Source organism: Rattus rattus, chromosome 2 (assembly GCF_011064425.1).
Source record: "Rattus rattus isolate New Zealand chromosome 2, Rrattus_CSIRO_v1, whole genome shotgun sequence".
Classification (NCBI taxonomy): domain Eukaryota; kingdom Metazoa; phylum Chordata; class Mammalia; order Rodentia; family Muridae; genus Rattus; species Rattus rattus.
In genome coordinates, this window is record NC_046155.1 from 115,891,601 (window position 1) to 116,174,179 (window position 282,579).

Here is a 282,579-nt window from a genome sequence, read left to right on the forward strand (position 1 = left end):
TTGACTGTCTACTTGGCAGGGTTTAGAAACACCTAAGAAACAAAACCTTGGGTAAATCTGTAAGGGTGTTACCAGAGAGGTTTTACTGAGATGGGAACACCAGTCTGCCTGTGGGTAGCACCATTCCATAGATTGAGGTCTCAGACTAAGTGAAAAGGGAGAAAGTGAGCTGAGCACCAGTATTCAGCTCTCTCTATTTCCAGAGTCTGAAGACAATGGGAAGAGTCACATAGCATTTCTTCAACCGCAGCTAGATCTTTTCTTACGGCCATACACCCCCACTATGATGGACAGAACCCTTAGACAATGAGCCAACATAGGCCCCTCCCTCTTGCCCTCCATAAGTAGATTTGGCCAAGCATTTTGCCACAGCAATGAAGAAAGTAATTAACTCATACATCTACATTCTGAGTTCTTGTTGCAGTTAATGTGGGTTATAATAATATATGTGTAAGCATTACCTTCTATCTATGTGGAGGTTAATTTGGTGACCTCATGGTCATAAGGTGGCCTCTCCAGCTATGGCTACATTTTTATGGGAAGAAAGAGAAACAAGGTACTATGAATGAGAGCTTCTAGGCACAAGGAGTTCACTCTGCAGGCATTTATGCCTCCAGACTCCATGCTACCCATGTCTGCATTTAAAAGGATTAATGATCTTAAAAGAAATTAACATAGGAAAATGACTGAAGAGAGGAATGGTACTTGAGTTTCTTCAATTATGCCTTTCATTGTGGTAATAGAACTGTCACTTTCAAAGCTTAAAATTCCACAGAAGCCAAGGTTTAACAAAGCATCCAGGGTTACTGTTCAGTCCTGTGATGAATAGTATGTAGATATGTCAGTCTATATTGAAATTTTTAAGCATCAATCCACTATTGGTTTGTTCTGTAATGCTTATTTTATTTTTTATACCTTGCCATTTTTTACTGGTATGATTAATGATACAGGTCATCTTCAGAGAGGAGAAAAACTGCATTTCTTTTCAGATTATAGATTTTTGTTTAATTAAATTTTTAATAAAAATTAATCATGTATCATAACACATAATAAAAACTTATTAAAATTGAGGCATGATGGCTTATATCTGAAATCCCAGCACTTAGGGACACTGAGGCATAAAGATCACTGTGAATTAGAGGCCACATTGGACTACAGAGTGAAATATCTCAAAAACAAAAATAAAATGGAATTTGCAATAATTCACATTGTGGCACATTGTCATTGTGCTGTCCTGCCAATCCAGATGAGCAGTGAAAGGTGGCACTGATGGCTTGTTTTCTTCTCTTTCTTTTGTGAAGAGAGAGGGGAACTCTTTGCCTCCACACACACAAGGCCCCTTACATTTCCTCTAATTTTCTGACCCTTCTTTCGGTGCATCCTCCTTACTTTCTCCTGAGCAGACTTTCCTTGACTCCCTCAGAGGGCAACAGGAACAGTGCTCTCCATAGCTGTGGGACTGGTTATTGCCTCAAGACCAAGGCCATCTGCTCCCTGGTTCTAGAAACTCTGCTCCCGTTATACATTGTCAGCATTCACTTCAGCATTTTGCCCACTCTTTGGCTGACACTGCATTTAGAGTCAACCTAACCCTCAATTCCTTTGGATCACTCCCTGGTGAGTTTGCCTACATATCTGGATCAAGCAATTAGCTTTTGAACCCACTTGGAAGTGTGTCATCTCATGGGCACATTTGTCCTTAGATTTATGCTGTTGTCCAGCTTGTTGAGGTTATTTCGTCTTTCGCTTCTGGCACCTGTGTGCCTCTAAGGCTGTCGGCATCACATTAAAAGCCAATCTGGAAAGTCGAAACGATCCATCCTCATTCTGATGTCTGAAAAAGACATCAGGCTCTGATGCCAAGCTAGAGCCCTGGGGCCAATTAGGAGGTATTTCTGCAAGTGGGCATGCCACAGAAATGACCACTGCATACTTTTTGATATTTTATCCTTATTTAGGAAGAGCTATGTGCTCGTTATAGAAAAAAATCACAAAATACAAAATAGATAAAATCCTGTTTCTCAAAAGGAGTTATAACACTATAGCATTATCATATGAAGTGTCTAGTGTGTGTGTGTGTGTGTGTGTGTGTGTGTGTGTGTGTGTGTGTGTGTGCATGTGTAGATTTATACAGAAATATATAAGTAAAACCTGCTGGGTCTATTTAATAGGCTTTGTATGTATATGGTTTCAAGGCTTTCTACTTTGTATTGGATAAGCAATTAGGGAGGTCCTTCCTTAGAGACCAGTTCTCCTCTGCAGTCACCAGTTCCCTATAGCTCTTTGTCTAGGAGGAGGAGCCTGTCAGATTTCCTTCTGTGTCACCTTGTCTGTTGATATTGTCAGTATTACGGTCTTATTTAGGCAGCCATAATTTTGAGGCATCTTGGATGTAGCTTCCCAATCATTTCAAGAAGACACAGTTTAACAGCAGACTCCCTGGTCTTCTGGTTCTCACAATCCTTTTGGCCCCTCTTCAGTGATGTCCCAAGAGCCTTAGGTGGAGAAGTTGTGTTGCAAATATATCCTTTGGGATGGGCTCCACATGACACATCTCTGCATAATGATCTGTTGTGGTTTTCTGTTATGGCCTCTGCTTGTTGTAAAGAGCTTCTTAGACGACGAGTGAGACCTATACTTGTCTTTATGTATAAGGATACATTTTAGAATGCAGTTAGGAATTACACCTATCTTAGTTAAGATTTTTATTGCTGTGAAGACAGACCATGAACACAGCAATTCTTATAAGAAAAACATTTAATTAAGGCTGGCTTACATTGGAGATTAGTGTACTCCCATCACGGCAAGGAGCGTGATGTCATGCAGGCACACATGGTACTGGAGAGGTAGATGAGAGTTACACATCTGGACCCACAGGCAACAGAACAAGCAGGCCTGGCTTGAGCTTCTGAAACCTCAAAGTTCACCCCCAGTGACATACTTCTTCCAACAAGGCCACACCAGTAGTGCCACTCCCTATGAGCCTATGGGATCATTTTCATTCAGAGCACCACAAAGCCTGTCTAGTAAAAGTGACTGCATTAGGGTTTTATTGCTGTGAAGAAACACCATGACCAAGGCAAGTCTTATAAAGGACAACATTTAATTGGGGCTGGCTTGCAGGTTCAGTCCAGTATCATCAAAGGCAGAAACATGGCAGCATCCAGGCAGGCATGGAACAGGAGGATCTGATCTATGTTCATCTGAAGGCTGCTAGCAGAATACTGACTTCCAGGCAGCTAGGACAAGAGTATTAAAGCCCATACCCACAAGGCCACACCTCCCAATAGTGCCACTCCCTGGGCCAAGCATCTACAAACCATGACAGTGACCATAGTAGGTTTTCTTCTAAGATTCTTGAGCTTAGTAGCCCTGGATAGTTAGCTAGTTTCTAGTACCAGACATGATTTGCCTCCTATTGAGTAGAGAGATGGAGGGGGCATAAATCACATCAATGATAAAGCTTCAAGGTAAATTTTTATATTTACCTAACCTTATATACAACATGTGCATGTGTTTGTGTGTGTGCGTGTGTGTGTGTGTGTGTGTGTGTGTGTGTGTGTGTGTGTGTGTGTGCAACGATTGCTATATGTTCTCTGTGCATTTGACTTCCCTGGTTTGTGATGTCACCCTTGGTCTTGAAGACCTCTGCTATATATGGGGCTACCTGTGTGCTTGTTTATATATGAATTTGACCACACCATGCAAGAAGGAAGAGGTAGAGACATGGGCAGATGTCCACAGGGAAGCATCTAGTCAGCATATTAGTCCACATGAATCTGACAGAGCAGAATCCTCAGCTGATTTAGAGAGCCACAAGTCCTCCATACAGGGCCAGCTGCACTACCATCTCCACAGTCAGCACTGGCTCCATTCTGGACTAATGCCAGAGAGGAAACTTGTTCTTTCTACAGAATCAAAGTCTTCCTCTGCTGGTGTCACACCTAACCATACTGAAATGGATGTACAGGAAAGAGGCCAACAGAGATGCGTAGGGAAAAGACAGTCTATCTGGTACCTGGATATACTATTGGTAGCATCTGAACTTTTCAGTCATGAGCCTATATATCCTGCTCTCCACCTTTGTCAACATCTGCTGGGAAAGTCTTCTGCTAAGGTCAAAGTCTGACATTACCAAACAGCCCAGAGCTCAGTGCAAAATTGCAGGCTCCCTTTGTCAACAGGTTTCCTCTTCTCTGGGGAATCCCAGACCCCATCTGAGGAATGTCACATCATCCTTCACCTAAGATTCCTGGAATGCCTTCCTATACTAATGAGGCATCTCAGTACCTTAGTCTTCAGCCAATGACCTTTGCTCACCCCCTTCCCCAAAACTATATAACCCTTGGTTCACCCTGAGTAAAGTGATGTGCACAAGCTGTTTCATTGAATACGGTCTGAGAGAACTAATTTGTTCTGAACATCATTGTCTGAAAGAGCTGTAACACTGAGATCTCAGGAGGAAACCTCCTCCCTTTCTGGCATTTACTGCCAGAAGGGGGTCCTACTGACCCACCTGTTCTGGACTTCACTTCACCCTTTCTGCCTGATGTGTACTGGAGTTCAGACACACCAAGGGAAGACAGGGACCAAGGAACTTGATTCCTCTCCATCCTTCCCTATTTGGTGCGTGGCAGCACCTGGATACCACAAGGGAAATAGCATAAAAATTGAACACACATCAATTCAGCTTCAGTTGAGTTGCTGCCACTTAAAGTCCAGAGATGTCTGACATGGTCATGTGCTGTAAGACTTGTGTGGACTCTGTTGTTTTAGCTGGTAGGAGGGTAGGATGGTGGCCCCAGCATCTGTAGCTCCTGTCATCATTCTGCCTACACTGTTAACTGCTATGAACCAATAGAAACAGTTTCTTTAGCCTCATTACCTCCTCACTCACATAATCCAACCCTTAAACCAATGGCTCTGCTGGTGACAAAATAGATAAGCGTTTTAATGTTTTGTGACATTTCAGACAGTCAGTGAATGTCAACAGTGAAGAAAGAAGCTGACAACACCATGGGGACACATCCTCCAGCCAAATTCAAGGACCTGGTTCCCTTCTTGTCTCTATATACACATCACTGCTGTTCAATGACTCTATTTGATATCATGCTACCTGGAATGGTTACTTGTGAAACTTCGACTTTCAAATTGTGTTATGAACATTCTCCTGAGCCAAAAACACTTGAAAATTTAATATGTGCTGAACCATGACAATCAATTGTTCAAATATAATAGTATTCCCCCTCCTTTATCCAAAAGGGTCATGGAGAATGTCACATAATATTTAAATGAGTTATTGATTTTACCTTTTCAACTTCATTGCTGTTAAATGTGGCTCTTGAGTGATCACAGATTCTCAATCTTAAAATTTAAGGTGAACTTTGATAAATTTAATAATTTTTACTTGGAAATTATGCTATTTTTTAAAGATTTATTTATTTATCATATATGAGTACACTGTAGCTGTCTTCAGACACACCAGAAGAGGGCATCAGATCCCATTACAGATGGTTATGAGCCATCATGTGGGTCCTGGGATTTGAACTCAGGACCTCTAGAAGAGCAGTCAGTGCTCTTAACTGCTGAGCCATCTCTCCAGCCCGCTATTTTTAAAAGAATAAAGCTTGCTATATACATTTGTGTATTTGAGCACACATATGTGTGCACATTGAGGTTACTAATGCAGCAATGAACTCAATTTCTCAAAATCTCTGATGACATCTGTTGAATCTGATCAGTGCTGGTGGCACTGAGTTCCGAACTCCAGTACCAAGGGCCAGAGCTAGTGCCTGGCTTTCATAAAATGAAAGTCCACATTCTACTCTACCCTCTATCACCTTCCAACCTCCAAAGTTCCCAGGAAGCACACAACCACAATAAACACCTACTCTGCTCCCCAAACATAGTCTGAAGATAAGCCCCAAACCTCTTCTAACCAAATTACTGCCAAACCTTTTTTTAGAAAGATGATTTAACATTTGCTGCAATGATATGTCTGGTAAATTGCATTAAAGACCTTGAAGAAATGGTTATTGATCCTCAACAATATTATAGACAATGTGCAAAATTTGAGGTTCTCTCATTACATGCCTAATAAGTTTGACTTTATATATTTTATGTCATTGTCATTGTTCTGTTATGCCTGTGGCAGGCACATTTTGCTGTTCACGGTACCACTCAGTTTAAGTGATTCTCCATCCCTCAATACAGTGTACCAATGATCAAGTTATACTTCTCAATTCCAGGCGTACTCTTCTTTGTTTTACTTTGTATCACTGGGAGTGATCCTATAACATTGTGTATCATATGTATTTGATGCTGCTGTTTGGAGATAGATAGATAGATAGATAGATAGATAGATAGATAGATAGATAGATAGATAGATAGAGGTATGTGCATGTTTGTGTGTACACATGCATTGCATGTGCAGTTGCCAGTAAACACACGTTTAGAAGTCAGAAGATGACTTCAAATACCTTCCCCTACTTCTCTTCACCTATTTTTTTTAAAACAGGCTCTTTTATTGAACCCAGAGCTCACCGTTTCAGCTATATTAGTTGGCCAGTGACCCTCCTGAGATCTGTGCCAAGCAAGCAACTTTACGCCACAGAAGTATTCTAGTAAATGAATGGCTAGCAAATAAATGAGACTTCTCTATGAGTTCAGCATTATTTTTCATTTAAAAATGTTTAATCCTTTGTGGCTTTCATAATGGGTTTTAATTGTACTCTTCACCTCCCCAATTCTTCCCAATTCACATCCTTCCATCCACACAACTTTGTGTCCTTTTAGAAAATAATTTTTCCTGAAACAATTTAAACCACAGTATTATTTTATGAAGTACTTGCCCATTTCATTCATTCTGTAGAGTTTGCCATTTGCTAGATCCTTGCCTGGATGCTGTGGACACATGGATGTCTTCACTGTCTCAAGACAACCAGGTAGGAGGCCAAAATACTCTGTAAAAACCCCTGATGACTTAGACATTAAAGGGCACCGGGGACAGAAAGAAGAAGAAGGGCTTTCCTGCAGTAGGGACACTCAGTATGCTTCTGCCTCCCAGGACAGGGCTACTCCTTGTCTCAGTGTTCTTGGTGACCAGCAGAAAACATGTCCTTAGTGTTATCAATGAATCAATGCATAAGTGGGACTCAAAGTCAGGCCAGAAATATGGGCTTTGAAAACACTACTTGAGTCCTTCCAGAGAGGAACACATGGGCTTGTCTGTGGGGGCACTCACAATGTCCCCACAAAGTACAGAGCTCTGTACCTCCTTCTATCACCAACCCAGGCATGTGGTGATAAAGACTGTGCTAGGTCAAAGGACTGACATCCTTTTGGCATGAACAGCCTTTCATCTTTTAGATGAGGGATTTCCATTTCAGAGAGTCATACTTGAAAAGCACTTGAGTTGTGAAATGGAAAATGTGAGGGAAATGCTTTGTGCCAGCATTGAGAGTGATTCATGGCCCTCAATTTTGCTTTTAATTTCAAGTAAGTTCGCTTGATCTCACTTCCTCCTCCACCAACTGAAATATTAAGATTAATTTCATCATCTATCCCTAGTGATATTAAATAAAGCCGAGAGTCCCACTGCACGAGCTATGGACCGCCTAACAAACACAATCAGGGCACTCAGTTTTTAATTAAATCAAATAAGAACTTGGAACAAATGTGTGTTCTTTAAATGGCGTCTAAACGGCAGACTCCAGCCGGGTGCTATGGAAACCCACACCTCAGAAAGGCTTATCCTTTAATTTCCAATTAAATATAATCTAATTTCTGATTCATTTCTACTTACGGCCTATGCTGAGTTTCTAGTTCTGTGGTCAGAGACCTACAGACACAAAGCCAAGACAAGGAAAGTCCCCGAATCCTTAAATATCAGAGCTAAAAGGTATGAAGACTTCATTATACCCTTTGTTTCATTTCATAAAGAAAGGTGGAGGCTGATCATGAGAAGAAATGGACCCATAGTGGACACTTGTCGACTCTGCCAGGCAACGTTAGTAAACAAAATGTGCTTTATAAAAAAGCAAGGTACTCAGTTCAAAAATTAGAAACAAAACAACAACAAAAAACAGGCAAAAATTCAAACCCTGAAATGTTTTGTAGAAGATGAAATGTTAGAACAGCTCAAGAAAAATGTGTCTTGAGAAGTCATTTATTTCATTCAAGGCCGTTTGTCTTCTCCCTTTAATACTCTCAAGCATGAATTTAATATCTTTGCTCTAAAACAAATAGCTCCTGTAAGGCTCAAAGGACAAGAGGGATGTTACAAGTCACCAAGCCCAATAAGATCATTAATTATTTTGCTGGCCATTAAGCACTGGTCCTCAGGGATGGTTGAGAAATGATGAGCCGGAGGCTAGAATTTTCAGCACACCCTGTGTTGCCAGAATCCATTGCCATCTGCTCGGTGAGTTCAGGTCTTTAGAGTCTGTTACTCTTCCGGACAGTGTGTGAGAGGCCATCACAATCCATTATCAATAAACGGTGGGTGAGTCCTTGGTAGATTTTCTAGACCTAGTCTTTCTCTCTACCTGGAAATACAGTTTGGAACTATTTCTTCTTCACCTTGTTCTGTTCAGCCCTCAGAATTTGCCCTTGTTTCATTTTTCTAGAAATTTCTCCCTCTGGTCTCAGGTGGGACTCCTCACTCCTGGCCTGACATTCATTTCAGACTCTCTCAAATATATCTTACCAGACCATGTCTCACAAGGGCTTGTCCTTACAACTCTGAGCATCCCTAAAAGGGTGTCTGCCCCCACCCCTCACCTTGCCAATCACCACAATGGCCTTTTCCCACTCCAGTCTGACTCTAAACATCTATTATGGATACGCGTAGGTGCCTCAGGGAATTAGCAGAAGAGTGCCTGGGAACTGGCTCTCACTTTTCTGCAAGCCAGATGTTAAAATCGCAACCTGAATATCCCTGATAGTAGCTCCAAAACTTACACAGGATTAAATAACACCGGTTTCATATAGCCTCAGGCACCGTTAGGGAGTAATGGGAAAGAGTCAGAAACCAGAGAGTGCTGGAGTGATTGTGAGCCTGTTCTAGGAAGCACTCAGCCTGAAAGGCACTTTTCCCTCTAAGACACACAAGAATTCTTTTCCTCCCTCCTTCCTTCATGACTCAGTGACAGAAAGACATAGCAAAGAAGCCAGTTCTCCTCTATTGCAATACATGCCAGCGCTCAGAGCAGAACAAAGTCGTCTGGGAACTTCTGCAGCCATGGCAATTTCTTCTCCTGGGATCATGATTAGGGGCCATGTTGACAAAAAGGCTGAGAATGTTCTAGAATCACACTGTCAGATCTGTGGCCATCAATGTGAGGCAATGTGGGAACAGATTACAAACGGGAGAAGAATCCTGCAAACAGAACAAGCCCACCTTGACAGGCAGAGAGGTCCTGGAGAAGAAGGGATTAGGATACCAGTGCAGACTTCTTTTCATCCATCCCTTGATGAATTCTTCCACCAGGGGAATTAAGAGTGGCCAGTGCTGTTAATTACTCTTCAACCCCAACAGGAGATAAAGTGTAACATATATTTGTGCGTTTTCTATATGTGCACATACCATGGTGCATGTATGGATGTCAGAAAACAACTTGCAGGTATTAGTTCTTGCCTTACACATATGGGTCCCATGGGTCAAAGTCAGATCATGAGGTTTTGTGGCAAGCGCTTTGACCTGCTGAGTTGTCTCACCATCCCTGGAGAGTAGGGATTTTCAAAGAGTCAATGAGAGAAGAGACTGGTGTTCCTCCTTCTGCCAAGGTGCCATAATCTGATGATGGCTGTCAGTTATCTAATATGGAGTCCTATCTAATAAAATAGTGTAAGGAGGCCATAGGAAAAAACCACTCAGGCTGTGTGTCCCTGTTTCTAAAACTTAGTCCAGTCGTAATCATAACACCAAGGTCACAAATCCTATCGAGTAACCAGTGACAGTCATCTATCAGAATTTACAAGCTCTTGTAACACAATGACAAGGCCAACAAACTTTCTTCCCAAGCAATTTCCGTAACTTATTCTTTACTCAGTGAAATTCTAAACAGTTTCTTTTACCTCTGGAAGCACCAGAGACTGTCATGTCACCATGAGTCCCAAATTGTAAATTCTGTATCTTACCTTTTATGTTTTGGTTGTTTTTACTTCAAGTCAGCAGAGCTTAGTTCTTTGTTTAAAAACCAGTATCTTCCCTATGACTCTATGAAGTAGAAAGTGGGGCAGCTTTCTGAGGCTGCTCTAGTGAGGATGTTTATCTCATACCTTTCAAAACTTCGCTGTACATATTGTAATCCTGGAAAATTACAATTTAAAGTGTGGCTTTGCAATTGAACCTTCATTGTTCAGATCCAGGTATTTGGGGGGGGGGAGCACTAGAATCTGGAAATCTTAGATAACCTGAGCAGTTAAAGTCACTTGTCCTGGGTTCAGTACCGGGCAGGTCCTAGGCCTACTTGTGGCCAGGGCCACAGAGGACAGCCCAGGGTCACTCTCTGGGAGTCCCTGTTCTGTCTGGTAACTGGAGGGAGCAACCTAGAATGGAGGCAAGTGTCAGGGAGATGTCAGGCATGTGTCGTGATAAAGACCCAATAAAAAATGTGAAATGTGGCAATAGAAACCCAAATTTCTGTCAGAGGGGGACATCCAGTCACTGTGGGTCTAGTTGACTGTTTTCCATGTAAGAATGTGTGGTAATTGTTGAAAAGACTTTATATTTGGTAACAAATGATAACAAAGCACTAGCACATTGATTTCCAGAGTTTTTTTGAAATGTGAAATCTCCTGATTCTGCCAATAAAATTCATTCTTAAAACTTTATTCTTCAAAATTTTCATACGTATATATAGTGTATTTTGATTATATTCACCCACTGCCCTCCTATAACCCTGTCCTCAAACTACTTCTTCCCCTAAGAACCCATCAAGGACCCCTCCTCGTTTTTTTGTTTGTTGGTTTGGGTTATCCATTAGGGTTAATTATGGTTGCTTGGATAAGCATGATGGGGCAGCGTAATAATGGCATGGCTGTTACTGGAGTATCCAACCACCTCCTGGCTGGATTTGAAGTACAGTTTTAGAAACACTGCCTGAGTCTAGTGCAATAATCAGCCTGTGTCTGTCAGTCGCTCTCCTGTACGTTGTAACTTACATGTTTTAATTCCACAAGGATTGTGGCTATTATTAGCTTTGTAAATCCTACTCCCTACATTCCCTGCTACAGACAGAGACAGCAGTATAAGGTCCATGGGCTTAGAGACAAGGTTGGCATTGTTCCTTGAGTGTTCTGCTAATAGTTTGTTTGGGGCTTGTGGTTTTTTTTTTAATAGCAGAGTTCATTCTCAAATTAAATCTTGAACAGACCGTTAATAGGTAAAGCCTATAAAGGTGATAAATGAGTTGTTTCCACAGCGAACATAGATTTTTGCTTTCTCTCCTGTTGATTATATAAATAACATGTTTGTTGAGGAAAAAAATAAAATGCAATACAGTTTGAGACAAATTAGGGAGAAACATCTCTAAAATTAGTTTTATGAAGTTACTGCTAACTTTCCTGGCATCTTTCTTTGTGCAATTTTTATGCATATGCACACACTTTTGCAAACACCCCAACATACCATCATATGCTGCGGTTACTGCAGAAAGCATTTTAAATGCCTGTTCAAATCCTTCTCTTTTCTTGTCTGTATCCTTCACTTCTCTCTCTTCCTTCTCAATCCCTACCTCTTTGTCTCTACTCTTGTTTCCAGCATGTTAAAAACCAAAACGCATATTTTTCCATATATTTTCTCCTTTACCCTACATTCTACATCATCTATGCATTTATCTGATCTCTTCCAATATCTGGCATGAATAAAATATCTACAAAGTCTGATCATTAATTTTGAAAAATGAATGACCGTGCCCATAGGTGCAGTCTCGCCTGTTGCTATTCACCCTTGGAAATGAACACACAAACCCATGGGCAACCAGCCAGCCTGCCAGGACAAAATCTCCTTACCATGCTTCCTCTACAGACACATATCCACATGGCTTTTAGGGGTTAGGTTGCACAACTAAGAATGTAATAAACATCATTGTGCATAGGACTTCCCATTTGGGTGAATTTTCATAGTAGACAGAATCTCAGACCTAAGGTTACAAGATCAACGTACGTGTTTTCACTTTTTAGTCTGAAAACAGGTTGCCAGGTTGTTTGCTAGTTCCATTCCCATTTCTGCTGGTGAGGCCAGGTAGAGTGGGGTTTGAGACTCATTTTAACTCTGTCAGTTGACCAGGCTTAAGAAGACAATATCTATATTGCAAGTGTCCTGGGGCATTTGCAGACTTAGTAATTGTTTGCCTTAGATTTCTGCAATCTCATCAGTCTAAACGGGGTTAGAAATGATAGACCCTAGTTATTGCCACAGGCACTGAACTGTTCCGCCCTCTTATTTATCCATTGAGTTTATGATTTTCAGTCTTCTTCATGGCATGAAGGCATGATGCAGTTAGCTCCGTGCCTGCAGGTTTTACATCTGTGGATTTAACCAAAAGCACAGGAAAATAGCTTTTTTTAAAAAAGAATCTGTACATTGAGTGTAAAAATTATTTTTATTTCCTAAACAGAAGATGACCACTATGTAAACAGCCTTCACATCACATTTACAATCATAATTAGAGATAATACACGTGGAGGATAAGTGCAAATTCTATGTACTACTGTGCACAAGGAACTTGAACATCTTCAGATTTGGGGGCGTGTGTGTGTGTGTGTGTGTGTGTGTGTGTGTGTGTGTGTGTGTGTTTTCATTACAATCAATCATTCCCAGTGGATTCTGAGAGATGACTCTATGTTCAGCAAATGTATTCTTTTCTCGCAACTTCTGGTCTTGTCTAAAGACGTCTCTCTAGGCTCACGTCTCTAAGTGGTGAACTGCATCATGAACAGCTGGGACTAAACACGATAGCTACTGCTGTGCTGCGAAAGTACACTGAGGCTCTGAGCAAGCTCACAGCTTCAGCGGGGCTCAGAAGCTCTGTTCTAGAACTTTCAAGACACCATCCAGCCAGTAGACGGGGCTTCAGTCACCTTGAGACTGACTATGAAGAATTTGCTTCCCAGCTCAGGTGGTGGTTGGTAGGTACCAGCTCTTGCCAACAAGCCATCTCCAGGTCTGCCAGCTGGGCTTCTCTATAGTGTAGCTCAACGCCAGCTGCTGACTTCGTCAGAGCAGTGAAGACTGGGGGCAGTGCCAGTCCAGGAGAGGGAAGTCACATTGAAAGTGGCATCACGATGCTGTGCTCCAGTCTCCAGCCAGGCATGAGGTCCAAGCCACACTGCAGAGATCTTTTTATGAAGAAGTGAACACTCACAGGTAGGAAGCAGTTGTGATCATCTTCAAGAACTGACAACTGGTGTGAAAGAGAACATTATCAATGTGTGTATTTCATTCTGGAAGTGCAACGGCAACTTTGCCCTAGAGTAGACATTCATGTTCTGGGCGGGGGTGGTGGTGGTGGTGGTGGTGGTGGTGGTGGTGGTGGTGGTGGTCTTGTTGTTCTTGTTTTGTTTTGTTTTACTTTTAAACTTGAATCTGTTTTTTAATGGGAAGTTGGAAGACAAATATGTACAAGTAATATGTTCACCGTGTATTAATGAATACACCTTTAATAACCAAGGTCCACCCTCAGGCTGAGTGTGGGAACCATTTAATTAAACGTTCCTGGTTTTCAAACCACGTCAGTTCAAGCAGAAATTAACTTTCAGATGCACAAGTGCTCGGCAGGGTGTATCTCATCTGCTACACATGGGTCTTTATAATCTGATTAAGCCACTCAGGGCTTAGCGGGTAGACAGTCCAGAGTCTGCTCCCTCTCCATTCACTCTGCAGAGGTTGTTTGATGTACTCTTTAAAGCCAATTCATTGACTTTTTATATTTTCATTTTGAAAAGAAAAGGCTTTATAAAGCCTTTTTGCAAACCACATCGAAATAAAAACTCTGCTTAGCAACAGGCATGGAAATATGGGGCTTTAGCAAGCCCCAAGGACTTGAGAGACTACACTTTCATCAGCTTCTTCTTGGGATTTAAATGTCTACTCAAACACAAGACTAAAATGGAAAGGGCATCCATTAATTATGCATTTATAATTTTATGTAGCTGTGCAAGTTTCTGTTTGCCAGCTAAAGCTCACAAATACCAGGCTGGAATTTTGTTTAGGGGCTGCATAGAAAAGTAAGCAGAGATTCGGATGGGCTTTGCAGCACTTGACGTGAGAATAGATTTATGAAACATATGGTGAGAGATAGTTAATCTCTGAAAAGGCCGTCTTTGGTCACAGGAGCCAATTATGCCACTTCCAATCATGTCAGGAGGACATTTATTCACATAATTAAGCTTACAGGGTAGACACTGAATAAGCACAAGAATGCCAGGTTTATTTCAGATTAAAGAATTATAATCTAAAAAGGCATGTAGGAGATTTTCTTTGTGTGAATGCTGTATGAGTGTTCACATGAGGGTGCAAATGTGCTTGTGTGTGTGAGTGAGAATGTGGATGCATGTGTGTGAATGTGCATGCATTATGTAAATGTGCATGTGTGTGTAAATGTGCATATGTGTATGTGTGTATGAGTGTGCATGAATGTATATGGGGGTTAAAAGTTATAATGTCTCTTCCTCAACTGTTCTCCCTCCTATGTGAGACTGTATCTCACTGAACCTAAAAGTTATACTGTCTCTTCCTCTACTGTTCTCCATCCTATGTGAGACTGTATCTCACTGAACCTGGTACTGACCAGTTGCCCAGCTGCCTCCATCCCTCCAGAGCTAGGACTACAGAGGTATTTATCATCACCCGCCATTTTTAAGTGGGTGCTGAAGAACTCAAGTCCCCATGCAGTGAGATTACCCTCTGGGCCATTCTTCTGACCCTGAGATTTTCTTAGATATGCATTTTCTTGGTAATAAAAAGATGCCTGTCCAATCCATTCTGTCTAGAACACACGTTCATCATTTATCCCTCTATGTTCATGTACATGAGGGAGGGCACCAGCATGCCGTGGTGTGCATACGGAGATCTCAGGAAAAACCTCAGATATCTGGACTTGCCTTCCACCTTGTCTGAGGCAGGGTCTCTCCGTTATCACTGCAGACTATTTGGCCCATGAGCTCCCCCGACTCCTCCCATCTCGCTGTAGGATTGCAGGCGCACATTATCATGTCTGTTTTTTATGTGTGTTCTAGGAATTCAAACTCAGATCCTCATGCTGGGGCAGCAATTATTAATCTGAAAGTTTACAGTCTTTTTCTTTTTAGATCCAATTGATAAGATATAATTGCCCACTTAAACATACAAAGCCCGGTACCATCCATCCCTTAAGAACATTGATAACAACCTGTAAATACACAGAGCGAGATCTTTCTGTCAGCCTCCATTGTCCTGCCACGGCTTCTCTTCTCCCTCTCTCCTCTCTTTGAAAGTTTACAGCTTTGACCCAGTAGTGCCAAGTTATGATTTCGTAAGCCCTAGTGTCCATCTTCCCCCATCCCCCTTGAGCCCCACCTCCTGCATTCTCCTGCAGCCAACACGGTGACTTTCTTTTTCATTTCTTATAAACGGAGTTGTTGAACACAGCTCCTTCACCTTCGCCAGCACACTCACTGGGAGACAGAGCCACGCTATTCTGTGTGTCCTAGATTTGCTCCTTCTTTGCTGCTGAGTCATTATTTACAGTGTGAATGCGCAAACCCTGCTCATCAGTCATCTGTTGACGAACACTTGTGTTTGCTGCCTTTGGGTGATAAATTAATAGATGTGGAGCGCACTTTTGCATAACAGGCAGGCGCTTCCGTTTCTCCTGGGTGAATATTTCACTGTGATGTAGGGTAGGATGACCAGGAAGGACACATTTAACTTTTTTTTTTTTTTAACTAAACTACCAGAGGGCCATTTTGTGAAGAGTGTATCATTCCACACTTGCACCAGCAGTGGGCGCTGGGCCCCACATCCTGAAAGTGCTACCACCTACCACTAGCACCACCTTGGGGCCTTTAAGGAGCATGTATTCAAACGCCAACAGGCTGGTTTCTTTTAGACTCAGAAATGAAGGAGTTGATGAGAGAAATGTGATATCTGTCTGTCTATTGGGAAATGTGTGTGGGGTATTTTTTTAATCCACAGAAAAGAACAAAGTCCTGTTGTTTCCAAGGACAGATGCAACTAGAAATCATATAAAATTAAGTCAGTCTTAAAGATGAATATTATGTTTTCTTTCATTTGTTGTTCCTAGAGAGACACAAAAGCTATGTGCACATACAATATGAAAACAGAACTAAACTGTTTAGGGGACAAAGAGGACTAATGGGAGGGATAAAACAGGAGAGGATTGGGGCTAAGAAGGGGTATGCATTCAACATACAATACGAACTAGCCTGAAAACTTAAAATCTCAAAGAAATTTCTTTTTAACTTGAATGAGTTTTGTGCCTATGACAAGGGCTGGGGACACAAGCAGTTTGTGCCTTGAGATCAGATTGCCTTATCTGAATTCTACCTGTCACTAGCAACCATGTTGCCTCAGTTTCCTCATTGTAAAGTGCATTAAATAACTGTCGACTTTATAAGGTTTTGGAAGATAAATACACTGATGCACATAAGCCACTATGTGCTGTGAATAAATTTCCACATAATACAGATGGATTACAGTCCCTCGCAGTTCTTATGAAAAAAAAATTCTTTTAGCATTGATCCCAGGGATTAAGAGAGAGATTCTTGTAATCACATTTTCATTTTTATGAATGACTCTTTATTGAATTTCAACAATATATTCATTATAGAGAATTTGGAAAGCAGAGCTTTGGCAGCATGTCAGGTTGAGCTATGTGTAGAGATTTTTCCTATTATAATTTGTGGATAAAACAGAAGAAGACAATTCTCAAAAAAGCACTGCTAAGCCCCTGGAAATGGGGAGCTAGGAAACATTGATCAGCATTCCTCCTGGGCAGATGGAGGGAAAAGAGCAGCAGGCACTGGATGCTGGAGACTGAGAGGAAGATGGAGGAGAATGGCTGGCCATGGTCAGGGGAGTGCGGGCCTGTGAGAAACCTGTTTAGGGCTCAGACCTTCAGGTAGACGTGAAGTGGATATGAGTGCTGGAAGCAAACAGACCCCTAATATCTGAGCTCAACCTCTCCAGTTCTCCTACTGTGTCTGCAGGGAGTCTGGGTTGATAGCCCTGGAGGGGCTGGCAGAAACAAAGCATCTGCTCTGGACAGGATAAGAACCACCTACACCCTAAAGCATTTCTATAAACAACTCTGCAAAACCAACCACCGTCAGCAGTAAATAATAAGATCATGAGGGGAAACAAGCAGGACCCAAACACAGCAAAACAGATTGTGTATGGTAGGTAGCTCACGTGGCGTCCAGGAAGCAGAGTGAGTGACCGCTCGCTGGCTTTCTGCTTCTCCGTTTTTATCCCATCCAGGCTCTAGCTGATGGCTGCTGCTGCCCATATTCAGGACAGGTCTCCTCTGCCCAATACTTAATTCTCTTTCAAACAACCTCACCTACACATGGAAGTGCACTTTGCTAGTCAGTTATATATCTCTCAACCCAATTAAAGCCAACTGCCTCAAACCCTTCATCAGAAGGCTTTACAGTTTGCCAATCCTTTAGGTTTCAGTGGCCATCTAGACCGAAAGCTGAGTTTAGTACAAGAAGAGGTCAGCAGGTTTTCCTTCATTTTCTTCCTAAATTCACAGACAGGTGAACAGTTGAGATTAAGCTCACTGCCTCTCAGGGGTTCTGAAACAGTGCCTGGTTTCATCCATGGGTGACATTCCAAATATACTCCATGTTTCAGAACTGGTAGAGAAGGCTGGGTCTTCTGAGGAGGGTCCACTCATTCCTTCATTCATCAAGAGCACATGGGGTAGCTCTTGATAGCATGCCTACCCTACTTCATGCAATTTAGACATGAAATAAAGCCCAACTTTGCCTTGAGTACAGAGATATTTGTAAATATGGCCTTCTCTTGAACCCAAAGCTGCTGTGACAGGTTCATCAAAAGTTACGCCATACAGAGCAGGGATGTCACCAGCTTGGGCATCCTCAGCAGTTGTGACCTCCAATGGCCATGACAAGAAGAACAACTATTGAGAATTCTGCAGCACCTGGTGTTTTAAGGGTCACTTCTTTTAGCCTGTGAGATAAAAGGATCCTGTCAGTCAGAGAGTTGAAGAGATGAAGGATATATTACTCACCAGTTCCAGGTCTACCAGGTGCCTAGAGAGCCATTTTCACAAGAGCCTGAGCAGGCAGGTCCACACCGCCATGTACATCCAAGGGAGAAGACAGGTTTCTGGCAGAAGGAACAGTTTGGGTAAAGCCTGGGCATCCCAGAGATCTCAGATGGGTGCTTGTACAATCAGTGCTGTGGAAGAAAATTCTACGCAAATGCCTGGAGAGGTCTGGAAAAAGTACAGCCCACTTAAGCCTGTTCCTATTCTCTGCATTCACCATTCTCTTCTGAAGATGGAACCCAGTAGGACAGGGAGAAGCTCAACTTTTTCCCTCACCACACTGCTGCTTCAGCAGTTGCCATGGCTGCTTTGTTGCCAGGTTGAGATCCTGCTATGCCCTGGAACTAGGCTGTCATCAGTGATGTCACAAAACTCCTTGGAGTTTGCAGGACAGTGCAGAGCTAGTGACAATCTCCAGACTGTCAATGAAAGCAGAGTCTCACAGAAGCTATGCTACTACCTAAAGCAGAGACAGAGGCCTTTGGAAGACCAGAATTTGGACCAAATCTACCAGCAATGCAGAGATTGGATGAAGAGATTATATAGGAGAGGAGGAGGGGCAGGTCTGGTCACCATGGTTACATCCTGAATCCTGTTTCTTTCCTGGTTCTCCAACTCCTTCAAAGAACATCCTCCTCTCCTTCTAGATCTCTTCCTGTACTAGAACAATCCCATAGGCCCCTCGGCACAGTGTCCTTCTTTACTCTGACCTCTTATTTAGTCAAATGTCTATACATATACACAAAGCCAGGGGATGGCATGCCCCAACCTAGGCCCACTCATCACCATCAGAAGAGCTGGCATCGAAAAAGCTTCTAGACACAGACATCTGTTTTTGCTTTCACCCCGACTGACAAGGATATATTCAGGGACATTCTGCTCAGAAGGGACATTTAAAGAAAGAGAACCTTAAGGTACTAAAATGATTCTCTAGCTCTTACTATAAGTATTTTCCCTTTACAAAGGTAGAACAGGGCTGGAGAGATGGCTCAGTGGTTAAGGGCACTGACTGCAGCACTGACTGTAGCACTGACTGCTCTTCTAGAGGTCCCAAGTTCAAATCCCAGCAACCACATGGTGGCTCACAACCATCTGTAATGAGATTTGATGCCCTCTTCGGGTGTATCTGAAGACAGCTACAGTGTACTTATGTATAATAAATAAATCCTTTTTTAAAAAGGTGGAAGGGAGGTGAGCACTTCTAAGGATAAGGGCTTACTAAATTCACTGAGAAAGTCACTTCCCTATCTCAGCATGGTCACACATCATATACATTCTGTGGATTTTTAAAACTTTTTCAAGGGTCAAGCAAATTCATACAGTATTAAACAAATGTTGCAATAAAGGAATCAACTTGAAGATCCATGTGACAAAGAGAAAAGTCCCTAAATGCATCACAGACTAAACATCAATTTCCGGAGTGTCAGGTTGCTAAGTCACTGATGTGACCACTTGGTTCTGTGCACAGGGAATGTCATCTCCCATACCAGGGACACATATACTCAGAGGCAAATGAAAGTTGTGGCAACATGAAAGGTGTGATGGAGATTCACAGAGGAGAGGATGGCAGGAATGAAGCCTGCCCCCCACCTCCTATATCAGGGTCCAGCAAGCTAACACACATGACAATGTTCTTAGAAGCCTTTGGCTAGAAGACAGGGCAACATGGTCTTGTGTAACTGGATGAACAAGCTTGGGTTCTTGCCTCCAGAAGATCTCAGAAGTGTGTCGAGGTCAGCATCCTTTAATTTCTCCATCAGCTCTAACTATGATAGATATCACAGAGGCAGAACATTGAGTCTACCATGTACCCAACAAAGAGCAGCAAAAGCCAAAAGTGCAAAAGGCTTCTTGCTTGGACCTTTGAGATCCAGCTGCCTTCCCCATGTCTAGCTACTGTCTAGTGTCCTTGCCCGATTCTATGAGCCCCTTTACATAATGAGTCTAGCAATGTATGAAATAGGATCAAATTATATTTGTCAAAAGAATACAATACTAATCCAAACTATGAAAAATTAATGTAATAAACCATACTAATAAGGTGTAGGGGGAAATTTCATAAGATCATCTCAAGTGACAGAAAGTGAAAAGGTGTTTGACAAAATTAAATAATTAAACTCAGAGTAGAAGATGAGTTCTTCATGATGGGCATGCATGGGAAATGTCCAACAACATTCTATTTACCACTAAAAGAAAAATCCCTTTCAGTATCAGGGAACAATGACATGTTTTTGCCACTTTCATATCAAGACAAAGATGTTTTTAGCACTTATTTCATTGTAGGATTGGAAAGTCTAGGCAGGGAAAATTGGCAGAAGAAATGAAAGGCACCCTGCTGGGAAAAGAAAAATAAACTATTTGTAAGTGATAAATTCTTACATATGGAAAATCTTAAAGAATCCACAGAAACAACTATTAGAGAGAAAAATGGCCATTAACAAACAAGTCGGCGAGATGCCAAGTAAAATAAAAAGGGTGTTTGTGAATACTTGGAACTGAGCACTTTCTGATTATAAATTTTACTACAGAGATATAATAATCAAGACAATGTGATACTGGCAAAGAGATACATATATAGATCCACAAAACAAAACAGAGTCCCTCATGGTTATAGTCAGACAGCTTTTGGCAAAGGTACCCAGAAAATTCAAGGAGGAAATAATAGTGTTCCAACAAATAATGCCCGGATAATTGGAGACTGTGTTAGGCTTTTGTTTCTGTTACTGCATTAGTTACTTTGCTCATTGCTGCAACAAAATACCTGACCAAAGCAATTTACAAGGGTTTGGCATTGACCACAGTTTAAGGGTGCATTCCATGGTGGTGGTGAGGTCAAGGCAGCAGGCACTTAAGCTCATCTGGTCACATTGCAGCCCAGTTAGGAAGCCAAAGATGATAGCCAATGCTCCACTAGCTTTATTTCTTTTAAGGAATCCAGAGAGCCTATGCGTTCTGCCCAGTTTCAGAGTAGGTCTTCTCACCTCAACTAACTTGATCAAAATAATCCTAGATAATCCCTCACAGACCCATAGTCTTGTCTGCTAGGTGAGTCTAGACTTGTTCACTTGACAATATATTAACTATTAAAGCTACAAAATACATAGAAAATGAGGGAGGGATTCTTTTGCTCACAGCTTCAGAGGTTTGTTTGTCATGGTAGGTATGGGGCATTGAGCAGTATACAGTGTGTAGTAAAGCGCACATCCTGATAGAGAGCAGTGTAGAACAATGGGAAGATCCAAACAACGTCCCTAAGAACATACCCCCAGTGTTAATGCATTTCCCCCAATAAGGCCCCACTCTCCACAGATCCTCTATGTCACAGAGCTAATTTTTAGTCCATCAATGTATTAAGCTGTTTGTTAGATCATGGCCCTTGTGATCTAATTTCTGTAAACCCTCATAGCCCTTTCTGAGTGAGCTTTACTAATCTGCTATGCAGTTTTCAAATCCAGAAAATTTTACACACACACACACACACACACACACACACACACACAAATATGTATATATACACCAAAGAATGTAGCCATTCTTCTACATCATAAAATAGAATTTTCTCCAACGTGGTCACAGATTTAAATATAAGTAATAAAACTATGAAACTTTAAAAAGAAATCTTCATTTCCTTGCACTAGACAAGGTGTCTTAGATATGACATTAAAAGGCATAATTAAACTTAGGAAGCGCAAGGCCCTGGGTTCAGTCCCCAGCTCCGAAAAAAAAAAACCAAAAAAAAAAAAAAAAGGCATAATTAAAAGGTACTTCATTGGGGTTGGGGATTTAGTTCAGTGGTAGAGCGCTTGCCTAGCAAGCGCAAGGCCCTGGGTTCGATCCTCAGCTCTGAAAAAAAGAAAAAAAGAAAAAAGAAAAGAAAAATAAAAGGTACTTCATTAAGACAAAAATCTTCTGTATTTTCAAAGACTCAATCAAAAAACTTAAAAGACAACCTGAAAAAAATTGTAAATATGTTTTCAGTGCCTAGTACTCAGTGTAAACAAAAATTCTTCTCATTCCTAGCAACATTACTTAGAATGGGCAAGATGGTTAAATGGTAAAAACAAATATTCATTGTGGCAGATTGAAAAATAGCCCCTCAGTCATATCTAGGTCAAATACTCAGACGATATTAATGTGATCTCAGTCTCTCTTAAGAAGGAAAATGAGTTCTGTTTTAAACCATAAGAAATGCTCATTGGAATTCTATCGCTAGAACCTTTTGCTCTTGTTTCTGGCCATCTAGATTCCCCATTTAGAAGCCTTCTTCAGTCCTGAGGGGCTTATCAAATCTTTCCAACCAACCCAAAGTTTTAAAATATTTGGAGATGAAAACTCATCTCAGGTCCAGTCTCTGAAGCCATCTTCTAAATGTTGCTAGATTAATTCCTTCTGAAAGAGGCGTTTTCATGACATGATTTCCAAGGAAATTTCCATTCTGGCTATTAAACACTCAGCAATAAAGGATGCTATTTAGGTTGCAAGGATCATGCAATGTATCTTGGTGGACTGGGATGACTCCACAACCATCATAAGAGAAGATACAGCACAAGCAGTCACAAGTCTACTGGAAGTCTGATGGCTACTTGTCCATGGCAGCTTGGTGAGGCAGTGGTGCCCAGACAGTCCCTCAAACACCACTCTAGATGTGTATGTAGACGTGAGATGTAACTCATTTATAGCAATATGAGGCCCTGGGTTCAGTCCCTAGCCTCATATAAAACATGCGATGATGTCACATGCCTGATACTACCCACACCAGTAAGAGGCAGGAGGTCCACACATCATTCTTGGCTACGTAGAAAGTTGCTCCTGTTAAATGGATTTTCTAAGCCAACAGCTTCTCATTAGATGCCACATGCTTGGGAGAAGCTGGGCACTGAAATCAAGACCAGTCTTTAATCAATTAAATGATTCAAATCAGCACATCCCAGGAGTAATCATACAGAACTGATCCAGAGTTTGGAGTTCCACTTGCATCTACAAAATGCTGGAGCCATGTGACAAGGGGCAAAATCTGTATGTGTCACATCCATCAGATCCAGGTGAAACCATCAGACCCATGATGAAGCCGGCATGAAGCTGTTAGCATTAGAAGGTAGGTATCTGATGTTTTTCTCTCATATGTCTTAGCTTCTCCTATGTTTAAACTTTTCAGCAAAAAAAAAGAAAAAGAAAAAAAAAAGAAAAAGAAAGACTGGTGGCACATAGGAGGTGGTAAAGCAGCACCAGGGTTCAGTACACTTAGCTGACCACGATTTGTCTTTGTAAATAAATTTGACTTTGAACTTTTGCTTCTTCTACCTCCTGTATACTGAGTTACAGGTGTATGGTGCCACACCTTTTTAATGTGGTGCTGGGTATTAAATACAGAGATTGCTGAATGTTAGTAAGCACAATACTAGCTCAACCACACATATCCAGGTCCTCGTTTAATATTTTTCGTGGCTGTTCTTGTCCCACAGTTGAGTAGTGTCAGAGACCACATGTGGTCTTCAACCCCTGAACTGTTTACTATTTATCTCTTTACATGATATCTTTGAGGATCCTAAATTATGTTTGTGTCTCCATTGCCATCCTTAGTCCCTGGCCTTTATCTCATTGTCATGCGTGAGTGATGATGTCACAAAGAGCCCCCTGGAAGCCTTGCTGATCACCCAGAACCTCACTGGAGCTTTCTGTGGAAGATGACTTTAGTCAGCATATCATGACAGACTGGAGAAGTCTACATTCCTCTGAGAAGAGAAGAAGTATTACCTGGAGCCAAGAGGATAAAGAGCAGCACCAGTGGCTTTCCTCATAGCACCAGGTCTCCCTGGTAGAATGAAGCAGAAAGTGGCAGATCTGCCCCCACATGCTCTGCTAAGATGAGTAGGTATTTTTTCTCCAGAGATGGAGATGTAGCAGATGGTTGATCTCTCCATGAGGAGAGAATCAGATAGAGGAAGAAAAATGATGTGGGTTGTGGTTTGGGAGAAGCCCGCTGAGTTGCAGCATAGCTCCATTGAGAGAAGCCCCAGCCACAGCACAGTTTCCATTGCAGTGACCAGATGGAAGGGCAGAGAGCACACAAGTCTTACCTTGACTCTCAGGACCTGCTTAGCATAGCACACAGCCTCGTTCTCCATTACCCAGCTCTGTGGTCTCCCTCCAGTGATCAAAGACATAACAACAGAGGGTTCACCTTCACTTAATCACAGCTGTGAGCTTTCAAAACGCATTTTATGGTGAGCAGACTCAGATGGGTGGAGAGTGGAAGGAAACTGGTTTCTGGCAAGATCCTGGCAAGAGAATCAAACTGAAGGTGCCTTGGGGTTGGGGGTGTTTCAAAAGAAAAATGGGGTAACAGTAAAGAACAGTTAGTGGAAGCAAAGAATAGAGGAATGCCTGTGTAATAAGGAAGGACTGTTGCCTGATCCCCCATTTTTATTGTGCCATAGACTGGTTATGCAGTATAAATGGGTTGGAAAGGGCCTCTTCTAGGGGAGCTTGCTCAGTCTTGAACCCTGGGGTTGACTGGCATACTCAGAGGGTAATGAATTGAAACTTGATGAGGAAAAATGTGTTCAAGAACTCCACTCCCCAGAAACAAGGAAACTACATGATGGTGCCAGCTAATAATGACTCCTAGGGAGACAGAGAGAGCCTGAGGCAAAGTCATTGAAAAGCAGGAGACAGCAGAGAGAGAGAGAGAGAGAGAGAGAGAGAGAGAGAGAGAGAGAGAGAGAGAGAGAGAGAGAGTGTAGGAGTCCTTACTCAGCTCTTTATCAAATTGGATATCAGAAGAATCTGGAAAGCAAAGTAACAACAGTGGCTGATAGTGAGTCAACACAGTGTGTGTGCCCATGTGTGTAGATAATGGTTGGAATTGTGGGTGTCTTCTGGGTAGACAGCTAGTGTATCAGTGGAGGGTTATTACATCTCTATTACTGTGGATTATGAAGACCATAACTATGTAATGTGTGGAGAGCTTTTGGTGCCACTCATAGAAATTTTGGCAAGTGCTTGTCACTGGGCTCAAAGAAGTAGGCTCAGATAAGAATATTCATATTTGGTTAAAGCAAGGCTCAAGGTAAAGACAGGCAGGGAATGTGTGACTTCCCTTTTGTCTTGATAATTCTATTAAGCCCCCCAGACCCTATTGCTTTCTTTGATTGCTACCTGGTATTATCTCTTTGATCTTTACCTTGCTTGATCACATTGTCTTTGATCTGAGAACTGACCATATTCCTTAAATGTACCTAGATTGATATAAAAGCAGACTGAGAAAAAATAAAAATGCTTCAGCCTCAGCACTGGCTGGAGTCATTTCATAGTTTTGTCTAATTGTCTTTTTTTCTTTTCAATTCTCACTCCCTCCCTACAGGTTAGCATTCTGTCTAAGCTCCACCCCCATAGTTACCTGGCAATAGCCAGGAATGCACTGCCCCATAGTTACCTGGCAACAGCCAGGTATGCCTGACTCACTATAAAGGGGCTGCTTGCCCCCTCCTCATTCTTTTGCTCTTGCTCTCTTCCCCTCTTCCCTTTGTCCCTTCTCTCCCCATTCCCTTCCACATGCTCATGGCCAGCCTTTACTCCTCTCCTCTTCTACTCTTTTTCTCTCATTAAACCTTTCCATGTGGAACCATGTTGTCTTGGTGTGGTTTGTCCAGACATGAGCCGAGATTTCTACCCCAACGCTTGTGACCCTGTTCTGATACAGTATACTCAGATTTACATTATCTTAAGCTTTAAGTCCTGGTATAAGAAGTTAATCATTTGTTGAGCCTGGAAGAAATTATGTTAAGAGAAATGAGCCAAGTACAAAGAATTAAACCCCAATGTTCTTATGTATCTAAGGTAAAGTATGATCAGTGTATCTAGGAAGGAGTGGAAAAGGGATGCAGAGAGGACTATAAACATTATCGGGGGCAATTCAACACAACTCCCAACGTTCTAAGCACAATACTATTTCAAAATAGCCAGCAGGAAGGATTTCAAATACTTCCTCCACAAAGAAATAAGTATGTAGAGGAGTGGGTTGGTTTGTTACCCTGATATGACCATTGAGTGTATGCTACTTGTATTGAAAGGTCACCTGGTCCTTTGTAAATATACACAGTTACTACGTGAATAATTAGAAAATTTAAAAGTACAATTTAAGACAGATGTGGTAGCTCACACCTGTAGATAAAGTATTGCAGAGGCTTAGGCACACTTTTGTGAGTGGCGGTTGCTTATTGTTGAAAAGTTAAGTTCAAGGTCCGGTGAGCTGGCTTGGGCCAGAGGTCACCTGAACTCTCTTGAACAGCCTCCCCAGTTGGGTGGGACTCCCACTGCACCACGTGGGAGGCAGAGTTATGAACCCTGACTCAATGTCTTAATTAATTTTCCTCAGTCAAGTGCAGCTTTAAGTCAGATGACATATTGATCCAGGCTGAGACTATGATGCTGAGGAGACAATGACCTAACCTCAGCTTGTTTGAAGTCAGGGGAAGCATATCAAGGAGCCTTATGTTCTCCCTGCCAACATAAATATGTTTCTCGAGAGTTCCAAAAGCCAGCTTTCTTTGTGGAAGACCCTAAAATAAAGTTTCCTGCTCTCTGTCTAATATATGCTGGCCTCACAGCAAACAGCAGATATAGGTTTAGATAACAAAAGTCTTCTCAGGAGGATAGCCATAGATATAGGTCAGGGAAGGAAAAGGCTATTGTACGTCTTACTGTTAAATTTGTAGGGCACACCAAAAAGCATAATCTACTCTCCTTCACTGCTGACCACTTATTTTAAAGTGGTTCTATCAAAATTCAATTATCCATTTGCCTGTTGGTAAAGTTTATGTGTTTTTGAAGCCTAGGTATTACTAGAGAGAGCTGTGTACTTGCCCCTGGTACCCTTTTATAATCATTTCTTCAGGATATATACCTGGGAGTGGAATTGCTAGTTGTAAACCCCCACATTTTTAACTTGAAAGAATGTTGGCTGGGTGGTTCTCAATGTGGTTCCTTTCATGACTACAATAGGTCCAGAAGCCACATCAAACTACCACAGCATCCAAAGTGTTGAAAGTATTAAGTTGCACATCCATAATTAAGGCAACCATTGGCCAACGGTACATAAGGCCAGGTTTTAGGATCTGTGTTATGCACTGGAGGATGTTCAGCCATATTCTGATTGTGTTGAGAATCCTGGGTTAAATGTCTCTGAGCAGGACACTGCTGCTTTGGAGAAGGCTTCTTCCCAGCAGATGTGAGGGTCACAGCTGGCTCTGCTGTCAGTCTGGCTTCTGGAGAGGGAAAGGGACATACCACCCACGCACAGAGGACAGCTGTAGAGCCTGAAACACCCAAGCCACCACTCCAAGGGTTTCGTTCCATTTTCATGTCAAAATGTAATTTTAAAAAAAATCAGACCCTCGCTTTCCTCCAGGCTCTTGAATCCACTAAGTTCTTCACACCAAGGTTCTTTAAGAGCCTTGGCAAAAATGTAGTGTTAAAAAAATGTTCCCGATTGACTTTCCTCCCTCAGTCTCTGTGCTGCATGGTTTAGTGCTCAGCACTGTCAGTTTCACTGTGAGTGACAAATACTATTCTTAACAGATGTCAGGGGTAGTTACAGAACCATCATTTCAAAGTATCTCTGCCCTCGTAGTTCCTTCTATCAAAAGAAGAAAAGGCTTATCCCCAGGACTGTCACTGCAGGCAGGTGTACTTCTGCCACCGCAGCACTTGCCCAGAGTTGTTGCTCCCTCATGCTTTAATAAGTTAACAGACATTAAGGAGACTATTTGATGCTGATGACATTCACAGGCAACTCTCACACCGTTTAGTACAGCCTTTTCTTCTCACTGACTGCCCTACTGGGCCAACAGGATCCAGAAAACCCATATTCAGCAAAAGTCACCTTAGAGGCCTTTGTTTTTAAAGTGCCAAAGCACTGGTCTCCTCTTTGCAAAGCATACAAATATGCCAAGTTTCCCCCTCCTTCTGACTCCTGGAACTGGACCCAGGGCAATCACAGTTGTTTCTGAACTCATCTTGCAATTCCAGCCTTATGCTCCTGGAATGAGACTTGGTCTTTTTCTCTCAAGGAACTCACAGGGTGTAAGGGAGAGTCCCCCAAAGCAGAGAAGGCTGAGGTGAATCACCTCTGAAGGATGAAAGACGGTTGCCATGGGCACTGTGCCTGGGATTCTTGAAGCAGAAGGACTGAAATGACATTGTGCTTAGAGCGGGAGCTTGCTCTCTGCTCTAGCTTGTGACCTAACGTGGTGGAAAGGTGGAGATTTTGATTCTTCTTTTCCTCATCTGTAAAATGGGATTAATAAAATTTATTCATAAAGCTGGCCAAAGGACAAAATGAAGTAAAGAATGTTAAAGCCCTTCTTATGGTATCAATTCAATGAAGTAATACTCTATTGGAGTGATGATGGAGTTTTTTATCCCGGGGAAAATGTAAAAGTGCCTAAGCAGCAGTGCATGAGTCACACTCACAATAAGAGCTTGCTGGATGTGTCAGACACTACTGTTGGCTTACCTATGGATCCTACAGTCACTTTCTAATCCCTTGCTGTGTGTTAGAGATATCTGCAGAAATTGAAGGCACAGATGAGACCAAGACATGTGAAGTCCTTGTTCTCATGGATTTCCCTGTTCAGCACGAGAAACAGGGAAATGTTATATCAGCAGCACAACACGCTGTGAGGAAGCAGAGCAAGAGAGCAGAGCATAAAGAGGCTGGGCAGTGCTGTGTCCGGGTGGGGCATCCAGGGTTCAGAGACACACGGGAAGTGAGGCTACGATGCAACCATCTGGAGAAGGAAGAATGGAGGCCACTGCAGTATGGCTCATACGAGATTCTGGATGTGAGCTCATCAGGGGCAGCATAGTGGAGGCAGAGAGAGAAGAATGGTGAAGGAGAAGGATGAGGCTGGTCAGTGGTCAGCCTAGATATGTAAGACTGGGCTGCAGTGGAGAAGGCAGATTCTACTGGAGCCCATTGAAGATTGAGAGCAGAGCCTGGGCTTGATTTAATGTGAAAATACCCCTCCAGTTATGTGAAGGTTTGAAGCGTGAAGGCAAGGCTACAAGAAGGAACTATTGCTCATTCAGGTGGTTTAGAGTCTGTGGTACAGACTATGGTTATGATGGGAGAAAGATGGTCTCCATAGGGAGTATGAGCCTAAGAGAGGAGAGCCTCAGAGCGACTGAGTACACAGCACAGCTATGGAGTGGTCAGAGGACCAGTTGGGGTAGAGCAGAGATGAGAGATGGGAAATTAAAGGTTTCTTTTCTGGCCACAGTAAAGTTAAGAAGTTCTTAGACATACATAAATGCAGCTGTTGTGAAGGGTTGAGGCCATTCTAGTTGGAGACAGGAAGCTAGACTTCAGGTACTGTACTTTCCCTAGGCTGATAATCCTCTCTACACATGGAGCCACTTGCTCTCGTGATGTCTATCCTACAGGTAAGGAAACAGGCTCAGAGAAGTTAAGACCATTTGAGCTGTTGGAATCAGTTGTGACTCAAGGACAAAGTAAGGAGCCTTAGAGGAAAGGAAAAGTTGGCATTGGCAGAGAGGGAGGATGTTGATTCCATTATGTAGTTGGAGACATAGTGGAAGAGATCCATTATCCAGATACCAGAAAAGCAAGAACACAGGTGGGAAATCAGACACCACAGCTCCTTTGTGCATATCATTCTTCATTGTCGTTCCCACCTTCCCTCTTCTCTACCTTATTTTTCTCAACCATGGGTCCTAGATAGGACCTGCTTACGTGGCTGTGGCTGAAAGGACAAGTGAAAAATCACCGTAGGGTTTTCTCCATACTGAAAGGTTTCCCTGAATCTAGTTACTAATGATGACATCTTCCCCTGCAGGCTTCCCTCCTGACAGGCTGTCTGGAAGCAGCAGTGAGCTTAGGTGCAGAATTAGGTCTTCCTCTAAACCCAGGTTTCTAGTCTTTATCTGACTAGAGTTTTTCAAAGCCAGGATTTGGAAGAAAAATACTTCCTCAGGCATGCATCTCCCAGACTCTGCAAGGCTCTGTGTCACTAAAACTCCAAGAGCAAATAGTAAAAGGTATAGGGCCTCCACCACCCTGCCTGAGCTTTGGAAGCTCCCTTTGTGTGTCCCAAACTGTTTTTCCTCTGTACACTCTCTTCATCAGAGAACCTTGGAAACCCGCAGAAGAGACATTTTTATTAAGTTCTAACTCAGGAGGCTTAATTACTGTTCGGCAGCTAAGCTGAACTATGATACAAATATACACCTTCTCTCTTCCTCCCCCAGGCATGGTTGGGCATTAGGTTTGCCTTTACAGACTATCACAGCGGTTGAAAGGAGAGAAGGTAGGCTCCCTAGTGCTTTGGTTAGCCCTGCCTCCCAGCCTGCTGCAGCTCCTCAGCGTTTCCCAGCAACAAACTTCTTCCACGGCTAGGTCTCTTTTTCTGAGTCTGCAAACGGTGAGGGGACCTGAGCGATGTTGTCATCTTTGACCCCGTTCATTTTTACCGTGAGAGTTTCCCCATATACCAGAGGGTCTAGTAATAGAGACAGAGGGCCTGAGTCACGAGAGGACTCAGCCAATGGAATTGGCTGGATTGGAGAATGATAAAAGCAGAACTCCAGCTTTATAAAGCCAGCAAGCCAAGGTCAAGGAGGCCTGGGCTCGGGGAAGGAAGGGGGAAAGGCACCGGTAACCCGATGGTAGTGGGGAGTAAGAGATCCAACAGAAAATAGGGAGCCAAGGAACAAGAAAAGGGCTAGTGGCAAGAACAGGACCTGGAGTAGCCTGGTGAGCCAAGTGGTGGCATCCTAGAGTTCACCTGCTCAGAATGCTTGTGGCAGCCCACTGTCATGTTTACAGGCTTTTTGTGAGCCAGATGACATCACTTCAGCCATTGAAAAACTGCCACACTGTGGCCTATGTAATTTATGGTAGTAATTGGCAAACTCAAGTGCCTGCCCCTCCTCCACCCTTCACAGCCCATTGTTAAAAATTTGGGGTCTGACCACCACCACCCTAGGCTCCAATGGTCTGAGATCCTTGTGATCAAAAAGACTTGGCTTGATATATGAGCTAACTAGGTAACTGTCAAACCTGATTTTGCTGCCCCAAAACATCCTGGAGCTGTCTACTGCCTGCATTCCAGTTTCCTGTAAGAGAGTTAATGATCCTGGTAGAGCCACCAGACAGCACCATGCCAGATCAGCTTCATCTGGGAACCTTTTCATTTCCCAGCCCCTTCCTACCTTAGTTTTATTAGAAAGTCTAAGAAAGAGGTCTAGGAACCCATGAGTTGTTTTTTCTTTCTTTTTTCCCTCCTCTTCTTTCCTTCCTTCCTTTCTTCCCCCTCCCTCCCTCCACCCCTTCTTCTCTTCCTTTTTCTTTTCTTCCTCCTCCCCCTCCTCCTCTTCTTTTTCTTCCTCCTCCTCCTCCTTCTTCTTCTCTGTCTCTCTGTCTCTCTGTCTCTCTCTCTGTCTCTCTCTGTCTCTGTCTCTCTCTGTGCGTGTGTGTGTGTGTGTGTGTGTGTGTGTGTGTGTGTGTGTGTGTGTGTGCTGAAGCACAATCCTGTGTGCTCCCATGTGGAAGCAAAGTCAGACGTTAGGTGTATTTCTCGACAGCTCTCCATTTTAATGTTGTAGGCAGGTTCACCCAGTGAACCTAGAGCTTGCTTCCTATGCGTCACAGCTAAGTTTACAACGTCCTCTACCAATCATTTACTCTGAACAGTCACCTTGAGAAACTACAATTGCTCTCAGGTTTGGGGAATTGGGAAAACCCAAGTGAATAAATCACTCTCCCTGCTCACAACTCACACTCTAGACAAGACACAGGGGTAAAATATAATCACTGCATGTGGAGTGGGAAGTATACATGTGAATAAAAAGTGTGTCTTAGTTCAACAAGGGAGGTAGCCACTGTCCACCACCCTAGATGGGAGGTTGTTTTCTCTTTGCCTGCAGCAATGACATCTTTTTTTTTTTAATCTTTATTAACTTGGGTATTTCTTATTTACATTTCGGTTGTTATTCCCTTTCTTGGTTTCCAGGCCAACATCCCCCTAACCCCTCCCCCTCCCCTTCTCTATGAGTGTTCCCCTCCCCATTCTCCCCCCATTACTGCCATCCCCCCAACAATCATGTTCACTGGGGGTTCAATTTTGGCAGGACCAAGGGCTTCCCCTTCCAATGGTGCTCTTACTAGGCTATTCAAAGCAATGACTTCTCTTAAGGAACCCTGGCAGCTGTGGATGTTCCATTGTAGACAAGGAAGCTAATGACTGTGAGTAAGAGGGGGATGGGCAGTGAGGAGGGGGCTGATGGAAGTGATAAGTGACTTTTCTAAGGACACATGGCCTTTAGAAGCCAGGGCCAAGTGTAGCTTCAGGTGTGGTAAGACTAATTCTCGTTCTTTTGGTTACAGTTGGAGCCTGAAGATTGGAACATTTTCAGCTCTGCCCTGTGTGTTTCCTGAGAACTGTAGCGTTAATGTTATAGACACCAAATGAAAGCATGCTGGGACTTTCATTTATGCAACACTTCAAGGACCAGTCATACCTTTTCTCATTGAAACCATAGTCTGCTTGTTTAAAAATGCAGAGAGGACATGGGGGCTGAAGAGATGGTTCAAGTGGTTAAGGGCACTCATGCTCTTGCAGAAGACCTGAGTTCAGCTCCCAGTGCCCGCATCAGATAGCTCACAACCACCTGTAATTCCAGTTTCAGGAGACACCCTCTCCAGACCTTCTCTTATACACCACACACACACACACACACACACACACACACACACACACACACACACACACACACACACACACACACACACACACACACACACACACACACACACACACACACACACACACACACACACACACAGGTAAAAAAATAAATCTCTAATAGAAGAAACATGGATCCTTTCCCCTGTGATAGACATAATTTACAGACCAAAAGAAGAGAAAACATTTACCTATATCGTGACACCCTGTATCAATCACATTTTTTCTCCTGTGGTAAAACTCCACGACTGAGAACAACTTATGGAAGAGTTTGTTTAGCTTACGGTTCCAGAGGACTAGGAACCCACTGTAGTGGAGAGGCATGGCAGCAAGCAGCAGTCATGTTGGCAGGAGCAAGAAGCTGAGAGCCCACATCTCAACCACAAGCACACAGCAGACACGGCTTGAGGCTCTTAGCTCTCAAATCTTGCTCCCAGTGACATATTTCCTCCATTAAGGCTGGGGACTGAGCGTCCTAATACTGGAGCCCATGGGGGGAACTTTCTCATCCAAACCACCACACACACCCACCGAGAGTAGAGTTATATGTCATTCAGATTCTAAGAGAATATTACTGTGTTTAAAAGTGCAGTGCAAGCCATGTGGTGGGGAACAGTAGTTAAAGCGCATTAAAATGGTCTTCTACTATGTACTGATATTATTATTCTAATGCCACAGAAGGAACACTGGGTGAAGTTGACCTCACAGAGCACTGAGTTCCCCGATGTAAAAAAGCAGTAATAAAATCTTCCCTTCTGGGTGAATGCTGCTGTGTGCCACAGTGGTGTGCATACTGTTCCAGGAAAAGAATGTGTAGTCAGTAAATGCTGGCTCTAGTTCAGAGATTCTGCCCTCTACCAATGAATCTCATAAACATAATTGCCCCTGGTAAGTAATATATGTGCCATGTGTCAATCATCATGCATATATGGTATTCAAAGACAAGCATTCATTGCTTTATTCTATCTTAAACTTATTGGGAAACATAAACATTTCAGATTAACATTCTGATAAACAATTTTGACCTAGAGAAAGAGAAAGCGAGCAGGGCCTTGTAGAACAAGCAAGTGGGCCACTGGGCTAGTGGAGGGAGTTCACAAGGGAAATGAGTTATAATCCCAGCCTTTGTCAAACACCCAGAAGCTTACAGCTCAATGAAAGGAATAGCTCAGGCTGCACAAAGAGTCATGGGAATGGTGAGACAGAGTTAGGACTGAAGAGTATACACATGAAGTTCTGAGGGGAGGCTTCATTCGAGTTTGATAGAAAGGAAATTTGATAGACATGTAAAGAGGCAAAACCTTGGGAAAGTTTCAACAAGCACAGCGATGGGAAAGAACACCAATCCAAGGGGAAAAGCAAGTCCAAGGGGCATTGACCAGCATCATCTAGACTAAGACAATGGGAGAACCAGTGTGCTAAGGATCACAGTTGCCTAGGTGGGTTCTGAAGTTCCCTGCCATGATACACATGAAAATGGGAAGCTGCCCAAGGCCCTAGGTGTGCAAAAATACTCAGTGACCTTCAGCGGACGCACTTCATAGAGTCATAGCCACCCTGACCCCATGGACACTGTCCCATTCCCACTCCGGAGCTGTCTCATAGACATTCAGCAGCAGCTTACCCAAGGCTAGGCACAGTGCTCTTCTTGTTGTCTCAGTAGATTTCCACAGCAGTGAAGTGACTAGCATCAGTGCTGCCATTTCCATGTCACGCATGAGGCAACTGGCCAAGCAAAGTGCTCAGGGCCTCACTGCAGGTGGGTGACAGCGTGAGTTACTTTACCCATTACTGAGACAAAGTATCCTGCGAAAAGCAACTTTAAAAGAGCAAGAATTCATTTCAGCATACAGTTTGAGGGAATACAACCCTTGAGAACTGGGAAGGTATGGTGGCTGGAGTGTGGTGTGGAGGGTAACGTTGCCTCTGCAGACAGGAGACAGATGAATACTAGTGCTTAGCTTGCTTTTTCTTTTTATTCAATTGGAGATCCCAGCCTGTGGGATGGCATTGCCCTCACTCGGGGAAGGTCTTCTCTGCTCAGTGAAGCCTTTATGGAATCACCTGTACAGACACCTAGAAATACATATTCCATGGACTCTTTAAATCATAACAAGTTAACAAGAAGGATTAGCCATCAAGGTGGCAGATGTAAGTTTGTGTGACATCAATGCCAGTATCTATGATCTCCCTACAGTGTGTCCTTCAAATATTGCCTTTTGCTTGTCAGCTTCCAGATGGTCAAAAGACTAGGGTCAGCTACATGAGGTTTGTTGCTGTAAAATTATTTTAAAAATGCTGTCTTTTACCCCACACTAGGTCCGGCACCGCATAGCCCCAAGATATCTGGTAGATATCTTCATTTCAGCAAAGCGTCTCACCTGCTCTGCTCCATCTCATATCACTGCCGATGGCTGCTCTCTGAGCCTGGCAACAATCTCTCTACCTGTCTAGTTCCCGAGGCAGGTTGCCACCATGCCAGACATACACATCCCAATTTCATGGCAGCCACCACACACTCTCTTGAACTTAAATCGCTACATGAAAGAACACACAACACAATAACCTCTGATCCAATTGATGATATATAATTTGCTCATCTAGACATACAAAGCCCTGTACACATCCATCCCTTAAGAATTTTCATAATAACCTGTAAATGTGCAGAGAAGAATATTAACATCTGCCTCCATGTTCTCTCTGCTGCTTCTCCTGTCCCTTGTTCCAGTCTCCTCCTCCCTCTAAAACTTTTCTCCCACCCATCCCGCCTTCTCATCCAACGACAGGCCTCATTCTATCTTGTACTTGCCTTCACCTGCGTGATGATATCATCCTACAAAGTCTTTGTTGTTTCTGACCAGCTTGCTCTGTTTGCTTTTGCTCTTATGTCTCAAAAGTTCTGCTGAGAACATGACCTATCATTGCAGATCACCTAAGTTGGTTGAGGGGACAGAGCTGAGAATGGGAAATCTATGAACAGTTCAATCACAAAATTGCCACAACCCTGTAATCTCAGTACTAAGGAGGTGGTGGCAGGAGGACCAGGACTTCAAGGTCATTTTCAGCTACATATTGAATCGGAGGACAGCCCAGGGCCACATGAGACCCTGGCTGAAGAGGGAAACAAAAAATCCTGGCACATTATAAAAGGGAGGCTGAAACCCAGAATTTTCCATGAGGGTTTATTTATTTATTTTGGTCACCTTTTATGTTTTCTGTGTTCTGAGCTCTAGACATTGGCGTTGACACCTGTTTTCATTTATAAAGCTCCTCACTGCTGCATTATGGCTTTGATGAATGCTGCTGAAAGCAAAAGAACATTTCACATTGAGCACAGAAGGTCAAAAAGTGCCTGTGAGTAGAAAAATCTGTGTTTACTCTTTTGTCTCATTTGAATAGTAAGATAAATTTAAGTGTTGTTGGCGTCAACAACCCAGCCTCTTAAATCAGAAACCAGCACATTGAGTACACAGGGCAGCATTAAACGTTCTCCTCGTTACCTAATTATAAAGCATAGGGCTGAAATCATTCACGTTCATTTACCCAATTTCCAATTGTCAAGCTCTGTGTCTAAGCTTGATGTGATTATGTTAATGTGCTAATTAAATTGAATGTTCTTTATTGAACATTCTGCTCCCAGCAAAATGGGAAACTTCTATGAGAAGTATGTCTTCCCCAGTGTGGCCTGGAAGAAAAAAGGCAAGTGACTCCTGAGAGTAGGAAATGGTGCCTTTAGTGTTCATCTGGCTTAGACACAATTCATTCTGAACACATGAACTCATTTCTGGAGTGCAAGAAGCAAAAAGGAAAGGAGTCCAGCTTTGTGACAGGCCTTGTTGTCCCCTTCTGGCCTGGAAGAACAGCCAGTGTACTTGGACATGGGCCACAGAGGGACACCACAGGGACCTAAACCAGAGCATAGTCTTCTCATCTACTCTACCCAAGACTACCTTTGACTTGAACTTACTTTGTTCTGTTGATTTACTGACATGATAAATATATGCAGACCCTTTGGACACAGCCTGGTGTGGCCTCTGTCACATGTCACACTATGTTTGGGGATAGCTCTATACACATAAATTATTAAATAATTAAGATAATTTGGCCTCAAGCAAATTGATCACAGAGAACAAAGTTTAACAAAGTATGTAGTTAGTTGAACAACAATGAGCCCCAAATTAGGAAAAATTCAGCTAGCTATGTTAGTCGTGGTTAATTAATAAGGTCACCTCATCAGGAATGAGTTTGGTCTACATAATCTCATTGTGACAAATCTCGTAGCCAATGTTGCTGTAAATCCAGAGACATAATCTACAAAAGATTTTTCTTATTCTGTAAAAAGCATAAATATACCCAGCCATACCACTCCTGGGCATATTACCCAAAAGATGCTTTATTTATAATTGCCAGAAGCTGGAAAGAACCCAGATGTCCCTCAACAGAGAATGGGTACAGAAAACGTTGTACATTTACACAATGGAGTACTACTCAGCTATTAAAAACAATGACTTTATGTAATTTGCAGGCAAATGGATGATAACTAGAAAATATAATCCTGAGTGAGGTAACCCAGCCACAAAAGAACACACATGGTATGCACTCACTGATAAGTGGATATTAGGCCAAAAGCTCAGAATATCCACGATACAACTCACAGACCATATGAAGCTCACAAAGAAGGAAACCCAATGAGTAGATGCTTCAGTCCTTCTTAGAAGGGGGAATAAAATACTCACAGGAGGAGGAGGGTGGGAGGGTCATGGGAGGAAGAGAGGAGGGAAAAGGGGGTGGCAGGATCAGGTATGGGAGGAGACAGGATGATATACAGAGGGTAAGGAATTTGAACAGAGGTGTGTAGCAATGGGGATGGGGACTGGGGTAGCCACCAGAAAGTCCCAGATGCCAGGAAAGCAGAGGCTCCCAGGACCCAATGAGGATGAGAGTGGTTGAAATGCCCAACAAAGAGGAGGGAGAACCTGCAGAGACCATATCCAGGGGTTAGGCAAGACCCCCATTGGATGATGGGGGCCACCCACTCATTTCCAAATTTTTAACCCAGAATTCTTCCTGTCTGAAGGAAATACAGGGACAAAGTGTGGAGTAGAGATTGAAGGAATGGCCATCCAGAGACTGCCCCACCTGGGGATCCATTCCATATACAGACACCAAACCCAGACACTATTGTGGATGCAAAGACATACTTGCTGACAGAAGCCTGATATAGCTGTCTCCTGAGAGGCTCTGCCAGAGCCTGACAAATACAGATGCAGATGCTTGCAGCCAAACACTGGACTGAGCACAGGGACCCCAATGGAGGAGTAGGGAAAGGGCTGAAGGAGCTGAAGGGGTTTGCAACCCCACTGGAAGAACAACAATATCAACCAACCAGACTGCCTCCGTCCCCCCAGAGCTTCCAGGGACTAAACCACCAACCAAAAGAGAACACATGGAGGGACTCATGGCTCCAGCTGCATATGTAGCCTTATGTGGCATCAAAAGGAGGAGAGGCCCTTGGTCCTGTGAAGGCTCGATGCCCCAGTGTAGTCAAATGCCAGGGCGGTGAGTTGAGAGTGGTGGGTCGGTGGGAGAGCACCCTCACAGAAGCAGGGTGAAAGGGATGGAATAGGAGTTTTGTGGAGAGGATACCGGGAAGGAGGATAACATTTGAAATGTAAATAAAACATTCAGTGAAAAATTCCTTTTAAAAGAGCAGAAATATGTCAGTACCACACACCCACTAAACCATCGACAACACAAAAGGCTTGGAGCAACAGGGGCTCTCATTCATTGGTGGTGGGAATGCAAAATGGAAAAGATTGGGAAGTCAGTTGAGCGTCTTTGTAAGGTCCTAGATGTACTCTTTCTGTGGCTCAGTAGCCAAGCTCTTCTTTTTTTTGTTGTTGTTGTTTTGTTGTTTTGTTTTGTTTTGTTTTGTCCAGATGAGTTGAAATCTTCTACCCATGCAAAAGCCTACATGTAGATATTTACGGCAGCTTCATTCCTATCTTCCCAGGCTTGGAAGCAACTAAGATACCTCTCTCTGAGTGAACAAATGAATGAACTGTGTACAGCCAAACAATGGAATAACATTCATTTCTGAAAGAACTATTCAGCCATAAAATGGCATAGCAGAAAATTACATGTGTTTTAGCAAGGTGAGAGAAGTCAATCTGAACAGTGTATACATTGTAGGTCCCAGTTATATGGCAGCTGGAAGGATCTATGGTGAGAAATGAAAGATCATTGGTTCTTGGGGGCTGGTGGAAGGGGAGGGGTGGATGAGAGAAACTAAGGGGTGTAGAGCAGTGAAAACATTCTACAATACTGGAGTGGTGGATGCACATGATCCTGTGTTTGTTAGAACAAGAGTGGGCTCTGGATGTCAATGATACATCAATGTTGGATAATCATTTGGGTGTTGACGGTGGGTGTGGGGAGATGTTGAAGGACAGAGAGAGGCTGGGAATGCCACATACTTCCCACTCCGTTGTGCTGTGAACTTAAAACTGTTATGAAAATAAAGTCTACTTAAAAAAAAAAAAGGCAGAAACATCACTAGATGACAGGGGACTGAAGAGAGACAGAGACATGAAAACAAAGTGGCCTGTGAGCCTTCATTTGTCCCAAACCATGACTTGCTTTTTCATAAAGGTCACTTCTTAGGTAATTAAAAACAAATGAATAACATTTGGAGCTTGTGTAATTATATTAAACCAATGATAAAGTCTTGATTTGATAATGGAAATGTGGTTATATAAGCAAATGCACTTGATCTTGAGAAACACACAGTAGAGTGTTGGGGCAGAAAGGGGTGTGATTATCTTCCAATGGGCCAGAAAAACAGCACAAATATACACAGAAGTTATAAGGCAAATGTTAGATAAATATTAGTAATTGGGGTATAATGACTGTGATCATTATTTCTATTGTGTTTTCTCTTTTATGAAAGCTTACAAAAACTAAAATTGTTTCAAATTTTAAAGAGGTATAAACGGCTGAAGAAACAAATTTACTGTAAAAGAAATACAAGGCACATATGGTCATTAAATGACTCATTAGGATCAACAGCAACATTCGGAACTCCCTCACAGGCTTTCAAGATTGACATGCACATGAATCGAAGTATTGTTGAAGGGCGTCTTTCCTTCTGCCTGATCTAGTCATGTTTCATATGAGTGATCTTCACAGTAGGGAAGTAAAGAGACATGCTACATTCTAGTGACCCCATCATGTATCTATGTCCGGGTAGCTCAGCTGCCTTCTTATTGTTAATTTTTCTCATTATTTCTGTCATTTACTAATGATGTAGTACTTTTATTTTATCTTACAAAAGTACAAAATGTAGTGGCAGTGCTGTTTTTAATTATAACAAGCCCTATTATTTCCTCTCTCCAGTTTGCCTCCCACCTCGTCAGGCACTTATCACAAGAGCATCCACTCCTTTGCCGTAGCCGCACGGTGACCATTTCTGAGTAGTTACCCTATTGGACCCTATGCCCATTAGTTGACATATGCACCTGGTTTGGGATCCTGACAATGCCATTCACTAGTTATATGATCTTAAACCAGCTAAACAAGCTTTCTCAGCCACCATTTATCTTTAATAAGTTATTCTTGAAAGTTTGAGCCTACATCTCTGCCCATGTAAGCTAACTAACCACAGACACCTGCCTGGCTGTTACTTGTTTCCTCTAGTCAAAAAAGCCCTACTGGACCTTATTCCAAACTTTGATAGTTGCTAGCTTAACAAGGAAAGTTCCATTTCAGCTTTCTGTGTGAAAGAGTGAAGTCCGATCAGCAGGGACAGCTCTATTTTGCATAAATCAATATTTTTGAGACTGAGCGGGCAGGAACATTGAAGTCAGATTGGCCTGGGTTCACATGTTTAGCTGTGAATACCAATCATCAGATAAAGTAGAAATAAAAATGACAGCATTAGATACTGTCTTGTTTTAGTTGAATTTTCATTGCTGAGATAAACTCCATGACCAAAGGGTTTATTTGGCTTACAGTCCATCAACAGGGCAAGGCAAGTCAGAGACAAGGCAGGAACTAAAGCAGAGGAGCACTGCTTACTGAACTACTCTCCATGGATCACTCATCTTGCTCTCTTATACAACTCAGGACCACTTGCCCAGAGGTAGCATCATCCACAGTCACCTGGGCCCTGCTACATAAATCATTAATCAAAAAAAAAAAAAAATCTCACAGGCTTGTCTACAAGGCTATGCTTCTGGAGGATTCTTTTCAATCAGGTTTGCTCCTCTCAGATAGTGCTAGCTTGTGTTGAGCTGACAACAAACCAACCAGGATATAGACAACTCCCCCTCCTCTCATCACAAGTTATGTGAATATGCACACACAATGTAAAGATTTTACACAGTATTGCAATTTAAATGTGAAACGTCTTCTATAAGCTCATATGTTTGAACAGAGTGCCCCCAGATGGTAGCACAATTTGGTAAGAGTGTAGAACCCCCAGTGAGGATAACGCTCACTGGAGAAAGTTGGTTACTGGGGTTAGGCCTTGAGGCTCTTAGCTACCAACCTCACTTCCAGTTCTCTCTATGTTTTCTGTGTATGAATGCAAGGTGACCAGCCAGCCTCCTTCTCCTACCGCCATGCCTTCCCTACTGTAACAGAATAAACTCTTGAACCAGATAAGCCCTTCCTCCTTAAATTGCATTGGGCGTTTCATTGGTCAGAAAAGTGAGGAAAATAACTAAAAGAACGGAGTGTCTATGAGAACCAGAACTCGGAAAGATAAAGACTCTGGGGAGAGCTGGTGCTGCATTCAATGCTGTGGCCACTGCCACATCAGAAAAACTTGCTTTTGTCTATTTTTCATCTCTCAAGAGGAAGATCTCAGGCCTCGAGGAACAGACCAAACTAACTACATACCAGCTGTTTATGATCCTGCATGCTGGTCGGCTCATTACCCCTCTCCCCAGTAAGAAAATCATAAACGGCCAGATTGCACTCTGAAGGCCATAGAGCAGTGGTTCTCAACCTGTGGGTTGCGGCCCCTTTGAGGCTCACATATCAGATATTTGCATTGTGCTTCATAACGGCAGCAAAAGTACACTTATGAAGTCGCGTTATGGTGAGGAGTCACCGCAACATGAGGGACTATAGTAACTGGTCCCAGCATTAGGAAGGCTGAGACCCACTGCCATAGAGGATGGTGTGCTTGTCAAGGAGAGGTTTGAGGCTGAAACTGTGTGGCTGGAGATGACAAAGAGTGCTTTGTGGCTGGGTCACTGCATGGGACAGCCTGTAGGGGGAATTGGCCCCATGTCTTGGAGAGAGCCCAAGTCCTTACCCATTGAGTTCTTTGATGTTTCCACCCACAGTTCCTTCTCTGACTGTTCTCTCATCAACTAGAGCCTGCTCACTTGTTCAGGTTTTGTTTTGTGTTTTTACTTTTTACCTGTAAATCTCCCCCTTCAAGGCTACCTTATCCGGCATAGGTTTCCTAGACTTGTTCATTCTGCCTTTGACCCCTGAAAGATCCTCCTTTGTGTTAGTGTCACAATGGACAAATTTCATCTATTTTTATATCATTTTGAATTCCTGGCTTTCTCGGAGCTTCAGAAGCAGCTCCAGAATCCATCACGGTGACTTTCCAAACAGCTCCTTTGCTCCCTGGACACTTTTAGTAGTTGCTTCTCGAAAGTTCTACCTAGAAACAAGTGAAACCTTAGAAAAAGAAAAACATGGACTCTCAAAAATGTTGCTTTTAAAATAGCACAGCACTATGAAATAGCTTTTGAAATACCCATAAGCAGTATTCGCAGCATGCTGTATCAGTGAGGACGCCATGCCTTTCTAGTGGGCTCTCCATAGCCCACATTATTATGAGTTGAATAAGCAGTTCAGTGCTGGAAGATATATGGGGAAATATGCTTTTGCAGTGAATATTGGGGTTGTGACCTGGACCAGCAGATCTTCTTCAGTGACAGGGTTCTGAGACAGAGAACCAGGAGGTTAGAAGGTACAGAGGATAGAAGACATGCAAGTTTGGGATCCAGAGATCTTGCACAAGCTTTATCTTGTGCCAAGCAAGCTCATTAAGAGGTACAGCATCTTATATACTATTTTAGGAGGTAAATGGGACAAAGTCAGCAGAAACTATTGTACTGTGGGGCAAAGTCAGCAAGAAGATAATCAAACAATGTTGCACAAAGGGAACACAGGGTGTCTCAAAAGCATTACAGCCAGAGCACACTGAGGCCTTGGAACGGATAGCCTAGCCCCCACAAGGTGTGAAGAGTTGTATTCTGAGGATCTGAAGCCACAGATTCCCCAGAGCCTTAGCCCCAGGCCATTACCTGATCTGTCAATCTTATTCCTGGTTTCTGGAGGAACACAGCTCCTTCTCTATTCATCAGGTCCTTGGGGGGAAGTTCCAAGCCCCTGACTCCAGGCTATTACTGGTTCTGCCAAGTATATTTCTCATTTTGAGAAGAACTATGTTCCTTCTTCATGCATCAGGACTTTGGGAAAAACCTTGGTTGATCACTCCAGCCCTCGACAAGATTGTCAGTGACTTTCCAATTCAAAAGTGAGATGCAACTTTGCAGATGCCACCATCCACCATGGTTGTCCCCTGCTAGGTCTGGTCAACCCCACTGCATTGTTTGGCATTGCTATTGACGGCGAGTTTTTGGACTGTATCTTCTTTGAGCTGTTCATAAAGTTCCAGACAGAGAAAATCATCTGTTCTCTGAACCCTTGGGAGAAAGGATTTGGTTATAACATTTACCACATTCACAGTCAGTTCAGGTGTCATGGGCTTAGGTGGTGACTTCACAACATAATGACAGTGTGCACAAGAAATCTAAGGGTGAGAATATATTGAAGCATATAGGTCCTGGCACCTTATCATGGCAAAGGCTGGGGCAAACACAAATGATTCCCAGGTTTGCATTTGCTCTGCCAAGATGAATGGATAGTAAATATGTGGTCTTTGGTACAGACACTGTAGAAACCAGGTAACACTTGGGTCCAGGAATGGCAAGACCAGCAAAGTCTCCACTATAGATGACCATGGAGCACTCTACAGCATTTGACTTGTGTGTATCTTACTCACCAGACCACTCCTTCTGTAGCTCGAATGCTCCCACCCTCACAATCCTCTATAGCTCTTGCTCACTAGGCTCTGATTTCTCATATCTCCTTTCATGCCCAGCTGGATGTCAGAATTATATGTATCAGCTTGAGAAAAGCTAAATGACAACACCCCTAACGAAAGTGAGATGGATATGATTTGATAGAAACTTGTGTAAAATCCACTCATGGAGTGTCAGAAATGATGTTTATTGTGATCATAGTGTGAGAAACTGGGTCTGAATTTTATTTTTCCATCTATATCCCTTTAGGTAGTCTGGATTGGCTGGCCATTGGTGGAGGCTTTGTCCTTTGGGGGGCCAGAGGGAATTGGGGCTTCAGACATGACAGGCTCTGGCACTTGGATTATGAGAGGAGTGTGTCCACAAACTCAGACAGGGCAGGTGATGCTGATACCTGTGTTTGGCTTGGTTTTGTTTTCAGCTGATGGTACGCTGGAATTTCATTCAAGTAGTGGGTGAATGAGCATTGCGGTGAAGGGCCCAGGACCTACTGGGATATCTAGAGCTCATCCTGTATCTTGCCTGAGGTGCTAAGAAGGCTTGGTTGTCCTGGAGTTGCCAGGGTTAACCTTGGTGTTGCTTCTGTGCCTTCCCCACTCCCAGGAGCACAGAAATCCACCAGAATCCCCAGGAAAAATGGAGGACGGCTGGGGAAGAAGGCCGAGTTAGATAGGACAGGGAGGTAGCCAACCTAGACGGCAAGAGAGAACCAAGAAAGATGAGTGGCAGCTTCAAAACCCCTGACGATGTCATGAAAGGAGACCCATGTGAAAGACTAAGGCCTTGAGTGACTATCTTTTCCACTCTAGCCTGAGACTCTTCCCTTTTCACCTATGAAGCTAACTTCTAACTTCTGTTACCTCAAAATTTAGTCTCCTAATATATACAGTAAGAAACATAAAGGAAACTCCAAAGAGACATTCTTACACTAGATCCCAAAGAAAATTTAAAGTGTACTCCCTAAACTTCTATGGCTGTTTAAAACGGCCAGATATTCAATCACCCAAATCCACCCCCCCACAACTAGCTGGAGTAGCCTCAAAATGAATTTTCTTACTCAGAAATGTGTTTGATTTTATCCAACCATGTGTTCTACAGGAAATCATTGTCACCTGCCCTTTGATTGCAGTCATTTGCATGGTAATGATTAAGCAATCTCTAACCAGTCAGTTGGGCAACAAACCAGGTCTAGCTATATTCTATCAGAATAACCCATATGGAAGGCAGCCAAATGTTGAATATCTCTTAGAGAGAGATTAATTTTTAACTAAGCCTATTTATTCTCTTGACATTTGAAAGCAAAGTTACCTCTGTTTATATAATACAAGAAAAGATCAAATACAGATATTTGGCATGCCTTACTAAAAGGCCCAAAGAACTGTGGTAGGAGAAAAAAATACTGCTCTCTTTTGTAGGACTTCCAGTTTGAATGAACACCACAGGAAAATAGTCATTAAAACCAGGGGTTGGGGAAATGGTTCAGTAGATAAAGTGCTTACCGTCCAAGTGTGAGGACTAGAGCTTAGATCCCTAGAACCCAGCTAAAGCTGCATACGATGACACTCATTTTAATCCCAGCATTCCTATGGTAAGATAGGAGGCAGATCAAGGAGCAACCCCAAAAGTTCAAGAGCCAGCTAGCCTGCTGTAGACAGAGGTGAATCAAAGAATTCTGCCTCTTACAAAGTGGAAGGTGAGAATTCAAACCCATGGTTGTCCTCTGCCTCCCGCCTGTGCCCTTGATGCAAATGTATCTACAATCATGCATAAACAACCTCCCATCACAAGTAAACCAAAGTAATTTCATAGCTGTAATATTTCTTCATTAGGATTAAATCAGAAATGCCAGTGAAGTAATAGTGCTAAATGATTGGAGAATGAGAAGGTAGTTTAGATAGGAGTTATAGTTCCCACTGGAAAACAGAGCTACTGACAACCTGCTTATGGATTAGGGGGAAACCGATAGAGGGTAGAGCCTTAAGTATTGTGTGCACTCTTCTGCTATATTCATTTTTCTTTTGTTTTCCAAGGGGAATTGATAATCAGAATTATAGCAGGATACTAAAAATGACTTTGAGTCCAGAGGATGGTAGAAGCAGATAGACTCTTGAATTCCCTCACATCAGAAAGACACATATAGCTCTGTGTCACCTTCTCATGGAAGAGATAAAAGGACACGAACACACTGACTTATATGATAACAAATGAGGACATTCAACCGTTCCATAAATATTAGAAAACTTCATATGGTACTTGCTTTGGGCTGGGTACCAGGAAGATGAGGAAAATGAAAGCAATACCTGAAAAATTGATGAGACAAAAAAACAAGAAAAAAAGAAAAATTTACCAGATGCATTGAGAGATGTGATTGGATAAGGAAAAGGGAGGGATCAGGGAGTGATGGACATGTGGATCCTGATGAACAAGAGGTGCTGTGGAAGGGTGGCATTTTGAGCAAAGGAGGCATAGGAAGAGGCAGGTAATTGTTCTGTATCATCGGTGTGTGGTTGTTAATGAGGGTAGGGCAGTAGAGAGTGTGAAGAGATAAAAGTGGGAATGAAGGTGGACTCACAGCTTCTTTCCAATGTCTATCCTTTACTAGCTGATGGTCTTCATTTTCAAGCTTGATGGATTTGTTTCAGCTTTTGTCTTTGCTCATTTTTTTTCCTGATTTTTCTGCACTCTATACAAGCTATCTGTGGATTCCTGCTCCATCTCTGGAGTAGTGTCTTTCATTCTTTTGAGCTCTTCCTTGTGGTGTCAGCCTCAGGCTTCACCAGTAGATGGTTCCTTCCCTCACAATCCTGTGTCATCTCCCAAGATGGGACAACCATGATCATCTGCCCTGTGGACAAACTAAGCAAACCAGGGGGGTAACCAACCTTTTGTCATGCCATAATTTGTCTTGGGTGAAGGGTGGGACAAAATAGCTCTATGAACATTTGACTCTGTCTGTCAGGGGCTGAGTTTTTCACCATGGGAAAGAAGAGTGAGAAGCAATGGTAGCCAGAAGAATAAGCCCACTCAGTTTGATGAAGTTTGAGACCTGGTTCTCATTTTCCTTGAGTCTAACTAGACCCCTCCTTTCTGTGTTTTGGTTGTCTTTTCTTTCAATGACCTGGGCATGGTTAGCATTTCACCAGGAAGCTCATTACTCTAAGATAGTTTGAAAGGGAAGAGTTCATGTACAGAGAAACTCTCATTTAATTCACTCAAAGGTTTTTTGATAACCAGTATAGGTTTGTTCTCTAGCTTTTGATGGACAGGGCTGTCATTACAATTTTTCAATTTTTCAGTTGCTTCCTTCATTTTTATTTTCCATTTGCTGTGGTGATTTGAATGAGAATGCCACTCCCACTCCCGGCTCATCTGTTTGAATATTTGATTCCCAGTCAGTGCAATTGTTTGGAAAGGATTAGGAGGTGTGGTCTTGTTGGAGGAGGTATACCACTGGGGGAAGCCTTTGAGGTTTCAAAAGCCCAGGCCATTGCCAGTTATCTTCTCTCTGCCTCATGTGTGGATCATATGTAAATTCTCAGTTACTGCTCCAGCACCAAGTTTGCTTGCCATAACTGTCTTGGACTCTAACCCTCCAGAGCTATGAGCTCTAGGTTAAATGCTTTCTTTTATATGATGCCTTAGACATGGTGCTTTACCAACAGAAACATAACAAAAACATGCTCCATCACAATCTAAGGTGATGAGCCTTAATTACCCTCTCTATAGTAATATTGGCACGTACATCATACCAGCCACATATCAGACAGTATCAGCTCCTTTAGTCATCATAAAACTCCCCTGAGGTAAGCATTATTCCCGTGTTTCCTTCATAGATGAGGAAACTGAGACACAGTTGACTCACACAGAAGGTATATGCCACTGCTGAGATTTTACCATGAGACTTTGTGACTCCGGGATCATAGTCTGAGAACAGCTGAGTCTAAGCTGTTTTATATGGTAAGGGCCAGTCTAAAAGCCATCAGCAATTGAGAAAGCTAGAGACTACAACAAAAAGCTATAAATCAGGCCTTAGAATACCAGCTTCTAGAAAAACTCCCACGAGTTAGACATCTCCAGGAAAGGAATGCATGGCCACAGCTTTATGGGCCAATATTGCCTCATCTTCAAGCCTCTTAGCCCTAGTCACCTGTCTTCCACTCAGGTCTAGGATGTTTTTGATCCATCTTAGAGTAAGGGCTGAGCAGAAAGCAAGAAAAAGAACCTCATGTTTCTGTAATTTGAGAAATGGTAAACAATGTTTTACATCTAACCTTCGTTGCTGTTTCATGACCTATCAAAGCTCACAAAAACTAAGTCAACGTTTCAACCATGTTGTCATTTTTGGCATAGCTTCTCCTTGAATATCTAAATGATTTTGTTATTGACATTTTAATCCCGTGTTAAAAGGGTAAAAAGAAGCCACAAGGTACAGGAATATTGCGTGAAACTCAGGGTTCTAGCCCCTGTAGAATGATCCCATGGATCCTTCCTTGGCTCCTAATAGAAAGCAGACCTGACCCCTCTTCGTTGACTTTTCCCTCTGTTGTCTGACCCATCATCTTTGAGGACTAGAGGAAAGCATGCAAACCAGAGCCTGGGAGTCCATTGTCTGTCTGTTATCCTATCCTCTCTTTCCCCCACATCCCCTGTCTTCTCCCTTTCTCTCCTCACTCTGCAACGAGGGCTAACATGGCAGGCTTCTCTGCCCTATCTCTCTTCTGGATATGGACTTGCCACACACATGCTTTATTCTGCAATGCACCTGCAGAGTGTGGTAGTCTCTCAAGTGTCCACAGCATACAGATTACCTCATTCAAGTTCATCCACACAATGACTCAACACCGGAGACAATGCTATACCATTGTACAAGTGACGAACGTGAGACTTAAGAAGGTTTAGCAAAGGCAAGATAATAAGTAACAATGGAAAAACCCTGCTTTGAGGGCAGAGAAGGTATTGCACAAATTAACTTCTCATCTGCTCTGTCTGCCTTTGTCTTTGATTCTTCCAAAAGAGGAGAGGCCTTCTAAAGAAGGCAGGCAGGACAGGGAGGTGGAATGCCTAGCTGGGACATCCAGGGGCAGAGTTTGGCTAAGGAGAGTGAAATACAAGGTGTGTGAGATGACAGGCACTTAGAAATCTTTCTTTCCAGCAAAGACAGAGAAGTAAGAAAGAATAGAGGAGCAAGGAAAGATGAAACATCAAGAAAAGCCTGTGGATGTAAAACACAGAACTTGTGAAGCGTATCCCGAGTCAAGCATAGATCAGGTGGAAGATTACAGCAAACTCTACTATAGGTCTCAAAACTGATCAAAATCTATTATCAGATAAAAACATACTCGTCTTGCTGCCAAGCCTAACTGAATTTGATTCTGGGACCAATATGGTGGAAGGAGGAAAGAGACTCCCCTAAATTGTCCTTTGACTCCACTACATGAGTACCATTACACACACACACACACACAAATGTCAGAGAGAGAGAGAGAGAGAGAGAGAGAGAGAGAGAGAGAGAGAGAGAGAGAGAATATTTACAGAATAATGTTCAGAGAGTGGGTACAGTATAAGAGCACGGTTACAAAGATGTTATCTGATCGATTATTATTACTACTATTACTATTTGAGGCAGGGGTTTCCTCTGTAGCTGAGGCTGGCTGGAACTTATATAGCCCCAGGCTGCTTCGAAACCTGCAATAATCTTTCAACAACAACCTTTTAAGTCTGAGATTGCAGGCATGATCCGCCACATAGAATCTGATGACATTCCTGGCTTTGGAGTTGGTGAGAGCTAATTTCTTTCTAAGAATGTATTCCACAGGTTTTACCTGATAGCCATAGGATGTTGGTTTTCTATCTGGAATGTTATATCTCCCCAGTCACAGAAGTTCTAACCAGTCAACCAATGGCAGAAGCATCCACAGAGCAGTGACTTCCCTATGGTCCTGCAGAAGTTCCCAAGCCTGAGGTTGGATAAATGGTGGCCTACTGTTATCCTTCAACCTCCCCTTTCCATTCTGAACCATGCTCCTGCTCCCAGTCTCTTGCTGACCCTCAGGTGAAGTTGGAAGAAAACAAACGCCCCTCAAGTCATTTTATATCTTACAGAAGTCTTATGTCTCTGGAGCCAGGACTCAGGATATAAAGCAGAATCGGTGTTCCGGCTTCCTCTTCTCAAGTTAAAAAAGACATAAAGGCGCTGAGATTTGGGTGTGTATGGGCACTATGAGACCCTGGTATTTCTGGAAGCCTATATCTCACAATTATGTGCTACGGGGACACTTTAAAAAAAAAAAGTAAATCTCAGCCTCACGTTTAGGGCCTCCTTCGGCATTTGAGAGTTCTGGGTTAAGGTTGAGCGGAACTGCTGGTCACAGTCGGCTAACTCTCTTAATTAGCCCAGGACCATTGTATTGTATAAACGCCACCACTCTGTGCTCAGCAATGACTAACCGCTCCATTCAGACTGTTTACTTAAGAGGGGGGCTTTCATCTACAATCAATGTTTCTGGACATTGAACCTACTTAATTCTGAGAGACAAAGAAGGCTAACGTGGGCCTGGTCCCCTCTTCCTCCTCTTCTCCTCATTGGTCCTCCCTCCCCTTCCCAGCTACCAAATCTTTGTGCTAGAGGTGACTCAGCATCAAATCTCATCGCACCATGGATGTGTCCAACCTTGATAAGTTCACATCTCTCCTCTAAGCTTATTTCCTCTCTGGAAAGTTAACTGTTGACACTGGCGCTTTCTACCTCAGGGGGTCCATGGAAAGGAGGGTGAAATGTCTCCTTCCTTAGGAAATTCAAACCCCAAACCACAGCATAAGACAGGCACCAGACTAAACAAAGTGCTTGGTCTTCCAGCCGTTGCTCTCTCGATAGCTATCTCTTATTGCAGTGAACACTGGCAAGAAGACGCACAGGCGAGATCCAGTATCAGAGTTTTTACAAGGCTAATGAGACGGCTCGTCAGATAAGAACACTAGTTTCACCTCCAAGCCTAACTGATTTGATCCCTGGGACTAACATGGTGGAAGGACAGAAGAGACTCTCCCAAATTGTCATTTGACTCCTACATGAGTACTATTACACATGTGCACATGCATACACACACACACACACACACACACACACACACACACACACACACACAGTATTTACAGAGTAATGTTCAGAAAATGGTTTCAGGATAAGAGCATAGTAACAAAGACCTTGCAGACAGCCAAGCATGCCTGCTCATTTGTGTATAACACACACACACACACACACACACACACACACACACACACACACACACACATTATTTTTAGGGAGACTAGTAGGTCCTTATTTGGGGACAAGTGAGCCACATTATGATTGACTTGGTTACTAGACTGCTATGCATCCGTTAAGGAAGGAAGCCTTTTGAAGGGTGTGGAAAGTTAGAAGAGGAGAGCTCGGCAATAAGACTGTGCATGGTGCCCATGGGCCAGAGCTACCTATGGACAGAGCCAAGAAAAGACTCTACTGGAAATATCTGGATGGCATGAGTGATGGGACAGCGAATGACTCTGTATTTCCTTCCCTTCAGAAACTTCAGAGATTGGGTGTGGTGCCGGGCACTTCTATCTAAGCACTCAGAAAGCAAAGGCAGGAGGAGTTTACAAGTTCAAGGCTGGCCTAACCTCTGTAATGAGAGGCATCTCATTTGCCATCTCAAACAGGCATATATATTGTGCATTGATTAACTATCAATGGATATTTGAGAGTGTTGTATTTGGGGGAATATAAAAGAGAGGCAGAGTCTCACTTGTTTTGTGGCTGTGAACATCAGGGCCCTTCTACTTAGATACCTGCTGAGGTTTCAGACTCTGACTGATATCTCTCCTCGCTTCTATCTGGACCTGGCCCCCCTCTTAAGCAAATGCACAGTGTGTATTTTTTTTTCCTTTGAAATGTCTTACCTTTCTAATCATTCCCTGTATTCTATTCATTTCTTCAAAAGGGACTTTCAATGTTATCTCCTTTCTGTCCCCTTTGCTCAGCTATGATCAAATTTCAGGGGTTCTGTTTAGGCTACAAAAAGCAGCTGACCCCACTCTGGAGGTCTCTTGTGTCCTTCCTCCCTAGAAGTCAGGCAGGAGGACACTCCTGTATGTTCAACACCCAGGTCTGTGATGGGCATTCAGAATTTTCAGCATTTGTCCAACTGATATAATATTAGGGCAGTAGAGACAAATGCTTCTCCAAAGACAATGTTGGTTTAAAAACATATCCCAAGCTTCATTTCCCTATCCTATCGCATGCATCTTTGGAAATAGTGTGGTATCTTTTGCAGATGTTATCAGTGTTATACTGCCTTCAATTCTGTCCTGGGGTGTGACCAGCCTTCCAATCTCACCTAATCAGGGCTTCTACTGTAGAACATCCCCCTCTAGGAATCCCGGAAAACCTCTCTTCAAGTTCCCTGTGCTCTTATTTTACCTGCATTCTCAGATGAAAGCATTAGAAATCTTCTTAAGACCCCATTTCGGAGGTGTGAATTAGGCCCTCGAAAGGACTCAGTAATAAATGCTGACAGTGGCATGTCCTCAGGAAGGCAGCGCTAGACACTGTCCCCAAATCCTCCCTGGCTTTTCTCTATTCCTAAGCCAAGCTCCGTGCTGGAGCTGTGTGCGAGTGCCTTGGAGGGACGGTGGCCTTGGGCATTTCTGGGTGCCTTCCCTCAGGCCCTCTTCTACAGCCTCAGCCCGGGTGCCCGGGAGCTCAGTGGCGCGGCCTTGGCATGCTAAGTGGCTGCACTGGGACGCCTTTGTTTCTGAGGCCGGTTGTCCTCTGCATCCAAATGGGTCGCTTGCTCACCCGCTCCTCCGCGAGGGTACAGCGCCCCTCGGCGATGTGTCCCTGATACCTGGGGACCCTACTAGGGCGGATAGGGAGTGCGCAGAGGCCTCTAGCCTGGGCACCTGCGCGGGCCCGAGGAGGGTCCCGCTGCCCGCTGCCCCAAGTCTCGCGGTGCTACGGCTCGGACCCGGGAGCCGCGGGCCCGGCACCCCAGCCGCACCACAAAGGCTGAACCCGGAGGAGGCCCGGGAAGGGAGGAGCGCGGGTGCGCGCAGAGGAACGGGGAGCGCGCGGGGCGCGGGGAGCAGCGCGGGCAGGAGCGCGGGGCGCTCTCAGAGCGCGGGAGCGCGGGGAGCACCGCCCGCACCTTCCTTTGTGTGGCGCGGCCGCGGCAGCGCGGCCCGCGCCGGGTCCCGGTCCCCGTCCCCCCCCCCCCGCCCCCGCCCGGCGCTCCGGTCCTTCCCGGCAAGATGGCAACCCCGGCCGCCGTCAACCCTCCGGGTGAGTAGCCGCCGAGCCTCTGGCCGAGCCTGAGCCGCGCAGCCCGGGGGTGGGGAGCGACTGCTGCCCCGCAGCATCAGCACCGGCCGTGGCATCCTCATTCACGAATGGTGCTCCACCTGGTCCTGACGGCGCCCGCCGCTACTGCGTGTGAGTCGATGCTCGCCCGCGGGCTCCAGAGCCACAGGGGCCAGTGGATGCCAGGTGTCGCGCTGAGCGAGAGAAAAGTTTGGAGCCGGGATTCAACAGGGCAGAACTCCTGGGACTCTTTCGGCTATCGGCCCCGCCTCCCCTGCGCTGGTCTTTGGCGGGGTTTACACCTGGCCGCTGTATATCCCAGTCCTTTCTGGACAGGAAAAGCCTAATTGGTAATAATGGCCTGAAGCAGCCCTGTCCCTCTCCGATTTTCTGATGTCTACGAAGGTACAGCCTGTGGCCCTTGGGCTTATGCTGGCAGATTAGAAAAAAAAGGGATGGAGTTCAGGAATGAGTGGGAGTGTTAGGCTCCTGTTGAAATGTGGCGGAGGAGCCCTATTGTGGTTGGCAAAGTTCCCTGTGGTATCATGCAAAGCTGAGAGGATAGACATGTGACTGCTTTCCCGCTCCCAAGTTTTAGGTTTTGTGCTGTATGCTGTGGTTCTGGAGAATCATAGGTCGCTGTAGATTAAGGCAGGGACAGTCAAATAGCTCAGAGCCCAGGAAAGCTCAGTGGAAGAGGTCTTGTGTTGGGGTGCGGACCCAGAGCAAGTGGGTTGAACTACCAGAGTGTTTATGAAAGAAGAATGTCTTCAAAATTATGAGTGGAAGATCCCCTCCATCAATATTGGTCAGGGTAGGTTGGGGGACACTGGACACTTTAGCCAGAACTTGCAGAAGATACGGTTTGAAAATGCAGATGTACAGGCAGAGAGGCATTGCAGGCATAAGTCATGGAGTCATGATGGACATGCATCCTAAGCATGCACTGGAGACCCGTGAGTGAGGTGTGAGAAGGAACGCAGGGACCTGGCATTGAGTTGCAAGAATGTAGACAGGTTCAAAAGCCTTGGAAGACATGAACTGTGGCTTCCTCTTCCCACAGTAAGAGAGGGTCTTAAGTGGTACTGAACAGAGGAGCCACATGGTCACTGCTTTCCTGAAGTAATGCAGAATACAGTAACACTAGAAGTAGGGACTGCATTGAGAAGAGGCAGGTGCAGGAGGTCAGACTTAGCTGTAGTGGCTCGAACAGAGAAGAAGGAAAATACCAGGAGGCAAAGTATGGGATCTGGCCTTCGTTAGATTTGGGGTATAGCCAAATGAGGAAAGCCAGAATAGACAAGAGGCAGGTGCCTGAGGGGACAAGGAGGTGATGAACCTTTCTAATCCCAAGGAAGAAGGCTCATGAACTGAAACAGGCAGTCCTAGAAGAGCAGACATGGAGTCTGTCTGAAACGCCGAGTGGGTAGATGACTGGCGTGGAAACACAGCTGTGTCCTTTTTGTTTACCACTGAAGTACTTTCAACCTATTCTGATACTTAGAAATCAATAGAAAATTAATACGTTTAACTGTAATGAGATTAGGAAAAGCGCAGAAAAATAATGAGGGTGGTTGAGTCCGGAATCTATTGGGGTTAAGCATAAACTCTTATATAACTCAGCTACCATTACATCACTGTTGGGAACTATGTCCATTACATTGTTCTCTATGCTATACAGACCCTGGGACTTGGAAGGAGTGCTGTCGGCCAACTTAATACGTTGCGATATCCAGACCTTTTCTCAGGCAACAGACAGAAGTACCAGAGATCCTGAGCGTTGTGAGACTCTCTCAAGGAAAATTTCTTGCAGTGATTAACTATCGTACCATCCACTCTCAATTTTTTTAACTGGTCCTCTATGATGGCTTTTGGGTGGGCTGTCTTAGTTTTGTTCCGTGTGAGCGTTCGGCTTCTTTGGTGCAGGAAGGCTGGTCTCGAGGAATAGGGCTAAGCATGTGAGCCAAAGAGAGATATTTCAGATTGTGTGAGGAATCTGCCCTGGGAGAACTTCTCACTCCCATGAGCAGAAGTCATATGAGAACTCTGTGGGTTTTTCTTCCTACCTCCACCCTCCCCTTAGATTTTTGCTTTGCACAGAATAAGAGCTTGATAAACACAGCTAGATGGACCGAGAGGCAGCGTGATTCGTTTCTGCAGCTGATATGTACCCAGAATACCTTGGTCTCCTCCCACACCAACCAGCTGACCAATGCACTCCCGCTGAACACTTAATTTACAAAGGCACTGTGATGTGGTAGAGTATAGCATTCTGGGAGCTCAGTAATGGTGGATGAAGCTGTGTCTTTTCACCTGTCACTCCATTGCTTCAAACCCATACTCTGGTTCTTCTAGGTCTTCTGCTTGAGATTCAGGTTAGCATCCTACCTGTGGGAACACAGGTCTTTGAAGGAAGGGGATGGCTCTCAGGTATTTCCATAGTTCTTGACATCTCGCAATTTCCAAGGCCTCACACTGGCCCCTTGCTGTTGTATTGGCTGAATTTTCTCTGTTGTTTCTTAACAGGGATGATGTATTCATCCTCTGGAATAAAGAAAGGAGTTTTAGGGCTGTATGTGTGTGTGTGTGTGTGGGGGTGTTGTTCTACTATGTTAGATAGTATTTGAATATTTGTGATTTTTATGAAGTTGCTTAGGTTTGAATTAGCCACATGCAACTGAGCAGTCTGAAAAGGGCGCAGTCTGAAAGGAGCTAGTATCGTGGTTCCTTTGTAACTTCAGGAGTCAGGACCACGCTCGCACAGATCAGTCTTTGGCATTACGCTTTCTCTGAAGTGAGTTTTTCAGAGTACCTAATGAGACCCGGGATGATTACTCTCTCTTCTTGACGGAGTTAGAACCACCTAGGAGACACACCTCGGAGCCTGTTTATGAAGATGTATCTAAAAAGGCTTAGCTGAGGAGAGAAGACACACCCTGGAGGTGGACAATGCCATCCTGTGGGCCGCAGGGGTCCTGAACTGAATAAAGGAAGAGCAGCTGAGTCCCAGCATTCATCTCCCTCTGCTTCCTGACTGCAGATGCAGCATGACCAGCCGCTGCAAACTCCTGACCCATAGCTTCCCCACTATAACAGACTGCATCTTTTAAAACTTGATTTTGTCAAAGCAAGAAAGAGGAATAATAAGTTTGCCCATGTTAATGGAATTGGAAGGTATGTTTTAAATAGATTTGGAATTCCACTCCCCCACCCCCCAGTTAGGTATAATATTCTGCTGTAGTTTCTGGTCTTTTGGTTATTGATTATAGAGAATGGGAAGGTTGTCTGGACAGGCTACAGTAGATGAGAAGGTGTTTAGAACAGTTCCGAATTCTATTGAATACCTTTTGTTTGTCAAACCTTTTTGAGGACACAGAGTAATGAGAAGATGAGCAAGAATGTCCCTTGACCCTAGGGAGTCCATAGTCTCAGAGAGGAGGTATTTAAATTGACTAACTTTATTTTTTCATAGGCGAAATAATGGGGTTAGGAAGGTGGCCCAATGGGTAAGGGAGTGCTTGATGTGCAGACATGAACATCTAAGTTCAAAAAATGCACACATGCAAAAATCATGTTGGTGGGAGGTTAAGAAGGGGACAAGCAGGGATATTTCTGGGGCTTGCTGTCAACTGAGCTTCAGGTTTAGTGAGAGATTCTGCCTCAAGAGAATAGGTTATAGAGTGATAGAACAGGGCGCTTGAAATCCTCTTCTAACCTCAGTGCACATGAATGGATATGCACGTGAACATACAACACACATTCACACATATAAACACACACACACACACACACACACACACACACACACACAAAAAAAAAAAAAAAAAGAATAATAGTAGTAATTTTCCCCAGATACCAGGCCTTGAAGAGGGACACATTGACTTACAGAAAATTTCAGAAGGGCCATATGAACTGATGACAGAGGGTGGGCGTAGATGTGTTTGTGAATGTATGTGGACTCCTAAACCATTGTCTCCTCAGTGCTGGGCACAGGAGAATACGCAGTGGATTTAGATCTTTTGACAGTGCATGCTGTGCTTGCAAACCGTCCTACCTCAGGTAAAGTTAGAACACAAGATAGCTGTTCTGGTAAAATGTGTCAAGGTGATGAAGAAATGATACCCTGAGATAAGCAACTAACAGACCTGATTTAGATGGAAGGATTGGCCAAAGCATTGTGAGGGCAGTGAAGGTCTGCATGAGGAAATGACCTATAAATGAGGCTGTGGATAACGAAAAGCCTGAAGAACCGCACTCTCACCCTCCTATCCTGACATGGAGAGGCGCCTGCACAGACTCTGGTGAGGAAGAACTTGGTAGATTGAACAATCAGAAAGGGCAGTGTTGCCAAGCAGTGGTGAACAAGGATGGGGTAGCATGAGAGTGGAGGAGAGTGAAGAGGCAGGCTCACAGAAGGCCACGGATTTTGGGTTCAGGGTCCCATTAGATTCTGAGATAGCACAGAGCTTTTGAAGGGCATTGAGCAGAGAAGAAGTATGATACCCAGTACCTTAGTCTACATATTCAGGTGTTCAATCTTGGATGCTGTGGGAGATCAGGTTGAAGTCTTCTGTAAGAGGTGCAGACTGGGATAACAGATACGTATGTCCGCAGCAGGGGCATTGTCCTATACAACTCCAAGCAACTCCGGGACCCTACTTACATCCTTGTCCTTCCTTGCAGTTGAGGAGGGCATGTCCTCCTTGGGGCAGAGTCATCATGGCTTTAAGTAAAGTGTTGGGGGCTAAGGGAAAGGTAAGGCCCAGGTTTCTGCCCTAGGTGTTGGGAGGATTGAGGTGCTGAGGAGAAGCGAGGTGCAAGTAGCCAATGGGCCATCCTGGAGAATTCAGGATGAGACATTTGAGTTGAGAAGATCACTGGAGTTGTCAGAGAGGCCTAGATATTTGGGCTGAAGACTTAAGAGACTTAAGGCAAGCTAGCACAAGGACCCAGAGGTGCTTCGCAGGGCAGTAGGGGTCCCACCACAGACTATTTGGGCTGAATACTTAATTCCCAAGCAGTACTTCTGGTCACTGCTTTGTTACGTCTTTAGTGAGATGTAATGTGGTACAAAGTGAAAGGGACATGGTTTCTTCATCTTCCCCAGAATCATGGATTCATTCATTCCCATGCGTATATATGGTCTAAGGCCTGTGGTAGAGTGTGATATAAGCAAGGACTGACAGTAGTTTAGAACTGCTAGAAGAGTATGCTGTGTGACAAGGCCATAAGGTTACCAGAGCCGTGTGTTCTTCCTTGGAGGGCACTGAGGCTTGTCAGGCTGGAAGACTGGTACCAAATGGGACTTCGTGTTTCAAGGATAAATGGCATTTCCCATTTATTATTAAGATCCTGCTAGCAAGATGGCTGCTTCTGTGTCTGGGCCTTTCTTGCAGTGATGAATTGCTCCTCTTTTCTTCCGTACTCCCTCCTTTCTTCACACCTGGCCACTTTCCTGTCCTCATTGTGAATCTACTCCCTTAAGGAAACCCATTTATCCAGGTAATGTATTTATGCAGTAACTTCCCTCCGAGGCATGGCTGAGTACCCCTGCTGGAACTGAATGGATTATGTGGTTGGGTGAAGGGTCTCATGTCCGTGGGCTGACTGGAAACCTGGGAAGGCAGGAAGTGCTCCTGTCCCTGTAACCACACAAACCCCTGCTGCACTGATTTCTGCTTGGTGAGCTGTTGTGAGCAGCGAATGGACACTGAGGGGTTGTCTTGCAGTTTCACATGTGATTTACCTGCCTCGCAAAAAACGCCCACCCTGGATATATGAGACTCTGAGCTCTGTAGTTTATAGTGGACTTTTATGTCTGGCGATTTGATTTCAGCATGCACAGCCTACCAGGGTAATCCCTAACCTAACCAGTTCCTTAAGACTTTACATAAGGCAAGAAGTCACGCAGCCCACAAAACCTTAAAATTCTTTAAGAAGGCGGAGAGGCCAGATGGAGGGACGCTGGTGTTTGGTGTAAGGACCCTTGGTACAACTCCACTGAAGTCTTCCTGGAAGGTCCTTCTTGGTCTTACTAGTACGTGGGTAAGCAACATGGGGCCAAAGGAGAGGGTGCTCTTTCCAACATCAAATATTCAGTGGGATGCTTTGAAATCCACTTTTGCCCATCAGAGCCTCTCAGCCTGGTGAGTCATTTTCTTGCCTGTTTTTGCCTAGACATTTGAATCACCCTAATTGTCACATGACTGAAGGGTGGCCAGGGAAGGTGCACGGTTGCCTGAGTAACAGATTGAGATGTGAATATATTAGCAACTGATGAAATAGTAGGCAGAAAGCATTCGTTTTGGCTGACAGTTTGAGAGGGCCTAATCTATCATGGGATAGAAGGCATGACTGGGGAGTGTAAGGCTACTTGATCACATCTGGCAGGACAGCCGGGGTGGAAAGTTGCTGCCCAGATAGTTTTCTCTTCATGGGATGATGCCATCACGTCTTTATTCAATCATTCCTCTCTGGAAAGATCCTAACAGGTTACCCAAATGTGTGCCTCAGTAATGCCCTAGGCGTTTGTGAGTTTTAATTCAGTTAAGAACATGTAATGTGCACGCGTTGTGAATGTAGGTGTACCTGCGCTATGATATGGCGTGGAAGTCAGAGGACAGCTCTAGAGATGGTTATCTCATTCCACCTCGTTGTGTTTTCCAGGGATTAAACTCAGCTCTCTAGGATTGCACAGCAAAAGCCCTTACCCCCAGAGCCATCTTTAGCCCAGCTTACATATTTCTTAAACCCATGAACTCAACAAGGCCAACCAACATAATGGTTTTATTTCTGTACTCTAGGCAAACAACGAGCAAGCTAAAGTTAATATATGCTCCCAATTTTTTATTCGTAGTTATACAGAATATATTCTCTGATTCCTCTTGAATGTTCTTGTGAGGCAGATGGACACTGGAGTTTAGAGGTGCAGGTGTTTACGTGTACTGTACCTCAAAGGAGGGTATTTACAGTGAGTAGAGACGTTCTCCCTTGTTCTGGGTGATACCGGTGTCTGTGATACAGGGCAGGGTGCTGTCCAGCAAGCTCTAGGGCACAGGGTGACCACTGCTTCATGCTAAAGTATCCAGACTCACTTGCCACTAGAGCTGGCAATAAGCTCTGACCTCTGGGGATAAACTCGTCACAGGCCTCTGGAGAGTGACAACTGGAAAAAGACACAGAAGGTTCCATCAGGGTGTGTGGTGAATCAAAGAGCTGACTTTCAGGAGGGGTGTCTAAAAATCCATGACAACCTGGACAGCAAGGAGATAGCCCTCCTCTCTTCTGAGACTGGACTTTGCCAGGTAGCCCAGTTTGTTTTTGAATTCTCCTGCCCTGACCTTCTGGGTGCTAGGCTTACAGGTGGGTACCACCACAGCCAGCTTAAGATGACGCCTTGGAGGTGGCTATGAAATCCATGATGGGAGTTCATTTCAGTGTGAAAGAACAGAAGTGCAAGAAGTTTTCCTTATTTTTAGCATGGCATTGGTAATTCTATCGCATCAGCAATTTGAAATGAGGCATAGTCTGGAATCGTTTGCCATAATTTGACATGCTTGATGAATTCCAAGTCCCCCCAAAGAATAAAATGAATGAATGTGATCAAGGATCACAGCTGTGCTCTCTTGATTTTTTTTTCTTTTTAAAAAGCATTTCACACCAGAAAACTTCCAATTCTAGTCAACCAACCTCCCTGAACACAGCCCCTCTTCCCTGAGCAGAGGGCACTGTGCTGGGGAACAGGGGCATGAAAGATGCTGATGAAACAGCCTGGTTGCATGTGGTGTGGACTTAGCTGTTCCCTACAGCAGGCAGCCTTGGGATAGGTTTATGCAAATTTATGCAAATGATACTTGTCAGTGGTGAGCAGAGGAGGATTATCCTGATTCTTTCCTGCGGGTGGAGGGGGAAAGCTAAAGAAATGGCTTTGGGGTCTGCAGCTCTGTGGTGGCCAGAGAGTGTGCCTCTTCCTAATCAGTGTCTTCAAGGGCGGGTCTGCGTTTCCAGCTTCCTGCTGGGTCTGTGGGGTCCCACAGATTCCACAAAGCCTGCGTCTCCCCAGCTTACTCCTCCCCTTGGTCCCCTGTGGCTGCTAATGGCACCACATTCCATTCATTGGTCCAAGCCAGACATTAATTATTTTAATTGCCTATCCACCTAATTAAACAAATATTAATTGAATGCCAACTGTGTGTACTCACAGTGGTGTGCAAACCCAGGCATGGCTTCTGCTTTCACTGAATTTTGCTGTATGGCTGGTGAGTCAGCCATTTATTAAATGGTTGCATGCACAGGACATCATTTTAAAAACGTACGGTGAAGAAGAGGGTCTTTGCTTTCTAATGCATCAGGAAGCCATTGAAGTAAGTACAGCAGGGGTGAGTGATGCCCAGAGGTCTCTTGTGAAAAGATCTCTGCAGCAGCTGAGTGAGGACCATGCAAGGGGAACTAGGTGAGGGGATCTGTTGGGGGCCCCTTTAGCAGGTCTGGCCCAGATGATAGCAAAAGGTGATGGTGGAGCCTCCAGATATTTGGGAGGAAACTAGCATAGACAACAAGAACTGCTGAGCAGGAGACACAGCGCAGCAAGCTCGTGGGTCAGCCGCTGGGTGAGTTAGCGTCATTCCCCGCTGTACACCCTATATAGGGTGTTAAGGGATTCTTGGAGGTTTGGGAGAGATCATGAGTTTGGCCTCACACGTGAGACTGAGGGCCCTTGAGCTCAGAGGAGGGTTTACCAGAAACCTGAGTTCTTTCATTCTACACCCACCCCGCCTGCCTTGCAAGCAGAACTTCCCCTTTTCCTTCTTTCCTGCTTTTTCTTTCTCCCGCCCCCCTGCTCTCTTGTCTTCAATTTCTGATACATAGTTGGTACCTAGTAAATGTTTACTGGATTAACGAAGGAACTCAGGAAACCTTCCAATTCCCTAAATTTTAATTTATGAGATACGTCTACTCCAAGGGATTTTGCTTTGGGTAACTTCACTCCCTGAGGCCCACAGACAAGCATCAGGGCAGCACAAAGAGCCTCTGCCTGATGCTCACCTCTCCCTCCAGTTGCTGGCATTGGTAGTTTATGGGGTTCTACATGGTCTGAAAACAAACAGCAGGCAGGATACATTTTCTTTACTTACTTATTACTTACTCACCCCTACCCCCCACTTTTATTAAAAATAGGTTCTTTCCTTACACGATATGTCTTATTACAGTTTCTCCTCCCTCTGCTCCTTCCATTTCTTTCCCACCTCCCCTCTCTAGATTTACTCTCTTTCTGTCGCTCATTAGAAACATGACAGATAAAATAAAAATTATCACGAGTGTTGGACAAGGCAACCCATAAGAAGGAAGAGAGCCTCAAGAGAAGTCACAAAAATCAGAGAGCTACTCATTCACACACTCAGGAGTCCCATAAACATGAAACTGAGAGCTGTAGGAATGAGGAGTCTGCCCTGTGCTCGCCACTTCAGCCTCTGAGTTCATGGGAGCTCTGCTCAGTTGATCTAAAGGGCCTTGTTCTCCTGGTGTCCTCCCCCCCCCACCGGCTCTTAGACTCTTCCCACCTCCTCTTCCTTGGCATTCACTGAACTCTGAGAGGATGGATTTGATGGAGACATCTCATTTAGAACTGGGTGTTCCAAGGTCTGTCTGTCTGTCTGTCTGTCTGTCTCTGTCTCTCTCTGTCTCTGTCTCTGTCTCTCTCTCTCTCTCCCTCTGCATGTCTGTCTGCAAGTCTCTGTATTTGTTATCATCTGCTGCAAAAGGAAGCCTCTCTGATGGTGGCTGAGTGTGGCACTGATCTATGACTATAGCAGACTGTCATTAGGAGTCAGTTTATCTTTTTTTTTTTTTTTTTTTTTTTTGGACAGATAGTGTTGGTTATTACCCTAGGTTTTTGGAATATCTAGTCTTGGGTGTGGGTTCCATAATAGAGAATGGGCCTTAAGTCAAATCAGACATCGGTTGGTTACTCCCACAAGCTTTGTGCCACAATTACCATAGTGTATTTTTGCAGATAGGACAGATTATAGATCCTAAGTTTTGTTGTTGTCTGGGTGTATACTTTTCCCTTTTGGTAGCCTGCAGAACACCTTCCCATACCAAAGACACAGAGGTGAAGGCTCTATATAGAATGCTCTAGAATGCAGAGGTGAAGGCTCTATATAGAATGCTCTAGAATGCAGAGGTGAAGGCTCTATATAGAATGCTCTAGAACGCAGAGGTGAAGGCTCTATATAGAATGCTCTAGAATGCAGAGGTGAAGGCTCGATGTAGGAACCAGCTTGCCTTCTCCACGGTCACCGAGTTGTGATGTTGTCTTCAGCATCAGGGCCTTGCTGTCAGTTTGTGGAGAGCAATTTATTGTCTTGGTAACAGCCTGAGTTTGAGGATTTCCTAGGGTCCCTTTCTGCCAAAAACTCAACTGGCTATAACCCATTCCTGGTTCTGGAAGCTTTGTTTGGTGACAAGAGATGGCCAGTTGGACTCCATCTCCCTCTCTATTTAGCGACTTCATTTTAATTGCCTTTATATATATATATTTTAGGAAGTTTCCACTGTACTAGATTTCTATACCACCTGCCAGATGCTGGCCAATTCTATATGTCTTTTCCCACATGCCATCTCTCAACCCCCTCCCCATCTGCTCCCATCCCCCACCCCAGCCACTCAAGTGTCCCACTTAGTCCCTTATTCTGTACTAACCTCTCTGGGTCTATGGATTGTAGCTTCCTTATCATTTACTTAACAGCTGATATTTGCCCATATAGGAGAATACATACTATATTTATCTTTCTGGGCTTGGGTTACCTCACTCAGGATGATTTTTTTCTAGTTCTATAGATGAGTTTTTTCTAGTTCCATAGGATATACTTTCTAACTCTGGCAGCTTCAGTGTTTCTTAAGGATGGTATTCTCCCCCATCAGTGGCCTCACTGAGGACTTTGTCATTAATCTAGTAGCACTATCTTGCCTGTGTTCTGTTTTCATGTTTGGCCAGTTGGTCTTCATCGCACAAAACTTATTTTCAGATTCTGAGCTTAATCCAGGATTAGGAAACCCATTAAGTTATGGTGTCTACTTTGATTCTGGAATATTTTTGTTTATTTTAATTTCATCTTTCATAACTTTAAACTCTTTATCAAATAGTTATTCTGAAGAATGTCTCTCAATTGATTCTTCTTCACAATTACAATGGGGATGTGCTCTCCTATCTATCTATCTATCTATCTATCTATCTGTCTGTCTGTCTGTCTGTCTGTCTGTATGTCTATCTATCATCTATCGATCATTTTGAAGAATGTCTCACAATTGATTCTGCCTCACAATTACAATGGGAATGTGCTTTCTTTTATCTATCTATCTACCTACCTACCTACCTTTCAATCATCTATCTATTTCTATCAACTTTTTTCAAATTTTAAGTATTATTAAGCAGGAACATCACATAACTCACATACAACTGCTATTATATCATGAGGTTACTTTCAATACTTGATGTTAAAAGTAAGTCTTTGAGTTGTCCATATCAAGTTTGCACCATACCTGGCTAAGTGAAGAAAGGTGACCTTTCCTGCCCAGCGCCATAAGTGCACCCAGAGCTGAATACAGGTCTCAGGGTTTTTAACCTGAGGGCTTTAGGGTTAACACTTTCCTAAACTAAATATCAACTTCATTTGATGAGCAGAATAATTATAAGTTAACTCTGCCAAGATTACCATATCTTTAGTAAAGCCAGCAGGCAGTTGAAGTGTTTAATTACCAGCTCCCCTGACATACAAATTGAAAGGCATTTCAGGTAAGCTGTGTGTGCAATGCCCGAATGCTCTTTGATTAACAGTGGGATCTACAGTCAAGCAGTAATTATTCTGCTGTCCCACTCTTAGGTGCTGGAGCACATCCATATTTATGCATATTTTGTGTTTATTTTGGAAACTTAATTTTCTGCTTCCTTTAATTTCTTCTTAGAAGCAAGTTTATATTTTACTCTGCTTCATAAAAACATTAATGTTGGGTCTTGAAAGATGATTTATCCATTAAAAACAACCCGGCTGCTCCTCCAGAGGACCTGGATTTGATTCTCTTCATCCATCCATCTGGTAGCTCACAACTTCCTGTAACTCAAGTCTCAGGGTATCCAGTGCCCTCTTCTGGCCTCTGCGGATTCTAGGCATGCATGTGCTACACAGATACTCATGTGACAAAATACCCATGTATATAAAGTTAAAAAAAATAAAATTTGAGAATCATTTTGGGATATAATTTGCCTGTAGAAATTTGCCAGTCTTTCCATTCTTTGACCTTCATCTTAATTCTCTTCTTTCTCCTTTTCTCTCTTCTCCTTCCTTTTACCAAGCCACACCCTGCTGTAGTTGTTTCTCACAAGCTAAAGCCTGTGTGTTGAAGACTTGGCTACCAGACTGTGGTGCTAATAGGAGGTGGTGGTGCCTTTAGCAACTGGAGAAAGGTCACTGGGGTGTGTGCTTCCGGAGGATATTGGATTCTCTCCCAGCCTCTGCTCCTTGTCTGCCATGAAGGTTCTTCCTCCCTGTCCTAACGTTCTGCATTGCCCTGGGTCCTGTAACAACAGATATCTCAGATAGCTCTCATGAGGACTGCAGGGTCTGATTTTCCAGTGCTGTGTTTTTCTCCCAACACCATCATGGTGGTGTGGCACATGACATCGGGCTTTGAACTAAAGTACCAGATGTTCTGCTGAGGTGGGGGGTCTCCCTGGTAACACAGGAAGCATAGCCTTCCCTTGGCACTCTGAGGCTTTTGGGCACATTTAATCACCAGCTGGCTCTCCCTAAACACTCTTCTGCTTTCACTGCAGGGAGCTGTGGGCTTTCCCTCTGCTATCCCCAGAGTGCTGGTCCAGTGGTCTCCTAGTAATCCCTCCTCTCCTTTCTCCCTGTCCCTGCACTGGCAGGGGGGACACAATCATGGACCAAAGACATTTTCCTTCTTATTTCCCCCATATTCTCTGGCCACCCACTGTGTATCTTCTGTTAATTATCCAGGACTGCTGAGGCTAGACATGAACTCATCTTTATAGCCCCTTGGTTCCTCTTTCCACCTCTACCTGGCTCTCTCCTCTGCCTTGGTTAGGTTCTGAATAACACTAGGAGTTATCACAGGGACATATGCTGTTCAGATTTATTCCTACTCTGTTACTCATATATTCAATAGACATTGTTGGTGGTCTACCCTTTGTTAACTTTAGTATTGGTATTGGATGTACACTGATTACCCAGCTGTATGGCACAGCTCTTACCTTCAACTCTTACCATTCTGGAGGGCAGCTTTATCATCCACATGTGGATGTTCAGCATTGCAGATGAGTCCTTTGCATACAGACTCTGGGAACTCTGATGTTATTACATCAGCAGTTCTTAAGCCTGACCAGACTCAGAACTGCCAAGGGGGCTGGTTCCCACGTCTGAGGTTCTGAGTCGATGTGGTAGGGCTGGGATTAGCATGAGATTTGCCTTTCTGATGTGTTTCTATTTGTTACTGCTGCTAGTAGTGATCCAGCAAGCATACTTCAGGTCCACACAGAGAAGGACCACCACTAAGCCAGTGCTGTGATCCTAGCCAGTGGATCATTCCCTTGGTTCATAACTTTGTGTTCATGAGCTCAGTGGTTTCTGTGGTAGTTAGGTGTGGTAGCATCAGGCGACAGCAGATGCTGGCGAGGATGTGGAGAAAGAGGAACACTCCTCCATTGCTGGTGGGATTGCAAACTGGTACAACCACTTTGGAAATCAGCCTGGAGGTTCCTCAGAAAATTGGAAATAGCTGAAGTCTCAGCTATACCACTCCTGGGCATATACCAAAAGGATCCTCCAACATATAAGAAGTACAGGTGCTCTACTATGTTCATAGCAGCCTTATTTATCATAGCCAGAAGCTAGAAACAACCCAGATGTCCCTCAATGAAAGAATGAATATAGAAAATGTGCTACATTTACACAATGGAATAGTATTCAGCTATTAAAAATGACAACTTCATAAACTTTGTAGGCAAATGGAACAAGAAAATATTACCTTGAGTGAGGTAACCCAGACCCAAAAGGGCATATCATGGTATGTAATCACTGATAAGTGGATATTACCCAAAAGGTCAGAATACCCATGATACAACTCGAAGACCATATGAAGCTTAACAAGAAGGAACATCATAGTGTGGATGTTTCAAACACGCTTAGAAGGGGGAACAAAATAATCACGAGAGGCAGGGAGGAAGGGACCTGGGTGGGAGAGTGGAAGGGGAGGAAAAAGGGGGAGGCAGGGTAGGACCAGGCATGGGAAGAGACAGGAGAGAAGTCCAGAGGGCCAGGAGAACAAATAGAAATAAGTAGCAGTGGAGGGGTGGGGAACTTGGGGGAACTACTAGAAAGTCCCAGACGCCAGGGATGCTCAAGGCTCCCAGGACCCAGTGGGGATGACATTAGCCAAAATACCCAACAGTAGGCAGATAGAATCTGAAGAGACTACCTCCAGTAGACATGGTCTAAAGGAAATGCAGGTACAAAAATGGAGTAGAGATTGAAGGAAAGGCCATGCAGAGATAGCCCCACCTTGAGATCCACCCATCCACAGACACCAAACCCTGACACTATTGCTGATGCCAAGATGTGCTTGCAGACAGGAGCCTGGTATGGCTGTCCTCTGAGAGGTTCTGCTAGCACCTGACTAAGACAGATGCAGATACAGCCAACCATCAGACTGAGCCTGGGGACCCCAATAGAAGAGTTAGGGGAAGGACTGAAGGAGCTGAAGAGTATTGCAACCGTATAGGTAGAACTAATCAGACCCCTCAGAACTCCCAGGGACTAAACCACCAACCAAAGGGTATACATGGGCTGGACTGTGGTCCCTAATACATATGTAGAAGAAGACTGCCTTATCTGGCATCAGTGAGAGGGGAGGCCTTGGTCCTGTGGAAGCTTAATGCCCAGGAGAAGGGGGATGCTGCAGGGTAGGTGGGTGGGTGGGGGAGTACCTTCATAGAGGCAAAGGAAAGAGAGTGGGGTTGCTAATGAGGAGTGTTGTGTGGGGACAGCCTGGAATGACAGGGGATTGGCAGCAGAGAGCTGAAACACCTCCCCTTACCCCACTCCCACCCTCTATCCACCTATTTCCCTGAGTTTCTTCCCAGTTTTTCATCTCATACCATGGACCATTTTTGGATCTATCTTTCGAGTTCTCCTGTCATACTCTGTTCTTGGTTAAAAAAATGTTCTTAGAAACACATGATTATACATCACCAACATACAGAGTATGTGTTTATATTTATACCAATAAAAATGATAGTCTGTTGTTTTTGGGGTATCAACTAGATATGATGGGGATAACAGAACCATTTCTTTAAAAGACTTCCATTTCTGCTTCTTGAGGTAAGTACCTTCATCTTTCTGGACCTTGTTTTCTATGTCTGTATTGCAATAGAGAGAGAGGACAAAAACAGTATCCATCCTGGTAAAGGATCCCCATGTTGGAGAATTGTTATGACCACAAACATGATAAACATATACAGGCCCGTGCCTGACACTTAGCAAGGATGAGCAGTGCATGTTGCCCTTTCTCAAGAGGAAATGAGGAATATCCATGGGCATAGGGAGTGTGTGGATTGCTTTCCAACCACAGATTATTAAACACCTAAAGGGGATGGATAGAAAGGAAAACACTCGGGTTAAAAACGTTGTCTGCTCTTGTAGAACCTGGATTCAGTTTCTAGCACTCACATGGTGTTCTTAAACATCTATAATTCCAATTTCCGGGGATTGAATGCCCCCCTCTGACCTCCTGGGTACCAGGCAAAACATTCATTTATACACATAAAATAAAATGAATAAAATCTAAAAATTTTTAAAAACGAAGGAAAATACTCATTGACGAGGTTGGTATTCTGGTATCTATGTGTAGTTTTCTTTTTCACATTAAAGTGGAATGAGTAACTTCCCTGGACATGATCTATCGTTGGCATGGGTGGACAATTGAATCTTCATTCTACAGGTTGCCAATCTAGGATGTCTGTTTGTGGGAGATGCCTTTTCAGGAGTGGGCTTGGGTGGGTGACCTACTGTGTGATGTGGTGTTGGCAGTTTAGGGTGGGAGTCTTTCTCGGAATTTTTTAAAGAATCTTTAGTTGTCATTTAGGCACTATACGTAGTTCTGTGGATTTAGACTATGGCACAGGGTCCATCCACTACTTGATGTCACCATTTTTGGCATCCATTTGAAATCACCAGGATCCTATGTCTTTCCCTTCAGTTCACTTCCTACTTTGCTGGATTGTGGATGTGCCTAAAAAGGCCCCGGCCTTTGCCTATCTAAGGTTCTTTATTTTGCCCTTACTCTTGAAGAGTTGGTGGGTTGAGAGTTGGTGCACTGGGAATGCCAGGTTTCAGACAATTGTCAAAGAACTTCTGTGTCGCCTTGTAGATGGTTCTAATGTAGATTAGGGGTTTTCTGGCTTCTCTTCCCTCTAAGGTGACTCCCCTCATCAAACACCAGAACTTTTCAGTCTAGAATCCTCTCTTTGTCCTTGAGGTGGGGACTTTCAACTCTTAGTTTGAATAATGAAAAATAAATAAACCCTTTTTCTTATTTTTTTGAAATTTTACAATGTGGAATCCTGGATTGAGTGTTACCATCTATTTTTTCCCCTCATTTTTCCTGCCTTACTCCTTGATCACTTCTGGGAGATTTCATTTTATATTTATTTTATGGCTTCTTATCCTTTCTGCCCAGGGACTGAGGCCAGCTCACTGGCATTTTGAATTAGAATTCCTTTCCTGTGTTTAATGGGGTTCAGGGGAGGAGAGATGAAGTCATGTGTTCATTCTGTTATTTTCAACGAGGGGAAAAGGTGACTTTGAAAAGAAGCACTTAGATAATTTTGTTCTTTAAAAAGAGATTTATTAATTGGACAGAACGACAGAATTCAGTGGAGTCATTAGGTACTGGTATTTGCACCTTGAAACAAGTGATTTGAATTAAACACAGAAGGGTTTGCCAAACCAAGGCAAACACAAGGAAAGGTGCGGTCACAGTATTAAGTGGGTAAAAGTAAAATTAATATAAATGATTTCCTGCAGCCTAAAGGTCATTTTATCCTATTAGTCATTGGTTTAGAACAGCACTGTACAGGCGATAGGATGTCTGGAGAGAGTAGAACGCAAACCACACCTAATTGCTTCAGTTTTTCCCCATCAAATTAAACCTACCTAACTCTTGGCACTTTGAGTGTTCCATCTTTCCTCATTTGTTTGGGGAAGGTTAACATCTTCCCTAGGGTCATGTATGCCATTTTGGGTCTTTCATAGCTTAGAAAACTTAGAAACAAACCTTTGGCCTTTTATCAAGGCTGATTGTCACTTAATCAGAGTGGATTATAAGGAAATTGTAACATTGAAAAATAAATGAACCCAGTAAACCAGTGGTGTGTTAAATAGTTACTGTTAAACATAGACACGTAGAAAGTTGGTGATTTAGAAAGTATAGTGAAGGAAATTACAGGGGGCAAAGCACTGTAGCTCAGTTCGTTGCCCCACATATACAAAACGCTGGATTTGATTCCCACCGTCACATAAACTGGGTGTGGTGGCACTCATTGTAATATGAAAGCACTGAGGAAATCAAGAGCCAGGAGGAAAATCAAGATCATCTTACAGTATCCTGGGATACATGAGACCCTGACAAATAAACAAATAAAAAGAAAGAAGAAATTACAGAGAATTCAGCACAGTGGCAAAGTGGGAAATTATGAAAATAATGCTTCAGGTAATTGCTGTGCTCTTGTGACTTTGAGATTTAGTTTGTATGATGATTAGAATAACCTCAGTGAGAGATTGACAACATGAGGGTGCCCTATGGGTATGTCTGGGCATTGTCCTAAGTCAGTTGATGGGGAAAGACCCAGCCTGCAGTGAGCGGCACTATTCCTAGGCATTGTTCCAGACTGTGTGATGAAGTCAATCTGAGCAGCAAGCAGGCAAGAATACATTCATTTCTCCCTGTTTCTGACCATGGCTGTGATGTGACTATGTGACTAGCTGTTCAAAGTTCCTGTCTTGACTTCCCTACAACGATGGGCTGAAATCAGGAATTGTAAATGGAAAGAACCCACTTTGTCTCTTCAGGACATTTTACCACAGCAGCAGAAATGAAATTAACACAGATCCAGAACTAAAATAAATCCTAAGCAAGATAAATAACAAAGACATCTGAACTGCAATTAAACGTAAAAGCACTAAACACAGAGAAAAGCTTAAGACTTGTAGCAGCAGTGGTCACATTCATGGGGCTGGCTTAGACTAATGAGCCACTTCTTAGCAACAGTAATGGATGCTGAATGATAATCTGTGCTGAGAGTCAAACCTTGGCCAGACCTCTACCACCACTAGCCTATATTCTCAACCCCCGGGTTTGGGTAATTTATATTTTAGGAGTGAGAAGGAAATAAAAACATTTTCAGAAAGTCAAAAGAACCAGAGGCCATTAAGTGAGAGTCTAAAGGCTTTCCTTGAATATGACCTCATTGGGAAGTTTCAGATACAGGAAGGAGGGATGGGCGTAGATGATGATGAACACAGGGAATGAAAACAGATGTGGTCTGACTATCGATAACAACAGCATGTGCTGTGTCCATGGCCAGAGGGAAAGCTGTGTGCTTCTGGACCACTACCTTTGGCTGTAGTGTGCATAATAATACCACTAGAATAATCCATCAGTGCACATAAATCACCTCTACATTAGTAGGGCAGCCAATCTTAGAGCGAGGCTGTAACTCCTTTTCCTCAACGCAACACAAACAATTCACGGGGTGGGGAGAGGGGGAGAAACTTGGGAAAATGGGTAACAAATGAGAAGAACTAGAAATAAGTCTATATATGTAAGTTCTCCCTACTAATGGCCTAAAATTTATGCATCAGGAAGCAAAATGTCAGATTAAATATAGCTTGTGGTTGATAAATGTTTTAAGTATGTTTGGATTCTACTTTTGACTTCAGTTGTGTAGATGTTTTATTCCTAAAGGAGGAAAGTTGTATGCATTCTCTTCATTCCTTGATGTGTCTTAGTTTTTTCATAAATTATATTTTAAAGATCCATTTAGGTCAGCTTAAATGGCAATGGGAGAGATATTTTAAAACTATTTGACATCAGGTTTTCATATATATGTGTGTATATACAAGCATATGTGTATGAGTGTGTTTGTAAAACAATTAGAGGAAGACAAACTTCAAGGAATCATTTTGAAATGCAGAAGCAGACAATTCAAAAAGTAATAAAAAGGTATATATCATATAATCCCACTTAGATCTATTAATAACTGATGACGTAAAAGCCAAAACAAGTATAATTTTGTGGGTCATAGTGATCTTGGAATGTCTGGGAAGTCTGCTTATTTTGCTGGTGGTAGGAGCCAAGTCAATGCCTTATGGTAATACTGAGTGTACAAACAGTGAATGGTAATGCTGAGTGTACAAACAGTGATTCAGGAACTCCGGCATGCTCATTGATTTTTAAGGCAGTAGCCACAGTTACAAGTAATGTCTTGAGGAAACTATTTTGCAGTGTCATTTATAAAGGCAGGAGTCTAACAGTTACAAGCAACCGAGTCTAAATGTCCAACAAGGACAAAGCAAACCTATAATGGTTTGCATATGCAGCATTAAAAAGATTTATACGTGTGTGTGTGTGTGTGTGTGTGTGTGTGTGTGTGTGTGTGAATGTGTGTTACCTGTGTCTGAGCATCTTCAGAGGTCAGAAGAGTGTGTCAGGTCTGCAATTCCAGTTGGTTGTAAGGCACCCGGCATGAGTGCTGTGCACCAAACCCAGGTCCTCTAAAGAGCACTTTCTTAACCACTAACCATTACTTAATTACTTAATCTTAACATCACTCTTCAGACCATACAATATTTTTTTTAAAAACTGAAACCATAATTTCATCAGTTACCCCTCTCTTCCCTCCAAACCCCACCATGTACCCCCCCCCCGCCCCCTGCTTTCAATTGCATGGCTTCTTTACAGTATTTTGTGAGACAGGCTTACTGTGCTTGTTCTGGCTGATCCTGGGTTCCTGTGCTCAAGTGACCCCACTGGCCTCCTGTGTACCTGGGTCTATAGCCTTGTACCACTGCACCTGGCTCGTATATACAATATTTTTAATTGCCTGCCAATTAGGCAGTAATGGAAAAAACCTTCCATGATCTATAACTTAAATTAGTAAGTTATGTATGATAATTCTAGTTTATTATAATTTTAAATTTTATTTGCATTTACTTGTGTGTGGAGAAGTTGTCTTTTTCTGTGCGTGTGTGTGTGTATGTGTGTGCGTGCGTGCGTGCGTGCGTGCGTGTGTTATGTAATGTGTATGTGTTTGGCAGTGTGTGTATATATAGAAGTCAGACATCAGTGCTGGGTGTTTTCCTCTGTCTCTCTCCATCATTTTTTTTGAGACAGGATCTCTCACTGGATTTCCTGATTACCTTTTCAGCTGGGCTGGCTGACCAGTGAGCTTCTGGGATCTGGCTATCTCTGTCCTAGTCTCTCTCACGTTGTACATGTGCACCACCATGTCCAGCTATTATGAGGCTGCTGAAGATGTGAACTCAGATCCTCGTGCTTGTTCAGGAAGCACTGAACCCACTGAGCCACTGGGCCAGCTTGCCAGCCCTGAAAGTCATACTTTTATTTTTATGTACAACTTTTTGTTTACTTACATTTTCTAACATTTTTGATTCTGTTCTTTATTGTAAAATGAAAAGTCTTCAAAGAGACTATCATGCTAGATTATGTGTTGCATTTTGTATTATGTGCCTAGAAGCATTGTCCTTTGTTTTAGACATATGTTGGTTTGCATGCATCATTCACTTGGCCCTGTGTTATTTCACACGTTTTTCAGCCTTGTACTTTTTCTTTGCTATCTGTAAAATGTGAGTGATGATCCCTAGCTCACAGGAGAGCTGTGTGTGTGTCGATGAGATGATGCACGTGGCCTGTGTATTTCTGAGCCTCAGAGACACCACGGCAGGGAATAGTGCTGTGGTCATACTGCCACCCTTGGTCTGAAACTGGCTCACGAGTGGTTAGACACCCACTTTCATATCATCTGAGCAGTGGCCATAACTGAGGACAACTCAGAACACATCCTTCATGCTAAGGACACTTATGTCATTCTGAGTCACAGGAGCGGTTGTGCCAATGTCCTTTTCTTTGATATTGAGATAAATGCACACTGTCTCTAATCTAGGCTGCGATGTCTTTCCCAGTGTTAAGTTGCAGTGTAAGGTGAGTGGTCTACTCTCCCAAAGCTTTGTTTCCTGCATTTACTAAGGATCAGCAGGGCCTGAAAATAGTAAATGAAAATGTCCAGAATTCATCAGTTTGCAGCTTTTAAGTAAGTTTTATTAGAGTATGCTGTTATAATTGTCCTGTTTTTAATAATAGTTATTGCTGATCTCTTATTGAGCCTGATTTATAGGTTGAACTAGTCGAAGGTATGTATGTAGGAAAATAGTATACGTGGGGTTGAGTGCTCTGCATGCTTCTGGGGGTGTTGGAACAGAGCCCCTGTTGGCCTGCACTTGGGGAGTAGGTACAGGTCCCCTATGGGCCAGGTGGTACTACTGTTCATTCCTGGAATAAAAGAAATATGGTAATGTTGCATGACTAAAAGTATTGCTAAGAGATCTCTTAAGATCTGACATTAGTGAGATTACTAATTTCTATCCATATTAGTAGTGGCATTCTGTAAATATTGTAGAAGCAGTTCATATTTATTGAATATGTGAGTTTAGGTGTGTGTGTGTGTGTGTGTGTGTGTGTGTGTGTGTGTGTGTGTGTGTGTGTGTGTGTGTCTGTGAGAGAGGGTTGGGGGAGAATATCATGGAATAATTTGCCAGGATGTCTCTAAAAGAGAGTCCATCTATAGCTAGATAAATAAGCCATAAAACTTGGTGCTTAGATGGGCATTTGGCTTGGTCCCACCTCCCTCATTTTAGTTTTATTTTCTGCCTCATCCCACCCGGTTGAAGCCCAGCAATGCCTCACCAATGGGAAACCCAGCAGCTGTCCTAGATAAGAGGGCCAAGTGACATCCTTGGACCGGTCTTTGGTCAAAGTCACATTCTCTGAGCGGTTTCATTTGGGCATGTTGTGGGGAGGTCTCCTTGGGGTAGATTCATCTGAATCATAGGAAGCAAGAATAAGAAGGGACATGCATCGAATAAGGATCTGAGTGTTGTTACCAAAGGGAGGAGGGCACAGGACAGGCAGTGCAGCCGGGGCCTACCCTTGATAAGATTCTTTTGAGTGTCACAGGTTCGGGCTGATTATTGGTTTGCATTCTGCTCTTGCAGAGTTTTCTTATCGAGGAAATGGCCTCTGTGCACACTCATCTTCATTGTTCACCTGACTGTGTTATAGTCCCTCGTTGTGGGAAAGGTGAGGTTGTAGGATCGTCTCTACTGTGGGGGAAGGGATTAGAGGCATCTGGTCACACTTGTGTCCACAGGAAGTAGGAGGGAGATGAGTGCTGGTGCTCAGCCCCTTCTCCTTTTACTTAGTTCAGGAACCCCACCTGGGGATGATGCTGACTACATTCTCAGTTAACGACCTCTGAAAACCCCCTCACCAGGAGTGTTTGCCCTTCTCAGGAGCCTGAAGTGCGATGTGGCCTTTGACTTTAGAAACATATAGCTGACTTGCTGTTTCTACCAGTACAGCTTCCTGTGTGGTTGTGCTAGCTCTGAAAACTGGGAGGGTATGTGTGAGTACTGCTCTTCTCCACAGTAGCCACTTCTTCAGAGGAGCACAGGCAGGGCTACCTCTGAGTGCTAAGTTTATATCTGCTCCCTATATAATCCCCGAGTCTGTCCATACTGCTCAATTGAATTAAGCACCCATTAAAACACAAGAAAACACCATTTGTTAAGTATGTAGGAAAAGAGGAAAGAAAGAACAAGACTGGTTGCCTGGCTGTCTTGGGAGTCAATATAGAAGATACTCAAAGCCCGTGCTTTGTTAAATGTAAATTACTGGTTATGATTTAGCCATACTATGATCTGTTCTGAGAATAGCTGGAGTAGCATTGGGTTTCAGCATATTGGTGTGTGTGTGTGTGTGTGTGTGTGTGTGTGTGTGTATGTTTGTGTGTGTGTAATATATAGTATATAGCATATAGTATACAGCAAATAGTATATACCATATATTATATGGTATATGATATTTGGACTGGACCCAGGACCTCTTATATACTAGGCAGATTCTCTTTTATGTGTTTATGTGGGTTTTTTCATATATATCTATATACTATGTGCATGCAGTACCTACAACGTCCAGAAAAGAATGTTGGACTCCCTCATACTTGAGTCACAGGTGGTTATGAGCCACAATATGGGTGTGGGGACCCATATATGTATTCTCTAGAAGAGCAGTCATTTCTCTTAACCACTGAGCCATCTCTCCACCTCATCAGGTGTTTTCTTAATAGGATAAATATAACAGCAGTTATAAGGTCTATTGTTCACCGTGAGAATTTAAACCAAGATGCAGCTTCTCAATTTCCCCTTTCTACCAAGGCTAGCACATGAGAAAGGAGGGGCCTCAGGAATATAGGAACTGAATACTTTATCACCTTTCATTAAACTTTCTTTTTAACTGGGGTTCGATAACAAGAAAGATGATTCTGTCACTGGTTTCATTACATTTTTTATTTAGAGAATGCATTTCACATCCTAAACATATCCACAGACTCCTCAGCTCAGACTCCCATAACAAGTTGCCATAGATGGTGTACTGAGAGCACAGAGACTCCCATAACAAGCTGCCATAGATGGTGTACTGAGAGCACAGAGATTTAGTTTCTCCTGGTGTGGAGGCCAGGAAGTCCAGGATCAAGGTGCCAATCAATTCAGCCCCTAGCTGTGGTTGTCTTTTTGGTTATTAACCAAACACCTTCCTCTTCTAACCCCATGTGTCAGAGAGAAAGGAATGGTGTCTCCTCCCAATGGGAGTCCACTCTAATGGCCTTATCTAGACCTGGTGAGTCCTGAAAGTCTCCTCTCCCAGTACATCACTTTAGGGGTTAAGGTTTCAACATGCACATTTGGTGAGGCACAATTCAGTCCACAGCACCAACAAAAGTTGTTGGATTAGGTTATATTGTATGTAGCTCACCCTTGTGGTGATGTGGTCACTAACTCGGGAGAGACAGGATGAGGTAGTGGAGTTAGCAGGTATGCTAACCCTAGAGGCTGGGCTTCTTCTGTGGCTTAAGCAACTGTATTTGGTATCTCGTCTGCTTTTGTGAAGACATTTTAACTGTTTCTTGGTTCATAGGCCTCATTGTTTCTGTATTAGACTACCTTACCATGAGATCTGTTCTGATGACTCAAGGAAAAGCATTCTCTTCAGAGGGAGGAGTTTATTTTGGAGTCAGATATGAATGATCATGATTCATGAACACAGATTTAATTTGTTCTGAATTCGATGTTCCAACGTGGTAACAGTTTCATGGTGGCTTCATGGTGCCAGAACAAAGAAAAACATGAATCAAGACACTTCAAATCCATTGGTGAAAATGTTGGGTAGCCAGTTACAGTGACGTGGGGAAGTCTGTGCTATAGGCCTCCGATGCTGTCTTATGCCATTCTTAGCCTTTGGGTGGGTAGAAGCCAGTGTGGTCTGTTAAGTTAGTAAGTTCTTAAAGGTTTTACCTCATACTCATAAGGATGTTAGGTTAGACATATAGTGGGTAAATAATTGTAGTGGTTTGTGTATGCTCAGCCCAGGGAGTGACACTATTAGAAGGTGTGGCCCTGTTGGAATAGGTGTGTCACTGTGAGTATGGGCTTTAAGACCCTGACCCTAGCTACCTGGAAGCCAGTATTCTGCTAGCAGCCTTCAGATGAAGATGTAGAACTCTCAGCTCCATGCCTGCCTGAATATTGCCATGTTCCCACCATGATGATAATGGACTGAACCTCTGAACCTGTAAGCCAGCCCCAATTAAATGTCCTTATAAGAGTTGCCTTGGTCATGGTGTCTGTTCACAGCAGTAAAACCCTAAGACGATAACCCAATGTAAATTCTAATTAGGCTCTAAATAACTGAAGTTCTAACCAATCAATCAGCATGTGGAAAGTTCAGTGCGAGCAACAATTCATTTCTGACAACTTTCACACACATTTCAGAGTTGAGGTGGCTTTTGAGGGAATTGCTGAAAGCATCATCCATGTTCTTCCAAGCACTGACATGCTGTCCTTACTAACCATGGGGTTGACATCACCTGATGAGACCCTACTGTGCGGGGTAATGTATAATCAACATACAGAAGGAGTCAGACTAGCACCCAGCTACCTGGGCAGCACAGCAACATGGTTGTAGCATTTCTAGTCTGTTCTTAACCACGATGTCAGTTGTAGTTTCACACAGTGCCTGAGTGGGAACTACCTCTGGTGCTTGCAGCTACTCTCACCGTGTGGAAACTGATGCTGAAGAACAGGAAGGTTTCTGAGGAGGAGCCTATAGGACCTAGGTTTTGTATTCCAAGGTTTCTGAATCAGCGGTTTTTAATTTAACAGGAGTGAATCCTGCCCCCTGCAGGAAAGAGGAGGAACATGTGAAGGAGGCTATAGGTATTAGCCTTTCAACACACAGCCCCCAACAGCGATTCCCTGTCATCCTCTCACATTCTCATCTGACCTCTGGATCTAGAAGATGACAAAAATATTTTGCAGTGTGCAAGGAGCTGAGTCTTCAACATTGGCGATGGGGGCACATACTTTATGCCATGAGGTGTGTGTGTGTATCGGTGGAAGATCCTTTATTCTTAGCATACTCCTCTATAGTCTAGGTTTCCTCTCAAGGTAGGAAGCATCAGGAAGTAACAGGAGATGAGATACGTTGTAGAACAAAGGAATAGTGTGGATGGACACTGCTATTCCAAATGTTCTATTCTGTGCTATTAAATACATTCCAATTGTGCTGTTAAATATGTATTTGATTTTCCAGTTCCCTTTGGCATCTTTAGAGGGATGATTTTGTAAGCCAATTATGTGCCTAGTGTCTGGGACTCTGGTAACTTCGGGATGGGAACTGATTACCAGGTAGGCCTTGGCAGGAGTTGAGGGTTGGGACATTATGCCCCATCTGTGATGCCCGCACAGGCTTCTAGTTTGCTTTCCTTTTGCTGGGATTAACACAATGAGTAAAGGTAACTTAGTGGATAAGGTTTATGTCAGCTTACATTTCCAACGTAGCTGGAAGTCAGGGTAGGAACTGGGAGCAGAAGCAAGAGGAGGCACTGTTCACAGGATCACTCACTGGCTCAGCTAGCTTTCTTATGCAGCCCAGTATCGCCTGTCTAGGGATGGAACTGCCCATACTGAGGCAGCCCTTCCGTTTCAGTCATCAGTTATTATATTAACCTTCACACATGACCACAGGCCAATCTGATCCCGGCAGTCGCTCAGTTGCCTTTCAAGTATTTCTAGGCTGTGCTGAATTGGCAAGTTAAACTAACCAGGATGGGAGCAAAGAGACTGGAGATGGGGTTGGCAAGTTAAACTAACCAGGATGGGAGCAGAGAGACGAGAGATGGGGTTAGCAAGTTAAACTTGTCAAGAGGGTAGCAGAGAGACTAGAGATGGGGTTTAGCAAGTTAAACTAACTAGGAGGGGACCTAGGAGACTAGAGATGGGTTTAGCAAGTTAAACTAGCCAGGAGGAGAGCAAAGAGACTACACACAGGATTAATCCCAAACAGCCCAGGACTTCTCAGTTATGAATGAGTCATGAGCCCTGCATACATAGGTTTAGGAGCTTCCTAGTTGGGGGCACATGTAGGAATATGGTACACTGGGATTGACTAGGGAATTTCTCTACCCCCTCCTCCATATCTGTCATCTGCCGAAGCCGATGTAGATGCATATGTCCAACTTCAGTTTAGGTTGATAAGAACCTCAAGATCTTGAGGTTTTTTCATTCCTTTCTGACTCTAGGATCCACTCAGTCTTCAAGGAGTATCAGGCATGGCATTAGAAGTTTTTCTCCTGTGGTAGTCTCTTTTAGTTTAGTGACTTAAGAAAATAATACCTAACATATAATATTGGGATAAATGACCATAATCCCGTGTTGATACCCTCCCACCAGGAAACACAGCTGTGTTTATATGGCAGTAAAGGGCCCCAATGAGCAGGTCTCTTTAGGCCCACCTATGTGCTCTGCTATACTTGCCCTAGGCTGGACTCTGTGGATAGTGCTGGTCTACAGTGCTAAGCCATTCATTCCCTCCCCAGCCCTGCTGGAGGGAGTACCTACCAGACAGGCTTTCACATTCTAGGATCAGCATACTAGACATTGTGATTCCCCACAAATCATGGCCAGGGATACTTACGAGATGCAGTTTTTAAGATGAAAAAAAAAAAAACAAAAAAACCAAAAAACCAAAAAAAAAAAAAAAAACAAAACCCACAGCCACTTGTGACCGTGGCCACACCCACTAAAAGTATAACTAAAACAAGATCCCTGAACTGAAATTGTCTCTGAGAAGCCACTGCCTTCCCTCTCTGCATGTTTTCCCCGGGGGTCTTTCTGGAAACGACAGGAAGAACAGATCATCTTTGTTCGTACTTGTGACCTTGTTAGGCAGAATCAGATACCCATGCTGCCCTTTACCAGCTAAACCATTCCTAAGCCCCTGTTGTCAACAATGCCTGCCCTGTGAAATCCCAGTAACTAGGAGGTTGCAGTCTGGGTACCAAAGCTGGCTGTCATCCACTCTGACTAATACCTATTCTAGGTCTGTGTATCGTTGGTGGGGGTTGGGAGATAGAAGCAGTCATCTTGGTTAGAGGTCATCACAGATGTTGTTCACTCCTTTTTCTCTTCCTTGAGTGTTTTGACCTCAGGCTTCCTGGACAGAGGGTTGCCTCATCTTGTCACGGTTCCTGTTTGCACCTGCCTGGCTGTTTCTCAACCTTCCTGGTGGTGTTCATACTGAAACAGCTGCTTCTGCAGCACCTACAGCCTTCTTTAATTTGCCTCCCTTCTAGTTGGTGGCCATCGCTAACTGTTGCTGTCTCCCTGGTCGCCATTTTGGTGCTGAAAGTGACTGCATCTTGGACTTCTTCAAGGATCCCCCTATTTTGTGGTCTTCAGATGGGGTAGCATGTTGAAATGAAAAGATAAATATTCAGTGGTCCCTGCCTCTGGCCTCTCCTCCTTTGCCTTTGGGACAAAGCTAGATGCATTAAGCCAGGTTCTCCCTTCCTGTAATGCCTGAAGGAACTGACCACTGTCCTAGAGAGGATTTCACTCCCAGGCGAGCTCTTGTTGCTCTTTCCTGAGATCTCAGCTTCGAAGGTTAGGGGGCTTTTCTCAATAGGTAAAAATGCACCATCTGTTTCCCAATCTGTGACTACCATTGATGGGTGTGGACTTCGATGTGACACTCAAACTTGTACAGTGCTCCATCTGGATCTGTGTAAATATGGGGAGGGCAATACCAATGAGTCAGTGAATTACAGGTAGAAGTTCCCTTCTCTATATCTGGATTTTCTTGGGTCTAGGTGTAGCCTAAAGGTTGTGGAGTTACAGGAGTGGGCCACGTCTGTACTGCTCCTGGCTGTTGTTTAATGCCCCATGTGCCAGAAGCATGTTCACATTTTCAAATGGATATAAAACGACACCAAAAGAATATCTCATGATATTCAAATTTTACATGAAATTCAAATCTCAGCATTAGTAGGGCAGAACTCGTCCACACCCACTTATTTATATGTGATCCATGACTGCAGAAAGGAGAGCTGCGTAAGGCCTGACAGCGTGCTAATTTCATAGAAAACTGCTCATGAAGTGACCGGGCTGAAGTGACTCTCATGGTTGAGCCAAGGAAGGCCTTGGTGGGGTAGACCAGCATTCCCAGAACAGACACCTCTCCATTCTGCACTCCCGTCTGCAACTGCAAGGTGTTTCTCGGAAGCACCTGCTCCAGTGCCCTGTGCTCCCAGGAAGCCCACAGTCTCCTTCTCCCTTCATGCCTTGGGTCCTGTGCTGGTTCCTCTCCTTGTCCCTGTGATGAAACATCTGACAGAAGCAACCGAAAGATTTACTTTGCCTCATAGTTTGATGGGATATAGTCTATACTGGTGGTAGATGCATGGTGGCAGGTGGCTTCATGGTGATAGAAGGACACAGATGAAACGTCAAACCTCACATCTGGGCAGAAAAGGCTGCAAATGTTAGACAGGAACCTTAACCTGGGTTATGAAACCTTAAGTCTAAGCACAACAACCCACTTCTTCCGAGGTTGTTCCACATCCTCCTAAAACAACACCACCAACTGAGGACCAAGTGTTCAAACACATGAGCCTGTAGGAGGTACTTTACATCAAAGTACAGGTGGCAGACATGAGCCATGAGAGAGAGATCCCATTTGGTGTCAAGTACCAGAGTCTAACAGCAATACCTTAGCCACTCTGACAAGAAAAGCCATTCTAATGCTTTGCATGTAAACAGTTTTACTATTTTGCATATTTTATATTTGTAGAGTAATTCACTGTTTAAAATTTAACACAAAACGTTTTTGTTGAATGATGGATGAATATATTCATCAAGGAATATATTCAACAAGGAAACCACTTTACTTCATAAGACTTCCTGAAGAGAATTTCGTATTGTGGAAGGATATGTGATTTACTTAATCAATTTGTTGTGTAAACAGGGGAAATGTTAATTTCCCTTTCCTTTTTAGAAAAGACATTTTCTGCGAAGAATTGTGCTTAGCTTATGGCACGATATGCTGTTTTTCTGGCTTTATAATATTTCTACATTGAAGCCTTTCTCTAGTTGAATAATGTGAGAATAACAAATTTGCTTTTCTTACTATCTTCCTGTGCAAATTTTTTACTGACATGCGTCTTTACATGGCTGTGTGGCAAACTTGAAGCCAGAAGCTAAGCTCAGAGGGATGGAGGCACAGGAGAGTGACCTGGGAAAGAAAGACTGGGAAGGCCCGAGTGTGTTCCTTGATGAGCTCCTTGATGCCTTTGTTGGCAGGAAGGGAGACTCAAAGATGTCCAGAGGTCCAAAGACAGGAGAGCACACAGTGAGGAGGCATGAGCAAAGGACCAAGAGGAATACAGGGGATGGTTCAGGAGCAGAAGCAACAGCCAGCAAGAGAGAAGAAGCAGGAAGTGAAAAGTGGGATGGGATAGGGCAGAGGAGGAGGGAGCAGGAGTGGGGAGGGAGTGGTAGACTTAGGAAGTGAGCGCTCAGATCCATTAAGGACAGCTTATTCATTGCTGATCTCCATGCTATGACAGAATGCTTGACAGAGCAACTTAGGGACAGAAGAGAGTGCTGGGGCTCAGGTCACTCCCTCCTTTTTTCTTTTGATTCAGGACACACCAGCAGCCCATGGGGTCTCACATTAGGGTGTCCTGTCTACCCTTTCTGTTAGGACCTTCACAAACATGTTCAGACTATGACTGTTATGTGATATAATTCCAATCAAGTTGACAGTGGCAATTTATCATTACAATAGGTAAAAAGATTCTCCTTTGTGGAGATTTCTCCTGAACGTTTCTGTAATCCTGGTGGAAGGTGGTGGGGTGGGGGTTAGATGAACATGTTCAGAGTCATCGTCTTCTTTCTTTTTTCTTAAAACAGTTTAAAAAGACCTATGCTTATGTTTGTGATTGTGTGTGTGCACCCATGGGCTGGTGGAGGTCAGAAGAGGTTGTCGGAGCTGGAGTGAAAGGCAATCGTGGACCATCTGACTTGGCTTGGGAACCTAACTCAGGTCCTCTACAAAAGCAGTCAGCTGTTACCTACTGGACTGTCTCTCCGGACCCCAGCCTTTATGTTTCCCAGTCCTATCCCTGAGTGGTGGCATCTGAATTTGTAAGTGCAGATCAACACCAGAGTCTGGCAGGTCCTTGTCACCTCAAGCCTACGGTTGCCATCGAAACCCCACTTCTCAGGGGTTTTGGTGTTCACAGATATAGCCGTGATCCGTGTGGCCATGCTATGTGGGCCACGGAACCCTGGGCCTCCACACTCTTCATTCTCTGTTTCTCTGAATGTTGGTCCAGGACTCTCCATCACCTCCTCCCATGGTTCATTGGCCCTGGCTTCTCATTCCCTTATGGTTTGTGGAGGCCACCTGTATGGAACACCATTTCCTTTTTCTGCTTGTTTGTTTTTGTTCTCACTGTTCAGTAACCCTGAGGCTTCAATGCCTGAGATACAGGGACTCTCACTGAGAAGGACCATTCTTGTCTGGCTGGCCTCTGCTTCCTGAGTGGCAGGGTTGGCTGAGGATGCACAGTCCTTTCCCAGGCCTTCTTTTGTCCTGGAACCTCAGGACAAAACCTGCCTTTTCAGCCTCTTCTCTTGGTTATTTCCAGTCATTCTCAACAGCAGCCACTCTCTCCTGTGTACTTTTGACTCATAAAGGTGGACTGATAGTCACATTCCTAGAAGGTGTATGACATACTCTTCTGGGTACTCTTACTGTTGCCCTAACTTCTAATCTGGTAGCGGCATCTCCCTGACCTTGACTAGTGACTCCCCTAGCCTGTCTTTCCTGAAGCCTTACCTTCTTTGTCTCTCATGATAGTCTTTCTTTCCCACTCCTTATGCTTCCTGAATATTTGGGTTATGGAATATTCAGACTGTTCGGCAGAGCTAACTAACGGCAGTATATCCTAATCAGATTATACTAAACACTATCTCCCCTTGAACACGGCGTAAAACTGTTGCTTACACAGCCCTAGTGCCAGGGCTCCTGCTCAGTCTTGACAGCTCTTTAGAACTCAGTAGACACTTTGTCTTTCAATTCTGACTTGTATCTTCCTAGAACACCTTCTTCCCTAGAGAGTAAATTAGCTCAGCATGGGTGGCTACAGGGTTTCTTACCTGCTGGCTCCTGTGACACTCCCTCACCTCTATGATTCACATTCCTACTCAGCCCGCCTGCAGATTTCAGTGTCCTGGTGCCTCACAGTTACGTTCAGTCCCATCATTTGCCTTGTTCCTAACTACAAGGACGTTATAGTCCATGTGTTAAGAACTTGGAGATAATAGAGCATAAGTGCAAATAACAATCACATCTAATCTTAGCATTAACGCATTAGCTTTGTTCCATTTCTACTGTATTGGATGAACACACACGGGTTGGGGGAGGTAGAGACAGATAGAGACAGACAGAGAGAGAGAGAGAGGGTGGGGGGGGGAAGGAGGGAGGGAGGGAAGAAAAGAGGAGAGAGAGAGAGAGAGAGAGAGAGAGAGAGAGAGAGAGAGAGAGAGAGAGAGAGAGAGAGAGAGAGAATGAGAATGCACATATCACATATAGGATGTGCATTGAATTAATTCCTTTTGACTTAATGCTGGTTGTGGAGCTTCAAAGTCAGTGTGTGACCTGATCCAGGCTGAAGCCAGATGCTACAGTTATTGAATGACAATCTGACATTGTAACGAGCATGAGTATTGCTACTGTTTTCATTGTCATTTACTAGTGGTATTCATATTGCAGACATTTGTATTTCTGGGTAAGGAATGGTGGTGTCTGGGCCTGCCCAGTTACATGTCCTTATATTTACTATGATACAAGGTATGATCTTTAACAGATGTGTGTTTGCAGCTGGGTTTATGAAGAAGCTGAGCATATTGGGGTTACTTTATAGTTCCCTAGTATATTCTACTTTTCTTTCTTTCTATGTCTTCTCAATTATCTCTGAGCTAACAATGATTTACTATCTATCAGTGTGGCAGTGTGGTGTTGGAGTTTTACTCCTTGAGAATCCTTTGCATAGTGAGTTTGACAAATGATTGTTAGTTTATCCTGGAAAAGACATGAAAAGTCCGAAAGAAGCCTTTCCTTGAAAGATGCACTCTCTAAACAAACAAATAAGAGAATGACATCCTAAAGATTGTTTATTCTTAAGGTCGTTTGCAAAAATAATCCCAAACAGATATTGTAATAATGACAGACTTTTTAATTCTACTCTGCATTATTATCTCTGGTTCTGTATGCGTCTTTGTTTAAAAAGAACACAATAGTCTGTGATGGTAGCAAGCTAGTCCTTTCTCTCTTAGCAGCTGTACTGTGTGCTTATCTTTTTTATTGATTATTTATTTGGGAATCTCATATCATGCACCTGATCTTCCTCACCTCCCAGTCCTCCCATCTCTGAGCACCCTCCCCATTGACCACTCCTCCTTCCCCACCCCAAGCTTTAAAAAAAAAAAAAAAAAAAAAAAAAGAAGAAAGTAGGGGGAGCTAATATACTTACTGGAGCATGGTCAAATTCCTAGTGGCCAGCTCCCCACTGGGAGGATGAATCTTTCTCTGCTTGCACTCCCTCTTCCACCAGAAGCCATCAACTGAGAGAAGCCTTGTGGTGGCAGGAGAGGGACAGGTTGACTCTCACTAGCACACAGACACATTAACTGGCTTCAGGCAGCAACCCAGGTCACAGACATCTGCATGGGTTTTGATGCTAACACAGGTGACAGACATCAACACAAGCGCTGGCCTTATCAGGACCACTGACTCATTTGTGGCTCTCAGGAGCTGCATGGACCTTGAGCCTCAATTTGGCCTCAGGCCATACACATGCCACTCACATCAGCATGTCCTGACTTGCTCCCTCAGGGAGCAAAGCCCAAGGACATCAATAAGTCATCAGTTAACAATACAGACTGCATAGGGCCACATTCATCTCAGGTTTCATCATGTCCTGGGGCAGGAGTATGGACTGTATGGGGCAGCAACCATGGCCTCCTTCAGTACCATTGGAAAGTATGGTGGTCCTTTGAGGAGGTCCAAGGCAAAAAGTGAGTCTTTCCTTATCTCGGGCTCTGTTGTTTCCTGGAATCAGAAGGCCAGAAAAGCTATTAATTGACCTGTAGTGGAGTTACAGGTGGTTGTGAACTACCTGATGTGGTTGCTGGAAACTGTGCTCCTACCCTCTGCAAAAGCAACACATGCTCTTACCAACTCAACCAGCTCTCCTGCCCCATAAGTATGAATCTATAATAGAAGAATGCTTACACCACGTTGTACAAGTGGAGGCATTTTCTCAGTTCAAGTTCCTTCCTTCCAGACAACTCTAGCTTGTGTCTGATTGACAAAAAAAAAAAAAAAAAAAAAAAAAAAAAAAAAATCTGCACAGTACAGGTACTAATATTCCCATCAAGGGCACACCCTGTCAGTGATGTAATTTCTCTCCACTGGTCCCAACCTCTTAAAGGCTCCACCACCTCCCATGCCACAGACTTTAGATCAGCTCACAGCAAGTGACATGGTGTCGTCAGAGGGCTAGCCCAGAGGGGAAGGGTCCTAGTAAGCTAGTGAAAAGATTTGATAGTAACCAGAGATGTTTGAGTCTCAGTGAAGATAAAGAACAGGAAGAAGGAGGTGTGTTCCGTTCTCTCTTTTTTTTTTTTTACCAAAAGAAAGTAAAATCTAGAATCACATATACGCCCTTTGGGCACATTCAACATTGAAGCCAAGACTCAGAAGCTAAAGCTGTCAGTGGGTTTGGGGCAGCAGAGTGGATGAAGCTGGACTTGATGGATCCCTGAGAGATACTCTGATGTAAGACTCTGCTCTGTTTCCTTATGCTAGCACTTTCCTGTAAGATTATTCTTTGAAGCATTATATTTAATGACTGAGTGACTTTTATCTGTCTGGCTATTCCATAATTTATTAGCTTTTCTCTTTATGTCAGGCCTGTTCACTCATTTGGTTTCTGGTCAGCCTTAGACTGTCTCTGGACAGGCTGTATGCCTCCAATCATTGCTTCTGTCCCCTACCCTTCATGTTTGTCATTGTCACGGAGGAAACCTCCACAGTAGAAAACTGGTCTCTTGTGGTTCCTTCAGGGAGTTCCGTATAGGTATTTGAAGATGGCCTCATTTTTTCTTCCTCAAAGGCTGTACTCCAGGCTGACAGACTCTGCCTTCAATGAGTTTTTTCCTCATAGCTTCTGAACTTGGCCTCAATTGACGTTCTTAAGTTTCTGAGTGTGCAGGAGCAGAGCTTTGAGACCATGACAAAGCCTCCCACCAGCAACCTCCACCCTGTGCTTCCTCCTCTTTCTGTGCTCAGGCCTTGATAAACTTCAGCCTGGGTTTTAGCTCAGCCTTTCTTGGAGCCTATTTTGGTGACCATTTGTCCTGCACATTTTAAGACTTGGCCACCAGCTGTCCTGGCCCATCTTCTACATGGCCAGGGACCCCAGTCTTCCTCTGAAGGATCACAGGAGGTCTTCCGTTCCTTGGGAGTAAGATCATTTGTCTTCCTCCAGACATAACAGGACTGATGGTACATGTAGAAACACACAGGGTCTGTGACAACACGCACAGCATCCTACACAGATTCAAAACAAAGTCCCACATTGAGAAGGGGAAATAGACATGAAGTCCCACCCCTAACCAAGAAGCTATTTGCAATTGGTACCTACTGGGAAAGAGAAAATTAGTTTTCTCTAGTGGAGGGTATATCAAACACCCTCTATGGCAGACCCATTGTCCATGAGTAGCTGACAAACATATAATGGAGTGTGTGTGTGTGTGTGTGTGTGTGTGTGTGTGTGTGTGTGTGTGTGTTGTTTCATTTGGTACTTTTTGTCTTATTGTTGTTTGTTTTGATTTTCATTTTTTGTTTTATTTTTGGAGAAAAGAATGATCATTAAATTGGGTGGGTAAGAAGGTGGGTAGGGTCTGTGGAGTTGGAAGAGGGGAAAACATGATCAGAATACATTGTATGAAACGATTCTTTTAAATAAAAATTTAAAGTTTAGCATAGAGACACTGGACCTTCAGCTAGAAGGGAGGTTAAAGGTAGCTAGAGTTTCTAGGCATGAACACTGATGGGAACCTGTATTCTGACATCAGTGTTCCAGTGCACAGTGGGGCCTGTAGAAGAGGGAGGTCTCCCCAGTCTGCATGGGGTCTGTTTCTTGTCCCCAGAGGTAAGGCCTGCTCAGTGTCCAGTCTGGGATGATAGATGCCAGAGAGATCAGGGCTTGGCTCCTCCCTTCTTTCCTGATCCCAATCATCAATTCCTCCTGTTTCTGCCACCCCCAGCCCTAAGGCAGAGTCTGGCTTATCCTGCCTGTGGGATGGGTATGTCTTACAGAGGGTCACACAGCTGGTTAAAGCCTGCCCAAAAACGTGGATGCAGAGTCCTATGCTCCCTGTTACATTGTTTCTGTACATTTGCTACAAACATCCTGCCCTGAGGAAGGCCTGTAGGAATCATGAGCTCTGCCTTCTCTCCGGAAGAGGAAAGGACCCTCCCTTGCCCACACTTCAAGAAAAAATCCCTTATACTCTCTCACAGAAATGTTGGTAACAAGCTTAGATCTCTCCTTTATGTGTCGCAGCTGCACAAGAAATCCAAGCATCCAGTTTTTCAGAACCTAAGCAGTTAACGCTGGAAATTTTGCTGCAAATAAATTGATCAGTATGCAAGACAGTTGTCACGGCTGAATCATGGTCCACAGTTAAGGTAAACAGATCTGTGATGACATTTTCTGAGCAGAATACAAATGCAGTGCATTTGCTCCCAGAGGTGTCTGACATTTTTTTCTACTCGGGCAGCATATCCTCCTAAGAAGGTGTTGTTCACAAGGAAGAAAGGTCTTTGTTCAACCCTCTGAGAAGGTAGGGCATTTGATGTGCTATCTGTGACGAGTGTCGCTCTGGGAAAGATGGGTGTGGAGGGAACATTTCCTTTTCCTAGCCGCCTCCTTCCTATTCTCCCATCCATGGAGAGAGCCTTTTGGCTTTTTATTTATTTCAATGATCGTGAAAATATTCGATGTGTTTGTACTGTGAAAGTTTGCATGTGATTAGTTTTCTCCCTGTGAGGATCAAGGGTTGTTTTCTCCTAGGTGGGTTTCCACGAAATCAGTGAGGAGGAAAACAGAATGTCGGTTTTTATTTCTTGCTCTTGCTTTCATCTTAATACTCTCAAGTTTCACATTTTCCCAGGCTATTCCTGCCTGCTCTGCTTTATAGGAATCCAACACAGCATGGCTGGATCTGGAGTGGGGAATAGTCTGTGGCTGGATGCTGCGCCATGGGCCAGATATACTGTGTGTGTTGTGAAGCCTGAATCACTCTTAGTCTGGGCTGATGTTCTCGTATGTGCACAGCCTGGTCGCAGCACTATCCAGGAGCGGGCAAGCCGGTGTTTCCTGGGGGATTCTTGCAGGTGGGGTTGAACTTGTGGGGTGCTGATATTTGTTCCTGTCTTGGTCGTCAGTTATGATGAGTAACCCTGAGCACAGGTCGTTAGGAAGGATTCACATTGAACATGGGGGATAACTGAATCAACTGAGAGTAGCACTTGGGCTCAAAGGTTTCCAGAAAGTTTCATTGGCTGAAAATAAACAAGAAGGTGTATCCTTCCAAGGTGGCTGAAATGGGGTGTGCTTGGACATTGTGAAGCCATCAAAGGGCTGCATTCAGGAGAGAAGTTCCCTGCTGCACTTGTGGTCAATAAATAGGCTATCCCTGGGGAGCCTCCTTCAGGAAGCTTCTGGGACCTTCCCTGGCATCACCAGAGCACAGGGCTACCTCTCTCACTGCCAGCAACATTCAATGTGAAATGCCCAGCCAGCTTCATGCTTAGTCGTGATTGGGTCTTTAAAAATCTCTAGCTGCCATTTGGCTTGTATCACAGCCTGTGGCTCAAAATAGGTTTTGCAAATGGTGCTTATGTTCTAAGCAGACAGCAACCTGAGCAAAGGAAGGATATCTGGTTAGTCTGGTTTCTTAGCTAGAGTATGGATGGAGAGACTGAGAGCAGTGCCTGATTCTGCAGTTCTTGCTCCTCTTAGTTGACAGGCACAAGAAGCTGTGGATGTGATATTCTTTGCAACAGGTCCTAGCACAAGCTCCTGTGACATAGTTCATAAGCTTGCAACCAGCCCAGCCGTGGTTTTCTTCCTCCCGTAGAATCCTCTGCCCATTCAGTGTAGGAGGATCAGGTGACCGAGGCTTTTTTGGGTTTTCCCTTTTTGAGTCTTGAGGCTGACACACCATTATTTTGAGACAGTGACATCATCCTTTCTCTTTGAGGCTCTGTCAACCCAGCCCTGGTCTCTCACCTGGACTGTTGTGACCTTCATTCTCTTTCAGGAGGATTACAGGTAGAATGGGACCATGTCTATTCTGAGGAGGGAGGGGCTGGTTGGAAACAGGCCTCCTTGAGACGTGGTACTGGAGCTGAACCTAAATGACCAGGGGGTTAAACGGGTGAAGAGGAGGATGAGAGCTATTCTCATCCAAGGACATAGTGTATGCAATGGTCCTGGGGTGGAAGGGAAATGTGGCTAGAACCAGAATGATGGGCAGGAGAGGGGGGCAGCAGCCTGACCATGCAGGAACAATTTGGTGATAGCAGGGACTCCACACAGAGGTAAGAACAAAGAGAGGTTGGGAATGAGGGTGGAGTGAATGGCCTTATCTGACATGACTGAGTGGGTTCAGGTAGGAGGCCCAGGGCAGAGCAGAGTCAGGGGTGTTACCAGCCAGGCGAGCAGCAGAAGTAGAGAGACTCACCACAGGGACAGCAGGCTTGCGGCAGGGTTTGAGGATCTGCAGAGGTGGTGTTGATGTAGCACACTGGCAGGAGGAGGTCAGTGAGGGAAAATGCACAAAAGAAGAGCCTGGGATGCCCTGGGGTCCTGGTGAAGAGCAGTGGCTGATGCAGGAGGGTCATAAAGAGGGTGGCTAGGGCTATGGTTCCTAAGAATCAGGATGGATGCCTGAGTAAGGCAGGAACCTTTCCCACAGAGAGGGTAGGGACAGGAGCGTCACTGTTCACCATAGCCAACTGTGGCCACTGGATGACCCCAGGTCTGGTGGGAGAGGCCAAATCTGAGTACAGAAGAAGCTCAAGTGAGTGGGAGGAGCAGAGAGGCAGCCATATGTAGGAGCTTTGCCCCTGCTTTAAACTTTTACATGCACAATGGAAAATCCTACATGTATCTTAAGGTGGTTTGCATTTGACCCGTGGAGTTGTTAGCAAAAATACATTTGAGTTCCTGTGCCACAGACTCTGTCCTTGCCGAATGTGGCAAACCCTCATCTGTATGTGTGAGGCTCATCCCTGCCTTGCTGACACTTGACCAGCTTCTGTTTGACATGACTACAGCAAATGGGAGTGGAGAGCAGAATGGAAGATGAACTCAGAATTTCTGGGTTCCCTCACCAGCATGCATCAACCCTCTGAAGGAAGTACAGAACTGTGGGAACGTGGTCAAAGCCAGCGGCCATGTTTCTGACCTGTGCGAAAGTGAGAACAGGTACCCTGTTAGTGAGGGAGAAACTGTGAGCATGCCAGGCTCAAGGCAAGGTGCATGGTATCGAGTGTGTGTGTGTGTGTGTGTGTGTGTGTGTGTGTGTGTGTGTGTGTGTGTGTGTGTGTGCATGTCTCACATTAGCGTCCTCCTTGGTCCTGAAACTAGTTGTTTGTGTGCACCTGCGTGTTGTGTAGGGAGTATATGAGTGTGGTATGAATGTTCGCTTAAATGTGTGTAAAACTCTGAGGAGAGATGAGGAGAGTGGTGCTGATGCATGAAATAGGGGTTAACCACTTCACACAACTCTACGGGAGAGATTCAGTACCTGGTCTGCTTGATCTCCCCAAATCGCCCAGGCTCACACAAAAGCAGACCCATAAATGGAACACTCCAGCTCAACTCAGGAAGACGCCCATCTCAGGCTGCCTTCGTGCTTTGGTGATGTCAGTGCCAGTGGCATGTTGGAAAGAACAAGGGTCCTGCAATGTAATCTTCCCTGTACACCTGTGAGACAGGGCCAGAAAGACAAAAATCATAGATGTGCATGGAAGAACCTCCTGGTAAGATAATTATGTTTGTTAACACTTAAGTGTGTTTAGCTGAATAAATGTACTCCATAGCAGGTGCCATCTGAGTGCTGTGCCCATACATCGGCATCTCTGAAACTCATAACCTCAGGACACATGCACTATTATTCTCTTGCACACACACACACACACACACACACACACACACACACACACACACACACACACACACTTGCACAGAGCTGTGTTGAAAGATACTCTTTTCCTGGGGGGAATAATAACAACAACAACAATAATAATAGAGATGGGAACTTTCATACATGATTTTCTGTCCTCATGACTCCATGATGTGGGTATTTGCCTGACTGTATAGATGAGGCCTCTGAATCTTGGAGGGTTATAACTTCCCATGACTCCTCAGTTCAATTGAGTGACCCCAAACATTGTCTGTCTGCCACACAACTTCCACTGTGCTCATGGCTTAGAAGCTCAGTGTTGGCTCATCTCTTGGAGTAGCAAGGGTGGTGCTGTCAGAGCACCCCACTTCTGCCTGGGCACCCTGAGGACAACAGCGCTATACTGAATGGCTAAAACCTAAGCAGGCTCTGCCATTCACTAGCTCTGTGGCCTGGCACCCACCTCTCCCTGCTGAGTTCTCCTGTCTGCAACAAGGGATGCCTTTGTTGCTACTTCATGGGTGGATGGAAGTCAAGTTCATGACAGGAAGGTGGCAGGGTTCCAGGAAGACAATATTCAATGCAAACCTTGAGCAAGATTCTGTCATTGTTCATCACTGGACATGCCTGGTAGAAAAGGCTGCCTTCCTCTCCCTCTGTCTCATGCATGCATAGTTCAAGTTCACTGACTATACAGTCCTATTGTGTGTTCCTCATGAAAGTTTTAAAATATGCTACTGTTTGTGACATTCAATTAACACATCATTAAACTAATATTAAAATAGCACACAGCAATGGGGGATGGCTCAGTAGCTAAAGTATTTGCTATGCAAGCATGGGAGCCTGAGTTCAGATCCCCAGAACTACCCATGTAAAAAGTCAGGTACATACCATCACCACCACCAGCACACCATTACCACCACCACCATCACCGACATCACTATCACCACCACACACCATCACCATCATCACCACTATCACCACCACAATTATCATCATCACCACCACCATCATCACTACCACCACCCACACCATCACCATCACCATCACCATCACCATCACCATCACCATCACCATCACCACTACTACCACATACCAGGCACCACACACCTTCCCAGTCCTAAGACTTTCGTGGGGGTCCCAGTTACTTTAGTATCTCCATTCATGCTGCTGCACTGTCTTCTAGAAAGGTGGTCTTCATGGACCCCAGTTGCAGAATTCAGCAGTGGCTGCACTGTCTCACTGGCTCTGAGGGGTGATTTCTTTCCAAGCAGTGCCATCACCAATGTTCCTTTTCCCTTATCTTAGAATGAAACTAAGATTGTTCCATGGGGTGACTCTACTGATGTTTGGGCATCTTAGCTGTATTTGGTACTGTGCCCTGGCTCAGACCATCTTCCGGAAGAATCCTGGACTCTTTGCCTGCTCATTCATCAGTTAAAGGAAACAACTGGCAGTTGGAGAAGCAGGCAAACCTTTCTGGTGGAGGTGCCAGCAGATCACATGGGTGTGCAAGGCAGAGGAGAGAGAGCTGCCTTCTATCTTCTGAGAATCTATTAAAGATACCTCCTAAAAACAACATTGCAAACATTTAACCTTTAACACGAATGCTAGCCTCAGGACTACGTCTTCCACTGGTTTATTTAATATCTAGAACTGTGTTTCGGTTACTAACATGATGACACTGGATAAACAGAATTTTTCCTTAATTAAATTGTGAGAGGTAGACATGGGAGCACATTTCCTCTGAATACCTGTCTTAATCCAGCACCTCATCCCATGTAAATCCAGGCACCAAGCTAAGCTGCTTACCATCTCAGAGTTCACGACTTTAGTTGTTTGAATGTTTCTTTTCCCAGACATTGTGTTAGGCTCTTTACATACATTGTTCCTAATTTTAAAAAACGACTTGACAAGATAAGCATTTTGAGTATTTCATCTGTAGTACCATGACCAATAGTGGCCTGGTCATTCTGGTAGTTCACACCTATTTGAGCAGCTATTTGGAACTGTTCGACTGCAAAACCATTTGGTCTTCCTCTTAGCCTCTTGTAGGCCATTGTTACAAAAATGGGAGGAGCTAGAGAGCGGAACAGAGCAGAGGGGAGAATGAAGAGGGAGGGAGGGAGGAAGGGAGGGATCGATCGATCGATCCTTGGGTGATTGCTGCCTAGGATGGGCATGCATTGGCCAACACAACATTTGTGCAAAGCCATCTCATTGTCTTTGCCTTGTGTCCCTTTATCTGTCTGGAGATAGGAATGGATCTTCAAAATTATCCCCCCTCTCTGTCTTGTCCCCCTGAGAGAACTTTTACTTTCTGCAAGTTGGGTCACAATTGGTACTTTTGTTTTCCTAAAGTAACCTTCAGTGGTTATCATTTTGCTATACCAGTGCCACATTCCTCCTGCTCTGAGCTGGAAGTGACTGGCCCAGGAAAGCAGAGGACCTTTCAAGGTTTGCAAATGACGGTCAAGATCAATTTTACTCTGATGTTTCCTTTACTCACAGGCCTTGAGGTTGTTGGCTTTAAAGTGCTGAAACTAATGTTGCATGGAGCACTAGCATAGCAGGCAATAAACGCTAAGTCTCCAGAATCCTAGGCATTTATTATCTACTGGGTTAATCAAAGTGAAAGTAACTTCTTCACCTAGAATTCCTCAGTGTGTGTGCAATGGGCATTGACAGTTTAATAAAGGAGATCGATGCTCAACTTCCCCTAGCACGTTTCCCCTGGAGCCCTTTATCCTGGGAACTTGTAAGGGATCATGACTCTGGAGACCTTGCTTTAGAATCTTGCGTCCCACCGGTTGGTTCACTTTCTCTGCTCTAGACAGCCCTGGCCTCCAGCTTTGGAACTCAACAGAAGCTGTAAGCATCAGCCACGATTTCAGAAACGCATATATCTTATCTGAAGCAGGCTGTAAGTGTCAGGGCAGCGCTGGCAATGCTACCTCACAGTCACAAACCCAGTAAAGGCCCAAGTGAGGGATGTTCCCATGTACTTCCCAACGTGTGCACTCAAGACCATGACAGTCCTCAAAGCCTTGTGAACATAACAAACGGAGGGACTGATTTTAGATTTTTCAGTATTAGCGGATTTCAAGAATTTTGAGTGGAATGGCTCAAATGTGTTGTTTAGCCTGTGGGATAACTGTCATATAACTTCCTAGTTTCTATAGGAAAAAACAGTGATAACCCTCAGAAAAGGTGATGTGGTGGCCTCAGTGGCCATTCCTTCTGTCCTCAGAGTAGCTCCATGCACACTTTATCCCAGCTGTCCCACTGAAGCATCTTTATAGACTGCTGAGCCCAGTAAGGCCCCAGAAAGGATTGAGCCAAGAAGAGTGAACACAGCAGCAGGACAGTGAGCAGCATTTACGAAGCTGCTCCAAGGATTAGCTTTTCTTTCCTTTTTATTGTCTGTCTGTCTTTCTTTCTTCTTCTTTCTCTCTTTCTTTCTTTCTTTCCTTCCTTCCTTCTTCTTTTTTTCTTTTTTTTCTCTTCTTCCCCTTCTTCCTCACTCTCCTCCTTCTTCTCCTCTTCCTCTTCCTCCTCTTCTTGGTAATGCAAACACCAAAGAAAGCTTGCTTTCTTCGGATACAGCAGAGAAACTCAAAAATATGAAGCATGTGTTAGAGATGGTCCTTGCGGAGCACCATGTAAACATTGTTCACACTCTGAGTAACTCCTTAGCTAAGCTGTGCTCACAGGGAGAAAGGACATTATAAACATAAATCTTACAAACCAGACAAGCTCCCTTTTCCTGTGGAGGAGCAAATGCTAAATCATGTTTGAAATCTGAGTCATTTTAAAAGCTGTAGCAACAGCTATTGAGCTTAAGGGTGTAGCAGAAAAGGCCTCTCTTCCTCTAGTCCAGGTCAGTGAATTTGCTTGGTATGTGAGGTAAAAAAGAGAGAACCTGTGCTCTGGGGACAGTGCTGAGCAGGGTACCATGCTCAAGGGCCAAAAACCAGGTCCACAAAGGCTGGGACAGAGAGAAGGGCCAGGCAGCTCGGAAAAGGCTCCTGGTCTGACTGGCAAGGGCAGAATCTGCTGTTGCCTTTACAGAGTTAGGGTGACAGCGGGTAGATAATCTCTACACATTTTTCCCACTGAGGGGGCAGACAGGGCAGTAAGCTCAAGTCCTCAATCGTCACGAAGGTAAGCCTCCACTTCCTGGTCATCTTCCCTGTCACCAGCTTCCTGTGTTTTCTAGTACAGCTCTTCACCAAGCTTGGTTTCTGCTTTCCAGGATTGCTGGTGTACCCACTGCACCTCCAGCTTCACCAACTGAGTTTATCTTGACAGGGAATGGAGCAGTACAGGGCGCTGACAGCCTAGAAGGGGCAAAGAAGAAACTTTTTGACAGGGTGGATTGATTTGAAATCAAGGCTGTTAAAAGAGATTCCAGAAATGTCTGACTTATTAGAAACAATGTAGAATAGGGAAAAAAAATTAGTCCCATCTGTTGCCCAACATTCTCTTCCTTTAAATTGGTATTTGTTCCTGGAAAATCTTGTCTAGAGATACCTGGGAGCCTCAGCCTGAGGCGACCTTATGAGGCCTAAATGAGAGACTCTCGATGCTCCAGAATTCATGGGGTCTTGCAGCAAGCCAGGGTTTCTGAGGCTACACGGAGGGTGGTGGACTAGGCTGGGTATGGAAGCAAAGGTGGAGGTCAGTGGGTACTGCTACAGGCCAATTACTGTAGAGAGTTAGCTTAATCCTGGGTACTATGGTTGGTGCCAGTTGTAGCTGTTTCTCAGGCTTTCCCCTCTACCTAGACAGCCCACCTGCCACCAGGTGACAAGGACACCTGAGTCCCTTAACTGCTTCAAGGCTGTACTCATGTTTCTAACCACTGCCCAGAGGTGGAAGATTGGAAAGCCCAGACAGCCCAGGGCTGGCCCAGTTAAGTGACTGGCAGTAAGCAATGTGTCCACCGCTCCAGGTCCTTGGGCTGCCTCCCAGGTGGGCTTTCTCAGGGCACTGTGATAGTTTGATAGTTTCCTTGCTTGTTACTAATTTCTTTTCTGTCCTTAACAAAATTCTTGTTTCTGTTGACTTCCAGAAATGGCTTCAGACATACCTGGATCTGTGACCTTGCCTGTTGCCCCCATGGCGGCCACGGGACAGGTGAGAATGGCAGGGGCCATGCCTGCCCGAGGAGGAAAGCGGCGATCCGGGTAAGCAGACACAGCATTTCCAGGAACTGGACTTAAGTAAAAGTTGAGCAATGCTCTTGACCTGTTAGAAAAGAATTGTTTTTCCCGGTCCAGGAGAGTAAAAGCTCAGCAGTTTGCATCCTGTTTAGATTTTGCAAGATTCCTAAATATGCACATGATTTGCTTCTGAGTGCTCGGTTTCCTGGCACCCAGCTGGGGGTTTCTGTTTGCTTGCCCTTGCAGTTATGATGCCTGCCGGCAGTGGGATCCTGCTGGGCCTCGCTTGTGCTGACTCCCCAAAGGGAGGAGTCCCCTCTTAACTGCTTGAACATTCCAGCCTCATTTGGCAGATCCAGCCCCAGGGACTGTAAATGTAAACTGGGGCCCTCTAACCTTCCCTCCAGTTCTCATCTTCCCTAGGAATATGCAGGAATTCTTTTTAACAGGACTCAGCCCCTGAAGGCCAGCCAGATGTGTTCAACGCGGCTCAGGCAATAAAGTGAATAAGTATTGCCCACTATACTGGACCTGATAGGTCACAGACCAGTTTTGAGCCGATGAACCCAAACCTGGCACCTTCTTGTGGTGAATGGTATCAGCATCTGCACTCGGGACCCCAGATCAAACCAACCAGAGTCCTTCAGGAAGGCATAACTGGTATCTTCCAGCTCGGTATATTACTCAACCCTGTTTCCCTTTGGTCCTTTTCCCCCCTCATTTTCGGTGAAGTAGTTAATAAATAAGAGGAGCAATCTCAGGAGGTTGCTCACGTTCAGAGCACACAGTCTGCCCACGGCTGCACCTATCCAGTGAGAACAGAACACCTTCCATAGTCCCAAGACTGCAGGCTCCACCCATGTTGAAAAGGTCCAGCATTTTAATCCCAAGAGTCTCTTCCAAACCTTCTGATTCTTAAAAAGGCACAAAGGCAAGGAGACCGGTGCACACCAGGGTCTGGAGTGGAGTGGGGACAGGGAGTGGGGACAGGATGCAACACACACTATTATGATGCCATCTTCTGGTAAGCTCAGACTGCTTTGCGTACTGGTCTCTGGAAAGGAGCCTGGGCGGTGTATGGTTACTGTGCGGAGTCCAGGGCTGACAGTCTCAGCCGGGTGGTGAGTCCTATGCACTCTCTGAGGAAGTCAGTGCTCTGCTGCTGCTGCTGGGTCCCCTTAGTGGGTGCCACAAATACCTGCCTGCCGGGTAAAGGCTGCAGCTTGCCTCTGGGCTGCCTGCACAGCTGCCTGGTGTCTGAGCCATTGTTCTCGCTAACTGTGGACAAATTCTGCACTCTGGATTGCCAAAAGAATGTATATAGTGGTAAAACATCTATTTTTTCAATTTAAAAAATCCAAAATATTTCAGATGTTACTCCCTTAACTCACATTCTTTAAAGAGAAACCCCATTGGTTCGCCCTTGTCTGTTTCTAGAAGATACCAGACTAGGCTCTGCAATGAATACCCTATGTTGGTTCAAGCCTAGGCAAAAATGCTTTGCCCCAACCCATGCTGAGGACCCATGGGCCTTCCCTGTGCTGGGGTGAGGTCATCTGTGAGCCTGCTTCCTCATGGTTTGGGCTAGTGTGCACCCCAGCAGTTTTCCATCTTGGCCTGCAGGGTCCTGACCCAATCCCAGAGTACAGTTCCTGCTTTCTGCATTGCACTTAAGATACTTTGATCTAGGACTCAGTTCCATATCTGAAGAATTCCCCACAGCTGTCCTGTCCTGTAGTTTTAGTTCCTGTTCTATTGCTGTGATACACCGTGAGCAAGGCAACTTAGAGAACAACGGGTCTATTTGAGGGGTGAGAGTCCATCATCATCACGCTGGGAAATTAGGGCAGTGGACAGACATTGCCACAAGAGCAGCAGAGAGCTCACATCTTAAACCGCAAACAAGAAGCAGAGAGTGGACTGGGAATGGCACGTGGCCCTTGAAACCTCAAAGCTGCCCCTGGTGACACATGGCCATACCTCCTAAGCCTACTCAAAAATGGCCACCAACTGGGGACCAAGTGTTCAAATGTATGAGACTGTGGGGAACATGGCATCTCAATCAAACCAACCCTCCCCCCCCACAGACAGACAGACAGACCATACCATGTCCACCAGGGCACTAGAAGCTAGTGCGTGCCCTGGGCAGGCTGGCACTTGGGCTTGGGTTCGGTTCCACATACAGCTGAAGAAGAGGAAGCACGTTATCGAGAAGGAAACGGAGTTGAAGGTGGGTGGGCAGTGGCCTCTGACACCCTACCACAAGGTGAGACTGAGGCTCTCTGGAGGCAGATCAGTGAGTTGGGTCTTCGCCAGGAAGCCTTGGTCATCCTCCTTGGAACCTGTGTGCTGCCTGTCTTTTCCTCCTGTCAGACGGTGGGAATCAAACCCCATGACTTAGAGACTCATCCAGGGTTAAGAAGGGAACCACCTCTTTTGCAAACCTGTTTCCCTAGTGAGTCTTGGAGCTTTTTTACCTCTGGCATTTTTTACATCTTTTCATGAAATTCTCACATTGGCATCAAAAGGCTGATAGCTCCATCAGGGCCTTGCGCTTATGGCTGGTGTTGACTGTTGTTTGCTGTCACTGTCACCAGCATGGTGTCTCCAACTGTTCCTTCTGTTAACATTGGGAGACATGCTCTGAAGAGACTCACAGGGGGGGATGTGGAAGAAGATGGGGTATGAGGGAGAAAACCTACCCCATTCCTTTTCAGTCTCCCCTCTCTCGCCTGACAGTCATTCTCACAGAGCCAAGTGTTCCAAGTGCTCAGGACAGTCACCCATCCCTCGCTAGTGCTTCACAGCCTCGCAGAGCTGGCCACACTGCCTCTCGAGGACTTGGGGTCCTCCTGGATGTGTGCCTGACTTAGTGCTGTGAGTCCTTCCTGGCTGGGCTTTCTTCCCACTTCCCTGTGGAGACTTCACTGTGAGCATCTCAGCAGGGTGCTGCTCTCCTGCTGGCAACTGGGAGGAGGGGTGAAGGTTCAGAAGCTTTAGATTCTTGGCAAAGTAGCTCCACATGTGTGGGAGAAAAGAGCTGAAGCAAGTCACCTGACATACATTCTTGTCGTGACCTCCCTAAGCTCAGCAAGACAGGGAGACTCCCACGGGACAAACGGGCACAAGCAGTGCTTTTAACCTCACGGAGAAGTGGCAGTGATGAGAAGCTGAAGCTTGCCATCTGGGTGGGGTGGAGGCTGCAGATGGTGATGGTCAGGGATGTATCAGTTCCTGCCACTGCCTTGTATCCAGGACTGAGCTTCTAAAACACCATCACTGAGGGGAAAATCCCAGCACTCGATAGTTCAAGACCAGCCTGGGCTACATAGTGTGACCCTGCTTAAAAATTAAAGGCAAGAGAAAGAAAGAAGGGTGGGGAGGGAGAGAGAGAGAGAGAGAGAGAGAGAGAGAGAGAGAGAGAGAGAGAGAGAGAGAGGGATGTCTCTGTGGCGAGCATTCCTGGCTTTAACTGCAATGTCAACCAGGCTCTGAAGTGAAAATGTTTTTCGGACATGTTGCCACTGCTCTGTTCTAGGGCGCTGTGGCCAGGACAGGAGTGCTCCTACCTAGCCACTGCTGAGCAAGCTTGAAAAATGAATGCTTTGTGCAAACTCAAATTTGATGCTGCACTGTCTGTCCTTCTGAAACAGCACTGCTTGGGAGACTCTCCTCACTTCTTTCTCACTTAAGTCAGGCTTGCAAATGCCTATCCGAGCTTCTTGTTCAGGCTTCCTGACAACTAGCATCCCCGAACTAGGATCAACTGTGTGTTAGCCCACTGTCTGAGACTCGCTGGTTCACTGTGCCGAGGTTGGTTTTGTTTTTGTTTTTTAGAGTGAATACAATAGGACTTAAAGTCACGTTTTGATTTATCTTATTATCCAGATGTTTCAGAATAATAGAGAAACATAAAATCCATAAAACAAAGGATGATTTACGTGTTATACTTCTCATAGCAGAAGAAACAAGCTCCAGTTTATCGCAGTCGTATTTAAAGCGGGTTAGCCTGGTGGCAGGGACCCGAACCCAACCCCGTGTGTGTGTGTGTGTGTGTGTGTGTGTGTGTGTGTGTGTGTGTGTGTGTGTTTATACTGTTCCTCTCCATTCTACATATGTATGATTGAATGCACACTCAGAGGTGTTGGATATAGTTTCTCTCCATGTTACATGTGTGATTGCACGTGTTCACAGGTAGGAACGCTAGTTTCTTGGTTTTTAATTTTTCATACACGTATCATGGCTCCAAGTTTCCGATAGACTCCAGTAGGCTCAGGTTCTAGACCATCTTTTTCTTTTACCTGCTTCTGGCCTGATCCAAACCTCACCAGGACAAACTGAAACCCTTCAGTGCATCACTCAGTTCCTATTTATCTGTTCTGTAGGGTATTGGTAAAGAAAACTCTGTTAAAATGAAGGTGATTTGCTTGAGCGTAATTCAGCACTGAAGTCCTGGAGTCCACGTATACCTGTCAACATCTCATTGATCTTTAGGCCTGGAGTGAGGGCCAACGAGTAATTGTGTTTTGTAGGAGCTTGATTATCATAATCCTATCAACAGCCCTGGAGATGGCTCAGTGGTACAGGCACTTGCTACCACCATGCCTGATGACCTAAGTTACATAACCAGATCCACGGGTAGGAGGAGAGAGCCTCATCTCTCAGTTGTCCTGTATCTCCACAGGCAAGCCCAAGAGTGCAAGAGCGTGCTTCCCCGCCCTCAATGTTATAGAAAATTTGATAGTAAATTGAACTGAATGGAATTTTATAGATAACTGTGAATACTGCACTCATTTATGGTTTTGATAAATCCATGCATAAATTATTTGGAATTTTGAAAACATGGGCTTTTAATGTAGGCAGAGGTGATATTTCCCTTTGTAAGCACTAGGTGGCAGTGTAGCTCTGCAAAATGCAACTGGCCTCAGTTAAACATTTTTGGTGGTTATTTCCCACATGTAATTTCCAGGAAGGTGAGATAATAGCTTAGTAATTATACAGGATGTTAATGAGCTTTCTTTATTTAGATTCCCACACTCAGCTCCATTCGTCCTGTGGACAGCTCTGGCCAGTGCTGGACTTCCGAAGCCAAGCTGAGGAGAATCTCCCTGCTGACTTGTGTTCTGTCTTTTCCTTCTTCCTTCCCATGGCCTTTTCCCTTTGTACAGAGCTATTTCTTTCATCACAACTGCCATTTTGTTGTGGGGACAGTTGGCTTTTGAGGGCCAAGGATCCAAGTGGGTAAGGATCCCATCAGGGAATCCTGGGCATGTCAAACCAGGCTGCACTGTATACAGTCCAGAACAAAGACACGCAAAAGCTGCCCACGCTCCCTTCATTTTGTCACATCTGATACTAGTTCCTAGGTCCCTGGAGCTACTGCAGAGCCGAGAGGTCGCCGTGCATCTCGCTGGGGCCCCTCTTGCAGCATGTGTACAGGGATGCTCTTTCTGGGTAACATGACTGCTTCCTGGTAACCTGGGTAGCCTGTGCATTGCCCGGGTCACTTACCATCCAGGCCCTTACAGACTAGGGAATGAACTTCAGCCTTCCCCTCTCCTCAGTGAGGGCCAGAAGGTCTGGCCTCTGTAGCTGTGGTCTCCTGGTACACACTCCATGCTTTGCTTGTTTGTTGTTTGAGCAGAATCTCACTGTGCTTTCTCCATTCTCACAGTAAGCTGCTAAACCATGGGATTCCTCAGACCTAGCCGCCAGGCAACTGGCCTCCCTCCTGCTTGGACCATGAGACTATAACTCACCAAGTCCTTCAGACCCTACTGAAAACAAGCAGAGTAATTTAGGGTCTGCAGATGCCCCACTCCAGAGCCTCGCTTGCTGTCGGCGTCTCATTTTCATTCTCGGAAACTCTGAGTGCCCTTGGCCATGGTTAAGTTCTCCTCTGCTCAAACATCCTCCAGCCTGTGTATGCTGACATTAGAAGCACTTGGGTTTTTAGGAAGGAACATTTGGGGTGTTAAGCGAGAATTCACCAAGACATTGATGTTAGCAAGGGAGCGGGGGCAGGAAAGAAGAAGAAACTGAGGAATAACTCGATGAGCTTCAGCAAGCAGACAACCAGCTTGAGTGAGTTTGGCATCAAATACAGAATGACGTTCTCAAATGGCCTTTGCCCTGAGGTTCTCAGAGCCTCACCAGATGTCAAGCAATATTCTCAGTCAGCTCCACTGCCCCCCTAATACTCAATACCCTTTGAACTTGCTGTCTTCCAAATCCCTTGAACAATATACCATAAAATTCAGAAATTAAGTGTTGATATAGAATACACGGTGTGGATGGACCCACATACCCCAGAGATAAGAAATATTGATGACTTCACACAGTGTGGCCCGAGTCATTGGTCACCTGAGAAGGGTTATAGAGGGACAAGTTGACACTTTAAGTATTCCCATTTCTGACCAGAGAACTAATAGTGAATTACTGGAGACCTTTGGTTTGTGGTTTTTTCTCTCTTGAGACCCTAGGGATACTGTTTGGCACTGCCAACAGTAGGAAGCCACGTGATGGGGTGAAGACTGCTCTGCTTTCACAGCTCATGTAACCAAATAGAGTCTTCTGAAAGTTGTAACCAGTGCTTAACCTGTGGCTTTGACTTTTCAGAATGGACTTCGATGACGAAGATGGTGAAGGTCCCAGTAAATTTTCAAGGTGAGTTTATTTTACCTTTCTCAAGCCAGTAGCAGTCACCTGACTGGCAAGCACAGGCATTTGCTGCCTCTTGTCATTGAGTAAGCCATTGCCTGATCTTTGACTCTCTTGCGTATGCCTTGTTTAATGCAGGTATTTGGCTCAGTGGCAGGCAGCTATTAGCAATCCTAGTGTGTCCCAAGTCCGCCCTTGTGGTACCTGCTTGAAATCTTAGCAGTGGGGAGTATGAGGCAGAAAGATGGCAAATTCAAAACTAAACCTAAGCTATATAGCAAGATTCTGTCTCAAAAAACCCATAGCAAATCGGGGAACTGGTAAGTACTTAGTTCTTAATCCTGCTTGCTTTTAAGTTAAACAGTAACTAACTTTAGTGGACTCCCTTTCAAAAAAACAAAAACCTAGGGTTCAAGTATAGAGACAGTTATCAACATGAATCCTTTTTTTTTTTACTGTGGAAAATAAGGAGAAATACAGGAAATATGGAGCCTGTCTGGGGTTGGTTTTAAGATCCTGACAATCATGCGACTGACTTGTGACAGCATCTTTAGTTGGCTCCGTGGCACTGGCCTGGGTGCAGCTGACCTTTAAGGAAGACTCTAGGGTCACCAGTGCCGGTGGGCTAAGGTAGAACCATGATTTCTGATTCTTCCAGTTTGTTTTGTTTGGGGCATTTTGGGACACATGGACGTGTGCTGAAGGAAGGTATCATTCCTACATTCTTACCATGCTTTTCATTGTACCATCTTCTTAGAGCAGGGCTTGCCTTGATGCCCCCATCCCTGAGCACTCCTTCTTGGTTATTGTTGATCGTAGAAACTTGCTTCTGGTGATAGCTGCTTGCCTTGGTATTCACTCCGTTTGGACTGACAGTCTTGGATGTTTGAAGCAACTTTGAGAAGTGTGGTGTCCACACAGCACACAAGGCTGCTTGTCTACTTTTCTGCATGCAGGTCCTTTTGGTTCTTTGTAACCATAACCAAAATGATAGCCGTGAATTAAGCAGTGTTCTCTACAAATGCAGGAGGGATGAATGTCTTGTTCTTGTCCAAGGAGTCCCAGCCTTCAAGTCCATAGTAGATATTTCCTCATCCCATAAACTTTCCCCCCGAGACCAGGCTCATCCATTTCCCAGTTTCCTCCTCATCTGAAGCATGAAAGATGAGGTAAGAACACATTAATGACCTCGGAATTTCCTATCAAAACAAGATGTGAGCTTCAACAACAACCAATTATCAACAACAGTTATCTCTTCCTATGCAGGTATGACCACCCATCTTGGATGTCCAGGTTTCTAAAGATGTATCTTAGTAGCAAGAGTGCTCCATTCCTGGAAAGGAGCCAGTCTCAGAAATGGATACACCTCTCTCATATTCATTCTCATTCTCATTCTCATATTCTCATTCTCTCTCTCTCTCTCTCTCTCTCTCTCTCTTTCTCTCTCTCTCTCTCTCTTTCTCTCTCTCTCCCACCCCCACCCCAGAGCTTTCCCTTGCCACACAGCCTCTCTGTGGAAGGAAGAATGACACTGTCCCCTATGTCAAAGTTCCCCTTGAGATTACATACCATACCATAGCTTGTTAACCTCAGGAAATAGTGATGCTTGGTCTCAGAACATAAAGAGAAAGAGAAACATGGAATGACATTTGCTTGACACTGCAGGTCAATGTCGGTAATGAAACAATAGTCGAGATACACAGAGTTCATTCTTAGGCCCAGCCGTGAGGAGGCAGTGACCCCAACACTGTGTACCACTCTGAGCCTGCTAATGAGTCACATGTTACACAGTCAAGTTCAAACCTTTGCTTCTATCAACCACATCCTTTCCTCTGTGCCTTAACAATAAGAGAGATGGAATGTGCTTCCAACATGTGCTGTTACTTACAGAGCTGAGTTCATGGGATCCCAGAGGGACTGACTTCATTATACTAAGGTATTTGAAATAATCCGTGGCTGAGGGACCTGTGACCACATCTGATTTGCTCAGAGTTGGGGAGACAACCAAGTACACGCCATACCTTCCACTTAACCATCCAGGGTCTCCTGCCAGCCTTGGTAAGGTACACTCTAAGGCCTCTCCCATTTCCTGCTCCCATGCCTGCAGTCAGTCCACAATAGCTCCATCTGGCAAGGCCTTGGGAAATGTGAAGACTGTGATGCAAACCAGTACCATCCTTATAGTTGATCTCAGCAAATCAGTCCCATGATCTCTGTCCCCTGATCTAAGTGTAGTGATCAGTCCCAGCTTTTCTCAAGGATGGTTCTGGATCCATATGTTCTGCTTAAAATTATACTTCATACCTTGACCTTGGGTTTGGGAAATATGGTCCAAGTCATAGCAGCTGACTCATGCTTCTTGCATTATGGCCCCCTCAAAGCAGACCTCAAGTGGAACAGGGGGTAGACAGGAAGCTGTATTGTGCTGCCTGATCTCATGTGGACACTGTTGGGGAGCTGGGTGTCAGTGTGGTTGCCTAATGGGGACAGTGACAAAGAGCCCTCAGGGTGGTAGTGATGGGTGATATGAGCTTCAAAAGAGGAGATCTGTTTGCTGAAAATGTTCAGGGATGGAAATATGAAGCTTGGCTTCCTTTCCCAGCACGGCCTAAGGAAACAACCTTCATGTACTGGCACTGGGCTTGACTTCTGTTTCCTCTTGAGTTCCATTGTCAACTCACAAGCCTGGACAACAGACAGGGATGAGCTCTCTGTCTCTAGAAGACTCTGATCACACACCAGAACAAAACACAAACCTCCCTAACGGACACCAGGACCCAGCGGCATCTGTCCTTCAAAGGGTCAGCTTCCTGACAGCACACCCAATCTACAAGCTTGCACTCAAAGTGAGGCCCAAGCATCTCGCAACGCTGCACAGCCCAAGCTGGCTTTCTACTTTAATGTCTGAGGATGTTCCTGTGTTAAAGGTGACATTAGTTGCACCTATGGGAAGTGGCATCAGAGTGTGGACAGCAGATAGTCCCAAGCTACCATCAAAAGCCAGTTACACATCAACCATGTATCTTATACTTACAGGACCACATCTACATTGGACCCCCTCCCTGTGCATCAAATGAGGCAATGAGAGGCTCTCATGCTTAGCACATGACAGTGTGGCTCCTCTGACTCAGTCCTGCCTTCAGTATCCTAGGTTCTGGGACTCCTGCATGTAGCCATTGAGACTTCTGTTTAAGGAGCCCTCCTCATCACATACTCTCGTACCATCCTGTAAAACCTTAGCCCTTAGGTCACAAGAGAACAGCACCACAATTGTGACAGCACCTCCTGCAGACCATGAGGAAAGTTTTTGAAGTGCTCCCATTTCATAAATGTAAATCAAAATGGATGACACCCCCACTGCTCTGAGTAAATTCACACAGCTAGCTGCACCTTCTTCTTTGCCCTTGATTCCCCCAGTGACTCCCCCTGGGGCAAAGCTTTAGTTCTTGGTCCAGCAGAGTTGTCATTTCCTCCTGCACCCCAGCTGTCCTTGCTGTAGAGTCCTGACCCTGCTCCCACATATGCAGAGGAATGTTTCCTTACTGTGCTGCCTGGCTCCCAGCAGTTATGCGTGCTCATAGACATCGCATTTACAGGTCTAACAGATCGATCGAGCCCATTGTCCCCTCCCCTGGGGGAGAAGATGAACTTGGCCTAGTAAAGAGGGTCTTAAGGATGCGCCTTTCTCTTTTCACAGGATGGCATTCCCTCACTTCTGTATCCTTGAGGGCTTCGGGATGAAATCATACACATCAATGCATACCGTTTGCTTCTCAGATCTTGTTGCCAGGCAACTGGCAGTTCTCAGCTCTTTTAACATACTGCTAGTAGCTCAGGCTTATTTCATAGAAAATGTAAGATCATGGTATCGCTTCCTGTACTGGTGAGTGTGATTTCCAGCCTTTAGATATTGCTATAATCGTTTTCTTCCTTTACCTCAGTCCACACACTGAATTTATCTATGGATCTATCAGAGAACCTCACAAAGACCCTTCCCAATGTTTATAGAGAAACCTAGTCCATAGCACTCTTTACCACAGACACTCTCTGAAAGCTCAGACTTGTCTCTGTAGGTTTGGGGTCACTACTGAAAGGACTTTAATGGATCACACTTGCGTTTAGAGAACTGCCGGTCTGTCTACAATAGAAGGTCTGAGATGGAGGAAAAGGAAAGATGAGAGGAGGCTTAGTCACGTGGTGCAGGTGGCAGTAGCTGCCGTGGGCATGGGCATGGAGGAGGGAGAAGAGTCAAGAGGTTTTTGCAAGAGTTTGGCAGACAGAGGTTTGTGGTGAAGGCACTGTTCAGCATGTGCTGGACTAGAGATAAGTGAGAGTAGACATTGTGTTCTTATGATTCAGAGAGGTGCTGAGTGACAGAATATGGACTGGAGAGAGGGGAGAAAAGGACCCAGGGAGAGGTGTGTGGGGCTGTGGGACATCCCAAGGTCAGAATGACACTCCAGATGTGGTGGGCAGGGTCTCCTTAGGGGTTGCTCTGCACAGAGAGGAAAGCCTTTTTCACATGATCCCACAAACATGCAAGGAGGTGTGGTGGGAACTCTGGGTCCTGCCTGAATCATCTGCTCAGAAGTGCCTGAACTTCTTGTCTGACCTCTCCTTACGTCATCGGCCCATGCACTCTCAGAGTATCTCCTTCTCTGAGTGGCCCCGGGAAGTGTGAGCTGGCAAGGTGGAGTTCTCCCTGCTTCGGGCCTCCTGGACAAATGTCCAACTGAAGAACGTGGTCTGCGTCGTATGACTGGCTTCGTGGTTGTGGAAGTCAAGGAAAGGGATTCTGGTATCTCCATGGCAGACTCTTGCCCGTGCTCAGGAGCTAGCAGTCCTCTGTCCAGATCCCTGCTTGCATCACTTTCTCTGGCTTGTAGATACCCCACCCCAAGCTCTTCTTATCTGGCTGACCCTTTCTTTCCCTGCTCAGGAAGTTTTGTCTTTCCTGATCCCGGAGAGTCTTTCCTGTGTGTAAGAACATTGCTGCTTCACTGGCATCTTCCCAGCTAATCACCTGTGGGTGGGGATGGCCTCCAGGGCATCTTTCCAGCTAATCACCTGTGGGTGGGGATGGCCTCAGGAATCTGCTTGCTGGTCTTAGCCTGTCTTCCCCCTCTCTCCTACATGGCTCATCTATTTCTGAACCCCTCTAAAAGGTGATGATGTCAGCTACAACATCAGGGCCTATTGGCCCATCAGATTTCTCACTGTGGTCTGGCCTGTTCCCCAGCTTCCCAAGTTCCTCGATTTCCTCTTGCACCAGGTCTGCTCTTCCTACAGGGACGTCTCTTCCTCACTCAATGTTTCTTCCCAATCCTAGGCCTTCCTTTGACCCTCGAGATAAACCCTCTTCCTAGAGCATACCTCCTCTTTCCACCAATACATGGGTCTCACTCTGCCCACTGTCACTAACCCTTTCTGGTCCCTCCTCTTCTATGTCTTCTCTCACCTGCCTTTTACCTTCCAAGGACTTTCTGAGCAGGTGACCAGATCCCGCCCCTGGGTTGTGCTGTGCAAGTGGATGTTTACATCCCTACTTAATGCCCATGCTGCTTGAAGACCCTGTTGGACTTCCTTGTTTTCTTTGCCATTCTCTCCTCATGGTGGGGCTGGCTCAGGACACCTTGAATGGAAATTATGGTCCAGAAGGCTCACACCAGTCCACCACAGGGATTGCTGTTTCTACAGAGGGTCTCTCAGCACACTAAGCATGTGCATTGTCACAACTTTGGGCTGATTGTCCTGTTATCCCGCTTCCTGGAGTGTAAAGCTGAGGACACATGCACTGTGTGGAGCGGCCTTGCCTGGGGACCTTCTTTTCTTACTGTTGGTGTCACTGTCCTTCCCCAAGAAGCCAGAAAACCCTCCATCCTGCAGCAGCAGCAGCTGCAGCATGGGCTGTGTTTTTAGACATTGTTTTGTCCCAGGGAACAGCAAGTGTGTTGGATGAGGTTGGCTGTTACTCTCTTTTGAACCTAAAGGTAAAAATAATTCAAGGCAGAAATAATCTCCCAGCCCTTCTGTTGGTTTTTCACGTTAAGGATCTCAGAAATGGAACTGGGTAATTCCTTTTTTAATTGGTTATTTGTTAATAAGCCAGGATCACACCTGTTCTGTTACTATGCTGCAGGGAATACACTGGCTGTAGAAGAAAGGCATGTTCACAACTTTATATAAAGTGAATCTGAGTCATCAACGGTCTCCTTAGTGACACAGAATAGTAAGGCTTACGATGTGTTAAGTACTGCAAGCCCATTGTTAGCTGAGCATATTGCTAAAAACAAAGGCATTTCATACAGCCCCAGCCAAGCATCTCGGCCTGGCTTGGGCGGCCCTTAGCCAGATTAGATTAGAACACTCACATCTGGCTAGCTAGGCATCCAACACTTTGTACTGGGGTGTTGAGGATTCATAGGCTATCTTGGGTGCTGTTTTGGAGGTAAAAGTAGCATGGCTGTGTGGGTATTTGTCTTTATTGGGTGCTTTCTGTATTTTGAGGTACAGTGTTTACTGATTGTATTACCACCATCAAAAAACTAAAGGAGCATAAGCTGGAGACTATCTTATAGTGAGTGCTTCATATCACGAATAAGCAGTCAGGAGCTACATTTGTAAATGTATGTCCACACATTCATGTTTAAAATCATGCTGTACACGGAAAGCCTGCTTCAGTTAATAGCCTTCCATGCTCCCTGGTCTTAATTTTGCATGTCCCAGAAAAGTCCATAGGTATGTGTACGAATAAGGAAGGGCCAATACATAGTTAGAAAAGGAGGCCACAGAGGCCCATGTTCCCCACACATAGACATGAGCTTACAGATGTGTCAGGGCTTCAGTCTACAACTACCCAAAGCACTGAGCCATTATGAGGTAGGCCCAGGAATTTGGCTATCTGATGTTAACCGTGTGTTATTTTATCCCAATGTCTGCTGACCGGCCCCTGGTCTGATCCTTCTCTTTTTCCCTCCCCCTGACCTCTTGCTTTCTGGGAAGAGAGAACCACAGTGAGATTGAGCGGCGCAGGCGGAACAAGATGACTCAATATATTACGGAACTCTCCGACATGGTTCCCACCTGCAGTGCACTGGCTAGGAAGCCAGACAAGCTCACCATTCTGCGCATGGCGGTCTCACACATGAAGTCCATGAGGGGCACCGGCAACAAATCTACTGATGGCGCATACAAGCCTTCCTTCCTCACTGAGCAGGTACCCCAGGGCTGTTGTGGGAATGGGAGAGATCCTTAAGGTCACAAGCCTGAGATAAATTATGTAGGAACATGGAATTGGGGAAGGGGTGAGGGCAAGAAATTTGACTTCCATTCTTCAGCACAAAGTATTCTTCAAGAGTGGCAGATGTGTCTATTGTCTGCTCTTTTAGTGCACATAAATCTCAGTGAGGAGTAGTTTAAAACACAATGGGATGAGCAGGCTGATACAGGAAGATGGCAGTGACACCATAATCTTTATGTAAGGGGAGCAAGATGGCCATGCCATCAGAGTCACAACAGCAGTGATGGTGTTATCTACAGGACCATGACAGCCGGTGCTGTCAGGCACTCATGGTCCTGGTCCAAGTCACATCTTTCTGTGTTGTTCATTTACTTTAGTTGACAAGCCACTGCTCTTCGTCACTGTATGATAAGTGAAGAATCAAAGCTTAGAGACTTTCCCAGGGCCAGTTGCTTAGAGAATGAGCCGGACACTGGTCTCCTGGGCTTCCCTAAAGCCGTGTTTTTATACCCATGCTAACTGGGGAGTAGAAAGGCATGAGATAGCAAGACATCATTAGTACGTGGGTTTATCCGAACCTGGAGGCTTGTCTTCTGAATCCTTGTCTTTCATTTGGTGATCACAGTGAGCATCGGCTGGTACTTAAAGCTCTAGTCAGCCGCCTAACTGAAAATAAAACTTTTACTTTCTCGTTTCCATGGCTTTCCTAAGATAAATGATGATGGATTCGGTGGAAAGATGTGAAATTACATGGTTGTCAGAGGTGTTAATTTGAAAGTACCAAGTATCCAATGTGTGGAATCTTGAGTAATGGAGTGTTTAACAAGACAGAATGTAAGGCCAAAATAAAATTGAGAGGAAGGGACTGGGTCGTACCAGGGGCTGTGCTCAGTAAAGAAGGTGTGAGGGAATCGCAGACTGAACACAGAGACCTCAGCATAAGGACTTTTAAGAGAGGCACAGCGTGTACAGAGGGGGAGTGGAGAAGGCACTAGGGGTCGTTAGCTGTGCGGTGCAGAGCATTTGTCCATGCTGTGACAGCAGGTGTAGAAGAACAAGGAAAATAAACCAACACCATTGCCCTCTGTCCTCACAGGTGTTTTGTCAGGTGCCTTACTCTGATCCCTTTTAAATCCTCCCGGGGGTCACTTGGTCCTTCATGCTGAGGGTTTCAGGAAGAAGGTGGTGACCATGTTTGGTCTTAGCTATGGCCCAGGTACGCCCTTCTACCCTCATTCCCATCTCTATAAAAATGAAACATGTGCTAGCCCCAGCTCTGTGAGTGTGTTGAGGTAGGCATCACTGTGTAGACTGCTTAGCCTGGGGATGTTTCTATAATGAAGATGAATGGCGAGGCCTGACCTGCTGGGAATTTAAGTAGTACTAACATTAGGGTAAATACTGTAAATGAAATGAATAATGAATGAATCGATTTAATCCTTACAAAAGGACTCTGAGCGACTATAGGAGGATTGCAGAGAGAAAGCAACGACACATTTATGTGCCTTATGCATGCTTCTCTCTTGGTCACATGTACATTTACAGAGTCCTACTAACTCTTACTTAGCCCTGCACATCAGAAGCTCATTTAACCTTCCAAAATTTCACCAAAAGCAAACTTTCTGAACATCAGAAGCCAAGACCGTCAAATATGCAGAGTTGTAAAGCTAAAAGGAAGGGCGTGGATGGCATCCTTTTTACTCCCAAACCCATACTGTTTCACTGGAGAAATGAGGAAAGGCCAGTAATAAAGAACGTGCTCTCAGATGAACCTCAGGAGAGAGGGTGGGAAGAGCTGAGTGAAGGTGACCCTGTCCCGTTAGACCTTTGCAAACTGGGTACAAAATACATGCATAGACAAAGTCACACAGCCTCCTCCAGTGACACAGGATTCTCTCCTCCCCCACACATCTTACCCCACTTTTAACAAGGGTCTTCCTGTTGGGAAGATTTTTCCTGAAAGTGAGAATGAAAAAGCTGATGTTCTTAGAGCCACAGACACATCTGAGAGACACAGGAAGCAGAAGATCACATGGGAAATCCACAGAGCAAACTTTTTGGTTGAAAAAATGTTTGTGCCATCTGCATCCATCCCGGTTTCCCAGGCTGAATGTGTTTGAATTGCTCCCCGGTCAGTGTCTGCGTACAACCACAAAGTTCCTAGACTGTGTTCCCAGAAGGTCTTCTAGGGGCTGGGCACTAGGACATCACTCCGACTTGGAGGCTCTGGTTTCTATCCTTTGCTTCCTCCCAGGTGCCCCTGACTGTTGTGTGGTAACCATTTCATGGGGGATTGCATTTGAACATTTGAGTCTCAGATGGGGAAAATGCTTTCTTACTGCTGACTGCAAAGGATGATTTTGTTCCTTGGGGCATGGACAGTGTGTGAGGAAGTTGGAGTGGTGGGCACAGACTCTGGCATTTGTGGAAGAGTTAGCTTCACACCTCCTGCAGGCCAGTTGTCCAGGTATTTTATTTAGCTTTATAAGAAAGGGTGTAGATTACCACTGAGTGGCATTTAGGCATGTATATTTCATTGTGTAAAAGTCGCCTCGTTCGTGGCCCCCTGAGGTGACAGCAGGTCTTCCTGCTGCTCATCTATTGATCCACAACACTTTTACTGATCATCATATCTCTGGTAAGCCTGGTAAGAAGAGGCCAGTTCCTCCCCCTCTTCTCGGTGTTAAATGATGAGACTAGCTTCATTGTTCTCTGCTGCTTTCTGTGCTGTCTTTGCTGAGGTGATGGCAATAGCTTTCAGAGTCCTGGAATCCCGACAGACATGTAGACTTGAGCAGGCACCTATTAGAACAAAAGGAACAAGAGTGCAATATCCCCACACAAGGGAAGATTCTTTCTCTCTTGCGGTCTCTTTCTCTCTTGTCTCTTTCCACCCTCCTTCCTTCCTACTATCTGACCTTTCTTGCCACACATAGAGTTGCCACGCATAGGGTCCCAGGCCCTTCTGCAGTGTCATGACTGCAGTTTCAGCACACGAGAGAAGTATCTCAGGAAACTGGCCACTCAGCAACTCCTGATTATCATTATCTGCTCTCTCATCTCTCTATGCTGGAGATACCCCTGATCACTCTCTCCAAGAAATGACAGCGTATTTTAGGGATGGTGCAAGTTTTGTTCATTTTTCTAAAAAAATTAAGCTCAATGGGTAAAACAGTGTTCATCAGTACAATCTCTTCTTCAATGATATACAAACAGTTGAGAGTGCTAATTAAGAGAAGATAATTGATCTGTTATCACTTGCTGACCATGGTCTTTCCTCCCCAGGAACTGAAGCATCTCATCCTTGAAGCTGCTGACGGATTTCTGTTTGTGGTGGCTGCCGAGACAGGGAGAGTAATCTACGTGTCTGATTCTGTCACTCCTGTCCTGAACCAGCCACAGTCAGAGTGGTTTGGGAGCACACTCTATGAACAGGTGCACCCTGATGACGTGGAGAAACTGAGAGAACAGCTGTGTACTTCAGAAAACTCCATGACAGGTCAATGTAGTTTTTTTTTGTGTGTGTTGCCATTTGAGCTTAAAAATTGTTCTTCTGGTGGTGGTTGGTGGTGGTTGGTGATGATGGTGGTGCATACATTTAATACCAGCACTTCTGAGGCAGAAGCAGGCCAGCCTCGTCTACAGAGTGAGTTCCAGGACAGAGAAACCCTGTTTCAAAAAAAAAAAAATGATCTTCCAGTAAACATATTGGGAAGTAGAAGTCATAAGACATCCTAAAGGTGAGATAATATATTTTATTTAGTTGTGTGTGGCTTCATTCACAGTATCTTAAATTTTTAGTATGTCATTTTTATTCTGAATTTTACCTATAATTAGTGCATGTGACCAGCAGGAGGTGCTCTTGCCACATTAGTGAGACCCATATGTTCTCTATGTATCTCTGTTATCCATCACTTACAGACCAGGCCTTAACCACCTGAAATACATACAGTTCCTTACTGAAACATTTACGTAAGTCAGTTCTGCCATAACATAACAGACACTTTCTTCAGAATCACTTCTCTTTACAAATAAATGCAATAAGATCTGCAGAATTCATTGGGGAAAGTGAGTTGGAAGTGAAGCACTCCATAGCTAAAAGTAGGAACTTACGAAAAATGCCAGCATGGCTTTAGGTGACAAATGGAAATTCATAAGCATTATTAAGCATGGTTCTTAGCCTGGAAAATGACAAATTTGGTTGAGGAAATGGGTCTCAGGAAGTGTTGTCACCTGTGTGTTCTCATGAAATGCTACCAGGACAGTCATGTGAAATCAGCCAGAGTTTTAACACCACATGTAGATAATCCTGGTGAGTAGACATTCCTTTTGATAGTTTTGTAGTTGTCTGGGGTGTGTAGGTTGTAGGGCTCTCTGTGTGGCTAGGTTCAGTCAGGTTCAGTTTTCTGTGTTCATCTGCTATTTCCCATGAATAAGCAAACACAAAATTTACATTTATCTCCAATTGTTCCCTAACATATCAGTCAAATCAGAACAAACGTATATCTGTATAACACACATTTGTGATATACTGACTGTACTGTGTGTTGCTGGGGTTCTCCTGTTTATGTCTAGCACGGTGCTAAATTCTGATGGTTTGCATGTAGTAGAGCCACTCAACAGAAGCCTAATGAATAAGTGAGTCACTGTTCACCATAGTCACCTCAGGTCTCTGTGACACATTTCATAGACTGGATAACTCCAGCTGCAGGAACTGACTTTTTTTCATAGTTTGGAGGCAGGAAATACAATCTCTTAGTCCACTTCATCTGAAACAAACTACTATGAGCCATGCATTTTTAAGTATTGATACGGGGCTAAAAAGATGACTTGGTGGCAAAGAGCACTTCCTTGCTTCTCATCCAGAGGACCTGAGTTCAGTTCCCAAAATTCACATTGGGCAGCTCACAACTGCCTATAACTCCAGCTCCAGGGGCTCTAATGCCCTTTTCTGGACTTTGCACTCACATTCACAGACCCAAACATACAAATTGAAAGTAAAAGCTGCATGTGCCCTCACATTAAATTTATATATATATATACTTCATTTGTATATTTATATAAAAATTACATATAAATTATATATATTTATACTCATAGTTTTAGAGACTAAGAAGTCTAAAATCAAGCTGAAATTAATATGTCTGGTGAGTGCCCATTTTTTTGCTCCTAGATGCCTCTAGCTGTGTCTTCACAGAGTATGAAGGACTTTCAAAGTCACAAGGGCTCCATGCTCATGACCTAATACTCCCATCACCCTGGAGATTAGGGTGTCAACTTGCCAAGTTGCATCAAGCATTAAGTTCATTTCATCCAAGATCATGGTGTCAGCAGGGTTACTCCCCTAGAGACCTCTTGTTAGTTTCCAGATGCTTCTCTCTGAATCCTGCACAATCTTTTTTTCTGTATGCATTCCTAGTCTTTCGAAGGATACCAATCATATGACCTAGTTTTACCTTAATAACATCTTTATAGGCCCTACTCCAAAAGCAGTCATATTCTGTCATTCTGAGAGTTTAGTCTTCAACCTATGAAATTATTGAGGGAGTGTCACAATTCTTCCCATAATACTTAGAATCAGATCAAATCTCATGCTGTCCAAACTGGCAAGTGTTGAGCTGTCCTGAAGAACGGTAGTTGTTTCCTTCAGTGCTAGTAATCTATAGATAGAGATTTAGTGTGGGCATAGGACTCGTGTCTCAAACATCTCATCAGGCCTGTAAAAGAGCAATGCAAGCTCAGACTCAGGAAGACACTGTTGCTCCCTTGCTGGGCTGACATTGTAAGAAACACGGAATGTACAGTTCAACACTTGGGAACTGGGAGAGAGAAAGAAGTCAGCCAGGAAGTGTTGGTTTAAAAGCTGAAGTCACCTCCTCTGGAAAGAGCTGATTTTCCCCAGACTCTCTGTATTTGGCTGCAGGATGTGGCTTCTTCAAACCCATCAGGAGACCCAGATGTTAGAGGAAGTGGTGGCCAAGGGCAGTGCAGGTTCAAGCCAAGGTGCTACTGACTGGCTCATCAGAGGCTGGTGGACATTTCTGTGTGAAGTCTTCATGTATCTGGCTGTGTAGAAATGGCTTTGGAAGGACTGTGAGCAGTAGTCACAGGAGTCAGTGCTAACGCCGTGGGCTTGTTCTCCCAGTGAACTGTGGACAGTCAGATCTCTGAGCTCTCTTGCTAGCCTGGCTCCTCTTGAGAAGATGAGATGAGATTGGAGATGTGGGTCCTGATCCTTAGGGTGTGAGAGAGCCCAGGATTCTCTTTTAGAGTCACCTGGTGAAGTAGACTCTCCTAGGATACACACAAGACTGTTGAGCTGGAGGACATGGCTTGAAAAGGCTCCTTGCAGCAGGGCTGCATGTTTGCAGGTAGGAAGCTCACTGGTGCCCAGGACAGACTGGAGGTTGATTATTGAGCATCCAAACTGCACGTTTACTATAAGATTTTTCATTTAAAAGTCTTAAGGGTTACTTGGTGCCTTTGATTATTGGACAAGTGTCTCAAATTCTTCTGTCTCTGAACCTATGTGATCTGAGGTCAGAAATAAGTAAATATGGGACACTTGGGGGAGTTGTGGTGACAGATGCAGGGTCAGGAAACGAGGGACGGCCTGCTGGGATAGAGGTGTCTTAAGAACAGCCAAAGTCCTCCGTTAGGGAGACTCTGTCCTCTAAACCTCTCTCCTAGGAAGTGAACATTCCATTCATTGGACCTGCAGCACCATCTGCACTGAACATAGACTGGGGAGAGAATGCTCTGGGTGTGCACAAGGAGAGAAGGAACAAAGGGGGAGCCAGAGCAGGTGTGCAGACTACTCTGCTGGCCCAGGGACCTAAGAAGTGACATTTGCACAAAGGTGTGGTATCTAGAAGAGAGAGTGGGCTTCTTTGTTGAGTTAAATCTTTCCGTAATTAGTCAGGTGTGATCCAGGGTGGTAAGAAGAGTCTTGGAAGTACTACAGAAGTGTGGATCATTGCAGTGCTCTGATCCTTCTGTGGATGAATGCTCGCCTCTGATGTTATTCAATCAGTGATGGCACCCCCATGAGCCTGGCAACAGCAATGTTGACAATAGGCATAGCCACAGAAAGGGAACTGGGAGACGCTATGCTTTGCTCTGCTCTTTTCTTGGTGATCTTAAGAAGTTCCTTTCTTCTTTTATCTCTGTTCTTCTCCCAGCACAGGAGAGATTCCTAAGGCTCCTTCCAGCTCTCAATTTGTCCTCCCATCTAAGGTTTCCAAATAGGATCTAATCCACTACTTAGAAAATGGGAGGGGAAGAGGGGCTAAAGCCTAGAGCAGTAACATGATAGGCCAGCACTGTGCTAAAATGCTGTCACTTCTCTTCCAGAAGGCAGCAATGGAGGCAGTAGGGGTGTCGCCAGTAACTTATATTCAGCCAAATAGTTATACCAGTTGATGCCTCTGAGTGCTGTGCTCACCAACTGACAGTATATGCTGAATGTCAATGTGTTTTTCAATAGACCTACTCATAAAATAATGTGTTGTACTGACTGCTTGACAAAAACATGAATGGAGGTTTGCAGGAGCCTAACCCTTAGGAGCAGTGGTTCAGCACTTCCTCATCCAGTGTCCACAGTGGCTTTATGAAGCACAACTGTATCAAACAATGGGAATTGACCCTGATTCTTTTTTCCCCCATCCCAGCTTTCCTTTGTTGCTTGTGGGGCTCTCAAGCGATATCGCAGATTTACATGTAGTTCTGGGCTTGGGGCCTCTGGCTGTGCAGCAACTAACTTGCAGAATTGCTTTCTGCCAAGTCTCTGTGAATGTTCCAGGCTTTCCTTTCTTAGCTCCGCTAGACTCCTCCGCTCTGTCCTACCCTGACCCATCCTGAGGGCTATGGAGACTCAGAGCCAGGCCTCAAGGCCAGCCTCTCTATCCAAGGTACTTGTACCCACACTGCACACAGAGCCATCAACACTGAAACTAGTAGCTGGATATAGGTTATTGGACACACTACCTACTTCCTCTGCAAGGCCATTGCTGCCTCCTGGGATGGTAGGGACAGCACTTTTACACAGCACTGGCCTATCTTGTCACCACTCCAGGTTTTAGCCCCCTCCTACCATTTTGAAGTGACTCTTCAGAGAAAGGAGGGATGCCAAGCAGCAGGTGATCCCAATGAGGAAAAGGTGTTGTGGAGACACAGACGTGCCTTGCAGGAATAGGGGCTGCAGAAATGATCACTTTAGATCTCTGAGTGATCTGAGTAATCACTCTTAGTAGGGAAGGTCTGGGGAGGGTGTAGAAAGGCCCTGGGCCTTCCAGGTGGCAACATGCCCTCTAGTTGTAACTGGATATACCCAAAACCAGGTTCAGAAAGCAAGCAGGGGCAGCAGAGACACCACCCAGGAGACAAGGAGGGAGCCTATTCCCTCAGTGTTGTCCGGTGGCTGAACTCTAGAAAACCTTGATCCTGGTGAGCAGAAACACAAGGCCCTTTGCCAATGACCCCAGCACCTCCCTGGAAGGAATGGCTTCTGTTCTCCAACCAGAGAGAGGATGTGGGAAAGGTTAATCTGTGGGCATTTTGAGAGGAAGTTCATTTGGGCCATGTCCCCTGCATTGCCTTTTGTGGTCAGGGATCCACAGGGTTCTCCTGCATTCAGATAATTGGGTCAACATTTTGGGCTGGTATAGGGAATAACTTTGAAATAGACTCCCCAGTGGTAGAAGTGGGTGCAAGCAAAGAGTAAACTGACTTACTAACTTACCTTCCTCATCCTTTCCTCCCTCCCTCCCTCCCTTTTTCTTTTTCTTTTTTTTTTCTTTTTTTTTTGTATATTTTTTATTTACATTTCAAATGTTATTCTTTTTCCTGGTTTCCTATCCATAAGCCCCCTATCCCATCCCCCCTCCTTCTACTTCTATGAGGGTGTTCCCCCTCCCCAACCACCTCCTCCCTGCCCTGACATTCCCCTACCTGGGGTCCAGCCTTGGCAGGACCAAGGGCTTCTCCCCCGATTGGTGCCCCACAAGGCCATCCTCTGCTACGTATGCAGCTGGAGCAATGGGTCTATCCATGGGTGTACTCATGGGTTTAGTCTCTTGTTGGTACTGTTGTTCTTATGGGGTTGCAAACCCCTTCAGCTCCTTCAAACCTTTCTCTAACTCCTCCACCTTCCTTCATTTTTCAATGACCACTTATTTATTAATTCATGAATACCTGTTTTGGGCATCTGTAGACAGGTCACATGAGATCAGCTCACCCTGTGATCATCCTCTCCATTTCCTCGTCTATAGGCATTCCCAGCTTCTACTTTTGAGTAAACCCCCACTTCCCAGCTGTTGAAGCCTGGATTCTCTGTCATAATCTGGGGAGAACCCAAGCTAGGTTGGTCCCCAAGGCTTCATCTGGAAAGCCCCTCTGTATGAGTCACTCACCCCAATCAGCTGTGATTAAGTTTTCCTATCTCCTTTTGAGTTTTGCTGAAGTCCAGGGATGCTTTGAATCTTGGATCACAGTATTTGGCCAGCCTCCTGTCCGGGCACAGATAGCTGCTCGGAGAGCCGGCCACCAGGGAACCATTTTCAGCCAGCTGTGCTCACAGCCTCTCATCAGGCATTTTCCATGAGAGCTTCAAGATGTCACATACACTTGAGAGTCTCTTGGCCTGTCTGGGAGAGAAGATACTTGTGGGGTTTTAGATGCTTGTGACTTTCATTTTCTCATTCAACCCTAACAGTGAAATATTAATACCTATAATTAATCCACTTACATTTCCATGGCACTTTTTAATGCACTGTAGAGAATAGCCACCCACACTGCATACCAAATTCCATCACAGCGTACTGGCAGATATACTCACCCAGGGTGTGGGGCGGGGACCTGGACTAGATGATGACTCCAAGGGACAAAGGAGAGATGAGAACCTTACACTTTCTGGCCTCCTCTGCCTCATTGCAGTCCTGAGCATAGATACCCCTGCACCATCAGCGTTCAGTCCAGCACAGCAGCTCATTCCAGGCAGGTTAGGGTAGCACTGAAGGCTCAGGCACACAGGAGAGGGGGATGGTGTCAGAGTTGTGGGACTGGAGTAGAAAGTCCAGAGGTCTCATTGCCTTTCCATGGTCTGTAGTGCTTCTCAATCAGCTATGTGAGCACTATTTTTGAGCCTGCTGGAAATGAGAGTCTCAGCTCACCCTGTACCCACTAAATCAGAAACTACAACCCAGCCGTCTGTCTACCCACGTGCCAATCCTTGAGAGGCACATTGAACTTTGAGACTTATCAACTCGGTGACACCATTTTGTCACTTTTTGTCAAATTCTTCAGGTTGAGTCCACCTTTATCCTTGACCGTGTCGAGCTCTTCGAGTTCAGTTTAAGTTCTACATCAGAAGGGCAGGGAATGGAATACTTTGTGAAGTTTCTATTTAATTTTTGGATCTCTATTCACATTTATCTGTACTGGGAAGGCCCCTCTTAGTGTGATTTGGCAAGAGTGTCTTCTGAACCATCAGCACCTGAATCTCCTAGGAACTTTGTGGAACATGGCGTCATTGAGGGCCTGCTACCAGATGCTCCAAAGGCCAGGCAGAGACAGAGTGCACAACACAGGATGAGTGGTCCTGGGAAAATAGCTAGCAGTTGTCACATTCGGTCTCAAGCCCACCCAAGACAGCTGGGCCGCCTTGGGAACACTTCACAGGACAGAGCAAAGACAGACTGTGTGGAACTGAGCCGTGCACTTGGGTCCTTTAGGGGAAGAATGTAAGGCAGATAATTGGTCCCACAGGAGTTCTGTGAACTATGCAGTCCACCCTGTGGTATCAGTTCAGGAAAAGGATGGTGTATTTCCAACTGTCAGTCATGAAGGTAACTTCATGAAAACCATATTTTCAGATACATAGTTTATTTTCTTTGGAATACCCTGACTTAGTCTTTGGACTAATGCCAGAATCTGAAACCTTAAACACACCCAGCAGTCCATTTCTTGCCATATTAGGTAACACAGAAGAAAAAATAATAATTCTGGATTTTATCTTAAGTATTAACACTGTTATTAAGTTTCAGTTGTTTGAAAGAGAATCGAAATGTCTTAATGGTTAGGAAAGCGTGTTTATTTGAGTTAAGCCATTGAAAATTGCCCAGCTGTGTAGTAAACACACAGTCGGCAGGGAAAGTGCTTGCAGTTGGGCTTTCAGAGGTGCCCAGTGAGTGCACATAGGGTAGAGCTGAGCACTGCAGCAGCGGTTGTCCTGCCTTTCACAGAGACCCTCCCACTGGAAACCGCAGCGCCTTCCATCCCAGATGCTGCTTTGGAGCTGGTTCAGTTCTTTCTCGTTAAATATTTACACAACCTGCCTTGTTTTGCTTCATGAATACATGGCATGCTGATGCCCCGGAACTGTTTGTGTTTTTCTCTCATATTTTATTTTGAAATTGATTTCATGAATCTGGACAGAGCTCCAGCCTGAGCTGCTGGGTTCATTATTATGGTGGTGTCACAACAGACAAGGGAGCCTGAGCAGTGTTTCTGCACATAGTGCAGTCTCCAGCAGGGCTGCCCTCCTTGTATGCTGCCAAGAGCCGCCCCCACCCAGGCGATCTAGTGTGACTCGAGCATGGGGCCAAAGAGGACATGAAAAAGAGGCCTGGGGACACAGGAGGCAGTTAGGGGAGGTGGAGAACCCTGCCCTTGATCGTCTGGCCCTGGTGACATTTGCAGCCCCTGATTTTTTTACCTTTAGAACTAATTAATTCAGGTGGACCCACTTCCTCATCTGTAGATACTGATAATATTGTATTTCCTAAGGACCCATAGAGACCATTTCAGAGTTAATCTGTGAGACAGCCATGATGGTTGTGTTGTTTGGAAACTGACATTTCATTCATCTCAGAATGACACTGAACTGCTAACATAGATGGTAGTTTTCCAAATGTCCCTGTTTGCCCTGTTTTATTTCTTATCTTGTCCCCTAAAAATGTCTTGTCAGTACAGGCTTGGAAAGAGCACAGGGAGGAAGGCTGGACTTCTCACCCTCTCCTAGTTCTGCTAATTCAGTCATCCACCAAGAAAAGGCTCACCAAGTACCAATGAACTTTATTTTTACTATGCTAAGTATTAGGGATACGGTAACAAATTAAATCAAAGTAGCCAGACTCTTGTGGATTTTACAGATGGTGGGGAACAGACACTAGAAAAGAATTCATGTTTAGTACACATAGCATGGTGGGCCATGGGGTAAGATCCTCAAGGACAGTGAAAGCCAGTAACACGGTATTGGACCTGTCTAGATGGGTCAGGGGAGGCCATGGGGTGAGAACTGCTTTGTAAGATATGTTAAGGAAGCCAAGGGTGAACCAGGTTAGAGGGCCAATGGAGGGGAGAGAGTTCATATTCCCAGAGTATCATGAGCCCTTACATCTTAGATTCTCAGGGTTTCCAACCAAAGCGATCCCTTGTCCCTGTTGTATGTGAGAAATTTGCTGTGGCCATAACATGGAGGATGGGAGTGGGAAGCCAGATTGGCTGTGTGAGGGAGGCAGAGTTTATCTCAGGAGCATACAGACCCTTCATCTCAGGAAGGTGTAGTGGATTAGCTCAGGAGATGGAAGGATTCAACTCATGCAAGTGTGGGAGTTATTCAGGTAAAAGAGATGGTGTAGGCTGGGGCTGGATGGTGATGTTTTCCTCTGTTTGCTATAATGAGTGATCCTAATCTAAGAGCACTTAAACAACAGGAATTTCTTTTCTCACAGCTCTAGAGGTCAGAACTCTGAAAGACTAGTGTGAAGTTGACTGCTTCCTTCTGTGGGTTCTGGGTGGAGATCTGTTCTAAGCCTCTTGACCTGTGCCTCCTACATTACTTGGTGTCTCCATGTCTAATGTCCCTCTTATTAGGACACCAGTTATGTTAGACTAGCACCTACCTTAATCCAGTGTGATTATTTTATATCTAAAAAGACCTTATTTCCAAAGAAGGGGGAGTAGTAAATCATTAAATCCAGGTTTTTAAAAGGGGGCGATAGAAGGAAATGTTTATATCCAGGAGACCTTTAGTCATAAAAATCCATCAGAGGAGTCTAGTTCTTTTTGTGTCCAAAAAGGACTGTCTTTTGTCAACTTTTAGCTGACCTGTGTACTCACAGGTAAATTGTTTCAACTGGAAATGAGTTGGAAATTCCTCTCAGTGTCCCTGAGTTCTTGTTGTTGAATCCTGTCACAGAATGTATCCCTCCCTCTGGTGTGTTGTGGTTAGTGATGGTCCCCTGCACTCACTTAGCTTCTCTGCATAGATCAACCCAGCTGCAATGTTGCTTGTTGATAAGCATATTCAGGGCTGTTACTGTTATAACTATGAACCATCCTGCTCCATGAGTCAACACTACCAAAATCCCAAGAATGAATCTTGCAGTCCTGGAGGTGGCATGTGACTTAGCTTGCCTCAACATCTTGGCATCGTGTCCATTCAGCTGGAAATGGGATATAGAATGAGCCATGCTGCCCAATACTTTTGCTGTTCCTTAGTTGATCCCTCTTTATTTCTTCCCAGCCTGACCACCTGACATGGGTTGGCATAAAGAACAGTATGTTTCTGTCTACACTGATCAGGTCTGCTGGGGTTGGAATTCAGACCCTGTCAGATCCAAGCAACCAGCCTACCTCTTTAGGATTCTTGTTCATGCTTTCTAGCTAGCTGCCTGAGTTCTAAGCCTGGGCTTCTGTCTGACTATCTTCATTTGCCCTTCTTTGTTCTGACTCAGTTCACCATCTGATGCATGAGTCCTGGCCAGCTTCCCTCTGTCTTGGATCATATCTGCAACTTTGCTCTGTCTGCATTGGCAGAAGCAGATTCAGACCCATGCCTACCTGTGTCTATGGGGACAGATGAGGGCCTTAGATCCCTGAAACTGGAGTTTATAGACTGATGTGAGCCACCACATCAGTGCTGCGATTTGAGCTCAAGTCGTCGTCCTCTGCAAGAGTAACAATTTCTTTTAACCTCTTAGCCATCTCTCCAGTCCCAACATCTGTATTTTTAAAAGCAATTCTATGGTCCCAACATGAACCAGAGTCTAAGAATTCCCATACCCTGATACAATCTCTGGGAACAACAAAAATAAAAGGAAAGAGACCACAAATAGAGAACAGTCCAATCTGTCCTATACCTAGCAGAGAAATTCAGAAAGATGAAAAGCCTACTTTTGACTTTACTTCACCATAAACAGAATCTTAAAGATGTATAACATGGTGGAAAATCCCCAGCATCTGCTCTTTAAACACTGCCAGAGTCTCCCCTTCTTAACCAAGTATCTCTCATCTTAACCTTGATATCCAAGCAGCGAGTCCACAGACCACCCCTCGCCCCTTCTAAAAAAGGAAACTATGACAAAAAATAGCCCGGGAATAGTATTGTTTTCAGGAAGATGTAATTATTTCGAGTTGTTTGGAACCTTTTGAGAGACACTGAATCATTGCTTCCTGGTGCTATGATTTAGATCTTGGTAAAAACCTCACGTGATGGTTAGACTTTATACAGCCTTCAGCTAAAAATAGCTTGATTGCAAAACCCCAGTGTGCTCGAGAAAATTAAAATAGTTTCCTCCAGCTTCACCAAGGAATGACACACATCTCTCCCCCGAAGTGGCATGACCTAAGGCAAACGGTTGAATGGAAATTTGTGCATAAGCTCTGTCTTTCCTCTTCACTGCCTTTTCAGTGACTGCTAATTGAAGAAAGCATCTGCATCCAGTTTTCCCTTTATTTTTGTAAATTCTTTGCTTACACCCGAACGAAAAGCCTTCTCTGCCAGTTGCGTGCTTAGGCATTGATCCAATGGAAAGATGCATGGATGGCTTGCAATTTTCCCCTTCAAGTGATGACATAAATTACTCCCCAGTGAGCTATTTACAATGTCGTTCTTTAACCTTGACCCAGTGCACATGTTCTGAGGACTGAGAATTACAAGAGCTGTATACAGGGAGGTTGTGGAGGCCAATCCCACCTGTCATTTATATGTCTCCCTCTATGACTCGCTCGTGACATGGCCTCATGGCTTTGAATGTAGGTAGCAATAAAGCCAGCCACCTTGGGAGAGAGCCATTTCCACTTCAGAACAGTATGTTTGTTGTCAGCACACAAAGTACTGTAGCCCATGAATCTGCCACTGTCTCACACAGCACGTGGAGTTGTGTTGGTCAGGAAAGCGGACACCCGTGGACTTGCAGACCGTCAGTGAGCTGATGGCAGGGGCTACCAGAGAGATCCAGCTCTGCTGGATGACCTTGATCAAGGTTGGGATTCTCCCTAAGCCTCTACTTCCCCTCAGTGTGATGTGAGGATGGTACTCACACCATTCCTCCACATCTCAGCTTCCTTCTTCCTGTCCTTTATCTTTAGTGGAGTTCCCTAGAAACAGAGCTGCACACAGGTATGAGCACAGGTAAGTGTTGAGGGAGACAGGGAAAGGTCATGGTGGTCAGAAAAGAAACCAGGTTCAAGAGAGATAGGACCTGCAGGAATGGGGATCAGAAGTTTAAACTGCACATCATTTGCCCTATCTGGAGCAAGAAAGTCCTTGGTCACCCTGTCCTAAGCAGTCACTGACCCCAGGCTTGAGAGGGGAGGCTTCAGGCCAAGGAAGTGCTTTCATGAAGAAAATGCAGGTGGGAGCCCGAACAAGTGGGGGAGGGACACTCCAGCCCTCCTGGGACAAAAAGCCTAGAGGAGCCTCTGTGGAATATCTGAAAGGTCCTTCAAAGCAAGAGAGCCCCATGGCAAAGCTAGTGGGACCTAAGCTTGCTGTAGTTTGCCCAAGATAATATGGTAAAGCAAGTGTCAGTTATGCTAAGACCCAGGCTGAGGTAATGGGGCTTTCTGGTCTCTGCTCACCTTAGGGCTATCAACACCTTGCCTTAGAACTGAGTCTAGTCCCTGAGGCTTAGTGCCCACTTTTCATGAGTGAGGAGGGCCTCATTTTTGCAGTCCACTATGTGTCTTTTATTCCACAAATCATGCATCTCTGATGGAAATGGACTAGGCATGATCACCATCCACAGTAGAACTCCCAGAGAGGCAATGGACAAATGGTCACGTGGTAAGCCCAGGATGAAAAGGCTCTGCGTGCTCAAGGGAAAGGAGAGGATGCTAAGATAAGAGCAGGGGCCCTAACTCCTATGTTAGGGGATGTGGAACAGGGAAATGATAAAGAGAGTAGAGATTCATAATTTACAAGGTCAGCTAACTTGGGGTTAGCAAGTCTCAGAAGTGTTGTGAGTGTGACGAGGAAACAGGCCTGCCAGTGATGGCCCCAGAGAGCCATTTTGCATTTGAGATTCACTCACAGCCCAAGATGCAGCCCCTAGAAGGAGTTAGCATGGTTTAATTTGCATTTTTAGAGACAAAGGCTCTTCTGGCCACTGGGAAGGAAATGTGTTTTTGGAATCTAAGAATAAAAACTAATATTTATGTACTATTGCAAGTGTTGTGCAAGGTGACTCCACAAATATTTTTCTCTTAACCTTCAGGGCAGGCTTTAAACAGGGCATTCTTTGGCACGTGCTGCCCAGTTGATCCGGCCCCATGGTTGAGGCCCCTCCTCTCTCCGTGACCACCTTTGCACATCAGTTATATGTGTGTGGCATCTGTCTCAAGCCCTCTCCCTTCTTCTTATCCTTGACGACTGAAGTTGGGAAAGTCGGCCTTTGGCTCTTTCCAAGTATCTCAGGGGTCCTGGCCCTTTATGGCTCACCAATACTTGAGAGCTATTGTTTGGTGGAATTTGATGGCCTCAGAGGAAGAGTGACTCCATTTCCATGCACGCATGCCCCATCATTTCCTCTCTCTCCTATATGGAATCTTCCCCCTTCCTCTTTTCATGCAACCTAAGTTTCTAATGTTAACAAGATTGGCTTTTTTTTTATACGCTGGGAGCAAGTGTTTAGGGGCTTCAATAACAGACAGATGTGTACATTGGTCCAGGTCACTTGCAGGATACATGCTCCTCATCCACTCCTCTTACTGGAGCCCTGCCCTTGGACACAGTCTAAAAGAGCCTTTCTTCCTTACCTTAGCAGGTCAGCCAGCCTCTCTGCCCTGAGCCTTGGCCCACTAGGCCCCTGCTTCCTGACTCCATCTTTTTCTTGGAGTGTGGACACCTCTGTTAGACTCCTTTACTTTTTCCCCTGGCATGCAGTCTCTTCATACAGTCACCTGTGGGCCTCTGAGGTCAGTCAGGTTAGGGACCACAGTGGGGATGCTCAAATGCCCTACAATGAGGTCTGCAGTCTGCACAGAACCTCCTTTGTACTTTACATCACCTCTGGGTGGCTTATTAAATCCAGTTACAATGTAAATGCAATATGAACATGGATCACAAATGTCTGTCAGATGTGCATATGTTAAAGCTTACACCATTGGGAGCTGGTAGAGACTTTTAGACCTCTTAAAGAGTACTCTGGGTGGGAAGTCTTTACAGCTACCAAGTGAACAGGTTTCCTCAACATGCACTCCCACTATGATGGGCTGCCTCACCACAGAACACAGTGTGGAGGGCAAGAACGCAATTGGTGAACACAAACAGTTTCATCGTCTTATAAGCTGATGGACTCCAGCATATTAGTTACAATGACAAAAAGCAGACTGACACTCTGTAAATAGTAACTATGCTGTGTTGTTAATGGTAGGAATTTTAAGCGTGCCCATGATCTCTTAGAGCACCTTTGATCTGTGATGGGTGGACTTTGCAGATGTGAAATGCCTGAACATGGAGGGGTTGCCAACCGTATTTGTCAAACTACAGTGCAGCTCATTCCTCTACCCATCCCATCCCAGGTATACTTTTTTTTCCAGAAATTCTTCAGTGTCTGTCTCATCTAATTATCCTCCACTGCTCTTCTTTATGGGTGTAGGTTTTCCTGGTATTTTGATATTTTTAATCATGTCATTAGCAAATCATGAAGGAGAAAAGTCCAGACCTGAGGTTGCCTTTTCAAATGCCCTAGCAGTCTGGCCTCCTGCCGTCCATCAGCCTGACTGTCTTCAGCCCTGGATGAACAGTCATTTACCCTTGAAATGAAAACCCTCAGGCTCACATTTCTGGCATTTTTGTAGCATGATCCCCCAAGAGGAATGTATTTCTTTAAATCACACTCCAACATATTCTAAACAGGATGAGGAATTTGTTCTCTTGTCTAAAGATTAAATAGCAGAAGAGGTGCCAGCCATGGGGGAACTGTGAGGTGATGATTTTATAATGACTAGCAGAGCAGCAGGCTGCAGCAGGAGGCACCCCTCTAATTCCACATTATGTTTGGAATTCAAACACACGGGGAAAGAGTTATGGGGCTCTTCTGAGAGTTGAGGGGCTCAGCTGCTGAAGTGGTAGAGGTAGCATGATCTGTTCCCTTGGTGCTCTCTGCCCCTTGGTAGAGATGTCCCCCAAGTCTTAATCTGTTCTTTGCCTATGGGGTGATTGCTCTCTGATGTTCCTTGCAGACTGCCACTGCCCTGTTTTGCCATCTACTGCCTGCCCCCTTGCTAATTAACACCTCATTAGCGCCTTTCCCAGATGGAGGGTGAGGGAGAGGGGGCAGATAACCCAAACCAAACTACTTGGCAGGAAAGCTCCTTCTGAGTGTCAGTGGGATAGGGGCCATCAATGGCTGTTTGCCAGTCCTGATCAGCTCACCAGAGATTCTTTCTTTTGTTACTCCATTGTTACAGACTGGAGTCTAAGCCAGACCCCAGTACCATATCCTGTGACCAGCAAGAGAAGGATGAGCAGCATGGTTCTACACAAACCTGCTCCTAATATGGACTGCAGTTCTACCTGTCAACCGCAAAGGTGCATTGCTTTGCTGAGAGGATGGGACCATGGCTACCAGTCAATCCTTATCCCCAGCAGGCATTACTTATAGATAGGATATGAATGCTCAAGTTACAAAGTTTCTCTCCTAAAACATTCCGTATCCTTATATGTTAAAGAGCAAATCATGTTAACTTCCCTAGGAAGTCCAGGGGTTTTACTTTAATCTTATGCTCTGCCCTTTGCAAGGTACACTCACTAACTATTGTCAACAGTATGAAGGTGTGAATTGGGCTGTAAGAAGCACATACCTGGGACAGGAGAAGAAGGAGGGGAAAGAGGTATGTGTAGAACCTTCTAGAAAGCTTAACTTACTTTTCCCTCAATACAGTGTTGCTGTGTGTAGCTCTGGCCATCCTGAAACTGACTCTGTAGACCACCAGGCTGCCCTCAAACTTGGAGATCGGCCTGCCTCTGCCTCCCGAATGCTGGAATTAAAGGTGTGCACCACTACTGCCTGCTTAACTTCTTACATTACCTGATTTTCTCATCCCTGTGAGGAAATACCTGACAGAAGCAATGTAAAGAAAGATTTTCTCTGGCTCATGGTTTAAGGAGAGATACGGTAGGTCATAAAAGAAAGTCATGAAGGCGTGAATGGGAAGTGGCTGGTTTCACCAGGTCCACATTCAGGGAGCAGAAAGAGTGAAAACTGGTTAGATGGCTTCTTCCTTTTTTCATTTTTACTTAGTTGGGTTTCCTTGCGGGTGCATGGAATGCCGTCCACACTCAGCGTAGGTCTTCCCTCAGTCAAAGTTCTCTGGAAACACCCTCACAGATGTGCCTCTCGGGTGATTTTAAATCCAGTCAGGTTGACAATGAAGACTAAGCCCTTTCCTGCCATTGTGTTCTACAGTGACTCCAGCCCACCTGCAGCCTCTGTATCTCCAAGCTCCAGCCAGCAGGACTTCTTTGTCCACTCTCAGAGCCCTCTCCCAGCTTTCCCACACCTTGGGGTTCTTTCTCTTCTAGCACTGCCTCTGTGGATCTCAGAGCTCTTTCCAACAGGGATGCTCCATCCCTGACACCCTCTGCCAGCCATCTCCACTGTCTACACTCTCTCAGACTGCCTCTCCACCCAGGCTGCCTCTACACAGACTTTCCTCCTAGCTCCTCTCCAGCTCCAGTTGAGTTATTTCACACGTAGACGGGAATAATATCTTGCTTTTCCAGACGGTGCCCTTGTGCTGGCACTGTAGCCTGCATTTCAGGGTTTCTATTGGAAAAGACAACATCACAGATCCTTGCTGCTTACCTACCCTCTACAGGTTCGTGAACTTCCATGCACTCTCTTCTGACAATATTATTCCAAGGAAAGATTTTCCTATTTTCCTGTGGGATATTTGTAGCCCGTTGGTTGGATGAGGTTTTTTGTTTTAAGACTTTATTTATTTTATATTTACAAGTGAGCATACTGTCGCTCTCTTCAGACAGACCAGAAGAGGGCATCAGATCCCATTACAGATGGTTTCGAGCCACCATGTGGTTGCTGGGAATTGAACTCAGGACCTCTGGAAGAGCAGTCAGTGCTCTTAACCACTGAGCCATCTCTCCAGACCAAGGATGAGGTTGTTTGTCAGTCCATTCCTAACCGAATTCATCACACTTCCAGCACCACTTTCTCTCCTGCTGACTAGAGTGTCGAGCATCTCCTGCTGTATAGGAGAACTTGCCAGTCCACAGCAACTCCCCCTGGGTCAGGAAGTCATCCGCAACTGCAGATTATTAAACTGTGTTGAGTTCAGTTCAGTTCTGAACTGGCCAGTGAGACATGCTATACAGAACCTGCTATCCTCTGGTTCTACCATCTTTCCTCTGCTTGGATTATCACACAAAACCAGGCTAGAGGAGCTGCACCTACTGCTTGATGGTCCGGGTATCAGGAGGGTCTATTGGGTGCCTTGTGGTTTTTGAGATGTCAAGAGCTTAGCTTTCGTATGCTGCTTAGAACCACTGTTGCTGAAGGAAAAACCAGGAGAGAGACTTGTCCTCGGAGGCTGGAGTCTTACATCTTCAAAATCTCCTTAGAAAATGGGGAACAGACAGACAAATAATACATCCACAAGAGCACATTGGGATTGTGATTCAGTTGCTGTCTAGGTGTGACAGCACCTAGGAGGCGGCTGTGATTCTGGGTAGAGCTATTAGAAACCTGTTGTATAGGAGTTCGGGTACCCACAACAGCTTACCCACTGCTTATGTAGGTTCAGAAGGAGACAAGTGCTATGCAGAAAGCCTCTCCCCTCAATGTCAACATAGGCATTGCTGATAGCATCTGTGGATAGCTTCATAGTCACCCCAACTGATAGCCAGGAAAGAAACAAGTACTTAAGTCCACAGCTTCACAGAACCAAATCCTGCCAAGAAAGCGAATGGTGGAGGTGGATACTTCTCCAGGTACAAGGTCAGTCTGTACCTTGATGCTGGCATTCTAAGATCCTCACGGGGAGCCCATTGGTGTAGGTTGAGAATAGGAAAATGTTGGAGAGTTGATAAGCTTGGGTGTGTTGGTGAGGATAGGAGAGAGAAGAGCCTCCCTCCGGAGCAAGGACTTCAAAGAGGAGGAGAGGCTCTCTCCTCTTAGGACCTCAGCTTAGTTAATCTCCAAGCTGAATCTCTGAATGTGGCCCATGCAGGGTTCTTAATGAGTGCTGGCCTGCAAGGAGGTCAGGCCAACAGACTATCAGGTACAGCCAACAGCTCCATCTGGGCCACAGAAAACATTTCTGTGGAAGGCTGGAGCTTTCTAACTGTGCATGAGTGTTAACCACACGCTTCACCCACCCCCTCGCTGAACTGAACTCACATGAACTTGAACCCTCAGTGATCAATTCCAGCTATGCTCCCTTCCCTCCTGGGAGCAGGCATTGCATTGATGGCATGCTTAGTTTTTAAGAGTTTTTAGAGCATTATCCTCATCCCCACAAATAAACTGAAGCCCCAGCTATGAGCAGACAGGCTTGAGTACGAGCCAGGGGGCAGCCCAAGCCCGAACTTCTTAGCATCTGTGAGGTGGGGCTTTTTTCTCACGTGGATTCTTTCTTTACTACCTACCACCTTGCATAAGGTGACTGGGTATCGGATTGTCTGTTGCCCACAGTACTGGGTTTTGAGAATGAGAGCTAACTCCCAGTGTAAGTGCTAAATGTCTGGACCACCACAGGCAAAACAGGAAGGTGTGGTTGCATTTGCAGCTATGCCTGCTTTGAGAGAACAGCTCTTTCTTTAACTCCACCCAAATGGACATGCACACTTTCACTTCCCTGACCCCACTTGCCTAGGAACTGCTGAGGCAGACTGGAATGATCCAAACAACTCTATTAAGTCAAAGGAAAAATAAAAAGCAATAAACAAACACACAGAATTGCCAAGCCAAACCTAAGCCTGATTTCCCTAGTTTAGGTCTCTGATCCTGACACAGACACAGGCTAGCTACAGTCCCCTGCTGATGGCTGAACTTCTATCCCTTTACTGCCCATCTACTTCTGTCTGGTGGGCTCTCTCATCCTCTGTCATGGAGCATCCAGCTTTTACGTAGAGACTGGACTGTACAGGTAACAGCCCAACTCCCTACTCCTTAGCTGTGGAACCATCTGTATTGAGTTATTGAATGTACCTGGACTTCAGTTTCCTCATGGGAAAAGTAAAGCCTACTGGTATGAACAAGGAAGGAAAACTGAGAATGCCTGCCTAGGACACAGACAGACAGAAGATATGACTGTACCATAGTCACAATAATAAGCTCAGAGAATTAATCTGTTTTCCTTTACTTCTGTGCTCCAACAGTTTTTTGTATGTCAGTGGTAAGGTATTTTTTTTCCACTAAGGCTAACTTCTAAATGTCCTTGTTCATTCTTGTTCTACTGTGGTTTCTATAGCTGTGATAAGACACTCTTACCAAAATCAGCTTAGGAAAGAAAGGGGTTTATTTCATCTTAAAATTTCCAGGTGATACCATCATTGAGGGAAGTCAGAAGCAGAAACTTGAGGCAGAAACCACTTCCTAGCTCATTCATATAGTCAGTCAGTCTGTCTGTCTGTCTGTCTCTCCCTCCCCCCTCCCTAACTCTCTCCCCTCTCACCTCTCTGGCTCATTCTCAGCTAGCTTTCTCATATAGTCCAAGTTCACCTGCCTGGAGATGGGGATGCCCACAGTGGGTTGGGCACATCTATCACCAGTTGTGATGGTTTGTATATGCTCGGCCTAGGGAGTGGCACTATTAGAAAGTGTGGCCCTGATGGACTAAATGTGGCCCTGTTAGACTAGGTGTATCACTGTGGGTGTGGGCTTTAAGACCCTCATCCTAGCTGCCTGGAAGCCAGTATCCTGTTAGTGGCTTTCAGGTGAAAATGTAGAATTCTCAGCTCCTCCTGCACCATGCCTGCCTGCAGGCTGCCATGTTCCTGTCTTGATAGTATACTGAATCGCTGAACCTGTAAGCCAGCCCCAATTAAAAACATTTAATATCCTAATATGAGTTGCCTTGGTCATGGTGTCTGTTCATAGCACTAAAACCCTAAGACAACAATCAAGGCAATCCCTCACAGATAATATGATCTGGTCAATCCTTCAACTGAAACTCTTTCAGATGATTCTAAGCTGTGTCAACTTGACAGCTAAACATAACTAAAACAGTGGTTGTCCCTGGCAAAGCCCTGTGAGCTACTTCTTACATCTATTACGTAGTCACACAAAATTATGTATGTAGACATTTGTTGTGTAATATTGATTCATTTTTAGACTGTGTGATTACTTCTCTATTTTTTTTTTATGTTAAAGGTCACTGTCTTATTTCCCGGTCTATTGCTGGGAAGAGATACCAAGACCTAAGTAACTATAAAACAAGGCATTTATTTGGGGACTTGCTTACAGTTTCAGGCGGTTAGTCCAGTATCATTACGGCAGGAAGCAGGCAACTATGATGCTAGAATAGTAGCTGAGAGCTTTACATTCTGATCCATAGGCACTGGGCAGAGAGAAGGGGGAAGAGGGAAGAGTAGGGAATGGAGAGGCAGAGACAGAGTAGGAGACAGACAGACAGACACACACTCACACACACAAACACACACACACACACAAAGAGACAGAGACAGAAAGAGAGACAGAGAGAGATGGAAAGAGACTGGGTATCTTAGGGTTTCTGTTTCTGTGAAGAGACACCATGACCAAGGCAATTCTTATAAAGGAAAACATCTGATTGGGGCTGGCTTATGGCAGGAAGCATGGCAGCATATAAGCAGACATGCTGCTGGGGATGTAACTAAGAATTCTGCATCTGAATCAGCAGGCAGAGGGAAGAAAAAATGACATTGGGCCTGGCTTGAGCATTTGAAGCCTCAAAAGTCACCTCCAGTGACATACTTCCTCCAACAAGGCCATCCTCCCAATAGTGCCACTCTGTGAATTTGTGGCCATTTTCATCCAAGCGACCACGCTGCACCTGGCATCTCAAATCTTTAAATCTCAAAGCCCACCTCTAATGACACATTGCCTCCAACAAAGACATATATACTCATGCTAACAAGGCCACACCTCCTAATCCATCCAAGCAGTTCATCAACTGGGGACTAAGCATGCAAGTTTGTGAGGGCATTCTCGTTCAAACCAGCAAAGCCACAGAGCCTCATATTAGTCTTGGCTGTTTAACTGAAAATAGAGAAGGCTAAAACTGAACTTATGGATTTGCACAAAGGGGATGAGGGTTTTGTTGACTCTGAGATGCAAGCACCAGAAAGACATAATTCCATGTTTCGTGTTTTCACTGTTTTTTTGGATTTATGGACCCAGTTTTTCTATGACACATTGCTGCTGTGAGTCATGCTCAGATGCCCAAAGAAAAAGAGATGGAATGGTGGGAATGATTACATTTTTGTCTGTGATGGACTCCGATTGGTCTGCTTAGAATATTAGTCTTAGACCGGATCACTGTGACTGAAGGTAGGTGAGGTGCTTAGGTTGACAGAAATGAGCTCATCTTGTAGCCAGTGCTTTGCCCTCAACCAATCTCTGTAGCCAGGATGGAGAGCTCATATAAGAAGATGGCAACTTCCCCCCATGTTCATAATAAAGAGAATTAGCTGAGCATCATTCTAGAAAAGCATTGCAATAGGTAGATAGACTAACAGATGTCTCCACACAGCTCTACTGCCCTCATGCTCCCCTCCTTGGCTTAGGAGAGAAACTGGCTTGACTAGAACTAGTGAACTGATTGATGTGTTATCACCTGCCATTCACTATGAACCATGAGGAAATTGTACCCACTTCCCATGATCTTAATGTTGTTGCCTCCCTAGTTCCCAAATTGAAAGCTCTCCTCCTTGTGAGCATCGAGGAGGTGTTGATTATCCCATGACAGCCTGATGGGGTTGGTGCTTGTGTCAGCTATTTCTTGTGTCACTGTGATCAAAACACCCAACAGAAACAACTTCAGGAAGGAAATGTTTATTTCGTCATAGAATTTCAGAAACTTCAGTCCATAATGGTCAGGTCCATCCTCAGGATATCAGTGGCACCAGGTCTGTGTGCCAGAGGCAGCTTTCAGTCTCACAGTACACAGACAACAGAGCAAAGTAGGACCAGGAACTGGGTACCACTTTCAACACCCACCTCTAGTGGCCCACTTCCTCCAGTGAGACCCCATGTCCTAGAAGTTCCGTATCCTCCCCAACAGTGTCAGTTTCAGAGCGAGCACTTAAAACAAGCCTGTGGTGGACATTTCGGGTTCAGACCTCAATGCTTTGGTGAGGGAAATTCATGGGATCCTGCTTGCCTCATTCTCCTCACAAACAGGCAGAGTTAGTTGGTATCTATGAAAATCCATTCTCCATCAGACATCAGATCTGCCACTGCTTGTTGTTGATCTTTTCTCAACCTCCAGAGTTGTGCACAATGAAATTGACTGTTTACAAATTACCCTGTCTAAGCAGGCATTTGGTGCACAGCCCAGAGAGCCTGTTTTCTTATGCTTTTCCAGTCTTATTGGACACTGGTTGGGTTCTTGTACTGGGGCAGGGTGTTTTTTTCCTGTGTGCACAGCTGCTAGGACGGTGGGGGTCAACCTTTTGAGAAAGGGAACACATTGTCGTTGGAACGCCAATGAAAGTATCTTCAGCCCCTGAGTGCCCATTTCGGGGGCCGCACATTTTTGGAACCACATTAGATATTGCCATGTTGTGGGACCATTATTCGTTTTGTCACTAAATACCTTTTTCTTGTTTTTATCCCTTGGTTTCTTTTAAAAACCAAGATAAGATGTTTCTGGTTTTCTCAAGGTTCTTTTGATGAAATATTTCTAATTTATATTTGTATTTCTCTTGTAGCCTGGGGAGCATTTTTATGTGCACAGAGTCTTCTTTTGTAATCTTATCCAAGACAAACTTCTGATTCTTCTTTTTCAAAAAGTCACTACTAAGAAAAATAAAACTTAAAAGCGAGCTTACCAAAATGTTATGGAAGAGATATATGGTCTCAAGGAAAGGAACCCTGCTCTAGAATCTTTAAAATGTCTCTTAGTAAAGGGTCAGTGATGGATATCTTTGTGGACTGTGTAGTCTCTGCTATGATCACTCAACTTGATCGCTCTAGTTTGAATGTAGCCATGGATCAGAAACAAATGAGTAGGCAGGACTGGTTTTCATTAAAACTTTATTTACAAAAGCAGATGGTGGGCCAAATTTCATCTGACCCCAGTTCTCAAGCATTTCCTGCTTTTTAACTATTTGGGGAAAATTCCAGTTCAAAAATGGTGACATTTTTATCCCCATTTCATGGGTACAATTGTTTGAATGAAAATGGCTACCATGGGCTCATAGGAAGTGGCACTATTAAGAAGTATAGCCTTGTTGGAGTAGGTGTGGCCTTGATAAAGGAAGTGTGTATTTACTGGTGGAGATTTCAAATACTCAAGCCAGGCCTAGTGTTTCTCTCCGTGATGCTTGAGAATGCAGATACAGAACTCTAAGCTACCTCTCTAGCACCATGTCTGCCTTCGTGCTGCCATGCTTCCCACCGTGGTCATGAAGCCTAACTAAGACAGTAGGGCAGAGAAACGGAACAGGAAAGAGTTGGGAATGAGACTTGCCATGATCTTTGGGGTTTAAGATGAAGAGTGGTAGGGATAGTCTAATGATTCAGTGATTGTGTAACATAGCACTCATTCTAAGCACAGACATAGACATATGATACTTAGATTTGCATATGCATATATTACACATATGCAAATATTATACATATGCAAACACGTGCACACATGCATAGACACAAATACACATATGCAAACACAAATGTGTACACACATGTGTGCATACATACAAATATACATATATGTCTATAGGTACATACATACACACAGATACGTATATATGCATATATACATATGTACACATAGGCATATACAAACATAGATCAAACACAGATGGGTATATACACATGAACATGTACATATATACACAAATATACAAACATTGCACATGCACACATGTACACACATGCAAATGCATTCACACATATACATATGCACAAACATGCACATATATATATATATACATGAATATGTACCAACATGTAAATATGTATGTATACCACAACAACCTTACACCATATGGAAAATTTTTGACTAACATAAATGTTCAAGAATCAATCCTCCATGCAAAGTATTATTATTAAGCCATGAAAATGAGATTTGTTATAAAATTCCTTATTAGTTTATGCTAAGTGACATGAAGTGGGAAAGTACACCTATGAAACCTCAGCTAATTAAAATAAAGAGCAAGTGTGTAGAGAAAAGGATTGACAGCAAATACACGCCTACATGGAGAGAGCGTTGGAGGGGGTGTTTTTCTCTGTAGATTGTCTGGGATTTTACTTGATGGGCATATGTATATGGGTATGGGTGTAGGTGGTATGGAACAGTGTTCTACAAGTCATCATATTACTTAAGAACAGAAAGGCACCTCAGGAGAAAAATACCAGTCTAAGTTCAGATAGCTTTCAACCTGAGACAGAGATCTTCATATTCTGAGGCTGGCTTCATGTCCTGTCTCCCAGAGAAGCCAGGGGTGGGGCTTTGGTCTAGTACCAGATCAGAGGCCTTTGGCGATGCACCCTGCTTTGGCTTTCTGGCCCATTTGGCTGTCTTCTAGGGGCTCACAAAAGTACTACCTAGAACTTTGCAGCACTTTTAACTCTAGCCCCCTAGTGGACCCCTTGTGAAAGATCTTCTCATAACCCTGTAAAGTAAGGATATGTGATCCTATTTTCCAGTCAGAAAACCTGAGACACAGACAAAGTACCGTGCTCAGACTCCCGTACCTGCCTTGTGGAGGAGCTATGTCTTAGATCCGTCTGCCTGCTCCTTTGGAAATAGCATGCATCACTGTTCTCACTCACCCTAGCTCTCCTTTGTGTAACAGATCCAGCCAGATATTTGTTTCTGGATGTATTGGGAAATGCTTGGGACTCCTATGGTAAAGGCAGCTGTTGAGTGACTCGTGCACTCCTGGCTTAGGTGACAGGGTACCAAGGGTCACAGAGAGGCTCCTTCTGTCTGTACTAGGAAATGGATGCTTTTTTTTTTTTTTTACTAGATTCTCACAGAATTCAAAGAACAGGGAAACGACATGTATCTCTACAGTGATCGTGTTACTTATAGAACAGAAAATCATCTCAGGGGGAAAATACCAGTCTAAGTTTATATTGCTGTTAGCCTGAGACCAAGCTTTTCATATTCTGAGGCTGACTTGATGTCCTGTCTCTCAGAGAAGCCAAGGGCAGGGGGTGGCAGCTCTGTGACAAGCGTGTCTAACAGAAGCGGCTTCATGGAGGAAGGGCTTATGTTACTTCACAGTTTGAGCCTATCTTGGAGGGAAAATCATGGTCACATAAACATAAGGCCAGGCTTCCTGCAGAGTGGCCAGACCAATATGAAGAGAGTCAGACCTGAAGCAAGGCTTGGCTGTAACCCTTAAGATTGGTCTCCAGTGACCTAGGCTCCATGTCCCAAAGATTTCATAACATTCCCAGGCAGCACTGCCAGCTGGGCAGCATGTGTTCCGACACAAAAGCCTGCGGAGGGCATGTCACATTAAATTGTGACACAGGAGGGCCACTGACAGTGGTAGGTAGCAGGTCGGAAAGCTGTGGCTCAGTGATGATGCTGAGGTGTTTCACATGCAGAACCAACAGACTTGGGATGGAGGAGAATGAGAACCGAGTGGGGGATGTTAGGAAGTGGACTCTGAGATTCCAGGGCATTCTGGCAGATCTTGAAGTGAGGGGGAAGAAAGGCAGTGGTCTGCCAGATTCCAGAGTGAAGAGGAATGGTTTGGGATATGGCTCAGTAGTAGAGTGCTTGCCAAGCATGTGCAAAATCCTGACTCTGGCCCCAGCATCTCTCAAGCAAAGAAAACACTGAAGGGAGAAGGTTGGTTTACTGGAAGGCTGCAGTAACAGAGCGGTGGCAGGCAGGCAGGCATAGCAGATGCAAGGGCAGAAAAGGCAGAGAGGGGGAGAGAGCTGTCTGGGTGTGGAAGCAAGAGCTTCCTGTCCCGGGGCACCACTGCTTGGAAGGCAAGATGGTCCTTCCTGAGGCATTGGCTGAGGGAATCTCTGTGAAGAACTGAGTGTTCACGGGTCAGCTCATTTCAGACGGGTGCATTTAGAGGGCACTTGGAAGAACTTATGGGAAGGAGAGAAAGGGGCATGAAACAAGCAGGGGAAAATAGACGGCTTAGGAATCCAGCCAAGCAAACTATGATGGAAGGTGAAGGGGGGACTGAGCCAGAGACACAAGTCCTGGGCTAGGGGTGTTGTTCAGCACTAGACTGGCTGCCTGTCATGCCTGGCATCGGGAACACTGCGAACTCAGTCCTCGGAACTTCAAGAAAACAAGTCATCCTCTTCACAAAGAGGAGGATTTGGGTAGAGAAGGGAAGCTGGAGGAACTCAGCACTGGCCTGGACTTACTGCTGCCAGGTGTCTACTGGGACTAGTCTGGGACATCCAGACCATCAGCTCTAAGGCTTCATGGGTCAAACTTAAACATCAGCATGGTGTCCACAGCCATTCATTCTGGGATCTCATTGTAATCCTGCCCATCAGCTCACACCGGGATTCAGGGCCCAGGGCCAGGATGGCCACCTGCCTCACGCATCTCTGACATGTTAGCCAGATCCAGTCCACACACTCCTCAGAAACACACCTACAAGACAGTCAAGCATGCTCGAATTCCTGAGGAGCCTAGAGAGGGGGCTCACTGGGCTCAAGGAAACCCGAGAAGCATGTGGAGAAACAAACGCTGGGGCAGTTGTCTCTGAGGGTCCCCACAGCAGATCATAGGAGATGTGTTTGTTCATTTCCTCATGTTGCGCCACGAGCTGACTTCGCAGCTGGGATTTATTTTCAGAGCACTTTGGAATTTGACAGACCCTCCTGCCTCCTGCTTCACAGCTGAAACCTTTTGCCATTTGGTTGATGATAAAGCAAGTGATGGTTTACACTAAAAGGGCTGTAAAAGATGCTGTCTGTGAATGAGACAGACAGGTGTCAAAACCAGGGTAGCAGACAGCACAGTCAGCACAGCTCGAGATCTGCTCTGCAAGGTCCCTGGCAACTCTCAAGTTCAGTGTCGCCTCCAGGGGGCGTTGAGGTCTGTGTGCACACACCTTGCTGAGAGGTGCCCCTCAGCAGTGCCTGGTGTCTGTTATAAAGCATGCACCTTACAGAGCTGTGCTCCACGTCTGCAGAGAAGGCTGCCATGTCCAAGAGTATGACAGAGGTGAGGAGAGCAAGCTGATAGGCCTATTCCAGAGCCATACTTGCCAAACTATCCTAAAACGATGCCAGAGAGCCAGCCCAGAAAGGACAGCATGTCTCAGGAATGTGGCCCAGGGAGGTGGCTGCCTGTGCTACAAGTATTTGTTCTTCTTCCTCTTCTTCCTTCTTTAGCCCAGCAAGCCCAAATGGGGGGAAGGTATCTCAATGTTCTTCTCTTTCTAGTAAGAGGGTCTCACTTAACTGATTCTAAGGAGGGGGCTCTCTGGCCACGTTCTTATGCCCTATGTCTCTCTTAGCATGTGTCTCTTTTTGTAAGTCTATTCTGTCTTATCCTGTTCCACTCCTATTTGGTTCCATTTGCCCCACACACCTAAGGAGGTCAGAGCATTGTTGGTGCTGAATGACAGTTTGTGGTCACTGAGGTTACAAGTGGGTGTCATGACGGAAGTCAAGGAGTCAGTCATGGAAAGGGACTGCTCGGGGCCAAGGAGCAGCCAGGAGCACATTGGGAGCCATGAATTGCACTGAGTAGCCAGGCAGAGCTGAAGAGGGTCATGAGGTGAGCAGAGGCCAGGCTGCATACTTTCATACTAGGATCTAGGATGTGGATTGTTGGAGACCACTGGTGTATGGTAGCATGAGAGATTTTCAAGGAACCTGATGACTGTTTAAGTCTTCCTGGCTGTATATCACTCCACCGTACTTCTCTCTCACTGAACCTTGATCTAGGCTGGCAGCTATCAAGTCCCAGAAACCCTCCTGCCTCCGTTCCCCAACACCCCTGGGGTTCCAAACATATTTGAACCCAAGTCTAGCTATATCACATGGGTTCTGAGGCCTGAACTTGGGTTCTCATGTTTACACAATAAGTACTTGTTTCCACTTCCATCTCTCCAGTCCCTCATGCTCTTCGCTGGAGGATTTGAGCAATTAACTGGTAGGGGACCATGGAGAAAGGGCAGAAAGACACATTTGTTTACAGCAGTGAATAATAATGTCTATGATGCCTAGAAAAAAACTGGACACATTAACCTCCCAAGAAGGGTCTGGCTATGTGGTGCTTGTCAAATATGTTCAAGGTAAAAGCTATAAGAACCACAGCAGTGGAGTTCTGCACTGAGGGAAGAGACAGGACTGAACTCTGACTCCAACAAAGAAAACCAGAAACTTAGAACCAAAGAGAGGATGAGGACTAATAGGGTGGGGAATTACTACGAATTAACATTAAAGAGAATTCTTGCTAGACCCACTCACCAAAGCTCTTACTGAATACCGACCACAGTGATAAGATATCAGGGGAGGTCAGATACAGGGGAGGGTAAGCATTTTGCCCAATAATGTTACTCAGTTTCCCACTACTATGATAAAATACCTGGCATCATTATTAAAAATAAGATGTTGGTTTTGGCTCATGACTTTGGAGGTTCCAGTTAGAGAATGGTGGCCTGAATCATGCTTTGGACCTCTGATGGGCTGCTTGATGGCACTGGTGAGGGTGTGGTGCAGAGTACCTGCCTAACTCACAAGATAGGTCACACAAGGAAGAAAAGCTCTTGGTCCCATAATCTTCAGAGGCACATCCCCAGTGATGTAAGGACTGTCTACTATGCTCTACTTCTTAAATTTTCATCATACTCAGTAATGTCCTTCTGGGGACCAAGTCTTTAAGATATGGACCTTTGGGGTGACTCATGAAAACTTGTAACAGTGACTTACCTTAAGGAGTCTTTCCAAAACTGTACCCTTTGGGCCAGAAGAGGAAGCCAAAAGCTGAGCCCAACTTAACAGGAGACTCAGTGGAGCCACCACAGAGTTTTGGTTTAAAGGGAATGTCTTTGGCCTCTAGAAATGGATGTTATAATATCATCAGTATGTTGGAGCTAATGGGGGGGGGTGTCACCAAAGACCTCTCAAAAGAAGTGGGAAAGAGAAGCTCCAAGGCCCAGCACCAGGAGAGGGTAAGAGCTGAGGAGGAGGAGCCACTCCCACAAATGAGGAGCTAGCTGGACATCTCACTGTCCCAGAGCAAAATATTATCAGGGTCATGTTGAAGAGTGGGACAAAGAAGAAAGGGGCCAAAGCATGTTTTTGCAATTGGCACAGAGATTTCCCTGTGGCCTGGGCTAGATGATACCCATGGAGCTGTGGTAGGTAATGGCAGGTTGCAGGGGTCCACCACGGGGAGGAGGCCAAGTAATGGACCATTAGGTTTGCTAGAACAACCTTCCCGCAGATGAAGAGAGGATAGGGCCTCTGAGTCACTGAGTTTCCATTTGCTCTCTTCCCTATAACGAAAGAGCCATGATATGGTTTATCTCCTGGAGGCTATAGATAGCAGGGATTGGAGACATTGGGAATGGCTGAGTGGGAAGGGATCAATAAAGAGGACAAAATCTCACTGGTCTCAGAGACAGGCACAGAGATTCTAAACTACTTCTTCCTCTAAAATAAGAGTAAGATGGCTGAGTGAAGCCTGGGAGGTAGAAGATAGGCTGAGCACATGGTAGAGAGGGAGAGGAACATAGACAATGTCTAGCTTCCTGGCTCAGGTTAATTTTCTGATGACACTCATGCTGCTGTGGAGAGCCTGTCTTGAAAGGAGCTAGTGGAGCTGCCTTGAGCTGCACAGTTAACCGCCAGAGATGGAGCTCTACCAGGCAGAGGACTCGGAATGGCTGCTCAAAGGAGGAGACTTTAGGTCGCTGGCATCCAGAGGTGACTTCTAAGACTTCTGCATGAATAAAACTGCACAAGAGATTTATTTGGAGGATGATAAGAACAGATAGAAGAGATGGAGCCCCTGGAGTGGGAAAGGACCCAGGTTTGGGGGAGTGGTGCTGTTTGGTTTTTTAAGACAGAATTTCCCTATGTATTACTAACTTGCCTGGAACTCACTATATAGACCAGGCTGGCCTTAACTCTCCAAGACCCATCTGCCTCTGCCTTCTGAGTTAGCATTAAAGGTGAGTACCACCATGCCTGACTTGGCAGGGTGCTTTGTTTTGTTTTGTTTGGGGGAAGATCCATGTATAATTTGCAAATTTCAGCAAAGCAACCAGATCAAATAAAGGAAAGATATGTTTTTAGATTCAGCAGTGGGGAAGTTGTCGGTGATCTTGGCAGAGGCTGTTCTCATGGGCTGGGGGAGGAGGAGGACAAACTAGAGTGACTTGAGGCACAGGCATCCAATAATAGAGCTGACAAGTAGAGATTGCACTGAGGAAAACAAGGTCCTGTGAACCGCATGGATTCCATTTCCCTGTGAGTTTCTGCCAAAGAACACTGGGGATGCCAAGAAATTAGCCTGGCTTGTCCTGGCGTGGCCGAGATTTGGAGCACTCTGCCCCTTCCTCCCCAGCCCTAATCTCAGCAGAGGCTCACACTGTGCTTCTCTCTCTCCTTCAGGCCGCATCCTGGACCTGAAGACTGGGACAGTGAAGAAGGAGGGACAGCAGTCGTCCATGCGCATGTGTATGGGCTCCCGGCGCTCCTTCATCTGTAGGATGAGGTTTGTAGGGTAGCAGAGGTCAAGGCCCGGGGTTTCACTTGACCTTGTGCTCTCAACTTCAGACAAGAAATATGCCCCAGTTCTTGATCCAGCTTGAGAATGCGCCCCATCTGCCTCCTACACTTTTAGTGATTCACCATTTCCCACCCGTTTCGTTTCACACCTATGTATGGCATATTATCCTTTTCTCTCTTTCTCGTTCTTTAGATTTTTGGTTTTGTTCTTTAAATGTAGCCCCAACTGTCCTGGAACTTGCTATGCACTCGAGGCTGGTCTCGGGTGCTGAGATTACGTGTGCACTACCACACCAACACCTTTTTGTCTTTTTCGGGGTTGTGGTGGGTTGTGCTGGGGATTGTTCCACCTCCTTGGTGCTGTGCATTGCAGTAGCCCTCTCCCTCTGCACCTCCTCACTGTTCTGACTGTCCTTCAAGGCCTCTCACATGCCTTGCCTTTCAGGAGTCTGTACTGCTCAACAAGGTTTGTATTGAAACCACCCATCCCATGCTTAATCTTGTGTTTCCTGTAACAACTCACACCTTTTTAACTGGCCCTCAACATAATTGATCAGATTTTTTATTATTGTTAGTTAGTGTTTTTGAGGCAGGGTCTCATGTATCCCAGGCTGGCATCAAACTTGTGTAGCTGCAGATAACGTTGAAGTTGTGGTCTTCCCGCATCCACTTCCTAAGTGCTGAGATGGCAGGTGTGGGCTGCCATGTCTCATTTATAGGAGTTCAAATCTAGAACTCCCTTTATGCTAGGCTAGCACACTACTGACTGACTGAGCCACATGCTGCGCCCTGGTGCTTTGTATTTAAAATGTCAATGGCTTGGTGTTTTTTATACATAGCCCAGTCCAGCCTCCAATCCTTGATCCTCTTGTTTCAGCCTCCCAGAGCTGGGATTACAAGCTTGGGTCACCTTGCCTGGATGATTTATGGCTCTTCGTTTCTCACCCTAACTTCCAATAGAATGTTTTACCTATAGTTATTATTTGAATTCATGGAAGTTTGGGTCCAGGAAAGGGGCAGAGAAAGGAGGGAGGGAAAGAGATTGTTCTGGTTCTTTGTGAAGCAAAGCAAAGGCCATTGCAGTTTTTTGTACCATTGAGGTGACAGTAGGAATTGAGAGATATAATCTACTTGCAGGTATATTATGGCATGCAGCCTGTCACATGTACTAAATAATGGAAGAGGTTACATATGGGAGTGTACTGTGTCTGTTCCCTGGGAGAAGTGGGTCTCATTGCTAAGATAGGAAAGATAATTGGGAGCTTCTTTAGAGTGAAGGGGAATGATCCTTCTTTCTAGACTAAGGCACCAACCTGATAACTAAATGGAAAAGATGAGGAGCGAGTTAGCTGTGTAACTCTGAAACCCAGAAGAGAGGCTAGGGATGAAGATGGACTCAGATGGATATTGGGTGGCAGCTGAGCTAACAGGACAACCACTGTAAGTGGAAATGAACATCAGAGTGCAGCACTTGGGACCCTGCTCCACCAGTGGCAGAGAGCTGAGGTGAGCATCCAGGCAGATGGGAGAGAACCAGAGAGGGCTAAGGAAGAATTTGAAATGTCACTGCTGAGGCTTCAAGGATGCTCCTCAGAGGAGAAGCAGGAGAAGCTGGAGCTGCAGGTGGATGAGCAAGGCAGACTCAGTCTCCTCTGCACAGCTGCCCTGGCACTGCACTCCCCTGGGCTGTCTTCAAACACCTCTCCTATCCAGTGTGGATTCCTGCGTCCATCTTAGTTCAGCAGCGTTGCCCGCACCATCAGCCTTCCCTCCTCTCCTTCAAGCTGTGTGGTCCCACTGAGCTGCCCGTCTCAGACAGGCACAGCAGAGCCACTGGTACTGTCCCTACTTAGTTGTCTGCTGCCTGAAGTGACTTAGCATTGCACGTCTTATGGATACTATAAAGTTCTAAAGAGAAAATGCTTTAAAACTGATTCAAAATTATCTTTGAGAGTAGTATGTGTTTTAACAAAATCGATATTCATCATGGCTGGAGAGATAGCTGTGTCACCCAAAAAAATAAAAGCCTAGCAAGGTGGTTGTTCACATGTAATTCCTGTGACAGGGAGATGGAAACAGGCAGGCTTCTGGGGCTGACTGTCTACTGGGCAAATCCTAGGTGAGACTGTGTCTCTAAAAACAAGTGAGCGGTACTTGAGGAAAAACAGCTAAGATTGTCCACTGGCTTTCACACAGACATGTGTGTATATCTACACACACACACACACACACACACACACACACACACACACACACACACACACACACACACAGAGAGAGAGAGAGAGAGAGAGAGAGAGAGAGAGAGAGAACCCTATGAGTCATATCTCCAATGATATGTAATGAGGAGTGACCTAAATTCCTCACCCTAGGTGGGTCTGCACGACTCTCCTTTACAACCATCACTTTAGCCGTCAGGTGAGAGCTGTTAGTTCCCCCTGCTTCTGCTCCTCTCCAGGCTGACTGCTGGAGCTCTGCCAGGAAGCCATGATGAAACTCCTTCACCTGCCTCTGGTGACAAGATGGTCCTGGAATGACAATGTATAAGTGGTCTCTGACTTAGGATGAAGTCTCACTGGCTGCCTGTATTGTGCTGAGCTGGAGAGACGTAGGACCCATGAGCACAGCATCCAGCCAGAAGCAGCACATTATCGGCTAGTCAGTCACAGAAGGGTCCTCCCATCCTAGCTTGGGGGAAATTAGTGATATAAGCCCAAGTGATATAAATTCTTAATTGTCCCCTCCCCCTCCCAGCCAATCCCATGAGTTAATTGCTTGGAGACATCATACATAGCACACCATTTCAATTAGCATCTTATAGTGCCACTGTCACCACCAAGATCACTTCATCTCTCCAAGCCCAGGTACCTCCAGAGAATGTACTCATAGTTACTCATTGGCATATGAGCCCCATGCTACCATGGCTGGCTTGAGAGGTGTACAGCACTTTGTTCTGCTTAGACCATGACATCATCAACACAAAATAACACTTTCCTCAGGACGCTGGGCACAGTCTGCCAGAAAGGGGCATAGGGCCCTGTTGGCATCCCTGAGTGGCAATGTCACAGATTGATCCTGCTGTGAAAACCACTCCAATGTTGGCAGCTGTCCAAGGTCTCAAAGCATAATTGGCTTTTTTTTTTTTTTTTTTTTTTTGGCGTGTTGCAAATGAAGACATCCAGGCTGGCACTTGTCGTGTAGTTGGGAAATGGAAATGCACTTAGCAAATGGGCATGCCAAGTGGTGTCCAGAGCCTGGATGCTTGGTTCCTGGGATTCTGAGAGAGTCAGTGAGAAGCAATCAGAGGGCCTTACAACTGTGGAGAGTGCTCCATCCTCTAGGCTCCAGAGAGTGGCCCCCAGGTAGACCGTTCTATGGTCCCTTTGCTCCACTCTCTCTTTTGCCATCAGCAGGCTTCCAGCTGTGTAGTTGTTCCTAGCGCTAGCAGGATGGGGGAGGGGTACCCACAGCGTGATGCTCTAGCCTGGGTAGATGCTACTGTTCAGCAGCAGCATCTGCTTTGAGTTAGTGTCTCTGCTCAGGCCCGAAGAGACACTGCGGCTGTCATCACCCCCTCCTCTCCCCAAAGTTCCACTGAAATGATCTGTGGGACCGAGGGTGGCTGGGCTTCTTCTTTGGTCTTTCTGTAAGTCTCTAGTACTAAGGTAGGCTGTGAAATGCTTCTCCTGCACGCGGAAAAACTGGCTAAACTCTCCTAATGACAACTACAAGTCAAGAACAGACAAGCCCACTTCTGCCCTTTGGAAGGATAATAGCCATGGGACTTCCCTGAGTAAACACAGGACAATTGAGAACTATCTACTTGATAGCAAGGTTACGTGGGTGAACAGAAAGTGAAGTAGGCAAGAATTCTACAAGTGCCGGTCCTAGGTAGTTTTTGCAGCACTTTGCGTTAGCCAGCACCGTGTGGTGGCAGGCAGGAGCAGCAGTGGGAGGCATCCTTTAGTATTAGGGCTCTTGTGTAGACCTTGGGTGGAAGGATCCTTAGCCCTGCAAGTGTAAAGCTTGTGTTGGCGCCGATGTAGGAGGCTGAGATTCCTCAGCTCTTGACTACAGCTGGCTTTACAGTTTCCAGGCGATCTAGGTATCGCATTCTTCACCCTTTGATAACAGCCCCAGGCCTGAGGTGCTAAGATGCTTGACCCTAAAGGTCTGACAAGTATATAATTCTTCAAACAACCAGGGCTAAGTTTCTCTTCTCGGACTCTGCAGGTCCCTAGCCTGCTGCTGTCAAGCAGCGAGCCACCCTGCCACCCTGCAGCTCAGCCTGCTGGCGGCTTAGTTGTTGCTGGCACTGCTACTCTACTGCCTCTGCCTTCACCGAGGGTCTCCTATCTCTGCTACTTTTCTGTGTGTTACTGGCTCGGGCTATAATAATGAACAAGTAATGAAGAAAATACTACTCCAGAAAAGCCTTTAACTGGGCTTACCCTGATAGCGAGAGAGGCAGCACAGGAGACTGTCTCACAACCAGCTCACAAAGTGAGCCGAAGAGTCTTATGTAGCCAAAATGTGTATTCGTATCAATTACAGGCTAGTGTTTGCCCCTGTTACAAGCTTATTCCTCTGCTAGGCAACCAGAAGTGTTCCCCTCCTGGCTTAGGTAGAAATTGTAGTAGGGTCATCTAGAGTTCACCAAGGCTTTAAACAGTTAAAAATTACTGTAAGGACTATTCAAATAACTGACTAGGAGAACACCATCAAGGGTAGTTTTACAAGGTGTCTATAAAGTGTTCAGAGCAGCCAGTGCTCACATTAAGGGTAGTCCGACCGGCTGTTTGACTGATACTCATTTTGCTCAAGGTAGTCCAAGATGCAAGAAGTCCAATGATGATGGATGAAAAGGTTTAATCGCACCCCTTCCATTCCTCAACATCTTATAAATAAAGATTTATAAGAAAGCGAACACCAGAAAGAATGTTTGTCAATTAAAGAACTCCTCCTCTCTGTTGAGGATATGACTCAGTCAGTCAAATGCTTGCCTTATAAGCCAAGACCTGAGTTTGATCCCCAGAATCCATGTGAAAAAACTGGGTGTGGTAGCACACTTTAGTAATCCTAGCATCAGAGATGCAAAACCAGGAGGGTCCCTGGGGCTCAGCCACCAGCCAGCCTCACTTGGTAAGCTTCAGGCCAGTGAGAGACATTATCCCAAAAGAAAAGATGGAGTGGCACCTGAGGTCATCCTCTGGACGCCACACACACAAGCATACACATGCACCTGCACTCCCACACACATTTATGTGCATGGTCACACACTTTAACGCACACACAAAGAATGTACACTAATAGTGGTTTGAACCCTTGCTTTGGGGAGGGTGTGTTCCCCTTGTCTGTCTCAGCAGCATCTTATATTTCAGACATTTACTGCATTTGCTGGTTCTAATACCTGTGTTGACTCTTAGGTGTGGAAATGCTCCCTTGGACCACCTGCCTTTGAACAGAATAACCACCATGAGGAAAAGGTTCAGGTGGGCATTCCTCTCTATGATGCACTTGGAGACTATGCTAGTAGACGACTTGTTGCATCCACGCTGGGGGGAAGTTCAGCTTGAAGAGGGCCTAAGAGTGGAGGTCCAGGAGAGGGCATGTCAGGGTGGCAGTACCCAGGGGAGAGCTGGGAGTTGGGTGAAATTTTTGTGTGGCTTTCAGAGCCTATTGAGGGATAGGAGTCAGGCAGGATGATGGGAAATCAAGATTTAAAACCACCACGGAAACAAGGGAACAGGCAGCTTAGATACCAAAGGGGTCATCAGCATCCTGCCTCACTTCCATGGGGTGAAGACAGCTTATGTAAGCCCTTTTTCAGGAATGGCCTTGGCCCTGTGAAAGAAGGAGAAGCCCAATATGCCGTGGTCCACTGCACAGGTTACATCAAGGCTTGGCCACCAGCAGGTAAGCAGAGCTGCGGATGCATTTCCAAGAAGGCACACGCCTTCAGCCCTGATGGTGAAAACTCGGGAAAGTATTGTCGTTTTTCTTTGTGGCTAGAATGTCATTTTTGATACCAGAGAAAGCCCCACTATCTGAAATAAGTTTCCAAAAACCTTGATTCCTCAAGGGCGAGTGGAGCCTTTGCTTCATCAACCTCAGAAATGATAATGTGGAGATTTGAAACCATAGTTGCAGCCATAGTTGCAGCCGTGTCACCATAGATAAGCACATCAAAATCACGTTGAGATTACAGATACCAAGAATTGCAGGAAAAAGAAAATTGAAACTATCTTATCTTGCTGGGGGCATGAATATCGTAGCCACTTGGAAAAACACTCTCAAAATGTTAAGTATGCAGTTACTGTCTGACTTCACAGTTTGACTCCTGGGTATAAATCCAAAAGAATTGAAGACCTAGGTCTCCAGAGAAAATTGAATATAAATGTTTATACATAATGGATGAAAACTTAAAGCAACCCTAATATATAGTTAAGTGATGGATAGATGAATAAAGTATCCATACAGGGAATAGTAAAGCACCAGAGTATAGCTATGTGGCATAGAAATCCCACAAAACCGAGCACAAAGCCTGCGGACGCAGTACAGTTAGAGAATCTATCGCAGTAGCCAGACTCGTGCGTGGAAGAAACAGAAAGAGTTTACAGTGTGCTGGCCATTGGCGGGCGAATGAACATAAGGAGCCGTAAGATAAAGTGGCTCAGGTTTCATACTGTGGCTTTGCCTCTGCCGGGCAATGAGCTGTGGATTAGGCTCAGTATAAATCGCATTTTTGTTTTGGAGGGGGCTGTACAAGACTCCGCCCTGATTAGGGATCTACAGTGATCCTTCCTTCACTGACTGACACTACCTGCATCATAGCTGGAGCGATGCTCTGTTACCATTGCCCACCTCTGACCTGGAAGTAAAACAGTCTGACCTCTGAGGACTGGAAGTAAACTATCTTCTTGATACTGTTTAAGGTTTTCAAAGAATGGAGTCTTTAGGTCCACAAATACCATTAGCACCTTACTGAAATGCTTTGCATAATCCTAACAGCAATGGCTGTTTGTTGAGTGCTTACCATGTCAGACACCCTAACTGGATGTGAAATATCCAGAGGCTGAACACTTGGGATTCAAAACTCAGTAATCTAAACACCCCACGCTGACTTTTAGTGGATGCACACACACACACACACACACACACACACACACACACACACATACACCACAGACAGACAGACAGATATGCATGGACACAGCCTATTTAGTACAATGTATACAAATGCTCTTAAAGAGTTTTTTTTCCTATTTAAAACATTGCCTTGGTCTTTGTTGGGTTACTATCACAAAATAGTACTGTCTAGGTAATTTACAATGAATATAAATGTTTTTCTTCCAGTTATAGGGATGGTAACTTCAGGGCTAGGGGCTGCATTTGACAAGGGTTTTCTTGGTGTGTATCATATTGTAGCAGAGGGTGTCATCTGGGGAGAGAACTGACACCTGGCACCTATGAGTTTAGATGTCTCTCATTTACTTATTTTTTGAGACAGGATCTCACTATACATTCCCATTGGCCTGGAACTCAAAATGCAGACCAAGCTGATCTTAAAATCATAGAGATCCACTTGCTTTTGCCTCCCACATGCCTGGATTAAAGGAATGTGCCAACACACATAGCTTGTCTCTCTTAGGAAGCCACTTACATCATCATTAGGTTCCCATAGGATCTGATTTAACCCTCATTCCTTTCAAAAAGTTCCATCTACAAATACCATCAACATATGAGTTTGAGGTTTCAAGTTTCTAATACATGAACTTTTGGCAACATTTTTTCGTTTTTCTTTCCTTTCTTTTTTTTGTGTGTTAATATGTATGGCTCTTTTACCTACATGAATATATGTACATAGTGTATATGTTGTGCCTACATAGGTCAGACCCCCTGAGAATAGAGTTACAGATGGTATGAACCACCATGTTGGGAATCTAGCTCAGGTCCTCTGATTGTTCATCCAGTGCTCTTAATTACTGAACCATCTCCCCACCCCACTAAGAGACATCTTCAAAGCATAGGAAGTATAATTTACAGACTTCCAGGATATTGTTTATCAAAGGCCCGAGCCAAGCTCAAGGACAGATATTCAGAAGGCATCCAGCCCTCAACTTAGGAGATCCACACATAGTTCTAATAGTGCTGCAGAACCAGTCAGACGCAGTTTGGTGATAGTATGGGGCTTTTTGTAATGGCAAGGCTGTTCCTTTCTGCAGTTCATGGGAACATCAGACAGTACTTGAGAAAGTAGGTTTGTAGTAAGAGATTGTTCCATGAGATGAAAATAAGAACAAAAGATCTGGAGGAGGGCTGGCAGCAGTGTCTCCGTTATCCAGTGTGTATAATGGTATGGCCATTGCTGAGCAACAAGCCCCAGGCCCATCTTTCTAGAAGTGCTCAGATAAATACCTCATATGTAGAGGTGATCATAGGAATTTTCTCTTTGGAGACAGAAGAGCCCCTATGCCAGTTGAGGTTAGGGAAGTTGCCTTAAGAAAGGCCATACCCAGACTGCATTGGTACTCGAAAGCCAGCTTCTTGAGACCCATGCCAAGAGGATACCTTGATTCCTACTAAATCTTTCTTCTCTTAAGTTACTTAAGAGAAGTACATTCTTACTATACTGGGTCATTCCTCTTCTGCTTCCAGATTCGGTATTATGATTTTCTGACCCTTTATTGGGGCTCCAGATCTCACATGAGGAATGCCAGAAGTATGGTAAAACTCACCAGACCCCTGAGGACAGGGAGAAAAGAGACTGTGGCCCAAGAGGCAGGCAGTGGCTGCACCCAGAGGATGAGTTCCCCCGGAGCTGCATGTGACTCAAGACTGTTGGTGTTAGCTTATTTCAGGCAGTAGGACTTATTCTTCACCTTAATTACTGGTCTTTGAAACTGCCACTTAAGGAATGGTTGAAGGAGCCACGGTATTTCACTTAGAGAAAATGAGACATGATTTCTGTCTGCAAGTATTTGAGGGGGTGTCATATGAAGGAGGAATTAGTCTCAGGATAGTTCCACAAGGCACAACTTGGAGCAAAAGAGGAAAGTTACAAAAGAATGAAGTGAGGTCAGGGGCATGAAAGGGCACTAAACATACAACATGAACATTAAGCTATGGGAAAGGAAGAGTTTTCATGGTTACCCAGAACTATACATTAAAACTATTGATACCATTCTTCTTACTTTCTAATAGACCAAAGAGCAAAAGGGGAAATGAAAAGTAAAGAAAACGTAGTGTAAACTAGTCCAAAGCTTGAGTATACTGAGCAGTGTGTATCAAACATTTGACAATGTGTGTGACTTATGACACAGCACTCAGATAGGTGGAAATTTATTCTAACAAATTGACTAGAGATGTCTGTATATTGTGTTCTTAATCACCTTTAACAACTGTGAAAGAGCCAATGAACCTGAATGCCACTGAGAGAGAACTGGCTAAAATAAATGTGGAAACTATACGCCAGCACATTTCACAGACATTAATGAGTGTATGTGCTATTCAAGGATGTTTGAGAACAAAGTAAAGTGTAAACAATTGTTTTTAAATGGCCACAAGATAGATAGATAGATAGATAGATAGATAGATAGATAGATAGATAGATAGATAGATAGATAATTTTAAAATTATAAATGAATAAAGCATACATGTATATTAAAATGAATATCAACCATTTATTTCTGTCTATGGATTATTGGAACATTTTACTTTCTGTTCATGTCCACATTTTCCCCATCTTTTACCTGATTTTAATAATAAGAGAAAATGATCTTTTGAGATATCAGTCTGAACTTTCAAAGGTGGTGTTCTAAATGATCGGATTATATGGTTCACAGAGAACTTGAAAGCACATCGTTGTCAGCCTGTTGAGTCTGCTCTTGTTCTGGGAGTTTCTGTGAAGACAGAGGAGGTTCTAGAGAAGAAGGCCATCTTCCAGTATCGTGACTCATGCATGCATGCAAGGGACTTAGTTGTCCTTGCTGTCTTATGTTGTGGCTGCTGAGACTGTTTCTTTATTAATAGCTGCATTCTTAGCACATATAACTCTAATTCTGGCTCCCTGCTCACATCCTGTAAGACCCCAGGGCAGATGCTGTGCTCATCTTCTCACACCCATCTGTCATTCAGACTTAGCAAGCATTGTATTTATGAAGGTTGAATGAGTGGGTGCATGGATGGATGGGATGGGTAATTGGAGGGTGATGGAAGAAAAAAAGCTCTTGAAACAAAAAATGGGGGGTCTAGAGGGGTGCCTGTGTGAAGCCAGTTCTTGCTAGAGTTTCTAAGTTTAGAAAAGTCAGTTTTGTGGAACTTTTTTGAGATGGTTAGTGACAGAGACAGTTGTGTGGGTTGGATGAGTGGCTAAACTGAAGTCGTGACTCTCTTACCCCTTCCTAAGGTCATAGAGTTGGGGTACTGGGGTAGCAAACAGCTTACTGTAAGGACTATCAGATGCCTTATAAAGTTACAATGCTGGCCGTGCTTGCTCACAAGTTCTGCAATTGTAAACAATGACTAAGTTACAGAAATGAAGATTTATGGCAGCTAACTAAAGTCACTATAAATATGAAAAGCCAACCTCAAAAAACAAAAAAGTTAGTAGCCAAGTAGACTTTGCAATCCAAACCAGAGCTTTATGGATGGATTCCTTGACAGCGACTTATAAAATGGGCACTTAGGCTGCATCTTTTTCTTCCTGCCTGTCTATGGTATACAAACCTCAAAGTAGATTCTGATGTATTCTAGAAGCCCTTTCTGTAACATAGTAACCTTCCTAATTAGTCTGGCAACATTTTACACGATACAGGTTTGTTATTTGGAGTGGGACTAACAGGCATTAAGTTAGTTATTTAGTTAGTCAGTAACTACTCCTGACAGGGTGCATTTTATACATTGGGGATGTATTCACAGGCTGAAGAACAAACGCTATGTTTCCACAAGTGTGACTTATTTCCATACACCCAGCTGCCCTGCCTTTCATAGAGCCATCTCTGAGCAGATGTCATTTCTAAAGTGGAGGTATGTGGCGCTTACCACCTAAGAGAGCCGAGGCCTGACCCAGGGTATGGAGTTTGACCTCAGGGCTTGTGGCTTACCCCTGGGACAATCTAGATCTTGAAAGCATTTGGCACTTTCTTCTCTGGTGAGGTGGAGTCTTTTTTTCTCACTTTCTTGCTGACTTTCAGTAAGCCATGGCCACAGCATGCCACAGGCTTGAGGTTATTTTGCAGTTCTGGCCATAAGCCTCTGGGGCCAGTCCAGTGCTCATACTTCACCCGACAGCTCGGCTCTGCCGTGAGCTCATCTCCAACAGCTCTGGGTTTCTGGCAGCTTGCTTCTTAAATGCCGTTTGTTTTTCTACCGTGCGAAAGTCTCCAAAACCACTTGCTGGTATTGAGGCCACTAAGTCACAAACCATGGCTTCACCCCTGTGCTTCCTAGCCACCCTACCCTGCCCATATGTGGCATGCTCAGAATCTCTCCTGAATCAAAGCCACCCACCGCATTAGCTTCTGAGATGGAGAATAACCGTCACTGTCCTCTGGTTTTTCATTCTCAGGCAGAGAAAAATGCCACCCCCTGTTCCTTTTGTAGATAGTTTCTGAGCTCCACTACAGACATTTCTTTGTGAGGTCCTGGGGATCCTGAGGTGAGGTTGACATGGTGCCTGCTCACAGTGCTGTGGAGGGGACAAACTTCCAAGTCAGCTGCAAAGCCTCAAATCATAACCAAGGCACAAATTCAACCGCTGGGATGTGTCAAGGCAAGCTTGTCTAGCCTGCGTGGCAGCCTGACGAGCAGAGAAAGACAGAAGCACTGAGATGAAACATGGGGTAAAGGGAAAGACAACAAACACATTGCAAGCAAAGGAAAAACACATAGACAGCGGAGGTCTAAACAGTAGTACCTTTCATTGGGAAGACTTCGAGAGCGACACTCAGGGAAAAGCCCTTCCCATGATTTATTTAGTTAGTCTTCACAAAAACCCTGTTGAAGTGCAGACACAGTCATTTCCTAGTTTCTAGACACCTAAAGACAGCACTGTGAAGCTGTTGGCCCAGCACATGTGGCCAGCAAAGGTTTAAGTTTGGGCTGTACACTCAGACATCTTGGTACATTCGCGTTATACTCAGCCATCTCCACGGAGGAAGGAGTTACTAGCTGGGGTTGGGGTGCGGGTGAAGCACAGGGCTAGCATCAGATCTTGGGTTACCTTAGGGTTTCTATTGCAATGAAAGGATACCATGGCCACTGACACTCTTATTAAGGAAGAATTTAATTGGGTTTATTCAGAGGTTTAGTCCATTGTTGTTAGGGCAGGAAGCATGGTGGTGTGAGGGCAGACTGTGCTGAAGGAGAAGCTGAGAGTTCTATGGCAGGAAGAATGGCGGTGTGCAGACAGACCGTGCTGAAGGAGAAGCTGAGACTTCTACATCTTGAACTGCAGGAAGCAGGAAGAGACAGTCACACCAGGGGTGGCTTGAGCATCTGATGCCCACTGCCAGTGACATACCCACCGCCAGTGACATACCCACTCCAAGAAGGCCATAGATTCTAATAGTGACAATGTCTATGGACCTGTGGGGGACATTTTTATTCAACCACCTTAGGACTGGAATGCTTATCCCGAGAGCTTGGGTCAGTCTCTGCATTGTACCTAAAGGGTTTTGGAGAGTAGTCCGTTAACTAGATGGAACTCGTTTCAAGGCTGAGGGACCAGTGAAGGGTGGTGCTCTGTCTCACCTTGGGAGTAAATAAGGCTGAAGGAGGGCAGTAGCTATGCTCATGTGAGGTAGCCAGGATAAAGCCTGTTCCAAGATGGCAGATGTGGCGGTGGGCAAGCCTACATGAGGCAGGTAGGAGTGCCGCAGCTCACATCCAGGAAGTCTGATTGCACAGTCTATGTGCTTACACACCATCATTAAGCTTGACTGGCTTCTCTTACTCCGCAAATAGTGGACAGATCACTTTGGGCTTCCGACTGGAATTTGCAGGTCAGCTATTTGGTCATTGTCATATTAGGCCATCTATTTATATACTGTTAATCTGTCTATCATCTGTTGTGTTTCAAGTCTATCTCTCAAATCTATCATCTGCCTGTCAAATCTACCATCCATCTTCTACCGTCTAACAAAACTGCTATCTATGTAGTTCCACACACTGTGTACATTGGCAACACTTATTAGGCTCGGTGGATTATTTTTAAAAAGAGAGAGACAGAGCATGGCGGTGCCTGCCTTTAATTCCAGTAATAAGGAGGCAGAGGCTGGTAGAGCTCTGTGAGTTCCAGGCCAGTCAGAGCTGTATAGTGAGGTCCTGTCTCGGAAAAATAATTCATTTAATTTGATATAAGAAGAAGATGTGAGGTTGAGAAGGGAATGTGGGAGGTGAGTCCAGGAGGAATTGGGAGTGAATATAATCAAAATACATTGTAGTATACGTGTGTGAAATTCTCAAAAGAACAAATTAAAATACACTTTTTAAATTGTTGATACCACCTATCACTTGTCTGTCACCAATCTGTAAAGCTGCTATCATCTATTTACCTCTCAAGCCTACAATCATCTTTCAAACCCTAGTCTATCCTCTGTCATCTCTCTTTCTGCCACTTGTGTGTTACCTGCACTGGTCAGGTACTAAGCAGACCTCATTGGTTATGTTGTTTCTATATCCCTGTCTTTCTCTACACCATAACCCTGATTATTTGGTCCATTTCACCATGCCATAATGAGTCTCCCAATAGTTAACATCTAAAAGGGTTGGCAGGCCCCAAACTCCTGATCCCTCCAGGTTGAAGACTTTCTCACTGCCCTGTACAGTTGCAAGGAGAATCCTTGAGGTCAGGGGGTTTCCAGGAAGACACTTCTCCAGCATCTTTAGTGGTTAGTGTCTAACTTCTGCAGTACAGACGGCTGAGCCTGCCGTGTTCTTTCCTTTCAGAACCTCTTCCTGTTGTAACACATGTAGGTTGTTTCCTGAGCACCTAGAGCTCAAATGTTTGTTCAGGTAAGATAGTGGGGTTGTTTTCACTCATTTTAATGACTAGGCTGATTCAGCCTGCATGGGAGGCTGGAGCTGTCCCTGGAAAGAGGTGCCCTTCATGCACCAGAGTCACCTCTGTGTCTCGAGTTCCACAGCTATTTCCTGATTCTTCTTTGGCCCCCATTATATTTTTGTTCTTCATATGAAGTTCTTGAACTTCTTGACCTGACCTTCTATTTATGGTCGCCACTCCCTTTTCTGTTTTTAACGTGACAAGTGCGTTTTTTCATCTGCACTCAGTCCTCACTGATGACGTTGCTGTCTTTCTGCAAATATCACATCTTCTAGACTCCCAGAGGATCGACTTTAGATTTCTCTCTCTCTTATAAAGCAAGCAGAAACAGTTGCTCTGGTTCCTTACCTTGGTGTTCCCTTTGTCACATGCTTCCCATTTCCATGTGACTTACCTTAGACATGTCACTGTGTCACGGTCTATTCTGAGAGCTGACAATTGTGCCACCATCCATTACAGAGGCTCTAGAAAGACCAGAGTAGCCTTGACCAGGACAGAAAAGGAATATTTGGCTTCCCTGCAGTCTTGGGAATACCTGAACAAAGTTTCACCTGTCTGTTCCCAGGGCTATGGACAGAGTGGCAGGTTACAAGCCACACATAGCCTCAGTGAGAGTCTTAGAAATCTTCAGCCATGCAGTTTCCTAGGAGTCCCAGGTGCTTCCCTGAGACTTGTCCTTTTTCTGGACTCATCTCAAGTCAAGCTTACTCTACTCCTTTCACTGTTCTGGTGCAAACCTTCCACTCCTCCACAGGCAGTTACAGGGACTAGGGTTCCCCATTGTATCCCTCCTCAATTTGATCTGGCCTGATCCATGCATCCTAAAACCACCTCACCCTTGCTCACCTTCCCCAGTTTCCAGCACTGGCATATATTTCTTTCTGTGTCAGGCCCTGAAGCCTTTCATTGTAATTTGGAAGGGACAAGTAGGTACAAAAGCATCAGTTACACCTATAAGCCTTTTAGGCTAATCCACTTTTAAGGTTTTCAGGCAAGATCCCTGAAATGCAAGATATCCACAGGTCAACCTTTTTATTTTCTTCAAAATTATCTGCCAAGATGAAAGTCACTAGACTGCAACAAAGGGATTCCGTTCAATCCACTGGGAAACTTCACGATCTGCTTTTGTCTTTTGGCAAACGGTGCTCATTGACAGAGCATAGTGCAATCTCTGAGAAGCCTACGGTGATGAAACCGCTGTATCTTTATTGAGACTGTTTCCCAAATGTGTTTTTGCAAAAGTAGATTTTTCCCTAAAGTTTACAAATGTTCCTCGGGGAAAGCTTTGGCAGTATGCGGTGAGCAAGTGCCCCGGGTTGCTTGCAGCCAGAAGACAGTTGTTCCCCTTCTGCCTTTTGTTTTGTGAAATACAAAAATATGTCTTAATTCGCATGAGGAGGTGAAGGCCAAGGACAGCCTCTTTGCAGAGAGACTGAAAAACAAGCCCACTTTCCACTTTGTCTGCACTGGGTTCCTGGAACCCTTAGTGAGGAATGAAGAAGCCTCCCTGGCCAGTGCTGACTTCCCCTCCCTGTAGCAGTTTCCAGGTCCAGCTCGTTTGCATTGTTTATACGCTCCAGATTTATTTCTCGCTGGTGGGAGGGAAGAGGCGATTCGAGGAGGGTGATGTAGATTAATATGAAGTGAAATGAGTTTGTGAAGCTGATTAGGGAACCACTGAAATCTGTTAGAATAGCTGCAGTTATCCTGTTCACATTAAAAAGCACTTTGCCATTCCTGGCAGGAAGCACTCCCTCCTGACTTCTCTCCTCCACCCTGGCACCCAACCGTGGCCCTGTGGCCCATCTCCAGGCGCTGTTCTGCTCCCTGTGACACTGTTAAGCACACATGGCATTGGAATGAGCTGGGTCTGTTTTCCCCATCACGGTGGTGAACTCTGCAGAGTAAGAATAGGTTCTCCTTTCTCTGCGGCACAGTGTTGGGCCCTCTGCTTGATGCAGCACCTACAGCCTGTCACAGCCAGAGAGCTTGGGGTAGCACAAGCCAGCACCTCCCATCCTGAAGGGTTCATGGCCTCAGGTCCTTCCTGAGTGCAAGCAGACATGGTGGCGGAAAGGTGGCTTAAGATCCACATCTGGATCTTCAGGAGCAGGAAGAGAGCGTGACTGGGCCAACAATACTCCTTTTTGCCCTGGTCCTTTTTCTGAAAGCTAGATCTCTTCTTTTAAAAATGTAGTTCATACGGCTCCATTCTTTTACGTGATGCTTCACTAGTCGTTCATTCTCCAGCTAGGAGCATGATGACCATCTCTATTGGGAGTCTAATGGGGCTTGTGACGTCTACACACTGCAGGGGATCCTGGTTTTTCTGAAGGTTAGCTCTAGAAGTAGTACAAAGGTGACAGATGCACAGAGCTATCACCAAAGTATCTTCCAGAAGAGGATAATAGTGTCCTTTCCCCACTTCCTAACATCTCTACAAGTTTCTGTCATCCTTTAAGCTGTATCAGTCTGATATTTGGTGTGAACTCAGAAGAACTGTGACATTTTCAATCAAATGTTTCTTAGTAGTGAACTTCTATGTCCTTTCTGGGCACATGGCATTTTGAGTATTTCCCTCTGAATTGCATATTCATGGCTTGGACTCATTTTCTCCAGGATAATTTGATTTGCGCCTTTCCTATTTACTTCTAGGAGATCTTGCTACAACTGTGTCCAGATCACTGTGTGTGTTGCTAACATTGCCTTCTAACCCGAATTTACCTTTGACTCTCCTTTATGCTTGTTTTCCAGCCCACAGATTGTCTGGTCTACTTAAGTGCAAGACTGTACCTATGCCTCTCCTCTTTGAGGCATGTGGAGCTTGACACTTAGATGTCCTCTGGCTTCTCCAAGTATAAGGAGTGTTAATGGCCTAGTGTGGGGGATGCTGTTCTGTTGATTTGTTTCTTTCTTTTTCAGCTGTTTTGTTTTGTTTTGTTTTGCTCTATAAGAATTATCTAGTGCTGATCCTTCATTTCTCTTTGCATGTATCACTTTTCTGCTGACTTAATCCAATCACAAACTATCATTTTATCTTGTATGGTCTATAAAGGCAAACTAGTACATTATGTAAAAAGAAAAGCAGTGTCAGTTGCCTTAAGACTAAAAGGCCTGGCTCCAGTGAAGGCCCATCACATGCCTGCTGGGCCAGTAAAGAGATGTGTTCTTAGCTGAAACTACTGGGCTGCCATTCCCGGTGGATATAGGCTTATTCTTACAGAAGAGGCCTTCCATCTACAGGGGTGCATGAAGTCTTCAATTGCTGGCTTAGAAGATGAAGTGAATCTTCACCAGACCCTGTGTTATATTGTCCCTCCATCCCCCTGGATCTATGCCACCTGCAGTCACAAGAGCCCGCTGAGTTTACCATGTATACATCCTGATACTAATGAACCCAAGAAGCCCCGCCCTATTCTGTCAGCAACTACCTTTTCCCAGCCACTGCGTTTGCCTGGACCTGGTGGTCACTTTGCACTTAGCATTATACAGTTTTTACATCTATTTGTCTGTCTTTGGGTTCTCCAAAGGGGTTTGACTGTATTATTAGCACACACACCATCAACACAGAGCTGAGAATATGATGGGAGCTTGGAATAATAATGCTTCCTCCAAGAGACATAGTCTCTCTCTCTCTCTCTCTCTCTCTCTCTCTCTCTCTCTCTCTCTCTCTGTCTCTCTCTCTCTCTCTCTCTCTCTCTCACACACACACACACACACACACACACACACACACACACACACACACAGACACCAAGCAACAAAAGAAACCAAAGAAACAAAACAGTGCCAAGCATGGAAACTCCTTGAGTACTTGTCAAGGGAATCCAAGAGACTAGAAAAACAGTATAGGCTATTACCCTTGTTTGCCTCCCAGGATGTGAAGGGAAGGTAAGATCCTATTGCTGTAGACACTGGACTTGGAAATATCAAACTAGAATATTCTAAAACCCTCCTATGAAGAATAATTCAAAGTTCTGCAAATGACAACAATGACCAGCACAAGAGGATACAGCCAAGGGTGCAATAGTGGCACTTATATTTTGGGAGTAACCAACAGCCACTTAATTGGACATAGAACCCATTCAATAGGAGATTTATGCCTGGTACTGTAAACTTAGCCAATTACCTGTGTCGAATGATATCATGGACCCTAGAGGAAAAATCTACTACACCCATGTTCCTAAACTGGTATAATTCTTAACTTGATTCTGCATGTCTATCTCTATATCTATAGATAAGTGTATTACTACCCATCACCAAAGATGTTTTGTTTCATTTTGTTTTGTTTTGTTTTGTTTTGTTTTTTGCAGCAGGCAAAGACTATCAAAGAAACCCACAGTTGGTCAAAATGCAGAAAACAATTGACTGTGGGTTGACCATCCCAAATTGCTACACCTACAGCACAACCCCTACACCCAGGGCTCAGGGAATATTGCAGAAAAGGTGGTAGAAAGATTGTAAAAAAAAAGTCATGATGTTTCCTATGAGATAGTATCTTCCATCTATGACAGGGAGTTTCATCCATGAGATCTCTTTTCAGTGAATACTTATTTACTAAGCCTACACAGGTAAGGATAACAGAAATGTTTGTTGTAGCCATGGATGATACACAACAGTCCTCATCCAGGACCACATCCTCACTCCCCTCTCCTCTGCCGGGAGCATCTCAGACGTACATCACTTTCTAGAATTACATAATATCCAGAAGGGTAGTAGTAAGCTCGTTCCAAAGTTTGAGTCTTCTCAGAAGTAGGAGAATGTGCTGTGGCAGTCTCAGCTAGTGGAAACCGCTTTGTGTTTCTTTCACACCCATGAAATCTTAACAGTATGGTCGCCTAAACACGACAGGCACAATGACAACACCAGATGACATCCCAACATGGACGAGGGAATAATTTTAACAATTATAAAAGTACAAACATATATGCGGAACATTTTGAACACTTCTGAAAAAACATAAAAGAGATTGAAATACATGATTAAAATGTTTCCCTGTGCTTGGGGTGGTGAATCAACATTATGAAGGCATCTGTTCTCCTAAAGTATAATGTTAATCAAACCTATTAATAATGTCATCAAACTATTTTATGAAGTTAGCTAAGTTTCATGTAGAAAAACGCATTTAAGAGTAGCCAAGAAAACACTATAGGGAAACCTTAGCAAACATTAGAACACACAGCAGTGCCTCTGGGATTCAGGTAGTAGAATAGAAGGAGAAGTCCATAAATTAACCCAAGCATGCATCGGGATTTATTGCAAGATGAAAGTGGTATCTTAAATCACTGTCTTTAAGTGGGATAGCTGCAGAGTCACATACTTGAAGATAAACATCAGTATGTACCTCATACCCTACACATGAGAAATGGCATTCTAACTGTGACTCAGACTTAGTCTTATGGGCAACGTTAGAAGACAAAGGACCATGTGGGAGAACATCTACAGGATCCCTCTCTGGAGGGACAACCCTTTAAAAGTGAGACTTGGCATATAGTACCCAACTATAATCCTATCTCTTGAGCGGTAGAGACAAACAGATAAGAAGTTCAAGGTCTTCTTAGGTACTTACCAAGTTTGAGGCCACCTTTGGATATAGAAAACCTGTCTGGAAAAAACAGCTTTGGGAGATAGACAACCAGAATCCAACAGAACAATGGGGAAGAACATGAACGGACAATTCATTAAAACTAAAAATGTAAATCAGTTCTAAACATAAAGCAGTGCTCAAACATAACTACAATTACTGACATGCAAATTAAGACATCTATTCTCACCTGTCAAACTGACAAAAACTGACAGCACATTTGGTTGGCCAAGAACATAGAGAAACAGACTTAAAGACATCAGTGGCTGGAATGCAAACTGATATAGTCCTTCTGGAGGGAATTTAACAAAACAGAAGTATATCTATATTTGACCCAGCCATCCCACTTCTAAAGAACTACCATCCTTCAGGCACAATACCAGTGATTAAAAAACATACATGCTAGAATTGCATTGCTTCTAACTGCACAGCATGAAAAACTCCTCACCATTCACACCTGAGGGATGGTTGGATAAACATGGTATATCAGCACAACTGAGTGCTATGAAGTTCTGAAAAGAAACTAGGGAAGAAATAACTCCATGAACTAATCTGGAGGTTCTCCAAGATGTACTGTGTGTGGTGTGTGTCTGTACACATGGATGTTTGTGTATGTACAGGTACAGGTTTGTGTGCATGTCTGTAAGTACATGTATGTGCAGGTCAAAGAGTCATCACAGGTGTTGTCATTCACCTTGTTTGTCTGTTTGTTTGTGACAGGGTCTCTTAGTGGCTTAGAACTCAGCAAGTAATCTAAACTGGCTAGTTATCAAGCCCCAGAAGATCTGCTCATTTTGCCTTTTAGTAACGGGATTACAAGTGTGCACCAATGGACACAGTGGTGCATGACTTTTATCTCAACACTTAGGAAGCAGGGACAGAAAGATCTCTGTAAATTTAAGGCCAGCCTGGTTTGCACCGCAAGTTCCAGGAGAGCCAAGGCTGCATAGTGAGACCTGGCCTCAAACAATCAAACAAGAAAAAGGAAAAAAGCAAAAAATAAAACAAAACTAACAAGTTGTGCACTACCTCTGATGGTCTTTGATCCTTTGATTCAACAAAAAGTGAATTGCTTGCATGATCAACAGGACCTATTTAGGCTTCTTGCTGGTGTTTCGGAGAAACTGCATACATAGAGATGAATGATTTGCATCTTACCCTGCTTCACTGCCTCTGTGTCATCCATCCACAGATGCAGATGGTGATGTATCATGGAATCATGAGGCATTGTCAGACAGAGAGGAACAGGAAGCAGTATGGGGCTGCTGAGTCACTGGCTAGCTTCCCAGCTCTGAGTGGCAGCCATGGATCTGCATTTTCAGTTGCATGAATGAAAGCTGTGGGTGCTTTCCCCACTTAGCCAGTCACGTTGGGCATGTTCATGATGCTACATGTCTCATTTCAGGAATGAGCATACCCGAAGAAGATGCCGATGTTGGACAAGGCAGTAAATATTGCCTTGTAGCAATCGGGAGGCTCCAGGTGAGCAGAAAGCTTGTCTTGTATGTTTGTTTGTTTGTTTGTTTGCTTGCTTGTTTTTTCAAGACAGGGTTTTCCTGCGTAGCCCTGGCTGTCCCAGAACTCACTCTGTTGACCAGACTGGCCTCAACCTCAAGAGATCCACGTGGCTCTGCCTCCAGAGTGCTGGGGTGAAAGGCAAGCTCAAAAAGCCTGTCTGTTTCACCTTCAATCAGGGCTTGTTTACTACACAGCACCAGAGACTGAGTTTGGATGCCCCTTCATTTGAACTCCTGTGTACTCAATATGTATGGGGTTATGTGTCTCCCTCTGGCTCAAAACCTGGACTTTAAAAAGGTGAACCACAAGGGATACTCCACAGAGACCTTTCTGTGTCGAGGGTTAACAGGCCTCCCTCCCACTTACGCCAGTCACTGCAGAGATGAGTTCCTCCAGAACTCACATCCTTGCCAACCACCTTTAAAGTCCCCCAAGGGCCTGGTGGGACAAAGTCCAAACTCATCATTCCATCCTCCTCTCCATCCCTTCTCCCCATCTTCCCACATCCTTCTACCAAACCACATCTTTCCGTTTTCATGAAGCCTCCCCATGGTTCCCCGTCTCTGTGGTATTTTCAAGCTGTTTCTTCTACCTTGTATTTCTTAGTTACCCTCCTGCTTTCATAATTCCGTCTGTGAACTTCCTACCTTCTCATCCCTTGAGATCTAACCAAATGACTGCCAATCCCTTAGTTAATACTGACTGTTGCTTCCCACTGTGCTCTCTTCTAACCCAGAATTCTCGCCTCAACTTCATCTGCTCACTGTTGCTGTGCTTAGCAGAGGGTGTGTACATACCCTCTGAAGCAGGGACCCTGTCTTGTTAAAACCTAATTTATTTGAGGCTGGAGTTAGCTTGGTGTTAGAATTGACTGCTATTCCAGAGGACCCAGGTTCAATTCCCAGTACCCACCCGGAAACTCACCACTGTCTGCAACTCCAGTCCCAGGAGGAATGATGCCTTCTGGCCTCCTCAGGCACCAAGCACATAGGAGTATGGATATACATTCAAGCAACACACTCATACACATTAAGTAAATAAATAAAGCTTTGAGTGTTTTACTTTTTTTGATATCTGGTATACATTAGCCACCTAGTCACTTGGCTTATTCATTTGACATGTAGGGTGTTTTCCAAACTGATGAAGGCAGGCAGAGTTGATAGTCCAGAAGGCTAGTGTTTCACATTCTTGGTCTTCTAAGTCTGACCATTTTCAAACAAATGGAGAAGCGATTTCATTCACATAAAATAAACACTAGATCCTCTTCTCAGGTGTGTAAAATAAGAGTATATGCGTGAATTCAATCCAGAAATACATACTTTTCAGGTCTCTACACCAATTACAGAGGGGAAAATGAAAGAGGAAGAAGATAACATTTACCGAGCTCCAACCATTTACCAGCATGGTGTGCAATAACTCTTATCATCACAAGTGCCCTGAGAAACTATAGCTTGTTGTAAATATTCTTTATTCCCATTGCCTAATAAATGTAAAGAAAGCGGCCAGGCATTAATTCAATTCATCATACTCATCTTTCCAGTGACACAGCAGGATGTGTGGAGTTCAAACTATGTGGATTCTTGCCACGTCCTCATCTGCATCTTTATCAACCCTCCATTCCAGGTGACCAGCTCTCCTGTGTGCATGGATATGAGTGGCATGTCAGTGCCCACGGAGTTCCTGTCACGGCATAACTCTGATGGGATCATCACGTTTGTAGACCCAAGATGCATCAGTGTGATTGGCTACCAGCCCCAGGTCAGTGGCTAACCCTGAGCTCCTGGTACGGGTGAAAGATTTAACCTCACTCAAAAGGTATTTATCTTACTTGTTAAAGGTTCAGCACAATGCCACCGCAGAGAAATGACCGAGGAGTACAGATTCCCTGTTTAACCAGGCTGACACTCTTCACAAGCCAAAGTGTTTGTTGTAAGGCAACACCACCATCACAAAGGATGGCAGTTAAGATCAGTTCACAAAGATTCTGTATGTCTGACAACTGTCAAGATACCTGAGGGGTATACTGTGACCTGTCAGATAGAATAAAGTGAAAGCCAATGGCCCCTGACAGCAGTGCATTTCTGAACAGACCCGTGCATCCTGCAGCAGCTCCCCTGAGTGTCTGGACGCTCCTGAGACAGAGGAAATGCCCTTTGCGGCTGAGTTGGGCTCACTTCACCATGTGCTCATGCAGGTTCTCATCACCGAGATAGCTGACATCCTTTGCTGTTTAAGACACTTCCCTAGAGCACACTCGAAATTGCTCCTTGATGGTTTTTTGTATTCTGCTCCTATTCACGGTGAAACACATGAGTTTTAGATGAATGCTGGATCTTTCAAAGAGCACAGAGACAAGTGAAGGTCAATAATGAACAGACTTGAGGCAAGCACAGTTATTATAGCCTCATTCAGCCACTGGTTTCCATACTTAAACAGTTTTAGTTTTCGTAGGCCGCATGTCTGTCCTTGAGCTTTCTTTGGATGTTTTTAAAAATATGTTGATTGCAGTTTGCCTCTCCAAGGCAAACAGAAATAAAGTTGTGTTGTAAAGCTGCTGATCTAGCGCCCAAGCAAAATTAGAAGTAAGTGAGGACTGAGCCAGGGGAATTTAGAATGGATGCAAGGAAGCCAACTTCTCAGCCTGCAGGAGGAGGAAGACCATTTTATCTTCAGGGTTTCGGTGGCCAGGCACGAGGAGGTGGGCTCAAGAGGAGAGGGTGTAAACAACACTTTTGTCTCCAGGGTAAGGGGTAGAGTGGACTTTGGGGTTATTAAAGCTGTCTGTCCTCTTTAGGACCTTCTGGGAAAAGATATTTTGGAATTCTGCCACCCTGAGGATCAGAGCCACCTACGGGAGAGCTTCCAGCAGGTATTGTTCATGGCAGTGGAGGCTGCTGCTGCTACCTAGTGAGGTACCTGAGGGGGAGGGAGGGCTAGAGGAATGAAGGCCTACTGTGAGAGCCACCAAGCCCTACTACAATGTCAGCCAGCTATTCTGGGCAAGATTTCAAGCATAAGGGTAAGACACATGAGGAATTCATTGCTATGTGGCAAGAGTGGAGGGTAGCCTCTGAGGAGTTTCCCCAAGCACCAAGGCTGGAGAGGGTGACTTGGGAGAAGAGGAGGCTCCTAGAGGAGGGATCAGCTGACATGAGTTGTAAAGGGAAAGAAATGAGAGAACATGCCAGAGGGAGGGGGCGTCCCATGGCACACATACTGATGTGGCCTACCAGAAGGATCCCCGGCAGCTCCTAGGACTGACAGGGAGGCAGTGGCAGGAAGTGAGACCAGCCAGGCCAAGTCTGGGGCCTGTGTCATGCTATATGGCCTCAGTTCTCTCCCAGGATCCATGAAAGTAAGTAGCAATTCCTTTGACTACATAAGCAGAACAATGCTCTAAAGGGTCACTTGGGAAGCCCAAGTATGCAAATAAATGAAAACAAAGGTAAGTCAGAAGACCGTGAAAGTGAGCAAGGACCTCCAGAGCTGTGCAGGACCTGCAGGAATTAGACATGGGAGACAATTTAAGGAGAACATAATCCAGACAGGAATAGTGAGCGAGAGGGAGCCTGGCAGAGTGGCCACCATAATAGTGCAACACTCTTGGAGAGGTCCATAGCCTGGGTCACATGAGAAAAGACTGTTAGCTCCTACGGTGGGGTCAGGGGACAGGAGAGGCTCACTGAAGCAAAGGCCAAAGTGCCACATTTTGGTGAGTTGGAGCTAAGTAACAATGAGACCTGTCACCTCCTCAGCTGGCCTGGAAGCAGGGGAGAATCCTTCCCACCAGGCCATGTTGTACTCCTGGAAAAGGAGAAAACAAACATAAGAAAAGAGACCTATGGCTCACTTTTCAAGAGAGGAATATGCTGCCATCCATTGGAATATGGGTTTAATTGAGCATTTGTTTTGCACGTATCTCAGGCCCAGCCAATGGAAGGCCTCCCTGTCTACAGAGAACTGGCCCTCTGGCTTCATGCTTGCCTTGTATGAGGCAGCTCTTTACCTCTCCATCTGAGAGCCCATGAATCTCAGTACCCTGCCTCTTCTCTCAGTGGCCTCTCCCTCACACCACTCCCAGCCAGTTGCTCAGGATGAAGTTCATCATCTCTTAAGCACAGGTCTTCCTGGTACACATTCACAAAAGTGACGTCTCCCTGCTCTTTTCTACCTACCTGACTTTTGCAGGTGACCCTTTGTTGTGCTTCTGTTATCATTTCACTCCAAGTCTGCAAAAATAAATACTAGGTTTAGTCACAGTTTTCATTAAAACTTGCCAGCAAGGGTTTATATCCTTAGAGTTAAGTACAAGAATCTTCCCATAACTTCAGGCTTCACGTAAACCTAGTCCTGTTCCATCCTTCTTTGGACACTATTCTTCAGTCACATTGGCCTTCTCTCTGTTTCTTGAACATTCTCTTTCCCATCTTTTGACCATGTCTGAGCTATTCCCTGGCTGTAATACTGTCCTCTACTCTTCACATGACGGATATCTTTCAAACCATGTCATCTATGAGATCTTACCAGTGACTAAAGAGGTCCCATCCTCCTCTGCCCCTTGTTTCTCCTTTACCATATGTCTTTTCCTTTGTCTACTTCCTCTTTTTTGGCCTCCTTTACTGAAACCTGGCTTTACTGTGGGCAGACCCCAGGCCTGTACTTGTGCTCGCCATCTTCATGAGGGTAGATTTGAACCAAGCTACCTACGTAGATCAGAACTTACAGCATGTGGCTCCCATTTGGGGAAATTGTGAAATCAGAATGTTAAGACTTTACCAGGATGCTTTGTGTCACATTTGATGAGTGAAAGGATGTAAATCTATCCAGATCCTTCTTCATGTGTTTCCCCATGGAATCCCCAACCCTACCCCATGAATACTGTCACCATGTTTTTCCTGTAGACATTGGTACTAAGAAAGTTTTGAGTGTCATCCACCACCACTGCCATCATGATTGAACATGTCTAAACAGAAAGAATGGGCATGAAGTAGGAGCCTACCCAATGTTACCCTCTTCCATTTTGACTTCTTGGCAAATTGACTGAGAAAGGGATTCTGGGAGCAGATACTTTCCTGGCCCCTGGGAAGGTACACTGACACCACACTAAACTCAGAACTTGTGTGTGTTCTATGGGCTTCCTGTCTGAGCAGTTCAGTGCTTTTGTTTAAAACAAGAGTTCAAGGGCTGACTCAGCTGTCTCAAGAACAAACCACTTCCCTTTATCAACATTGGTCCCCCTTCATTGTTGGTGGCCAGTGCCCAAAGAACACAAACTCAGGCCAAGTCTGGGTGTGCCTTGGGATGTCTTTGGGGCTCTACAGTTGCTGCTGTCCATGTGTCCTGGACCTGTGCCAAGGCTCCCACCTCTGATGCCACAGCCCTGGTTTCCCTTTCACTAAGGGATGAGGTAGCTGGTACAAGTCATTGAAACAGGCTACTAGGGTAAAATGAGAAGTTTAATTTCTTTTTCTATTCAAACCTGCCAGGTTCTTGTGGCCTATGTAGTTTGCATAGTCAAATGTGACACGGGATAGGGTGAAGCCCAGGTGAGATGTAAGTGTATGTTCTGGAGGCCCTAGTCTTGCTGTTATGACCAAGGACAGGATGGGTGGCAGATGATGGTGATGATGATGGTTGGTGGTCATCAATAATGTTGTTGGTGATAGTAATGGTAATATTGATAACAATGGCAATGACTATGATGATATTGATGGCTTTGATTGTGATAGTTATGAATAATTGTGATGGTAATAATGACTGAAAATGATGATGGTGATGATGGTGATAATGGTGGTAGTAATGATTGTGATGGTGATTGCGATGTCATCATGATGGTGATAACAGTGATTGTGATGGTAATAGTCATTACTGTGAGGATGGCAATAACTGTGGTGGCGGTGGTTATAATAGTAATGCAGGTGATGATGGTGATAGTAACTGTGGTGTTTTGAATAGAAATGCTCCCCATAGATTCATATATTTGAATTATTGAAGGGAGTGGCAGTATTTGACAAGGATTAGGAGGTGTGGCCTTATTGGAGTAGGTGTAGCCTGTTGAAGGAAGTATGTCAATTGGGATAGGCTTTGAAGTTTCCAATGCTTGAATCAGGCCCAGGGTCTCTATGCCTGCTGCCTGTGGATCCAAAGGTAGAACTCTCAGCTAATCTCCTGCACCATGTGTGCCACCATGCTCAAGCCATGATGATAATGGACTAAACCTCAACCACTTAAATGCTTTCCTTCCTAAGAGTTGTGTGGTCAGGTGTCTCTTCACAGCCAGAGAACACTGACTAAGACCATAATGATGGTGATGAGTAAGGCGATGGTAATGATTGTAACTGATGGCGATACATAACCATGACAGCTGTTTTCATGAAGAGCCAGGCTAAGCTAGGGCTTAGGATCTTAGCAGCCTCCTGTATTACTAGCTCCACACTTGAGTGAAGCACAATAGGATGCATCACTCCGAGCTTAGTTAGACCTGGGTCGTCTTACCAGCCCTACTTACATGCACAGTTCAGTCCTCCATCACTCCTTGGCTTTCTTGCCTATGCACAGTTGTTGTGCTGTGCTTTCTATAATGAGAGCCAAGAATCTCATTTGCCAGCATTATGCCTACCCTCCAACTCTTCCCTAAACGTCTTTCCCCTTCTGGAATCCTTCATTCAGGTCAGGACCTCAACAATAGGCCTCAACTTCCTAGCCCTCCTGGTGGCCGCTGACATTTGATTGTGGGTTTGTAGCCAATTCTGTGGGTTGTAGTTATCACACATCTCTCTAGCCCCTGCAAGGTGACCTGTACTTTGGAACAGAACATTCACTTTGGCAATGGGAACAGACATTTAAGATTGGGAAATCAAGGAGTCAAACCATGCATATCCCTTCCTATGAGTACAAAGCCTTGGTAGGGATCTTTCAGCTCTGAAGCTTGTGTTCCTAAAACACATTCTGCTGAACTGACTCATGGGCTGGAGGAGCAGGGCTGGCACCCTCTCCCTCTTTCTCTGTTCTCTACCCTGAATACCATACCCCATATACAGGTAGGTTCTACTTCCAGTCTGTGAAACACAGTGAAAAACTCTCATACCCCCTTAGTTGTTTCTGTTGGAAGAAACAGAAGGTATACACACTCAGGACAGAACACATGGGTTTATTTGTGCTGTGCACCAAGGGAGTACTTCAGGCTACTGACCTGAGAAGATGTAACTTTGACTTCTGGCCCCTGTGAGGAAAGAGGCCGGTCCCAGTTAGGGGACTAATGTAGCTTAAATAAGAATGGCCCCCATAGGCCCATATAGGACATGGTAGTATTGAGAAGGATTATGTGGCCTTGTTGGAGATGTGGCCTTGTTGGAGAAAGTGTGTCATTGGGAGTGGGCTTTAAGGTTTCAAAAGCCCAAGCCAAGCACAGTCTCTTTCCCTGTCTCCCTCTTTCCTTCTTTCCTTCTCTGCCCCTTTTCCCATCTTCCCCTACCCCCAACCTCTCCCTCTCCCTCTCCCCTCCCCCATCTCTGCTTATGGATCAAAATGTAGCTTTCAGCTGTTTCTCCAGCAACATGCCTGCCTACTGCTATGTGCTATGCCATGATAATAATGGACTAAGCTTCTGAAACTGTAAGCAAGTCCTTTACCAAGTCCTGTGGTGTCTGTTCACAGCAATAGAACAGTGACTAAGACAGGGACCAACTGTCCATAAGGCAGCATCCTCTAAGTAGGCCAGCTTCACTTCATCCCATAAGCCTCCTTCTAGGTGGTAACAAAGAAGACCTCCGTCCTCTTCCAGCTTTCTTGGTTTTTTGTTCGTTTGTTTTCTTCTCTTGGATATTCCCCCAAGAAGGCCTTGTCTGATACTCTGCAGTGTGGCTGTGCCTGGTTTCCCCAGGGGCAGTGTGGGAGAAGTCACCTGTCTGCTTCAGGGCTATGTAGCCCGCTAATGAGGTGTGCTCTAAGTGCTACTGTGTGCAAGACACCGGGCTGGACTGTGTGAAGCTCAGCTTGCCATGTCCCCAGGCTACGTATACTACGGTAGAGACTCCACTCCTGGTGGGAAGGAGGCTGCAAACCATGATGTTAGGAGGAGTCCAACCTTGCCTGCTCAAGAGTCAGGCCCTATTCTTGTCAGCAATCCATCTGCAACCACACCCACAAAGACTGAAGACTTACATTCCCAGGGTCTGAGACTGTGCATGCCTACAAGAAGGACTTCTGCTTGCCTTATCTTGCTCTTGGGGGCAAACACATCCAGGCAAGGCAAGGTCTGTTAAGTCATTCCGATAGCTTCTCCATCTCCCACTTCTTTCTCTTCGGTGAGACCAATACCTGGATGCTTCCAGCTGCCGGTGGGTGGGTGTCTATATATACCTCTGTCTTGTATGAGTGAACAGAGGGGAAACAAACAAACAAGCTATCCCCAGAGAGATAAGCTTGTAACTTGCACATAAGATCACAGTTCTTGTTCCTCTTTGCCACTACAGCTGTCTTTTCTTAGAGGATTTAATAATCTTTGCATCCTGGTAATGTCATCTGGAAGTAGTGAAGCCACCTTTCCAGGTGTCCGTGAAAGTATGCTGGAAACCATACTGCAACATGAAAGCAATGGCAGATCAATACATTCAAATAAATAATGCATACAGATTACTGTTTTATTTCACCTCCTTCCTGAGAGTTTATTGAATCCATTTTACAATGTCAAACAGAGGTTAAAATTTTTATGTGAATTAAGTCCATCTAAGAAATAAGTCCATGAGGCATTATAGATGTGCAGCTAGCATGCCCAAGGGGGGGGAAACGGAAGGAAAGAAGGGAGGGAAGAGAGAGAGAGAGAGAGAGAGAGAGAGAGAGAGAGAGAGAGAGAGAGAAAGAGAGAGCTACTCTTACATTGTTACTGTGTGCGTATGGGATGCTCTCCATCTGATTTGTAGCCACTAAATTAGAAACACTGACTGTCACTGGTCTCTCACATGGGAAGGCAGAGTGAGCGGAGGGCGGAAGCAGATGGAAGTATGAGCTTAGCTGCTCGCTGCCTGTCACTCTTACTCTCAGGGCTCCCTTTTACTGCTGTTGGCTGCAGCAGCACCCTAGTCTCTGGTTCCCTTGACCTTTTCAGCAGCCGGCCACATTGCCTTGCAGTTCTCTCTTCCTCCTCCTGCTGACTTCCTTGTCCAAATGTTTTTGCAGGTGGTTAAGCTGAAGGGCCAAGTGCTGTCGGTCATGTACAGGTTCCGCACCAAGAACCGGGAGTGGCTGTTGATCCGCACCAGCAGCTTCACCTTCCAGAACCCCTACTCTGATGAGATCGAGTATGTCATCTGCACCAACACCAACGTCAAGTACGTGCAGCCTCCCTTCTGCTGATTATTCACATGTGAATGATTTGCTTGAGGCTCCCTTCTCCCCATAGGATCTAGCCGCAACCCGAAACCCTTACGGGGTGAAGGGGCATTCAAAGGCAGACTCTGGGTTTCTGCTACCATGGCCTGCATCCCTGCCATGGTCAGGTCAGGGTACCACAGCCTCCATTCCATTCTTTTCCTCTGGACATTAAGTCAAGCAGAGAAGTGCCTACTTCCTCATCTTGTTGTGGTAGCCACTGTGCCTGGTCTGTCCTGCTGGAGCTAGTGGGTAGAAGTGGACTGCGCCTCTTGATGCTCAGGCCAAGGTCAAGCAGCACCTAAGCCTGGAAGCACCCGCCCTGCCCCCAGCCTGGGAGCCCTGCCTTTTGTGTACATTCCATATCCATGGAGCTGACAGGTAAACCTGAGTTCTCGTCTCCGCCATGCCAGTTCCTGGTCTTGTGATCACTTCCTCTCTTACCCTTCACTTCCTTTCTGTGACATGGTCCCCCTTTTTTGTGTGTATACAGACACGTGCAACTATGTGGAAGCCAAAGGGTGACCTTACTTTTTGAGATTGAGTCTTTCACTGAACGTGGAGCTCCTGGGTTTGGCTAGGCTCTGACTCTTGCTTCTGAGGGATCACATAAGCACTGCTGAGCCTGGATGATGTACACGTGTGCTAAGGAGTAAGCACTGCTTGCCCTGCTTTAATCCTGTGTTATCTCCCCAGCCCATGGCTCCTCCTCTCTGGAGTTAGGCTTAGATCTGTAGGTCAGGCTCATGGCCACAGTGCCTGCCATTGGGATCATAACTGTGGACAGATCATGCCTCTTCAGATCCAACATGGAGGAAGTACAGAATTGTGATGCCAGATGCTTCCATTACACTATCTGGAGACTTTTTCTTTAAATACAGGATCTCACTTTGTAGCCCTGGCTAACCTACAGCACACTGTGTGTGTAGACAAGGCTGGCCTAGAAGTCACAGAGGTCTACCTGCTTCTCCATTTGCTGTAATTTGACATTTTTAAAAACATATCTAATTTTAATTTTAGATGTTTATAGCAAACTCTTATGTGTTGGTGTAATTATTTTATAAACAACAGATACTTTGAATCCTTTCTACATTTTGTTTTATTTTTGAATATTCTTCACAAAGAATAGCCACTAGATTTCACAACAGTGTAGGAAGTTGTGTGGGTTGGATGGTTGGTAGGATCTGTTTCTTACTTTCAGGCCTGCTCCACTCCAGTGATTTCATGTCCCTGAGAGGATGGTCATCACATAATAGTAGCATCTTCTTTTCTTCTTTTTTCTTTATTGGATATTTTCTTTATTTACATTTCAAATGTTATCCCCTTTCCTGGATTCCCCTTGGGAAACTTCCTATCCCATCCCCCTTCCCCCTACTTCTATGAGAGTGTACCTCCCCCCACCAAACCACCCCTTCCAGCCTTCCCACCCTGGCATTCCCTACACTGGGGAAATGAGCCTTCCCAGGACGAAAGGCCTCTCCTCCCATTGATGCCCAACAAGGCCATCCTCTGCTACATATGTGGCTGAAGCTATGGGTCCCTCCATGTGCACTCTTTGGTTGGTGGTTTAGTGTCTGGAAGCTCTGAGGAGTCTGGTTGGTTGATATTGTTGTTCTTCCTATGGGGTTGCAAACCCCTTCAGTTCCTTCAGTCCTCTAACTCCTCCATTGGGGACCCCTGTCAGGCTCTGGCAGAGCCTCTCAGGAGACAACTATATCAGGCTCCTGTCAGCATGCACTTCTTGGCATCTGCAGTAGTGTCTGGGTTTGGTGACTGTATATAGGATGGGTCCCCAGGTGGGGCAGTCTTTGGATGGCCTTTCCTTCATTCAGTCTCTGCTCCACACTTTGTATTTCCTTCTGTGAGTATTTTGTTTCCTCTTGTAAGAAGGCCTGAAGCATCCACACTTTGGTCTTTCTTCTTCTTGAGCTTCATGCAGTCTGTAAATTGTATCTTGAGTATTCAGAGCTTTTGGGCTAATAACCACTTATCAGTGAGTGCATATCATGTGTGTTCTTTTGTGACTAGGTTACTTCACTCAGGACAATATTTTCTAGTTCCATCCATTTGCCGAAGAATTACATGAAGTCGTTGTTTTAATAGCTGAGTAGTACTCCAGCTATAATCTGACTCTACTGTGCTGTGAAAGTGATGCACATTCTAAGGAAACCATACTTTGGATTGTGAATGTGCTCATTCCTTGCCCTAGCAACATACTAGAAGAAGCTCATGGATGCTAAGCTGTGACAGAGAGAGGCAGCTCAACTCAGCCATACAGCCATGCAAGGAAACAGCCATCACTAAGCTTGATGCCATGGATGGGGGATAGTGGTGCCTTTGTGATTTACAATACAACACACTTATGGTATGGTATCAGGTGTAACCCTGGTGTAAGCAAGGGATATTCATACCCAGCAAGGAAACAACACACATAAACATATGGGCACAAAGGTGCCCACTAGGCACATGGAAGCTATGCCTAGGGTGGCAGAGGGTATGGAATGAGACAGGCATACTGAAGACTGCCCTTGTATCTGCCACTCATGGCCACTGGAACTCCCAATCTCCATTCCTCGGGTTCAGTCAGGGTTGGTCCTGAAACCCATGGCCTTCTCTTCCCCATCTCCTGACACCAGGGGATCCTTCTAAGAACCTGCCACATCCCTCTGTCAGAGCATCCTTCTGAACTGGCCTCGCTGAGCTACTGCTACCATTCAGCTTGCCCCAGTCCCTTACAGCCCAGCTTTCACACCAGGCCAACAGCTTCGAGCACACCATCTGGAACACACAAACTCTCGCTCCCAGATACTTCTCCATCAACTGCCTCCTGGACCAGCTCTCATTCTAGACATCTTCTGTCCCTGTGTACTTGGTACAACTAGATTTGTCTTCTGCCCCATCTGCTGGTCAAACTGTAAATGGGGAAGAACAAATGTGAGAAGCCATAGATCCAGATGGGTAAAATGATGGGCCTATCTCATCTTGAGGGTTCAATCAAATGGACGGTGTTCCATTTTCCCCCGTCAATCCCACAATGTGGAAGAGATGTTCTCTTTACCCAGGGACCAGAGACATGCCCATGAGTGCCACACCCAAATCTGATCCTAGGTCTGCTGAAAAGAAGGAAGATTGAGAAATGGGAGTAGAGCCAGATGCACGGGGCTAGAGAGGACTGTGTTTAAGGTATAGAGGGTTATGTGCAGGTTTCTCAGGTGCTTACCAGCTAGGGGTGCCAGGTCCTTGGCAGAAGAAGGGCAATGCTAGCTCTGACCTGCCTAGCACCTGTGCAAGCCAGATCTCTGCCCCTAGGCTTATCTCTCCCAGTATGGCCTCACACCTGCCAATTCAGGCTGCCTAGCCAAGAAGTGGTGGAAATAGACAAACAAGCCAGCTATTCAGAGTCCTGGACACGATTCTAGAACCATTCCCTTTTGGATCTTAGGGAAAGCCACTTCCACTCTGGATCCTGCCTCCTCTGCCCCACATCCCTCTTTGTTCCTTCTCAACATGTGGTTGTGCACACAGCCCTGTGCTCAGCAAGGGCTCTGAGGCTGCTGAATTCCTGTGAATTAGGCTGCTCTTGAAGGTGTCACCTATGCACTCACTGTCAACCTTCCTAAGTCTCCCCATCACTAAATCCTCCCTCATGGTTAGCTACTTACAAAGCATGTCAGAGCCACCCCTCTACAGGAACAGTTCCCTGGCTGGGCAGTTAGCAGCTTTCTAGATTCGGGTGAGCAGAGCAGACCTAGGATCCTTGTTGGAGATGGTAGGGGGCTTTTCAGTCTGTCATCATTGTAGTTTTCTAGTCTTTGTTTACATTCTGCCATCAGAGTCACATGTCTTGTCACAGCTAATGAAGCTGATACCTCCTGACCATCATGACTGCCATGGCCTAGGCCAGGCAAGGTGCTTGCATTACCATTCTTGCTTTAAGGGGAGACCCAGTCCAAGGATCATAAGCTTTGAGCTTCAAAACCATGAAATCATGGGTAGAGGTAGACAGAAGACAGTGGACAGATACAGAGGAAGAAGAGGACAAACCAAACTCCCAGAACCTGAGGAACACCCCCAGAAGGCAGCCCTGACAAGGGAGAGGCATAGAAGCAGTCACTCTCCTCTGCAAACCAGCCCCGGCTGACTGGGTTGACCTTCTTTTCTGAAAGCCAGACAGTATTGTTGAGACAGAAAAGCATTTTGTTCGGGGGCGGGCCTTTTGCTGCCTCAAGTCAGTCATTCTCAGCAGCTCCTGTAAGTCATGTGGATCAGAAAAGCCCTGGGACACCTGCAGCAGCTGCAATAGCAACACATATCAGTTTTCTAAACCAGGTGTTTGGTGGTAAGGCGGAAAAGCTGGCTGTGGACGGTAGAGGGCGGTGCTGACCACACATGTGAGCGCACAGACCTTCCTTGAGTTTTGTCAGCTTTGTCAGCAGTACTCCAGCTGGTTAGATCCTCCCGTGCCCTGTGCTGGGGCTGGGGGTGGGGGCGGGGAGCAAGGAGTTGCTTGCTCAGTAGCCTTCAGCTAAGAGCATCCAAAAGCAACTTCCTGAAGAAGTTAAGCAAGCATTGGGTGTTTAGCATTTGTGCTAAGCTGCTGAAAAGGCTCTTTGTCACCTCTGACTTCTTCCTGTTCCTTCCACACAGATTGAAGCCCAGAAAAACAGACTGATGCAACACACGGGTGCACGTTGCTGAGCTGGGCCAGGTCTTGGGATTTGATACTATGAGAAACCAGACTGTCTGTCCTTTCCATATTCGCCCATCCTGAACATTCCCTTCCCATCTCTCTTCAGGAGAGAATTGACGTGCAATTATCCTTAGGCCAAGCCTCTGATATTAAAATAGCACTAGTGTGACGCTGTCTCAGGTTCTCATGACACAAGTTCTTGATGTGTACCTACACCCATGTCTACATGTATGCACTTATGTGTATGTACATGAAGGGGTGGGTGAATATGTATGTGTCCATGTGAGGGTAGGTATGTGTGTGCATGCATGTATGCACGCGTACATGCATACATACATATGTGTGAGTACAAACATGGGTTCAAAGCCCCACTGTGCCCAAAGCCCAACTGGTCAGTGATCACATATACTCAGTGATAGTTTGTCACAATTACCTGCCTGATAGTAGGTGGAAAGAGAAGAGAAGAGATGTGTGCAAAAGGAGGCAGACGGTTGTATGCCCAGGAGGCAGCAGCCTTCAGTGAAGGCTGGACACAAAGACACCATCTTCTTCTGTCCTTCTGTGATCCAGGCAGCCAAGGTGGGACTGAGACTCTTCTAGTTACAGGCTCCAACCCCAGGGAGCATCTTGATCCCTTCTTTTCCTGTCCCTCAGAGGAGAACCAGAACTGAATGTGCTGCCTAGAGCTCTAGCACACTTTCCCCTCTGCCCCAGTGGACGTCTTGGTGTAGTGTGACTTAAACATGCTGCAGTTAATAACTAATACCTGAAATTAATGCGGCAACAGTTACTTTCATCAGCTATTACTCAAATAAAGGACACAGAGACCCCTAGAATTATAATAAGCTTTAAAGCACCAGAGCTGGGCAGATATCAACCCTCTACACTATTTGTCTGCTTTCATGTCCTGAACCCCAATGTATTACTCGCCATATGTTTCATTTGCACTGCTCTTGCTTCATCAGGCTAGCCCTCACAGACACATGCTCATGACCCATATTAGCCATGGTGACTTCCTTCTTCCTCCTCTCCTCGCTCTCCTTCATGGTCCCTACCTGACACCCCAAGCCCAGGAAACTTTGTCCTGCCTACCTCGCTTCTGCTCAGCTATAGGCTGTCAGCAACTTTTATTAACCGATCATGGATAATTTGAGTCCAAGATTTGCACAACAAAAGCTGATGTACATGAAAAGTCATTCGTCTTGGGGCAACAGAATTTACTGGGGTACAGATTTAGCATTTGAATACATAGCAGCACCAGACCAACCCCTCCAGAGTCTCCCCAGAGCCCTGGGACATGGAGGGTGTTTATTCTGGGCAGAGGGAAGAATACAGGGTCCACAGCTCTGCAGAATTAGATTGGGATCCGTTCTGTGCTGCGTTCTAGCTAGGAGCAGCACTTAAACTTGCTGAGCGTCCTCTCCTTTATCTGATAATTGATAGCCATATACTGTAAAGATGTAAAGTGCCGGCCAACTGCTGGTGATCAGTCTTCCATTCGGATATTAGCCTGCCAGTGAGCCATCGTGCTTCCCTAAGGTGCAGGGAGCAGGAAACAGCAGATAATGGAGTACAAACAAGGAAGGACGTGGTTCTTCTTTGACAGTAACGATTATATCAATTCTTTTTAAGAAAAAAAAAATTAAGAGAGGGTCTCAGGTTGCCCAGGCTGGCCTTGAATATAACTTTAAACTACTGGATCTGTTGCCTTCACAAGTCTAGTGCTGGGATTACAGGCATGGGCCACCATGACTGCTTTTATGTCATGCTGGGAATTGAGCCCATAGTTTCATGCATGCACTCACATAACTCTGAGATATTCTAGCCCTCTTTTTAAATGTTTTGAAATCTATCATCATCATCATCATCCTCCTCCTTCTCCTCCTCCTCCTCATCATCATCCTCATCCTCATCATCATCATCATCAATGCTCTGCTTTGCTGATATGAGAGGCAGAGGTGCGCACTGCCTGGAGGTACAGCACATGCTTCTGATTCCATCCTTGCCTTTGTTCCTGGGCTCTTGTACCACAGTAAATGGCCAGGTCCTTTGGTCCCTGGTACCTCAGTCTTCTCATCTGACCTTCCCTGGAGACCCAGCTCCACCAGAGCAGGAATCTTGGTGGGGGGTGGGGTCTGAGTCATCAGAACATGACTTGGGCATGGCTGTTTTCTTTGCCTCCGCATAGTTTACTGAATAGACTTCTGGGTTTGATTCCAAAGCAGCCGCTCAGCAGGTCCTCCTGCAGCGTCTCTTTACTGGGGTATCTAGAACTGAGGACCTCACCCTCTACCTTCTTCGTGGCTTCACAGTTCCCTGAAAGCAACCCAGTCTCCCTACTTTAAAACTTGAAGCACCAGTTTTCTCTCTCACCTTTTTTCCCCCACACACACCCCACCCCTCAGAACATTCTGGCAGAGTAGGAGGAGCCAAGCACCTTGGACTCAATCCTGAAGTCAGATCCTGCTCTGCTGTAACAGGACACCTCTGACCTAACCCTAGCTTTGAGCTCCAGCTTCTTGATATTAGCATGTGGATGAAGTAACCACCATAAAAATTCAGTCTGAGGCATGAGTAAGATGCGCGCCCTGACGGCAGGTGGGCAGCTACAACCTGCAGCTCTGCTCAAGTGCTGAACAGGCTGCTGTCCTCAAGTTTGCTTAGAAAAGAATTCTAGTACTGGTTTTTTTTCACCCTGCATAAAACAAAGTCATTTGCTGAAGCTCCTTATTTGATCCAGGCATGGTGGTGCCTGTCTATCCTCTAGAACTGGAGAGCTGAGGCAGGAGGATCAAGAGATCCAGACCTGTCCAGGATGCATGGGAAGACCCAGTCTCAGAAATAAAATTTGAAGGCTGAGAAAATGGCTCCATGGGTAAAGCACGGAACAAGCATGAGATCCTGAGTTTGGAGTCTCAGCTTCCATGCAAACAGCTTAGCATGACCATGGAGCTGCTGGGGTGGAGGCAGGTGGATGCCTGGAGCTCATTAGCAAGCCATTCTAGCCAATCGGTGAGCTCAAAGAAGATGGAAAACAAATGAGGAAAAACTCCTGATGCCAACCTCCAGTCTCTACATGCACATACGCCAGGACACATGCTTATTTTCCTTACGTTTTCAACAGTTTGTGTAGAAGTCAAAACCTGAAGTGCAGGGGTTGGAGTAAAACAAAAGTAAAAGCCTTTTAGTGCTCTATAGAGATGGGGCTACTTAGCTTGACTCTGAGGAGCTTGGGTTTCTCCCCTACCTCAACCCCATTGCCTCTCGCCTTTCCGTTCCTTACACCTGTGTTGACTTCTTGTTTCACAGGCAACTTCAGCAGCAGCAGGCAGAGCTGGAGGTACACCAGCGAGACGGGCTGTCATCATATGACTTGTCTCAGGTGAGTTTCTGGGAAGTTCTTTTCTGGTTGACACTCAGAGGACTGAGAACTAAACTCACCCCAGAACTTGACACCCTCCCCTCATCCCAAGACACTCAGCTCCATTCAGCCTTGGAGTGCTAATGGAGCTCGACCCCTGCTTCCCTACAGTCGTTCCTCCTTCCTGAAGTGAGCTACAAGAGGCAGAATGTAGGTAGTGAGCAGTGGTGAGCAATGGTTAGCCAGCACTGAGCATCTCTAGGGGACAGAGGGAAATTGCAGGGTGGGCCCCAGGCTCTCACACAGAAGCCGACAAAAGCAGGCTCTGGGTGTAGATTCTCTGACTTGCTAGCCACCTCTCTCATATTTGCCCCGCGCCTTAATGTGTCTGTTTCTGTCAGACTGTGTCCTTTCCTTCTCTCATCTCCTCTGGTCCCTCTTCTCTCCTTTGTTTGTCCGTGCTTCTGACAGCTGACCATCAGAAAAAATGGCATGGGGCAGTTGACATGGGTATCTGACCTTCTTCCCAAACTAACCTTTAGGTTCTCTTCCTGTTGTTTACAGTAGCTTGGTCCTTTTTCATTTATCCCCAAGACAGTAGTCACTGTAGCTGCAATGATATGCCTATGACACTTAGTTCACACACCCCCAACCCAGGTGCCCTTGAGCTTCCTGGATACACTCCCAAGCTTGCAAGAACGAACAAGCTTTGAAATGCTAACTCTTCCATCAAGAGGGACTAGGTGGAGGGACAGCAGGTAACTCCTAGAAACCCTATGTGCCTTATGTGTGGATTGCTGCTGTGTTTTATGTGCAAACAGGTCCCGGTACCCAACCTACCCACTGGCGTTCATGAGGCAGGGAAGCCTGTGGAAAAGGCAGATGCGATCTTCTCCCAAGAGAGAGACCCTCGTTTTGCTGAGATGTTTGCAGGCATCAGTGCATGTAAGTGTGCGAACAGTAAGTGGCTGTGAGCTTCACGGTGCACGGTTTACAGTTGTTTGTGGACCACCTGGAGATAGCACCCTAGAGAGAGAGGGCAAGTCAGTCGATTTTTTATGTCACTGCCACAGGCATAGAAAGAACCCATACAGGAGTCAGGACAGACTCTCTGTATTCCCGTCCCTGCCTCACCACCAGTGACAATCTCAGGCTGTGCATCTCGTCGTTAAAATGTAAAGGGTCAGAGCAGCCAATCTGATCCATTACCCAATGCCTTAGTCACTGGTCAGACTTCAGCACTGTAACAAAAGTACCTAAGAAAACAACTTACAGGCGAAGAGAATTGTTTTGATTCTGGGTTAGAAAGGAAAGTTAGAAAATTGTATCACTTGTGTGGTGCTGGCGAATGGACACACTAGGCAGAGCTCTACCACTAGCGACACCCCCAGCCTTTTGGGGATTCTATTTATAGACAAGATGGCATCCTGAGTCTCCTTTACCCTGTCAGTTCTAGCCTCGTCTCCTCCTCATTTGAGCCTTGCTATTTATGTCCAACCACTCTCAAGGCTTGACATTAGACTAGGGATTGAGCTCCTGTTCCTTCAGGAGGCCCCACAGCTGCAATATGACAATGACTTTCTTTAGAGCCCGAGGGATAGGAGAAGGATATTTGGTTCCTGTGTTGCCTCCCAGTCCCAGGACCATGGGCTTGATCATCAACAGCCCAGTTCTGCTCACACCTGCCTGGCAAGCTGGGCTCTGGGAGGGCACACATGTGGCACAGTCACTGCCATGTATCCAGCCTTGACCCCCTTCCTCCCACTGTTGAGTGTGATTATATAATTGAGACATGTAGGCTTCATGTTACTCCAGGGTCACAGATGATACACATGGAGCCAAGGGAGGGGTGCACTCTGCTGTATGGAGGCTGCATCCATTCACATTGGATCCCTGCTTCTCATATCACTACCAAAAGCAGCTTCCTTCTTGTGTGAGATCTCGATACTCTGCCCGTGACTTGAGCCCTCTTAGCCTTTTTCTGCAGGTGACATGATTGAGCAGACCTCACCTTTCTGTGTCCTGAGTGACTCATTGTAGCATAGGTGAGTGTTTCCTGTCTCATGGGGTGCTCAGTCTGAGACCCTGCTGGGAAGTCAGGCAACACTTTCCAGCTGCCCTGGCCAGTCAATCTGAGGTGTCCCTCGGCACCTGGTGATCAGGTCAGGGAAGGCACCGATGGGATTCAAGTTGGTTCCTCCCTTGCTGTCCTGTGACCTGGTACAAGCAATGCCTCAGTTTTTTCATTTGTAATAAATGAAAACAAATGTGTAAGCTATTTGGTTTTCCCCAGCACTGTCCTCAGTAAACATTTTACTTATAATAGCACACAGAATCCTCACCACATTCCAATAAGAAAGAGACCGAAATTATCACCTTCTTTCAGGTGGGGAAACTGAGGCAGGGGAGAGTTCAAGGAGCATCCCAAGTGACCTCTCTGTGACACAAAAGGCCAAGCATAGGTCCAAGGCCAGGCAGCTGAGGTTACCCTGGGTGCCCTCACCTCTTTGCACATTTCCTAGGGTGTACTCCCCTATGAAACAGAAGGACTAAATACAAAAGTGCCTTCGACTCTCGAGGGCTTGCCTTCAGGGCCGTTCTAGGAGCCAAGAGCCTAAGAGAGCACATGCAAAGGTGAAGGTGAGGAGACTGTCCTATGTGGATCTCCTGCGTTCCCAGGCCGTGCCCTGGTCTGGGGTGTCCCCTCATGGCCTGCAGCACCAGGGGGACCTTCACACGAAACTCCTATGGTTTTCCTAGCGGAGAAGAAGATGATGAGCTCAGCCTCAGCATCCGGCAGCCAGCAGATCTACTCCCAAGGAAGTCCATTCCCTGCAGGGCACTCGGGCAAGGCCTTCAGGTAGGTGCCAGGGAGGGGATTGGTAGGAATAAAAGTCTGAGTGCCAGCATAGGCTCTGTGAGTGAGCAGGAGTCGGCCATTCCTGTACTGTGGGATGGAGCGAGGATGAGACTTTGGACTGCGATCTGTGTTCCATCAGCCCTCTGGAGGCACTGGGCTTCAGTGACTCTCAGACACAGGAGATGCTGATCTTCTCTGTGATCCTGCAGGAAAAGGGAAGGGGATGGCTTATAACCAAGATCCAGGTAGGGCCCCATTGAGAAGGTAGCCAGAACTGCCCTGTCCTCTAATTTGCTGAGTCCATGACCAAGTGCAAGGAGAAAAGGTGGTTTGTCAGATCTTAGCCTCAGCCTTATGAACCATTCAGAGGTTCAGGAGGGTGCCTGGCTATAAGCATCAAGGCATGGGATAGCTCACTGAAGAACCTTGACATCACCACTGAGGGCCAGACCTGGTTCAAGTTTCTTCTGGGAAAGCAAGCAAGAACCCAGGAGGACTGCCAAAGGATTGGTCAGTAGTCCTCCGGGAAGGCATCCTCCTGTGTCACAACAGATACCCCTAAGCTCCCTAGAAGCTTCACGTACACCGGGCACAACAAAGCGGTACCTTTCTTACATCCAGTTGAGCTTGGCCCAACACTGAACAGGGCTTCAGAGATCCTGCAGGGAACTGGGTTGGGCAGACAAACCCAGTGCCCAGAAACTACATTGGCCACAAAGGGATAGGAATCTCCCTTCCTTGATGTTCTAAGAACAGATTTCCTACATCAGCAGCAGGTGTGACCAGCAGCCCTAGGGAGGGCTGGGCACAAGGGCCTGCACTTTGTTCCAAAAACCCCAGGCATGGTTACAGCTGTCCCTCATTAGTCAGCGTCCTAAGAAGAGCTGTGCAGGCTGAGGCATGTGTTGAAAAAGAACTACAAGGAACAATGTCTAGAAAATGTCCTCTGAAAGAAAGGGAGACGCATAGGTAATGTGACCAAAGTAATGGGTATGTATGATAGTGCCAGAGTGAAACCCATGACTTTGACAATAGGCATGGTTGCCCTCATCTGTAATCTCAGCACTCAGAAGTCTGAGGCAGGAAGACTCTCATGAGTTCAAGGTCAGAATTTATTATACATTATATGATTACTGTAGCTGTTTTTATAAAGGAAAAATAAATCATCCTCTGCAGGGCATGATGGCACGTGCTTTTTATCCCAGCACACAGGAGGCAGCAGACAGATCTCTGTGAGTTCAAAGCCAGCCTGGTCTACGTAGTGAGTTCTAAGTCATCCAGAGCTACATAGTGTGAGCCTCCCTTGAAAAAACAAATCAACAAAAAAGAAAATATTCTCTGAGGCATCCATCTGGAGGAGGTGGGAAGGAGCGGACACGGGCGTGAAGTAAACTCATTTAGGAAGACAGACATGATGTTTGAACAACCGAATTTGCTTTACAATCTGTAAGGAGTTGGAAAGCATATGAAAAGGTTAGAATACAGTTAATATAACTCTTTCTTCCCAAATCCACCAAAAAAACCTACCTCTATGAACAACCTACAGTTAGATACAGCCCACCGCCTCACTAGATGTATTTACAGCCTCTCCTCCCCTCCCCAGCACAGACCGGGGAGATAGCAAGGAGGGCCTGAGCCATGCATGTCTCCCTCCAACTCCAGCCTTCTCTAAATTCGATGAGCTTAGAGCTCGCATAGCCCAAGAGGCTCCTAGAAGAAGCCTGGTAGTAGAGTGTCAGAGCATCCTCATCAGGCATGCAGCAAGCTGCACATTGTTATACATACTGCACAGTGTTATACATACTACAGGTGCCTAATAAAGGCACCAAATTAATTCATCTGAAGGCAGAAGAAGCAAGCCATCAGCCACATACAGCAGCCTTCCAGTCCCAGGTTTGTCTTTGTGTTGAGACTGACAGCTTGCAGCCTATGTCCAGAGGCTGTAAGCTTTCTTCTCAGTGCCCCAATGGGACAAATTAACTAGAGCACAAAGAGCAGGTAGCCCAGAGTCTGATTTGTATTCTGCGACTCATGTCTCTTCTTGGGATGAAATCTTTTGTAGAGAGCTGGGGGTGTTCAGGGAAAGATGGTGGCGGGCAAGTGTAAGAGCTGCCAGATCCTGGGGGAGAAGGAGTCTGAGAATAGAAGCCAGTAAGGACCTCTGGGCAGTGTGTAAGAAGGGGGATATCAGGAAAGCGAGCCAGCTCAGAATCTTGTAAGTTTCAAGAAAGCAGGCCATTTCCTAGGAATAAGTATTTTTTTTTCTCCTAGCTCTTCTGTGGTCCATGTGCCTGGAGTGAATGACATTCAGTCCTCCTCCTCAACGGGCCAGAACATATCGCAGATCTCCCGGCAGCTGAACCAGGGCCAGGTGGCATGGACAGGCAGCCGTCCACCCTTCCCAGGGCAGGTATGAGTGAAACATGGACCTGGGTACCCAGAGTGGCAGAACACCCACCATCTACTTTTTAGTTTCGGCTCTGAGGGTAGGTCAGTGCTCCCAGGTCCTCAGGAGCCCTCACCATCCATAGGGCACTTCGAGAGCTGGATCCCCAGCATTTACACCAGGTCTGATCATCACCCTCATTACAACCTCCTGTTGGGAAATGAAACAAGAGGAGGTTGGGTACACAAAGCTTCTCCATTAAGAGCAAATCCCTCATCACTTTGAAACTCTGGAACTACTATGCCAAGAGGGCCTGTAAATACCCAAAGATGCAACCAACACTCCTAGTTCCCTGGAAGGTACTGGAAGGATAGGTCTTATTCAGCCAAGAGGTCTCCATAAATTGAACTTGGAGAAGCAAAGGTATTGTAGCCCTCAAAGTAATGTTAAGCAGCTCCACCCCAAGTCTCCAGGGACAGAATTCTGCCCAACTTCCCCACTCCTACCCTGCACTAGTGAGGGAAGCAGGGCCTGCTGTTCCTGATGTGATCTCAAGGGTGGGGCTCAGTGGGGAGCTCGTTGGTCCTGCCTCTTTCTGTCCTGATCATAGCAAATCCTACCCTAGCCCAGCAAGACGCAGTCATCTGCCTTCGGAATTGGATCAAGCCACCCCTACCCAGCCGACCCTTCATCCTACAGTCCTCTCTCCAGCCCAGCTGCCTCCTCACCAAGCGGAAACGCATACCCCAGTCTTGCCAACAGGACTCCAGGGTTTGGTAGGTGAAGGATGAATGATAGAAAGAATTTATGTTCTGACCATCATTTGTCCAGGGGCTGAGCTCACCCCAAGGCTCCCAGAATATAGGGCAGGGCCCCACAGTGTCCCACACTCTCCTATCTGGCTACAATCAGAAGGGCCTCAGGTATCCTAAGTCATAGAAGTATAGACCTTGACCTTGTGATTCAACATTGCTATTTCAAGTCACAAGGCCTCATTCTTGTGATATGACCTGATTGCTAGTTTAGCCCCAGATTGCCCAAGGCAGAGACTTTTGCATTCCAGAAGTTAAAGAGTCTCCATTCAGAAACCTGGAGAAGCCTGGGATGGCCAGGTGTGTCAATAAAACCAGAAAGTTCCTTGTCTGCAAGGTGCATTTGCTATTTTCCTCATTCTGAGACAAAATACCAGACAAAGGTAGCTTCAGGAGGCAATGGTTTATTTAGGCTCACAATTTGAGGGTCAGTCCATGATCATGGGAAGGGTCCCGTTGTAGCTGCAGTCAGAAAGCAGGGGATGAATGCTGGTGCTCAGCTCACTTTCTCCTTGGTATTTATTTCTATTTCCACAGCCCACGGAATAGTCATGCCCCGCAGTTAGGGGAGTGTTCCCAACTCAGTCTAACCCGTAAACTCCCTTGTGCACACGCACTCCCAGAGGCTTGTCTCCTAGGTTAATTCTAGATTCACACTAGGGTATCCTTTCTCATGCGAATATTTCTTTGTTCTGTGAGAAAGGCCCAGGCCATAATGGGTGCCGTGGTTGTGGCTGTGTCCTCTGTTTCAGTCTCAGTTGTTCTTTGTCTATTTGATATATACCAGCATCTCTCCCAACACCAAGATCACACGCCCCAGAAGGGGAGGTCCTGCCTGATTCCTCATACTGCAGTCACTGGGTGACATCCAAGAGTGGGGCACCCAGGAATTGTCTATGCAGACCCATCACCCTTGGGTGAGCAGGAAGCCAAGCCTAAACTCCCTCATTTCACTTGTCAAGTTAAAAGCTTCCATTTAAGTGGTTCACCTGTCAGTCTTATGGGAAGTGCCCCTCCCATACACTAGCCTATCATCATACAGTGCAGTTATGAGCTGTTCCTACCTCTCTCCACTTCCACCACTGACAGTAATGCTTCTGCCTCAAAGCCCCAGGTCTTGGCCACAATGTCCCAAGACCTCAGGTTTGTCTATTCCCATCAGAACTAACAGTCCCCCCAGCATAAACCTTATTTATGTGTAGCACACACGTTGAGCCTTTATATGTCCTTACCGGGTCACCAAGGTTATATGTCCTTATGGTCACACATGGGTGTGAAAAGCACAAATTCGTCAGCCAGTTTCTCAGTCAGCCAGGACCCCAGCTCTGTTGCAGCCTGAGGACAAGGACCTTGGTTCCCAGGATAGTGCCCCTCCCTGCTTTCATGTATAGTATTTCCCTTTGTCTGAGAGTAGTGACCCAGACTTACAATGATTCAACCATCTTTCATGAGTGCCAGGCCCAGTACCAGCACGGGAGACAAGAAGAGACTGGGCTGGCCCAAAGAAGAGCTCAGGCTAGAGCATGGTCAAAGTTATAGGCAGAGATAGAAGAGACGGGTAACAGGAAGAAGAGAGACACTCCACAGATCTTCATGGAGGCCTTGGGGAGAGGGAGAATGGTTACTTGTTTTACAGGGTCAGGAAGGTCTTCAAAAGAGAGATAGATGGCGTGTACCTCTGGGAGGAGTTGGGAGCATCATGTGACCATGACAAGACAGGTGGGCAGGCTTTTCCCTGCCCCAGCAGTCCAGTACCTTAATCATGTGCATTTGGCCCCTCTCCATGAAATAGTGGCCAGGTGCTGAAAGTGTAAGTGGAGTAGGACCCTAGGCAGAAGCCACTGGCCAACTCTAATGACCATGAACAGGTCACACACTGGGACTTTCAACTCAACCAGTTGTGCTACCTGTTGCTAGGTGTTAAGTATGCCAGCAGCTGGTCATTACTAGGTACTTATTGGACACTGCTCAGGAGGTGTCCACTGGGTGTTTCAACATGTTTGAATTTATTTAGCACTTACCTGGCCATAAGGGAGAGGTCATTCTTATTCCCATTTCAGATGAAACAATGGAAACCCAAGTTCTCCTAACACAGTGGGTCTCAACCTTCCTAACGCTTGACTCTTTAATACAGTTTCCAATATCGTGGTGACCCCCACTCCCAGCATAAAATTATTTTTGTTGCTACTTCATAACTGTTGTTTTGCTACCGTTATGAATCAGAATGTAAATTTTCAATGTTTTCCAATGGTCTTAAGTGACCCTTGAGAAAGGGACATTCAAACCCGAGACAGGGATCATGACCCACAGGTTGAGAACCACTATCCTAATGCATCAGTGGTGGAACCAAGAAAGGATTAAAGCTGTGGCCCTCTGCTCTCTGCCCTGTGCTTCCTATCTCTTTGGACCCACTCCTCAGAGAGTAAGAAATAAGCAGAAGAGACAGCCACCACTATGTCCCTTGGTTTGTGATAATAAGAAGGGTAGGAACTCTGCTGTGGAGGTGTAGCAGGGACTCTGAGGCAGAAAAATTAGGACTGAGGAGTGCAGTGTGACCCTAGGCTCAAGGCATCACACAATGACTCCAGAAAAATACTGGTGGAGCAGGAAGCAGGAGCAGCATGTTTGAGGGGCTGGCTGTGAGAGTGACCAGGGAAGGAAATCAGAACAGAGATTGAGGAGAGAGGGACAGAGCCCAGCCGGAGGGGAGGAGCCACCATCTCAGGAGGCAGTATTGCCTCACAGGGCTGAGGAAACCTACCTCAGTGGAGAATTGTATCTTGAGAAGGTGGCTATGGGTCCCTGCTACTAGATACCTCAGAATTTGCTGTCCAGGGTTTCAAGAAGAAGAGTCCTACTGAAGGGGGTGCCCTTGGTCAAGGTCAGAGGAGAGAGTGTACGATTAGAAAGAGGATCTGGGGGAGGGGTTTACTGTCAACCTCACGGGGTGGAGGAAATTGTAGAGGAGAAATAGAGCAGTCTCCATTAATGGTCAGTTTCATTAATTATTAAATAAGCATGAAACAGTTAAAGCAGGCCATGCAGTGTACGTGCGGTTGTGAATACCAGCTGAACCCTGCCTGTGGACATTCTGGGGCACCATGGATACAACCTTGGGACTCGTAGGGGACACTGGCAGCAGCACCTTGCAGCATTACAGGGGAATTAGGATTCCTCCCTCCGTCTATTTCTTCCTTCCTCCTTCCTTCCTTCCTTCTTTTTTCCTTCCTTCTTTTCTTTCTATTTTCCCCTATCCTGACATCCATGAAGTCTACATGTACAAAAGGCACTTTAGACCATTTTCCTTGATACCTACAAAATGGATCTATCTATAGGAATTATTGATTAGGTCTTTATCTATTTTTCTTTGCTGGTCCTGTAATGAGCCAGGTGACATTATCATATTAGCCCACTCTCTTTTAGATGCCCGGGTTTAACCTTAACTTTAATTCTCAAGGCTATACCAAAGACAGTGTAGGCAGGGAAACTGCAGGCAAGTTTCCTTTGATGGTTCCCTAGTAGATAGAGACAAGCCCTAGAGCCTGTGGAGTGAAAACAGGACTTATCCTTCACATTCCCCTTGCCCATTCACAACAGCCTTCATCCCATCCTCTGTCACCTCCACCAGTTACCCTTAAGTGTGTCTGAGCACAGCCCCAAAGGGTTAGGAACACTGATTTGTGTCCCAAATGCTTTTGAGACTCAACCTTAACCCACCGTAGTTTAAACCAAGTACCTGCATAGTCTCTCTCTCTCAGGGATTAAGTCATAAATATTGAATGCAAGTTCCTGCTGGGAGCATCTCTGAGGTGTTTCTTTTACCTTGGTAGATGAAGGAAGGAAGGAGGAAAAGAAGAAGGAACAGGGAAGAAGGAAGGAAGGAAGGAAGGAAGGAAGGAAGGAAGGAAGGAAGGAAGGAAGCCAAACCTGAACTAGTGGGTTAGTAGGTTCAGAGAAGAAACTTGCTTACATAAGAGGCTTGGGCTTTCTTTACCTTATATTGCCATTAGATGTTAAAAGTGTAAGCATGCAGAGTCTCCCTGAGCTTTGATATAATGCTCAAGGGAATTTCTTTCTGCCTAAAGAATTATCCCCACACTCACAAAAAATAGGACTACCTATGCTAAATGAATAGAGAGGGGCTGAGAACAGTTATGGTAGCGCTACAAAAGCAGGCAGCACCAGGGTCCTGAGAGGAGGAGAAACACTTAGTCCCAGTATTTCTCCAGCTATGGGGTTAGACATTTATTAGTTTTGGGGCAGGGCTGTGCCATCACCCTTTCTCACCCTTACTGTCTAGCTCAGCGAGGTGGGATCCTGGACTTCAAATTCCTATGTCCACCCAAGATTTTCTCTTTAGAGAAAAGAGGAGAAGAAAATAAGTTTGGGGATACTGGGAGTGAGCAGAATGTAAAGATGATGGTTATTACGACCCCACTGGCAATACAGTTAGCATTTGCCTTGTATCCCTCTTTCCAGGAGGTATCTGGGTGGAGTTAGGTCTCTGAGAAAAATTACTCTGGGTGCTAAGAAAGCATAGGGAAGAACTGATGGTATCATGTGAGAGTCCTGTCTAGGTCCTTAGTTTCTATGATCTTTGCAGGTATGCAGAAAAGCAAAATGGGGTGGAGGGTGAAGGTAGGGAGAATGGGGTATATGGATGAATCAGTGCCTGGGTAACAGAAACATTTGGGGTGGGGAGTGGATCCTCAAGGAACCTAGCTGCATTGGAAGTCCTAAGCAATCACATGGGTGCCACCATTTGATTCGTCACATGGCTATTACCATCTTATTCTTGGCTGATCACACAGATGTCCTCTACCAATGGTGGGGACAGTTCCACAATAACATGTGCTCTTTCGGCTCTAAAGGATATGAGTGCCCATAGGATCCATGCATCTCACAGACTAGGTATGGACCAGTCTTGGCAGCTACCTCCCAAGATAAGTCCCAGTTGACAGTTATGCCGATACATGATCTTGTTTGCCTCTGTATAAATTCTGCTACTATCCTATAAGGCCTGAATTATTTTGGTTGGGAATTGGGATAGCATGCTTTCTTCAGCCAGCATGTATGGTTTCTAAACCAGTGAGGGTCATGACCTACAAGTTGGCTTGATTAGTGGAATTCAAGCTTTACCTCCATTTTATTTCTTAATTTAAAGAGCGCTTGAATTAGGTTAGCAGAGATGTGGCAGGAAACAGAAGAGCGTGTAAAATAAGAGTGAGTGACATGAGATATATAATTGCATAGGACAGATCCTGTACATGGACACAAAATTGCATGCACAGAAGAAAGTTGTAGGTAAAACACAATAGTAAATATCATGTTCTCAACTGAAGGTCAGGGAGTGCATACCTTATCAACTGTAGCTGTCAGACACACCAGAAGAGGGCATCAGATCCCATTACAGATGGTTTGGAGCCACCATGTGGTTGCTGGGAATTGAACTCAGGACCTCTGGATCAGTCAGTGTTCTTAACTGCTGAGCCATCTCACCAGCCCGCCCCCCTTATTTTTTAAACCACAATTCTAATTTTCACCTGGAACACCAAAAATGTCACCTGGATCTTACATTTCATTTCCCTTGATTTTCAGTCCTTGGTATTATATGCTGCTGGTGGAGCAAAAGTCCCTGACAGACCTGGGAGGGAGAGGGAAGTATCCCCAGCATACATCTGAGTTGCTATTTTGGTATCACATGAAGAAAACTAGGAGGGAGAAGGATGCCCTATTTCCACATGAGGATTGCATGGGCTGAGACCAGGGGCTCTATGAGACTCTGTGGTGGCAAACATTGGAGTTCCCCAGAAACCATGTTGTTCAAATCCATCAGCCTTTATGTGGCAGCTACATTCAGTTAGAAAAGCAACTTCCTGGGGCCCTTGAGATCATACACTCAGCTGAGAGCATGGTACATGTGGTCCAAGGCAATGTTGGTTCTCTATTTGGGTGAGGGGTCTGTATGGCCAATCCTGCTACGCTAGTTAGTTTATGCCTCTCCTGCTTTCAATCCATGGTCTCTCCGGCTCAGGGAATGACAGTCATGATGCAAAGGGTAATCCTGACAACAGAGAGAAAGGGGAGTTGAACTTAGTGCCGGTTACATTTAGCCAAGTGACCACTGGCCACAGACACACAGGGAAACAATCTAAAAGATAAAGACATTTACATTTGCCATTCAACCTGGCCCTTAGCCCCAAGGGAACAAGCCTGGAGAGGCAGGAAGAAGAGACTTATTTATTGTATGAAGGCAGAGTACCAAAGGGCAAAATGGAAAGAGAAGCTTGAGGTAAAATCTTCTCAAAAGCAATCCAAACCAGAGGGTCAGCCCTGGGGGGCCTAGTCACCTGAAGGAGCTTATCTGAATCCTGGAATGGTCACCTGTCTTGAATCCAAAGGAGTAGCTTTAAAGTTTGTCTGTGGTCACCACATGTCACTTTTGTAGGCCCTTAGTCTCCTTTATACAATTATTTAAAATCTGACTCAGAAGGATGCTTGATTGATAGTAAATTTATTCAAATAACCAGCAGAGCTGGCAAAGTATTATTCCTGACATCTCTCAAGAGGAGGGAGGTGGAGAAGAAAGATAGTCTTGTCTTTTGGTTAATGTCAGCAATGGAGGTCGGCAAGCAGGCCCATAAGAGAAACAGTGAAAACGTTCAGGGATCAGCTTAACCACATTTAGATGTTTGGATGGCATTCAAAGAAGAAAGGACAAATTACATTTCTTAAGTTAGAACTCAGAAAATCAAGCAGGCTTAACCGGAAAGATCTGTAAGCAACTGCATCAGGAGGGGCTTCCAGAGTGTAATTACCTTATCTCACTGAGGGGATAATAGTTCTTCCCATCTCCTTACCTATGTCCCCAGAAGAATCCACTTTCCCGAGGGGTGATCTGCTGCCAGGTGATTGACAGGCCTAATTGGTGGCAAGTCCAACATGGCTGTATCTGGAAAGATGACTAGAACGATGACAAAAATGAAGAAAAGACAGACAGAGACACACATAAAGGAAAGCTGGGATCCAGTGACCTGCATTCACTCTGCTAGAGCACACCTATTATATAACCCAGAACTTCTACTTGTTTATTCTCTATAGCATGAGGGAGAGGTTAGCTAGTCTTGGTAGGTCTCTGAACCTACTGGCACAAGCAGAAACTGAGGGCAGTTCAATATCTCAAAGTTGGGCAATGAAGACTGGATTTAGAGCTTAGACAAAACAAGTTAGTACTGTCAGGTAGTGTACAACTTGAATCCCCAAATTTGTTAATCTCTCTGTCTCAATCTGGTCATTGGTGTATAATGTTTCTTATAGAAACACAAGAAGCAAAACCCACAGCTTGCTCAGAAAGGCTCCTTCCCGTTCTTCCCCATGGCTTGTATATGGCCTGGATTGCACGGCAGCGTGCTTCCAGAGACAGTGGCTTGGCAGGCACCAGCATGTCCATGTCTTGAATTTAGCATCTGCTTTTCAATTTTCGGCTGAGGTAGCACCAGCAACTCGGTCATAATGACACAAGAACAGACAGGCGAAAACAAATCAAGTCAGGCCATGACAGGAGACACCATTGCGCCCCAGGCGAGCCCCTTTTGGAAAGCACAGGAAATTTTCCTCCCCCAAATGCTCCACCCAGTCCACATGGAGAGGAGGCTGGAGGAAAACGGAATGCATCATTCCCCAAACATCTGAAGCTTCCTCCACTGATAAGTAGAACGCAAAGATAGAGGGGAAAAGCGGACACAAGCGCCCTCTTCCTCCTTTCCTAGTCCTGCTCCAAATCTCAGCCATGGGCGTTTTTAACCTACAAATTTTGAAGAATTATAGACATGCCTGACTGTATTAATCAATGTTGAAAGGTGAACTCCCTGCCAAAGGAGCCGGAAAAGTTTGTTGTCCTTGTCTTATCCTCGCTATAGGTTAGGTAGGAAGCAGCTGGCTCTATCCGGGCACATCCACTTTACCCTGCAGGATTTCTCAGCATTTACTCTGTTGACGGGTTGGTCTAATCCCCACTGGGTTGGGATGTCTGTTTACTACGATGTTTATCAGTCTCCCTGTGTGTTTATCCGCTTGTCTCCTGCTGTTTGTGAGAATGAGAAGAGCCAGCAGTTCCCTTCACCAAGAACCATTAAGCTAAACCCAACCGCGCTGAACAGTCTGATAGGACTGTTAGAGCATAGGAGTCTTAGAGCAATTTCCACCCTCTGCCACCTCCCAGGAAGGTGATGGTGAGCAAGAATGAAGTCTAGCGTTAAACTTTAGCTAGAAAGATGGACGATGTCGGCCTTGCCTCAGTCCCTTAGGACCAGAGACTGCACTAGGGTCTACAAGTTTTGAGCTGCCCCAGATAGGAGATACAGTGCAGTTATCCCAGACATTTGGCCCAGCAGGAGCTGATCCATCAATACAGGGCTGCAGCAGCCTGGGTCTTACTCTGGAAGCTTGGAAATGGATGGTAATATGTTTACCAGCTCATGGCTTTTAACTGCACATTTGGCTTTTGGAACAATGACCTAGCAAAGATGCTAGGAACCACTGGGCTATTCCAGAAAGGAGTTTTATGTGTACTTTGGGAACAGGCCACATAGAGCCCCTGCAGACCATCTGCAGGTTGTTTGGGTTTAGGCCAAAGACCCACAATTCTCCCTCAGACAGGAGCAGTCCTGTTGAAGGTCGTGTTCACTTTGTAGTTTTAAAAGTTACTAGTCCAGTTCTAGAAAATCAAAAGTTCCCTCAGTGGCCCCTGAAGTCTCCATTCCCATGGCTAGCACCATCCTTCGGGTCATCCCTCACACTCTTTTCCTCTAGGAAGACTCAGGTATAGGTGGGATCCTGCTTTCCATGCCCCCATGGTAACCAACCGTGTTTCCCTCAGAGACCTCTGAACTCTGTTCCTTCCTTGGCAGACTGAGTCGGTCTCCATTCATTCAATGTCTTAGACCTAAGTGCTATTTATCGAATTAGTGAAGGCTTCCATGTCCAGGGTATCTAAGTTCAACCTCCAGGTTTATGTGAAAAGGGAATAGGACAAATCTGTTGATATCCCTGAGCCTTCAGTTTCCTTATCTAAAGAACATGGGTAGCGGACTCATCTCTTAGATTTGGAAGTGAATTGAAACAATGTACCCAAGATGAGCTTAATGTGTAGCATGCAGTTGTCCTTGCTTCAAAATACTGTCATTTCCATCCTTTGGTGGATTTGGCCATTCTCCAAAACAGCATAATTAATTGATTTTTCCTGTTGCAAATGTTTAAAAGGGTTTACTGTCTCAGAAGGTAATTTTTTTTATTTTCAAATATATTACCTGTAATTATTAGAACCATGTACTCTCGGGTATGAATAAAGAGCCAGTCTTCCCCAGTCCTCTCTTGCTGCTCTTCTCTCTACCTCTGACTGTCCCTGAGGGACAACTGAGAAAACTTCACCATGCATCACTGTGTGTAACCAGGAGGTTTCAGATGCAAATGACTACCACAGCATGGCCACACTCTTCATCTCACTCCCCTTCCCCATCTCTTCCTCCCTTCCCCTTGTCTATCCCCCTTCCTCTCTCCCTTCCCTCCTTCCTTTTCTCTTCCTTCCTCCTGTCTCCTTTTCTCCCTCATCCCTCCTTCCTGTGTCCTCCCTCCCTCCTCACCGCCTTTAAGAACTTACTGACGCCATCTTAGGTCTATATTAAAGCAGCCTGGCACGGCTGAGATAGGACACAGCCTTAGCTACTCCACTTCAGGGCCAGTATAATGTGACAGGCACCATCTAAGAGAGGGTGCAGGTGTGGCAGGCCAACTGAGACTAGATCCTAGGATCACACTTCCTTAGGACTGTGAGTTAACCAAGAAAATGCAAGAGAAGGGCCCGCCAGGGGAGCACAGTGGCAGAGCCAGTGAGATGACCCAGTGGGGAAAGGCCAAGCCTGGTGACCTGAGTTTGATCATTCCCAGAGCTCACAGTGAAGGTGAGCACTGACTCCCAAGAGTTACCTACTGTCCTGCATCTGCACACAGACCTACGGCCCTTGCTAATAAATTTTATTTTCATAAAAAGGAAAGAAGATGAGGGCATGAGGAAAAGGAGGTGATGGAATGTGGCTGCCAAGTATCGACTAGTGAACAGGATGAGAGGGTAGTGTTACCAAGACATGAAGGGAAGCAGATAGAAGCCACACCTGAGGAACCCCTGGCTATCTGTAGGCAGTATCACTGTCCCAGAAGGTGACCCAGAAGGTCTGGGTGGCAGTGGAAGTCAGAACACAGCAGGAACAGTGAGCTTGAAGGAAGGCACTGTAACAAGACATGGCGTCGAGGGAGCAGAGACTCAGCCAGAGCCTGTGGAGAACTCAGTGAGGGAGAGATGGGAAGTGCAAAGGTGGCTTTGGCTGCAGACTGAGCGGGCAGGGAGGCGGTTGTTCTAAGTGTGAAGATTAACAAGTGAGCCTCTCTTCTGTACTTTGCACGCTTACAACACACATGCATAAAGACACACACATGCCCGTGCTTCTGCACACACTCAGTAACCTCTTAGCTAAGTCCCCAAAGTAGAATGGGCAACGTTCTCATTCCTCCTATTTTCTGTTTTGAGGTCACCGTAAGCAGCCATAGGAACACAGAAGGATTGGCGCACCAGTCACCTGACAGGCTCATTCTAAAAAACAAAACAAACTATTCTTTCTGGCCACCCACTCACACTTCACAGGCTTCCTCCAGTCTTCCCCACTCAGTTTATTCTGTCAGGAAGGGAGGAGGCCTGTTTGGGTGGCACATGCCTTGCAGGAGTGTAGAGCCCTTGAGTGGCACTATGATGGGAGAAATGACAGAATATGACAGCCACGTCCCCAGTCTTAGGTTCCCAGAACCACATGATGATTTTTTTTAAGTGTCCTGTTCATTGGGTGTTTCAGCTGAGAGTGGACAGAGTGGAGGGCAATTCCAGGGCCGGCCCTCAGAGGTCTGGTCCCAGTGGCAGAGCCAGCATCACGGACAGCAGAGCGGTGAGCAGCACTCCCACCAGCAGCCTGGCCAGACTGAAGTGTTCCAGGTAAATCCAGCGAGCAGCGCCTTCTCGTAGGTGTAGGTACCTGCGCCTTCTCTGCTTCCTTATGCCCCTTTCTGCACCTCTGCCTGCCCTGCCCGGTAGCCAGCAAGAGATCCCACCAGCCTGCAATATGGGGAGCCCACAAATGGATGGAAGGTCCTGCCCTGCCTAGCCAAAGCCTTCAGGTACACAGGAGAGGTCCAGGGACCTTAGGCCTTTCAGCTGCACTCACACAGGAGAGGCTGCATCCTGAATCATACCAATGTCTAGGAGGGATGTTTGGAGCCAAAGACAGTTCGGTTGGCAGTGACATGGCTGTCCAGTTTTAATTACTGTTGTAGGTTCTGCTTGCCCAGCTGGGTTCTTTCCACCCCTGGGCCTGGTTGAGCTTCAGAAAAGGTTTGTTATGGTGTCGTTTACCTTCAGCATGACACTCCCCAGGAGAGCAGTTCCCAGTGGGGTCAGGTATTGACGCCCCGAGGAGCTGCCCTGTACAAGGAGCTGTACAAAGGAACACCTGATCACTAGAGAGATGGTCAAGGAGATCGATCAGTCAGTGGCAGGCTGGACTCCGGGACAAGGGCAGGCTCTGGGTGAGTTAACTGACCCCTGGGACTTTCTGTTCTTCTTCTCTCCAGGACATGCTACCCATGCCGGGCGACCCGACGCAGGGGACTGGCAACTATAACATCGAGGACTTTGCTGACCTGGGCATGTTCCCTCCATTTTCTGAGTAGCTTCAGGCAAAGCCAGGCTTCTACTGCCCAGGCGCTATTATCATACCATAGATGCCCATGTTCAAAGAGTGCCCCCTCACCCAGCTTGCCCTGCTGCAGAACCCCCGGAAATCTCCCTTATTCCCCATCCTCCCCGGACATGGCATCACCTGGCTCTAATCCACAGCGCTGGCTTCTTGGGTTTGGGTCTTTGTATTTATTGTACTTTATCTGTGTGCTCGGAAGGGGGCCTCCAGGGTCTTAAATCCCATTGTGAATAATCTATTAATGGACAGTTTGCACCCATCAAGTGTTGACTTGGCATCCACAATGGCTGGCAGCACCAGCAGTCTGCCCGGTGCAGAAGCTGGGTTTCTTTCTGCTTTTTCCGCAGCTGCTGCCTGGAGGCTTCGTGTCAGAGTGAGAGGCAATAACCTCTACATTCTGTGCTGGAGCCCAGAGAGCAGGATGTAAGTCTCCCACACTCACCCGTCCTTGATGGCCTGGGACCAGGTGTGCTTTAAACAGTGAGAGTCAAAGTTGTGGCTTGGTAGATGTACTGTGGTGTGTCGGTGTGTGTGGCCAGTGAGAGTGAGAAGCAGGCCCCATTCAGCTGCAGCATTTCAAAGGAGAGCATGAATGCAGCCGTGAAGCGGGGCTGACTCCCCAGAAGTCAGGGCTGGGGCGCTGCTCGCTTTGTAAGTCAGTTCTTTGGTCCCCTGCCCTTTTACCGACATCCTGACATCCTCCACTTCTTAACGTTTCTAGCCCTTCCTCCTTGTGACCTGTGAGAGCACTCACCCTTCTCCTACTAGGCCTGAGGGACAGTGTGCTGATTCCATGAAGGTCAATGCATTTTCCCTGCTCTGCAGACAGCCGAGCTGCTTTCTGCCCAGCACCTTCGGGAAGTCAGACCTGTACAGGGTTAGGATACCTCTCCTCTAAGTGTGCCCGATACCTTCTGCTCAGTAACCCGGAAAGAAGATGGGGCCACCCTCTGGGTGGAGAAGGGTTCCCTGGGCCACCTGGGCCTCTGTCTTCATCAGGCAGGAGAAGCAGGAGTATCTCAGGGGACATAGCCAGGCCTATCAGGCCAGGGACTCTGCTCTGACCATGCTTCTACAAAGACCTGAATTCCTCAGTGGTCTTAAGGTAGAACAATGAGCTAACTTCTAGACAGTGGTTCTCAGCCTGTGGGCTGTGTTGGGGGTGTCAGACAACCATTTCACAGGGGTCGTATATCAGGTCTCCTGCATATTTGAATATTTACATAATGATATATAACAGTAAAGATTTACACTTATGAAATAGCAATGAAAATGATTTTATGGTTGAGGGTCACCACTACATGAGGAACTATACTAAAGGGTCACAGAGTTAAGAAGGTTGAGAGCCGCTGTTCTAGAAGCTTCTGCCTGGCTTATCTCTGACGTCAGAGTCCCTGTGTCAGCCAGATTTGAAAGAGGTTCAGATCCCACCCACTCCACCCTGCCCTTCCACACTCCATGTGCTTCTGTGAGTTCTCCGCCTCCCTTCACTTAATCAACCCTCCCCTCAGCCCACTGCTGTCCAAATGTGAGAGAAACTACAGAACTACCTTAAGCAGGCCCTGGGGTCCTCCAGAGTCCTTCATGAACCCCTTGTTAGAACTATGGCGGTACATGCCCTCAGAACAGATATGCCTTGCTGCCTGGCTCCTGGGGAGCTGGGGGTACAAGAGGCTCCAGGATGCACAGGGGCAGGAGGAGCATGGAGATTAAGAGCCTAGGAGAACACCACTCATTCAGAAGCCCAGCTCTGCCTGGCATCGAGGGAAACCAGTGTTTTCACAGGACTCACTTGCAAACTTTGCTTGGCTCAGCAGACTGCCCTTGGCAGCAGCCCACCCTAAGGGATCCCATTCCTGACAAACTCTGGCCCCAGAATCCTCGAGAAGCTTTGAATGCTTCCATGGAGAGTAGTAACGCAGTCTGAGCTTCATCTCGGCCTCAGAACCCCCAGCAGTCTCCTATGTGTGCTGCCTGATTTGGCTCCTGTCCCCAGCAGCCTGGAGCTGGCCTCGGGTGGTGAGCAAAAGTTATAAAAGGGGAAAAGGGCCCAAAGCTAGCTTCAGGAGCAAAGAATGCCTTCCAGTGATGAAAGTAGCCGTGACCTTTAGCTTGTGAGTTGAGAAGTGTAGGAGCTATGGGTTTTGTTTTAATGCCTTTGGTGGGAAGTGGGGGGCTTTTCTTGGGTGTAACGTGGGCTGTCACACTGCCTTGGGTTCAGGGCACGAAGGTCTGCAGAAAAAAAAAGAACAGAATTCCTGCTTGCAATCATTTCATGTCCTCTCTCTGTAAAGAAGTCTAGGGTATGGTCACCTCAGCCCTTGGTCCTGAGGAGCAGAGGGGGGCATTCTTGGGCACCCACAAGACAATAGCAAGCACTGATAAAAGGCTCCTGCTTGCCCCGTCCCCAGTCTTATCTAGGAAGGTCCACAGCCAGAAGGTGGGAATTGGGCCGGCTTGAGTTCTGCATCTTTTCTATACCCCCTCTGCTTCTATGTGATTCTCAAAAGCCACATGTGCAGGAGGTGGGGGAGAGTCCCACCCCACAAGGGCTTCTCACACCCAAGTGTTTTTGAAACACGGGAGTCAGAATCAAAGCCGTTATCCTGCAAAAGATGTCCCCTCATATGTCCCCTGCCGAGGAAGCCAATATGCTGGCCCTCCAGTTAATATCCATCCAGCTTCCCGCCCTGGTGGGGTCTTAGCTGGCTAGGGAGGGACAGGGGATGTTGGCTTCCTACAGTTCTGTAATTCATCATTCCCTGCTGAAGTCCAAGTGGCTCCTTTTCGGCTGAGCAAGCAGGAGAGGGACATGTAAGGACCACCTGAGTCATTGGCAAGGGCACAGGAGCTCCAGAAGAATGGGCCAGAGACTGCCAGGCCAGCCAAGGATGGTTCTAGAACCCTGCCTTGATGTCATTCCTGTTTGTTTCATTGTGGTTTCAGGGAGGGAGTGAGCCAGCATGAACATCCACATTCATCACGCTCAGCTCAGCCTCTTGTGTCATAAAGTGACTAATGTGGGTAGTAGTATTTGGGTTGGCGACTTAACCCACTGAGGAGCTCACATCCCCTGTCATTAGGAGGACAGTGAGGCACCAGGTTAGCCCACTGGCAAGCATCCAGGCTCCCTTCAGCTCCGAGCTAGAGATCTGGCAGGTCTGTCATCTCATGTAGCACAGTCCAGCCAATGAGCAGTAGCCACTCCCAGTGTGAGCTCACCTGCTTCCTGACAACTATGGCCTGTCTCACAAGCAAAAACAAGTCATTTGCTAATCACCAACAGAAAGACAAAATTAAAACCCTCTTTGTATGTGGCCATGGGTTGCTATGTCCTAACTTGCCAATCCATTCTCCCCTCCCCTCCCAAGCTGATGTTCACCTGAAGTGCCACCACTGGAGAGACTGAAACAGGAAGTGTCATGAGCTCAGGAGTTCAAGACCTACCTGGGCAAGATAATGAAACTAATCTTAAAAACAAATCTATAGCTGAGTGACTTGGCCACATTTCATGTGCTGAGGAGCCACCAGCTCCCTGGCAGCCAGTCTCCTCCATTGCCTAGAATCTGGGACAGCTTTAAAGAGGTAGCTCACAAGGGCACGGGCACATTTCCACATGTGACATGCCCTGTCTTGTGCCCTAAGCTGAGTTGGTTCAAGTAGCCTGCAAATCTTGTGGGTACTGGCTATAGCAAAATGGAGCTTTTCACAGGTCATCCAGGGCCCAGCAGTTTGCTTTGTCTAACTGTTCCCTTAAAACTTCACAAGCAGGCTTCCAAGAACAGCAAGCACTTACTCATCTCTCTCTCAGCCTTTCTTATGGATGTGAACCGTGCCGTGGGTAAATCATTTGTATTTCTTGAATGTTCTGTATAACTAACAGGTATTAAGTCACTGGTTATATGTATAACTAATGTAACTGCCTTTTAAATTTTCATTTCAATAAAAAATGACTTTGCTCTGAACAGTGAGTGCCTTGGATTAGCTTGGTAATTGATCGACTTGAAAGGAACCTGCCCCTGGGAATCTGGGATAAGCCACACTGTACCTCCATCCAGTCAAGGATATGCAGTACGGGCATGCTAGAGAGCCACCTGTTGTGAGTGTTAACTACTTAGGACAGAAAGGGAAACTAATGATTCTTGAGATTTGATGTAAGGCAAGGCTCTCTAGAAACTTCTCTGCACTGGACTTCAGGAACACTAAGGGCATTTACTTTTCTAACGACTTTGAAGAGAACGCCTGGAGGAAAGCAGCTCTAATCATACATCTAAGAAAGACCGGTGTCCAGAAAACGCAAGGAACTAACTACTCCTACAACGTAAGAGAGACATCTTAGTACCAATAAAAATAGGTGAACATTGCCTGCTCATGTTTCTCCCAAGAATTCAAATACAAGCTGCTGGGTGTGGCACATGCCTCCAATTCCAGCTTCAAGCCAGCTGGCTGAGGCGGGAGGATTGTCCAAGTGAACTCAGAACAGCCTAGGCAATACAGTGAGGAGCTCTCTCAAATACATACATGCCCACACACAACAAATACGCATGACATTCCACGTTAACAGCTTTAGTTTTAAAGAAACACAAACTAAAGGGTCAATGAAATAGTGTTCTTGTACATGGCTGAAAAGTAGATAAGAAAAGAAAACTTCATTCATGGGAAATAGTATGGCCTCTTCCCATGGAGGTTTCTTACAAGTTTTAATAGGACTTTCTCTTAGTATTTTTTTCTATCAATGTGATAAAATGCCCTGACAAAAGCAATTTAAGGAAGAAGGGGTTTATTTTAGTTCACAGGTCTAAATAAGCTTCATCATGGTAGGGAAGTCAAGACAGTATGAGCTTGATACAGCTGGTCATATCCTCAGTTCAGAGACAGGGATGAAGGTGAATTAGCGTTGAGCTCACATTCCACATTTTATACAGCCCAGGATCCCGTCCAAAAAATGGTCCTGCCCAACATTAAGACAGGTAATCCTAATGCACATCAGAATCCTAATCACCATACTACCCCACTGCAGACAAGCTCTAGGCCATCTGCCTGTGATTCTAGATTCCATCAACTTGATAATTAATGCAGGTATAGCTTATAAAAACCATTAAAAATATTTTTAAAAAGCAAATTGCCCACCCAAGTGGGAAGAAAACAAGCAATTTTTCTTATTCATTTACTGAAAAATCCTTAAATACTTAGGGATTTAGCCTCAGCAGGATACAACAGAAAAGTGTGCATATGACCAGTCTGCCTCTTCTCTACATACACTAATGGATGTGAAGGCAGGAGGATTTCAGAGCAGGGACACAGCAAGAAGAACACTAAATAGAAGCCAAGTTCTTGCTGGCTTACCTGGCTGACTTACCTTTATTCCCTCTGCTGTCAATAAAAAATGAACCAAGGTAATAAACTCTTTACAATAGTTTCTTTCTTCCTATTTGTGCCATTATATAGGTCATGTAGAGAGTATAGAAAATTAAGAATTAAGCTGTGAATAAGTAGCATACACTTGCAATCCCTGTGCTAGGGAGGGGGAGGTAGCCGGATCTTTGAAGATCACTGGCCAGTTACTCTGTAAATGGGTTCTGGGTTCAGTGTCTGTCTCAAGAAAAGAAAGAAGACAGATGGCCCCTAAGGAGCATCATCCAGGGTGGATCTCTGTCTTCACACTCCCATGCACACACATGCACTTGCACACACCTGAACACATATACATAATGTGCTGTAATTCATTATCAGTAACCCTGAGTAGAAGGAGCGAAGGTCAGGTTGAAAACTGAGTGGGATGGGCTGCTCAGAATTCAGAGAAGGTGTGGTGATGAAAGCTGTAGGATGTGTTGTGCTGCTCCCCAGAGATCTTCTTCTCCCAGTCTCCTCTCCTCTTCCCCCAGGGAAATGAAGGCATGTCCTCAGTTGCTACATTGAAGGTTACCTTTGCCTCTTCACCTTCTCAAGCATGTTCTTTCTGTAAACACTTGTGTGACACCCATCGCCTCCTCTGCATAGTACTGGGATAGAGTTAACATAAAGAATGCCCTGGCTTCCTGACTATAAAGAGTCCCCCATCTCTGGGGAAAGAGAAGTGAGCGAGCAGAACTTGACTTTCTGAAATGTGCTAACATCCTGGGAATAGGATACCCATTAAAAAACAACATAAAAGAGAGCTGTATTCAGGAAAGGCAAAGGTGCCCATGAAGTGATCAGTATGACTTTACTGGGCCTGTCACAATGGTCTCTCCTTGCTGGGCTCCCAGCTTCTGAGCTCAGTTCTTTCAGAGAACATTTAAAGCATTCCCATCTCAAAACCCAAGACTCTTTAAGTTTCCACAGGTGCAGTCTCCCAGCAGGACACGATTAAAATGCCTGCCTCTGGATACAACTTCCAAGCCCCTGATTATTCCCACATTTTTACTAAAAGTCAAATACATATGTGAAAAAAATTAAGCGGTTTGATGCTAATGGGCAAAGAACACATTTCACATCATCATCGTTCAGCATGTGAGCAATTTCTTCATCCAAGGCTCCTTAAGGGCAGAAGAAATGTCTACTCAATTTTCTCATGAAATCTCTATATCCTTAAATGGTCACCTTGGGTCTCTTGCTGCCATGTTTGTACTTAAGCTGGGTCCACAGACCTGAGCCATGTCATTAGTCATCTAAGTTATGATGTCACACAGGGGTTACCGGAAACTATGGAGATCTCTCAGGTGTTCTCAAGGTGTGGTTTAAGGGCTTCCTGTGGAAAAGCCCACAAAACGGCCTGATCAGATGGGAAACAGGACTCCAAGAACTAAGTAGGTACTAAAACTGAGTCATTATACATCCACCTTCCATGGCTGAAAAAGGGGTCCACCGGAGACCCACAGACTCTAGCTTTAGGTAAGGAAACAAGGAGAAACCTGTCCAAGCTAGGTTGCTACCAACTCCCCTGGAAGAGGACATAAGAAGAAAGTACTCTTGTTGAAAGCTGCCTCTGGACTTTGATTCATGAGTTTATGTTCATCGTAATTCAGAGTCCATGGTACTCAACTCCTGACTTTTATATGGTCAGGAACTTACTGCTCTTTGGATCCCCCACTGTTCCTTCATGGCCCATGTATAGAGTGAGCCCATATTGACTGCTGGAAAACTCAAGGTTTCCAGGTATCTCTAAGCTGCCCCAGTCCTGTGCTGGCTGTAAGCCAGTATTTTGTGTTTTTATTGCTGTTTCAAGCTGTGGTGTGGAAGTTGAGAGGTGAGGTGGACATATGAATGCATTTGGTTGTAGCAGAAACAGATTGAAATCAAAAGCAGGCAGCAAGGTGAAGACAAGACCAGGACCGGAAAGGCTCAGAAAACAAGCATCTCAGATATCCTAGAATTTTGTCCCTGAGTTTTACTAGAGACCTGATTACAATTCTTTCTTTTGTGCGTGGGTAGATTACAGATGGAAAGTAAGGGCAGGCAAAGGGTCAGAGGGTAGCATTTCATCTAAGCTAAGTCATCCATGTCAGTAAAGAGTTTGAGTAAAGAAGAGACAAGAATTGTAAAGCATAGGGAGTGAGGTGATTCCTGTCTCCCAGGAGGCAGCTATGGGGTCCTGGAGCCAGCTCATGGAGTAAAATTATATCCCAGCCAATGGCCTGAAGATGAAGCAATGGAAGAGGCAGACCATGTGACTATAGCCAGGAAAGAAATGCTGGTCCTCACTGTGTTCCAAGCCCAAGGATCTCTTGTACTTAGGAACATAGGGTTGAGAGCATGCAGCCTGGCTAAACAAACCAGGGAGGTCAGTAGAGACCCTGTCAACTATTGTTGACCTCTTAGGAAAAACAAGTCCACTCCTTGAGACATTTCTACACCCACCGTCTTTGTGTTTTCTTTCAAGCCAAGTCAGAGCACCATCCTCACATTGTAAGGTCCTACACAAAGCACAGAGTGGTGTGCCAAGGACATTACATCCTGTCAGTCAGCCTCTCGACAATGACTCACAAGAGCTGAGGCAGCAACACCGGCTTCTATGGTGCATCACATGTAGCTCATGTTTTCTCCAGGGTTTCCCTGTAGGATTGAGATTATTTCCCTCTGTGGGAACTTGATGCTACAGCTTTGCTCAGTCTCTCTGGATTTCAGCCCCTTGCTAGAGTGAGGTGTCCTCTACCTCCACACGCCCAAACCTGAGGTTGCTGTCAACTGTACCTAATCTCTTCTGTTGTTTGGTTGGTTGTTTGGCTGGTTGGCTGGTTGGCTGGTTGATTGGCTGGCTGGCTAGCTAGCTGGCCATTTGTTTGTTTGTTTGGTTGGTTGGTTGTTTGTTTGTTTGTTTGTTTGGTTGGTTGGTTGGTTAGTTGGTTGGTTGGTTGGTTGGTGTTTGTTTGGTTGGTTGGTTGGTTGGTTGGTTGGTTGGTTGGTTGGTTGGTTGGTTGGTTGGTTGGTTGGTTGTTTGGTTTGTTGTTTGGTTGGTTGGTTGGTTTTTGTTTGTTTGTTTGTTTGTGGTTGGTTGGTTGGTTGGTTGGTTGGTTGGTTGGTTGGTTGGTTGGTTGGTTGGTTGATTGGTTGGTTGGTTGGTTTGTTGGTTGGTTGTCTGGCTGGTTGGTTGGTATGTTGGGTTGGGTTGGTTTGGTTTGGTTTGGTTTTCTCTTCTGTGGAAGTACAGGGTGGAGATACTGACAGATGGAAACTCCATATTCCTTCCACTTTCTCTTATGAACTCTCCCCTAATAAGCCACTTTTACACACAGTTTGAATGGATTCTACTTCTGAAGAAGCCAAGCTCAGGCAGTGCCCCTGAAACAAGCATTAAACCTCAGCAACACAGAGGATAAGAACTTGGAAATGCTTGCATGGAAATGACCCTATCATATTTTAAGTGCTAAGGACACAGTTTGGAATGGGAAGATAGTAAATTGTTTTTCTTGAGGGCAGAAGGTGTGTTCTACTTCAGAACCCATTTAAAAAAAAAAAACTTAGCACAGTGGCATTTGCCTGTAATCACAGCCCTCAGAGGCAGAGACCAGAGTGGCCCCAGGCCTCTCTTGGGAATATGGTACAGTCAGTAAACTGCTGTACCACAGGTGTGAGGGACTGAGTATGGACCATAGCACCAAGTATAAGCACAGTATGGTGGCACTTGCTTATAATCCCAGTGCTTTGAAAGAGGGGATGGATACAGGCAGATCCTGAAGCTCATTAGCCAATCAGCCACCCATTGAGCCTCAGGCACAGTGAGCAACCCTGTCTCAGAAAATCAAGGTGGAGAGAGTTTGAAAGGCACCCACCATTGACCTCTGGCCTCTGTACACATATGCACACATCCACATTCTTAAGTACACCAAATACAAAGCATATGGGCACATACGTGCAAATACACTCATACATTTACAAATGCTATAGACAAAATTCAATCCTTTAAAAAAAATTTACTGTTTTTTGTACTATTTTGATACTGAAGATGTGGAGAAGACTTTGAACTCAAAGAAACCTGTTTTTCCAAGAGCTGGGAGGAGCAGCCTGTCTTTGTTTACCTGGGACTTTCCACTGTTCGCAGCAGAAACCCCACGTTCCAGGAAATGCCTTTAGTCCTGGGAATCGAGCACATGTAGTCACCCAGCCCAGGACCCCAGGATTTGTTGGCAAGGAAGGCAGAGTCCTGGAGAGGAGGAAGTGGACAGGATTTTGCAAGACCACAGAAGGCAGGAGTTGGCATGAATCTCTGCAAACAGCTGAGACCATGTTCTCAGATGAAGGAAGAATCCTAGAAGGGCAAAGGGGTTTTCTTTTCTTTCCCAAAAGCCTTAGCAGGAGATCAAAGCTGAAGGCTGGGGAGGGAGATGGCTCAATGGGCAAAGCGTTTGTTACTTAAGTGTGAAGACCAGAGATCTGTTCTCCAGCGCTCATATGAATGTGGGGAAATCTCGGTGGCCAGCCTGTGTGATTCCAGCCCTTGGGAGGCAGAGACAAGGTCCGTAGAGCAAGCTGGCTAGTCTAGCCATATTAGTGAGCTCCAGGTTTAACGAGAAAGCTTGCCTCCAGATATAAGCCAAAAGCAATTAAGAAAGACAGCTGTCATCAGACTTTGGCCTCCACACCAATGTGTACATTTGCCTCACAGATAAACATATATAGACACAAGTATACCAAGCTCCACCCAGCCAAGACCTAGAATCTAAAGTGTCAGATTGTGTATGCTGCCTAACTGTCCATTAAATAAGCATGCATAGTTTTATTCAGAAAAAAAGAACAAACTCATGTCATCTGGAAAGAAATAGGACTAAAGCTGGTGTTAAAATAAGCCAGTCTCAAACAAGTAGTGCACATTTTTCTCTCACACACAGAAGATAGGTTTAAATTTATATATGCAAATATATATTATATATGTATGTATTTTATATATCACATTAATATAGATGGGATACTTTTAAAATGTACTTGTATTAAATATTTGAGAGTTGTATGTATGCATATATCTTTTGATCCTATTTACGTTCCCAATTCTCAGAACTCTCCCTAGGTTCACCTACTAGGAGCCACACACTTAAACTGACCTTTCCTCTCCCAGAAATCAGTTGTCAATATCAACTCATTTTGGGGGGCACTCATGAGTCCCCCTCCATGCTGGAATGTTGGCTCACTCGCTTGGTCTTGTGCAGGCAGCCATGGCTGCTTCCAATTCATGTCCAGAGGTCTGGTGATCCCTGACCTCTGACTCTTATAAGTTGTCCATCCCCTCTTCCAGGTTGTACCCTGAGCTTCCAGGGATGTGGGGTTAGACAGATGTGTCATTTATGGCTGAGCATTCACACTTATTCTTTACAGTTTAGTTGGCTGTGAGTTCCTGCACTAACCTCTGTCTACCACACACACTTCTCCGTCCGGGTCTGAGAGTTGCACTAGTCCTCAGATATAGATTTAGAAAATAGACTGATGCTACCATTTAACCTCCAACTTCCTTTACCCATGTCCTGTGACAAAAGTGTGTCACAATAGGGTCTATTCATCAAGATCAACATTCTGGGGGTCCCTATGACAGCCCTGACCAACGGCTTGAGTGGAGGTGTTCCATAACTGGCACTGGGCTTTGGATTTGGCAACCTGTGGCTTCAGAGAGAAACATCATCTGCTTTGTAGGGCAGCTACTATTAAACTCTTTTATAAGAAAGAAAAAGTAGGCAGACAGATTGCCAAGCTTGGTTGCACACCTCTTTTAATTTTCTTTTTTTTTCCTTATTTTTAAGTTAATTGTATTTAGTCTCCTTTTTTCTTTTTTATCTCCTTTATCACCTCTCCCATCCCCTCTCCCCCCTTCCCCTACTTCTATGAAGATGTTCCCGCTCCCACCCACCCAATCCAACCTCAACACCTTGGCATTCCCCTCCACTGAAGAAACAAGCCTTCACAGGACCAAGGGCTTCTCCTCCTGTTGATGCCAGACAATGCCATCTTCTGCTACATATGCAGCTGGAGCCATGGGTCCCTCCATGTGTACTCTCTGAATGGTGGTTTAGTCCCTGGGAACTCTGGAAGGTCTGGTTGGTTGATATTGTTGTTCTTCCTATGGGGTTGCAAACCCCTTCAGTCCTTTCTCTAACTCCTCCATTGGGGTCCCCATGCTCGCTCCAAGGGTTAGCTGCAACCATCCTCATCTGTATCAGTAAGGCTCTGGCAGAGCCTCTCAGAAGACAGCTATATCAGGCTCTTGTCAGCAAGCACTACTTCACATCAGCAATACTGTATGGGTTTGGTGGCAGCAGATAAGATGGATCCTCATGTGTGGCAGTCTCTGGATGTCCTTTCCTTCAGTCCTTGCTTCACTCTTTGTCCCTGTATTTCCTATCATGAGTATTTTGTTTCCCCTTCTAAAGACTGAAGCATCCACATTTGGGTCTTCCTTCTTCTTAGGCTTTGTATGATCCATGATTTGATTCCTAGGTATTCAGAGCTTCTGGGCTAATATCCATGTATTAGTGAGGGCATACCATGTGTGTTCTTTTGTTACTGGGTCACCTCACTCAGGATATCTTCTAGTTCCATTCACTTGCCCAAGAATTTCATGAAGTTATTGTTTGTAATAGCTGAGTAGTACTCCATTATGTAGATGTACCACATTTCCTGTATCCATTCCTCTGTTGAAGGACATCTGGGTTCTTTCCAGCTTCTGGCTATTATAAATAAGGCTGCTATGAACATAGTGGAGCACATGTCTTTGTTATATGTTGGGGAATCTTTTGGGTATATGCCCAAGAGAGGTATAGCTGGGTCCTCAAGTAGTACTATGTCCAATTTTCTGAGGAACCACCAGACTGCTTTCCAGAGTGGTTGTTCAGCTTCCAGTCCCACAAATAATGGAGGAGTGTTCCTCTTTCTCCACATCCATGCCAGCATCTGCTGTCACTTGGGTTTTTTATCTTAGCCATTCTGACTGGTGTGAGGTGGTGTGGGGGTTGTTTTGATTTGCATTTCCCTGATGACTAAAGATGTTGAACATTTCTTTAGGTGTTTCTCAGCCATTCAATATTCCTCATTTAAGAATTCTTTGTTTAGCTCTGTACCCCATTTTTAATAGGGTTATTTAATTCTCTGGAATCTAACTTCTTGAGTTCTTTGTATATATTGGATATTAGCCTTCTATCAGATGTAGGATTGATAAAGATCTTTTCCCAATCTGATGGTTGCCATTTTGTTCTACTGATAGTGTCCTTTGCCTTATAAAAGCTTTGCAATTTTATTAGCTCCCATTTGTCTATTGGTGATCTTAGAACATAAGCAATTGGTTTTCTGTTCAGGAAATTTTCCCCAGTGTCCATGTGTTTGAGGTTCTTCCCCACTTTCTCTTCTGTTTTTTTATTTTATTTTATTTTATTTTATTTTATTTTATTTATTTAAGGAATGTGAGTACACTGCAGCTATTGTAGCTGTCTTCAGACACACAAGAAGAGGGCATCAGATCCCATTACAGATGGTTGTGAGCCACCATGTGGTTGCTGGGAATTGAACTCAGAACTTCTGGAAGAACAGTCAGTGCTCTTAACCACTGAGCCATCTCTCCAGCGGTTGGGATATTTTTAATGAATGCTTCTAATTCTTTAGGAGTTACAGGACTGTTCAGATGGTTTATCTGATCCTGATTTAACTTTGATACCTTGTATCTGTTTATAAAATTATCCATTTCCTCCAAATTTTCCAGTTTTGTTGAGTATAGGCTTTGTAGTAGGATCTGATAATTTTCTGAATTTCCTCAGTTTCTGTTGTTATGTTTACCTTTTCATTCCTGATTTTGTTAATTTGGATACACTCTCTGTGCTCTCTGGTTAGTCTGGGTAACATTTATCCATCTTGTTTATTTTCTCTAAGAACCAGTTCCTGGTTTTGTTGATTCTTTGTATAGTTCTTTTTGTTTCTGCTTGGTTGATTTCAGCTCCGAGTTTGATTATTTCCTGCTGTCTACTCCTTTTGGGTACATTTGCTTCTTTTTGTTCTAGAGCTTTTTAGGTGTACACAAGCTGCTAATGTATGCTCTTTCCAATTTCTTTTTGGAGGCACTCAGAGCTATGAGTTTTCCTCTTAGCACAGCTTTCATTGTGTCCCATAAATTTTGGATATGTTAATGTTCATTAAATTCTAACAAGTATTTAGTTTCTTTCTTTATTTCTTCCTTGACCAAATTATCATTGTTCAATTTCCGTTTATATGTGGACTTTCAGTTGTTTTTGTTTATTGAAGACCAATCTTAGTCTGTGGTGATCTGATACGATACATGGGATTATGTCTATCTTCTTGTATCTGTTGAGGCCTGTTTTGTGACCAGCTATATGGTCAGTTTTGGAGAAGGTACCATGAGGTGCTGAGAAGAAGCTATATTCTTTTGTTTTAGGATGAAATGTCCTATAGATATTTATTAAATCCATTTGGCTCATAAATTCTGTTAGTTTCACTGTGTCTCTGTTTAGTTTCTGTTTCCATGATCTGTCCATTGATGAGAGGGGGTGTTGAAGTCTCCCACTATTATTGTGTGAGGTGCAATGTATTCTTTGTGCTTTAGTAAAGTTTCTTTTATGAATGTGGGTGCCCTTGAATTTGGAGCATAGATGTTCAGAATTGAGAGTTCATCTTGGTGGATTTTTTTTTTTTTGATGAATACGAAGTGTCCTTCCTTATCTTTTTTGATAACGTTTGGTTGAAAGTTGATTTTATTTTATATTGGAGCTTGTTTCTTGGGACCATTTGTTTCAAAAATTGTTTTCCAGCCTTTTTTTTTTCTGAGATAGTGTCTGTCTTTGTCACTGAGATATGTTTCCTGTATACAGCAAAATGCTGGTTCCTCCTTATGTATCCAATCTGTTAGTCTATGTCTTTTTATCGGGGGGTTGAGTCTGTTCATGTTAAGAGATGTTAGGGACCAATGCTTGTTCTTTCCTGTTATTTTTGTTGTTAGAGGTAGAATTATGTTTGTCTTTTGGGTTAGTTGAAATTAGATTACTTTCTTTTTCTAGGGTGTAGTTTTGCTCCTTGTGTTGGAGTTTTCCATCTATTATCCTTTGTAAGGCTGGATTTGTGGAAAGATATTGTGTAAATTTGGTTTTGTCATGGAATATCTTGGTTTCTCCATTTATGTTAATTGAGAGTTTTACTGGGTAGAGTAGCTTGGACTGGCGTTTGTGTTCTCTTTTGACATCTGCCTAGGATCTTCTGGCTTTCATAGTCTCTGGTGAGAAGTCTGGTGTAATTCTGATAGGTCTGCCTTTATATGTTGATCTTTTTTCTTTTACTACTTTTAATATTTGTTTGGTGTTTTGATTATTATGTGATGGAAGGAATTTCTTTTCTGGTCCAATCTATTTGGAGTTCTGTAGGTTTCTTGTATGTTCGGAGGCATCTCTTCCTTTAGGTTAGGGCCTTCTAAAATTTTGTTGAAGATATTTACTGGCCCTTTAAGTTGGGACTCTTTGCTCTCTTCTATACCTATTATCCTCAGGTTTGATCTTCTCATTGTGTCCTGGATATTTGGGGTTAGGAGCTTTTGGCATTTTGCATTTTCTTTGACCATTGCGTCAATGTTTTCTATGCTATCTTCTGCACCTGAGATTCTCTCTTCAATCTCTTGTACTCTTTCGGTGATGCTTGCATCTATGACTCCTGATCTCTTTCCTAGGTTTTCTATCTCCAGGGTTCTCTCCCTTTGTGATTTCTTTATTGTTTCTATTTTCTTTTTTAAGATCCTGGATGGTTTTGTTCAATTCCTTCACCTGTTTGGTTGTGTTTTCCTGTAATTCTTTAAGGGACTCTTTTTAATTTTTTAAAATGTATTTGCTTTATTACTTTTAAGTGTATTTATGTTTTGTCTGAATATATGTATGTGTACCATGTACATGCCTACAGGTTAGAAGAGTATTTCAAGTCCCCTGGGGCTGGAGTTTCAGACAGTTGTGAGCTGCCATATGGATGCTAGGAATTGAACCTGAGTCTTGTACAAGAGCAAAGATGTTCTTAAACACTGAACCAACTCTCTAGACCTAGACATATCGTTTAATCCCAGGGCTTGGGAGATTTGTGAGTTCAAGACCAGTCGGTGGCCTGTTCAAACATCCTTAGTGTGATCTTCCACACATATACTCTGTTTTCCATTCTACCTTCCTATCTCTCTCCCTACTTAACCATCTCTTCCCATTATCCTCTTTTACCTGAAGGGTTACTTTTAGGGAGCCAAAAGATGGATAAAAGTAAGAGAGGTGAGCCAAGAGATCACAATGGAGAAAGACGGATACTATGTTTTCTCACAGGGAATCTAGAGGAGTGTGTGCCTATCTTGGTGTCCATCTGTGTGTGTGTCTGTCTGTCTCTCTGTGTATATTTGCATGTCTGCATGTGTATGCCTGTCTGTGTCTATTTTTCTGTTTATCTGTGTGTCTGTATGTGTGCCTATCTGTCTGTCTGTGTCTACGTGTGTGTGTGTGTGTGTGTATCTGTGAGTGTGTCTGTCTGCCTGTCTTTCTCTCAGTCTCTCCTCCCTCTGTGTTTGTGTTTGTGTGTGTATGTGTGTGTCTGTGTGTCTGTGTGTGTGTATGTGTGTGTATATATATATGTATGTGTACATGCAAATGAGCCTAGAGGTCTGAGGAAGAGGGAGTGGCTAAAACCTGAATCTTACAATGGAAAAGAAAAGGAAGAGGCTGGGCCAAGGCCTTGGGGGAGAGAAATAATGCAATTTGGACTCCCCTGCACCAGTGCATTGCACCCAGGAAGCCCTCTTGGTGCAGCTGGTTTATTCCTTCCCTCCAGCTGTCATAACCTGTTAGCACAAGCTGGACAGCTTAAAATAAAGCAAGCATATTCTCCCACCATTCTAGAGAGCAGGGCTGGTTTACACTGCAGGCTCCTCGCCCCTGTTGACTTCTTGTAGCAACAAGGCATGTGGCAGCATGCCTCTAGCCTCTGCCCACTTCACTTCTCCCTCACCTCTGTGTCTCATCTCCTAAGGACACTAGCCACTTGTCATCAAAGTCTGCCATAAATCTGGAGACAACAGCATCCAAAGGCCTCTGTTAGACCTTCATTGAACCTGCTTCCACATAAATCATATGCACAGGCAGCAGCAGTTGAGAAGTATGCAAACTTTTGGGGGAGAGATCCTGTGGTACATCCCCCATGAGGAAATGCAAGTCTCCAGAGGCTCTACTTCAGAGTGAAGGCTTACGCCTCTGAACTGTTGAAGGACACCTTGCTTATCATGGTGGAATAGTTTGCAAAGACCAGCAGGTTCGCTGTCCTAGCAGACTTTCACAGAAAGAGAAGGCAATCCTTAGATCTTCGTGGAATTGCCAATCCCCCATTTGTTTAAGCTGAGCTTAGTGGCGCACAACTTTAATCCCAGCACTTGGGAGACAGAGGCAGTCAGACCTTGGAATTTGAGGCCATTCTGTTCTATGTAATGAGTTCTAGGACAGCTGGAACTATATAGTGAGACTCTGTCTCAAGAGAGAGAGAGAGAGAGAGAGAGAGAGAGAGAGAGAGAGAGAGAGAAGGAGGGAAGAAAGGACAGAAGGAAGGAATTAAAAGAGGTAAAACAAAGGATATATATATATATGGGTGTGTGTATGTGTGTACACACATACACACACACACACACACACACACACAAAATGGTGTTTCTTTGTTGAGTTCGTTCTGTTACTTTAGCAGTGCCCTATGGTTACTTTTAATATCAGCACAGATACTCATTGACTGTCAGAAGGGTTAAGATAAGCCCATAATTTCAGGATATTGTAAGTAAAAGTGTGTTTAATAATTTAATGTCCTGAACATCATAGCATGGCATGCTTGCCTTAAACAGGTTCAGAACACTGCTAGAGTTTGGCACGGTCATATAACACAAAGCTTGTCTTATAATAAAGTGCAATCTATTGAATGCCATCCTCAAATTGAAGAAGGGAATAGTTAAATGGGCACACAAGCATTAGTATATCGTCACCAGAGAAGTACAGCTTCTCCCCAATGCATATGGCTTTTGTTCCATCATAAAGATGAAAGCTGACAAGTCAAAGCATTGGAGGGTCACGAACTGTCCAGCCAGTGATCCCAGTATCTATCTACAAGATCCTCATTCATGTGCTCACCCAGCTGGGCTCAGCCACACAGGATGCAACAATGATGTTGCACAGCTATCTTACAAAGAAAAATAGGACCAATATACTGTCCTTTACGACCTGGTCACATGATGCAGAGTTGATCACAGGAGGCCTGGAGATCATTGCAAGTTTCTGGTTTCCTCTAAGTACAAGATCATCTTTAAGTACAATCCATGAAAATTAATATGTGTACCTGGCGACCTGCTCATTGAAACCCAGAATTTATTATGCAAAAATATTCAATGCAAGGAAAAGAATCACAAAATATCTTCAGTAATTTACATAAAAAAGTAAAATTTAGTATCAAACTATGGATACTTTATTACCTCTTCCCCACCTTTTCCTAGTTTCACTTTATTTTAGCAGCAGGAATAGGGTCTACTACCCATAGCAGACAGTAGTATAATCAGGAGTTGATTTAAGTGTTAAATAGCTTATACCCTTGTTCTTTTGGCCAACAATGAGCCATCTCGTTGTTTATTAATTCCCTCTGGGAATTCCGTCTTGGGAGGAAGCTCACTGAGATTTGGGGGGGCTCCAAAGGTATGCCGTTAAGATGCTGAAAGTAAACAACTCACGAGTCTCAGGACACCCCTAAAACACGGCAGATATGCAAGACCTCCCTCTACTCAAGGTTACAAGGCGGTAAGCACTGCTGTGGAGACTCAGAAAAGCACAGCTGTGCAAAAGAGACTCCTGGATTCATCAAGCTGGTGGCAAGTTCTGCAGAGAGCCCCCAGATACCACTTTTAATGAATCTTCACCCAGGGCTTTTAGTGATGCACATGCACTTGAAAAATCTGCTCCTTTAAGTAACGCCAATATACTTATTGGTCACCAAGTTGAATTTCAGTGGTATCATTGCTTTGATTTGTCATCACTTCTCTAGTTGGGTTAAATAGGCCTTTCTGTTATGTTTCTGCAGGAATCGAGCATACACATATGCACAATGATGATTCTATAAGATTATTAATAGAGCCTGACTATTCCTATTGTCATTGGTATAGCCATCAAAATGGGTTTACTGTGTTTGTGAAGATGCTTGTGTGAATCGGCTGCACTGACAGTTGTATGAAAAGTATAGGACTTGAGAGGTTTCAGTGAAACAGAGATGTGCTATGCAAGCCTGAGGAACTGAGTTCAGATCCCCAGTACCCCCATAAAAAGCTGGCTGTGGCAATGTGTCTATAACCCCAACACTTGGGATGAAAGCAGTCAGGTCTTGGAGGTTGTGGTCAGCCAACCTAACTAAAACTGCAAGCTCCAGGCTCAGTGAGAGACTCTGGAAGAGGACTAGAGGGAGATGCCTAAAGTTCACTCTGTCCTCTATGTGCATACTTTTCCTCCATACTTTGGTTTTCTTTAATAATTCCTTCTTTTCTTTTTCATCATCTTCTTCCTCTTTCTCCTTATCCTCTTTCTCCTTCTCTTCGCCTCCTACTTGAGTCTAGCCTCCAATTTCAGATCTTCCTGGCTCTGCCTCCTGAGTACTGGTCTAGGTGTACATCACCACATGTGGCTTTGTTCCTTGCCCTTTTCAGCTTTTTTTTTAATACAAAAATTAATTAAACCAGGAAGTAGTGGTGCATGCCTTTAATCCCAGCCCTTGTGAGACAGAGGCAGACAGATACTGAGTTTAACGACAGCCTGGTCTATATAGCAAGTTCCAGGACAGCCCAGCAAAAAACCAAAAAGCAAACAAACAAACAAACAAAAACCTATCTCAAAAACAAAAATTTTAATTAAAATATAATTACAACCTTTCCTGCTTCCCTTTTCTAACTCTAACCCTTTTATGTCCCCAACCCCCACTTCCTTCTCAAACGCATGACCTCTTTTTAATTGCTAACTGTTAACATACTGTGTCTAAACACACAATTTGGAGGTTTTCTTTATTCCTTGATGTGCAAACCTTTTCCTAAATGACTTCAGCCTCTGTCACCATTGCCTCATCTTTAGCCACTGATACTGCTCTTCCTGCCCCCATCTTACTACACCCAGAACAACTTCCCACATGAAGACACTCCATGAAAGTCCTGTTTTGCTATTTAAGGTGGCATAGCCACAGAGTTCAGAGGTTTGGGTGTGGCTATTTTGGGGAGACATTGCTTAGTTTCCCACACCTACCATGAGGACAGTGCATCATTCTTGTGGCCACTGAGATTATCCAAAACTCAGTCCGTGGCACTTAGGACCTGATGGAGGTGTGTGGTTCTAGGCTAACCTGGTGTACCGAGGAAGAGTGTGGTAGTTGCTTTTTCCATTGTGTGAACTTTCAAGAAGCAATTTAAGAGAAAATACTTATTTTGAATGTAATATCACAGTTCAGGGGATACAGCTCATCATGGCAGTGAAAACGGGGTTGCTGTGGTTAAAGCAGCCCTGTTCAGTTGCTGATATGGTGAGGACAGGCTAACAGCTTTGGCTGAAGCTGGTACCTGGGCTTTAGAGCTCAAGCACCACCCTATTACTCACGCACAGGAAGTTCTACAGCCTCCCAGAACAACAGCATCAGCTGGGGACAAGTGTTCAGGCACAGAGTCCCTGCAGCACTAAATTTCTATTAGAGACTCAGTCTAAAACATAATAAATCCATCCTAATCCATGCGCTTCTGTCCTCAGATTTCCCTTACAATGGGCTGAGTAGGAGTGAACAGTGTCTAGACAGTGATGAGCTCTGATGTCTTGCGTGAACCCCATTTTCACAGTCAAAACTGGATAACAAAATGCTGCTCTAAAAATCTGGGAGCTGATACTGGTGGGAAGCATCACAAACACCTGAGAACCCTCATGTCATTCCTATCCCCTCTTCCTTCTGGCAATGTTGGTTTTCAAATCACACCCTCTTTCCTCCCACACCCACAAGTGCAGGACTTCGACTGTGAGTAGCAGGCTTCACTGCAGACGCAGTTTCTCCTCCCCTGCCAACTTCATAGAGGATGGGAGGAATTGCTAATAAGTTGGAGGTGCTGCACAATACATGGTACTCAGCTTCCCATCTCATCAGCCAGGAAGATGGAAACTTCCAGCACATGCCCTCTACGGTGCCACACCGGTGTTCCAGGGACCTCTCAGCTTCCTGTCCAGCTTCCTGACATGTAAGTAAACCACACTCTGACAGGGAATTTATCCCAGACTGATCGCCAGGTTTTAGAGGGAAGGACATACTCCTTGTGCACCTCCTCATCTCTTGCTCATCCTCCACACTTTGCCTTGCACGCTGTCTACTTGAAAATGCAAATCAAGAGGCGGGAGAGACGCTCAGCAGTTAAGAGCAGTAAGTGCTCTTAGAGAGAACCCATGTCAGCAGGCTGTCTCTAACTCCAACCCCAGAGCACTTGATAACCTCTTTTAAGACACCTGCACACACACACACACACACACACACACACACACACACTTCTGAAATCTTTTTAAATGCAAATCAGACCAACTTGTATCTCTCAAACCCTTTATATTTCCCAACAAGAGAGTGTGATTATTTGATGACACCAGAATCTTCCTGAAAGCCCCCCTGGACTGTAACATCAGTACCAGCTACCTGCTATCTGCTGATAGTCACTTGGCCACTATGCAGGCTACCTATCTCTCACATCCTTTGCTTTTGACCCTGCAATAGCTTTGCACCGGAGGCTCAAAGCCTTAGCTAATGATGCTATAGCCCCAGTGACCTAATCCTCCAGAGAGCCATCTTTGCTGAAGACACCCATATTTAGTGAGCTATTTGTGCTCTGTGCTCCCTGGACTCCTACACGGTGTTGATGTTACTTCACATTGAAAGAGCCACTGAGTAATTTTTATGAAAAGATCCCCCGAGGGACAGTGGCAGTGTCTACTTTACTTGTTTAACCAAAGTCTTAAAAGAACCCAGTAGGAGATTAAAGTGAATGTGGGGAATGTTCATCCCTCCTCCCAAGTGTTAAGCTGACCTGTGCTGTGTTGGTCTGAACAAATCCTGATGTCTGGAAAGCAGCCAAGAAGGGGCTGCACCTTGTGAATTACCTCTCACAGAAGCTAGACTGTTAAGCCAACCAGTCTAGAACTTCTGGAACCATCAGCAAGGGCAAGCATGACAGGAGCTGGTGTCGGGGAACTCATCACTGATGTTTTTCAGCCAAGGGTTCTTGATTAATGGTTTTGTAAAACATTAGTCAGGAATAGAAAAACAAATTAATGTGTTGTTCTCTGCTTCCCGAATGCCTACCAACCATCGTGTGTAACACATTGTTATTTTGGCATCTGGCAGTGTCCCCTCTTTACCCAACCCTGTTGAATTGTGGAGAGAAATTCCACAACCCAGTCTGTGGAAACAGTTGTAATGAAGCGCACATCGTGGCACAGGTTTTGGGGAAGGCTCACGTACTAGATGGTCGCCATCTGCCTGAGTGCTTCTGAGCACTGTGTGTTTCATTTCCTTTCTTTCCTGCCCTTGGTTTTGAAATGGAGGATTATAACCAGAGGAGATGGAGAGGTAGCTTAGCAACTAAGAGTACTTATTGCTCTTGTAGAGAGAACCAGGTTTGATTTCCAGCAACTACATAGCTGTCTATAACTGTGGGATGATGTCATACAGGTGAGGCAGGTACAAGATAGAATGAGGCCTGTCATTGGACGGGAAGGAAGGATGGGCGGGAGAAAAGTTTGCGGGAAGAGGAGGAGACTAGGATGGAACGATGGAGACTGGAGGAGAAGCCACTGAGAGAACCTGGAGGCTGATGTTAAGATTCCACTCTGTGGGTTGGGATTTAGCTCAGTGGTAGAGTGCTTGCCTAGCAAAAGCGCAAGGCCCTGGGTTCAGTCCCCAGCTCCGGAAAAAAAAAGAAAAAGAAAAAAAAAGATTCCACTCTGTACCCTTACAGGTTGTTATGAATGTTCTTAAGGGATGGACATGTACAGGGCTTTATATGTTTGGGTGGGCAATTATATCTTATCAATTGGATCAGAGGTTATTGGGTTGTGTGTTCTTTCATGTGGCGATTTGACTTTAGGAAAGTGTGTGGTGGCAGAGACACTGGGCTGCCACGGAGTTGGGATGTGTGTTTCTGGCAAGAAATCTAGCAGATATCTTGGGGCACTGTGGTGCCAGATCTAGTAGGGGTAAAAGACAGCCATTATTTTAATATAATTTTACAACAACATATAACCACCTATAATTCCAGTTCCAGGGGATCTAAAACCCTCCTCTGGTTTCTATGAGCACCAGGCATGCATGTGATGTGCAGACATACATGTAGTCAGAACACATAAAATTTAAAAAGAAAGAAGTTTTCCTGTTGAGTTTTGGATATGACAGTTTCTTGTAATATATTTCCAGTAGCAGTATTGATCACTTGGTCCCAGCTTCAAATTCACCCTTACAGCATCTTGGTGTAATAGCAACCACCATTCCCATTGCATTGATGCGAAAAAGGAACTTCGTCTTAGCTAATTGGTCAATAAGTGACTGAATCAAGATTTGAACACCATGATCTGACTTCAGGGTCCATGCTCTTTTTTTTTTGGTTCTTTTTTTTTTTTTTTTTTTTTTTTGAGCTGGGGACCGAACCTAGGCCTCTTCCCAGGTACTCTCCACTGAGCTAAATCCCCAGCCCCAGGGTCCATGCTCTTAACTTATGTGTTCAGTGCTCACCTTCTCTCACCCTGACGCTTGCCCATGAGTCTTCTGACTGATAGAATCCCATCACCCAGAGACCCTCTGACAATGACATGTCTCCCTCCGCACTTTGTTAAAGCAGCGGTAGCTCTCCATAGCAACCGTTTCCAGCTCTGCTCATCAAACGCTGCACACAATGTCTTCCTCCGAATTGCCTGTTGCTCCATTCCCTGAACCCATCTCTGACCCTGAGACCTATTATTCTTCCACAAGACACCCACAAGATATTGAAGATGTCTTCTGCCTTGAATTATAAACATGGTTCAGAATGGAACCTGGGTCATGAGTATAAACAAGGCACACAGCATCCTGGCCGTGCTTGTTTATGTAAACTTTGTCTTGAACAAGTATCCAAACTCCCCATTGGGCGAGTCTTTGGAGCTGAACTTGGTCTTTTGAGACAAGGAGAAGAATGACAACTAGTCTGGTGGGCCATGAGATGTTTCAGTGGATAACAGTACTTGCTGTGCAAGCCCAGTAACATGAATCAATGCCCAGGCACCCATGTAAAAAAGTCAAATGCAGCAGCATGTATCTGAAATTCCAAGATTCCCGCAGCAGGATAAGACGCCAAGACAAGTAAATCATGTGGAAGCTTGTGAAACAGCTAGCCTAATTACGACATCATGGAAACAAAAGACCCTACATCAAGTTGAGAGGAAAGAAGTGACTCCCCAAATTAGCCATCTGATGTCCACATGTTTACCGTGACTCACACATGGCTATACTCACATACATAAGATCTCTCCCTCTCCCCCCTCTTCCCCTCCCTCTCCCTTTCCCTCTCTCCCCTCTCTCATATGTGTTTTGAAAAAAAAAAAGGGCACTCTATTAAAGTGGCCCAGGAACAAAAGTAAACAGGAGGAGCCTAACAGGATGAGAAGATGTCCAACAGGTTCTCTGGGACCAAGTGCCAGCTTGTCCCATCACTCCAGCCATAGTGTCCCCTGTGGAAACCCAGACCTCAACAGTGGCACTCAAACTTGTTCCTAACCTGCTCCATTTCAGAAGTGTTGGTTATGGTTTGGCTCTTTTTTCCCCCTCTTTATCCTATCCTCTAATTTCTGGGGTTCGTGTAAGAGTTTTGAACAGGAATCACTTGGCATTTAACACAAGACTAGAAAGCAAAAACTGTGGTCTTACAGACACACAGTCTATGGGGCAACTACTAAGCTCCTACCAAACAAGGTAAGAGTCCAGAGGGAAGTTTTCCACCAAAACTTTATGTCCATTCAGAACTGAACTGTATATTGTAAGATCAAAATTCTGAGCTCACTTCTGGGTTCAAAAACCTATCAAAAGCCACCAATCCCTGAGCTTGAAATCCTACCAATCCCTGGAATTGGTTTGAAATCTTACAAACCCCCACCATGGAAAACTTTACCCTAGAAAACTTTGACTTCCCCCCCTTCCCTGCAAGGAACCCTATCCTCAGTTGCCTGCATCCTCAATTTCTTGCTGCTTCTTGCACAAGCAGAGGTAGCCATCCTCTTGTTTCTTCCTCAATAAATCTGTTGTGTGATTGGTGTAATTTTGTAGTATTCTTTGGCTCCTGACTGCCAGGATACCTTTTCCCTCAGAGCTGTAACACTTCCATTGAGGAAGGCTTTCTCCTCAGAGCTGTAACACACATAAAAAATAATATTTTGTCAACTATTTTTAAAGTAAAACTAATTCTTAGTTTGTGTTGTAGGTCCAAGTTTGTCTTACCTTTTGAAATTCAGAGGAAATGATGTTGCCTATAAAATTCACATTCAAGAGCAATGCAACGAAGCTATTTGAAAAAAAAACTATGTATCTGGGGAGGTTGCCCAGTAGTTATGTACTTGCTGTGCACTTGTGAGGACTGAATTTCTGTTGTCCAGAATCAACATAATTGTCAAGTGGGTGCGGTACCTGTAATTCTAGCCCTAGGAGGTAGGGACAGCAACACTGCCCGTCTCCATGAGCTCTGGGTTTGACTGACAGAGACTCCCTCACTAAACAAGGTAGGAAGAATAATCAAGAATGCTTTCCAACATCAACAGTCATATTTATATGCAACCCACACAGGTGTGCTCACACCATGCAAATGTGCATGCTTACAGACATATGCACACGTATGGTGGAGGGAAAGGGAGGGAGAGATAGGGAGAGAGAGGAGGAGAGAGAGAGAGAGAGAGCATAAACAAGTCTGTGATCTTGTCTTGTGTTGGTCCACATTCAAAGCTGTCCTTTGCTGTGTGTAACCCACAGGCCATGGGCTGGTCATGGCTGGTAGAGTCTACAGCATTCTTAAGTCTGTGAAAGTGTTGTTACCATCTGCCTCTTAACTCCATTCTCCCAAGAATGACCCTCCATTCCCATTAACGATTTTAACAGTTTGAAAAACACTCTTGGACCTGCAGTGTGGGTCAGTCAGTAAAGTGAACTCAAACCTCGGGCTTGAGTTCAGTGCCTCAGTCCCACATGAAGGTAGGAAAGAATTGCCTCAAGGTTGTCCTCATTTACATGTACAGCCTGGCACACACACTTCCCCACACCTCACATGCAAAACATGCATATTCAATAACATTTTTTTAATTTGAAAAGAAAAGAAGTCACTTAAGAGATCACAAGGTTTAGGTCTTTGATCTGGAATGTTTACCAACCCCAATTGTCAGCTAGAGTAAGAGAGAGTGGTCTATTAGACGAGAGCTTCTTGACCCAGAGTCAAACCTGGCCATCTGGGATTTAAGGCCAAGATGACTCCTCTGGAAACAGTGTATATCCAGGCTCTGTGGCTTCTTCCCTCCAGCTCCATTTCTGTTCTCGGGCCACCCTTGCCCAGGGTTCAGAGCCTGGTCACTTCCGTTTGCGTCTGAACTTTGTGGTATAAACCCTTGGAGAACTTGGCCTGTAGAGAAGGAAGGTCTGACAATTGCCTAGAGCTTTGACTCACTTTTGCCAAAGGGCAAATGTCTATGGAATGATTTCCTAAGGGAAGTAAGAAGATTCGGTAAAATCCTGAAGCCTCGTGGTCAACGGCAACTCAGCCGGAAATTACTCAAATGGGGAGTCGGAAGCAACCAAGAGTAAGGATGGGCAATACAGGAGGCCTAGCAGGGGTAGACCGGACAAAGTAGACAGAACGCCTACCTTCAGACTAGAGTAACGTTCGTTCATCTACAGTGCATTCTCAATTCCCATCTTTAAGTACCTTGTCCCGGACTATGATAAGGTAAAGAGTCTCTTTTAGATTAAAACTAAAGCACGTTTTAAGTATTTTAAGTTATCTGCTCCAAGTTGTTTTCTTAATCTAGGAGGGGGAGCTTTGAGTTCTGTTAAATATTGTTCTTCCAAATCCTCTGTTTGTCTTAGGAAAGTCCCGGGGCTCTTGTTCTCATTTGCATGTTGGCTTGTTCAGCTAGGCTTCTCAGTTGAACTCTGTCCTTCCCGTTTTATGTGCTGCCTGGGAAAAGGAAGACCACACTGTTGGAGGGGTCAATAGCAGGAACCTGCTCCAGAGCTGAAGGTCGTCAATGCCTTTGCACTGAGGGGGAGGGGGAGGGAGGAGAGGCAGAGGACCAAAGACACAAGCCTTATTGCTATACAAGACATCAGGGGTACTTGCTGTGACTCATGAGGCTGCAGAAGGAAGTTACCAGATGGTTATAAAATAATTCCATGGGACAGCTCCACTGTAAACATTGCAGGTTCCCAGAATCTGGGAAATGGTGGAGGGGGGGTCACAGAATCATTGTCCACTTACTATGTAAACTATATTCGCATTATGGATTTAAAAAATGTCTGTGCATCATAAATAGAAAAATAGTAAATTGAAATTATAACTAAAAATTTAAATAGAGTTACCAGATGATTCAGAAATTCTGCTTCTGATATTTGTCTAAAAAACTTCTAAGTGGGACTCAAGTAGTCACATGTGCATCCACATTAACACAATGGATGCAATGAGCCAAGTGTCAATAGAAAATGAGAAAGCTAACACATGTAATATCTGGTTTTAAAAGAAAAGGAAGTTGCATATGCTACAACATGGATGAGCCTCGAAGACATTGTACTATGTGAAATAAGCTGACACACTGTCTTAGTCAGGATTTCTATTCCTGCACAGACATCATGACCAAGAAGCAAGTTGGGGAGGAGAGGGTTCATTCAGCTTACACTTCCACATTGCTGTTCATCACCCAAGGAAGTCAGGACTGGAACTCAAGCAGGTCAGGAAGCAGGAGCTGATGCAGAAGCCATGGAAGGGTGTTGCTTACTGGCTTGCTCAGCTTGCTTTCTGATAGAACCCAGAACTACCAGCGCAGGGATGGTACCACTCACAATGGGTCCTCCCACCCTTGATCACTAATTGAGAAAATGCCTTACAGCTGGGTCTCCTGGAGGCATTTCCTCAAGGGAGGGTTCTTTCTTTGTGATAACTGCAACTCGTGTCGAGTTGACACACAAAACCAGCCAGTACACACACACACAAATAAAATCCTGACAGAGGACAGAAATAATGGAGAGTGACCTTTTCCATTTCTGCAGTATAAAGTTTCAGTCTTTGTTTTATAAATACACACTTGTAGTCTTTATTGTAGAAAAGAATCTGCAAACACATGTTATCGACAGGTAACTGAACAAACACACCGGTTAGTCATCTGTTCTGAGTTAACCCTTCCCCTAACCCAGATGACCATGGAGAAGGTTGATGCCAGTTGGACCTAACTTGACTGGAGGTTTCAAAGCTCGCCTGATCCCTGACACTGCTAGATGAGGGAACAGTACAAAGGAAGTTAGCATGAAGAGCAGAGATCACAAGTCTCAAAAATGTGGCTGACCACAGGACCAGAGGAGCAAGACAGAGCTACAGAATGACTAATGACCACCTCTGTTCCTTCCTAATCCTTCTCCTTATAGAGCCTGCTGGCCAGACATGAGATGGAATTAGATCTTTAGGATATAAATCTATATGTCTTCTCCGACTGACTGCTCTGAGTAAAGTACATTCTTAAGATTTAATTCCTGGCTCTGTTCACTGGACTCTGATTCTGACAGACTGATCAGATTCTCCTTAGGAGACCACGTATTGTGTGATTCTTCGTGAGAGATCTGGAGGAATCAAATCCCAGGGACAGAAAGTAGGATATTTGTTTCTAGGCTTTCTGGAAAGAAAGCAGTGACAAGGAGTTTCACTTGGTTGGATGAAAGCCTTCTAGTGCTGCGTGATGGTTGTGGTTGCACAGCCATGGGAATAAACTTACTGACACCAAATGATACCTTAAAATGGCAATATTCTGCTTTACTTCATATCAGTTACAAACTGATAAACAGATGAATAAATCTACATTAATAAATCTATGCAATGTGGATTTATTCACAGAACAAACACCATACTAATACACACTACCCCACAAATGGACCTCGGAAATACTTCACTAAGTAATAGCAGCCAGAAGAGACCACATCTTCCATTCTTTGACACAAAAATATAAAAAGTTCTGGTCCTTGCCGAGGGCTAAGGACTGGGTAGGAAGAAATAGAGAGTAACTGATAATGGTCCATGGTTTCTTTCGAAGCATCAAGAATGTTCTAAAAGTGATTATTGTGATGTGGCAAAACTATGATTATACTAAGACTATTCTGGAGGTTAAATGTATGCTTTCTGTGGTATGTGGCTTACATCTTAAGGCAGTTGATACGAAACCTTGGTTTGTGCCTGTCCTTTAATTATGGTGAAAATTGCTGCCAGGAACACAGACTACAGATATCTGTCTGAAACCCTAGTTTTATTTTTATTTTATTATATTATACTATCTTATTTTTTGCTGTATCCAGAGTCAGAATTCAGAATCACATAGTAATTCTATTGGGGATTTTATTTTGGAAGGATCATCTATAATGCATTGTCAGTTTGGTTTTTCTGTACCTATCTCATTGTTAGCATTCTGGGTTATGTCTTTGGGGCCTTCTTCTCCATATGTTCATACATTCAAAAATAAATTCAGGGTTTTAATCTTTCACAGTGTGCAGTTTTCTTTGACCATGCTATTAGTCTTCATATAACTATTTACAATTATTTTATTAGACTCATTGAATGAATGGATTTGTTTAATCAATAATCTATGGTTGGACTTTTTTAAATGTTTCAATTTATTCATATATATATATATATATATATATGATGAGACATTGATTATAACTATCCTTTTCCTCCTCCAACTCCTCCTGGACTCCCCCCAACCATGTTCTTCTCCCAAAGGCACATTTCCTTAAGTTTTTTAATAACTCACTGGGTCTAATCAGTATCATCCCTATGCGTGCTGGTGTGGGTCCATGCACTAGAGCATGAGAAACCTAGCAAGGGCTATATCCCTGAAAACCTCACTCTCAGGAGCTGTTTGTCGTTAATAATTGCTTGACTTGCACAAGTTGCCACATCTACTGTGAGTTGACAGGTGTACTGCCCCGTCATGCTCGGAAGACACTACTCAACAGCCCTCCTGTATGGCTAAACTTTTGTTTGCAGAAACTCCCATGTCTACATAATATGATGTGAGAGAGGGACTGTGGGATGTCTGCAACCACTGAGGCCAGCAGAGTGTCATCTATGAAAGGCAAGCAAAAAGACGACTGTAGCCAGCCAGTCTTGGCTCAGACTTTATGAGTCTGACACCAGGTAGTTTATTTTAGGCATATTTAAGGACAGCACAATTTGGAAGAAGTTTCCTAATGATAATTAACTCAATCCCATGTTCACAACAAAGCTTAAGACAAGGTTACAATCGAAATTCTTGTAAATTGGAAATGGCATTTTCCATGAGGATGGGTTCTATAGATTAACTGATGAAATGGGCTCAAGGTAAATAATGGTCTGGGGAAGGAGCGAGCTGTAGATTGACTAGAATAAGTAGGCTCAAGACTACAGGTCTTAAAGGATAGCAGTATATATGGACTGAGGTAAACAGGCTTAAGATGAGGGTCTGAGGTCACCAAGCTACTAACCACATCTGTACTCAGGCTTTTGGGTGGAAAACAGGTTATATGTCTCTCCCTCTGTAGAGACAACCCTGTGTCTTTAACATTCCTGGTTATCTGTAAGCACAAGGCTTACATGCCTCCTATAATGGTAGACATCTTTTCAAAGGACTTCTTAGCTATCCATAATTGTTTCTTGGAACAAATTCCAGAATCAAAAGCATTATGATAAAATTATATGCACATTTAGTAATTTTTGAAATGTACTGCCAAATTGTTTTGTAAAATGGATATACCTGGCAGATGAAGAGGACCCTAACAGTGTTAGCCATTAAGTGAATGCAAATCAAAATTATGAGATGCCCCTGGAATAACAATCTCCTGCCCTCAGCGCTGCTGGCTGTCAGATGTGGATTCACAGTCAGGAATCTCAGTTTTCAGGCTTTCAACGACACCAGTAGCTGTCCTGGGTCTCCTGCTTGCAGACGGCACTCTGTGGGGCTTCTCAGTCTCCATGGTGCATGAGCTAGAATCTTATAGCACAAGATAGATATAAAAATCTAAGTATATATGTAAGTATCTATGAGAGTATTCCCCTCCTGGCTATGCTCTTCTGGAAAATTCTACCTAGCCTCTGCCTTTTCTTAACATTTGCAAATAGAGGGCCAAAAAAGCAGTCTCTCTTTCTACACTTCATCCTCATTCTTCAGTTCCAAGCCCACCAAAAACTAGTCCGTAGTGACATATGTCAGACACCTGTGCTGCCCTTAGGAAACTGGTAATGACCTTCAGGGTGATGGCTCTGCTGTTTGCCACCCACACCTCCTTTTGCATCTTGCCCTGTATGTTAGGGTGAGATGAGGGAAAAGCACTGTGAAGATTCACAGATTGTTTTAGGGGCTTTAGAGGGGCCACACCGTCTTCAGGTTCCAGTGCTATATATGTAGGTATCTGTCAATCCTCATGCCTTCTGTCACCTGGTAGGGTTTACTATCTCAAAGCAGGAATTATTGCTGACTTTCTCTAGGTGAACCTGGCCCATTCTGTAAAAGGAAACAAATTGTGGACTAATGTTTATTAACTAATCCGTTAATAAAATACTTACCTATGCACGAAACCTAGGTTCAATCCCTAGCACCACATAAACTGGTCATGGTCACACATGCTTATAATCTCAACATGTAGGATGTCAGGAGGAGCCACCATTGACTACATAGACTGTTCAGTGTCATCCAAGACTAAAACCCATCCTAAAGGGGGTGATATTTATTTTATGTATATGTGTGTCCAAATATACATATATGTATACACACACATACATCTACATATGTGCTCTATGTATACACAGAAGACCAAGGAGACCAGAAGAACATGCCAGATCAATAGAACTAGAGTTACAGGTGATTATTAGCCACCATACGGGTGCTGAAAACAAAACCTAGGTCCATTACAAGGGCAGCAAGTGCTCTTAACCACAGAGGCATCTCTCTGGACCCTAGATAGCCATTATTAAAAAGTTATAGAAACACAGAATTAACTAAACTGTATTAAAAATAAAAGTGGTATTTAAAGCTCACCACCTCCAAACTCTCCTATTCAGCTAGCATCAAAGCTCTTGAGATTGCATCTATCCACTGGGTAGGAATGTTATGTAGTGTTTGGCTCCTAAGGATCTCTTCCCAGCCCTGTACAGTGAGAAACAGGGGTAGTTCGAAATCAGCCACAAGTGGGATATTTACAGCATGCAGGTCAAAAACTCTCAGATCAGAGCATTTCACCCCTCAGCATTTCATCCCACTAGAGAGTCTTTTCCAGATTACTTCTGCTTGCGAGTCTACAGAAGTTGTGATTTGATGCATCCAGAACTTAAAAAGAACCCTCAGGTGGGTGTAGCATGTTGTAACTGGGCACCCCTGTGATAAGGAAGACCCATGGAAACGCCTGGTGTGGTATCATGGGAAAACATAAGGAAATATGGGAAAGGAGTTCTAGCACTTCTCAAAATCAGGCATCTCAGTGAAATCAGGAAAAACAGCAAATAAGTATCAAAAGGCAAGGAGGGAACACAGTGGCCAACTGAGTTCACACCCCATTCTCACCACACCCGTGGACTGCTCGTTACCAGCCATCAGCCACATGTGGGCTGGAGATCCAGGGCTGCCAGAACCTCTGATTTCTTCCAGCTAAGTTAAACCACAATGTGACTTGCCAGTCTTCAGGAAATCATGAAGGCCAAATAAAACCCACGTCAGCCAGCAAGCAACTAATTGAACTCATCCACCAGTTTGAGCGCCTCAGTGGGACACATGAAAACATGCCCATAGGAGAAGAGAGGATCTACACGAGGAAGCAGCTGTGGTTACACCTCAATGGAGTGTTGACCTGCAAAGCTACCAGATTGTCCTCATGGTCTGGGCTGTAGGTTGATGTCAGGGGTTCCAAGGAAGGGGGTGACATTTTCGATTTCTCTTATCATTCTGTGAGCTCTAAACACAGTTTACTATTTTTCTCATGGCTGTGACCAAAGAGCTGATAAGAAGCAGTTTAAGGGAGAGCTTATCTTTGTGGTGATTAGAGGAGACACAGCCCATCATGGTGGGGAAAGCATGGCCTCAGGAGCAGAGCTTAAGGCTTCCTGATGACATCTTAGAGGACTCAGATGCAGTGCAAAGAAAATGCCAGTGTCGGTCTGCTTTTGATGCACACACACACACACACACACACACACACACACACACACACACATTTGTAAGTTTTTTTTGTTTTTCTTTTTTTTAAATTACAAGGATGTACACATTTGTTGGTATACACACATGAGTGCAGGTACCTACGGATGCCAGGAGAGAGTGTTGAATGTAGCTGTTAACTACCCAATGTGGGTGCAGGGTAAGCACTCTGACCCTCTCAGCCGTATCACCAGTCCATCTTTTCCCTATTTATTCAGGCCAAGCTGGTGCCTTTAGAGTGTTGTCCTCACTTGTGCTGGATAGTTTTATGCCAACTTGACACAAAGGAAGAGAGACTCTCAACTGAGAAAATGTCTCCACTAAGACTTGCCTGTAGGCCAGTCTGTAGGGCATCTTCTTCATTAATGATACATGGAAAGGCTCAGTCCACTGTGGGTGGTACCACCTCTGGGTAGGTGGTCCTGGACGGTATAGGGAAGCAGGCTGCACACGTGATGGAAAGCCAGCCAGTAAGCAGCTGTCCTCCAAGGTCCCTACTCCTGTTTCTGCCTCCAGATTCTGGCCCTGAGTTTCTGTTTCCCCGGTAATGGAGTATGACCTGAGAGTTGTATGCTGGAATAAACCTTTCCTCCCAAGCTGCTTTCAGTGTTGGTGTTTTATCAGGGCAATAGAAACTCTAAGACACCACCTCAATTAATCTTCTTTAGAAACACCCACACAGACACACCAAAGGCACACATCACTAATGCCTAGTTATTCCTTAATCAAGATAACAATCAACATTTTCTATCTCATACAAGAAAATTAAATCCTCTAAAGGACTCAAGGAATAACAAATTCTTAGGACAATTCCTACCCTGGGATATTTTGTGAACTGACACTGATTATTTATGTGCTCTTTTATTGCTTGTGATATGTGTGTATAATGATGCACGCACCCGTGTGTGTTGTGAATGTGCATGGCTAGGCCAGAGCCTAGGATAGCAGGCTTCTTCCTCCGTCCTTATCCACCTTACGTTTTGAAATAGGGCCTCTCACTGAGCCCAAACCTTTGTTTCACCTAGGCCTGCTGGCCGGAAAGCTCCTGGGAGCTGCCTGTCTGCTCCATACTGAGGCTGTAGGTACATGTGACTGGCTGGCTCTTATGTGGTTTCCGGAGATGCAAACTCAGATTCAGTTACTTGCATAGCAAGCATTCTTACCCTCCTAGTAATTTACCCTCCTGGTACATTTAATAACTGAACAGTGGGTAGAAATACAAAGTCATCCACACTACCACAAGCATGACTTAAGTCAGAGGAACAGATGTGCCAGGCATCATGGCCACCAGATAAGATTGTGGACATGTTAGCAAACCTGGCCTTGAGTTTTCAAGGAAAATTTCTTGGGTCCTGGATACTTAGTAAGTGGATCAATTAGTGCCAAATTATAGCCACGGAGAAATTAGAACCTGCTTATAGCTTATTGTATAAAGAATATACAATAGCATGTCATTGTTGGAAGGCCATCTAGCATTTCCTCGAAAAACTTAACACAGGTTTCCATATGACCTAGAAGTCGCAATTTTTAGCAACCCTGCCCAGTGGAGCTGAAAGCTCTTCACACAGGAGCTTGTATATGAGAGCTCATAGCAGTGTTATTCATCATCAGAGAGTAAAAACACCCCAGGTGTGCTTCCTATTTGTTCTGTCGCTATAATGAAGTACCCTGATCAAAGAAACAAGAGAGAAAGGCTTTAGTTTGGTTCATGATTTTAGGGGTAGTTCATCATGGTACTGAAGAAATGTTAGAAACATGAGGCTTGCTGGTTACATTGTATCTCAAGCAATGAGCGCTGTGAAGATGGTTACACTGTGCAATGCAGAGGCTGGCCCTCCATTCACTTTTCTCCTTATTCAGTCCAGGACCTCAATCAATGGAATGATACCACCCAGAGTTAAAGTAGGGCTTCCTATCTCAATTAACCCAATCTGTATAATCTCTCACAGGCATTACCAGAGATTTGTCTCCTAAATGACTCTAAATCCTATCTGGTTGACAAAATTAACCATCACAACTCCACCCCTTAACAATCTGACATGCAAACACATAACTTTAAGCCATAACCATCCTTTCTTTGTCCCCATAGGCTTATGGACATTTTATAATGAAAAAAAAATTCATTCCTTCAAACACAAAAAGACACTATAATCTGCAACAGATCCAGTGCTATTTAAAAGTGTAAGTGCTGAATTTCTTCTGAGACTCAGAAAAATCCCTGAGAGGCCTGTACAATCAAAAAACAAGTACATGGACTGGAGAGATGGTTCAGCAGGTAAGAGCATTATCTATGCAATAAACCCACTTTCCTACAGTTTCTGCATGCACATGCACAATGTTCATACCTACACAAATATATTCATAATATATATACACACATAATATACATGCTTCTAACACATAATGGCATAGAATAAGCATTCCCTTCAACAAGGGAAGAATAGGGTCTTAGAAAGAATGAACAGATCCACACTAAAGAGCATGCATCAAATCGTGTGGTTCCATGTCTGGCATTTGGAGCTGATGATAGAATCATCTGGGCTCCAGAGGGCTTGGATAGCCTTACTTGTCTAACTTTCCTACCTGCAGCACTGGTCCTGTCATCTTCAACATTCAGTGGTTCTCTGAAACTGTGGAGTAAGATTCCATGATCCCCCTTCATCTTTCATGCCTACAAAACCATGACAAAGGCAGTCCGGAGAGACCACTGCGTGAAGCTGATGGAGTAAAGACAGTGACACTGTCAAGTTTTGTTGCCAGTTCAGAACGGAGCCGGGCCTGACTGGGGCATAGTTGAGTCAGCCTCTGTCCAGGTCAGGTGTTGTGAAGGTCAGGGACCTCCTGAGCAGCACTCTTCATTGAGGCTTTCTCATTTTAAATAAACTTATTTTCACAAGACTGAGCCTTGATGGGTAGGGTCTTATCCTCACAGCACCCAAAATGCTACATTTCTCTTTAATGTTTCTAATCTCTTTAACAATTACAAGGGTTTCATCATTTGCACCCTCCTTGTCTGACACTTTAAATTGTGCACAAGCCTTTCTTCCCTTCCTGGCCTTTCTGCTGTCTCTCATTGTGAACTTGTGTATGAGTAGTGAGCAGTAACCATGACACATCCTGAATACTGAATCTCCTGCCTTGAAATTTCCTCCTGCAGGCAAGATTGTCCATTACCTTTAAATTCAACCTCGCTTGAGTTCCCAGGACACAGGCAGAGCGCAGCCAGAGTCTTTGCCAGGATATCACACAAGTGGCTCCTTGCATCGTTCCACTTAGAGTCCTTGCCCCCCACAAAACCTCATGACTAAGTTTCACTGTCCACATGTTTCTTAGAATTCTTGTCTTCTAAGCTTCTATTGGAATTGTCCATTCAGTTTTCCATTGAGGTGTGTGAGGGTTTGTATATGCTCGGCCCAGGGAGTGTCACCATTAGAAGGTGTGGTCCTGTTGGAGTGGGTGTGGCCCTGTTGGAGTAGGTGGGTCACTTTTGTGGGCTTTAAGACCCTCACCCTAGCTGCCTGTGAGTCAGTATTCTGCTAGAAGCATTCAGATGAAGATATAGAACTCTCAGCTCCATGCCTGCCTGGTTGCTGCCATGTTCCCACCTTGATGATAATGGACTGAACCTCTGAACATGTAAGCCAGCCCCAATTAAATGTTGTCCTTATAAATCATGGTCATGGTGTCTATTCACAGCAGTAAAACCCTAAAGAGGACAAAAGTGTTCAAGGGCTTTCCCAGCCCAAAGTTTTCAGCTCTTCTGCATTTCTCCTCTATACCAGTTCTAAGACCCTAAGAATCACGAGGTCAGATATACCACAGCAACAGCCTCATTTCTCAGCACCACATTTCTATTTTAGTTTTTTTCCAGTTGCGGTTAAAAAAACCTGACAAAAACAACTGAAGTGTGGGTGTTTTGGCTCCCAGTTCTCAGTAGAGAAGTCACAGGACCAGAGGCTAGAGGTAGTCATCCTGAGTCTGTGGGCCAGAAGCAGATTAACGATGCCACTATTGAGCTCACTTTCTCCCTAAGTCATGGAATGGTACCACGCAGAGTTTAGGCTGGTCTCCACACTTTAACCTACTCTAGAAAATCCTTCACAAGCATGTCCAAAAATGAATCTGATGTAGTCTTCCACAAGCATGTCTAGAACTTTATCTCCTTGAGAGTCTAGATCCTGCTGTTGGGGATATTAACCACCATGCCAGACGACCATCAACTAAGGAATAGAAAATTAAAACGCAAGTGTCCATACAATAGAGTGTTATGGAACCATTAAAATGGAGTTTTTGGCCCACGATACAACATAAACGTATCTGAAAAACACTACAGTAAGTGAAAGGCAGGTAGAAGAGAGAACATTTGTTGCATGCTTAGATTCCGCTCATAGGAAGTATTCAAAACAGGAAAATCCACAGAAGCATGAACTAAACTAGTGATCAGCAGGATCTGAAAGAGAAGGAAGGAGGAGCAACTGCTAATAAATGGGTCAGTTCTTTGGGGATAATAAAACTTTGGGGATAATTATATAATCTGGAATTATATAATTGTGATGATATACACCCATCCTCGTCTTATTTTCCTATTGCTGTGATAAACACATGACCAAGGCAACTTATCAGACAAACTGTGTAAGTTGGGCTCATGCTGTCAGAGAGTGAGAGTCCATGGTGGCAGAGCGAGGACATGGCAGCAGGACAGTTGAAAGCTTGCTTCTTTATCCTTAAGTGGTACTACACGGAGAGACACTGGGAATGGTACAGTTCTTTTGAAACCTCAAAGCTGGCCCGGTAGTGACAACGCCTCCTTCAACAAGGCCACACCTCCTAGTCCTTTCCAAGCAGTTTCACCAAAATGAGGAACCAAGTATTCAAATATATGAACTTATGGGGGCCATTTTCATTCAAACCACCATACACCTCTGTTTATGCTTTTAACTAAAAGTAAATTATTTAAAAAAGCTATACCCACGAATCTAAGGAGTCAGCTTGTTCCTTGGCAAGAAATGTGTAAACATCCCCTGTATCTCATTGTGGAGTGAATCAGGACAGGAAGCTGCACAGTGACAATCCCTGTGATGACAATTGGCATTGCAGAGCCCAGGCACAGACTTTTACTAATATTTACTTTCTCACAGCCAAGGAAAAGAATGTCCCAAGACATGCTGGTTGGAATCAAAGTGCTATGTGAACAGAGGATGTGAAAATAGAGAGAGGAAACCCTAGGCTGGGTCTTTATATTTAGTAGCCAACACAGTAATAAACAACCACATGTTTGGAGGTAGGGGGATCATCTTCCTGATCTCTCCCTCCCACTGGGGTTTCTGCTTTGTTCTTGCATGGCCATGAATCACATGCAGCAGAGAACTAATGGGAGCTTCAAGTAACGTGTCTAAAAGTTGGCAAGTTTAATTTCTCCGAGACATCAAGAGATTTATTTTTAGTTTATAGAGATGGTCCCACAGAAAGGAAGCTGATAAACACTATGGGGGAAATGTGGTACTAGCCCAGCCGCAGGCATTCTTTTTTCTGTTCTCGGCAGAAGGGCAGGGGTGGGAAAATGCATGTCCCCAAGACCCTGGGAAGAACTCTTTTAGTAGGAGAAGCCCCATCGGAAGCTTCAGACAATGGCATGTCTAGGCAGGGGATGGAGGCTACTCCTGTTCCACAGAAGGAAGATCTGTCAGTCAGCATGAGGTCCAGCTCACAGAAGGGGCCCTGTGTGCTGCAAATACTGGAAGTAAGTCCAGGGAATTGCTTACTATAGTATTCTGAAGGCTGAAGCAGGAGAAAGGGGGCAGTGAGGTGTGCAAAAGACTAGAACTATTGGAACTTGTGTGTTCAGATAAAGAACTAACAAGGAAAATGGCTCTGTATTCTGGTACCCCCACACACAGTGGGAGGAAGTTGCTCGGTGGCCTCTGCTCATACTGCCAGTGGGGAAGCTGCATATTATCCTCTTCCTGATGTTTTAGGAGCCAGGCTGCCAAATGACCCCTGTCAACCCCCAGCACTGTCTCAGCCAATGCTCACCAAGCACCACACTATTCCAACACCCATAATCTCCACTGTCATTGTTATTGCTGCTGGAACTAAAGCCCACCCTCTGCGATGCTGTTACCGACAGAAAGAAAAATCAGGAAGGCTTCCTTTGTCCCTCCTTGCCGTCCCATCCCCTGACCATATTCCCAGGGGCAGGATCTACATAGTCTAACCAGCATACAAAATCTAAGCAGAGTGCAGGGTCCCAGCCTCCTTCCAAATAGAACAGATCAGAAGGGCAGGAAGAGAGCCATCAAAGACAAATGACGAGTTTGGCGGATAGGGAAGCTTTTGTGGCAGTAGCTAAATAGGGGGAGAAAGTAACTAACTTCCATCCCAGCCAGAGCTCGAGCTTGTGAAAAATGGACCTTATCTACTACAGACAGATTTACTTGTCTATTTTAGTCTCTCATTGTTTATGCGCATTCAGTGGGGTACCCACTAATGTGGTGAACAGAGACTGCCATTAATGACTGCAGCTCTCCTCTTTTACAGCCTACTGGTCTCCAGGGTCTTTCCAGACTTCTAGAATTCCCGTCGTCAATTTTTCCTGCAGAGATTGAAGCGAACGTCAAGGCGGGAGGGGGCTGAGAAGGCTCTGGTCCAAGCATACAAAAGATGTTCCCTAGAGACGCTGTGAAGAGACCACCAGCCTGCTGCTGGAATCCCTCCAGTTTTGTCATTACTTCTGGTTCACTGTGCCCAGGGGAGGATGAAAACCGAGTTCACGTTGTTATTTTTACCTTAAAAGGCAGAAGCATACTTTTTTTTTTGAACCAGCTTTTTCTCTGGCACCAAATTCTAAAAGGTTGTCACATGGAACATTCTTTGGTTCTATGACATCACAGTGTCCTCCCCTACGTGTTCCCATCAAACTGAGAGCAGTCAACATACCCATTCCTGGCAGAAGGGCCAGAGACAAACCAAGGGGCCAGTGAGATTGTGTGTGGTGACTGCTACGGCCCCTTGACAAGTCAAGGACTGGGCATACACATGGAAGACTATGTGCTCTGTCAAGCAGGTCTTAGAGCCCGCAGGCTTCCTGCCCATGGAGTGGCCTGGAAGAACCTGCTGAGATGGTTGGAAGATAAATAGGAACGCTAGAGAAGGTGACAGCTCTGGTGGGATAAATGAAGACTTAACAACCACCTACGAGTGGCTTCATCCTTGCCCAAGCAAAACTCCATCCTATTCTTCTAGTAAAAGACTTAGGCATCCAGGGAAACCCAAAGGACAGTAGATCAGGGTGAATCTAAGGAAAGTAAAGGTACTTAGAAAGTTAACTCTGCAGGCCAGAGTCACTCTGATCAGTGGCACATTACAGGGATCAGAGGGGTGGTTTCCTGAAAGAAGACTCAGTTTGAACTGGAATGATAGTTTGCTGAGCTATCTCAGAGAAGGGTAGGCTTTGAAACATGGGAAGAACCTAGGTTGGGTCCCGAGGGGAAAAGATGTTATCTGAAGTGAAAGGAGCCAATGGCATCTAAGCAATAACAAGACAGTTGGATAGCTGTAATTGCCCCAGTCTGATTGATAGGAAGAAAATATGCACAAAGGCAGAGAAGCAGGTGTGTTAGCCTTTTGCGCCTGACAAAAACATTTGAGCAAAACATCTTAAGAGAGAAAATATTAATTTGCTTCACAGTTTCAGATAATCTTGGCAGGGAAGGTATGGAAGTATGCCATTCATACAATGGTGTCCAAGAATTGGTGAATTTGCTGCCTTTCTCCTTTGGAAACACCCTCAGATACACACAAAGCGAGCCTCATTGGTCTCTTAGGGGCTTTGCAATCCGATGAAGTTGATATCAGCATTAACAATCAGGATCAGGATACGTCACTGAGCTGGTTCCCACACTATCTTTGGTCCAGGGTCCCTCGTGTGCTTGGAGAGCTGGGGGGCAGATCCCCACTAGTGCTTGTCTGAATTAGTGCTTGGCTGACCAAGGTGTTCCAAGAAGGGTCAGTACAGGCTTTTGGTGTGTGAATAGCTGACGACAACCCAAAAGGGGTAAGGACCAGAAGCAGAGGAGAAGCAATTTACATACATGAGAAACATGTGGAACTGGAAAGCTACTGGGAAAATGCCTATGACTTGTTTTATCCTAGATGGCCTGTGCCCTCATGGGCATCTCCCGGTCTAAAGAGCCAAAGGCTGCTCAACAATCCTCTGATACCTGTGCTATGGCCAGAGTGACTATGGGACAGATTCATTAGGGTGGGAGAGCCACGGCTGAGAACAGCCTTGGATCTTGGTAGGGGAGGTTCAGTAAGTTACTATGCCAGAATTCATCAAAGGTCAAGTTGATCATCTCATGTGTGCCATAAATACACCAACCAAAATGTATAATCCTGTTGTCAAATACTGTTTTGACATCTGGAGTTACCACCCAACTTAGAAGTCTTCAATGGAATCTTCTTCCAAAACCAGGAGTTAAACAGCCATCTGAGAGCACACTGGAGAATGGTTGGCTGGAAAGAAGGCTCTCCACACGATATGAAGTAAACTGTGGCTAGGAATGAACCATTTGGAATGTGGAGCTACTGCACAGTCATTAGCAGAGTGAGATTAGGGAGAGTGGGAATTGCATCTCGGCAGATAATGGCAGGAGGGCTGCACCCTTGGGACTCACCCTTCTCGGAGTTGCTTAAGGGGTGGGATGGGGGTCTTCAGGCTGCCTGTCCCAGCTTGCCTGCTACTGTTTAGGTTTTGTCAAAAGGAAACAGTAGAGAGTCTGAAAGGAGAAGGGAGGAATACAGGAACACCTCTCCCACTTCTCCAATTCCTACATCAGTTTAGCAGCAGTGACCTCCAGCTTCCCATTTCTCAGTCCCAGAGCTAACCTTACCTGTGGAATGCCAAGTCTGAGGACTACATCCTGGTGTTATAGGTAGATACCGTCCAAAGATGTACTCATCTGGTTCTAAAGGAAGACTTGGGTACTGTAAGGCTTAATAACACAGGAATAGGACATGTCTAGAAAGTCAACTTCTTTATGTGTTTCCAAAGATGTGGGATGAAGGACTTCAAGAGATATTTCAGAAGGGGACAAGCTGCTAATTATTTTTTAAAAGAAAGGTGGAAACACCAAAACAAGAGCAACAGAAGTGTGTAATCCATCACACAAATGTAGGTGTTCAGTACCATCCACAACTTGTATTTTAAAAAGGATTGTTACAAGGCAATTGTCTACCTCTCAATTTTGACAAAGTTTAAAGAAGTGAACATTCTCAGGAAATAATTATTGATGGATACAAAGTGGATGATGTAATAGATTATTATTATAGTATTTATAGTGCTGGAAGAAGTAACATATACACCTTACAGCAGAATGATGTTAAATAAATTATGTCATTTATAAATCCACATTACAAAGTACTGCTTAGATGTTTTAATAATCCTAGAAAAGAATATCTGACTCATAAAAACATTTGTAGATATCTCCTAATAAAGTAAAAAAAATGCAAAACTATATGCATTCAATGCAATCCGGTTTTTACCAAATGTGTACACTAGATATGTCTCTCTCTATATTTATACATACGTCTATATATACATACTTAGTAATGAAATGTTTTTAAAAGATGTTTAAAGTGTTTATAACTGAGTCACACCCCAAACCAATTTAATCATAATGATGGATGAGTAGAAGCATCAGTGTTTAAAGCACTCCAGTGGATTACAACAGAAAGCCAGAGATGCAGTCACTGTTTTAAGCACCCCCACCCTACTCTGTACAGCCTCCCCACTAGGCAGAAAAATTGCAATGCTCCTTCTCGTTTCTCAATTGATTCTTTTGGACCTCAAAAAAAGTGGAACTCTCCAGTGTCGATTTGCCGTAAGAAGACACAGTACAGGTTTCCAGATGTGGGGTGTCTGTGAACAGTGGAGTGAGCCTGGCTGTACTTGAATGGACCACCCATGCATATTGGATAGAACTTTAAAAAAAGGACCTACCTCAGTTGGTATGACATGTTTTCTAAGAAGGAGTCAAAAAGATGCACAGGGATCAATAGTTAGTTACTGGACACTGAAAACTCTATCATTTCCATCTGCCATGCTGAGGTTCCTGTCCAAGCCTGAAGACCTGAGAGCCAGGAGAGTCAATGAGGTAAGTCTGAGTCCAAGGTGCAAGCATGAGCACCAAACGCACCAATATCCAAGGACAGAAGAAAGTGGATGCTCTAGCTAGGAGATAGAAGATCCCTTTCTCCCCTCTCAGGTCTGCCCAAACCCTCAAGATCGCAAGATGCATAACCATACTGAGGAGAGCTGACTCGCTTAGTTTGCTGAGTAACCTCTTGAGTTCAATGAGTAACCTCTTCCAGAAATGACCTCCCCAAAATAATGGCTAACGAGCCACCATCCCTTAGTTCAAGTTGACACTAAAAATTAGCCATCATAGAAGGGAGTCATCCGTCTGACTCCATTTGAAGGTGGCTCTAGATGTTTTCAAACATCAAAATCCCATCAGGTACCTTCGAGAATATGATGTTGGGAGAACAATGGGCAGAAGCTCTTCTAAAGAGTGAAGAGCTGCCTGGACTCCAGGCCAATTTGGCCCCAACCAGTTTCACTGCAAGTGAGTCTCCCTCTCCACACTCAAGAGTACATCTGAGATGTCTGCCTGTTGCCGGGCATGGCTCCTGAAAAAGGCTGAGGCACGAGTTCTTAGATGAGAGTTAAGGTCTCATAGGGACTGTCGTGTTTGTTCCTGGATCTTCATCTGCTCCACGTTCACAGTGAGTAAGGAGCAGACTGTGTATAGTGCAGGAGATAAAGTCAGACCTGAGGCTCTGTCTGACTTTCACATTTCTACCACAAAGCAGTAATAGAAGTTTCTTGGATTTCTAGTGATCATGCTTAAATCTCAATCAGGATACACATCATGAAATATTTGAAAACTGGCAGCAAATACGTGTCCTATGCCAAGAGAATGTGATTGAAGGTTTGGGGACATGTCTATATTACTAAGAGGTCCAGAGCTTCTGAGAAGACTAAGAGCACAACATGGCAGTGGTCCCAGTCCACTGTACATAAGGGATTGCAGCAATCACCATCAGCATCCCCCAGTGAAGCGGGTTATAAACTTTCTTCAACTCTGATCCTACCTGCTGAACTGGAGCTGCCAAGAATTTCTCTTGAACTCAGCCCTGCAGGTGGCTCTGATAGTGTTGGAGCTCAGAATCACTGTTTTAGAACATTGTCTTTATCCTGAGCCTTCAAAGCCCTCTGGGAAACTGCAAAACCAATACCAAAGTCTCACACACCAGGGTAAGTCGGATTCGGTGCCCTCTGATGGAGCCCAGTCGTGGGGTTGTCTCAAGGTCTCAAAGAGTATAATAGCCAAGTTTGAGAACTACACTTTGAAAAGACAAGAGGCTTCAAGCGGAGGCTTAAAAGATGCAGACTACACACACCATATACACACATCACACACTATATGGACTACATACCATATACACCACACACACACTACACGCACACCATGCATACATACGACACACACGTCACACATCCCACACACTCACAGACCATGTATACATGACACATACATATCATATATACACAGGCGCACGCAGCAGAGCCAAAGTTGACTCCTCATCTACGTGGACTGGGCTGCAGAACCTTCAGTTGGTTATAGCACCATTGAATTCATCTCTTTTCCTAGTGACCTTTGGATGATTGAATCATTTCCTTTGGAAAGCAAAGAAGATGTCTTAATTGTTTCTGACAAGCTCTCTTCCTCTTTGAGAATATTTCGTCAAACAGCATTTATCTGGTTTGGAAGTCCCAAACTTCCTCTAGATTTTTGTCTATTTATCTAAATAGACACCACATTGTGTTGAAAGAGCCCTAGATTTAATAGAAAAAACGTCTTCCGTTTGAACTGAGTCGTATCTTAGATTTCACCCAGAGCAGCCCGGCCTCTGTTTTACAGGGGAATGCTGGGATGCATTAGTGCCTCTGTTGAGATCCTAACTCAGCTGGGAATGGACCCAACTCTTTACACCTCCTTTAGCTGTATTTTTGTAATCATAATGGGTGGGCGGTAAGCACTGCACTGGCACTTTCCCTGAGCTTTTCCAGATTTCAGTGTCTTAGTGTCAGAGTGACAAAGGCTAAGTCTTGGTTTAACTATGTATTACCCATGAGAACTACTTAACATCTATGTGCCTCAGTTTCCTTATTGGTAACAAGGAGACTCCCCTACCCCCAGATTTCACACAGCATTTAGAACAGAGCCAGCAATTTAAGTCAGTGATAGTTGTTCTCATGGACTGTGAGGTAGCTTGACTTATTGCTGTTGCCTTGACCTAAGTTTCCTTCTCTTTGGACCTCCCCTCCCCTCACTGTGTCCTGTTTTCCATGGTATATCCTGGGATTTTGTGCCAGGGGTGGAAGGAACTGAGTCTTTCACACAGTGGGTAGTGATGTTTGGGGGACATGGGACCTTGGAGACAGAGGGGAAAAGGAGGAGGAAGAGGAAGAGGAGGAAGAGGAGGAGGAGGAGGAAGAGGAGGAATACTTTTGAAAGACGTTTGGAACATTTGTTGTTCATTATGGCAATTGACTGCCCTTGCAAATGATACTGTATGGGATGATGTCCTTTCTCAGTGATAACCATGACACATTTTTACAACTATCCATAACCACCATCAGACAACCTGTCTGGGAGCACTGTAGCCCCTATTTCCCTTGACACGTTGTGTGACCTCCAGTTAGAGCCATCATTTTTCTCCTCTGGACCCCGTCCCTTGCCTGGTGGGTACTAAATGGTTTCTGCTGGAACTAAAGCACTGTGACTCCTAGGTCCTCATAACAGCTGTAGTGAGAGCACTTTCCATGGCTGTCGAGTGTGATGGTCAAGGAAGTTGTTGCCCAAGACCATGGACTAATCAGGGCTCTAGGGCCATACCTTCATCTGGCCTTCCACCATCTCCCATAAAAAGCCCATCTTCCTGCACCGTCACCATGGCAGTCTGGCTGGACCATCCTTACATTCCTTTCAACATCCCTATATTCACTCCAGGCTTGTCCCCCAATTCTTCATTTTCTACAAAGTTCTGTTCTTTCTCCTACCTTCTCTGGGACCTACATGAAAACTAGGTGTTTGTTATTTGTAAACAAGAAATCATTTTTAAGCATCAAGTATATTGTTAAAAATAAAATGCATAATGAGACAGCATTTCAAATGATCAACGACAAAAGAATTAGCATTTCAACAAATGGTTCCTGAACAGATATCTAAGTCATAGGTCTGGACCTTACAGATGATTACAGATGAAATCCCAATCCTTTGCCACTCATATCAATGCCTGCCTTAGAAGCACATACCAAACCCATGATCATATATAAACACATGGTAAATATAAAGAAGGGAGGTTTTGTAAAGCCAGGTCTGAGGGTAAGTGATCCAGGATGAGATGACAATGGCCCCAAATGGGTTCCCTGACGCCCACTTCCAGGAAACTAAACATATATTTATCATCAGAATGCAACCTCAAAGGGTGTGACTCATAATGACGTTAAGGTCTAGAACCTTGGCAGACCAAAGATTCTGCACTGCTCCCGAGAAAGCTGGCCATAGAGAAGAATAGGGATATGGGCCTGAGTGAGCTGTGACTCATCCTGGGTGCACCTCTCCCAATGCTGGGCACCACTCCACAGGCTGAAGAACACACCGGATGCTGTTGGGAATCCTCCAACTTCCACTCCATCTTCTTAGAGTCCTGAGAGGCACAGCATGGGGCTGGGGCTTTTCTTTGGATTATGTTGGGATGCTTACCTTCATCTTTTCGTTATTCTCATTTTTCATAAGCCTCAAATTACCTAGCGAGTACTCTGCCCCACAATTCACCTTCCCATGGCTGTGGAACACCAGGCTACTCTCACCTCACCTTTACTTCCACTTATATATTGGCCTCTTACCCAAAATGAGGAAGAGGAGATCAGCTAAGAGTTGGGCTATACGCCGTCTGCCTTGGTTAAGGTTGTCTGAACCACCTATGAACACAGCAGAAACTCCCAGGGCTGCAGGTAGAGCCGGATGAAGCTGAAGGGGAGGAGTGAGGCAAGACTTGAGTGTAGAAGAGGATGGTTGCTCAGTCCGGAATTACCCAGCAAGTTAGGCGGGCTAAGGTCCAGAGCAGAGCTGGGGGTAGAAAAGCGAGCCAACGGGAAGTTGTTCTTTCTCTCTTGTGGGAATTACACAAACAAATAAAATAGCAATGGGAATGAGGGTGGAGAGGGGAGAGTCGCCAGTCCTCCCCCTTAACACATCAGATGTTTTTATTTTTCCAAGTCATTTTTCCAGGCCTCAGTGACATTTATGCAAAACTGTTATGCTGTTGTGGTAAACACAGCTTGAGCCCAGTCCCAAAGTCCCAAATTCGGCTGCTCTCCCTTAGGCTCACTCACGTACTGAGCACGTTTGCATGCTGTTACATCCACTTCATCAGCTTAATAATGGCACAACATTTCACCGGGTGTTGTCACCCGTGCCACCAACAAAGGGGTGAGTGTACCAGTTTCCAGTAACTTGCGAGCTTTGGGTCATCATTAGTATTTGAAATGTTTATGCATCTGTTAAGCATTGACGCTCATGGTAGGTTTTGTTTTTCCTTGGTAAGTAGGAGGGACAAACTTACGTCAATTCTTCTGTTCATCCTCCTAGCTCCTCCTGCCTGGTTTCTCTGGCTCTCCGGGACCTGCATAGTCTTCATGCAGGTGAATCTGGCTGTACTCAAGTCTGAGGAATAAGTTCTGAGTCCTAACTCCAAGGCAAATTAGTCACCTTGTCTTCTGCAGGGCTTGGCAGTTTGTTGCACACTCAGCTTGGTGCAAGGGGATCACCAGTCTTACTCTCCTGCTGCCACCAGTGAATTCCCTGAAACAATGGATTGTACTCCGAAACTGTGAGCCAAAAATCAAACTCTTCCTCCTGTAAGCTGCTTTTGTCTTGTATTTTGTCTCAGCAATAAATAACTAGCACACTTCAATGGATCAGATTACCAATCTATTATTAATCAATCCTTCCAGTTCTTCCAAGTGGGCCTTGGTTCCCTTTTCTCCTACAGGATCATTTTATTTTATTTGTTTTTATTAACTTGAGTATTTCTTATTTACATTTTGATTGTCATTCCCTTTCCTGGTTTCTGGGCCAACATCCCCCTAAACCCTCCCCCTCCCCTTCTATATGGGTGTTCCCCTCCCCATCCTCCCCCATTACTGCCCTCCCCCCAACAGGATCATTTTAAATGATGTCACAATTTAAGTACTTAAACCCTACTTGGCGCTGGGTGCATACATTTTTTAATTTAATTTAATTTAATTTTTACTTATTCACTTTACTGCTCCCTCCTGGTCACCCCCTTCTACAATCCTTCCCCCATCCTCCTTCCCCTTCTCCTCTGAGCTGGTGGGTACTCTCCTAGGTATCCCCCAACTTGGCACTTCAAGGCTCTGTGAGGCTAAACACTTCCTCTCCCATTGAGGTCAGATAAGGCAGCCCAGCTAAAAGAACATATCCCACATACAAGCAACAGCCTTTGGGATATTCTGTGTTCCAGTTGTTCGGGACCCACAAGAAGACCAACTTGTACATCTGCTACATATGTGTGGGAAGTCTAGGTTCAGCCCATGAATGTTCTTTGATTGGTGGTTCAGACTCTGAGAGCCCCAAGGGTCCAGGTTAGTTGACTCTTTTGGTCTTCCTGTAGACTTCCTATCCCCTTCAGGACCCTGCAACCCTTCCTTCTATTCTTCCATAAGAGTCCCCAAGTTCCATCCACTGTTAGGCTGTAGGTATCTGTTAGAACCTCTCAGAAAAAAGCCAGGCTAAACTGTCTGCAAGCAGAACGGAGTATCACTGATAGTGTCATGGAGTGCTTGTCTGAGTCTTAAGTTGGTTTGGCTACTGGTTGGCCATTCCCCCAGTCTCTGCTCCATCCCCTGTGCCTGCATTTCTTGTAGACAGGATAAATTTGGGGTTGAAAGTTCTGTGGGTGGGTTGGCGCCTCTGTTGATGCACTGAGATGCCTGCCTGCCTATAGGAGGTGGCCTCACAGCTGGGATCACCCATTGATTCTTGGTGCCTCTTATTCCAGGTTTCTGTCTCATCCTGGAGATGCCACTACCTCCTCAACCCTGTCAGTTGCAAATTTCTATTCATTTTCACGACCACCTAGACATCTCTCTGGTCCTTCTCCTCACCTGATCCTGAACCCCCATCCCCATTTTTCTCCCAGTTCCCTGCCTCTTATGACTATTTTATTTTCCCTTTTAAGTGATATCCAAGCATCCTCGATTGGGCCTTCCTTCTTGTTTAACTTCTTTGGGTCTGTAGAGTATAGCATGGTACCTGTATTTTATAGCTAGTATCCACTTATAAGTGAGTACACACCATGTATGTCTTTTTGGGACTGGGTTACCTCACTCAGGATGACATTTTCAAGTTCCATCCATTAGCCTACAAAATTCATGATGTATTTGTTTTTACTAGCTGAATAGTTCTCCATTGTGTAGATGTACCACATTTTCTTTATCCATTCTTCAATTGAGGGACCTCTAGGTTGTTTCCAGTTTCTGGCTATTACAAATAAAGCTGCTATTTGCATAGTCGAGCAAATGTCTTTGTGGTATGATGAGGCACCTTTTGGGTATATGCCCAGGAATGGTATAGCTGGGTCTTGAGGTAGAACTATTCCCAGTTTTCTGAGAAACCCACCAATTGATTTCCAAAGTGGATGTACAAGTGTAAGTACATACATTTGAGAAAGGGGGTAGCAAACATTGTTTTTGCTGTTGGGCATGGAGTCTAAGACCTTGTGTGTAACAGACAAACTCTTTACCACAGGTTCCCGTTATCCCAGAGAATGGCCTATTGATTGAGATTTCATGGTATCACATCTTAACACAAATGTTGCCTGGGTTCAGATTCTGGCAGCTTGGTTTCCTCCTCTGGAAGCTGAGATGCCTATTACCTGCTTCCCTGTGGCTGTGAGGGTGAACTGAGGTAATCCGCTCACAATTCAGGGCTTGACAGACAGCCATGAAGTGCGCGCTTCCTGAGGTAGTGGAGGCAGCAGTACTCTACCAATATTCTTGTCACTGGTGGCTGTTCTATCACAGCATGTTAGTGACCTATCTCTGAGGCAAATATCTGGAAAAAGAAAGGTAAGGGAGGGGAGTTTATTGTTTGACTCACAGATCAGATCAGAGACCACGATGGCAGGATGGTCTTGACAGGAAGAGGTTAGGGCTGTGGTTCATATTTTCTCCATATCATGAAGCAGCGGTGATGGGTACAGGTGCTCAGCTTGTTTCACCTTCTCAGCTGGTCTGGGACTCCATTCTATGGGATGGTACCGCTTACATAAATTAAGGTAGACCTTCTCCCTGCATATAACCTAATCCCTCACAGATACAGCCAGAGGCTTGTCTCCCCTAGGTGTTGCTATCTTGTCGAGTTGATAATATTAATCATCACAGACAGGACTGAAAAGTAACTGGTCATCCTCTCTAGTCTGCATTCACTATGGTTTTTACACTGAAGGTCCCATGTCCTAGGAATCCCTCAGTCACAGGCCAATTATAATGGTTGGACATCCATGTACAGTTAGAGTTTTAGCTGTTCTCCTCGAATCATTCAACCATTTCTTTGCTTTACAAAAACAAGCACGGAGAATGCCAAGTAATTAAGAAATGTGCCCTGGTAACACCAAAGGCCATCTGACACAGAACAGAAGTTGTACTTTCCCAATAAACCCCTGTATTCGTCCTAGAGGCTGATTCATGGTCATTTGATATCATCTTCATTTTTAATTGTTATAAAATTTATCATCTTGGCCACTTTTAAGTGTCTGTTTCAGTAGCTGTAAGTACATTCACCATATTGTGCAACCATCACCATCCATTTCCTGAGTTCTTTTCACAACCTAGGGACGTCACGGACTTGAAATGACACAACTGTCAGTAATGAGTGAGTGGCTTCAACCATACACTCAGAGCTGCCCATCTCTGCTTCTAAATGTGTCCACTGAGTACCACAAAGCACTAGCAAGCTGAGGTCATGGCGAAGAAGTCAATGTTGTAATTAATGTTTGGAAGAGAGATGAGCCTGAACTGTGGCTAGACAGACACTCACCACTGCCCAGGACCCATGGGGCCTGGCTCTGGGAAACTCTCCTTCTATGACCATTTGCAACTGAAGCCAAAAGGAATTGTGACAATTTATTTCCAATTCAGACAGAATTCTAAGCACATGACCCACCTTTCAACTCTTCTCAGATTCTGACCAAACTAGGTCTAGTACTAGGCACGTTATAGACTGCAGATGCCCAGAAAGTGGAAACACTGTCTTTCTTTGCCTGGTATTGACCATGTAAGCCTCAGAGAACAGCATATGGCTTAGCAGTTTGATACTGTGCAATCCACAGCAGAGGAACATAGAGAAAATAGTAACTATTGAGAGTTATATGTTATAGCACTTTGTACCTAATGCTGAACTAAGCTCTCCACATGAAATTCTCCCCACAGACTAATGTGTAGGCTCTCTCTTCTTGTGGTGGTCCTGAATGTCCACTAATGCAAACTAAAGCCAGATTTCCCTCCCTTGATCATTGAAAAGCTGGAGTGAATTCAGAGGAGAGTGCTGAATCTCGGAAAGAGAGCAAGAGGAGGCTTTGCATGCTCTGCGATCAGAACACATCATTACCCACAGAGGAGTTAGAAGATGGATAAAGGACAAGAAGCTTCTGGAAAGCATTTCCTGTTTATCACCAGAACATAAGCAAAAAGTGAGTGGTATGGTGACTTTAGGCAGGATAATTTATAATCAGTGTGGAATCTGTGAGCGTCCCGGGTTTCCCCCGCGTAACTAGTTTACTAGCCATGAGTCATTTTATCTGACATCACTTTGCCATCAAGGCCTCATCTCCCAAGGAAGCCAATGTCTACTGCCTGACCTGCATTTATGTTTGTGTTTTGCTTATTCTTCTCCTCTGTGGATTGTGGTTTTCCGGGAGAGAAGTCAATTCTGCTTTAGCAGAAAATGGAAACCCCAGTTGTTCAATAGATGAACATTTCCTCTTTGTTTTTTCAAAAGATGTGCTTTTCGACCACCAGTCAGGCGGGATTGTCATGCTTGAAACACCAGTCTCCAAATCCAGGCCTCATGGGCATCAGGGCATGTTTGCCTGTCTTTGCTTTCAGTCTCGATGGTGTCAGTCTTCTATGCCATTGAGTTCAGCCGAGAGCTGGTACAAGCTAAGTAAAATGGGCATGGCTGTTCACTGATCCCTGTGGTCCTTGCAAGTGGGTTTGCAAGGGCAAACATTCATTTAGATGTTTGCCCTGTGTACACAAATTTGTCCAGATATAGTGGAATACTCATCAAATTTCAAGAACCCCTTCCTATGCCCTTACCGCAATTGTTGACTTTGAGAAGAAAGCCTTTCCTTTCATCACTCTGACACTGCATCCTTGCCTGCCCTCCTTAGTCCCACCTCTTTCTCCTGGAAACCTACATAAACTCCTCCCTCAGACAGGTGGGTATCCTGATAGAGTCTCTTCTGTTCTGCTCTGTAGCATCACTTTGTACTTGGGAACTTGCACAGCCAAGGAATCTGACATTCTGTCTTACTCTCTGTCTGGCTTTCCAGGGCCTTGGTGTGGTGCAGACTCTAAACAGATGTCAAGTAAAAGCAAATATGTTTGTGTAAAGAGAGTGCACTCTCAAGGCCGCTTTCCCTGTGAAGGCATCCTCATCCTTCCGCCCTAGAAGGCATCTCTATAGGTACACACACACACACACACACGCACACACACACACACACACACACACACACACACACACACACACACACACACAGTGTCTCTGAAGGTTTTCTATTCCCTGGTATGCCTCTACTTAGCACTTGGGAAGTGCACATTAAAATGAAAGTTGGCAAGAAATGGAGTTGTTTGTCCACAGCAGGACCAAGTGAAGCCTTCTCCCCACTCTGACCCAGGAAATCTCCTCCTCTTCTGCTGAAAACACAGCAGTCTGAAAATTCTGAGAAGAACATGGATTCTCATGACGAATCATCTGTGCAATGTCTTCACCTTCCATTGAGAGGAGAGGTTCATGGATGGAATAGTGTTTGTTACTACTTTGAGGGTCATAGAAATCCAAGTAGGTAGGATGCAAATATAATAAGGATCTGAAATATGAAGTAGTCATAGTTCTTGTCATTTTAATTGGTCCATAAAATAATGAGTTTAATTAAGACAGTAATACAAGAGGAACACTCCTCCATTGTTGGTGGGATTGCAGACTAGGCCAACCATTCTGGAAATCAGTCTGGAGGTTCCTCAGAAAATTGGACCCCATTGAACTGCCTGAGGATCCAGCTATACCTCTCTTGGGCATATGCACCCAAAAGATGCCTAACATATAAAAAAGACACGTGTCCACTATGTTCATAGCATGTATTTATAATAGCCAAAGCTGGCAAGAATTCCAGATAACCTTCAACAGAGGAATGGATACAGAAAATGTGGTACATCTACACAATGGAATATTACTCAGCTATCAAAACAATGACTTTATGAAATTAAAGACAAATGGTTGAACTGGAAAATATCATCCTGAGTGAGTAACCCAATCACAGAAAAACACATGGTATGCACTCATTGATAAGTAGAAGCATAGCCCAAATGCTTGAATTACCCTAGATGCCTAGGAATGTAATGAAACTCAAGACGGATGATCAAAATGTGAATGTTTCCTCCTTCTTTTAAAAAGGGAACAAGAATACCCTTTGGCAGGGAAGAGAGGCAAAAGATTAAACAGACAAACTAAAAAGGAACACCCATTCAGAGCCTGCCCCACATGTGGCCCATACATATACAGCCCCCAAACTAGATAAGATGGATGAAGCAAAGAAGTGCATGCTGACAGGAGCGGATGTAGATCTCTCTGAGAGACACACCCAGAATATAGCAAACACATAGGCGAATGCCATCATGAAACCACTGAACTGAGAACAGGACCCCGTTGGAAGGAATCAGAGAAAGAGAACTGGAAGAGCTTGAAGGAGCTCAAGACCCCATTTATGAACAATAATGCCAACAACCAGGCTTCCAGGGATAGCCACTACCAAAGACTATACATGGACTGACCCTGACTCCAACCTCATAGGTAGCAATGAATATTCTAGTAAGATCACCAGTGGAAGGGGGAAGCCCTTGGTCCTGCCAAGACTTCGAACCCCAGTGAACGGGATTGTTGGGGGAGGGCGGCAATGGGGGAGGATGGGGAGGGGAACCCATAAAAGAAGGGGAGGGAGGATTAGGGGATGTTTGCCCGGAAACCGGAAAGGAATAACATTCAAAATGTAAATAGGAAATATAAGTTAATTTAAAAAAAAAAAAAGACAGTAATACATTTTATCATTGTACTTTCATATTCAAATAGTTTATACACTTCAAAATTAATTAATTTTAAAGATTTATTTATTTCATTTTGAGTACACTTTATTATTTCTTCAGACACACACAGGAAGAAGGCAAAAGGTCTCATTGCAATGATTGGGAACCCCATGTGGTTGTTGGGATTTGGAACTCATAACCTCTGAAGAATAGAATGAGTGCTCTCAACCACTGAGTCATTTCTCTGGCCCTAATTAATTTATATAGAAGAGAAAACATGGCATTTATCATTCTGAGTCAGGTTTATTTTATTTTGATGGTCCTAGATCCTATTCATTTCTTACAAGTGATATAGTTTCACTTTTCTTTATGGATGAATAGCATTCCATTGTATATGTTCCCATTTTTTATCAAGTCACCCTGCTAAAAGAGGTAAATATGATTCCAAACATCTTGAAAGCTTTTTATGAGTATCAACTTTCAATAAATGGTACACACATGGTTCTGTGGTATATTGAACTGATGCCTTTTGGTACCTGCCCAGAATGCTATCAGATTCAGTTCTCCATGTTAATCATTTTGAATTTTTGAGGACCCATGGTACACTGATTTCATCTAGAAAAATTCCTAAATAAATCCACATATCCCAACAGTGAACAATAATAACTCAAATTTCCTTCTCACCTCCTTAAAAAATTGCTGTAGTTTTCTTTTAAAGCATTCTTTGATGGAGAAAAATCTCAGTGCTAAAGACATTGTCCATGCCTTCATTCTTGATTTCTTTAACAGTTAGAATGATTCCATGTCTCAGAGTCAGGTCTCTGAAACATGTTGAGTTGTTTGAGTTTTTATGGTTGTTGATTGTTTGTTCTGTAGGGTGAGAGCTAGACAAACCAGTCTTTGAAAACCATCTAGCTAATAGATGAAGAAATAAAGACCTACACAAAACAGTTCATCAAGACAAGTCAATAGCCATGGACAGTATCTCACTTGTGCTTCTCTTTTACAGACATTGGAGATCTGTCTTGCAAATTCAAACAGCCAGGTTTAGTAATTGAGGCCTGATATGGGGGAACAGGGAAGATAGCGAAGACTTCATGAACAAAAATGTGAAGGGAGCCAGAAGACTGTTCTTCAGATTCAAATGCTGGATTGTCTGGTGACTCCCTCTCTGAATGGGCATTCCAAGGATTAGGAAGGTGTTCAGCTGTGAATATGCGCTGGACCTGATCCTTGCCTACTCATTTTGTCATATTTATGCATGATATGATTGAAGAATGTTAAAATAATTGAGGAATCATATTCTAGGACTAGAGAAAAAAAACACAGAAAACCCAGCAAGCCTAGATTTCATTTACCAGGTTAGAAGTCCCATAAAAGCAGTGGACTGGCACTGTGGCTGCCATAGCCCTTGGTACAATTCTTGACATCTAGTGAACACTCCTCAGTGTGAGTGTTTTGAGTTACACTTAATTCAAGTATGACTGCTTCGTTTGCTTGTCAAACTGTAGTGAGGAGAAGATAGCAAGGCTTCCCTGTGACTCATAAAGGAATACAAACATATCTGAGAAGACAGTATCAATCCCTCAAATAATACCCCACAACACAGGAACCAGGACCAGGGTGGGTATATAAAGGAAACTTGGTATGTCTATATTATGTTCTATTCCCTTTTTTCTTCATTCATTTATTCACTTTACATTTCATTAGCAGCCCTGCTCCCTCCTCTTCTTCCATCCCCAACCTCACAAGCCCCTCCCCCAATCGCTGACTTCCATGGGAAGTATTCCATGGGTACCATCCTGCCATGCCTCATCAAATCTCAGCATTCTTTTTATTGAATATTTTATTTATTTAAATTTCAAATGTTATCCCCTTTCCCAGTTTCCCCTCCAAAAACCCCCCTCTTCCATCCTCCCTTCCTGCATCTATGAGGGTACTCCCTCTCACCCACCCACTCCCTCCCCTCTCCCTTAGCATTTCATGGGGGGGCATTGAGCCTCATCTAAGAGCCTCTCCTCCACTCTTGATGCCTGATAAGGACATCTCAACTACGTGATGTTACCTTGCATATGAGGGAGCTCTGGATCCTTTTGTAGCCTTTGGTTGGTGGTTTACCCCTGGGAGTTCTTCCTAGGTTTGCCCCCTTAATATTGTTGTCTACCTATAAGGTTGCACAACCCCTTCAACTCCTTCTCTCCTTTCTCTAACTCCCTCCCTCCCTCCAATCATGTTCAGTCCAGGTGGAGCAATGTGGCTGTAAGCATCTCCTCTGCATTTATCAGGGCAGCAGAGCCTTTTAGGAGACGACACTATCAGGGCCTGTCAGCAAGCACCTCTTGGCACCCTCCATAGTGTCTGGGTTTGTTGTCACTATATGAATGGATTCCCAAGGGACAGGCTCTGATAACCTTTTCCTTCAGTTTCTGAAAATACACTTTGTCTCTGTATTTTTATTCTGTGAGTATTTTTCCCCTTCAAAAAAAAGACTGAAGGGAATCCCCATTGGTCTTCCTTCTGAGCTTCATGGGTCTGTGAATTGCATCTTTGCATATTCCAAGCTTTTGGGCTAATATCCATTTATCAGTGAGTGCATACCATGTATGTTCTTTTGTTACTAGGTTACCTCACTCAGAACGATATTTTCTAATTCCATCCATTTGCCTAAGAATTTCATGAAGTCATCGTTTATTGTTTTTAATAGCTGAGTAGTACTCCATTGAGTAAGTGCACCACATTTTCTGTATCCATTCTTCCACTGTGGGGCATATTTTTTGTTTTAGGATGAAATGTCCTATAGATATCTGTTAAATCAATTTGGTTCATAACTTCTGTTAGCTTCATTGTGTCTGTTTAGTTTCTGTTTCCATGCTCTGTCCATTGATGAGAGTGGGGGGTTGAAGTCTCCCACTATTATTGTGTGTGGTCCAATGTATGCTTTGAGTTTTAGTAAGGTTTCTTTTATGAATGTGGGTGCCCTTGTATCTGTAGCAAAAATGTTCAGAATTGAGAGTACATCTTGGTTTTTTTCCTTTGAGCAGTATAAAGTGTCCTTCCTTATCTTTTTTGATAACTTTTGGTTGAAAGGCTATTTTATTCAATATTAAAAGGCTACTCCAGCTTGTCTTTTGGGACCATTTGCTTGGAAAAAAATTTCCAGCATTTTACTGTGAGGGAGAATCTGTCTTTGTCTCTGAGGTGTATTTCCTGTATGCAGCAAAATGCTGGGTCCTATTAACGTATCCAGTCTATCAGTTTATGCCTTTTTATTGGGGAATTGAGTCCATTGATGTTAAGAGAGATTAGGGAAAAGTGATTGTTGCTTCCTTTTATTTTTGTTGTTAGCAGTGGAATTATGTTTGTGTGGGTATCTTCTTTTGAGTTTGTTGAGAGAAGATTATTTTCTCTCTTTTTTCTAGGGTGTAGTTTCCCTCCTTGTGTTGAAGTTTTTTCATCTATTTTCCTTTGTAGGGTTGGATTTGTGGAAAGATATTGTGTAAATTTTTTTCATGGAATATCTTGGTTTCTCCATCTATGTTAATTGAGAGATTTCTTGGGTATAGTAGCCTGTGCTAACATTTGTGTTCTCCTAGTGTCTGTATGACATCTGCTCAGGATCTTCTGGCTTTTAGAGTCTCTATTTTGGGAAGTCTGATGTAACTCTGATAGGTGTGCCTATGTTACTTGACCTTTTTTTCTTACTGTTTTTAATATTCTTTCTTTGTTTTGTGCATTTGGTGTTTTGGTTATTATGTGACAAGAAGAATTTCTTTTCTGGTCTAGTCTACTTGGAGTTCTGTCAGCCTCTTGTATGTTCATGGGCATCTCTTTTTTTAGGTTAGAGGAGTTTTCTTATATAATTTTGTTCAAGATATTTACTGGCCCTTTAAGTTGGGAATCTTTGCTCTCTTCTATACCTATGATCCTTAGGATAATAGGATTTCCTGGATGTTTTGGGTTAGGAGCTTTTTGCATTTTGCATTTTCTTTGACTGTTGTGTCAATGTTTTCTACAGTATCTTCTGCACCTGAGATTCTCTCTTCTATCTCTTGTATTCTGTTGGTGATGCTTGCATCTATGACTCCTGATCTCTTTCCTAGGTTTACTATCTCCAGGGTTGTCTCCCTTTGTGATTTCTTTATTGTTTCTATTTCCATTTTTAGATAAAGGGTGGTTTTGTTCAATTCCTTCACTTGTTTGTTTTCCTGTAATTCTTTAAGTGATTTTTGTGTCTCCTTTTTAAAGGGGTCTACCTGTTTACCTGTGTTCTCCTGTATTATTTTAAAGCAATTATTTATGTCCTTCGTAAAGTCCTCTACCATCATCATGAGATGTGATTTTTAATCCAAATCTTGCTTTTCCTGTGTGTTGGGATATCCAGGACTTGCTGTGGTGGGAGAACTGGGTTCTGATTATGCCAAGTAGCTTCGGTTTCTGTGGCTTAGGTTCTTGTGCTTGCCTCTGGTCATCTGGTTATCTCTGGTGTTAGTTGGTCTTGCTGTCTCTGACTGGAGCCTGTCCCTCCTGTGAGCTTGTGAGCCTGTGAGCCTGTGTTCTTTAGGTGTGTCAGGACTCCTGGGAAACCAGCTTTCTCTGGGTGGGATTTGGGTCTGAAGAACTGTGCCAAAAGGTTAACTTCAGGGTGCAGATGGAGACCAGAAGGATTCTGTCCCCAGTTGCTCCATAGTTCCTGAGCACTGTGGTCTCCTGGTGGGTCTCTCCTTGGCCAGTTATTAGAGCAAAAGTGTTCGTCTCACCTGTGAACTTAGGAGTGACAGAACTCCTGGGAGACCAGCTCTTTCAGGGAGAACTATGCCACAGGGTTAACTCCAGGGCACAGATGGAGACCGGAAGCAAATCACAGCACTCTTAATCAAAAGAGACAAAGTAAAACCGAAGCATATATGATAAAAGATATTCATGTCTTCTGGGTGATGGGTGTGTGGATATTTGTTACTTTAACTTTTATGATTTTCTGTAATTTGAGTTTTTTAATGACCATATCATTATATTATATTATTATATGATTAACTATTCTAGCTTTAGTTTGGGGCCCAATATTAGGAACTACCAAGGTATGCTGACTATTTTTACATCAACATGACACAAGCTAAAGTCATCTCAAAGGAAGAATCCTCCGTTAAGAAAAATGTGTCCCTAAGATCTGGCTATAAGGAATTTTTTTTAGTTAGTGATTGATGTGGGAGGGCCCAGCCCATTGTGGGTGGTGCCACTGCTGAACTGCTCTGCTGGTCCTGGGTTCATTAAAAGGGCAGGCTAAGCAAGCCACAGAGAACAATCCAGTAAGCAGCATCCCTCCATGGCCCCTGCATCAGCCTCCAGGTTCCTGCCTTACTTGAGTTCTTGTCTTGGTTTCATTCAGTGACAGATTATGGTGTGGATGTGTAAACTAAATAAACCCTTTTCCTCCCCAACTTGCTTTTGGTCAGGGTGTTTTATCAAAGCAAGAGTAACTCTAAGACACAGGTGACTCTCAGGTCTGATGAGTCTGTATTTAGAAAAGCTGGTAGGTTTACAGTCAAGAGTTTACAACCATGAAACAACAGAAATGGAGACAGCCTTAGGAGAGGTGAGCAAACAGTATAACTGAGAAGAGACCAGGGACAGTGTCAGTGTCCTCTGACATACTACAGTCTCTCAAAAACAATGAATCTCAGAAACAGGAACTCCCAGAGTCTTGCTAACTTTTTCTGTTTTCTGAAGCTGAGTGGCAGGTAAAGAAAAGAGATGTGTTTAGGTCACAGTTTTTGAGATAAAAAGTCCAAGTCAGGCTAAAGCACTGGATTGGCCTCTGGTGAGGGCCACCATAGCTATGTCACAAGATGACAGATGATACAATGTTAGTAGTATGTGGGAAAGCAAGAGATCACATGGCAAGGCAGGATATGAAAGAGAAGTCAGGAGGCGGCCTTGTTCCTTTGATAACAACCCACTCTTACAGAAACTACACAATTCCTATGAGAACTCCTTTTATCTCTTCTAAGCTCGACTCTCCTGGTGACCTAATTACTTCCCTCTGGGTATCCCAGCACTTCTGCTTAAAGGGTCCATGACCTCCCAACACCTCTACTTTGGGGAGTAAGATTCCATCTTAGAAAACCTTTGGAGATAAACCACATTCAAACCACAGCACCTGGTGGCCAAGTCTTTGTTTTTTGCCTCTGGCTGCTCCAGAGATCAAACTGATTCAATACAATAGGTCCTCCTCCTAAGTCAGTGTTAGCCTTAAGCCTTCTGGTGTGTTCCAAAGCTTGGAGCCTTCTGGTATAATATAGAAACACACATTATCAGAGTCCATACCCTAAGAATATGTCCACTTTAAAATACTGGGGAAAGGGGTTGAATGTTGACCATCCAAGTCCACTGGATCAACCTTTTATGATCCAGCTCCAATCCAAAGTGACATACAAGTCTCAACCAGGACGTGGAAAAGATTTCATGCTCTTGAGCTGACTACCCATCTCAAGCCTAGAAAAATATCAGGATACTGGGGAGGCTATTCCTCTCTAAAGCAAAGACACTTGGCCTTAACCTAAGATTTAACAGCAAATTCAAGACCACAAGCACCAAAATGGCATCAGCTCATGAAAAGTCATGAGAAACAGTGAGAAGACTGTAGTTACCAAAAGCACTGCAGGGAAACACAGAGAAATCAAGCAGAAACCTGGCTGGAAGCCTCATTCCTGCTGGTCAGCCCTCAGCACCAGAAAACGCTAGGCTGCCTGCTTTGGGAGAAATGTCACCGCACCAACTCAGTTAAGGACCTAGAATGCAACACTCCTCATAGCCCAAGCAAGCTGTACTCATCAGTGCAATAGAGGTAAGTCTGTTATAGGGGTTTAAAAAACACTTTATGATAAGATTTGAGGCCCAGTCTGCAGGAAGGAATTCATATCTGGTAGGGTAAACCCAGTCAAAAGCCCCTGACTGGGAAGGTGATAGGCCCTAGTAGAGAGGAAGCTACTCTGTTGTTTGGCCAAAAGGAAATGATGAGTCTGTCAAATTGCTTTCTAAAGATAACAATATAGTCAAAGAGAAGTGATGCTATCAGCTTTGACAAGAGACGCTTCTTTTTTGCAGTGGGTAGAAGCAACTCCAGAAGCTCATAACTGGGCCCAGTGATAAGAATAAATGACAGTGGAAAACTCAATCATAAACACTTTTTCCACGCCTCAGCTCAAGAAACATCATAGAAAGGAAAGCAAAAAGGATTTAAGAACCAGAGGAAGGGGAGAAAGAAAGAGTCACTGAAACACTGACTTCTGAGCACGACGCAGTCATTCACTCTTGAACTTTACAGTAATTGTAATGATCAGCACAAGGCTAAGATTATTAATATTCTGTCATGGAAAGGAGAGAGCCTTACAAGGCTCCACCCCTACCTGAGGATTTATAGATGGTTAATGGTTACTATGAGGAGAAGAGACATTTTCTTCAGTGTAGCACTAGTTGGGTACCCCATGTTCTGTAAACAACCTTACTGAAACACATTGTGTTGTTTGAAAAATAAAAATAAAAAAAGACATGAACATAGAAAGGAAGAAAGAGATCAAGGAGCAGAAGGATCCAGGTCTAGAGGACCTGATGCCCTCTTCTGGTCTCCAAGTGTACCTGTGTACATGTGGCAGACACACAGATATAGGTGCACATATACACGTAAATCCCCCAAAAGGAAAGACAGTCATAGGTATGAATAAGCTAAAGAAACACAGAACAAAACACTAGTTGTACTTTTAAACCTATGAGCATAACAAAGAAACTAAGATGAAATAGTTTCAATGTTCCAGCTCTCAGACAATACAAGTGTCCCCAGATGGGTTGGTTCCATAAATAAATTATGAGGAATTAGAGGGTTCTATGGATATGATCTCACTTGGCAGAAATAAAAATCATCTGAACATATATATGCATATATACATATGTATGATCTGAATGACATACGATGGTAATGTGTTGATGATTTTTCTTCTCAGAGCAGAATCACAAGCTTTCTCTGTGTTCCTTACTTGTCTGTATTTACATATTAAAACATATAATGCTTCTGCAAAGCACCAGTGCCACAAATATCCTGAATTTTTATGGATAAAAATGTCTCTAGCTTGTTTTCATATTTTAAACAGCTTGGAGATCTTTTAAAATCCCCAAAGCTTAGCTTCAGCCAAGATTAATCAGGTGTAGGATGTTATATACTCCACTGGTTATTTCCTGTGGAGAACACTGATGTACATGTTTGAACTCTAGAGTGTCTCACCCAAGTCAGGCATTGGTATTGCCAGGAGCTTGTCCTGTCAGAAGCCATCTCAGGTCACTGCAGATCTATGGAATGAGACTTTGTCTTGAAGCAGGGTTCCTGGATGTTTCTAGGGTAGACCATAGTCTGAGAAGCTCTGATATAAAGCATGTACTGTTTCCACTCCTGGTCATCTTCAATGGGGGAGGGGGACATGCTAGAAAGAGAAATAACTATGGCTTTCATGTTGGCAGCCTCAATACTTACAGTAAATTGGGTACAGAAGCTGGACATGGTGTCACACCTGAAACACTAGCCCTTAGAGAGACATGAGTATTGCCAGTAATTTAGGGACAGACTGGGCTATAGAGTGAGTTCTCAGTTGGGCTACAGTGAGTTACAGTTTGGGCTACATACTCTCAAAAAGTATAATACAATAACAATTCTAGTTTTTTAATTTTATTATGACTATACGCCTGAATTTTTTTTTTTTTTGATGTTCACCTTCTATCATGTACACATACATGACTTAGAAACTCTGAGACCTTGCCCTGGTCTTTGTAACTATTCTTCTCGACTTTTGCATGGTTCTATGCCTTCCTTTAACCAAAGCAAAACTGCCTTTATTTCCATATACACTCGTCAGACCTTTGTGGAAGCCTTGGACTGTGTATGTCAATGTTGGGAGTGAGACAGAGCACCTACGCTGCTGACTTCAGAAGCCTCTAGCTGTATAAGAAGCTTCCGTGTGTCCCCAATAGCTCTGGAACAATGGAGACTTTGAGAGCACTGTGAGAGGGCCTGGTGATTCAGAGATGGGAGTGGTCATCTCTTCCTGCTACTGGAATTAAGGACATTGTCACTAAGGAAATGTGTTCTGTGTCAAAGGTCAGTGGAGCAAAGCTTCTCAGGATAGCTTTCATCGTTGGAGAGGGCTGAACATAGTCTCCATGCCCAGTGGTAAAGAAAATTTTGGCTCAAAGATTCTATTGGTCTTTACCAAACTTCAAGAAAGCCCCTAAGAACCCTGGGAGTCCCAGACACTAAAGTATGGAGGCTCTCTTGTCCTGTGTATTTCTTTGTGACTGTTTCATCCTCTTACATAAACTAGTTTTCTTGGCATGATAAAAACATGAGTGTTAAATATGAAAGGCTACTCTTGAGAGGGGAATCCCAGACACAGGGTACTGGAATTAAAGTAACCAGCAAGTACCACACCCATGCATGCTGATGCAGCACAGACTGGACTCAGTGGTTTATTGTTTTTTAAGTCATTCTGTTGGTTAATTTTATGTCAACTTGACACAAGCTAGAGTCATTTGGGAAGAGGGACTCCCAATTGAGAAAATATCCCCATTAAGACTGTGCTATATGGGCTGTCAGCAATCTTGACAAGCAAGTTCTTTATTAATGATTGATGTGGGTGGAAATAGCTCACTGTGGGCCGTGCCACCCTGGGCAAGTGGTCCTGAGTTGTATAAAAAGGCAAATGGAGCCAGCCAGGGAAGCAAGCCAGTAAGCAGCTTTTCTCCATGACTTTTGCTCCAGTTTCTGCATCTAGATCCTCCTTTGAGCTCCTTCCTGCCCTTCTCTCAGTGAAGAACTGTGACCTGAGAGTTGAAAACTGAAATAAACCGTGGCCTATCCAAGCTGCTTTTTGTCATGGTGTCTGATCACAGTATAAACCCTACCTAAGGCGGACATCAAATCAGGAGAGGAGTGAAGAGGTGTGGGAGTGGGGGTTGGGGGAGAAACCTAGAAAAGGGTGGGAGAAGAGTATGGGTTGAATATAATCAAAATACATTGTATGCATATATGAAAATCTCAAAGAATTTATTTAAAATATTTAAATTTAAAATGATAAGCTAGATAAGAAACAGGAACAGATGAGTCAGGGTTGGTAATCATTACTGAAGCTTGATGTTAAGAGCATGGTGGTTTCCTATGCCGTGATATATATTTTGGAAAGTTTGCTGCTGTTGTTTTGAGACAGTGTCTCACTGCATGCACTGGCCTAGAACTCACTGAGATCTGCCTGCCCCTGCCTCACAAGTGTTGGGATTATAAACATGTGTTGTCACACCCATCTTATTTTGGAAAATTTCTCTACATTAAGGAAGAAGTCCCGGAGAAAGGATCCTGACGGCCTCTTGTGATATTATATTGGTACCTCCCTACTGGACCTCATTTCATCAGACCATTCCAACTCTATGCTCTATGAGTAAAGTCACTATGACCAATATCCAGCTCTGGATTATCTCCTGTCCCCACCACCGTCTTACCATCTACTCAGCCATGCTAGCTGACGTCTCGGAACCATTCTCACTTGATGCTGTATCTTCATGATCCTTCTATCAGATCTCCATTAAAACCTGCCCACCATGGCTCCCTGCCACCAACTCACTATGCCAAGTAAGCAGGATCCCTCAGTGACCTCAAAGTCCAACCATCTCAGGTGACACTTCACAACTTTTTAGAACAATCACGTCTTCTTTGCACTCACCCACTACCCATCTTCAATAGTAGTATCTAAAGGCGTAACTAAAGGCGAAGACCTCTGAGCTCATACAGACGCTGATTTTCAATGTGCCCTGCCATTTGTGCACACGCACAGGGTGTACTTTAGCAAATGCTGTTTCTCCCATGTGAACACATTGGCCTAATTGTATAAGATTGATCTTGAAACCCACCTCCTTCATAGAAAACCTTCTCCCACTTCTGCAGGAGTCGTCACTCCCTCTTTTGTGCTGTCGGAGCCATCGGATGGCACTTCTAATACCATACAGTAATTATCTTTTCACATTCACATGCTCCTTCCCAGCAGACGCTGCTTTAATCACAAAGAATATATCTCCTGAACATAAAAGCAATGTGGAGATATTTTTAAAAAATAAATCGGAAAGCTATAAAAGGATAATGGTCTATTTGATTACTTGGGACTCCCCAAATTCTAGTACCATCATCAACTGAGGATTCAGCATTGACCCAGGGAAAGAGAGCTCTGTCTTGAGCAACTCTCTGAAAGGTCTTCTTGATTCTAACCTTTGAACCATTTTCTCCTGAAGTCCTTGCCACTTAATTTGAACCACTCAGAGAACTCTCAGGCTTCTAAAGCCAGCTCTCCTCTCTCCTCTGCATGTTTCAGTGGCACGCCTAGAATTCTTTTTGAGAATTCCTCACTGTGCATGGCTTTGAGGGGCCAAGCCTCTGGGCATGCTCCATCTTGTCTCGGCCTCTATGAATCCGTGGTGCTACAATGTCACACAGCATAAGGTGTGGCCTGAATTAAAGCAAGGTATCAACAAAGGATGAGTAAGAGGACAGGAGAAGAAGTAAGGGTGCAGCTGGTGTTGCCTAACAGCACAGTTTTTCTTAGCAAAGCTCACCACCCATACAAAAGAACAAAGGGTGTTCATATCCAGGGCCAGGACCTGGCAATGGAAGGGAGAATCAAAGAGAAGAGAACCCTTTTGAAGCCCATTCTCCCCAATCTTACCATTAGCATGTGATCTTCAGAACAGTCCTTCACTCTCTGAAGACATTTAATGTTAGTTTTGTCTATAATACATCTTCCTGGCTCAGAATGTATTCATTTTTCTTGTCTATCATTTCTCCCCATGCAGTATTATGAAAGTCCCAGACAATGTCCCAGACACCATTACCATTATCCACCTGCTATGTTGCCTAACATTTCATGTTAAGAGATTTTAATAGAGGTTACACAAGAGAAGAAAATAAGTCTTATCTTGGTGGGCTGTACGTTCTCAGTTAAGGTCCAGTGATGCTCTTTCATATATATATATATATATATATATATATCATGGAAGATGAGAATGATCAGAAATCTATTTTTCTGCCTAGAAGAGTTTGGGGGCTAAGTTGGGAATTGAGACATTATAAGGCTTCCTTTCTAGGTTGTTCATTCCAAAAGAAAAGACTAGTAAAATTAAAGCTGGGGAGACCTATTAATGATTTTAAAATTATATCTATCATCATCTCCAAATATTGGGAGTTTGTGATTGAGTTCATTGGAAAGACTAGCTGATTTAGCTACTTTCATGTTGCTGTGACGATACTGTCTTAGTTAGGGTTCTATTGCTATGAAGAGACATCATGGCCACGGCAACTCTTATAAAGGCAAACATTTAATTGGGACTAGCTTCAGAGGCTTAGCCCATTACCACTATGGGGGAAGCATGGTAGCATGCAGGCAGACCTGGTGCTGGAGACGGAGCTGAGAGTTGTACGTCTTGACCTGAAGGCAGGATGGAGGAGTCTGTCCTCCACAGACAGTGGGGAGGAGGGTCTCTTCCACACCAGGCTGAACCTGAGCATAGGGGGAGACCTCAAAGCCCACCCCACAGTGACACACTTCCTTCAACAAGGCTACACCTCCTAATAGTGTCACTCCGCATGGGCCAAGCATTCAAACAAATGAGTCTACTGGGGGGGACCTAGTCAAACCACCACAGATACCATAACCAAAGCAACTTATAAAGGAAGAATTTAATTTGGCCTTACAGTTTCAGAGAGTTAGAATCCACAGTGATTGAGCAAAGGCATAGTGTTAGGAAGAGCTGAACACTCACCTCATATTCAAAAGTATGAGACAGAGAGAGCTAAATGGGAAAGCCATGGACTTTTGAAATCTCCAAGCCCTCCTTCTGATACACCCTCAATATTCGAAGATAATGCCTGCCCTTCTGGTTCTGACATTTGGGCAGCGTTAACCACCAAGCATGGAAAGGAGGTCTGGCTGGATGATCTGGGAAGACAGGAAGCTCAGGGTGGTATCTGGAATGGAGGGTCCTACAGACCAATCCAGAGGCAATGTCTCCAAGGCAAATGTAGTAGGAGTCAAAAGAGGCTGTTGTTTAAGACTTGAATGTTGATGTTACCTTGGGAGAGACCCAAGAATGAAGGCGCACATCTGCATGCCATCTGTGAAATGTGGTGTGAAAGCAAACTGCGAAGAACTGCATCCACTTTCACACCAGTCCCTCTTACAGTCATGCTACTACAGCTGGTTTGACATAAATAAATCTGGATGAGCTCAGGTATCTAGTGGTTTAATATACAATCGAACATGCAAATGGAAGGCACCAGTATCTTCATGGAGAACAAGAATAGGTTTCAACTCTGCAGCAGCTCTGATGTTATTGTAATAAACCCTTAAAACTTGCTACCCCTGAGTTAGTCTCTTCTCATATTCTAGTCAGGGAAAGTCTTTCCAAGCCGCTTCACACCCTGATGGATCTGGAAAGGGTCTGAGGTTTGGTGGAGGGTGGGGATCCAGTTGGCACTACCAATTGGCTAGAAAACTATAAAAAAATAAAGACAGATGGATACACAGACATACAGACAGCTAGAGAGGCACAGACAGGTAAGCAGATGATGTCAAGCAAAGGGTTTTTCAACTTATCAAAACTTGAGGCTTACTATCATTTCCTGGGGTCGCAGAAGTGGATAGGATATAAATATTCTGACCTGTCTCTGCATAAAAGGTCCTTGTCACACTTCAGGGCACACTGGACAGGTACGTTCCATAATTACTGCCTTGCTCTGTCAAGTAGCATCAATTAACCAAGCTGCCTCTTGTGCATCATCACAGTACACACATCTACAGCCTTTGGCACATTCACAGTGCTCTTTAATCAAACTCTGTGTGGGCTCACGATCTATGTCTCTCAACATACGTGGAACACCAGACGTTTCTAGTCACTGGACCTCCCAGATGGCTAGGGAAGCACGAAGCAATTGCATAATGACAGCATATGAGAATTATGTGGCACTCGGGAGGTTAGTAGCTGATGAACATTCTCCCTGAAGCAAAGGTGATGGGTATCTGGGGTGCTATGTCACTGAACTACAGGCATACTATTGTCTTAAGTTCAAAGGTCTGAGAATAAGCTTGTACCATCAGCTATCAAGGCAAGAGCTACCAATGACCTCTTCTGCTAAGCAGAGCCAACTCTGGTTCCCTTGCTTTTAATTTTGTTTGTTTTTGGAGGCAAGGTCTTTTACAGTCCAGGCTGACCTCAAACTTACTGTATTGCTAAGAATGACCGGATGATTTTGAACTGTTCCTCCTTCCTTCAATTTCCAATTGCTGGGAATACATGTGTGTGCCACCATACCCAGTTTTGGGGGCACTACACATCCAACACAGGGTTTCCTAGATGCTATTCAAGCTCTGTACCAACTGAGCACATTCCCAACCTTCCCCTGGTCTCTTGATTGAAGAGAGGCATGAGAATGAGGATGCACTGTCTGAATCCGGTCTGCAAAGGCTCCAGCATGACTCTGATTTTTTTTTTAGGAGCTAGGGACCAAACCCAGGGCCTTGCGCTTGCTAGGCAAGCGCTCTACCACTGAGCTAAATCCCCAACCCCCCTGATTGCCAATTTTGACAGTCCTAACTTCTCTGTGTGAATGAATGTATAATGTGACATTCTGACTTCTCAGCAGCCCCAAAGAAGTTTCGGTACAAGACGCATCAGCCAACTCTTTCAGTCTCATCCACTTGACACAGTTCTGCATGTGGCTATGATACACAATTTTCCTCATCTAACTAGCTCTCACATCTGAGAAAGAATCCAGACAGAAGCTACATCTCTCTGCCATCCCATGTCCCATTGCAGAGAACTGAACCCGAGTGCTTGTCCCAGCTTTCCAGTAATTCATTTTTGTCTTTGTAAATCATAAGCTGTACCCCCAAAGTTTGTTGTAGATTTAAAAATTATTTGAACCTGGGTGCTAGATTTATTTTAGATGGCTTCTGAACCCAGATATGAACCCAGATAAATGCTAATTGTGTGGTGTTTTCTTCCACTGCTTTAATAGTAAACAAAATACTTGTCCTATGTTCTGTAATTAGATAAACTATTTTAAAGGAAGAGAACCTGTCCTGCAGTTCCCTCACAGAGCCTGTCATGGTTTTGTACATGCCATTACTGTATATGACATACAAAATCTTTTGTATGTTTGTACATGTGTGCATACATGTGAAGACTAGAGGTCAACCTTTAGGTATCATTCACAATGTTTTCTACTGTGTCTTCTGAGACAGAGACTCTCTCTGGGATCTTGTTAATCTTGTATGCTTGTTGACTCAACCAGGCCAAGGCCAGAGATCTCTATGTCTTCCCCCTCTCCAGGAATGATACTAAAATATACATAGATGCTGGGCATCCAGTTCAGATATCGATGCTTCCAAGGCAAGCATCTTACCAAATGAATATCTCTCTAACCCTCCAAAGTTCCTTTTTAATGAGTAGCTTCTAATAGCTCAACGGGAGCCTCGCTGCTACTTGAAATATGGCCAGACACATGGTTGCACATACCAAGGCAGAATTTGAAGCCTAAGGTTTCCCTTTTTGGCCCATTCAATCATTTCTTCATCCACAGTTTTCGGTAAACAGTTGCTCACACAACTGTCTGGCCAGGAAACAAAGACCAGGTCCCTCGCCATATGCTCTGTCAGTATTTGGATCTTGAATGTCTCCACAGTGCATGTGTTGCAGGCTTGGTTCCCAGAGTAGCACTTTTAGGAAGTGGTGGATCTTTTAAGAGATGAGCTCCAGTGAGAGTCCTGGTCACTGGAGGCTTACCCTTGAAAGGTAGCCTTGTGAGACTGTAGCTTCCCCATTCTCTCTCCCACTTTCTGCTGTGAATTGAGGTGTTTGTCTCCCATCACCCCTGATAGGATTTGCTGCCTCATCACAGAGGCCAATGATCATAAATTGAACCTCTAAAAACATGAGGCAGAATAGACCTTTCCTCTTTATAAACTAATGGTCTCGAGAGTTTGTTACAGTGGTGTGAAGCCAGTTTATTCACTGTCTTCACTTTTCTCTTCTTGCTTACACCTGACTGTGCAGGCATAATGTGTCTTTTGGTCATTGCCCCTCTCCGCTCCTTGCACTTGCGCAGTTCTACTTTTCCTGCTATCCTTCTCTTCCCATCCTCACAGACAGTTGTCTCAGCTAGCTGTCTTTATTTTTGTGAAGAGACACCATGACCAAGGCAGCTCTTGTAAAGGCAAGTATTTAACTGGGGCTGGCTTACTGTTCAATCCATTCTCATCATCATGGCAGGAAGCATGGCAGCGTCCAAGCAAACAGGTGCTAAAGAAGGAGCTGAGCATTCTACACCTTGATCCAAAGGCAGCCAGGAGGGGATTTGACTGAGCATAGCCAGAAGGGGTTCACTTGAGCATGGAGACCTCAAAGCCCACCCAGACAGGACACACTTTCTCCAACAAGGCCACACCTACTTCAGTGAAACCATATATCCTAATAGGGCCATTTCCCATAGGTCAAGCATTTAAACACATGAGCCTATGGGGGCCAAACCTATTTAAATCACCACTGCAATACTTCTCAAATCTTCAATTGCCCCTCACTGGACCCCTCTTCCTATCAAAATGTCTGTCTTCTATCACATAAATGTCATTTCCAAAGCAATGAAATGTAGCAGTGTTATTTCGCTCCTCAACACAAACACCATCCGTATCTCTAAACCAGGCCTTGTTCTCACATAATGGAAGAGTATTTGACCCATATTCATCTGAAACTCAAGAATATATTGTCATTTGGAAACAATCTAAAGATTTAATTCATAAAAACAAGACAAAAATTACTATAGATTTGATGCCTAACAATGACTCCTGTGTACAAAACTATAGCCATCTTACCAGCATAACTGTGCTAGACTAATACTAGTTGTTTTGTTTTCTTTTTACAGTTTCTCAGCAAACTGTAAGCCAAGATATGTACATTGAAGTGTCTATAGCATGATATACACCACAGACCCTTGGCCCCATTCCTCACCAAAAAGCTCAAATAAATACATTAATCAAGGGTTGGGGTAGCACTCTGTGGATAGTGCTTGCCAAGCATGCATAAGCTGCCCTGGGTGTGGTCCTTAGCAACAACACACACACACACACACACACACACACACACAGTCATCAGGATTTTTTTACTGAGCAAGTAATACATGTTCTCCAAACATATACACCACCTGATCTCTAATCTTGAAGTTGATTCACCATTCAAATGTGTATAGAAGAATTAATGAAACACAGAATACTCAGTGAAGATGATGAACCCATTAAGTGATGGGGGCCAGGTAGGCCTACCAGATTCCAGAGTCCAACTCTTTGTTGGGTCTCTCCAGTCCCTGTTGGTGTGACTTTCATTTTGTTGAACATGTTCTAAGATGATGGTGGATGTTGTAACAGTTAAATCAGGTGTCTTGGGCTGGGTATATGATTCAGGCAACAGCATGCTTGCCAACATGAGACTCTAGGTTTAGTCCTCAGCACTGCATAAACCACAAATGGTTTACCTGTAATCCCAACATTTAGGAGGTAGAGGCAGGAGGATCAGAAATTCAAGATCATCATCAGCTACAGAGAAAGTCGAGGGCATCCTGGATATATGATATCGTGTGTCAAAAATAATGTCTTTATGTCCCAACTTTTTATGTCTGATACGTTGACCCTCTCCAACTTGCAAGCCTTTTGGTTTTAAGGCAACCTTTCACAATGTAGCTCTGGCTTGCCTTGAATGCTTGGTCTTCCTGCCTCAGCCTCATGAATGCTCAGGTAGCAAATGTGGGCCACCATGATGGAAAGGGGCCACCCTCCTCTCCTGCTAACTCTCCTTCCCGAGCTTCCTTCCTTTCTTCATCTCCATTTCCTCTCCTTTGCTTTCCTTGACCTCTGCTGTGGTCCCCAGAGCCTTCCTGCACTCCCATAACTTCAACCACCACTCCTCTCATAATTTACCCATACCTCCCATCCTGTGTGGGGGCTTCAAACCAGCCTCGTCATCTTCTTCTTGACGATCACTCCCAAGTGTCCTGCAATGACCTCACACACATTGGGTCTAAAATGTATTCCAGTTTGCTCTGCCTGTGGAGTCATCTCTTCCCAGGAACCAATAGCACCAAGGATCAAGGTTTCATGTAACCCCCTTCTCCCTTCTCCCCCCTTCTCCCTTCTCCCTTCTTCCTTCTCCCAAGTCAGATTCTGAACCTTAACCAGCTAGCTATCCATGTTACTCTCCGGTAAATGTCTGTTTGTCTACCCTGTTATCTTCTGTGTCTCCTGATTTGCTGGTCTCTTCTCTATGGTTGTTACTGTTTGTAATCCACCTTTCACATTATTGCTACAGCCTTGTCCCTGAAGGAGACAGCCAGATGGCTCCATGTAGCCTGGAAGAGCCTGCATGGTGCTTCCTCATTCCTCTATAACTAAGTGTCTGAGGCCCTGCCTAAGCTTACTTAATACCTTCCCCTTGAGTGTTCTCTGGATTAGGGTCTCCATCTCTTGCCATTACCATTCCTCCAGCCTTCCTGAATGTTTTTCTCTTAGTCCGTCCTCCTTGTGAATGTGTAATACGCCAGGTAGGCTGGAATTACACTTACGTCCTATGGCACTTTGGAAAACCGTCAGCCTGGTAATTTGTAAGTTTCTCATGTTTACCCAAAGTCAGTTTTAATTCTATGAGATGCTGTGTCACTCCCACCTGTAGGACCTGGGAGAATTAGCCAACCTCCCTGCTCTCCTGGGTTCTCTTTTTGGCTGGCTGAGACTTTACAAAGGCCCCTTCGCCATCCACCTCTCCTTCTGCCAGGGCATTTTCTTCCTTCTGTGTAACGATGTTGCTGCCAGCAGCACTCTCTGAAGAACATCTGTATACCAGCCTCCTGAAGAGCAGGTTATGGCAGTATCCTGCCGTGCCTGACCCAGAGGCAGGCATCATGAAGGGCAATTACATGTTTCTCTTGTTGTTAGGCACTTTGGATGCTTTGCTCTGTGGTATCTCTGCCTACCTTTCCAAGATGGAAGGTGGAAGCTTCTTGGAACTGTGTGGCACACTCTCCTTGAGCCCCTGTTAGCAGTGACTTCCCTGTGCTGGCAGAGTAGGCAGGCGTGGTGGCTGGTCCACTTGTTTAGCAGGAGTCAGAACACCTTTGTTTCCAGATTCCAGGCTCTGCCCTATTGTGTCTGTGATAGCCCATGGAGCTCAGCTGTCTAATTCGCACAGCTTCTTCAGTTATTTAAAGACTTATTACCAAAGGTTGTGAGCAGTGAGCATTTGGACATGGGGCTACTATTTCTAACACTTGGAGACATGCAATTATTCCTGTGGAGCATAGAATTGGAAACTGACTTAGCTGATAGGAGCACTTGGTGACTCTCAGGGGCTCATGGCAGTAAATTACTTAGGGAACTCACATCACTAAGAGCCTCCTCTTTACAAACTACAAGGCTGATGGTTTTCCAAAGTGCCTTAGGATGTAAGTGTAGTTCCAGCCTACCTAGGCTATTACACATTCACAGGGAGGACTGACTAAGGGAAAAACGTGGCTTAGGAAGATTTGATACACAGATAGGGATGGGGACTCTTGGATGCTGATCCTACCCTTCTACTAGCCACGGAGAGACAAGCATGCAAAGAAGCTTGTGCCGGAGGATAGCAAGAAGGTGAGGTTGGTCTATTTGCTTGCAAGGTGAGGCCCTAAAAGATTGATGGGAGGTTTCAGGAAGTATAGAGATTGAAGCTGAGAGGGAGTATGACTTCTACAATAATCTTTGATAGGAATGACTGTCTCTAGCAAGATATGTTTTAGGAGAAAGGTCACATACTGTAAGGTGGAAACAGTTTGATGTGTTTCAACATCTTGACCTCTGAGCACGCTGGCCTTGTGCTCTTCTTCTTTCATTAGAAAGCATTTCTATGACTACAGGGTTTGAAGCTGTGGTGGGGTCGGGATTGGAGGCAGCAAGATTAGTTGGCAGAAGACTTGAAACACATTCCCCACCTGGGTTGCAGGTAACAAACAGCACGCGAAGAAACATCCTTAATACACAGACATAAGAAAATGGGTGCCTTTTATAAAGGTCCTGAGCCTCGTGGGCCAGCAATTCTTTTTTGAAAGTTTGTTTTTCTTAGCTGTTGTGCGACAGACACTGTTCCTGGGAAAATATGAACAAACCTCTACTCACCCCGAATAGGAAACCAAGGAAAGACTAAAGTGAAGAAACTGCTAACATCCTCCTTGGTGAGTTTTACTGGAATTATTTATAGGAGAATGGGGCAGAGGCTACTTAACCACAGCAGAAATGACCCAAAGGTGTTATATTATATATACATTACATTACCAAAAGCCCGCCCTGACATGATGGTGATGGCTCACTGGAAAACTGCAGCTCATTGATTGACAGCTTGAAGAGCATCTCTTCCAGACAATTTGGTTGGTCTCCGCCTCTTCCAGGCAGATCGGTTGCTCAAAGCCTGTTCTACAGCATTTTGGACTGGATGACAATGTCCGTAAACAATTCTTACAGATTATAAATGCTTATGGAAGGAGGGGCCTCATGGATCGGGTCAGTTTTAGGAATTCCTTGAAGCCTTTCAGGTTTCTTTTGGTCTTGCTTTTTTTGTCTTGTTTTGATTTTTACTTCTTGAACTTAACAAGGTCCCCTGCAGGATGGAATGTGCTGGCTCCTTTTAGAATATCCTATGTTTTAAGAGCTTCTCCCCAAGTTGGAAGGTTTTCTTTGTTGGGGGGGGAATTGCTGTATGTGAGCCCTCAAGCCTATTCCCAATCTTGGGAGTGACTTTCCTGTCCCTAATAAACTGTCCCTGTTTCTATTTCTAACATTTGTCCCTGGTGAGATTCATGGTCCTGGAATATAAGAAACTGAGGCTCTCACCGGGAGCCCTCCAAACTCAGATCGGTGCCTATAATAAAGGCAGCTATCATGCGCTAGAATATATTTTATTTATATTCATACTAGAATAAAATATTACTTCCAACATAAAAGAAATCCCTTGATTTGAGAAGGTATCAAGTATTCGTTAGGACCTAGCAACTGAGGCACTAGACCTAATAGGAAGCAAAAAGAAGACAAGAGAAATCCTCCCACGGCATCCAAACTGTAATGAGTTCTCTCTACCATCACCTGTAGAGAGAGCACAGGCAGAACTGGGAAAGAAATGGCAGATCTGGAAGAGCTGTTGGCAGAAAGGAAAGGTTGTCACTGAGAGGGTTGCCAAGCAACAGCAGACTCAGAAGCAGAGAGGTTGATGAGTGGGCCTTGCACTGGAACCCGTCCATAATGTTGGTAGAATCATCCTGTGGTTCTTGGTGCTTCTGGGGCATGGCACCAGCAGATGCTCTAGAGAGACACCTCCGCACTGCACTGGGCACTGCTCCCAAACCAGATGGGCTTGCTTCTTTCCTACGTAATCCAATGTCTCTCTGCTGCCTACAAAACAAACCAAAGTCCTTTTAGTACGGCACAGACGGCATTACAAAAATAAAGCTTATTTTTTTATTTTCCAACATTCTGCAAGTAACAATGCTCATTATAGGAAATCTGGAAAGCATACAGGGAGGAAAATGAAAAGTAAACATTCCCCATAGTCTTAGCACCAAACATCGCTTTAGCTGACATGGTTCCGTTTTTTCCTTCTGTGTGCCTGGGACTATGCCACCCAGCCTTGCTCAAGGAACCAGGCAGTGTCTGGAAGCAGCTATTGAACTTCCCCAGGGGAAGAGGACAGGCTCCCTTACCGGAGAAAGTGGGCCCCCAAAGGCCTTTATAATTTAACTATAATCTTTGATTTAATTTCACCTCCAGCCAACACGTGGCCTTAAACACAGTACAAGATACATCGCCTACTTGTATCCCTCAAATCAGAACTAAAACAGCATTGGGTTCTGTGTTGGTTTTTGTATATCCTCAAACCTGGCCCTGCTTCCTTCGAGACCCAGCTTGAAAGGGTAGCTAGCTACCAAGGCTCCAAAATGCCGACCCATTCTGTCCTCTCCAAGTGCATCTACTATCTACCTCTCCTATTCTGGCCACTGTGCAAACAAAGGACACAATAACCATGAGACCGAAGGTCTCGCTACTGAAAACAAGAATGTGGGACTTCATTCTAACCTGGTGACTTTTTTGTAAATTCCATAATTCCTCCATGGAAGGTATTATATACATCACATACACATACATTAGTGAATTCTGTCCTATCTTGTGCCATAAATGATTTGAGAAAGTATACAAAGAGGCAAGGCATATGGTGTCTACCTGTCAAACATCAATATTAGGAAGATGGAGGCAGGGTGATCAGGGATTCGAGGTCATTCTCAGCTCCCTGAGTGTGAACCTGTGAGAAGCCTGGGGGTTAGAGTCAGGGAGAAGAGAGGAAGGGAGGGAGGGAGGCTGGGGTGGGAGAGGGGGAGAGGGGGAGTAGGAAGAAGGGGGAGGAAGGATAAGCACCTAGATAGGTGTATTAAAAGGAAGAAATTAGAGAATCGACCCAGTGAAAATGAAAAGTCAATTACAATTGCATATGATGGCTACCACAGGGCTTGGATTGGCCAACTTAAGAGGGCCTCATCCAAAACACACAACTCCCCATCCATGGCTGGACTTGGGTGTGAGTGGGGGTAGGGAGATAGGGGCAGACAGGAAAGGATACTCAATTACCCAGCCTTTCTTGGAATCAAGGTTAAATGGAGATGTGTCCCAAGTACTTTTGTTACAGAGGACTTTGTGTGGCCAGTCAAGAAACTGCAGCAAAGCTTGGCAGTGAAAAGACTATACATGGACTGACCCTGGACTCTGACCTCATAGGTAGCAATGAATGTCCTAGTAAGAGCACCAGTGGAAGGGGAAGCCCTGGGTCCTGCTAAGACTGAATCCCCAGTGAACTAGACTGTTGGGGAGAGGGCAGCAATGGGGGAGGGTGGGGAGGGAACACCCATAAAGAAGGGGGAGGGAAGGGGATGTTTGCCCGAAACCGGAAAGGGAATAACACTCAAATGTATATAAGAAATATTCAAGGTAATAAAAAAAAAAAAGACAAAACAAAACAAAACAAAACAAAAAAGAAGAGTATATTACTGTTCCCGGTGGTTCTGTGGAAGGCCTTGGCTGGAGGTCTCCCTGTGGGGTGGATGTGTGTGGAAGACGGCAATGTTGCCAGGTGATTTTCCCTTGAAAGTATGGTGTCTGAGATGGGACAGTTGGAGGATGTGACTATTATATAGCGTCTCTCTGTGCATCTGAATAGCCTGAGTTCTTTCACATTATAGTAGCTGGCTTTCCTCATAGGAAACATAACAAAAGAGTCAGGAGGAAGTCACTTAAGACCTCAGCTTGGAGGTTTCCCAGAATCACCTATACCATGCTCTATATTAATCAGAGTAGCCATAGGCAGACATGGAACTGTAGCTCAGTGGCAGAGTGCTTGCCTAGCACACACAAGTCCCTGGATTCAATCCTCAGCACTGGAAAATAAGCAAACAGAAAAAGAGTGAGAACACTCACAGTGCCCTTAATGATAATTAGCTGGACGTGGTAACATGCCTGTAATCCCAGTAGTCAGGAAATGGAGGAAGGGAGATTTCAAGTCAGAAGTTAGTGAGCTCTACACCTGCCTGGGGCTACATAGGAAGGCAGCCACAGGCAAACCCAGTTTCAAGTGGGTCAAGGACTAGAATAAACTTCTCAGTGAGGAGACAAACTGCAGGAATAGGGGGGACCACGGGTTACCTGGCCACCTTCTGCAGCCCTGTGTCTTTTCTCTCTCCTCAGAACAGTCCTTGACAGCTCATTCAGAGATATTCACTTTCAGCTGACAAATAGCCATTGAGAAAATCAGTAGAGTGTGGCAAGGGTGAATCTAGACTTTTTTATTTACTGGTGTTATAACCTTAGAAATTAGTTGTCGTTGCTATGACAATTTATCTACAATTGAAGAAAATCATAGTACTTACTTCATAAAGATGGTTGGGCAAACAAACTAAGTCAGCATCCGTGAAGTACCTGTATTAATATATCATATACCAGCACAGTAATTACTCCAAAGTGTTCATTTCTGGAATCATTACTAGCCCACTGTAGTCATTATATAGGAGGAACTATGATTTGCAAACAGAGCAGAAAACACATGTGCAAAGAATTTTCTTGAAACAGATAAACCTGCTGTGGTCTGTGCCTGTCTGATGTCACCTCACAAGTTTAAAGAGAGGACAGTAGTGGATCCATCTCTCACCACCATGTTCTTGATTCCGTGCACATGTTTTTTGATTCTGATCCTTACTAACCTCAGTACCGCAGGCAGGGCAACCCTATGGTCTGGTTCTCCCAACTTGTAACTACAGAGTTAGGATCTGAACCCAAGTTCTTAGTCACTAATTGGCTGACCAAAGGTTGAAAGGGAATATTTGTCTTCTTTTGTTCCTGCTTCCACCATCCTTTTTTTTTCTTCCTGAGACAGGGTCATCATCCTTCGGTTCTTACCAGTCAAGAAGGCATTTTCTTCCAGGAGGTGTTGCTAGAGCTTATACAGATGGGAAGGCTGGCTTCAGAGTGGGTTTTCCTGCCCTACGAATTCGGATTCCATTCCATGCCTATCCATTGTCTCCTGCCGAGTTACTTCACGGAAGCAAATCTGTATGAGGCTTATCCATGAGAATAGGGCTTGTATACATAATGAAATGGGATCCCAGAAACTATAAGAACACACACTGCAGAAATACAAGGATGAGGGTGAAGCAGGTCGTATATCCAGGGGCCAATGACAGCATCCATATCATTATTCACTGAAGACCAAGGTCGGGAAGAATGAACTAGACAAAGGCCTGTAGAAGCATGTCTGTGGAAGAATAAGATGCTGTGGCCAGGGGAAGGGATGCCCCTCCTGAAGACCACA

The 282,579-nt window shown here is 44.7% G+C and overlaps 1 protein-coding gene across 4 annotated transcripts; it reads left to right on the forward strand.

Annotated features, from left to right (window-relative positions):
- The first annotated feature begins 53,469 nt into the window (after positions 1 to 53,469).
- Positions 53,470 to 207,182, forward strand: Arnt2 (aryl hydrocarbon receptor nuclear translocator 2). 4 transcript variants are annotated; one of them, XM_032893286.1, is made up of 19 exons: positions 53,470 to 53,515; positions 98,645 to 98,759; positions 105,354 to 105,401; positions 112,398 to 112,611; positions 115,921 to 116,134; positions 146,652 to 146,754; positions 152,195 to 152,260; positions 152,599 to 152,684; positions 167,823 to 167,899; positions 169,559 to 169,693; positions 170,730 to 170,804; positions 177,113 to 177,264; positions 185,304 to 185,376; positions 186,177 to 186,300; positions 188,116 to 188,215; positions 190,487 to 190,625; positions 191,227 to 191,377; positions 202,315 to 202,451; positions 203,087 to 207,182. In XM_032893286.1, exons 1-19 carry the CDS (start codon positions 53,485 to 53,487, stop codon positions 203,183 to 203,185), a joined length of 2,139 nt encoding a protein of 712 aa, XP_032749177.1. In that variant the 5' UTR covers positions 53,470 to 53,484; the 3' UTR covers positions 203,186 to 207,182. The 4 variants fall into 4 exon arrangements, with proteins under 4 accessions (XP_032749177.1, XP_032749178.1, XP_032749175.1 ...); XM_032893287.1 differs by lacking the exon at positions 53,470 to 53,515 and adding an exon at positions 93,391 to 93,427; XM_032893284.1 differs by lacking the exons at positions 53,470 to 53,515; positions 98,645 to 98,759 and having other exon boundaries at positions 104,948 to 105,401; positions 112,410 to 112,611.
- The last annotated feature ends 75,397 nt before the right edge of the window (positions 207,183 to 282,579 follow it).

Coding starts and splice junctions, on each gene's coding strand:
- Arnt2 (XM_032893286.1), top strand. CDS start 53,485: ATGGCAACCCCGGCCGCCGTCAACCCTCCGG. Junction 152,685..167,822: donor CAAGGCTTGGCCACCAGCAG/GTAAGCAGAGCT, acceptor GTCTCATTTCAG/GAATGAGCATACCCGAAGAA. Junction 167,900..169,558: donor TAGCAATCGGGAGGCTCCAG/GTGAGCAGAAAG, acceptor CCTCCATTCCAG/GTGACCAGCTCTCCTGTGTG.